The sequence below is a fragment of the Pseudopipra pipra genome, chromosome 3 (genome assembly GCF_036250125.1).
Source record: "Pseudopipra pipra isolate bDixPip1 chromosome 3, bDixPip1.hap1, whole genome shotgun sequence".
Lineage (NCBI taxonomy): Eukaryota > Metazoa > Chordata > Aves > Passeriformes > Pipridae > Pseudopipra > Pseudopipra pipra.
In genome coordinates this window covers 27,711,375-27,967,559 of record NC_087551.1, presented here as the reverse complement: position 1 = coordinate 27,967,559, position 256,185 = coordinate 27,711,375, and the positions used below count along the sequence as shown (strand labels likewise).

Below are 256,185 nucleotides of genomic sequence, written 5' to 3'. Positions count from 1 at the left end.
CTCTGAAATTTTTTTCAACTCTTCTTGACTGATTTCATCTACAATAGAGAGAGACACTGAAAAACAGTTGCAGATTCTGGTATGATATGCTGGCTTGCTAGAAAGATTTTCTCTTTTTGTTGAGATATTTACTAATACTAATTAAGTTTTAGAAAACGTATGAGTTGCATTATTTTTTTAAAAATTGCAATGATTTCAAGAAAGTATCTTTTTATAGCTTCTAGGCTCTTAAGGAGCATAAGTTTTCCATAAAATAATGTTTTATTTTTCAAAAAGAGTTGGTTTTACTCCAAATGCCAAAAGCTAAGACATTTGAGAATGTGAAAATTCTTTTCTATTTTCATTGGCAAATAATTTCCATTTCTGATGATATATGATCTTACAGCTTTGTAAGGTGATATGAGCCTCTATTATTGCTAACATTTATTTTGTTTTAGAGGGAAAACCAGCAGGGAAGACTATGGGGCTTTGCAAGAGAGTAGAGAGCATTATAACTACATTAATTATACTGGCACTTCTAATATTTCTTCAAATAAATTTGTCTTAGTGTTACAGCTCCATTACAGTTAGATGCCAGTCAGCTTTTCAGTGTTCTAACATGGGTTTTAGGATTTAGAATGGCGTCATATGAAATTGTTTCTAAGCCCACTGTGTTTTTCTTCAGTGAAGCTCATTGTTTAGATAATTGTTTATTTGTCTACTTGTCTGTTCTTAATCATTTGCCTTCAATTTAAAAAAACATCCAGCCCATTAACTGAACTAACGATGTTTGCTCAACTGACATGTAACTTCAATAGTTCTTTTTAGATGTACAGATCCTTGAGAGTGACATAGTGGCAACATTTAGGTGCAGTGTTGTTTCACACGGCTGAAGGTCACCCATGTGTAGTTCAATCCATTTGTGCAACATGTTGTTTCAGTGTGTGCTTCCTCCCTCCTCCCCTTGCCTATCCCCACAATAAATGGAGGGCTCTTGGTCATGCACTAACAGTGACTATGGAGGAGTTTTTGCAGGTGCATTTGCCCTCTTTGACCACCTGACCTTTACGGTCATAGAGAGCAAATTCCACCTTGGAAAGCTAAGGATCTAGAAGAGCAAAGCTATGAATAAATTAGCAAGGCCACACAAAAAAAAAAGGAGATGAGGCCTAGAGCTCAGCTCTTTGAAATTTATTCCATAGATTCCAGCAAAATCAGTCTTTCATACTGATTCAAAAAGGGACCAAGACAAAGCTCTGAGTTTGCAGAAGTCTGCATCCTTCTGAAGTAAACAATTCTGCCTGTCTCCAAATCTCTTCCCTATTGTCCTGCCCTATGACCAGTTGTCCCCTCGCTCCTCCTGCTCCCCCTCTATTCCTTCAGTAAGTCCTGTGATTTTGCACAGGTCCTTGTCTCTCCAGGCCTGTTCATGCCCTTCTCTGCAAGAGGGAAAGAGCTTTTTGAGAGAGAAAAAAATGTGTACATGTGCTATAATAGGCAAGCCTGGTCATAAGGAAGCCATTCCGTAACTTGTTATGTACAGAATTTAATTGCAGATTCAAACCCTAGGTTAGAGGAGAACCCCAGTAGTTTGACAAAGCATGCATGACTTGAGGCACAAGTAAACAAATCCCACACTTGCTGGTTTTATTATCCTTCCTCTGTACACTGCTTTGTGAATCAGTGAATAAAGATGTGAAAGTCAGCTAAGTGACTCAGAAAATAAGCTTCCAGAGATATGAAGGCTTCAGAATTAGCCTGGATATATCCATGGCTTCAAAGAGTGCTCTCAAATTCACTTTTCACAGTTTGTCCACAAGCAGTCCAGAAGCCACTATGCAGTCAGACTTGGGTCTGGCACAGCCCAACTGATTTGCTTTGCACTGAGAAGTGAGATTTTATCCAGAACTCGTGAAACTCCATACCAGGAGTGTGCATGCCACATATACCAATCTAGCTACACTCTTAGCCTTCCCTGACACTTCTGTTTCAGGTGTGTCCACCCAGTGTGACTAGGCTTAGATGATAATATATTTGGGCAAGCCCAGTGCCTCTTCTGGAAGGCAGTAAGCGAGAAATAGCCTGGTTCTTTTCTCTTTTCATCTGGGAGTCCACAGCCCATCACAATGCCCATCAGAGTGTTTCTAAATACTGCATAGCAGCATATCTGTTCCAAGGCTCAGTTCTGGGTAACAATTTTCAGCTTTTATATGTAATAAGCCAGGTTTTTATTATTTTTCTCAAGAGTTACATATTCTTCTAGGCTTGTCATAGTGTGTACCATAGTTTAAAGAATGCTTAGTTACCTTATGGGCATGCTGTCTTGCCTAATCCTTTGTGTTTTACTCCCCCAAGACCAGCTGAGGTGGAAGGTTCTCAGTCCACCCAGGCTGGAAGAAGGACACCAGGACAGATTGGGATCCCAGTGGGAAGGTGCTACCGCAAGTACAAGAGGTTACCAAATTTAGGGGTGCCCAAGACAGGATTTGTCAAGAGTGACAAAACCCACCAAGAACAGCAGATGTAACACAGGACACATAAGCCTTGATGGAAAGCACAGAAGAGGCTGCAAAAGAACTGAACAGACCTTTGGCTAATTGGTGCCTCCTGTGTCCATTCTTTATAGTCCATACGGTAGAGAACCAATATAGGCTTGCTAGCTGGCTAGTTAAAAAAACCCCAAAACCAACAAAACCACAACACAAAACAAACAAACAACAAACCCCCCAAAACACCAACAACACAAAAAGATGTAAATCCCAGACACCCATGCAGTCGACTGCTACATGCGCGGTAGCTTTGGCCAGTCAAGGCTACAGTTGTAAAATATGTAATAAAATTATGTGCTTATAGAGAAATGATTAAGATTTCAGGTTATTTTAATTTTATTTCATTTCACTTCTTTTATGAAATTGTTTGAGTCACATGGCATGAAGTATATTTAAATAATTTCTGGAAAGAAACCCATAAATACAGAAAACTGTGATGAAGCACTGCATACTTCTTATCACACAATAAACTTGGGTTCTCACAAGAGTCTACTCTTGCTTAAATAGTTACAGTCTTTAGTGCCACTGAAATCTCATAAATTCTTAATCAAACAATCTGAAAGCCTTTGATTGCATGAAAACAGTCAGGTGATATCAAAACCAGCACTTTCACTGTAGTTTACGTACAGATTAAAGACAAACTTACAGTTCTTCATTGCATGTGACAGCTCATGACCTTCTGGGTTTCCTTTCATGCACAGAAACATGGACAGCTTATAGTCCTCCTAACAATCCATTTAATTTAGGCCAAGGAAATCTTTTTATTCTGTGCAGAAAATACAATGCCATTTTAGATGACCTAGGTTATCCAAGATACCTGCACTGGTGTGGCAGGTATGATAAGGACTTACAGGAGATCTAAGCCCTTTTCCAGTAGCAGCCAGAGACTGCTCAGGATCAAAGAAAACACTAGATGCTCTTAATTAGGCAAGAGAACCTCAGTGGTTCAGCAGCGGGTGTTCAGGAAGGAGTCTCTCTTTCCTTGAATTGGCCAGAATCTGAACTATTAAATCTGGAACGTTACTCCTGAACTTTGAATACATCCTTCTCAATTCTAACTAAGTTTTTGCCAGCTACAATCTTATTGGGTGGACAACTTGAAATAGAGGGCACAGGAGGTAAGATGCAGCCACAATCAACACTTTGTTATACTTCTTTATTATTTTTTTTCACTCATGAACATTCATGTTGCCTGTACAGTCTACATACCTATTCTAAAGTGCTGAATTCCCTGAGTGCAAACACTTACCAAACAGTCTGGGTGTATGAGGAGTGGGGGTAATGCTACAGACATCTGTTGTTGTGATGGAAGGATTTAAGTACTTTGCTCTGACTTCAGTTTCCTGATGACAGGACTGGAAAACAATTACCATTTTTCCAACTGAATTCTAAGTTTATTGTCTTGGGAACATTCCTTGCAGATGACAGAAAGAGAAGAAATTATTCTACCAGATGTACTTCTAGCTATTCCGCTACTTATCTCTCCTGCCACTTGGAAGTCTGTTTATTTGGTTTATTTAATATTACAGCTTACTGTTTAAAATACCATACAGCAGGACTGGAAGAACTACTATGTTATTCTCTTTTGTTCAGCTCTTATCTAACAAGGTCATTATTTAATGAGTGTAGGCACATATAACCTTCAAGACACAACATGGCAATAAACTGTTCTCTTTTTACTATGAACTTTAAAATCTGCAGGATGACTGACAATTATGAACATCTTAGGAAGTGGTGTATGAGATCCTTTTTAATACTAAATTCTGATACCTGTATTCTGTGTTGGAGGTATGGTCTCTCTGCCAGGAGGTCAGTTAAGCAAATAAAGAGGAACATATGAAATATTTCAATTTTAAGGCTCAGTTGCATCTTCTTGCTAAAGGATACTCACCATTAACAACTTCCCCCCTCCCCTTCTGTTTCTGCATCAGACAGAAGAAGCTAATTATTGTCTTTGAGATATCTGGGCAGCTAGAGGACTTCTTAAGCACTTTACAATAAAGTACAAACTCTCACCCCTGTGATTCCTAGACAGCACACACAATTGAGTGAGGAATGTATCTTTCACAGGACCTTACATTCTGTATTGGTCTGTACTTTAATAATATATGTGCTAAAAATATTTAAATAGGTTCACTGCATTTAGTTTTTACTGTCGCTTTAATGAGACAAAACATTACATTGATTAAACCCCTTGCCATGATCTGTGTGTGACACAATTCAGAATACAAGTGCACACTTCTGAATTAGCTCAGATTACCTTTGTCCTGACGAGAATGAGTGCAGTGATCCAGGACAGAAGTGAGAAATGCATGGAAGGAGGCATCACAGTCATTGTCTAGGATAGGTACTCACAAGTTGGTAGTCAGGCACAAGGGAGTTCCTGCCTCCACTGCAATTTGCACATCCAGAGGCAGCCAAGGAATGCAAGCTCTAGGGCGGGGGGAGGGGAAGGTAGGCATATCATTAAATTGATAGGAAAGGTCATGCATATCTGTCATTCCATCTAAGCAAAGTAAATACAGGTTTTCCTGAATTTTGACATCATTAACAAGACTGGAAATATATAGCTGGAAGGGATTTCCTGGTATCATTTACTCCATTCCCCAGCAACAGCACAGAGTGACACCTGTCATGCTATTCCTGACAGATGCTTATTTTTTGACAGCTTCCAATTAAGGTGATTCCATGATGACCACAAGCAGCATCCCCTCATGCTACTTCATTGCCCTTCTAATTAGATTTTTTTTTCTAATTGCTAATCCAAATCACTCTTGTTACGAACTATGGTAATTAATTCTCAACCTTGTAGCTGCACTGGACACAGCCAACTGTTGAATCAGCTTCATAACAACTGAAAACATACTCAGCAGACTGCTATATTTCCTCTTCCCTCAGTTTCCTTTTTTTTTCCCAGCCTAAATTCCTTCTATCCTTTCTCACAGCTCAGGATTTCTGAAATGCCTGTCAACTTTTCTCTCAGCTGTCTCTAGTTTTTCATTCTTTTAAAAACACAGTCTCCAAAATGGGACTCTCTATTCCAGCTGTGGAAGAAAAATAGGGTGCCAAACAGACCCCAAAAAAATATCTTCTTTGGCTTATGTGTGGTCCTATTATTAAAACTTCCCAGAACATCGTTTGTCTGTTTTGCAATCCAATGTGACTCATGCTCAGCTTGTGACCTGTGTAACCCAGGGTGCTTCACTGCAGAGAGGACTGTGGCAAGCCCGGCTAAAGGGTCTTGAGCTGACTCTGGGGGACAGATGGGAGTAGATCACAGGGTAGATCATGTCATGTTGTGACAGCTGTGAGGAAAGAGGGCCTCAGGGCCTGTATCCACAACCAGACTAGGCACAGCTCAAGTATAATGATGTCAAATAGTTTGCACAGGGACCTGGGTGCAATCAACCCCAGAGGAACACTTGTTTCTGCCATTGGTTTTCTGAGTAGATCCTTGCATTGCACTGCATTTGTCAGATGATTTGATACGATAAAAGTGGACTGAAACAAATGTAAATGGAGTCCACAGGCAGAGGGCAGTGGGGAACAGAGATGTTAAGCACATGCAGGTCAGTTTATATAATTACTGGCCATGAGTCTCAAGACTGTCATGCCTATTACTTTTGCCCTCAGTGTGCTGAAAGAAGACCAGAGAAGGGAGTTCACTTCACTAATGGTGTGCTTTTCTTCAGGTGTCTTCTTCTCACTTTGCTTCTACCTCCAACTTAGTCGAGGATTTGTCCCATCTGACTGATCTAAAACTGGTGTCATGTCTAAGCCCCTTTCAATCTCCTCTGGAGTCTAGGAAAAGAAACCTACCTTCTGAGCCCTGGATTCACCCCATTCCAAAACAAATGTTTTAGAGACAAAGTATGAATCATCTTCTTAATGTGTTGCCTCTCTCCATTGACCAACAAGGGAGTAACTAGGTCAGCCTTAGGCCAGGTGTGAAATTAATTGATAGCCACAATTATTTCCTTAATGGTGGGCCAGACTCTCTAGTCCAGCTGATTACTTTTCCAGAAAAGCCCTCATAATCTGTTCCATGCATAACAAATTCACTGTATGTATGAGAATCCATAAAGTTTAGTTTAAATGCTGAATATCCTCTCTGTTCTCTGTCTTAGACACATCCTCTCCCTCTAGTTCTGGTTATCTATAGCAGATTGTCTTTTCCCAGCCATTCCTGGCAATACCTCAATAACCAGCAGCTGGGTCACATTCATGGAGTCACAAGAACAGGACAAAGCTATCAGTTAAAAATTGTATCTCCTCTCCCTGGCTTTCATTTGACTTGGCGTAAACTGACAAAGGGATGTCATTTTTTTTTGCCTGCTCACATTTCTCATAGCACGTAGAAGGAAGTGTATTTTGCTATCACAGCATTTTTTCACTTTCATACTTGGCTAGCCACACTATACATTTCACACAGATCTTTTCACTCAGCTGCTGCAAGTAATGGTCCCGAGGCACCAGAAATCAGAGACTCTGCTGTCTCAGCTTTGTTAGAAGCCTTAGAATTATATGCCAGAACAATACACACCTTACTGACCTTATTAAAACAAATATATTGGTAGCAAACTCATGAAATGCAAACTGTTGACAGAAAGGTTTTGCCGGTAGATTTTTGCCGAGTAGAACATGTAATAATACATACATATAAAAGTGGTTTTGGTTCTGTTTCTGCCAAACTTCATGCAGTAACTGGAAGAGCAACATCAATCCATAGAAAGAGGGATAATCAGCAGCTAAATGTGGAATGCAAAGGGCTGCTCTTATGGCTCGGTGAGAAGCTGCCACTAATCTAGAACAGGAGCAGAAAATAACTTTCTCCATCCAGACTGTGCTTGAAGATTTATCTAGCATCATACTTGTTTCCGTGAAAAGTACGGTGCATTTGCCACTAATGGACACACAGATGTCCATTTCTAACACTGAACTGATCTACTAGTTCCAGTGTAACATCATGGGAGAGACAAGGGATTGGAAATCATGAGCGTAGAAAGTCTTTTCTATATCCTGGTCTGCTACATTTGTATTTTGTAAGTGGAAAAACATAATTGTGTGAAATTAATTAGGTGATGGTTCAGTGCACCATTTGTTTATAATATGCCTGAAATATATTTGCAGTAATGTTCTGTACCCAGTGGTGTAGAGTTGGTCTATATTTTCAAACACTAGATGGTGCCAAGGGTCCACACATAGAGAAAAGCTGACAAAAAATATTCCATTTACTGGCAATACTGGCATAGTTTGGTCTCTCTGTAGTTCTGTGAATTAGTTCAAAATCTACTGTTAAAATGTCTCATTACCTAGGAAGTGACAGGAAAAAAAATTGTACAAGATGATACTAACCCAAGTAACCCAAGTCACACGTAAATTAGTGTTGGAGTCCCCAAAGACGACAGCAAGTCAGAAATGAAGTTTCAATACAGGGATGTTATCGGCATGGTCAGGTCCAGATTCATCTACTTCAAAACCTTTTCTCTTACAGTGACTGGTACAAAATGCTTCAAAGAAACTTGGCTCTGATAACTACACAGTGCTGTCTCTGTTTCTTTTGTGTCAGCATCACGTATATAAACAAATTAAGTTATTTCTAGATGACTGGCCTGCAAGACTACAGGTGCCTCATCCCAATAGGCTTACAGGTTCACAGAGTGAGGCCCAGTCCACAGGACTTAGAAACTAAGTGCTGTAGCACACCACAAAGCTGACTGAGCAAACAGAAGGCACCGTGTCTCTGTTATTTGTACATCTTGCATTTACCAGAACTATGCTGCCTCAACAAACTTGTGTACAGAAGCCGTGGTCGGAGGGTGCATAGGACAAACATACCCAACGTAAACAACAGCATATCTATGCCCAACATATGACGATGTTTAGAGATACAACAAAGCTTAAGGAGTTGTGAAGAGTGAAGACAGATCAATAATACAGAATAATCTGGGTGGCATGGTCAACTAGAAACAAACAGAAAATGTAATTAAATATAAGGTCGTACATCTAGGATGAAAGCATACCCCTCATATTTAAGACAACTGGTGAAGGCTGAACAGTCTGTCCTGTGAAGATGTGACATTGGAAAGGATTTGGCAATGAGTAATGTGGATTGTCTACTGAGCATTCAGCTTCTGCTCTGATTCTGTAGCCAACAGTGCTAATGCAATCCATAAATGTATTTATAAATCAAAAGCGAAGGGGCCTATTTGACATTAGTATGATTGATCTCCGCTAATTTCGATGTGGACACTGAGAAGTTTCAGAGAAGACTCACAATTGCCGTTAAAAATTGGAAAGCAGTTAGTAGTGAAATATTTCAGGATTTAGCTTTGCTTTGCTTTGCTTATGAAACAAATATAAGTTTGTAACTTCCTGTGCAGTTACTCAGAGAAGCCCTGAGTACACAGGCGAGTCCTACTGACACATGACTACAATTCGTGTGATCTGGGAATGAGCACAAGCTGGAGAGCACTACTGCATTTGTGGGCCAAACGCAGCCTTGTTGCCCAGATGCTGAGCAGTCCTGCCCTTAAGCACTTCTTCTCAGCCAGAGTCTTGTTTCCTAACATTGTCATAGTAGATCATCTGCCACAAACTGAAAAGCTTTAAAAGGCTAACTTCAATTTCTAAGTGTCCTTGCAAAACCACGTACACAGCATTAAACTCAAATCCAAAGCGAGAAGTCTTTAAACTAAATGATCCTTCTGCAGTGCCCAATAAGCAAAACTTTCCCACTAGCGAGCAAAACATCAAATAAGTGGTTTTAATTTAACCCTTTTTTTTAGGAGGCAAGAAAAAAGGAAAAATAAAAACAGATCCACTATATGGATATGCCTGAATAGTACCTAATGCTAGGTCAATCCCATCACTCCCAGTATGAGGTTAGAAATAGATCCACCATACTTCTTCTCCAAAAGCTATCAGGAATGGATGAGATAAACAGCTACTGCTCATAGATTGATGTTCAGGGTCAAAAGAATGCTCATTCTCTAGTCTTGGCAAGATGCTTACAGAAATAAAGACATTTTATGGTACAGACATTAGTATTTTCAACCTACAATACAGTACTGTTATAGATCTGTAAAATGGCCATGGGTGTCAGAACTGTGTTTCCTAACTCTCTAACTTAGATTTAAACTGGCTATGTGATACAGACCATGTCAGAATTTTCACCTCCGGAAGTGTGTTTTACATACATGTTCACCTAAGAAACTCTGTTTATGTACCAAGTAATTAGAAGTCAAGCTCAGGCTAAGGAATAAAGAGATATTTAACCAGATCACAGCTCATCTACCAGTTTATAACCATCAACAAATTTTATAAGCTATCCGTATCTGAATTTTCCATTTCAAAAGAAGTCTTAGTATTTACATGCTTCATAGTGAATTTACAGGGTCTAATCTATGAAACTGTAAAGTATAATGAGGTCCTCAGCTAGAAGATGTTAGGAAAATAAGATTTATTTGAAAGTACAGAAAGTGGTCTGAACAATTAATAGGAGGAAAATACACTGTGTTTCACTCTATTAGGATGAATGGCATTTTGCCTGGAATGTGAGTCATGGAGAACATTATATTCTGAGTGTAAAACATGGCTAGGCCAGAAGGAAAGTGGAATACTAATCTGGAGGATAAATTTCAGGAAGAAATAACTAGGAATACATTGAGGTGATAATATTACTGCATTAATAACTACTTTAAAAGCTAAATTTTATCTTATCACTTTGACAGCCATTCAAGTTAAAAGGCCCAAGGATTCTGCTGAGAGAATGAATCAGATCTCAAAGCTTGGCAATACAGTGAGTGAGAGCTTAAGATAAAACATTCTCAGTCTGGGAGACCTGGCTGTGAAAGAATTTTATGTAGAGGTTAGATGAATCACGTTCTGAGCTTTCATGAGTCATTGCAAAATCTTCATTAACACTTGCAGACCTGAATAAACATTTTCAATATTAACTGAAACTCCCAGCTTTCCCACAGAACAATGAAGCATTAGCAGAAACAGCCTGGTCCAAAACAAAGCTTTGAAGAAAGTGAAATGTGAGTGAGAAAAGCCAGACACTCAAAGTTGAAACATTATTCATTGCTTCTATAAAGAATCCCCAAAATTATTGGTTGCATACTCATCTTCTCTGGTCACATGTAGACATTTTATGGGTACTTAGACATTTTGGCAAAATGACTAGCAATGCTGGCACCTATCACCACGCACAGTAGTATCTCAGTTTGTGGTGGCAGCAGTTTCCATTTGCCCTTTTTTTTTTGTGGACTAGGGTCACTCAGACCACATCTACACTGGAACCATATGGTACTGTTGTTATCATCACCATTAGCTCTGTTCAAAAGGAAGGACACCAGAAACAAAAAACATGTCAGGACTGAGATGAGGAAAGCTGTGGGCATACCTGAATAACAGCAGGACAAAGCAGACAAACTGCCAGTGCACAATCCCTACATTTTATCTGTACTGTTTGCCAAATGCAGCCCTATGCAGTGTCATTAACAGAATTCAGTCTTAATAAATGTAATTTCTGTAGAGTTTTTGCAAGCCCTGATTTGACACATCTGTTACTGACATTACACAAGTCCTGCTTTGAGTCATTTTTGATTGAATGTGGTAATAGAGACTGCATCCAGAGCTGCTGATATTATTTCCATAGAACTTTCAGAAAAAATATTTCTTGCAGCAGCAACCTGGACAAAAGATGCTTCTATTATTTTTTACATATTATATGTCTTAAAGATACATTTGATAATTTAAATTTGATTTACTGCTATATTCAAATCTACTAATTTATGCTTTCAGCATCAAAGTAACTCTCCCAGGCACTTAGATGCACTTTGGTTAGATTTTTTTGTATTGCTGTGCACATGCCCTTTGAATTTTGGCTTGGCAATGTAGGAAGCTTACTACCTATGACCTCTTTCCAAGGCTATCAGTTTTATTTAGATTACATTCAGATTTTAAATTTATGGCGTTGATTTATCTGGCTTGATTCAATGCCCAGTGAAGTGAATGGAAGGTTCCTATTGACCTAAAAAAAAAGTTGATTGAGGCACTTTTGTGTGCCTGGTTAGATTTGACATTAAGGTTCTTTATTCCACTAGGTTGCCCATATTTAAAATGCATTAGGAATTGTCACGAAGTACTGAACTTTTTCAGAACACAGAGATGTGACTAAAGAACATTACTATGAGGGTCTGTCCTAGCTCTCATTGAAATCAGCAGAAGCTGTTTCATTTACTGCAGTGGAAGCTGAGCTAGAGCTGAAAATCAGAACTAGATTTATTCCAGGATTTATTCCAGAAGCTGAAAACCTAATATAAAAACCAGATGGTTTTGCCCTTTCTGGGTCTTTATTGAGTTGGAGAGAAGGTAGGATCCTGATGCTGGTCCCAATTGCATGAATTTCATTAAATGAAATCTCTTGATTTAAATTTCCAGAGATCTCCGAAACACTCCACTTCCATCTTAAATTAAAAAAAAAAAAAAAGGAAAAAAGTAGGTTAACTGCTTTTAAAACTACAGAAATAGGTAGAAAACCATAAATCCTAAGAGGTCAAAAATAAGAAGGCCAAGTCCCCCCTCCCAGAATGAGCTGTGGTAAAATGCTATGATTTTTAAATCAGCTTCATAGTTTGGAGATCTCATTCACTTTACAATGCTGAGTATTGTTAATGCCTCTGTCTCACTATGCTGGGTAATTATTCTCTGCACCATGACATTTCTCTCAACAGTCAGCACTCCCATCAGACCAGAGGGTGTCCAAAAAGTCGAAATTTAAAATGGGGAAAAGTCATATAAGAATGTCAGCAAAATTAATTTTACCATGAACTGATATGCAAATGGATTAAATATGCTGTTTAAACTACAACATTATAGTCTGCTTTGTTCCTTGTATAAAACCAAAGTGGAAGAGCTTTTAGAAGACCTTCTGCAAAAATATCTAAGAATGCACCAAGTAATGTTTTTTCTAGAGGGAAACCCATGTCATATACAGAATGTAATATATCTTTGGTAAACATTTATATGTGCAAATACATATGCATACATGGATAGCTGTTTGAAATTCCGAGACACTCTTAACTGGTACAAAAATGATTACTGACAGCCCCATCTAATTCTGTATGTGATCTGCTGCTCATCCACTGTACCCTGATTTCTTCAACACAGAAACTATTGCAAAAGCAACTACCTCATATACTGCCCATAAAATGTCTAAGAAATTTATTAGCTCTGCATACATCATTATCTTATGCTACTCTGCTATTCATAAGAAAACTGCTTGCTGTTTTCACAGGAATGAATTTGTGGTATCACCTGTGAATTTCCAGCACGTTCTAATCCATAAGGGCCATGCAGACTCTCCCACCAAATCAGGGAATTTCTTTTGTGTTATTTATATAATTCTTTATCTCTATGATTAACACCTTAATCTGCAAGTCCTCAGACAATATTTTAGGTTGATCTTTGCTGGAAAACCTTGATGCAACACTAGTAGAAAAAGGAACTTTTGTTTATGGCATGTAGCCTGTTTTGTGACTAGGAGGTTTTCATTAATATTTTCAGCTCTGGAGTCAAAACAGGCAATAGTCAATGTACTACAAGTGCGCTCCTACAGCCCACTGCCAGCTGATTTCACTGTCTGGCCACTGACACATGCATGAAGTACGGCAGCACTATCTAAATATTCATCCACAACTTACTTTCATTTTCTGTACATCTCTCCCTGCCATCTGCAGTCTGAAAAGCATCTGGTTTTATTTCTCAAGCCAGACAGGGTATGAGAAGGGAACATGAGCTAAATTCACGAAGGTGTAAAATTTCAGTTTGAATGTTCCCCAGAAACCACAAGATCCTCGTTTCAGTCTGCAGTCAGTGTCTGAGTTTCAGCCACTGGCCATGCACTGAGCCACCTCCTTGGACCAGTTACAAGGGCACACTCACACTCTGTGTTTCCAACCTGCAGAGTCATGCCAGGGGAAGATGTGTAAGATGCACATCTAAGATGGGATGAATCACAACCTGGAAATATGTATTTCTCTCCACTGATGGTAAGGAGGGTACAAGGTGATTAGCTCAGAGTGGACACGAAACTTCCAGGTGATGTGTGATGAATCACTGTGTTGGGTTTGAATGTGTGAGGGGGATGGGGTATGGGCTACAGGGGTGGCTTCTGCAAGAAGCTGCTGGAAGCTTTTCTTTGTGTCTGAAGAGCCAATGCTGGAGAGCTGCCACTGGCCAAGGCTGAGCCCATCAGCAATGCTTGGTGGCACCTCTGAGATAACATAGTTAAGAAGTGGGGGGAAAACCTGCACAACTGCAGCCAGAGAGAGAAGTGAGAATATGTGAAAGAAACAAGTCTGCGGGCACCCAGGTCAGTGGAGAAGGAGAAAGAGGAGGTGCTCCAGCCACTGGAGCAGAGATTTCCCTGCAGCCCGTGGTGAGGCAGGATGTGCCCCTGCACCCCATGGAAGTCTGCAGTGGGGCAGAGATCCACCTGCAGCCTGTGGAGGACCCCATGCCAGAGTAGGTAGCTGCTCTGAAGGAGGCTGTGACCCTGTGGGAAGTTCTGTGCTGAAGTAGGTTTTCTGGCAGGACTTGTGACCCCCTGGGGGACACATGCTGGAGCAGTCTGTTTCTGAAGGACTGCACCCCATGGAAGAGATCCATGCTGTAGCAGTTCATGAAGAATGGCAGCCCATGGGAAGGACCTATGCTGAAGAAGTTTGTGGAGGACTGTCTCCCATGGGAGGGACTCCACACTGAAGCAGGGGAAGAGTGTGAGGTAGAAGATGTGACAGGGACAACATGTGATGAACTGGCTACAGCCCCCATTCCCCATTCCCCTGCACTGCCAGGATGGGAGGAGGCAGAGCATTTCAGAGTAAAATTAAGACTGGGAACAAGGGAGGGATTGGGGAAAGGTGTTTTTTAAGATTTTGTTTTATTTCTCATTACCCTTCTCTGATTTGACTGTCAATAAATTAAACTAATTTCCCAAAGTTGAGTCTGTTTTGCCCACAACAGTAACTGTTGGGTGATCTCTCCCTGCCCTTGTCTCGACCCATGAGCCTTTTGTTTGTATTTGCTCTCCCCCTATCCAGCTGATGAGGGGAGCAACAAAGTGGCTTTGGTGGACACCTGGCATCCAGCCAGGGTCAACTCACCACTACCACCACAAAGGAAAAGGAAAAGAGACAGTAGTGCAGAGGTCTATTGAATGTACAGGAAGACTAGCTTAGATAATTCATGTGCATACCCCTTTTGACACTTAAGATGTTGACATCCATAGTTACTCAGATGCATCCCAACTCTCTAAACAGTCAAAACTTCTTCCAACTGACTGTCCAGTCTGCGACTCTGAGCAAAGGCTCTTGTCTTAGCTGGATTTCTGCCTGGAGGTGAATTTTTGCCTCTCAGAGCAGCTTCCCTCTCTTGAACAAGGCTTCTCCATGTTCAGTTTCCAGGCTTCACACGCCTGTCAGAGTGGCAAGGTTTGTGTCAACAGTTTTTTATGTAGGCTCAGGACTTTACACAGCCTCTGCAGGTGTGCAGTGAATCCAGCTCTTCATGTGACTTTTGCAACTCCTCTCATTTCTGAGTTTGGGAACACCCACACCTCTGCTAAATTCTGTGACCTATGCCTCTACTAGAGTTGGGATTTTAGTAGAAATAGTAATAGGTAAGCAAGAAATCTTTTCTAAAACAAACCAGTACTGGTAATCCACATTCATAAGGCCAAAATCCCCAGGTTAGAAAGCCTAGTACGTCATGCTTACTTTAACAGCTAGACACGAGTTCTTCATGGATTGCTCTTCTCCTTGTGGGCTGTCAGGTTCTCTCCATCTGTCTTTCCAACTGCTCTGCTGTAAGCACTTTCTTACATTTTTATTCAGAAGGTGAAGCCCAGCTGGAGGTGGCAACCGGGCCCTTTTAAAATACAATACAGGGAGCTTTAATGTGCTGGTCTGATGAAAGTAAAAGAGGCATTCCTACACAAGTACCCTTCACCTCATGTGAGTGCAGTAAGGAGGAAGCTGTTGGGCTGTTGGGAAGGGGTCCTACTGTAGCCTGATCTTCCTGTAGGGCTGAAGGTGTTTGCAGTTAGTTGGTTAGGGGTTTGGGTTTGCTGTGAAAGCTGGTGGAAGTTTTGTACTGTGGAATAACACTTTTGTTGTTCGTATGTTTTATGAGACAGGAAAATTCTCTGTACCCAGCTCTAATCATATAAGGTTGGATCAAAGGCTGTGGGGAAACTTTGGGAAAATTAGAACAATTTTGTTTTCCATAGCATGCCAACCAATTAAATTAGACCTTTGCAAAAACATTGTTAATAGTATTATGCTAGCTAAATGATGATAAAGCCAAGGGAAAAAAGAAGAGTTATACAGATTAAGACAATATAATATAAAGATCTGTATGTGTACACATCCATACCAGAAAATATAAGCAAAAAACCATAAATACATTTCTTACTTAGATAACCACCCTAGGTATATACACTTCACCTTTTACAGTGTACTACTTGCCATGACACTGGCTTTTGTGATCTGCAGCATTAATTCCTGACTACTCTCTAGATAATTCTGCAGACAGATGTACTATATAGACATAATTGTTACAGACAGTGCACAAACACAATGGTGACGTACTCTGCCTCAAAGAGTTTTCTGTCTAAAAGATGTTCTAGAACAGAATTAATGAAATGTATGACTGCAGAGCCAGAAAGGACTTCAGGAGATAGTATAGTCCAACTCCATGTATTAAAGCCAGCTAAAGTGGTTTTAGACCAACCACAACAGTATTTTTACATTTTCTTGAAAAGCTTTAATGAAAGCAATTATACAGCACTCTTACACATATATATCTTTTATATATGCTATATATATATATATATATATATACAATTGCAGATTATCTACTAGTTGATCCAGAACAGCCACTGCTATGCATAAATCAATATTTTTAAACATAAACATTTATGTAATCAAATTCTGAAAATAAAGCAGCAAGGAAGATATGTTTAACATATGAAATACATTATTGTTGTAAGGATGGAGAAGAGATGAGCACTCCATTTTTATAAGATCTATTCACGCATGGGAAAATTGTTAAAATCTCTACTTGTAACCTTTTCTTTTTTAAGTGAAAAAATTAATTCCTTAAGCTTTGCTTTAATTTGTGTTTTCTAACATCTGCCAATAGGACAAAATTTTCAAACTGAGTCTTTAAAGGGATCAAATAGAGCAGAATAATTACTTCCCTTTTTAAAAATATAACAGGCCTGCTCATTCATCCCAGAATGACACTATTTAGTTGACTCATCTGTAGTTTGTAAACTATTTATGCTCTCACACACTTTTCTGCTGCATTGCTACATAGGTGGTTATTTTCTATCTATACATCTACAATTTGTCCCTCCTTTGATACGCTAGTTATCCTCTTAAAGAAGAAAATGAGATTTGTTCATGTAATGACGGACTGGGGGCAGGGAGGGGGCAGGTTGTGGGTGGACACTTATCAGTGTTTTATCTCAGCCCTCACACATTCATTCTCTGGTGTTTTATGGCAAAATTCTCAAGGGCATGAAGTTAGACTGATGAGTCTGTCATCTCTGACTTCTCTTTGGAGCTGAATGCATACTACTTCTCTTTTCCAGTCCTTGTAAATATCTATGAGATGATTGCCAATGGTTTAGAGATTAATTTCAGCTAACTGCTTGAGTAGAAGGAAAATAAATAATGCCATAGTTCAGTGGAATGGCAAAATCAGACTGTGCTTCTGCTTTCTTTTGTTAATGTCTTCTGGCATTTACCTCTGTTTTTCCCCTGGCAAGCTGTTCAGTTCTTTGGCCAGTTTAAGACTATGATAATACTGTAACTTTGCTAATAATTGGTAAAGGCATTTTTTAGGGAGTACTGCAGCTATTACTTAAGGAAAGGACTTTAATGACAAAAATGGGAGACAAGATGAAGGGGAAAAATACATACAAAAGAAAGGTACATTATGGAAAATGTAAAAACTGCTTTACTCAAAAAATCTCCTCCAATAAATTACATCTTCTTCTGCTTACTTTCTCTAATACTGGAAAATTTCTGTCTTTTTTATCACTGCTTTCTGGGCTGCACCCTTTTATTTGTGAAACTGAAAATAATGATTTATCCAGTGCTTTCGCTGTGACTCCCATTTCATTTGGGGATCATGGCCTCTATGTGTCAACTTGATTTTGCTCTCATTGTAATTCAAATGCTTGGGAAGAGGTTTTTCCACTGCTGCCTTGTGCATGGGAAAGCTATTTTCCCATCCCCTCACCTCAGCACACTCACTACTTGTAAACTTGGGATATTTGATATTTGAGAGTTTATTTAATTTTTTTTTCTATATAATAAATCCATGTCATTTTTTTCTATATTTTGAGTGTATTCTAAGTACTCTAAGACTTCATATTTAAAAGGGCCTGTCACTGTGCCTTGATTTGCAACCAGTAGAACAAACGGTTAGACAAACCAAGCTTAGTCCTGGATATGTATCACATTGTGACTGGGACTGAAATTGGCCAGAACTCAAATTCATGAAATCTCAGCAACATTCAGATCAGGTGCAAGGATGAAGACTGGAAAGGTACTGGATGGGAAAAGGAAAGAGCAGGTCTGGGTGCAAACCCCCACTTTCTCTTAGAACAACTGTGTCTTCAGAGTAACTCCATAGGTTAACTGAAGGTTTCTTCATTAAAGCCATTTTCAAGGGCTGGAATCTACACCTGTATTTCCCATTTGGCAAATTTCTCTTTGGCTCTTTGGGCTTTATGACTCACTTGTTGCATTACAACTGTAAATCACTTTAGAGCAGAGTTTTCTGCTCTAAAGTCAGATATTTCCTTTCCAGTAAAAGCTCATCTCTGTCCTTCTATGTACATGTAGTGATGCTGCCTTGATGAAGATCATGATGAGATGATGACCATAGGTTGTCCCTTTATAAATATCACTTACTACCCTTCGTTAGTTATCCTCTAGCTGTTTATGGAAAAAAACCTGGTTTTCAGAGTCTTAGATGCTGTGTTGAATAAAAGGAAATAAAAATGGAGATAATACTAAAGATAATAAAGGAGGAAAATATTGCTGTGAGTTCTTACAGTCCAGCGAGGTAAACCAGAATAGAAAATACTAATCCTTAAAAGGATATTTGAAACAGTAGCTTCTTAAGAAGGTGGTTGGGGGAGATGAAACATGAAAGTAGTTGTATCTGTAACATAAAGCAGTCCAGAGCTGGTCACTCTAGATATCCACCAAGAGTGACAGAGCTACATTTATTTCTGTAGCTAGATAGCTGAAAGCTGATGGCCTTGTAAGGGGTAAAGCAGCTGCTCTCCTTTAGGCATTCATAATTCCCACTGAATTTAATTACCATAGTGCAAGTATTGCTCATGCAAACACTATGCAAGCTACATCAAGGAAGTATCTCTTCCTGAAGTCACAAAAATTTAATCCAAGTTTTACATTTACTGGTTTAATCTTGAGATCCTTCCACAACTGAAACTCCTGCTGCATTTATTTGCTAGAATGACATTTAAGCTAAAAATTATTTTTTTCTATCCAGTAGAACTTCCTTTTTTTTTTTCCTTCAGCCATACACTTTTTCTATAGACAGGCTGCTTAGCTAAAACCTTCTCTGTTCATGGCCCCAGTACTTAACTCCATGTGAATTCTTTACAGCTTGAATGATTTGGAATGTGCAAAAATATACCTTCCTGCCTTCCTCCTTACCAAAAATCCACACATAAACCATGTCTGAAAATAGACTGATTAATAATTTTTTAATTATGTTTTAATTATGAAATGTCTGATTTGAATAGTTTATCATTTTCCATTTCCATGTTTTTGTTACTTCACAAAAAAAGTTGGATTCTCATTAATTGGCAATGTAGTGTTCCTTTGCAGCAGCACATAGCCTCTACATTAACTTAGGTCTTCTTTTTGATTATCAGTAAGATACATTCTCTACATATGCAATCACTTATTTGGCATGTATTTATTCATATTTCTAGTGTTTATATTTTATGATGTGAGAAAAAAGTAGCTGATATTAAGAGTTGATTTATTTTTTATTCCTGATTAGTGTTAAGCCATGCTTACATGCAGATTGAAATTCAAATATATTAAAAACATTTGGAATACTAAGGTAGTGTTTTACTAGCTGAATAAAATCAGGTAAAATACCCAGCTATATGAATAAAAAGGCTTGTCAAAACAAAAATTCCATTTAAAATGTCACCTTGACTTCATGAACTGGATGATTGTTCCTGGGCATGCCATCCTTCATAATGTCGAAGGTAATTTTATTCTGATATTGGAGAAAATGAAGTTTCTCAGCTCCTTAGCATCAGTACCTCTACATGTACACTGTTTACCTGTACAACTACTATGCTTTGTTTCAGATGCAGTTCTGAATTTCCTACTGGTACTTCTAGGAAGACGTGCAAGTTCGTAGACCACAGTTTAGGAGCTCAGTGTTTACAGTGTCTGATTTGCCCCATGGGCAGCCCCATAGACTTGGCACAGAAATCCTCTTCAGTCATTACTTTGTTTAGATCTCAGCTTTCCTTCTAGGATCACTCCTACTAGTCATTCACCACTTGCACCCTCTCTTTTTGCAGGTATGCATCACAGGAAGAAAGTGGTTGCACCATGTAAGCCTGTGAGGTAACTGCATGTATATAGACAACCAAATTGTGGAATACTGCAGTTAAGGTGCAAGAGGCAAGTCTCTTTTTCAGAACTGAAACTGTGTGATGGCAAACCACTCAAAGGGACAAATTCACAGCTAGGACTGAAGTCTTGATACTGTGGTAGTGCTGTGCCACCTCTGAGTTGTGACAAAACTGGCAGATAGCTCTGCAGTGCCTCCCAGCCTGACAATGAAAAAAGACCTTCAGGGAGCAGCTCCAAGGTACACAGGTGAAATTCCATCTCCATCCCAAGTTCTGGGAATACCTTCCCCTTCTCACAGCAGGCAAGGGTCTTTCACAAACAACAGGAACAGTGCCAATGATAGATTGTGATTTGTTTATACCAGCAACAAAGATTATGACAGCAATATCAAAATAATTTTTTAAGACGAAATTAGGGTTTACGTAATATGATTTTTATTATAGTTTATATGGTTATTTGCAGCTTTTTCATGGCAGGACTGTTTCATGCTACAGAAATGCTATCTTTTGTGACAGCACTTCCGAATTGGACTTCTTGAAAGCTTGCACACAAAACACTTGCCGTCATCTACAAGCAGAAAGAGATTGGCAAGAGGGTGTTCTCTGTGAGAGGTACTTCATTGAGGAGTTGGCACTTCACCCTGAACTGAAATAGCTTCAAGGGCATGCTGCAAATATTTTCCTATTGCCCAGACTTCTCAGTGGGCAGGGACTTGGCAGGAAGATAAGGCCTGTATGAAGGGTAGATCTATCTACGATGTGTACATATTTTACTGGCAGCTGCTGATGGCCCTGCTGGTCATCTGCTGTATTTGCCAGGTTAGTTTTGTAAGCAAATCAAGGATACCTGCAACTTTCAGACTGGTGCCTCTTTCTGGGTAGAAAAAGAAGATTGCTCACAATAGAGTAACTCACCTTTCTGTTGAAGGGCCTGAGGCTATCAAATAATGAGCATACTCCCTACACTGAAAAAATGGTCCATATACCCCAAAGCCAAAAATAACATTTGCCAGTGACCTGACTATATTCCTACTCTAACCACAACAAATGCACTGTGATATTGGAGGTTGCTTTATGATTGTGATAACAAGGTTGATAATGCATTGGAAATAGATCACACTGGTAAAGTAAGATCTTTTTGTTTTGGCTGACAGATATGTCACAGAAAAAGCAGAGGTTTTCATATGCTGACTTTAGGAGATTGTAACAACATTTATAAACTACATGTATTAAAATCAGTCAGTGCTGGTATAACTCTGGCCTCATAAATACTGGTCTAGAGGGGAGGAGCAAATGGGTTCAACCATTTGCTGGGCTGCAGAATGTGAGGCATATATTTCACTAATTATGCTAATGGGACTGGGAGCCTTCTTTGAATGCGCTCCCAGAACTGAGAAACTTAACTACATATTCCCAAAGACACACAGGCATTACCTAAATTTCAGTGAGAGCTGGATGATCACACATCTTTGAGGACTCATACCCCTAAGCCTTGCTCTTGAGGATTCTGCCCCATTTCAAAGGATTCTAAGGGATACTTTCTAAAAGATGCCTTGATCAAAAAAAAAAAGTCTCCTCAGACAGCCTATGAACAGCCAGAAGATACAAGATTGATGTAATCTGCTTCTCCACTGTCCTCTATCCTTTCTGGCTGGCAGAATTAGGGTGCAAGCTAAAACTCCCAGTGGGTATGGCAAGACAAACATGCCACAGTGCTTCAGAAACAGCTGCCCTTTGGAATTTATGGCCCACTTGGAAAACAGTGAGACAATTATGTGCACATATCTAAAAGTCAGTAGCAGAAATTTGGTTAAATGGACCTCAATGAAATATGGATATGTGGTTGTGGAGAGCCATTCTCCTTCAGAACTACCCCTTTCCTCTACACAAATGCTTCTACATCCTGAAATCAGAACTCTCTAATACATAGAAATGTTACGGGACTTCTGCAGGATCCAAAGAAGAGGACAAACTTGTACTTATTTAGCCCTCAAAAATATTTTTAATCCTTTTCCTTAACCTAAAGCAATTTTCTAAGACAAACTGGAAAAGTGTTGAATGATATACTGTATCATGCAATGATACACCATGCAATGTATATCAGTACTGCACTATCAGCCTGTTTCAACATATTGAAAATGTTCAGTTGTCAGTTCACACACTGCCTCATTCCTCCAGTGAAGGCAATTTATTTATCACTAGCTAGAAATTCCAGCTCAGAAGTCTCATTTGCCTCTTTTTGAAGGGAACACACAACCAACAAAGTAACATGATGCTGTTTCTTAAGATCTCTGGGACCAATCTCTTTCCAGATCCTTATGCATAGGGAAAAAATTAGCTGCTATTGTATCAGTATATACCCACTAACAGCAAGCTGAATTTTTATTAAAGCTTTATTGGAAATAAACCTGCAGTAATGGTAAATCAGATAGTGATGTATATAAAAAATGCTACTTGTTCTGATATGTCACATTTTGTACCTTATTCATACTGTGCAGTACCTTATTACACAGCTTGTAGTGAGCACCCACTCTCAATGAAATAAATTCATTGGGAATTAGGCCCCTAACTACCTTTAGATATTTGCACCTCTAAACCAAATGAGGAGCAATACTGGGAGAAAAAGATACTATTCTACATCAAGAAGCGTGACAAAATCTGACTGTTGATCTGAATTTGAATGAAAATTTTATCTTCTCTAAATGTTTGATTTTTTCCGATCGGATTATTGATTTATTTGAATACCTGCTTTTTCTTCTGTATTCTTAGTTTGACCAGTTTTATAAATATAACATTTGTCACATGCAAATGTACTTTTAGATACAGTTGTTCTTCAATGCATTGTAATTCTGTTGACCCATCTTCTTGAGAAAATGCCCTACAACAACCTAGATATGCCTTAGTATTTGGCATAATTGAGATAAGATATCATAACCCATAGGTGTCCAAATAAGAACAAATCAAACTGATAGTTTTATGTATGAAATATTCAGTAAGTATCAAATTTCCTAAGTTTAATCAATGCTGAAAGCTGACCATTATACAGAGAAAGTGTTTACACAAATAAATCAGCTGTATAGCCCAAAGTATTAAGTACTGGTGATGAAACCTATAACATAAAATGTTATGGAAAACTGTTTGAATGGACCTCGAGGGGAAAAAATCCCATAAGAAAACTACGCTTAATTTGTTTTTCAAACTAACTTCACTAAAGCAAATTCTTGTGCCAAACTCCTGTCTTAATCTGCGCTGATCATCCAGGTATCAAAAGTGCTGCACGCACAAAAGACACAGAGACAAACCATCTCCTAGCAATCTACAGTTTTTCTTACTGAGTTCTAACCCCAATCTGACACCAACCTCCTCAGCAGCCTTAGACAAATCAGCTGAGCAGCTCCTATTTATCTGCCTTTTGCAGGATTGTAAGGGAAAGTTAATGTTTATCAAGTGTTCAATGACAGAAGTGTGCACTTGTGCTCCACACAGTTTTACTGTTCCTAGTCCTACCATTTCCTCCCTCAATCCAAGCACTGATTTTTTCATTACCAATATAAAGGCAGGAATAAAGCCAGAACATAGGGCACTTTATGGTAGAGCAGTGCTTATAAAATTGCATTTCACAGCTTGCATGTGACAAGCACACTTGTCAAAACCTGGCTAACCTATATATTCACCTCCAAACAGTCTTCATGACCTTGCCATGCATAGTCACATACTGGAAAGGACTTAAATTTTTAATTATTTGCTTAAGTAAACTTAAAAATTGTCCATGGCCCCTAGCTGTTTCTGAAAAAAAACTCAACCCAAACCAAACCAGCAAAATCTTCAGATATATTTTATAGAATAAAAAAGCATGGAGATTGTAAACTGGTTTATATCCTTAATATTTGCATGATCATTTGTTTTTAATTTAGCTAAGATAAATAATATCAAAAGTTTTCTCTTTTATTATGAATGTATGTGACAGTCTTTAAAAACTGGCATTTTTTTCCTTCATGCATCATAATACGCAATTGTCTGTTTTTTCCTCAGTGCAACTATCAATGTTGCACTTACCCAAAGTTCCCCAATAACATATGCTTGTATGTTAGGCAGGTGCAGAGAATTAATTATAACAGGAAATCTGGATAAAACAGAAAAAAAAAAGAAAGGGCGTGAATATTACTAGCAAAAACTTAAGAAATAAATTGCATTTGCTGTTCTCTACACAGTTTTCCTAGAAGCTTCAAAGATTCACTTACGCAGTTCACCATGTGTAATGTTTTAGAATCTGTCAGAGACATTAAATTTGAATACTTTGACTCCTGAATTCTGCTGCCTTCACTAGCAGATACTTTTTTTCTTACCTACCACCAGATGGGTACATGGAGCTTCTCTGCTCAGAGTCTCCACCATAGCACTGCAGGATGCTACACAGAGTGAGTGCATGATGCCCCCCTTCAGGCTCGCTTCAAATCCAGGCTGACAACACTGTATATACAAAATATGCCCGATATTTTAAAGATTTCTTTGAAAGCCTCATAACAAACAAATAAAAACAAATCTGAAAATTGGTAGAATAACTGTTGCCTTCTATCACTTTTGCTTACTTCCCATCCTTTAGGAAAACAATGCTTTTGGAAGCCATAAAATGAAAGCTATTCCTCACTGAAGTGTCATGTCATCACATTTTCAAAAGCCTCCCATAGAAAGACAGAGATTTAAGACAACAGAGTAAAGTCTTTGCTTAATCCAATTAGCATTTAAATATTTTAATCAATAAAAGATGACAATTGGACTGGGCTAGATGCCAACTCCCTGAGAGCCATGCCTTTTGTCACACATATTTGCACTGCTGTGTTACTGAACAGTAGTAAATATACCAGAACAGTGAATGTCCGTGACACAATCTGGGAGCTGTATCAACTTAAAATCTTTACCTTCTATGGCAGCAAAAGGAGTAGCAGAAAATTAACAGCAAGTAATGATTTCCTGGACTGCGCTGATTATGATATAGTTAAGATGCATGTGATGAGACCCATTAGCCAGTAGAAAATGGCAACTGTGAGTTCTGTCTGTTTGCATGGGACCTGAAACAGTTAACAGTACTGGTATTTAATCATCATAACCACGATGAGGCAGGAAAAAAACCTCCTCAACATTTGTTTTCCCAGTGGCACTTGGCAGATGAGCATATAGCAAGTGCATCTGCTGGAAGCGCTTACACTTAATGAGTCACTAACATTGGTAAGTTCAGTTCACATCTTTTAGTGCAAAAGAGAGAGACAGAAAGGAAGGAGTAGTTTTTAGAAGTTTTCTACTAGAAAGCCAGTCTGAAAATGTCTGCTTAATTAGGTAGTTCTTTGCTCACCAGTTGAGCAGTGCCTGAAAAATCTACTTGCTATTTTTCACAAATGAATGGCATCAAGGCAAAAAAAAAAAAAGTGTCAGTAGTGTCTTTGTGAACCATGTAACAAAGTAATCTTTACTAGCAATACCCACATGGAGAATACTTCACTCAGATCTTTCTTCGGTTTCTTGGCAAGATTTCAAATTCTTCCAGGTTCCTTCAACACAGCTGTTCCTGTTGCCCTGGAGTGGGCAAAGTAAGCACTCTTTGTCAACAGTGAACTCGCACTTTCTGCAGGCACTAGCCAGGCATGATGAATTCATGTATACCTCATGCAAGTTCTGCAAAGTGAACTATGTCCCCCATCCATAAAGGTTGATGAAAAATCAGTTTCTGATGAATTTCACATGACAGCTTCCTCCATAAAAGCACATTTGGAAGGAAGACAAAAGGTTCAAAACCAACTGGTCTTCACATGAGGCACATCTATAATCCTCACTAAAAGAAACATTTGGTTCTGTTATTTGTAAGAGCTGTCATCATGCCTGCTCAGATTGTCCAACCAGTCCTGCTTACTGGGAAAGCAAAAATATTTTTGCTTAATAGCAACCTCAGCTGTGATGCAGCAATGTGTTCATTCTCTCATGATATTCAGGGTGAAGTTTCCTGCCACCAGTATTCCATTTTGCACCTGGCCACCTTTTTTTTTCTAAACCAGTGATCTGGTAAGAAATCCCAAGCAAAAGAGATAAGTTCATGATTCCATGCTGAGCCAGTGTTCACTGAGTAGACAGTTCTAGGAAGCAACTGGTAGGTCAGTGCCTGGGCAGCAACATCCCAAAAACCACTCTTGGATTCTCCAGCATCCAAGGCAAAGGACAGAAAGGGGCCCATCTTTAGGCCATATATACTTACAGGAGATCAGGAAGCCCAGTTTCAATCCAAGGAAAGCAATGACTTGTCTGAGGGGGGTTTAAAAGACTTTATTAGCTCCAGAGTCTTATTCTCAGCATAGAGGCTCTATCATAAACCAAATTTTGTCATTCCAGATGTAAAGAGCTACAACTTGGGCTCTTGGCTTACTGTCTTTCAATGAATAATGAATCTCTCATGCTGGGGAATCTTTCTGTGTTTGGGAAACTTGCAGCTTTGTATTAGGAAAATAAGCAACGTGGTTCATTGTACTGCTTTGAGCAGCTCCTTAAGTGTTTTTTAGTTTTTGCACATACCTCTTATGTCCACTAATAATACAAAGGCCTCAATCACTCTTGCCCACAATTATGATGGTGAGACTGGCAGAGGGTCCTGGCTTAAGCACCTCTGGGTGGAGCAGTGCTCAGCTAGTACAGAACTGGAAGATTTGTGCAATCTCAGGCAGTGCAGAGAGATGTGCTGATGATAGGAGTGATAACAGAACAAGCATGTAGGTGTAACAGACTTACAATTTGAAGCTTGTATATCTCTTGTTTTGCTAAATGGTTGTGGTGCAAGACTGGGCCATATTCAAGAAAAACTGAATGCAAAGAGGTTCAGTGACATCCCTGACACATAAGACAAAGTCTTTCTTGTTATTCTTCTGATAATGAAGGAACAGAATAAACCTAACAAGAAAAAACCCCACCACATTTCCACAAGTAAACAATTAAAATACTCCTAATGCTTTGGAACCATATTGCCAAATGCCTGTCTTTGGATGGTCCTGACTCCAGCTTCTGCAGCAGGAAGAGCAGGATTAAAAAAACCAAAAAAACGTAGGGAAGAATGTGAGAACACCCTGACACAAGAAGGATCCTTCAGTAGTTCCCGTTCAATTTTCATCTGATTGGCTGCTACAGGCACAGCAACATTTTTGTAGCTAATCTGTTCTTTTCTGTCAATAATCTGCACCAAAATGTTGCTTATACTTAGCTCAGTAATAGCTCTGGCCAACGAATATGCAGGAACAGCAAGGACAGTATAGGAATTCAGCAGTACTGAGGAAAATTCTAATCCTACTAAATTTGGCAGCACAAATCTCTTATGTAACCTGTGATTTAGAGGACAGGCTGATCATCTGGGAATATTACTGTGTTCTTCTCAGTACATTAAACAAAACTGGCAATTTTCCATTACAAATTTTATTTTGTTTTTCACTGCACAATATCTCAGGAAAGGCGTCCCATGCTTACAAAACATTTTCAGTATCAACAATATGCTTTTAAATGACAATTCAATTATAAGGAGGGCGTATATAATTTTAAAAGCTACCTTTAAGTGCTTCTTTGCCAAGACTGCCTTGAACAGTGGTACATCTCAGACATTCAGGAGATGGCTTGTGATTTAAATTTAAAGCAATGAGACTCCAAAGCAATGCTTGGAAAATGAGTTTCTCTGAAAATTGACTGTTACATCAGCATATTTTATAGATCTCAGGAACTGAAACTCTCACAAGGCTAAGAAGCTTTGAGGGCTACAGATGGGAGATCCTGAGCATGTACAAATCCCTAGAAAAACAAAACACTCTTTGTATCCACCATTAAAAAAAAAGCCCACCAAAACAAACCCCATCCTGCTTTTACAACAAAAATACATTCTAACATGCAAAAGCAGCTGCCCAGTAATAGGGTACAGGCGCTTAAAAGCTCCATTCACAAAATAATTATAAACGAATAATTATAAATCATATTATTAAAATCCCTGTTGTTCTTAAATCAGTTACAAAATGAGGTAAGAGTTCATTCAGTGCCAATATTCACAGAGTGAATAAACATTCAATTCATACCATGTATTCAAGAATTACAATGTCATGCTTTTGAAGTAGAGACACTGACCAGTTTCAAGAAGACAAGAAAAGAAGTTTTATTCACAGAATAGCAAAAATCAGTCAATTCTACAGCACACACCCATAAAGGGTGAAGAATTCAGAGAATATCGGAGAATCTGCCACCTGCAATTGTCATACACTCCTTACAAGCACTTGCTGCAAAGCTTGAAGCCAATTATAGACATTTTCTTTTCCCCCATACAAAGGATGTGTCATAGAGATATACACTAATATTGGAATTCCTTGATGTGTTTGGAAACAAGTGGCCAGCACCAAGATATCACCAGCTAGCTAATCCACGTACCTCCATTCAATTGTTGCAATAAATGAAGCTTTTAAAGTGAAAAGCAGCAGCATTCCTCTCTTCTTTTGGAAAACTCAGCCAACTCCACTATCCTGACAAAGCTTCTTAGTAAATATAAAATGCTGAAAAGAATGACCCCTGTAGCAACTGCAGGAAGCTAACACATTTGGAAGAAATGTAGGTGACAAATGCTTAATAATGCATAATTAAGGGTGACAGGAAATGTCAAACACCCCCCTTTAGAGGGCTACTTACAGTGCAACTACAGGGTGGTTTAACTATATGCACAACATTCTTCTTTTGGTCCCATAGAAAGAACAGCAATTTTTCAGTATTCAGTAGTCATGCAGTTTTCTCAGTAAAAAAATGAGAACAAAAGGAAACCTAAAACATATTCACAGGGAAATTCCCATTGATAGTTTTTCTGTTAAGAGTTGAAAGGAAATTGCAAAAGCACGAGACTGCCAAGAGAAGGTTGCTGGGAGGAGTAAACACTTAAATAGGTCTAGTTAAAACGGCACCATGAATTAAGGAGTACCATTCTTTCCCCTTAAAATGCATGCAAAGTGAACACTTACTATGCTCCATAACAGAACTTGCTTTCTTGTGTAGAAACTAAGCAAAGGACAAGAGAACTGCAGAACTGTATGTAGCCTCTCATGCTCAGAGATGCTCACTTCAAGTCTTGTATCAAACCAGTGCTGAAGACAAGGCAGCCTGCTTTCAGCTTTCAAATTTGACACGTGTATAAGCAGTTATATCATCAAATTCAAGAGCAAGTTTCAAACTAGGTATCTAAAAGCCAGACCAAATTAGGAAATGATGAGACTGAGACACTTAGAAATTGATGCTCATTATTTTATTGCCTTGGGCCACCAGATGCCACACATAAAGCCTCCCTGGAGGCTAAGGAGGGAATAGGTGATCAGCCTGCGCTGGGTTTGGCTGGGGTAGATTTAGTTTTCTTTGCAGTGGCTGGTATGGGGCTGTGTTTTGGATCTGTGCTGATCACAGGGTTGAAAAGGTAAAGATGTTTCTGTTATTGCTGAGCAGGGCTTATACAGAGCCAAGGCCTTTCCTGCCTGCAAGGAGACTGGAGGTGCATGGGAGGTTGGGAGGAGACACAGCTGGGCCAGTTGACCCCAGCTGACCAAAGGGATATTCCAGACCCTATGACATCACGCTCAGTATGTAAAGTGTGGGATGTTTGGAGTGATGGTGTTTTGTCTTCCCAAGTAACTGTTACACGTGATGGGGCCCTGGTCTCCTGGAGGTGGCTGAACACCTGCCTACCCATGGGAAGTGGTGAATGAATTCCTTGTTTTGCTTCGCTTGTGTGCGTACCTTTTGCTTTCTCTATTAAACTGTCCTTATCCCATGAGTTTTCCAGCTTTTATCCTTCCAACTCTCTCCTCAGTCCTGCTGGTGGGGGAGAGAGTGGCTCCATGGGCGTGGTTGCTGGCTGGAGCTAAACCACAACAATGACAAAGAAAGAACTGGCAGGGCAACTCAGTTGACTTCAGCAGTTTAACAGTTTGTGATATAACCAACTGTACTGTAGGCAGAAACAAAATTCAACAGGACAATTGCATTAAGATCTGAAGAGCATGGACATAATAGTTTGGGCTGAGAGTAGTTAATAAAAACTTATAGGTATAGAACTGAATGAAGATATTTTAATGAGGTGATACAAGCTCATATTTTATACATCTATAAAATATAACTATGAAACAAGCAGAAGACTAGTGATAGGCCAAAAGAATAAAAGTGTTAATCTCAAAAATCTCTCTTATGATGGTAACATAGTTTCAACCTATCCACCAGGATCTTCTCATTCCCTTTGAACTGTATCAGTCGCTGCAAACCATTAGCTTTCAACATCAGCTAACATTAATGCTAAAACAAGAATCAAATATTATGTACATTCTTAGGCAAACCATCAGGCTGTCTTTACCTCTCATCTCATTCCAAGTAACTGCATTATATTCCAAAAAGTATTATTCACAAATTATTTTAGGGAAAAGTTACTGTACAAGGACACAGAAGTTAAAGTTCATAAAAAGACTACTCAATACAATTAGACTGAAGTTTGCTTGTAGTTCTTCGTATCCAAGACCTTCTTGCCACACATGGAGCAGATGCCTATAAGCATACAAAAGGTGTGTAAATTATTTTAAAATTATTAAAGTCTTCTTCAAAAACACATTTGCTATGTTTTGGTAAAGATTATTTTTTAAAAAATTGTTCAAATGAGCTCTTTTTGACATTCCATGCATTTTCTCAACAGATACTGCAAAATTAGAAGTCCTATTATGACTTCTAATACATATTAGTAGTTGCAGCATATGTGTAATACTGCCACTCAAGAAAGTAAGCTCTATTTTGAGAGCATTATGATTCACAACACTGCCCGAAGCCTCTGTAATTTGCTGGAATTCTGGAAGAGAGCCAGGAAAGGCTCACATCCAGCAAACAGGTAAAATTGGTGTATTGTTAATCCTTTTAAGTTCTGTAGCCAAACCAAGGCCTGAGATGGACAGAAAGTAGCAGGGCAAAGAAAATACAGAAATTTACTTTTTTCTCTTTCTCTTTTATTCCCTAGGTATTCTACTTTTTAAACTAGCCTACTGCTTTACCAAGATTAAAAGTTGGTTGTTCTGTGGGAGTTTTTTTGGGGAGGTGGATGAGTGTGGAGTGTTTCGTTTTTGGTTTAGGGGTAGTTTTTGTTTGGGTTTTCGGTTTGGGATTTGTTTGTTGTTTTGTTTTGGGGTTTTTTTTTGAGAACACTATTTAGAGTTTTAGATTCAGTTATTATAAAAAGGGGAGAGGGGAGAAGGGAACAGAAAAGGGACTGCAACAATCAAATGAGTTTTACAAAATCTAATTTTTTTTAACCTGAGAAAAATCAAACTTGCTAGATGACAGTTTCCTATGCAACTGCTAAGATTAAGCTTAGAGTTATTCTTCAAATCTACTGGTTCTGATACCAGAAACATTTTAGAAGAATCAGAATCACAGAATTACACAGGTTGAAAGGAATCTCCAGCAGTCTTTAGTCCTGCCCCACTCAAAACACAGCCAATTTGGATGAGGTTGGCTCAAGTCATCCTCTGAATACCTCCTTGTAGAGATTCCACAACCTCTGGTGGTGCCTGTTGGTACAGTATTTGATCACTCTCACACTGAAAAATTGCTTTCCTTGTGTGTAATTAGGAGTTTCCACATTCTAACCTGTGTGCATTGTTTTTCATTCTGTTACTGTGCACCTCAGAAGAGTCTTTGTGTTCTCTGTGCCTTCCTATTAGTAGTCAAAGACAGCAATTAAATCTGATCATCTCATTTTAGCCTTCTGTTTGTAAGGCAAAACAAATTCAAGTGTTCCCCTTCCTACCTAGTTTCTAACCAAACTGGGGTATTTTGGTACTCAGTGAAACTCACCCTTTTTATAGGCACATCCTTGACAATAGTGAGACCCTGGCTGATGGACAGAACTCTTACAGATCCGACATATTGCAAACTTGTTCTTTCCATAAGGATCAAATCTGGGAAAAAAAAGAAAAGTATTTGATTTATACACCTTGAAATTAAGTATTTCTTCTGCCTCATCCTAAAAAGTTTAAGCCAGAGGACATAGTCAGAAACTCCAGCAAAACCTTTAATTTAGAAAAGGGTTATACAAGAATTAATTTTAATAGGCTGCACAGAGTATGCAGAAAAGCTCCCACTTTCCCTACTAAGAGAAATTTCTTGCATTACAGACATAAACTTAACAAAAGCAGAATTAAAAATGTGTATTTTTATTAAAATACTACATGACTTTGAACTTAAACACCTTCCAGCAGCACCTTGCTCCCTTGCACAACAGGAAGTCCCTTGGAGCCTAAGGAAATGCTCAAGAGATTACACCAGCAATCTAGCACAGAAAATAAGCCTTCCCAGCTTCTCTCCTACAAAAGCATCAAACTCCAGCAATTCCAGTGAGAACCACAGTAAAATACTTGTCCACACTCTACGACTGAGCAGAAAGCCCTCATGAAATATGTACTGACATATTTTTACCAACTAATAAAATATCACAATCCCCACAACTGGGGTTTTTTAAGTGTATTTTGGACAAGTTTTGAGTAGTTGCCCAGATGTGCAGGAAACAGGCCTCAGTTAGTTTGTTAATGGATGTTCTTAGCCAAAATCAGTATTAAATACTAACCTTGCCTTCTTTGAGGTCAGTGCCTTGTTTTCATTTAATTTGCGGCCACCGCTTTCTACAGAAAGAATAAAACCATAAATGAATTAATTTCCCAGTTCCAAGTGTACTTTAAAAAAGCTTAGTTTACAGCTTTTACACTTGTGCAAAACAAGTCACAGAGATAAAACATACAGCATAGCACTAGGGGGCAGGACAATGGAACACTTTATACTCTGTTTAAATACTCTGTGTATCACCATTCCATACAGGAAAAAAACCCCAAACAGACAAATTCAATACTGAAGAGTTACAGGTAATAAATTCCCAATGCATTGAATCAGCATGGGAGGGAAACTACGTGAGTTAAGATTTAATCTGATTAGTAATGTAACATTTTAGCCTTAATATGATAAGACAGCTCAGGTGCCTGACTGGTTTTATAATACCTCAAAAACAAGTGTTAAACCTCCCCGGGGTTACCTGTAGTGTTTCTTGCACCATCTTTCCATGTGTCGGGAGTGATCACCGTACCAAGCTTCTTCTCGCCTATGTAAGGAGATATTACAAAGCAAAAAAAAAATTCAGAATCACAGAATCAATTGGGCTGGAAGAGACTTCTGAGATCATGGAGTCCAACCTATGACCTAATACCACCCTGTCAACCAGACCATGGCACTATGTGTCATGTCCTGTCTTCCCTAAAACACCTCCAGTGCCAGTGACTCCATCACATCCTAGGTGGCCCATTCCAATGCCTGATCACCTTTCCTGTGAAGATATTCTTCCTAACATCCAACCTAAACCTCCCCTGGCGCAGATTAATATTATGTCCTCTTGTTCTGTCGCTAGTCGCCTGGCAGAAAAGGCTGACCCCCACCTGGCTACACCCTCCTTTCAGGTACCTGTAGAGAGTGATGAGGTCTCCCTTGAGCCTCCTTTGCCCCAGGCTAAAAAATCCCAGCTCCCTCAGCCGCTCCTCGTAGGACTTGTGCTCCAGACCCTTCATCACCTTCGTGGCTCTTCTTTGGACCCACTCCAGCGCCTCAATATCCTTCCTGAACTGAGAGGCCCAGAACTGGACACAGTACTCGAGGTGCGGCCTCACCAGTGCCGAGTACAGACGGACGATCACTTCCCTGGTCCTGCTGGCCACACTATTCCTGATACAGACCAGAATCATCTAAACTGTGCTGCGCTAATACGTGCCACAGGCACCGCCCGTGGAATGACAGCTCACACAGGGCCCTTCCCGGAACCGCCGCCGCCCGGAATCCGCCCGGAACAACCCGGGACCCGCAGCTGCTGCTCCGCTCGGGGGCCGGCCGGGACCCCCGCAGGAAAGGCAAGGCAAGGCAAGGCAAGGCAAGGCAAGGCAAGGCAAGGCAAGGCAGGACCCCGCGCACCCCCCGTCCCCCGCACTCACACTTCTCGCACACCATCTCTGCCCCACCACAACAAGCCGCCGCTTCCGACACCGCCCCGGATCTGGCGTCGGGTCCCGCCGCCTTCCGCTGCCGGGCGGCCCCGGGCGCTCCCGGTCAGAGGCGGGAGCGGCGCCACCGCCCCTCACCCCGCAGGGCCTGGGGCTGCCGCTCCAGGGGCTGCCCTTGATTTTTTTTTTTTAAAGTGGTTGACGTCCTTCTGACCCAAAAGCCAGGCTCAGGGCTCTGCCTGGTGTATCGCTGCTAGGAAAGATGTTGCCCCGTGGCGCTGCCGCCGCGTTTCCGTAGCGGGTTGACTCGGTGTCCTGCGGGTGGTCCCTTCCCGGGGAACAGGATGAAAGAGGCAGAAATCAGGAGGCTCCTGGCTGCCAACCTCCTCTGTGCGCTGTCGATTGTCCTGACGGCGGTCGTTCCGTCTTTCTTCCTGGAGGGATTCACGGTGCTGGGAACGCACCTCACGTGGCTGTGTGTTTGTTCTGTCTGTGTCGGTACCCTTAATGTAATCTTGCACTTAGTCCTTAAACCAAGTCAGTCTCCTAAGAGAAGTTCGTTTGCTCAAAAGGTAAGATTTGTTTTTATTCTTAAGTTGCTACAAGACAATGCAGAGGGGAATCAAATTCTCTGAAATAATCCAGTGAGGAAAGAAAAGACACTTTTTGGTGGTGAATTCTCGTTTTCCACGAATGAGCTGGGTGTAGCACTTTTTGAAACGAGTTTTTCAATATTTTCCTTATGTTAAACTTTTTCTATCATCAGTTCATAACCTGTTTGGGTGAGTGAGTCTGTGCTTTCCTTATTCCTGTCAGTGCTTTGCTGTTTGTAGTCCCAACAATTTGCATGGTGGCAAAATCTGACAAAATTGAACGGGCACAGAACTCCTTTCATAGTCCAGGCCTCGCTACTCTTCTTGATTAGTGGGTGTACCAAAAAGACATGTCATCACACGCTTCTTGTGTGTAGTTGTAAGTTTGTAATGACTTTAAAGGAAGAAAAAATACTTTTTAGAATCTGAGACATAAAAGAGACAGTAGCTCATTACAATTTGAACAAAGTTGGCCAATTTAAAAAAGTCATGTGGAAAAATATTAAAATGGCTACATGTCCTTGAATGATGAAAATTTCATACAGAAAAATCTAAATTTGGGAGACATTTTTTGTAATTACAGTTTGCAACAGGTTGAACGTCAGGAATTTGGAGCAGCACACAACTTGCTCAGGAGTGGGGGAATACATCGATCAGAGTTTTGAAGTCAGGTGCATAGTCTCACACCTGACTTGCTGAGTCAGACAAGATGTAGTGCTCTGATGTGGTGTTTCTTAAACATTTAAGCAAGCATCTCAGAAAGCAGTATCTTTGTATGCAAAGCTTCTGTGTAGTTTTGCTGACTGAGGAGGATGTGAAATGCACAAAACCATTATGGAAAACACGTATTTTAACAATCTGTGATATAAAAATGAAGCGTGCTTCATGTTCTAGGGGAGGTTTCGTCTTAGACTAGCATAAGGAGTAAATATACAAAAAAGAAAGAGTTAAAGGGAAATTATGGAATTGCATTGGTGACCTGATCAGAACAAACCTAATCAGAACTATTTATCAAGTGTGTATGCTTCTATATGATATAGTGAGTACCCAGAAACTGTTGTTCGTAGAAAGTTATGTGTTTTGCAGATTTATAGAAAGTCTGGATATTTCCCAAATGTATTTGGAATTTAAGATGCCAAGTTCAAAGTGTAGTGTTTTTTATTTAATGTCATTTTGATTCTGAATGTTGCATATTTTTTTATATTGCATCTTTTCTTGCTTTTAAATATTTTTTCACTTTCTGTGAGAGTTGCCTTTTAATGAATGGACATGACAGTCAGATGTAAAACAGAAATGTAAAAATATCCAATAAAATTACTTCTGTTTATCCTGTCATTTCTGGTTATATTTTTTGTACTTTTGCCTTATTCTAAAGGGTTGCATGAAAAAAGTTTTAGATGGAGTGTGATCATTTTTAATTATTTAAACATATGGAAAACTGTTTTTAAATATGCCATGCTATTATACTGTGTTGTAGCTGAAATTAAAGAAGCAACTAGAGTACTGTGCTCTTGATAAGATGTAGACTGTGTATGTTACTTATGTTCTTCTTTGAAACGTTATTCTGATATTTTATTGCTCTTTTTTAGATATCCAGATTTCTAAAATGCTGTATATACTTTTTCATGTCTTGCATACTGTTTCATGCGATTATTGTTCTTTATGGAGCACCTCTCATAGAGTAAGTCAGAAGACCCTCTCTTTCTCTAAACATTCTAAGGGGCAGTTCTCCTTGCAGACATTGGTATAAGTACTTGTGTGTTTTCTAGTACACTGAAAGTTAAAGGATAAAGCTCCTGGCTGGGGGAAGAAGGGTGGCTGCTTGGGTTTTGGTTGGTTGATTTAATTTAGTTTTGTTGTTGTGGGTTTTTGTTTGCTTGTTTGTTTTCTTAGAAGCTAGCTCTTACAAGTTTTATTTCGAGAAGTCTTGTTTACAAACAACTTCTTTTACTTCAATATTTACCTTAAACATACAGGCATGCACATTTTTCAGAGTTTCATTTAGTCATTTTCCCCATAAGATTCTAAACCACACATCTTGCATGTCTTTTGTCCTTTTGACATTAGTATTTTAACTTTTAGAAAAGTTTTATAAAAAGAAAGAAGTAGAAGTATGAAGCAATCTGATTTTTGAGAGATACACTAATTACTGACTACTAATAGCATCATGTAGTTTCATTTCATGGCTACTTTCACAACACCAAACTAGAAAAACAAATGGAATAATTAAGTAAATGCGCAAGTATACTTCAAGTTAGAACTAATGCTATATATGAGATACACCTGTGGTGTTTTAAAAATGTTACAGATATTGGGCATTTAAAATAATTATTGCATTTCAGTCTTGAAATAACAGCAGAACTCTCTCCAATTTTCTTTACTATTCTACAAAGCAAGAAGAAAATATTTTATTCTTCTACATGAGGTTAAGAAAGCACTTGTACTTTCACAAGTTGACTTAGAGGTTTTGGGTTTTTTTCCTAAATCTTGGAACTCTTAGAAAATTAATAAACTACCTCACTTAATTTTGTAATATTCTTTCTTCGTAGGTCAGTTACTGAGACATTTTTGTTTGCAGTTCTCCTGTCTACCTTTACTACTTTACAGTGCTTGTGTATTCTGGGACCAAACATACAAGCATGGATACGGGTATTTAGTAAAAATGGGTAAGTGCTAATCTAAAGTTTCTGATTTAAACCCTCATAGAAACAGACTGAATTGATGTAAACAATATTTCACAGAAATTTCACAGAATATTCTGAGTTGGAAGGGACTCACAAGGATCAAGTCCACCTCCTAAGTGAATGGCCCCTACAGGGACTGAATCCACAATCTTGGTGTTATTAGCCCCATGCTCCAACCAACTGAGCTAATTTCAGGGTCAATATATAATGGAATATTTTGTAAAGAAAAGAAAACTTCCTGAATGATGGGCGTTTTTCATATTTGTAATTACAGGCTTATGAAAGCTTTTCTGACAAAGACAATTATTATTTATTTTGAAGACACTGATTTGGAAAGCCAGCTTTTTATTTTTGGCGTCCAGACACTAAATCTCACTTTATATGTGTTTGAAGGAAGTGAAGTGTCCAACACACATTTTACTGGACTGCACATTGTGCAGCCCTGTATGATGGTTGTCAAATAAAGAGGAGACCTGACACTGAGCTGTACAGGGAGAATATTGCACATGATCCAATAGTATCTTTGTAAAAATAACTTTTAAAGCAGGAATAGCAAGCCAAAACAAACACTTGTTTTAAACTTGAATGTAATGGAGAAATTATATAGAATATACAGTGGTCTGAAGTATGTAATCTTTACCCATGCTCTTCAAATTTCAAAAGGAGCTTTTTTAGTGTCAGAGTTTTCAAGCATTAATTTTTTCAAGAGTATGTTTAAAGTAAAATGAGCCTTTTAACCACATTTTCACCTCAGTGACAGCCGTGGCACTAGCATATATCGAGGATAAACTATTTTTCAGAAGTATTCTATCTCTTCTGCCTTTTTTCATTCAAAAAATAATAGGATTGTTGAAAGACTGGGACACTGAAACATAAAGAGGCTCCACACATGCTTGAGATTTAATAAGATATTAGTATTCATCCCCTTTTAATAGTTCATAAGAGTGAAGTCTGATCTCGAAAGAAAGTGAATGTATTATGGTGCTGACCTATGGAGTTACTTTTGGTTTGCACTCCCGTAGAGGAGGACAAAACTAGATCTTTCACAGTACTTTCAGGTATTGACTTTTGGTTTATCTCAGTTCTCAACTTACTGAAAAATATCTTGAATCCTTATTCAAGACATTTATGCTTGTTTATTTGCAGTGGACGGGCTGAATAGACTCTAATAAAAGCATGGAGTTGTTTAGCTAAAACAAATCACTGCTGATTCACTTAGTCATCTTTGGAGGTTTTGCAACTGGAAATAATAGTTGAATTGAAGGAACAGATGTTTGACAACATCAGTCTGTCTTTGTGCCAGGTTAGATTTTGAATGCCTATCAGTTTCTTTCTTTCCTACTTTAATATTAAGTATTATTCAGTACAAGTATTGCATTGGAAACAATTGTCTTATTTTGACATTTTTGCTGTGATGACTTGTACATACTTCTTACTAGTGACCCATGTGACATTAGCTGAGTAAGATGTCTATTATTTTTTATGTTTGTTTACTCTAGCCTTTGAATGAAAATAGACTACAAAGGAATATTGTAGCAATTTTTTATGGATTGTAGCAAGCTGCTCTTTTAAAAATAATCCCATGTTTTTTCATTTGACCTCATAAATGAGTTGGAACTTCTTGTGTCTAGGCACAAGATGAGTGTAGATGTGATATATTAAAAGATTGTATCTAACTTAACCACGTGGAATGAGGTGGGACTGGTTAAATGGAGGAAAAAGATGGTTAGGTAAGATCAACACAGCTGCTTGCCTTGAAAATAGAACTTAGGGAATTGAATTGCTCTGGAAGAGCAAGCTTGAAAGACTGATTAAGTGTATAGCTTAGTATAAAAAATTAATGTATTTTAAAAATACCTGAATGCAGTTTAGACTTAAGTAACCACTGGCATTTATTTTTGTTACTCTTATTTGCCTGTGCAATATTTTTAAGATCAAAATGTGCTTGTGCTATTGTCTTTGCAGAAAGACAGAAAAAGACGTAGAAAAAGAAGGTTTATCTTGATATACCAAGTGTAAATAAGTAACAGACACTAATTACCTAGTGCTGTTGCTCTGGATGGCTTTGGCATCCTTTGGCAGTTTAAGGTGGTTTAGTGTGAAAATATTGATGCTCCTAATGGCTTATCACAGGACTATTCATAAAGTTAAATTCAAGTAACTTGTATGCAACCTATTACATCATAATGGCTACAGTGTTACCAAGTCAGTCTGACTTAAATATTCTGTGAATAATCTTGCAAAGTGTTTTTTTTTTCTGTAGACATGCTTAGCTTTTTCTGTTTCTACTTGTAGAACTTGAATGTGAATCACTAGTAGTAAAATCACTTCCAATAAGGTTACTACAAGATTAGTCTTAAAAGTGCCCTTATCTCTAGGAGCTGGATTACATGTGCTGTCTCATGATAACATGCAATCTGTGATACTGCAGGTTTATTATTTGTATTATAATAGTTTGGGTGGTTGGTGGGTTGGACGGGAGGTGTTGCTTGGGTGGGGTTTTGTTTTGTGTACATGAAACACAGCTGTAGCTCAGCCAGAACACTGCACACACTCCACATTTTTCAAACTAAATACACTTTGGAATTGTCCAAAAATGAACAAAATAGATTTTTTTTAAAAAAATACTTTATTTTAAGAAATTCAAACAAATTGTCTTACCCTCACATTTATGTGCACATAAAATATAGTGAGAAAAGCAAATCTGTGTATTCTGTATCATAAAACCTTCCATTCTTATTAGGCTGTAAATAGGGCTCTTTTCACTAATTCTGCATTTGGGAAGGGGTGGGGGCATACCAGCATCTCTGGACTCCTTATTCTGACATCTAGTGTTGTGACTGATGTCAGTGTCATGGCATTGATCACATCCAATCATGTGCTGCTGTAAGCAGTTAGAGGGAAGTAAAAGCTTCAGAAAGGTTATTGCTGATTTTTGGGGGGCTTCTTTTGGGGACTGTTTATTTCAAATCACTGGTTTGAGAAATTTTGTTGAAATTCATGGTATAATAGCAATTATAAGATGTTACTTTGATAGGAAATAGATTTTAAATTGGAGATCACCAAAAATATTATAAACCTATGACTTTAGGACTCCTTACAGTTTTCATTACCCCTATTTTATCACTTTGTTTGTGAATGGCATACTCTTACAGACTTGAAGTGTCCTGTGTAAAGGCAGGCATCATCACACATCAGAGGCTGATTAAAATTTTAGTCCTGCTGCAGCCAAAAATTCCAAATCTTGTCTATGCAGAAGGTGTCTTAGGAAATTATTTTATGTTAGCTAACCTCTTAATTCAAACATTATTTAAAGCTGCACTTAATGTATTGTGTTATTTAAAGGGGTTAAATAATTACTCCATGCTTCAAAAGACCTTTCTGACACTACTGTTCATTTATTATCTTAAATATTGCTAGTTTTGCCTTCGGGTTATCTTAGTTGTAGTTTATTCATGGTTGAAAAATAAACCTGTAAAATACAAAGTTTATAAACATTGCTGCAGTTGTTAGCCTCATGCAAAGAAGTTTATATGAGAAGTTTATGTGGTAGGCTAAAGAATACCTGCAAAAATCCCAATAGGTGTCATTCCATGAAGAAAAGGCAGTAATTGAAACACCCTTCCTTCAGGATAATTCTGGAGGACAAGTCAGGTTGTCTTTAAGTAGCCAGTGTCCCTCCTTGCTGCAGAGTGGTTGAATTAGCAGCTGAAATAGTTGCCAAACTACCAATGGCTGTTTTCCACTTGGGCACTGTGCCTTGCTAATTGTGTTGTTTTGCTTTTGGACTCAGTCTGATATCTCCATATGGTCCAGCAGTATCTGGTTAATCTGCTACACACATAAGTTGTCTTGTGGGGGATAAATGTACCTCGGTCAGTCCTAGGTATGTTCTGCTGGCTCTTTTGCTCCTTTTAGGCTGTAGTGAATGTTCTCTTCCCCATTCTGCCTAACAGCTCTCTGCTCAATTATTCAGCTTCTGAAAATAATTCATAATAATTTTCTGTATGCAGATTCCTAAACAGCTTTACAGTTACATCAGGACCTTTCCCTTTAAGAAAAAAATGTCAGGCTGGTAGTATTGTGGAGCATTGTAAGTTAAATGGATGGGTTTGTAGAAGAAACAGTTTTGCTTAAAATGTCAACTTTGCACTCTCAGTATTATAGTCTATTAGACATTTATTTTGGAAACAATAAAGAATGTTTGCTTTACACTTGTGAGCTGTTTGGTCAATAGCAGATGCAGCAGTGACTTAGGTGTACTCAGAAGTAAAAAGAAATTTAAGAGTCTTCAAAACAAGGTGTTCCTGTTACACAACCTAAACAGCATATGCAAAGTTCAGAGTTTACTATGCATCCAGTCTTTGAGCCATAAAAATGCACATCTTTTTTCATCTGTTAGCTAAAGCTAGGCATATGTTTATAATCTGAGATGTAGCAAACTACGATTCAGATTGCTTACTGTACTGATTTGGAGAAGGGATTTCAGCTGGTTCTCCTGTCTCAGAACTGTGCCCTACTGTGTTCTGAACTGTTGCTCCTGTTTTTTAATTGGCACCAAGCACTCAAATGTGCTTGAGCAAAGCAAAGCAATCATTTGATAGATTGATGACAGTAAGTGCTCATCTGTTAAACAGAAATCCAACTTCTCCAAAACTTCTGAAGTCAGTAGGAGTAGAAGGCTATAAACTGAGAACTGAAGTCATTTAACATCTCTTATGATATATGTGCCATGACTGGGAATTCAAGGGTTCTTTAGTGTGCAATAAATTTATCCTGCAGCCAGTGTACTTGAACTTGGATGCGCTGTTGCTGAAGAGCTGCAATGTGCAGGTTACACTTACTTGCAGTGTTCCTTTTCAGTTGATGGATATTTGCTCTGGAATATTCTCATAGTGGACTTCTATTTTAAATTTCAAATTGTAGTCACTGAATAATATGTCTACACCATAGAATACTTTGTGACTGTGCTTGTGCTTTTCTGTACAATCCCATACTACCCTTTCATGTCTGCCTCTCCCTGCAGTGCACACACTGTCATTGAGATATATTTATTTGCTCAGCCAAGCAGTGTTTCAAGCTCAATATTTCCAGGTAAAATAAATTAGCTTTTGCAGTAAACATCTCAAGAAGAAAAAAATAATCTCCTGACTGTGTGGTATAGAAAGATTGTAATTACAGCTAAAATGTGCAACTTAAATTTTAAATATAATTTGTGTGTCTTAGGAGAAACCTGCATGCTACTTTATCAAATATATGAATTTTTTTATCTATTTTTAGTCTCAAAAATCTTGGGAGAAATCAGATCTAACATTCTGACATGGTAACTTCAGCTGCTGTTGAAAACTTTTAATATGCTGTTTTTACAGAGCTATGTCCATCTGGGAAAGCAGTCTACAGATTACTACTGTGTGCAGTATACTTGGAGCTTGGTTTGGAGCATTTCCTATTCCTCTTGATTGGGATCGGCCTTGGCAGGTTAGTGTGTGCACCCTTGTAATAAATATTAAAAAAATATTAATATTCTGGATTTGCACACTACACAAAATTGCTCTGAAGCTTTACAGGTATATTGGATTTACTCAGAAACTGTTCCTACAGAATTATGCCAGACATTTAAAAAGTCATTGGAAGCATTTGTGCTTACAGTGTAAGGAATTAAAATGCAATATTTTTACCTCTTGTTTGTTACAGAATTATGAGTGTCTGTTGCATGCAAATTTTATCATGAAATAGATCTCATCCAATAAGGATTTTGATAAAAAGAAGCTAGGCAAGCAGGAGGAGAAATGTGAAGTGATGAAGATGGCTCAAGTTTGCCTTCAGTCTGGTAGCTTTTATTGTTCATGGGCAGGGAAGGAAAGATACTTTCCTAGTGTTTTAGCTCCCCTCTGTCTTCCATAAAAGCACTTAACAGAATGCATTTTAAATGGATTTGGATTGACTCGTGCGAAGTGTGTGTCCCAAGCACTGTAATAAACACTTCTGATTTCAAAGGAAGACAAACATTAAACTTTGTAGTTGGACAAGAAAAAATGTGAAGCTGGCATTGCAGATTATGTCTTTATAAATTCAAATGTTTGCGCTATTTTCTTAATATGTTTTTTGGCATGGAGAAAGGATTAAATTATACATAATTGAAGTCTGCAACTGCCATAAAATAATAGCACTAGTAACAATTCTTCCTAAATGTTCTCAGTGGATACATTCTTTCCTCTGGTTACCAAACTGGTACTCTTAGCTAAGGAGTACCTACCAGGCCTCTTCTTAAGCAGATGGTTTCAGAAATCAGTGTAACAAGCAGAGGCACTTTCCTCTGTGATATTGCAGAAATGTTGTGGCTTACAGCTGCAGTGGAAATCTGTCTTCCATAAGTAGCTAACAGCCTGCTTTTATGCCACCAGCCTTTCATTGCAGTAGCATAATGAGACATTAAAATTTGTATTTCAGAAACAATAGAGGAGTGGTTTAATACTTTAAGTAAAAATATCAGGTTTTCTTCCCTAAAAACACCTGGTTTTACTCTTGCAAGATGTTTTGCTATCAATCTGACATAGGTGTGTGTTGGCACTGGTTAATTGTTGACGGACATGAATGTAACCAAAAAATCAAGGGATTCATTGAAATGCAATCTTGTTTCTTCTTGCGAAGTCTTATTCGCTTTCCTGTTCTGATGAGAGGCAAGCACTTTTTCCTTGCTCAGCTAGGACTTTAAAATAGCATGTCACATCTGGCAGGTTTTATTTTATTCCGAAAATGTCAGACTTCGCCGTATATAAAAATTTCACCTTTTATGCACCAATGATATAAGGAAAACTTGATTACTAAGTCAGGGGGCTCTGTTTAAAAAAACAAAGACACTAATAGTTGAAGACAGGTATCTTAGGTACAGTTAAATTTTTACTTTTTGTCCATTCCCCCATCTTTCCATAGTGGGAGAGACAAATTTGGTAATGGTCTGGCAACTTTTTCTGTTTAAAAACTCTTCAAAGTCAATAAAGGCCAAACATGACTGATGAAAGTTTAGCTCTTAATCTATACTTAAGACATCTAAAAAGATATGATCTGACTCCTCAGAACAGCAAAGCACCTGCAGAAACCAAACTTGTCACTAGCTGTTTCTGGGCGTGAATGCTCCCCAGAGACTTCAAGCAGCAGCAGAAACTCTGTGTCTGCATTTCCCTTTTCCTTCACCATCTCCCTCATTTCCACTCTCATTTCTGACATACTCCTGATACCAAAGTTAGCAGGGGAGAGTTTCTGACTCTTAAGTCCTGCATCAAAGCAATTTTCTTCTGCCTGGATCTAGAGCACTTGCTGCTGTGTTCTTTCCCTTAAGTTCTCCTCATTTTTCCCCATCCTCACTTCTCCATCTTTCACCGTGTAGAGTTTTAAACAGTGGGGTGGGGGAAGTAATCTTGTGTTCCATTTTGGGTCTGACCAGCTTGATCACTACGTTAATCATCATGTGAGCAGTTTGAGAGCAGCCACAGAGAAGTTTGCTTATCAGTCCTGCAGGCTGCTGCTCCAGCAGTCTTTGAAAACTGCAGTTTTAAGTGCTAATTTTTAAAGATCTGCTTTATTAGGGAAGATGAAAGAAGTTCTTGTTAAATTTAATGTAGTTTTTAAAAGTCCAGTTGTCTCAGAAAGCAACACAGTGAAGCATCAAAATGGTAACATCTTCAAGACAGAAACAAGCTGAGCTACATTATGAATCACTTTCTTTGGGAAAACGCCAAACTTCGCCCAACAGCTGATGTCTTTTGTCTTTCTACCCCCACTTAGTGGTATGGATTCAACAACCCAGGTATTACATGTAGTAGCTGCATTGCTGTCTCAGAAATCTTCAGAGCCAAGAGACATTTCTGTTGTTCTTCAGAAGTTCACCAGGCAGTAGCAAAAAGCCCCTTTTTGCAAGACTGTTCCTTTTTCTACCTGATGTCAGGTGATTACAGAAACTCTAATAGTAAATTCTTTCACTGTAACAATAAAAGAGGAGAGGTGCTTTCTGTGTTGTCTTCAGCCTAAGACAGGGGAAAGAAAAATGGTTCTCATAACGGATTCTGCTGTTGTTGCAGATCTGTTTAGTTTGGGAGAATATTTTTAATGCAGATTGCCCATCCCCTGAGTGATCTAACTTCTGACTTACTGAACATAAAAATACCTGTACATGTAATTATATATGTACAAATACCTATACATATAAAAATACCTGCAGGAAGTAGTTATTATTTAAATAATAATTTTTTAAATCCCCCCAAAATACAAGAATTGATAGAATTTAATCCAGCTGGATATGCTTAAGGGAATACCTACAGATTAGGTCGCAGGCAAGGTCTGAAAAAAAAATCATGTAGATCTTATGTAGGCTGAAAAGTAATCAAAACCCAGTCAAAACCAAATTACTTCTAGGCATCTGCATGAGTAAAGCATTAAGCTGTCATGCTTCTGACATCAGCTGTTTCTCTTATTAGCGTAAAAGCAGAGAGCTTGAGGATTACAATTTTGCATTTACCCTTTTCCTATCCAAAAAGGGACTCAAATGGAACAGCTTAGTCTTTGGACTCAAGACCAGCTTTTGAAATAAGAACAAGTTTCATAAGTGATTATTTTCCTTTTTGTGCTTTAGACTTTGTGTTGTAAACTTCCTTTTTTTTTTTTTTAATCTGTAGTGGAAATGGTTCTGCTCTAAAGCAGAAAATGTGGTTTAAATCTTATTACATGAGCAAGACTGAAGTGGTATTATCATCTTAGAGAGCAGTGTTAAGGCCATTAAGCCTGTTTATTGCAAAATCTGGTTCTGATGTTTGTATTGGTTATGGTTAGTATTTCTGGTGTAACATGATGGAAACAGCGTTTGTACTTTTAGCTTCAGACAATTCATTATTGGAGGAGTGTTGCAGACAAGGTGAAATTAGTACTACAAGAATTTGATGGATCAGCAATAATTGAGAAATATCACATGATAAAGCAAACCAAAGGGTTGCTGCTGCCACCCTTGTGCTTTGTACCCCTAAAATGCCAAAAGTTGTCAAAAACATGTAATATCCAGGAGGTACAGAAATGTGCTGTGATTTTGGGATGAAAAGTGCTATTGCTATTGATTTAGCTCTGTTAGAACAAAAAGTTAAGCACTGTGTCTTGAATTGGTATATTTTTTCACTTAATCAGGATTTAGCACTTGATCAAATCTAGTGTCTACACTTCACATTGTAAACTGTCTACACTTTAAACCATTACTTTAAAACTCAACTTTTAAATTAATGTAGTCCAGTTCAGAAAGTGGAGTATGTAAAGCCACTTCTGTTAAGTCTGTTTTGTTCATAGAAATGGCTTCAAATGAAAATGGCCTGTAGTCACTCACCCAAAGCAAACAAGAGGCTGAAGGGAGTACTGAGAACGTGGGAATTTCAATAGAGTATTGAATAAAGCTGATTGCACTGTTCTGTAAGGCAGTGTTGTCTGAATTGCCACACTGATATATGTTGCAGTTCTTCTGCTGTCACTTTGTGTCCTTCAAAGAAAAAGCAACATTTTTCACTACTCTCTTTCCCTGTCCTTGGCTGGCTGTATTGGGACTAGCATCTTTTCCTGTAATCTTAATAGAAAAACTGAAAAATTCTGTGGTAGTCATTCCTTTACATCACAGTTGAGACATATCAGTGGAAGCTGAGAAGACTGTTGTACTACTACCTATATCTTACCTGATCATAAAATCAGATGTCAATGCCTTCTGTATCTTTCACTAGAATTTCTTTTTACTTCCAAGTACTTCAGAGTTCTGTGGAGTAAACCTGATGATGAATTTCATACTAAGAGTTCCAATTCATGTGCTAATGGCTAAAACCCAAATAGTACTTCATGCTGAGTTATTCATAAACCAAAGAAAACATACCTGTTCTTTACGCATACCTCTTGTGACATGCAACAAAACCGAGATAAATACAGATGTCTCAGAAAATCTTCACTTTATTTTTCCATGTTATGTTTGAAAAATAACGCGTACAGGGGATATTCAGATTAGTGGGCCTGTCTACATTTAAAAATAATAATGTAAAATGCATTTTTTTAGCATATAACAACTTTTATGCTAAGTAAATATTGCTTATTAGGAACAGAGTATTGTTTTGGAAATAAAATAACACCAGTTATCCGAATAATGTTTCAGAATGGACATGAAAAATATCTTAAGCATTTCTGTTAGAAGTATAAAATATATTGCTGAAAGCCAGTTGATATCTTGATGACTCATTGGTTTTTATTATTCTGTTGTTGTTCTTAAAGCAACTTTTCAACATAATCTGGCCATGCATATTGCTCCTCTGCTAGTTTTAAGAAAAATTTATTTTGCAACTGCAAAACAGTTGGTCAGGGAGGCCTAGTCTATGGTTGTTCCTGGTTATAGGTCTGCAGAATTCAGCCTATCTCAGACAAAGGTAAAGATAATTGCTTTATAGGAATGCAGGTTAGTCCTCCAGTAGTTACATTTCTGTATTAAATAAAAAAAAACCAACTTTTTGAGACTTACTCTGCCAGACATGTTTCAGTTAGACTGGGAGAATAGTTTTGCCAGTGTTTTTTAAACAATTTTTAAAATAGTTTGCAACACCTAATTATGATCATTTAAATAAGGCTATTCTAGACAGTGTTCAACTTTTGAAGAGTTGTACATCTCTCTCTAATTGCCTCTATCCCCCTGATGCACAGCAGGTATGTAAGGGTTACAGTTAGTTTGGAGAGTTCTAGAAAAGAAATAGAAAATAACTTCCCTTGTTACAGTTGCTCAGTTTTTTCAGATTGCCTATTTCAAGTTGATGGTGTACTTTTAATAACCACGTGTGATTAGGATCCTGGCTTCCTGTGCCACCTGAGGATTGGAACCTTAAAGGACACCACCACTGAAACAGAAGGGGGCGATTTAGGTGTTACTAGACGCATCCTTTCTCTACTCAGCCTGAGGTAATTTAGTTGCAGAACAAGATGGTATAGTTAAAGACCAAAACTTTATCAGCACGCTCTGTATGTGGTGGAACCGATATTCCAGACATGGTATTCATCACTGACAACTGGATTTTGCATACTGTGGAGTTCCTGGGTTTATTGCACGTTTTGCTATCAAACCTTTAAAACATGTCTCTGTGTTTGCTGTACGCATGCCCACCCAGCTGTTTTTTACAGCGTAATTTTTATCTGCAGTACTTGTTACTAATGATAAAAAGTGACTTCAAAACAATGACTTCTGCCTACAGTGTTATCATTGGGTAGAAGTAAAATTGCTATATTCCCACTTTATACTGGATACTGCAAACATAACAGGTAGTGCTGATATAACTCACTAGAGCTGACTGACTGACCTGTAATTTAGCCAATATGACTCTAAATATTAGCCTTGGATACCTCTCAGACACTCGTACCCTGAAAAATAATCTGCAGAGTCTTGGGTACAGTTCTTGGTGCTTACTCAAGTAAGCTGAAGTAGGACTATAAGCTTTCACACTACTTTGGTTCTTCTTAACACCGCTCTGAGAGTTTCCTTCTTGTATTTCTTTTTGGATTTACTACCTACTGGGAAAGCTGTGTTGTAAAAGAAGTTGCTTAATGTGAGAAGAAGGGATAATATGCAGTTGGAGTTGTTTTAAACAGAGGTAGAAGCTTGTTCCACTTTAGTGTGGTTATCATTGTTTATTTAATAATGTGTTTTCTCAGTGTAAACCTTAATGGTGAGATCAAAGGCAGTTATGCTTGCTATAACTTTAGAACACAAATCCATGAAACCAACTTCTAGTTACAAATGCCAGCCTGAAAAAAACCTCACACTTTCTTCTCAGTGTGTTCTTGTCAACACACACATTCTGTACAATGTGATAAGACACTTTTAGTTAACATGTGCATGCAACCAAAATAGATTAAAGGCATGTACTGATTTAAGACAGTACAGACTAAACAATCAGGAATTTAAGGCATGTTAGAAACAGGGAGGGAAAGTAATTGTGCTCATTTATTCAGTTTTAAAATGAAACAAAAATTATTACATAGCTTTCTAAATGACAGTCAGAAATTAGTCTTTTGAAACAGTAAGCATACAAAAAATCAAGTTTAGGAATATGAGAAAAGCACTCTAAGTTTACTAAAAAGAAAAGTAAGTACAGTAGATTGCCCCACTGTATTTGCATATGTATAATGAAAGTTCCAGCAGTCAGCTGCTTACTGTATAGTATCTTTAAAAACTTTAATAGGGTGTTGTTCCTCTGGTCTACAAGAATCTGGCCTTTACGTCCTTATCAATGCCTGTGTAATTCCCCTTGGATGGGATGCAAGTTACAGACTTGTAATAGATGACAAAATTGTCATGCAGTCAGAATTCTGGTTTAACTCACTACATGCACAGTGCAGCAGAGCTAGATACCGTGCTGGGATCTGCAACATGCTCTGCTTTCCATGCAATATGCTAAGCATTCTCACATCATAGAATCTTAGGTGTTCTAAAGAGCGCTGAGGAAACTAGCTCATTTGTGTCCTGAAGGGGAGGTAATTCCTATTTTGAGTCCTTATTCTTAAAATGAGTTCTAATATATTCTGAAAACCTTGCAGTTCTGCAGTGTCTATTTAGCCAGCCTAAAGAAATCACTGTGAAGTTCTAACACTGCTGTCAGATGAAAAGGCAAAAAGAAAAACAAATAGCAGAAGTCAAAATCATTTTGCATTAACTCTCACGCTCTGTCCCTTAAAATGCATTTTTTGTTCTTGTTAAGATTTGGTTTTGCCAAGCTGTTGTTCAGATTCCTAGTAATCATTACAGGTTGTTAAAATTGCCCTTTTCATCATGCCTTTGATATGTAAACTGACTTTTCTTGTATTAGGCTTTGAGAATGGTAGATGATGCTTCCCAGCTGCTGGGACAGACAAAGCATTTCATGACAGTTTCATGAAAAATATTCTGTCCTGTCTCTTGCAACCCCCACACTTTTCTCTCCAGATCAGCCTTCTTCCCCCTCAAAAAAAGTGCAGCTAGGTCATGTTGCCTAACATCTTATTCCCCTGCTGCTGACCCAGCCTAGACATGGCATCAGTACTGGGGTAGGATATGCCAGCTTCCTCAAGGCAGAAGGGAGCATGAAATAGGAGAAATTGAGCTGAAAAGTTCTCAGGGGATGAGGGGGGTGTATTACAAGTTGCATACTTTAAACAAGTGGAGTGGAATCTCTTGGAACATGCACACAGATATTAGCTGCTTAGATTTCTATCACTTACAGGCAGTTCATACCAAGTCAGGGAAGTTAAATCAAGTTTGAGATAATATGAAAGATAGGGCAAAAGCAGACCGATCAAGTAAGTCAAAGTCATTTAAAAAGGTCCAGCAGAAAGTGATTGGGTCTCAAAAAATGAGGCCAGCAGCTAATACAAAATAAAGCAACCCACTTTCATAGAAAAAAGCAACCCACTTTCTTAGGCAGACAAAAAGCATATGCAAGGGCTGTTATTTTAGTGCAGCTGATGAGCTCAAGAGCCATATCTTCATCTGTCTTTGATAACTTGCTGCTTTAGATATACTCATGGGTGCCTCTGGCTATATGTAGCCTAAAGGCCAGCAGTCAAGAATAAAAGGTGCAAAACTAGTATTATTACCTGTTTGTTAGGAGGTTTTGCACTGTCTTTAGGATTAGAGAAAATAGCATGAGGACAGCAATGCTCTTAAGTCCAGGCTTTTAATTCAAAAGGACAATCAAACTGCCTTCAGAACTGCTTTGGGCCATCTGAACAGCAGACTGAGAACAAGTACCTGGCCCAGTACCCCACTGTTCTATGCCACTAGAAGGGATGAGGTGGTGTTATTTTTTCTGTCTTATTCTTAGACAGGGAGATGGAGTGTTTTATGGTTTCTTCTCTTTGTCCCCTGTCTTTGCCACCTGCCATTGGTGAGAGTTCAGAGGTCAGAGACTCACATGTTAAGTGAGACAGCCTGAAACTTCTGTAAGGTAACTATGACTTTTAAAAAGCAAAGAAAAAATTGAATGTCTTAGAAGAAAGACAGAGGCATAATTAATATTAAAAATCACATAACTATTGAAAAATCATGTCCCAAGTTGCAGTTCAGTCAGGTAAAAGAAGTTACAACAATCATGAGAGATTCTTTTAATCGTACCAATAATCACCCACTATACACAAAATACCAAAATATACAGGGTCAATGGGTCATCAGGGATACTGACTTTTTAGTTAAGGGAACATGGTCAATTCAAAGTCCATTACCTACCTATACTTGTGAAAAGCAAACAGGCAACTATAAATTCACCTAATGTAGGTAAAAATTTAATGAAGGATCGTTGATCACTCAGAGAATTTGATGTAAAAAGACCACCAAGTTAAGAAGCCTCTCTCCATAGTTCTGTGGATATTAGAGTGGTGTTTGACTTCATCAGTGGATAAGTAAGTATGAGTTGTGTTCCACCTGAATGTTACTGAGTGAGCAGCTGGGGTTGCAGGGACTTTATTGTTTTGTCCTGTAGATGTGTGTAATATGCAAAATGCTAGAAATAATTACATTTCATTTAGAAGTTGAAAAGATCCACCTGAAGTGTAAGTTTAGCCAAGGCCACAAACTTAGGTGAGTTTCAAATACACATAGTATCTTACCATGCCAAAGCATCTCAAGGCTTTTTATAGATGATCTACAATACACAATACCACTGTTAAATGAATGAAAACAAGCAGATCTTTGGTTTGAGAGGCAATAGCCGAAATACTCAGCAACAAAAACAAGTAGCAGAGACAGCATGTCTGAAAATGGAAGAATGAAACAAGGTCAATAAAGAGTACCTAAGGCACCTTGTTTAATAATCATCTTTGCTACACTCCTTAAGACCTCCAAATAACATATAAAACTGTAAATGCTAAGGAATGTGAAGATGAAACAGCTGAGGAGACTGAAGATGAAAGAGCAGAGGACAAAATACATTACTCTTATTCATAGTTAAAATTCCTATGATCAGAAGTTTTGAATAAATATATTCTTTTACATGATAATGAAGTAAAGAATCAGAGCTAGAAAAATGAAAGGAGGAACCAACAGCGTTAAGAGTAACTTCATTTGACATTCATGAATTGCAAGTTAAAGTGAAGTAGAAAAAAAGTCTGGACTCAGAGATTGGGATATTTTCTCTAATGTCTAATGCATTTCTTAGTCTCAAGTACTACAGAAGGGGGAAATAGCCCCCTTAATTTAAAAAAATAAAAGAATGGGAGAGTCCAGTCTGTTCTTAGTTCAGGAATATGCACTGTACAGCAGGAATTTCAAAACTGTCCTTACAAAATAAAAAGAAGTATGCAAAGGAGAATTTTGAAGAGGGATGGGAATTTGTTCATTCTACAATAAATATTTTAATCACTTACTTAGTTGAGACTTTCATCGGATGCAGTATGTAGTGGACTAGTAATATAAGCTAGATCTGAGGACAGAATGGTTAAGTCTTGGTTTGGCCACTCCTCCCTGCAAATCAATACCAATAGAAAAAAAAAAAAGGGCAGGGGGAGAATTCCATTACTACTCTGCCTCAGTACAAGATGGTTTGTGAAAGTGAGTCAGCTTTATTGAGTCAGCTCCCTGGTTCTTATACTAGAAAATAGAGCTTATAATTAAAGCTCTCTTTAACATAACCAGTTTATTACATGTTTGCTGAACGGGGTGCAGGATGCTCAGTTTCCAAATTTAGAGCCAGAGGGAAATTCATCAAGAAAAAAGAAGCCAACAAACCTCTATCCATTTCAGTCTCTGCCCTTGTTTGAATACTAGTTCATTTATACACACCTCTAAAAATTTCAAAACACTGTAAGAGGTGTAGGTTTCCAAATGTATGCAGCAGAACAGGAAGTTAGGTTAGTTGAACACTTCAGGGGATATAAATACTTCTAAGGATTTTTTTTCCACAGAATTTCAGGACTGTCAAACTAAGTCTGCAAGAGCCAGAAGCCTTTACATTTTAATGCATCTTAATTAAAAACTGTACAACAGCATGTAGTGTTCATGATGATTGTTAAGCTTTTGGCATTTTTAGGAAAGCACATCAAGCTTTAAAGTAGAATAAGACTACTGTCTTTCAGTACCTAGATTTTGTGCTCACAAAGTACAAAAAAACCACAGACATTTTCACCATTGTCTGCTTTTACCTTGTGTTCTCCCCTCAGGTATGGCCCATTTCCTGTTCCCTCGGAGCTACCTTTGGCTATATGGCTGGTCTGATTATTGCACCTCTGTGGATACACTGGAACCGGAAGCAGCTTACATACAAAAGCAGATAACTGGAGCAAAGAGAGACAAGGTATTTCTTTGTGCAGATTCCATACAGACTGTGCAAAAGTTGTTTTTTTTAAGATAGATATATATATATATATATATAGTCAAAGCAGAAGACTGTCCAAATTCAGTTAGAGTATTTCAGGCCAAGCATCTCCACTCATTAAAATCACATAGATGCCGTTTCAGCATGGTGCAGTTTTTGCTTCCTCTAGACTATGTAACCCTGAGAGATTGTACCTTCCAGTCTGAATAAAATATTTGTAACAGGTGTGGTGGCTTCTTATTACAAGTTTGTTGACTTTGATTTTATTCCTCTGGATTTCACTGGTTGTAGAAGGCAGAATCGTAGGTTCAGCTTTCAAACCTGTAACAAGTTCGCTATGGACTTAATGCATTGTATTTAAAATCAGTAGAATTTCACAGTAAGCCTGGCCATTGTCAAATGTTTCTCACGTGATCAAACAGCAGTTTATGCATCTTGAGCCTATTCTCTTCTTCACTGTGTGTTTCTTTGGAGTTAGAATGGCTATAATAGCTTCATCAAAAACGGTCTTCAGTCCTTTCTGTGTTAAAGCTGAACACTCCACATAGCAGTAGGCTCCTATCTGTCAAGAAAATAAGTTAATTCAATAGCAATATATCTCAGCTGTTCACTTCCATCTGTGCACTTCTGCTTTTTTCCCCCCTCTATGGTGACATTACAATGTTTGGCTGCAATCTAGAAAAGTTATCTGCATAACTGATGTGCATCCCCTGTAGGAGAAAATAAGATCTGTCTTTTGACCAGAGATCTGGAAGGTATTTAAATTGGTTGGTTTATAAAGGAAACATTAAATAAACTCTTTAGATTGGCAATGGGGTCCTAAGGTATGTTTGATAATTAAACAGCAAAAAAGAATTCCATGACCAATTTGTGTTTCAGAAATAAGACTCTATAAGTAAGTGTCCTGATAAGCATTATCCACATAGTAGTTAAAATGGTAGTATAATATTCTCAAATAATTTTTAAAAGATGCTTACAACATTTTGCTTGAGCAGAAGAGGTCCCTTCTGACCTCAAACCAGTCTGTGATTTTAATCATCTTATATAGCTTTTACAGGTGTCTATGCAGAAAATTAGAACTATTACTAACAGGAAAGTGCAATTACACAGGTCTGCTTGTTACCTCTATTCAGCAATGTAAGTAAATATTGTCAACTGGTAACCAGTCACAAGGTTTCGTACATGGACCGGTAAAAGAAATGGGCAAAGTGGCAAAAGGAGTCAAGTGGAAATAGGGGGCGTTTTTCTTTGTTATTTGGTTTCATTTAGGAATATCCAGTTTACCTCTTTTGCTAACTTCTGTCCTTGCTCCACAGATATGGGCTTCTCTTTCATATCATTCAGTCTTGCCAGAGTTTTTGGGTCATCACGAAGATCAATCTGGCAAGAAAGATCCCAGTCATGTTGGAATACTTTTTTTTAAACAATAGTCAGCAGACAATATGATACCCTCTTTTTAAAAGATAATTATTTAAAGGAGTATTACGCCTATTACAAGGGAGTCATATCGTGTTTAAGATCATGGACCATTCCTGATCTAAAAGCCCTAAATTTAAGCTGTGAACGACTACCTTTAATCCAGAAGGAACTAACATTTATTCTGTAATTCAGCTCTTCAGTTAAATGGGATCATCTCAGAATACCAAAATGTGTATCCAGCAGCAGCAGAAAGATTAACCCAAACAGGATACCAACATGTGGGTCACTTCGTAGACGAAGCTCACTCCACTGCCCACAAGAAGCAAGAGGAAATTGTTTCACTTCTCCCCTTGCTTCTTTACTTCAGCAAATATTTGCATATGATTAATAGTTGTGGACCCAAGTATTTCCAGTAACATGGGCACGGGCAGACAATTTTGTTCCGTAAGTCCCATGACTTTTTAGAAAGCAATTTAGAATGCAGCCAATCTTGCCACCCTGTTTACAATGGGTATAACAAGTTTTTTTTAAACAAAACAGAGGTAGCTCATTAGAGAACAACACAGATCTAGGTTTCTCTGCCACCTGTAAAGGTTGTTGCTCCAAAGGCAGAAGGAGGTGCTGCTCAAGTCCTGTTGGGCCTGAACTTTCAGCCCGAAAAATAGCACCATACAACGATCCTAATTCTTTAAATAAAGTAGAACAGAACCAGATATACCTGTGTTCCTACTAGTAAAAAGGGAACATTAGGTGCATATTCCTTCAACTCCGGTACCCACTCTTCCTTCACATTTTGAAATGAAGCAGGGTTTACCACTGAGAAGCAGATAAGGAAGACATCGGTCATAGGGTAAGATAAAGGTCTCAGACGATCATAGTCTTCCTAAGGAAGAAAAATTCTGTTATCTGCAATATTAAATTCTTGCCTGTATTTTGTTAATTTTAAAAGTTATATTCAGAAACTGTATTCGTATTTCACAAATGTTGTTGAGGGAAACTTTCTGAATGATTACAGCTTTTCCAGATTAGTTAGTGTGGCTGTTAGAGCAATATCTGCATATAAGGGTAACTGTATGTCAATTTAAGTATTCTGGAAAGTGTATTAATACTGATGGAAATTTACTTCTGTATGAGAATATACAGAAGACTACCCTTTAAAAAGTTTAATACTTGAAAAAAAAAAGCTTATGGTTCAAACACACTTGCAGATCAAAGGTTGGTTATCTGTAGAGAAATAAGCAGATGTGACCGCTGCAGAGCCATCCAGGCGAGGTTATACAAACGTAGGCTAAATTAAGGGTATTTAATGCACTTGAATGTTCTATTTTGGATCAGATGTAGAGGTGATATTTAAGGCCCTCCTTGAATTTTATTTCTTAGAAGCTTTACGGTCCTGTTGCTAGAGATCAGTGCAGTAGGATCTTTTGTCTAGACTGTGCTTTCTGTAAGCAAGCCCAGCAAAGGGTCAGAAGGAGCAGAAATCCAGGATCAAGGCTATCAGGGGAATATTAATGCCTTTTGTTTGGGGAGGGGTTAGTGTGAAAAGATTATTATTTGGGTCATTTAGGGCCACAGCATTTAGAGCCACCAGTCATACTGCCAGGGCATACAATACTGTGGCAAGACAGGCATCTAGGAGCATCATCCCTATTGTAATCATCCCCATTCTAGCAAGAGAGAAAGTGGATTTTTGCCATGTATTTTAGCTAACATCAGAAGGGAACATGCCCCAGCTTCTCTCTGCAAGGCTTCCTTTGGTTTTTGGCAATGAACCAATGCCTTACCATTTCTGCCTTAGGTTTTGGGGTTGCTTTTAACATAGATAACTAAGACTGAGCCCAGGCATTGCAGAGACAGTGTCAAATGCTGGATTTATGCCTTTTCTTCCACAGTAAACATCAGTTTGTTATGGCTGCCACAGCAGCCTCCCTCTTGCCCATGTAAGCTCCCCATCTTAATTAAATCTCACAAATATTGGAACGATTTGTTCATTAAATGTAGAGACAGAAATGTAATTCGACTCCATGTTTGAAATGAGCCAGAAAATTAGATTTTTGTTTCCTTGGCAACAGTCACATTACCAGATTATTAACCTATAGTCACACCCCTAAAAAAAGCCTTCATTGATTGTTATGTTTTAAACATGGTCACTAGAATTTCAGAAAACACGTAAGAACTTCTTCAGAATCATTTCTGCTAGGCCCATCTTTCCATTTGGAAGTCAACAGCTACGAGAAGAGGGCTGTTATTCTCATCATGAACTGGAGAAAAGACAAGCACAGGCAGAGATTCTGCACTAGCAAGGAGGTGACCATTGACCAGTATTCTTCAGTGCCTATTTTGCAGTGTTCTGAATTGTAATCAGTATTCTCATGTGCCATTTTGACTATAGGCTCTACTGTCAGTTTTGTATACAGGTTTGTCAATAAAATAGAGCATGCTTAGTTGTTAACATGGGTTCCCAATTTCACAACCACAGTAAATGGCACCACTGTGAAACTACAACATCTGACAGGCCTTTTCCCTGCTAGTGTCAGGCTCCTGCCCTGATTCAAAAGAAAAAAACAGTAACCCTGTCTTTTCCACATCTGTGGACGTTCATCATAGAAAGCAGAAATAACTTCAAGAACACCACAGCAAGTTGAAACTCTTTAACATTCAATTCTTTTTTAAGCATGTATTTTACGTTTTACTTTTACTACTGAATATAGTTAAATCCTGCTGATGGTTGTTCATGTTTTTCTGGGGTGGAGATCAAAATCCTAAAAGAAGCTTCCCAACTGCAAATTACACTGGTCCCTGGAGTACAAAATCTGCATGCAAGGACACACAGGAGGATCTGTCAGTTGCTCTCAAATTCAGCTTTACTAAATCATATGTGGAGTGTATTACTGAATATGTTTCTTTAAAAGAAAATATCTAGTTTAAAGCCATAATTTGTTCCTACCACCAAAGAGCTGCCATCACTACACTCAACATTTTCTAAAAATCTCACATCTGGATTACAATAATAGAATACTGTCTGCACTGAATGCTGGAATGCAGAAAGCATTTCGCTGTCACCAGAAATTATGTTAGTCCATTAACCTTAAAATACCTCTTTAGTTAATCCATTTCAAATTACAGATGGACCTTTTATTCATAGTAAATATTAATCATTTTCTTAAAGCTGATCTTGGATCTGAACTCCTTTCCTGCTCCTGCATCTGTTTATGTGCCTTTTCATTTATACCCTGTCCCATCTGCACTGGGCAAGCTGTGGGTCCCTCCAGTGTAATTAAGAAGTTAACCTGAAGGCAAGTACAATGTGATTGGATACATCATGTACCATGGCTAAAGATGTATGTGGTATTCGCAACAGTGACTTCACTACATTTATGCTTTCTTAAATAATCAGAGAATTTGGCTGTACCCACCAGTCCTGCTGCTTGAAACCCGTCAGTGCTGTCAGGCTCTCCTTTCAACCTTGCCTGTAGCTCTGATCATTAGATTCATATTGATATTAATAGTGGCAGGTAGTTCTAACAAAGCCTTCCACCACATGCTTAGACTGATCCTGGGTCCTCCTGAGGGAGACCCTGCTTAAATGTTACCAACATCTAGTAGGCCATTTGTGCCTAAAGACTCCTTCTGCCCCCCAACAACCCCTCAGAGATAGCAATCAAACCTGTAAACTTTCTGTGATGTATTGGGCCTACATAACTGCTGGACTGGGTAGAAGAATTTGAAATACCAAATTGATTTAGACTTAATGTTAGAGAAGCCTGGAAAAATCTTATTGCTTCAACTATAATTTATTTCCTGAATCTAGTGTAAGGGAAATAAATGTGGTTTATTCTAAAATTAAATGCAATGGCAAAATTAATTATACTAGCCAGTCAAGTTAAATTGCAATTTGAGTGCATGTACACACCACGCTGTATGGCAGTTAGACTAATTAGACAATCTAATTGGAGGAGACACTGCATATATATTTAGGCATTAAAAATAAATTTAAAGAATTTAACTGGAATATTTTAAGAATGTGAATAAGGTGGGCAAGAAAGCCACTAAGGATCAAAATAATCAGTTATATGTCTCAAAAACTCCAGGCTATAATAGTGAAAAGGCATGTTCTCCAACATACTCTGAACTTTAAACAAAAATTGTTTGCTGTTTGCCGAAGCAGGTGAATACAGATAGAAAAATAGCTAAAAAAACGGGGATGTAATAAGTTTAAACAAAATTGGACACAAGTATGTTGACTTAACTAACATGATATGATATGATCCCTATAAAACATGACACTGCCGCAGGACTGTTCATCATTTACCTAGTATGCCTGTATAAACCCAGAAGAGCTGCCAATACCCAGTACACATGAAAAAGGAGATGACATGGAGAAAGTAATGACTTGACTTGGCTTCTCAACTACAAACTGGGCTTTTTGTTTTGTTTTTAAGAGTGGAGAATGGAAATTCATACAATGAAAATTCATATTTTTAAATTATCACGTCACCCTACTTTTGATATGCTGCAGGTATGTCTAGCCCCAGTTTTGATATTCTGCAGGTACATCTAGCATTGCCTTTATCTTACCTCCTTAAAATCTGTCCTTTAAGTCTCTTTTTCCATGTTACAGTACCTGATAATCTGCCTGAGATTTTCTCTTCCTTGTCCTTGAATACTGAATCACTGATTTTCATTGTATTTTGAATGTTGAAGTGGATTTGCTCTCACATGTTCAAAAACAGGTCTTGAGAAACTTTTTGTATGCAGACTGAAGAATGATATTGCAATTCTGCAGCATTATATTCTTCCTCATTTCAAGAGTTTGTTCAGACTAAAAGCTGAATGCATTTCAAGTCATACATTTGGTTCTGAACTAACACTTGTGCACAATTCCATGCATATCAGCTGAGAGACACATTTAAAACCACACAAACTATATTCCTAACTCTGCCACTGACACAATATGTAGTCCTGAGCAAATCATTATCTCTCTATTTGCATCTTCCCACCTGTAGAGGTTTGCTAGCTTCGTAATGCATTAGTCTTTGCAAAACGTTCCTTTGAGCTACACACCTTATGTGCAGTGGAATATTTTTTAAAAAATAAACTAAGAGAAAGTGGAGTATTATTATTTCTGAATAACCTTCTTGACACACAAAAAGCATTATTTCCTTATATTTATTAGAAAACTGAAGTGAGAAGTGCAGACATACAGGAATTCTGTCATACTAGAGACTCTGTAGCTCCACTGTTTCATGGTTATCATGCTCTTCCTGGCCCAAGTTGAAGTGATGGGGACAGAGACAGAGGTCCTTACTCCTCTGTCAGTAATGTGAGACCATAGGCCTTCTCATCTGGAATGGTACCAAGGTCTCTCTATCCAATTTGGAAAGATGAACGGCTATTAGACCTTTGCAATCAATACCTTCCCACATCTTGATCAAGACATTTGAGGAAATTCATACCTCTCGGATCTGTTGTCACAGGTAGTAAAGACAATGTTAAGCTGGATCTGTCTGTTTGATTTTTATTTCCTTGCTAATATGGGGGCTAGTGTCTTTAAGCAAATAGGAAAAAACAAGTTCTGCTATGTCAGTAACACTGAGGCAGGGGCCCAAGGTGTTTTAATCCACACTAGGTGTTTTGTACTCTGATGAAACAAAAGTAGTGAATCATTTTATGTGTTTTGCAGCTTAGGAATGAAATTTTAACAATGCACCTCCAGTTCTACTGACATATGCTTATAAACAAAAGCATAATCCTATTTCTTTTCTATTCCAAGAGGCATAAAGTCGATGGGAGAGAACAAAATAAAGCTTGCACCACTGGAAGAAAATCTGGAGCTCAAAAACTCTGGGTTTGTGATCTCTGTGTTAGCAACCATCTGTTGCTTTCACAGCGTACAACAGCAATCGTAAGAGGAGGTTCTCACTCCCAACCATCTGTTTTTAGAGGGGAAGCCAAAAATAGGCATCAGGCAGAGTTGCTAGAGGAATCCAACCTCTAGCAGCAAAGGGTAATCACTACTGCTGCTCAGAGGGGCTCAGTGAGGCAGAGTTTTGCAGAGCAAAATCCCAGCTAAAAGCCCAGGTTTTAACTGATTTCATAGTAGGGCTTGGTAATAACAGGCAGAAGTCCTCTCTCAATATCAATTGCCATACTTTAATTTTTGAAGTGCATTTCAAAGCTTCCTTCATTTTTCAGTTTCCCCTCCTGAAAATAAATTTCTGTTTCAGCAGGTCCCTGTAATATTCTGGGAAACTTTAGAAATGAACCATAATGACCGTTGCACATAACATGTACCCCAGGGACTTAGTAACAACAGTTACCTCTGGACACATCTCACCATCTCTCCCAAATTGTTTGGATATAAAGGCTGATCTGCATCTTTGCCATAAGCACCAGGCAAAGCCTCTGAAAGCAACTGCCTACTCCAAAAGCACACCAGGAAACGGACTTCACCCCGCTGAATCACCCTGTGGTTTCTGATTCTAGGAGATGCTCGGTGGGGGAGGAGAGAGAGGGAAGTGGCCTCTACTGCCCCATGCCAAGCACAAATTGCTTCCTTGGCTAAAAAGCACTCTCCATTTTTTTTTCAGTCTGGGCTGTATAACTGTAACCCTTTGCAAGGAAGGAGGGTGGAGCGTCCCCCAGGATGCTGGTTTCCTGGCACTGCAGCTCACAAGAAGGCACCACTAATGCAGGACCATTTGGCAGAAAGTTGCAATTTGGACTGACACAGCATTGCCATAAAATGTCGGCTTGTCCTGTCCTGCAACCCAAGCTCTGTTACACTGATCACTGCATTTCATTTTGTATCTGTGGCCACTGGCTTTTGAGCACGCAAAACGAGATGCAGTGATTATTTCCTGGCTGCAGGGGAAAAGTGCACTACAGACCCTCTGTCTCTTCTCAGGCTTTTGAGGATACAGCTTGCATTGTTAAAGAAAGCAGAATTGTCCTGTTGTGGCTTGCTCACACAGGTTTCCCAGGGAGTGCAAAAAGCTGCTGATTTGGGCCCAGCATCTATTTTTAATTTATAGAAAAGGCTTCAAGAATGCAGGGTAAGTGCTCTTCCATTGTATTCTAAAAATGTTAAAGTAAGCTGATCTAAATCCATTTCTGAATTCCTGTGAGGAGGACTGTTCAAAGGACATATGAATTATACATTGAAAAAGCCCAGGGTTTGTGAATTAGGATTTTTATTTTTTTTTACAAAACTTTCCTTCTGGCGTATTTGAGAACTGTGCAACTGCTTACATGTCTGAAAAGCTTTTCTGTATAGAGAGAAATAGCTGGAAGATGGAGCCTAGTAAGATGGATTTTAGAGCATCAGAGACAGGAAGGACAGAATATTTCTTTAATTATACACAAAATTGCCTTTAAGTGTTCAGATTTGATCCTAGTATGTATGTATGTAAGTAATGTATGATTCAATACTGTCCAAATCCTACATCTTGCCATGTGGTAATGCTAAACTATTTCCTAGATGGTCTAAACAGCACTCTCCCTCCCTCCTCTCCATCACCACAAGAACTTCAACTTGCTGGCTTCTTCATGGTTTTCTAGAAGTGGAAGTTCCTGCATTTTCTCCATAAGGCTTATTATTTTAGCATCTGTAACAACAGAACGTGGATTCAACTGACTGCAAGCAGTATTGGCAAGCACAGTTTCAGTTAAACACCTTCAGTTAAACCAGTTGCTCGTGGCAGAGTAACTGCCATGGACAGACCCTTTCACTCCTTGCCCATGAGAAATATCAACACTGCGGTGTGTTCCTGTGCCAGTTCCCTTCTCACTGGCAGTGAGTTTATGGACAGCACTCTTTCCACACAGGATTTCCATTTTCCCCAGGAAAGGAATTCACTCCGGTTGTGGTGACTGCAGCCATAAACAATCAGGATTTCCCATTCTTTCAGATACAGGCAGTCAAAGGAAAAAAATTCACCCTGACACAGGAGATGTGGTCAGATCATCTGCTGAACCTGCTCTTTGGAAAGATGGGCTCTTTCACTTTATTTTCAAAGAATATGTCCTGTTCTCCCAGGCAAAACTGCCTATAGATTGCAGTTGGTTTAATACAATTATCCATATCATATCAGACATGTCTTTTAATTACTACCTATATAAATCCTGATCAGACAAGAAACACTGATCAGTGAGGTATCCCATTCCCTTTCACTTTTTACAAATAAACCCCAAAAGCACATTCTTCAGTCCAGAGATGAGCAACAGCTTTGTAAGACAGAAGACTACAGCTTCACACTGACTCCTCCAGATTAATTCCACATCACACAGTTTCTCAGGAGAGTACCAGTGTCAGAGTACCAGTGCCATCATGTGCACATCGAATAAACACATCATGGTGAAAGAGTTTCTGGAATTACAGAAGTTGCTAAGACTCTTCTGTACCTCATTTTGTGTCAAGTCCCAATTTGTCAGGGCTAACAGCTTCCATTGAAGAACGTGGTAAAACACTTGATGATTTCACTGCAGCAGATGTTGAAAAACTGCCTACGGTTTTTCTTTCTCAAGTGAGGAATTTGTAAGTCATCTCACTGCCTGTGGCTGGGCTATCTGTTGGTCCTAACTAAAGTTGCATCCCAGGTCACACCTGGCATCACTCCCTTACTGACTCTGACATTGAATCCAAGTGGAACTCAGACCAACAAGGAACCAGCATTAAGTCCTACTGATTGTCTTTAAGCATTCACGACTACATCTAATTTAGAGCGCAACCTGCCTGAGGCACTCTCACTCTGTGTTTTATTCATCTGAAGCAATATACACACCTAGGATGCTGACAGATGTTCCTTTGCCCTGGAGAATAATGCTGCCACCTGCATTTTTATGCGCACACCAGCGAGTGCCAGCCATAGCAAAGAATTATTGCACACGTGCCACAGCACGGATGCAGCACAGAGCAGGATTAAAACAGACTGGGGACAGTAGCTGCTAACGTGTCAAATGACACAACCTCTCCAGAACTGCTGAAAGTCTCATGTAGCATTCAGCCACATTTTTCTTAACCCAGCTTATCTAGTCGCCAACCCAAACCAATAGACTGCTTATAAAACTACAGAACAGAGCAGTAAAAAGATACAGTTCCTGTCTGCCCTCTTTTTGCATTTTTTTCTCATTAAAGGAGGGGCAGTTTTGTTACAAATTTAACTGCTAATTTGGAGGTTTAAAAAAAGTCCTGAAGTCCTGAAAAGCCAGATTAGGTAAGGCCTGGTCTAGTGGGAGGTGTCCCTGCGGAGCTTGGAACTATATGACCTTTAAGGTCCATTGCAATCCCTTAACATTCTGTGATTCTGTCCCAAAGCATCCATTTTAGTGATGTTGGAGTTTATACTTCACAATAAAACTGCAGTATTTGGAGTCAGTGTGCTTTATATTATTTCTTAAAGCCCAGTTTCCTGGAGTCTTGTGAAGAAAAATCACATCCTTTTCACCTTTTAAATGAAAGATAAATTTCTAGTACCCCACAGATACAGAGAAAACTTGAATACATGAAGCCCAAAGGTTTAAAGAAAACCCACATGCAGCAAAGGGCAAAAACCATTATGATTTCCTAGGTTTTTTTAGGTAGCAGTGTCTGCAGATAGGAATAGCTGACTCATCATTTTGAATGCCTGGGACTGACAAAACCTTGGTATTGCTGGAGTGAGTTTTATGTCTGCTTTGTCCATGTGTTCTCAATAAAGGAACTGGAACAAAGCTTATTGAAATCAGCAATCAGGGTGCCTGCTAGCACAGAGCTCTGGATCACACCCTAACAGACTATAAACCCTTTCACACTGCAGGTCAGTGCTGTGGAGGCAGTATTCTAGTCAAAATATAAATTTAGTTTAAGATGTAGTTTGGAAGCTGAATCAGGAGTTAGGCTATGGATGAAAACTATGCATTTTTATACTTACTTACGAAAATATGAAGAGCTCTTTGCAAAAGAAACAGATTTCAATCAAGAAGTCTGACTGTGAACCTGACGAAAATTCCCAGGGTCTTATACATTCTTTATCAGAAAATCTCCATCAGCTCATGCCACCTTACCCAGTTGTCCCATTCCATCACTTCTGCCTCCTGCAGTACAGCTGTGGATTATATGATACTGAACTGACTGCAGGTGCACACTCCAACTTAAAATGAAGTCAGGAAGTAAGAGTAACATTGTGCTGGAAGAGCAATAACAATTGCTTGTGTTCAGTGTTGCCTTTTTAGCTGGTGATGTTTGGACAGCATCAAAACATGCCACACCTCAGAGGAATTATAAATGAGTACAAATTCAGGCAGAACTCTGCCACAAACTAAAGGATATCCACTGACTCTTAACCCAGGAAAAAGGGCTTTTTACTTGGCCACATAAGCAATGTTTAGCAAGAGTCTTTCTAGGTCAGTACGCTTCATAGAAATGTGCTTTTAACATATCAAAAACTGAAGTTTCAGAGAACCTCTCAAATTTGGTTTGCTTTGGGTTCTTTATTTTGGCCTGCCATTAATTTGCTGTCAATGTGGAAGAGATATTCTGGATCTACATTTTCAAATGCATCCCTTACCTTTGATTTTAACACAATTAGGCGTCGCTATTCAGAAAAGCTGTGGGTCTTTTGGCACTCTGCAAATTAAACATAAATGTCTTGAGTTTCCAACATCTATCCAGTGGATGCTTCTGGGAACTCAGAGCAACATCTCCCATCCTGCGACTCCCAATCTGGCGATAGCAGAACTTACCTATCCTTCTAGGAAAGCTGTGATGCTTTCAAAGCGTGAGTCACAGCTCACAAGGAGGCGTTTCAATGCAAGCTTCACACTGGGATTATTATTGTTGCAAGGCCATTTTTAAAAGCAAATCTGAAAGTACAAGTTCCCTTCCTTTTAAAGGGAAAATCTGTCTTTGCTTAAACCCTTGTCTAGAGAACTCTTGACAGATATTGTAAGCTCAGGTACTTTACCTCCTCTTACACTGAAAAACCTTAATTCCAAAGGGAGCATCTAGGCATGTTTTTATTTTATCTGCATACATCCAGTTGTTAAATCTACGTGGCTGGCAACATCCTGAGGCACAGAGCAGCTTCAGCGGAGGCTGAGCTATTCATAGGCCAGCACGCCAGCCGGGAGTGAGCTCATGAGCTCACAGCTTCCCAGCACCAGCTGCCAGCTCGGCTGGGACATGTAAAGGGAGCGAGGGAAAATGCATGTGGGAGGAGGGAGGCGCAAGGGGGAACAGAAAGGGGACAGGATCTTAATTGCTAATATCTCATGTCAGGATCTGCCGAAATCACGTTAGAGGTCTCGGTGTTTACAACTCTGCAGTAAAGGATGGCAGGCTTTGCATTGTGTGAGACTGCTTTGCTCCAGGCTGGCATTTGGCACTATGACTGCCTGGTAGGGGCAACTTCGAAGGAGCAGTGTGCTCTGAGAAGGAGCATTTCTATTTCACAACAGACTAGCCAAAATGATCAGCAGCTGCCTCTCAGTAGGATACCAGAGTGGTACCTGCTAGCCCAGGGCTACCTACCAAAGCCAAGACAAACAGCCAGCAAGGAATCTAAAGATTACTGCTATTTATTTATAGCAACTGCTGCAAGTTTGGTGACCATCCATTTAATAACTACACCTCACACATGGGCACATTCACAGTTATAACCATTTGTTTTTACACATCACCTTAATGCAGATCTTCCTAATATCTGAGTTAGCTTTACACACTTCAGCAGCCTGACCAACTTTAAAAAAAATTGCTTTTAACATCAGGGCTTCCATTACAAACAAAAAATCAGTGTACCTGAATTAAGATGGCTGTGGCTGCAACCAGACTGATCATCGGTACCTGAACTGAGAAGTACCAAGAAGTAGATTGTTGTACTCCTGTGCTTAGCGTGTTTTGTGGTACTATTTTGGTGACAGTTGAGAAGGCACTGAGAGCTTTGTTGTATCATAGAATCATAGAATCAGCTGGGTTGGAAGGGACCTTTGAAATCATCAAGTCCAACCCTTGATCCACTACCGCTGTGGTTACTAGACCATGGCACTAAGTGCCACATCCAGTCTCCTTTTAAAAATCTCCAGGGATGGAGAATCCACTACTTCCCTGGGCAGCCCATTCCAATGTCTGATCACCCTCTCTGTAAAGAAATTCTTTCTAATATCTAACCTAAACCTCCCCTGGCACAACTTGAGACCATGCCCTCTTGCCTTGACCACATATTAAGGCTTTTAAGGCAGAGATATAAAAGTGAAAAGGCAAGGAACACAGTTTACCTCAGCTTTGTCCAACCAGGCCACACTAGTATCACAATGGTAAGTGATGCTGAAGGATATAAATGTTATTATGAGGCACTGCACCATAGTAAGATTCCCCATACCCCTCTCTGCACTGCCCAGATGCTGGCCTGGTGCCAAACAAGCACCAAACAGCCATGCTATGCCTCAGCATCTCTCCTCCCACAGAAACAGGAGCAACACAGGCTCTGCTACTGCAGCCTCCCTATCCTCCCTCTAGGTCCCAACCATCCTTCACAGCAGCAGAACAAGACTTCCACCTGTATGCGGTCAGCACCTACTGGAGGAAAGGGACACCATGAATGAAAATTGACAGCAAAAGGGGCTGGCAGGAGGATGGACCCCAACTGCCATTTTAAACAACAGCCTTCAATATAGAGTGAAATCCTCAACAGGCAACTGCTGTGTGTCCTCCCACTTATCCCAATCATTTGGGACATGGGAAGGGGACACACACCACACCTCTTTGTTAGTGCTTACAGACATTTCTCCAAAAGTGTTAATATCATGAGAGCTGGCAGTATTACTGGTATTATGGAAGATCAAAATGATAATCAGTTGTCACCAGTTCAGAAGCACTCCAACGTGGTGATCTTAACAGACCCCTATGAAGCCATGATTCTCTTCCCAAGCTGATTATGCCACATAGCCCTGCTCAGTGAAGAGCAGTACTGAGACGCAGTCTCCCAGAGTAAGACAGGCAACTACAAAGGCATCCAAGCATCAGTATCACAAGCACCTCACATTTAAACTTCAGTGCACTGATGCAGATCTTCAATGCAGGTTGGTTCCACAGATCTCATCTTCCTGCAGAAACCAAGACCCACTCTTAAGCCCACACAGTGCAAGAAGAAGGCTAAAAGGAGCTGCTGGCTCCACCTCTAGAAGGAATTGCTGGAGGAATGGCACCAAATTCCCACATGCCTTCCTGACATGGGAAGCTGCCTCCACAGCTGCAAATCCAAACGGGCTCTGAGAGCCTCCATTGCTCAGCAGCTGTACTGGCTATTTTCTGCTGAACCAGGGCCTCAGTACTTTCAGCCAGAGAAGAGCTGCCTTGAATTCACACACACCCAAGGGCCTGTATATAAACTGAACGTTGTGAACCACTAGTGGCATTTTTCTCTGCTATGTATAACTAGGAAAAATGGGATTTTAATGGATTTATTCTCAACCTACTTTAAACTCACAAAGATATGAGGCCTTATGTCATCATTATAGTTACTACATGTGATCCTGTGTGTGTTATGAAGAAGCAAGCTAGAAATGAGTACTGGATGAACTCAAAAGCTTGCAACTCCTCTGCCAAAGCAAAGTCTGTCACAAGTTGCTAAATACATAACCACGCAAGTTAAAGAGACCCACACACCAATAAGTCAGTATTTCAGGGCGATGAGACTACTGTGTACCAGCTATGAACCAAAAGGTCTTTGCTCTGCTATGGACTTCATGCATGGATTTGGAGTAGGTCACTGTTTAAACCTTCATTTACCCCCTCACTCCTCTTCCCCCTGAATTGAGATCTGTAGACTGTACCTATACTCTGTCCAGAGCTAGGAGTATAAACATGCTGAAGATTGTGAAGTGCTTAGATAACACAGTGATCATGCACTGCCAAGTTTTGATAAAATTATACTATTGGGCTAGTATTCTACAGTAAAACAATTTGGGGGTGACAGAATTAGAAATAAAAGAACTGATGTATGCTGGCACAGAAATCCCAACTCTGGGCAGCAGGCATGTATGAGATACAGCATGCTGTTTCTCCACCACAGAGAAGGCATCATCAACTCATGTCTCTTCTGCTCTTTACTATATATGTTTAAGCTTTAAAGGAAGCTTTCTGCTATTACGCAAAATAAGACAGGCTTTCAGCCCACTCTCTGACAAAGCGGCCTTTAGCTGAATGAAGTTGCTGGACTGGAAGCCTCAGATGTCCACCAGTTCCCCAAACATGCTGAAGTGGGATGGGCATAGTGGTAAAGATTTTATTAGCACCACAGGTCTGACTAAAAGGGGAGTTTTGCCAAGACTAGATATATCTGTTAAGTAGCCTCATTAAAAGACCCTACATGAGCTGAGGCTCCTCTGAATCAGGCCAGCAAGATCTGTTCCTAAGTACCTCAAAAACTGCTCTGTAATTCAAACTGAAGAATCCAGCTTTTCAGAAACTGGAAAAAAAGCTTACCTCAACTTTTTACACTTCTGGATATACAACTTCACACTGACAAAATTTTTTTAGTGTAACAGGAATACCTTCACTTGCTGTTTGTTGTAAACTAGCCAGTTTACCCTCCTAACTTTTGAGGAGGCCAAGGGTCACCTGGGTTTGTACTCAGCACATTCACACAGAGTGGGATACCACAAAACCACCTTAGTTAAGGTTACACAGAGCTAACAACACACACTCCCATTAATAGCAACAAGCCCAGCACAAGCAGTTTGAGACAGCATCCCCAAATACACTATGCATATGTACAGTAGTGCTAGGGTCACTTTCACACTTTCCAATGCTCATTATTAAAAAAAAAAAAGAAAATTAGTTGCATATTAACCAAATGCTTTCTTTGAGCGCTAAATACTCATTTTGTAACCTACTTAAGCAACATTTTACAAGCCGTGTTTTGAACCAATTACTATTGAAAAACAGGACTATGACAGTAATAAGAAATGCATTTAGTGGGCATAAATTTGACTAGTTTGTGTTTATGTCAGTGAAATAACAACCATGAAGTCAGTCTTTGTGGGAAGAGTCTCACCCTTCAGGGTATCAGCTTTCTGGAAATGGGGCTGTTTCCTACAATCCTCATGGAATTAATTATATTACTGATTTCAGGCCTAACAAAGATATAAAAGACCATTCAAATGCTGATTCCCTTACCTAAGGCTATATGCAGATCTAACAAGGTACACTAATTCAGGCAGCAGTTGTTCAATTAAGTGTAGGAATAACATGGTTAAAAATTACCACTTCAGTCTATGCAAGTTCGGTGAGATTATCTTACTAGTTGCTCTTTACAACAAGGAAGCATGTCTGAAGTCATGTGAGACCAAAGCACATGCTCATGCTGCAAGAAGAAGTTTTAATATAAGGAATACAGAACTTTACAGAAACCCACGCAGCATTTCCATATATGCTCCACACCTCCTGGGGTCAGGCCCTTTGCAAACTGCTTCTAATAAGGCATCCCCAGAAAGCTGGAAGTACTCTAACCCCGGAGGAGACCATGCTCGGCCCGCAGCTGGTGCCGTGCAAGTTAAGCTAACAAAGAGGTGACTTGAATCATGGAGCCCTTTAGAAACCACTACACCAGTGATCCCTCCAAACATCCAGCATTTTATCCATCATTAAAGTTACTTAAGAGCCGTGCTGACATCACAGCATCTTTCACAACCGGCTGTAATCTTAAACAAATGAATCACTTGAATTGTCTGGGACAGCAAAAGAAACCCAGGTTATCTCAAAGGCAGTGGCTGAGATATTTTTTTCCACGTTATTATTTTCCACCTTTAGTTTAAACAACTCTTAGGAGCTATTTGAGCGCTGTAAAGCACAAACAAGGCAAGCTCCGGCAGCCTTGCTCTCTATCCGACCCGAGGCGGCTGAGGCAGCGTGTTCCCTGTGTGCTGAACGGGGCATATTTTCCCACCTGAAAGCCGGCGGAGGGTCGGCACCCCAGGGGGGAGAGGGGCTGCCCGGCCCGGAGCAATGTCCTGCAGGCGCAGGGCATCCCTCCGCCCCCGCCGGGCGATGCCGCGGCGCCCTGGCCCCAGCACCGCTAAAAATAAAGCCCGTCTCCGCCGGCCTGCCCTCAGGAATCGGGGTTGGATCGATGATTTTCTTTTAAATCTGGTTTTTATCAATCCCCCCCTCCCCCGACAACCCGGCTCCGAACCGCCCAGCTCGGACCGCAGCCCTGCGAATAACTTCAGGGCTGGCCGGGACCGCCGCCGGGCGGGGGGACGGGACCGGGGGGCCCGCGGGCAGCGCTCGGCACTCACCTGGCCGGCGGTGTCGTACAGCCCCAGCAGGTACTGCTTGCCCCCGACGGTGACGCTGACTGCGAGAAGGGAGAGACACAGCGCGTGAGGGGGGGCACCCCCGGCCGACCCTCTCCCATCCCCCGGCAGGGCCAGGCCAGGGGACGGAGTGAGCAGGGAGGAGGGAGAGGGGGCGGCAGCCGCGGCCCCCCGCCCGCTCACCTGCGTAGTGGTCGAACACGGTGGGCACGTACTCCTCGGGGAAGGCGTCGTTGGCGTAGCTCATCAGCAGGCACGTCTTGCCCACGGCGCCGTCCCCCACCACCACGCACTTCAGCATGACCGCCGCGCTGCCATGGGCCATGGCCGGAGCCCGCCCTCATGGCCCCGCGGGCGCGCCCCGCCGCGCCGGGCCCCTCGGCATCGCCGCCGCCGCCGCTCAGCGGGCGCCCCCGCCGGCCCCCGCCGGGCGCGGCCCCCCCGCCATCCGCCGCCGCGCTGGGCCCGGCGGGAGCCGCCTTCCCCCGGCCGCGCAGGGGCAGCGCCCGCCCGGGCGCGGGGCCGGGAGGGGGCGGGCGGCGGGGCTGCGGGGCTGGGGCCGCCGTGCGGGAGCGGCCGCTCGCCCCGGCCCCGCTGCCCGCACACGCATGCACAGAACACCCCGCGCTTCCCCGCCCCGAGAGGTACTCGGGAGCCGCGGGCACCCCCTGCCCCGCGCGGGCGGCGGGGGCGCGTTCGTTCTGCGCCGACACCCCCCCCAAACCATCGCCCTGCCCGTACAAAGGAAACTCCGGCCGCATCCTGTGGCATTAACCCCTAACTGAGCCGATAGGTATGGAAATAATCAACGGGATGTGAAAGGATTTTGTTCTGCGCTGAGTCTTCGGGTCTGAAATTCAGTAGTGGGAATGGGTTTAAGAACACCAAAGTGCGTGGTTTAAATAGTCTTGAGTGCACATTTGCTAAAGGACCAGGGGACAAGATCTAGAAAGAATAGGTACTGCAAGAAAAATGAGTGAAATCATGCTCCCACTAGTGTCAGTGGCAAAAGTCTCACTGTTCAGTGGGACTAGGTTGTCACCCTAGCAAGCTGTTTCAAACTTCACATTTTCAAATGATATGAAATACGTTTGCAGTCAGGCAGAAAGTAATTGCCTTTTCTAGTCTGTATTTTTTGCAGATTTATGCCATAAGCCCTATCCTGTTACAACAAAACCCACACAGAACAGTGCAACCCACGAGGAGACCTCTGTGTTGTAGAGTTTGTGTTTCTATTTGATCTGACATGCTTCATGGAGAAAATAAATGCAAATCCCACATTGCACAAAGCTTATCTGAATATTCAGTAAAACATATTTTCAAATCAGGACAAAATAGACAAGTTATTACTTTGCAAGTTTTTCGGCTTAGTGAATCAAGTTTTTGTGCCTTGAGACCACAGTGGGGGCAGGCAGGACATCCAAGACTCTGCTGCAATCTCTTCACAATTCATCCAGAGAGCATCAAACTCACAAGCAGACTGAGGCTGCCCCAGGAGGTATTTTTTCAGCCTTCGGAAAACGCCAGCTATAAAAGAAAGCTGGGTTTACCAAGACGTCAACCAGCAGCCAGCACAGGACTCAGTGCCCAGGTCTCCCAAACAACGTTTCCTAATAAGCAGGTATGTCCTGCATGAGCAGCTATTTCAGGATGGGTTTTGGCACCAGGCCCAGGAAAACTGCTTTACAGTGATCTACCTAGAGGTTCCCAGGTACCCACGAGAGACTTGAAATCATGCAGATATTCAGTGGCCCAGGTAACATCCACTTCCTTTTTGCTGTACTTGCCAATGTATACATTTGGGAGCACCCAACACTTGCATTCCTGGACAAAAGCACCCCAGGCTGCCGTCTGCGCAATCGATGGGAAGTACACTTCCTCCACTCTGCCGCTTGCTTAATTGCTAGTGTTGCTTCTCAAATCCTGTAATCATCATTTTGAACTTGCACAATCTCAGCCAAATGATTCTCATCCAGTCCTCCGTCTCGCTCAGACAATGGACGCCCAATTAGTCTGCACTAAATATTTAGAGAAAATGAAGATACAGAACTGGCAAACTGAAATGCTCACCTCGGCTCTCTCCGCACCAGCCTGGCTGGTTGCACAGCCAGGAGTTGCACATAGCAGCAGGAGTGGGACCTCGTAAAACCTAACAGGAGTCCCACAGCAATATGACTCTGTGGAATCACCCATGGGGGCGTAGGACTGTTGGTTTCATCCACAGAACGTGTACTGTGTTTTTCACCCTTTGCAGATGTCATTTTCCAGCCAGCACCAACAGCAGCGCAATAAGGAGGGTGCAACTACGAGGAGAATATACACACCAAAAGTTCCTGGAAATTGATTTATTCTCTTAAACTTTTCTGTCTTTCAGCAGCTTAGAGCCTCTCTTCGGTGTCAATTGACGTGGCTCAACTATATCAGCACAATGGATACCTTACCAGGAATCACATCCTTCTTTCAAATAGATTAACAATCTGTTCTGTGTAATATGCGTACATTTTTCAGCAATACAAATATAAAAAGTGTTAAAATAATTACCTACCTGTAACAAATATTTTAAGTATCTTTATTAAAGACATTCAATCTACCCATTTTTTCCCTAAATTCTTTCATAAGCTAGTAAAAATAAATGAGTACAAGCTGTTAAAAGGAAACTCATCATCTGGCATATTTAAAATACATTTTTTTCCCTCATTCTTTGCTATAAAGTTGTTAGGAAATGAAAAACAGTACCATCTAGTTTTTCGCAAAAGGGACAGTTTCTGAGTAGTTCTAGGTTATGCACTGAACAGTTACTTTAGCATCATATACGAGTACTAAACAATCAATTTTTTCATTTTAGGTATTAAAATTTTGCTTTTTAGGATTTCTGTAAGATTTCTATATGTATATGAGGCTAAAAACTAATTGGGAGGAAGAAATGTAACTAGATTACCCTTAGAAATAAGGCCTGTTCCAAATAATTCAGGTCAGTAATGGAGGAAAGTGTGTAGCAGAGAGGGTCTAATAAATGATGGGAAGCCTATGATGACACAAGTGAAACTCCATAGATGACTGTGCAGCTAAACATTTTTTGGAAGCAATTCCTGGGGTATACAGGCTTCACAAGTAAAACATGGAGTGGGACCATGAAGTAGAATCACAAAGTCCTTCATCTGAGTTACCAAAAGCAGAGAAAATAGAAGAGAAAGGGATGGAGCCAGGCCTCAGTATAAGCAGCAAAAGACCTGTTTGGTCTATGGAACTAGGGAATAAATGGTATTAATTGTGTAATCAACACATTTTGAAAAGATAGATCTGATCATGTCCATTATTAACGTCTCCGAATTTAACCCTGACATTTACATAATCTAGTTATTTTTATCAACTTGCTGCCACTCTGTGTTGTGAGCACACTCCAGCAGTTCTCTGTCCACATCCTCCTGTTCACCCTGTCAGATAAGCCATGGTGCCTCACTTTGTCACTGGGTTGCTGTGCATCACTAGAGTGTGGTCATGCATCTCACCACAAAAGTGGACATCTTCCCATGCTGGGTGAAATGACTTCATGGAAGTAGCCAATATTGAGGAAACACCCTTAAAAAAGCCAAGTCACAGTCAAAGCTGAAAGTGATGTATGAAAAACACCCAAATTAGCCCCACAAAGTCCATCAGAGGATTAATTTTTTAGGCATCCCTGTCTCTGAAAGATTGGAGCCATGGTTTATGGTTCTCTAAAAGAACTTTTAGACTTACAAGGAATGTTAAGTCTTTAGGAAAGTCAATGAAAAGGGCGATGTCATCTGAATGCCCTGTTTGCATCATATCGTCTTTCAGACCAATCAATCTCTCATCCTCGAGCAGAGCTGTCCCTAAGCAGCAGAAGGTTACACCCGAGTGGACATAGCGCAAGTCTGGTTTTTAGTCTGAATGATTTACTGTTATCATAAATGATGAGAAAACCATTTTTACAGCTTATGAATCCAATCATTACAGTTTTGCTTCTCTACCCAAGATTATGGGTAACACAGAGAATGTGTCTCTATCCCAGCTAATATAGAGGAAACAAATCCCATATTTCTAATGTGCCAGAAATGGATAGGCAATTTGATAGCTGTAGATCCAATTCCTTCTGAATGTCAGTTTCTACTCTATCCCCCAAAATTTTGTAATCATTTACAAGAGCACTGGTACTAATTTCCTCTCAAGTCACGGCTGTGTGCTTGCTGACCTCATGTGTTTCAAGAACATAGTGATACCTTCGAGCAAAGGCATGCAATATATGACATCAGAATAACACAGGATGACACATTTTAGGTCATCTGCTGCAGTCATTTGAATGTTAGAGCACACTGTCTCTTTACTATCCCTGTAGCAGTTCTCTTCTCAGAATGGGGATGAATGTTGCAAACAGGGGAAATATCGCTTGTTCTCTTCAGGGACCAACCTGAAGAGTCCACTACATGGAAAGCTCCTACACAAGTCTCTTGAACTGTCTCGTTCTGTTATGCTGTTGCAGCTTGTGATCCTTTATTAACATTTCCTTCCTATTTGCATGGATGTAACTGAGATGGGAGTTTTTAGTTGACTAAAGCAAAATAGTGGCATCAGAACCAAAACAAGAGCCCATTGCTGAGAATAAGATACAATGTTTTAAAAATAAATTTGCACTAACTACTGGAAAGTGTCACAATCACTACTCCATGTGGTTTTTCTAAATAAGTGTAGTACAGGAGCTTTAAAATGGTCAAAAAAAATACATCAGTGGAAACCTTTTCTTTGAAAAGGCAGCTCCTTCGAGAAGAATACCCTTTGAAATCATGTCGATTCCATTAAAGTGTTTTAAGAATGGCATAAAAATGTTCTGGCAGCTTCAAAGTACACAATTTTTTTTTTCAGAGCAAAACATTTTAATTTCTAAATCACTATGGTTTCAATTTAAATTAGCATAGCATTAGAATACAGTGTAGTATAAATGAAAAGGTGCCATCATTAAACATTTTAATCAGCTTCATTTTTCTTCCAGAAGTTTGTGGGATTTTTAAGGAATTTTCAAGGGTTTCAAGATTTTCCAGATTGAATTCCTAATTAGAACAAAGACAAATCTCAAAAATATTCATAAAAGTGAAATTTTATCCTCTGCATAGCATATGTCCTCCCTCATACTCATGGCATGCTAAATTATGGTAAGATAGCATAGCACAGAATCATAGAATAATTTAGGTTGGAAAAGAACTCTAGGATCAAGACCAATTGTTAATCTAGAGCTGCCAAGTCCACCATAAATCATGTCCCTGAGTGCCCCATCTACATGCCTTTTAAATACCTCCAGGGATGGTGACTCCACCACTTACCTGGGCATCCTGTCCCAGTGCTTGGCAACCCTTTAGGTGAAGCAATTTTTCTTAATATCCAATCTAAACCTCCCCTAGTGCAACCTGAGGCCATTTCCTCTTGTCCTATCACTTGTTACTTGGGTGAGGAGATTCACACTCACCTCTCTACAACTTTGTTTTGGGTAGTTGTGCAGAGCACTAGGGTACCCTCTGAGTCTTCTTTTCTCTGGACTAAACAACCCCACATCCCTCAGCTGATTGTCGTACGACTTGTGCTTCAGACCCTTCACCAGCTCCATTGCCTTTCTCTGGACACGCTCCAGCACCTCCGTGTCTTTCTTGTAGTGAGGGACCCAAAACTGGACACAGTACTCAAGGTGTGGCCTCACCAGTGCACCAGTACAGAGGGATGATTCACTGCTGGCCACACTATTTCTGATACAAGCCAGGATTCGACATCATCGTCCAAGTACAACTGTTTAATAAGTGCCATCCACTTCAGAGTTGCGATTCTTTTAGACATACATTCCAAGAATATGTATGATTTTGCAATGCTGTATTGCTGCACTATTATTAATATTCTTTCTACTGTATCACAATAGTCTTGTGTCCTCAATTAAGATGAATATTTGATTTGAATAGGAACTGCTCAAATATAGAGGGGGAAGCAGATCGTCTTCTGCAAATTTTATGGTTCTGTCTCTGAAGAAATTCAAAGACTGTACAACACATAAAAAGGAGAGCAAGTGACTGAAGTCAGAGTTCAAATTGACAGGATCAAGCTGACACAAACCACAGGGTCATACCCTTCTTTCCAGGTTTCTCTGTCCTAAGAAATAATTGTGAATTTGATTGATTTCCCCCAAATACATTTCTTAAGATGTAACTTAATCTTTTTCTTTTTTCTCTAGGGTTATTTATCCCATGCTGACACCTGTAATATCTCCCAAATTAGTGTTTGCTGCCAAATTCATTAGCATGCTGTTTACCAGTTCCTCTTAGGACTACTCCACTACAGTTGGAAAAGAAGATTCCTTAGGAAGAAAGGAAGAAAAAAAGAAAGGGAAAGCTAGAGCAGGGTGGAGGATGCTGCAGGAAATGGAGGCAGAGGGAAGAATGAGGAAATTATGAATAGAAAAGTAGGGGTAGAAGAGATAATAAGAAAAAGAAAAAAAAGAAACAGCCAACCAGAAAAGAAACAGAAATGTCTGGCTCAGTTAACCTCTGAGAGGGTACTTAATTTCAATTATGAGAAGTCCACAGACCCAGGGCCATGCCTAAGATTAAGCTTGTGTTTTATTCAGGCCAACATAACATTCAATTTTCTACACAAGGATTTAAAGCACCAGAGGGAATCCGTTGGAAACTTGGTGAGATTAGGGCACCTGCCTCCCACAGGTTTCTTGACATATCTCGGATTTCAAGATATAGTATTAAAATATAAAAGAAATTACGTCAGAGCTCTTTTAGTATTATTTCATATTCAGTGAAGGAACCTGACAGAATCAAATTTCTACTCAGCTATTTAGCACTGGGCTAAGTGTCAAGAAGAAGCAATTCTTTTCCTAAGGCCAACTTGGTGACAATTCCTTGCAGCTCACCAGGCATTTTCTTGGAAATAAAATCTGTATCATGGTGAGGCTTTTTGTATAGCTAGAGTCACCACCATTCCCATGCACAGAAGAGAGGACTAAGCACTTAACATCCGCAGTTGATGTCACCTCTATGGCTCCATATGTCACCATAGCATCAGAACAGCCCCTTCTGGGTGCTAAGATATATACACCTCTGACTCGTGCCAGCGCTCAAGACTGTATAGTCTGCTGTGGCTGTTACATACCATGCTGTACCAAAAGGAGAATGAAATAAAATCTTAAACCTTGACTCACTGCCAGAAACCAGAAGAGGTATTGTTACATGAATGGGGCAGGATTTGCAGACGGAATACTGGCTCCTCCCTGTATTTTGAAATGAAACTAATCCCCAGAAATATCTCGTTCTGGAAAGTTAAAATTGAGCCTCTTTGTACCTTACAAGTCAACTTCCAGTTCTATTGGCCTTCTGAAGCTCAAGGGCATTGCATGATAAATCTGTAAGGTAACAGGTTTCCCATTTTGTACTTCACTATACACTGGACTTCCAGAGGGCACCAGGGTCACTGCCATGTTGTGTCTCATATTGCTGCTTGTGATTATCCCAGATGTAACTGTTGGAGAGCAAAATTAAAGCTTTAGCAGTCTTTCCTTTCAGATAAATTAAAGCAATCTTTAAGGACAAAAAAAAGGCCAAAAGCTATAACTAAACTGAATTGTGCCTGAGCCTATTTCATGATGCTGGGACCAGCAGGCACAACCTGGCCTTGAACTAGACACTGATGTCGCATATCCTTTTGGGAGTGGTGCCTTGTTAAAGCTGACTCTGGCCTGGCACTGGAAGTTTCCTTGGGAGAGTAGCAGTGTTGCTCCACCCAAAACTACCCCCAAAAATGGTCTAGGGGTGTCACAGTGCTGAGTCTTAGTATTCAACAACATACCCTGGCTTTGTTTAATTTACTAAGATAGACGTCATCATTGCAAGGTCTATCTGTTCCAAATTTCATTTTTATTGAGCTACACTAATTCCAATGGAACTTATTTTTCTTGATTTTTTTTTTTAGTATTTATTACTAATTAATTCTGGTAAATCTGGTAATATTTTCCTCTGTTCAAAAAGCAACTAAACAACCAACGAATCCTCCAGCTCTAGATTTATATGCATGAAAAAATACCTTTTTAAATTCCATTTATTACAAATGAATCTGTGCCTAAAACTGACCTCTGGATTTTCCCCAACCTTTCATGAAGTCTGGATTTAGTTTTGAATTTTCATGAAGTCTGGAATCCTTTCATCAATTTCTTTGAATCTGATTCTTGATCTGCTTGATATACAGAAGCAAGCCCCTAAACTAGTTAATCTTCTGTACACCAGTAAGATTCAATGGTAAAGCCAAATGCTGAAACAAGCATCTTTTTTGATTTAAGAATGTTTCACCAAGAAAAATGTAACTACATTTTAACCCATGACAGTTATCTGCTTCCTAGTGAAATAAAGTCTAGCATCATATGGAGGAATGGTAGTGGATGGGATACCAGGAAATGGGGGTGAAGAACGAGAGATAGGTAACTCCACAATACCCCCACTCAGTCCAGCTCTGGGACCTGAACCCACCTTGCATTGGGATGGAAAGGATAGGTCCTTCTTTGGTTGTTTTTTTCAGCAACTTGTCATGTCATCTGGCAGGTGGAGAATGCTGGCGGAGATTCAAAAACAGCCCTGAGGACAGAAATCCAGGCTTGGAGAATCCAGCATACGCAGGGCAGCATGGGCTGTAAGCAGCTCACTGTGAAGGATGAGAAACTCCTTAAATGCTAACAGCTTCTAAAAAGTTAATGGTTTAATAGGGCTGGAAGAGAAGAGTGTGCTGGAAATTTTCTCAGATGTGGTTATGTATATCCTGTTGGGAAATGGATGGGAGGGAGAAGAGACCCATCGCTTTCTTCTTAGGTGTTTATTGTAATCAACGTGGAACCAGATAACTTCACATGACAAAGATTTCAGTGGGTGGTGACAACCTCCTTCCATATAACAATAGAGAGAACAGGGCTTCAGAGTCACAGTGCTCTGTTTATTGCATTTCGGTAGTGCCGTTGTTGCAATAGTAACTACAAGCACCTGAAGAACCTCTAAGATCTACAAAAATATTTCCTTATTAAAAACATTACTTTGCTGGAAAGCTTTGCTAACATATGGTTAAGACTGCTCACTTGCTTCCATAAAGTCGATCTCAGCATAATTCAAACCTCTGAGAAAGCAGGAAATACAGAGGATAATAAAGCAATAGTCACTTCAACCTTTATAGCAATGCTCAATATACATTTAATGGAAATAATTCACCTTTTCAGTGAGTGACTTTCAGAGAACATAACATGTAACTATTGCACAAGCACACCTCTTTGGAAAAGTGGACTGTATTCAAAGTGACAGTTCCTTTTACATGCATGCTCTGACCCAATTTCCTAGAAACAACCATAATAATTAAATTTTATCTTTCCCCCTACTCACCAGATAACAATATTTAGTCATACATACATTATTAAGCCCACAGAATATTTCCCCTACTTAACGTTGCACAAGTGCCAGTGGCTAAAACAACTCTGTTTCCCAGTACTGATTCAAAGTACAGAACTCAGTCATGAAAAGAGGCATGCAGCTATCTCAGGGTATATATATATATGTATATATAGGTATGTTCTTTTGATGTCACTCACAGGAGTGATGAGCACTGTGGGCCTGAGGCCCCATCTGAAGGTATGGCCTCCCATCTTTCCTTCTATCATAGTTTACTAAGTCTTCCACCATTTGACACAGCAATAATCAGCTCAGCAAATACTGCCAGTTCCCTCTTTCCACTGCCAGCTCCCAGGAGGGAAAAATAAAGGTTGCCTGAACGTTGACCTAAACTCTCTATTTCCTGGCTTCAAAAAGTCAGAATTTTGCTGAAGCTGATATTTTATAAGAGCTCCCACTACTGCCAGAAAAACCAGCTCTGCATTAATTAAGGGGTTTTGTCAGTTAGTAAGAAGGAAAGATGCTTTAAAGACCTGAAATTCACTCTCTCCTTGATTATTAAAATATAATTGAGAGAGCATCTTTGCAATGTCTTGATCTGTGATTCACAAAAATTCTGAAGATACAGGAGTCCTGAAGTTTCTAGTAAAGACAAGATGCACTGGTAGATTGGGTTGGGTTTTTTCCTGTGTGTGAGGGGTTAGTTGGTTTTGAACATGTTCCTGCTGACTGGTTCTTTTATACCAGTGGTAGTGTTCAATTCACCACCATTTTGCTATTTTCTTTATTGCTCTCATGGGTTCTGTTTTTAATGACAGTCAGAAAATGCTGAGCTAAGGATAAGCTGGCTTCTTGAGCAGATATATACAAAGGAACCAACTTTTTAAAATGTATGTATAACTGCTTGAAGCTGCAAACACTGCACCAGTTTTCAACTGAGCTCAGCTCCTATCTCTTTGGGGAAAAAAGAGAAAAAGTTACCACAAAATACTCAGTGGATCTCACTGTCACATTTTATAGCTAAATTTTCAAAAGTACCTGAGTGGGCTCTTTGTGTGGTACATGAATACCTTTTAAAACTCGGATTCAAGCTGCATATGGATGAAAGATAGATTGAAGCTGAAGTTTTGACCTAGGACTACAGATAGTCTAATCCTTTAGTTCAAGTTCTGTGAAAACTCATCCATGAACTCATAGCTTAATTTTTCAGTTCTACAGCTCTATAATAGGATGTGGCATGACAGCAAGGTTGGCAGGATAATAGAGCTTGAAGGATCAGTGATGTCAGTGAAAACAGGAGATGCACACCTCTCACCCCCTCCATCTTCTGATGTAAACTACATACTACAGTTGTCTCTTAAAGGTGACTGCAACTTCTTGACCTTCTATTTCCATAACCTGAAAACTCTCCTTTCAGGATGGATAGGAAATTCTCTCGTGACAAAGGCAAAGAAAAAATGTTTTAAAGGTTAATTCAAGCATTTCAAAGGAATTTTTGAAAGAATAGCATGAAGAAATGTTTTCCATTGGAAAACTGGTATTGTCATACCAACTTAGGGACGATGAAACACCTGAGCAGTTCACATATTTGTGAATACATGAGTTCACTGCTACCAAACTCACTGCTCCTTCCACCCCTTAAACCATCATCAGAAAGTGGCAGTTGATGCTGGGCAACAACGAGAGCTCAAGAAGATAAAACTGATGTAGATTTTGGCTTATAGTCATAGATTTTGAAAAGAATTCAGCAGTGGCATGAGTCATGCCAGTTGCATCAGCTCTTTTGATGTCTGAATTTGGTCAGCAGATGAATTCAAACAAAGCAAATCTTGCTTTGGAAATAAATTTTACATAGCCTTTGCGCAGTTGAGCAGTGCAGGAGAGAAACAAAAGGTTTTCAAGCAAGGACAACTCCAATGCTCTTCCTGAGGAAGATTTCTGTGGCAACCAGTGATTAAGTGTGATTGAAGCCATGCAAAATATTTCTTCTCAGGTGAAAATGGGCTTGCTTTTGAATTCACAAATTCTTAAATGAAACTGGACTTCTCACTTCTCACATATTCCAGTTTGTGCCCCCTTCCTCTCCCAGAAATAAGTAATATGATCATCCATTCACTAGATTGACTGTCAAAATGCTGGGAGTAATGGTTTTAAATATTTTTAATTTCAAGCCTGGAGAGTCGTTCTAGATTTGTATGTTGGCTTCAGACAAACCCCAGTTCCCTTACTTGCCATCCTGCTTTGTGTTACCAAAACAAGACAGTAGAAAAGTCTGCTTAATATTTTGAGACTGGGAACTGCATTCTTTGTCCTCTAGCTGGAAACAATAAAGACCTTGCTGCTTCCTGTGTGTGGATGTCCAGTATCTTACTAATCACAAGAAACCCAGACAGACAGACACAGGGACATAAGCATTTGCAGAAACGACTGCACATAGTAAAGACATCAGATGAAAGTAATACAGTTTGCTTTACTCCAACACAGTAAAAATGCTGTATTTATGAATGACCTTAATTATGAATGACCTTATAGAGTACTCCAAAATCAGAGACAACATCAATCGAGTTAAACATCTGAAGTCCTTTCCTGGCAGTAGAACTGGATGCAGTATAGTTATGTGGAAATCAATTTTATGTGTTTTCATGCACTGGTGCTGCATTAACATACGGACTACAAAACACTGCTATCTCCATTAATTTACTTCTCTTGTAGCCACGGTGAATCAGTCCTGTTCGCTAGGTCATGCCTTTTTCAGATGGTAATCTGCAGTAACCAAAATACCTTCCATCTCATTTGCATCACCTACACAAACAGGGCTCACCTCTGACGGCTTCTAGGGTTCGGGCTTGACACCCCCATCCTTTCAAAAGGGAACGGAAACGACTTAAGTGCAATAATCAGAACCAGCAGAGGAGTGCTTATGCTAATGGCAGCTTTTACGCAAGTGCCCTGCCACCTGTGTGACTCACTGCAGGATGCCAGCCTTTGCTCTGCTAGGGTATGCCTAGGAACATTTTAATGGGAAGTGGCCTGGTTTTTAAAAAGCCATACTTGGAGGGGAAATTTTTGTTTAAAAAGATGCAACCATGTTACAGAATATCCATGTAAATGGAGAAAAACATTTCCAAATGTGATTCAGTCTGTATACGTGTGTTTTTCCTCTACATGCACAGCAAACTCTTTTTTCGCAAGAATGATATTTTTGTACCATATTGTTTTTATTAAGATCTGAGAGAGGTTTTGCCTCAAAATCTGTGCTCTGGAGTAATTTCCAAAGTCCTAACTTTGGTGTCATTGAAACTTTTGCCCTCCAGATTTTGAAGAAAATGTGGAAAGCTGAATTGTAAACTTTCAAACACTAGAGGAATTTTCATCAGGTCTGGTCATGGAAGTTTGAGGCTTGACACTCAGTTTCTGATTGTTGGATTTAGCAGTACTATTAGCCTCAAGACTAGAAGGCTTAAAAACATTGGCTTAATGCTCATATAAGGGTTTGAGCAGGATGTTTTCCTTTATTCTTCCTTCCCCACCCCTATGTTAGTACCAAATTACATACACTGCTTCAGATTTCCAACATTTCCCAATCTGGATTAATTTACATTTGGAGAGAGGGTGTGAATTAAACTGTTATAAAAGGCTTAGATGCAGTGCCAACTTGTTACTATGCTCTTTCAAGCATCAAATGCTTTTTCTATTAAGGAAGCTCTCAGAGAATTTCTTGCATCTGGAAATCTCTCTCATAGCACAGCTTATTTATCAAATGCAAAATATGACATATACAAACGAAGGCATTCATAGTAACACGTCTCATGGAGACCCTGCTGTAGTTGGAGGAGCTATTATACTATGGCCTACAATATGATGTTGCCTTCTTCAAGGAGATTTCAGTCTGAGAAAAACCTAGCTTCTGCAGGGATGGGGAATGCAAGGCAAGAGTTGGAAGCAACAAGGAGACAAGCAAAGGACAGAGTGCAAACTTACAGCTGACGCTCAGAACTCAGTCTTCAGCCTGAACTGCACTTAACAGTCCAAAGTGAGAGGTTGGGCTGATAGCACTTCTTAATTCATTAAATACTGTGGGGATGACTTCAGCTTCCATGCTACTTTTTACATGCTCCCTACTAGACAACTATACCTAGGAGTGAATATGAAGCCTGCACTTCTTTTCTTCTGGTCTTTTTTCTCAAATTTTCTCGTTACGTCAAGTATGTACAGACATACAATTCCATTTTCTCCCAAAGGATGTGATATAATTTCTGTCCCTGGTTGGTTGCAGACATCACATTCATAGCACATGTTTTAATTAAAACACTAAAGCACTGGATGAGGCCAATTCAAATTTGGGTATGTAAAGGATGGTCTCATTCTCACTGTTACTGATACAGAGCTGGGTTAGTCACTAAGGATTTTGCTAGCAAATTGAATTCAAGGTCCAGGTAACTTCTCCCTTGCCAGCATTCACAGAAATCTCTCCCATATATATTATCTTAATCAACTAGCCTCTGCCAATTTTTGTAGGCTCTGTAAAAATTATTTTTGGATCACAAATTTCCCAGTGATTGCAATTTCCATCCTGATGCATTACTGGCCAACACATCCTTAACATACTTTAGTATGTTCATCTTATGATCTTTAGTTTGCCTTAACATTCTGCTCACTGCCACCTGAGTAGGTGTCCTTCAAGCTAGCAAATATGGGAAGGAACTTACACCTGAGTATCTAGTTTCCCTCCAATGGGCCTGCAGAAGCAGAAGGGATTCAAAGCTCTAAGGAGAATAGTTGGTGAACTTTTTTCTCCTCTGTTCACCTTTACCAACAAACAGCTACAACAGTCTTAGATATTCTGCATTCCTCCTTTACCAGATTTTTTTAGAGGTATATGATGGGTATTGTAGGGTAGCTGCAGAGTACAGTTCATCTCCCACATCACCAGTACCAGTGTCAGACAGCCCAAATGCTGCCAGCAAAAGTCTTAGTTCTTCTTCCCACCAGTTCAATAGCTTGCTTCCTTTTCTCTCTAGTTCTCTGCTCAGTGGGGAGAGAGTACTGCATCAACTTATAACTCATCAAATGTGACTAATAGTTTTATGGTGCTTAACATATGAGATAAATGCAAACTGATGTGAACTGAAAAGTGAAGAAATTGCCAGGCACCGTGTTTTAAATTATCAGAAAACAATTGCTTTAACATGGTGCTTAATACTGTTGTGACTCATAGCCATCAGTTGTAGCAGCAAAAATGGATAAATATACTTTAAAAAGATTGGAAAGATTTGTGGAGGATGATTCCACCCTTGGCTATTAAATATGACGATCCAAATGCAACTTCTGACTCAGGAAACTGTTCAACTTTGCCAAGAAATGCCACAATGTTCTAGAAGAAAAAACACTCTTCCGAGAGAAACATCCCCTAAGCATCAACTGTGGTCTCTGTTGATGATGAGATGTTGTATGACATGAACGTTCTTATATTTTTCCTAAAAAGTCTGCATATCACTAATAGAGTGTATCCTGTATCCTACAGGAACTAATCTACAAGGACTTTTACAGTTACAATGAATTTTCTACTTGCAACCAATATTGCTGGATATTGCTGGATCCTATGCATTTAAATATACCTGTGGTTCTAATAGTTCAGGGTTTACCCAGTACACAGTCTGTATGCATTCTTCTCTGCCACAGCTCACCAGATAAAAATGGAAACTTGTAAACAATGGGAATGTGTCCACACTGTGCTGGCAATGCTTCTGAGTCTGCAATACAGAAGGCAAGCTGCAGAGAGAGAGAAAACACTGGTGTGCTGCTGCACCTCCTGATGTAACTCGCAACGGATCTGGCTCTCCTTGTAGCTATCATGAAACAGTCACTGAAAAAAAACCCCCAAACTACTTTATCCAGTGATTTCATAGCCTATGCAGCCACACTGCAGCTGAGGTGAGAATCATGCAGATAGTTTGGAAAAAAGTCTCAAACCCAAGCTCCTCCAGGCAGGAGAGAGCATTCACTTCTGCTCAGCCTAGCAGGCTCAGAGCTTTCCTGAAACACAGAGGTTAAATTTGCCACTCCAAACAATCCCACCCAAAAGACTGCCCTGAAGATTTTTACAGGGAAAGGATTTAATTAGAATGTGATTTTCATGGTACAATGCAATATTTGGTACAACAGGAACACCAAAATATACGCTTTGTAATTCATGGTGCAGGTTTACTTAGGGAACTTTTAAGATGATCCCTAAGTAGAGAAAGGGCAAAGGCACCAGAGAGGAGGAGAGGCTTTGCTGAGCAGGTTTGAATGTCATAAATGCACAGTTATGGCTTAGTAATTGTATCACAGTTGACAGATGCTGCAGCAGTCACCTGACTAGAACATGACCTCATATTTCGGCTCTCTCCCCTCCTCCCCCAGTGATGAGGGCAGCGCTGGCACTTAAATAAGCAGAAGGCATTTCCAGAAGGCTAGTTTGTAAGTTACTTAAAGGAGAAGCCTGAATTTTGGCACAGAGATATACTTTGTACAGACTATTAAGCATCTGCTCAACAGTGGCAGTGAAGCAGAACTCTTTATCTCCCCTTGGGAAGTGCACTACAGTTGCTATTAGGGTAAAAATATTGAATTCCAAATCACATGAGCTTAGATCATCCCTTCACAAGCAAAAACCTGCAGGAGGGACGGTAGAGGGAAGAAATGCCTCCATGATCAATCACAGGATTACCCTGAAGACAGTGTAGCTGCTGCAAGCTCGGATGTCCTCCAGGGATCTGTGAGAGATGATGTAGCCATAAGGAGGTTTTCTCTGCTCCACCACTGCCCCACCACTGTCCTAGAAACCACTCTGGATGGATGCTCTGGCAGGATGATTTTTCAGGAAAATGGAACAGCCAGGAAGAATATATAATTTTATAGAGATTTTCCGGGGGTACTAAGTGTCCTCCTAAGCCCATCCACTCCTTTTTGTGTTGATTTTGGATCATGCAATTCCCAGAAGGGTCCTGGGAAGAAGATATGGTATGATGCTCTCTAAACAGCTGAACACCACTTCAGCATGAAGGGGAATCCCATCTTGGAAATTTCCAAAGGTGTAGCTGGCCCCATGGGGATAATTTTCTATCATAACAGTGTTACCAAAGCTGAGGCTGGCTGAGAGGCAAAAGACCTAAATTAAAATCCCAGCTATGGCACTGACCCCCATCACAGGTTACACCAATGGCGCCAGTGTTCTAAAAGTGCAGAGATTTTTGTATATTTTAGAGTTTTCTCACTAATGCATCTGCAATTTGCAGCTACTCGTGGACTACAGAGCTGCAACTTTTCAGTACAGCTTCACTGCTGTTTAAAAGATAAAAAGTAAGAATTTTCTGTGCTACTACTTGTCTCTAAACCTTCTTGTCTTTAGTCTGATGTTTATCTTCTCTTTGGATTGAAACGTGGCACAGTTATTGTCATCTACTAGTTGCAGCGGTAATGCTTTGGAGGTGTAAGATCCAAGTTAGCCTTGTTAATGTTGACAGCACATCAGAACTGGCTGGGATATCTCTGCTTTTGATACATAGGGTTTCAATCACATTTGGGTTTCAGCTCCATGACAGCTTTTGTTTGAATAGTTTTGGCTACATGCAGCAGTGATTATTTTGATTATCCCAGCTGAAGCATGAGCACTCCCAGCAGCTCAGTGACCTGCTGCTTGTGCCCTGCTTTGTTGCTGACCTGTAACAGGACTTGGATAACACCTTCATAAGATTCTTTATTTTCTTTAACGAAAGAAAACTAAAACTGAAAATTGAGTGACAAGAGGAGCTCTGTGTGTGTATGTGTTCCACGTGTGTTAGCTATTATTGCTTGACCATAAGCAAGGGTCTTCTAGTCCTTCGGAGCGTGCTTGGGTTGCTGAGCCCGCGTCCCAGCAAGCGCAGTGACTCTCCCCCCATGGCACTTGAGACCAGCTCCAGGCGCTGGCCCAGCCCCGCCAAAGGCACAGGCTGTCACACCCGAGGCTCTGGATTGCATTCAACCAGCAGCTTTCCCGCAGGAAAAGGAGCTCGCCCCGCGGTGCCGCAGGAGTGTCAGCCCAGCTCCCGCTCCCGCAGCTCCCTCCCCGTGCGGTGGCCATGTTCCTTGCCCCCCACAGCGCCATCTTGTGGCTCCTGAGGGCTGGTGGCAGGAGCCGGACGGGACAGACGAGGCACCGCCAGCCCTGGAGCGGGGCCGGCTGAGGACGCCGGTGTCTTTCTTGTCAGGGAGAGAAATAAAAGCATTTCAAAGTGTTTGTAGGGCCGCCTGCTTCTCCGCACAGTGAGCGAGCAGCAGCAGCTTCCCTAGCCCCGCTGTGATACTTCCCGGTGCTGGGTGGAAATGGGGATTTTCGAGTGTCTCAATGAGCCTCAGCTCCTTCCCAAGAGTATCAGAAGGTTTCCACCTTCCCCGTGGAAACCACATCGGCAGCAAAGGACTGCTGCTCATACTAATAACGCACCAGTTGCCGAACATGTAAAAAAGCAGGGTGATAAATACACACTACTAGTGTTCAGGCTGGGCCTGCACCCAACTCCTTACACATGAAAAACAGAGCTCCCAGCGTTTCACCAAGATTTAAAATCCTCAGGCATCTTATTTGACCTAGGCTGGTCTGTGAGAATGTTTTCTGATAAAATGGTGAATTGTAAGCGATTATGTGGGAAAAATAATCTGGTGACTAGCTCCATCATTCCTCAAATGCTGGTGGCGGCCAGTGGTGTCACCCAGAGGCTGGTGGAGAAAGGTGATTTACCCCTGTTTTCAATGGGCTTTCCCCTGTGCCAGGCTACACCAACACACAGCAGGCACAGAGAGGCTTGGGAAACATGGGAGAGAAAGCTCCTGTGCCTTCTGAGGGCTTACATAGCCTTTGGAGCTGGATTTGAATTGAATGAGACTGCCCTAGAGTAGGGTAGATAGCAAAGTGGGATCAGTCACGGTTTCAGGTATTGACCCGTTTGTCACAGCATCATCCTTTGGGGAGTCTCACTTTATCCACCTTCTTGCTAAAGCTTTCCAAAAAGAGTTATTTAAGCCTTTTTGCAGTCTGCCGTCCTATGTCATTGAATGAAAAGTTTTCAGAGACAGTGTGTATTCACTCTGTTACAAACTGATCAAAACATATCGGTTGCTACAGGTTTATGCTGTACACTTAGGTGCCAGTAAACATTTGAAAATCTAGCTTTTATTGTTTAGCTCTTTTTTTTCCCTTAATTTTCTTAGCACTGGTAAATTAAATTGTTATCAAATTATTGTCGTCATTTAGTAAAATACTGATAGGGTGAAAGCAACAAACAATCTATCACATACTCTGTGGCATTCACTTGACATTTTTAACTACCACCAAAAGTAGTTAAAAATCACTTTTAGGAGGTAAAGCAGTACAAGGTCTCTGTGTGAACCCCACCTAAGCCATGAACATTCACGAGTGAAGAAAGCTTATTTTCATGAGTTTACAGTAAGCTTATGTGGCTTGAACGTAGACCATACATTGTTTATATCACTTACACAACAGGCCCTTCCTAGCCAGTGTATGTAAGAAACTTAATCTATTGGTGAATGGCCTCAGGATATGCCCCCTTATAAATGTTACATGTCACTGTAACCGAAATTTTATTCTGGGAGTAGATTAGATGATAGTATCATTGACAATTTGTCTAGGGCTTTGCAATTTTCTCTTTTGACTTGAACTAGGACTTAAATTAAGCCTCTAAACTCTGCTTTTCTGCTCACAATCTGCTTAATCAAAGAAGGAGATCCTTCTGAACGTTTCAATGCCCAAGTTGCTGGTAGGAGTCCCTGATAGATTTCTCTTTTAAATTTAGCATAGCCCAGAATAGTAACTCTTACGTAACATATACACAGCAAATATGGGACTTGCTATAATTTCAGTGAGAGACTGCAGATTTCCTGCAGAGTAACTGAGACAGACAGCATTAGAATCATGCCTCATATAAAAAGCTTGAGTAAATAAGCTTATTCTTACAAAGCAAGGGATAATATTTCTTGTAGGTATCAGAATATAGTTGACAACCAAATGGACTATGACAGATCCTAGTTCCTCTCATGTGTCTGTGCGTGGCATTGTGGCCTCTGATTACCTCAACATACAGATGCGTCACACTCTCTGTTCCTGAGGATAAAGAGAGACAGCAAGGCAAGAATTTGCACTCCATTGTTTACAGGCCATTTGAGCTACTCGGGAAGGGGAGTTCTTAGACAAATACAATCTCTGCTTATTCGCAGCTAGCTAGCTAGCTGTGGAGCATACACTCCTCCCCGCAGCCCATGTTGCAGATGGGAGATCTTGAAGGAGCAAAGAACATGAACTAGACCTTTCTGACATAGTATGTTTGCCAGGCGATCTAGCAGAAGACATTAAATAGACCTTCAATCAATTTTCACCTCCTCCTGCCTTTTGTTTTCCATAACCTAACACCTTCCCTGACAGTGAACTGCAGAGCAGTTGCAGAGCTGGCACGCTGTATGTGTGTCACAGCTGGAGCTTGATCCCTGCCATGTTCCAGGGGCGAATCTGTGAAATACTGCATCTTCTGAGTGCTCTCTCTCTCTTGCAGGCTGACAGCCTTTGCGGACTGTAGCTTACTGAGCTGGATAGGAATCAACTGCTCGAGTAGGAAGGACACCAGGGTACTGCAGTGTATGGAGTTACTCCAGTGCTGTTGTACTGGAGGATGTAGCAAGGACCTTCACTGTGCTTAGTAAGATATTTGTAGTCATGCGGACTCTTGGACAGGATTTCATTTCACTGAGATCCACTGATACAATGTCCTAGAACTTCTGGCACCATGCATACAGAGTACAGGCTGGACAGTATCTGTCCTTTGTCACTTGATGAGATTATTTACACAGAGGAATTTGCTTAGCTAAGAAACTTGGATGGAAGCAGACACATGTCAAATAACCAATTTCCCACCATACTCAGAGGCCTGTGGGGATCAATCATACTGACCTATAGTCCCTGCCATTTCCTGAATTGCTTTCAAAATGGGAAACCTAACAGGAAGGACATTAAGTCATTATTAGATTAGCCTTGATTTTGCAGTTGCCTTGAGAACTTTTGATCTGATGATAAGTATCCCCTCTGCTGATTTGGTAAGGTGATGATGTAGACAAGGCAGTGAGGTCTCAAAACCAGTTCATTACACAGAGAAATTGTATCAGTTTCATTAAAAAGATGATGTTGAGCCAGTTTAACTCTGTGCCTCTTTAAGCCTTGCTTATCCTGGTGAAGTTTCTGCCAAACTAGTACAGAGTATGCACATACACACACAGCTGCATTGGTTGAACTGAAGAATTGTGATGCCTGTTATGAGTATCTGAAAGGCTTACTACAGTTCAGACTGTAGCTGCATGTTTTTAACAGTGAAGGATAGTTGAGTACTGGATGTACTGAATTCCCAGTTGTTCATAGTCTCTGTGACAAGAAAGGATGTCTTCCTAGAAGACTGACTACTTTCCAGAGGAGAGTCATGGGCTTTAAATGGGAATTCTTGGGTTATTTTCTTTGGTCAGTCCTTTGGAAGAAGTCAGACTAGAGGATCATAATTGATAAAGCTGAATTTAAACTCTTTGAATCTGAGATTTTGTTTCCCTTATAACAACAGGGGAGTGGTGCTATTGACTTTACTGGGATTTTAATCTGCATGTGTCCATGGAAGACTGCTATTCATCTGCTGGTGGGCAGGCTCCAGCAGAAACTCCATCATGCCAGCCTTTGGCAGCCTGGGTCTTATTTTGGAAAACTGTAGAAAGCCAATGATTCAGGATATAAATCAGCAATAAACAGTATAATCCCAATGTAGAGGTTTAATTTAAAATAAAGAGAACTTGATCAAAAGGGTTAGATTAGAAGCAGAACTCATAAATAGTCATGTGGAAGACATTTAAATAATACAAATGCTTTTTATGAGGCACAGTACAGAATTCAATAAATATTTAAATAAAATACTCATGTTGAGAGTTTTGCCAGAAAACCCTTTAAGAATTCTTAGTTTAATCAGGTTCTTGCTGGTGCTATAAATCTGCCCTTAAATACAGTTTCAGGTCTCTCACGTCTTTACAGGGGCCAGATAAACATCTTGGGGTACTCTTGCTGCATTAAGGTCACCTTTACACAGAGAGACATCACAATGCTCTACTTAGCAGCATCAGAACAAATGATGCATAAATCTTGAGCTCTTCAGGAGTTATTTTCACCCTCTCTGTATGAGAAGAAAAGCAAGTAGTTCCTTTAATCCTGTGTGGCTTCTGTATTAAAATAAGCCCTGATACTAATCCCTGGCTATCTGGATTTAAACTGACATATATCCTACAGCTTCAAATATCAGAACATTTGAGTTACCAATGTGACCTTAAACCCAGAGCATTTATGCGCTTAATCACACCAAAGGACAGAAAAGTCATTATCCTTGCAGTGTTTCCCTAATACTGCAGTGGGTTCCTTCAAAAACCCAGGCAGTTTTCCTCACATTATTTCCTTTTGATGCAGTGTTTGCATTGTTCCCCACTGTGACTCGAAAAACATGACGAGCGAGGTAAATGTCACAGAGCGACACGTCAAGGCTGTGTTGCATCTTGCGTAAATTCAACTACATAACTTACAAACTGGAGTTTGCACTGAATTTTCAGAAAAGGCAGGTGGCAGATTTTCTCTCTGACAGAAACATTCCTAGGCCCTGATCCTAATACAGTCATCAAGCTTGACCGAAAAGAAATATTAGTAAATGATAAGGCATCCATTGTTCTGTTTCTTATTAATATATATGTGATGGTAATTTATCAGGACAATGCTCCTGTACTGATAACTTCAGCAATGTCACTTCCTTGATGTACTGTGCACATTATGTCACATAAATAAGCCACCAACTTCTATCTCCTTGTGACCCTGAAAGTGCAGAGGTACTGCTTAAGATGCTGCTGCTCTGTTTGAGTGTAAATGACCAAACTAAGCTTTGCCTTCTATGCTGTTCTGGGTACAGGGTGAATGCTGAACAGAACCAGAGCCACTACGCTGGGACTTGGAAGTTGTTTGTGACTGTCAAGGCTGAAAACTGGTGCTGGCAAAGGCATTCTTGACATGAAGTTCATGCTTTATAGGCCTCACGGGTGAACTTCACTGGAGTCAACCAGTGAGAAAGAGGACAGAGCTGAAGCTAATGAAGGGATGACACCACAGGTCAAGGACTGGGGTTCACAAAGAAATGACCTGATACCAAGATTATATGACTGCTCATTGTCAAGGATCAGGAGTTCCTCAGCCAGGCAGTACTCAAAGTATTTAGCTCCTTCTGGGTGTCTCAGTAGTCTTCAGCCCTACATTGTTTAGTCACTGGAAAAGAAATATTAACTGTGTGGGAGATTGTGTCCTACTTATTCCCTACTCCATGCTTTTTCACAAGAGGAAGGAGATGATCCTGGAATTTCAAAAGCTGTTGCAATTATTCGTAGATTGAGGTGTAGATACTTTCTTGAAAAGAAAGATGCACGATTTTTCCAAAGGCTCTTTTGGCAACTTTCATTTGTTCTGCTTGAAATTCAAGGATTTTTGCTTTTTGATTCAAAACAAAGCATGTTTAGAGAAAATTACAATCTTGTGAGAGAGGAGAGGGTTAGTGGCTGACAGTGATTGAGAGCCTCAAAGTAACCAAAATTCTTTCCTTGCTAAAACTGTAGCATTTGTAACATTTGAAAAGCTATATGCTAGAAAAAAAAATACATGAAAATCAAAGACAGTCTATTACTGTGTCAATTCCAAGAGTGGCTTTATTTCTTGGGATATAGTAGCTGATTATATATCCAGTGAATACCTATATCTACAGTGGAAAGTGACTGATCTCTAAGACTATACTTCTGGTCCTCAGGAATTTCTGGTTCAATACTCATGTGAGATTTACTTCTGCTTGTTATTAACCGATCATTTGATCCAGTTACCTGACAAAAAAAAAAATCAACACCAGATATTCCATGTTTAAATAGTCTCTGCAGCACAGAATTTTTATGATGGTCACAGAGAAGTGTGAAAGCAAATGGAGCACTCACTCTTTCAAGTTTCGTTATCTTAATTTTTCTCTCCAAGCATATATGTCTTGGCCGCAGTATTGACCATTTAGCTCTTTAGAACCTGCTGAAATTGTCCCAACCATCCAGTCTTCTGATCCAGCATTGTCACTGTTAAGACCCTTCTGATTGAACAGTTATTACTAAGAAAAAACCCAAGCCCATGTTTCTCAGTTTAACACAGAACTAGAGAGAAAACAGTGGCTTTAACCATGATGTGTGCCTTTGGTAGCAACAGTCTGTTTGGCAACATTTATGGGATTTCTCCAGTTCCATCTTTGTCAAAAAAGCCACAGTCCAGTGAGCAATTCTGTGATAGCTGAGATGTCCCTTACACTAAAGTTTGAAGAAGATTGAGGTAAAGAGTATAAGTTTTAGAAGTTATGTGCAGTTGGTGGATATACCTAGAGAAGGGAAACTGAATATTTTTGGTCAGCCATGACTCAAGATTTATGGAACCACCTTATTTGATATGGACGTGATCTCCTCTCTGTTTTGATCATGAGGCTCTGCAGGGCTGCAGAGGTAGTAAGACAAAAGAAGGGAGACAAACAAAAACTGAGCCATAAAGAAAATCTATTAAAATGAAAGAAAATAATAGACTTTGACAAACTCTCATTCAAAGACAGCATTTCAGACTTAGTGCCTCCCTGAGGCAGTTACAACTTTTACAGTGAGAAGTGTTATTGTTCTAACACATTCCACAAAATAGTTTAAAAATGGGCAGCTGCCGTTAAAACCACTGCACAATATTTGTTTCTTCTTCTTCTCTCTTATGCAGAGTGCTTCTAAAAGAACAGTGTATGCCCAAAACTGTATTCAGGACTGCACCCACAAAATTTTTAATGCTACAAAATCAGTGGTTTCCCTACCTTTGCTAAGCCTGAGAATTCAAAAATCATGACTGAGAATTCAAAATCATGATTGGCTTAAAACTCCTGAATTTTCTCTTTAAGCAAGTAAGTGCCTTAGAGCTTTTAAAATAGTAATCTGGTTTCTGGGCTTCTTGTTCTGAAGTTTTCATAACTATGAGAGCTGGAAACTTGAAAAGAAAGTGTTTATTGTGTAATGTGTGATTGCCTGACTGGTGGCTGTGATTTACAGTAAAATCTTTAAGAGCCAGCAGTACTGGTTTTGATTTGTATACCCAGTTTTCACAGTGAAAAAAAAGAAATTGAAGAAATTGGGCTTCTACAGCCTAATGCTGAAGAGAGACCTAAAGGATTTTACACTCGGTTTACGCATTTCAGGCAAGAGAGGAATGATTGCAGTCAGGGGAAGAAAATTATCTGGTTACCTTTGGAGTCATGCTCTGGAGTCCTGCAGGGGCCGCAACAACTCTTAGTGTGAGCCAGAGCCTCCCCAGAGCCGGCGTCATTTGTGTTGTGCCTCTTAGGTCCTGTGAAGCAGAGACCATCCAGGGCTTAGCGACTACCAGGTGGGATCCTGATCTTCCCTGTGTGCTGGAACTGGGAGAAGAGCTAATGTGTCGTTCCTAAACTAGTTTTTCATAGCCCAGAAGGGCCCTTGGAGCAGAGGGTACTCTCAGCAGATTACTTATCACTGTGTGATAATGCCAGAACAAATTTCAAGGAAGGAAATGCCTAAGTAAAATCTGCAGTGTTCTTAGATGAGCTGGCTGAAATATGCCAATTATTTTGCATTTGCTTTTTTTTATATATTTTCCAATACAGGTTTCTTTTTGAAATGGAAGTAGAAATAGTAAATTTCCTGAAAGCCAGAAAGTAATGATAAAAGTGAAAAAACATTTTATTAAAAAACACTTTGTTTTAAATTTTACATACAAGAGCTCAGATTTTTTAGCCCATATACACATTTCACACACACACACAAGGAGGCAAGAAGTCTATTGTTAAAGTGACTTTACCTTTTGTTCAAAAAATATAGTGAATCCAAAACATACTGTTACCTAACTGTATTTTGAGACAAATGAGCTTTGAATCAGGTCCTGTTTTAGAAATGAACAGATGTGGACACTGCATTTAAATGATTTGATGAGGGTTTATAGAAGGAGCCCACGTACTTTAAAGAGTAAAGCCTCAGAGCCCTGCCTGTTAGCTTTCTTACACTGAAGTCTTCACCATTGGCTGCTGCTGTGAGGCAACTGTAGAAAAATATACCACCTCTGGTCTCCACACAAGGTTTGGGTTTGCTGTTCTAAAGCAACAGGAGGTCCTGAGTCATTTTGGTCTGGTTCATGAGCAGTGATGTAGGGCAGCAGCATCTAAGGCACAGATTAGTCCCTAAACCTTTGAAGTTGCCTGGAAGAGTGTTTCTCCTGGGAAGGTTATGTCTTGCCATCCAGGTAGGGGTGCCATTAACAGTGGCAACTGATAAAAGAGCCTCAGAAAAATAATTACTTTAACGGTGATGGCTAATTTTAGCTTTTCTGATCTTTATCCCTATACATGTTCTCAGCCTTATACATACACTCTCTGATAGGAGAGCATGCCACTGAATAATGCCACTAAGCCTTCCTGAAGCACAAAAAATGAGCTCCCTGAAAGCATCAGAGGTCTGCTTAGGCAAAGCTGATTTGAGTTTGTGATTTTGGATCAAAGGCCCCGAAGGGGTGTCTGAGCACTAATAATGGTGCAATACCACTGTTAGGCTGATGATTTTGAAACTTTGGCTTAGATAACTTGTCTGGAGACAAGTAAAGGAGCTAGTGAGCAAAATCCAAGCTCAGGTATTGTAGTTGTTGAGGCCTGCCTACTACCCACCTTAACAAATCTGACATCCATCAGTTATGACAGAGGGCAAATGGAAAGGTTGCAATGATGTATGTCAGTTCTCTTTTTAAACCTCATTTTAAGGTCAGAAGAAGATGATAGTGTAATAACCAACCCCATTTTATGGAGGATTAAAAAGGCCATAGATTCTAGACTGTTCAAATCAATCTGTTATTCATTGTCCTGTTAATAACTTTTCAAACGCAGACTGAGAAGTATGTGTTAAGTCATAATTATGCTTGCTGGCATAACTTTGTAACTCTAATAAGTAAAAGCCATATTTGTTGATGTCTGTACATATGGGGGATATACATATACATATATATATATATATTCATACATACACACATATATATATATAAATTTATCCCCTTTTATCCAAAAAAATGACTTTGTAACTCTAATGAGTAAAAGTCATATTTGTAGATATCTACACATATGGGGTGTATACACATACATAATCGCTTTTTATCCGGAGATCAGGCTTTTTGTTTTCCTCTTAATATATACAACTTCAATGCCATGCTAATAAAAATCTGTTTTTCCACTTGGTAGGCACTGCCCTCAGCACTCACTCCAATGTTTACAACGAAAAACCCGCACGGATGATCCATGTTTGAGTAAGAGAGTCTCTGTCATTAATTTAAGTCACAATGATCCACACAGCACCTCTCAATTTTGTTTTGCAGTCAACAAGTCTCTCTATTTGCTCAGCAAACTGCATTCTGCTTAATTAAAACCACACTGGCTCAATGACTCAATTTGCATTCATTCTTATTATCTGATTGGATAGCTACAGTACTCAGCATCACCCATGGGAATTGCTTAAGAGTTGTCTAAATCAGTGGCTGTAAATGAAAGTAATGATGTAATATTACTTTTTAAACTATTTAAATATAAATCATTCAACTCAAACAAAACTACAAAAATTAAATTCTGTGCATCACTTAAGACCATAAAGCCATGTAGTCTAAATTTTCAGAAATACTCAGTGTAGGAAATTTTGCAAGACTATTTTGTATTAACAGTGTAGCAAATCTCAATGCTGAACCCTATAGGTGAGGAAGGTAATTTTGTTGTAAAATCAAAACCTGAAACAAAAGAGATGTCATTCATTCACATATGTGCTCTCTCAACCATGTAAAAGCACTAGGATGTGTGCATCCAAGCAACCTGCTGAGCAGTCAGGCACTGGGGGTGTGCATGCAAGTGTTCAAGCAGTCTGTCCAGCACACTAGCACCAAGCCATGAGTATTCAGGCAGTCTGGCTAGGACTCCTTGCAGTGATGCAGGGGACAGGGGCATCAGCTATTGAGTCCTCCTCACATCTATGTCCATTACCAGTTGGCAACCATGTGCTGGTTTTGCGTATGCCTTTTTATATTTTGGAGCTGATGGATATCCACCTGTCCATTCTGTCCCACCTCTCTGAGTAAACCAGGATTTACTGTCCTTTGTCTCTCAGCATGGATGTTCTGAGAAGTTGCACAGGTAGTGTGCCAGGGCCCTGATGACTTGCTAATTTAGGTGCCATCAAAACAGGGCATTCCTGCCTTCTATCCTTTCTGACCTTCTGTCCCTTCCAGAACTTCCACACTCAGACAGTTCACATTCATACCACTCTTAGCATTTCTGTTACAGTTCTCCACACAGTACTACAACTGTAAAGAAATCATTTTTCCAGGCCATTAAAATTTCAGAAGACTGAAGGTATTTCTCCATTTCATATGACAGGATCCCATGAACTTTCCAGAAAGCAAGTTTTAGGTCTAGAAACTGGGTCAGAGGGAAAACAGACCATTAAAGATGATGCAGGAGCAGATGAACCAAGTTCCCTGTTGCAGTCTTAATTGAACTGGACAAGGATGTTCCAGATGGATCTGGTAAGTCTAAGCATGGTAGCTAAAGTACTGACCTGGCTTACAAGAGAGCTTTGTTCAAGATTACCTCCTGAGTCCAGAAGGCCAGAGTCTCATGAGTCTTAGACATCCTAGAAGGCCACTCTTGTCAACTAGCTGTAAGGCCAGACTCTTGCTGCCTTTTTCAATGCCTTATTTTCTTTTTTTTCACAACAGAAGTTGCCCCAGAAGGAGAAGCTCCCATCCTAGAATCACCTATTGCCTATGGATTAGGACACTCACCTAAAAGGTAGAAGACACAACTTGTCCCTTCTCTAAATCAGGCTGTTTTCTTATCTCTCAGATGAGGTCCCTGTTATTACCAGACTACAGGCTTTCTGCTCATTTGTGAAGTGGCATTACTTGGCTTTGTAGGAAAAATCCTTCCTTTAAATTTAAAAACAGAAAAAATATACCTGTAGGACAAGGAAAGTGTGGCAAGAAGTTCTTTATTGCAGCATGCTGGGTGCACTGCAAGTCACGTGGACCTAAAGGCACACCAACCATTTGCAAATCGCGCCTTTTATATTCTCTCGTTACAGCATCATCATGGCTGGGCTTCGCGAACAAAGATTTGGGAAGGGCTCTACCCACAACTGTTACAAGCGCACTGGTGGCTGAAAAGGCCAATACGAGACAGGCACGTCTAGCTGCAAAAGGTTCAGCTGAAAGACTCCTTAGGTGGTACATTCTGCAGGGCACGATTCTTTCTGCGTTGTCTTTTCTCCTTGAGAGTGACCCTGTGTGCTTTCTCAAAGGCATCAGCAGCGTTATAGATGGTGTGTCTCCAGACCTCCTGATTGGAGGCCAGAGTAGACCAGTTATGATGATCAATATGGCCAAGGCTGAGGTGTTGTTTCAGGGAGTCCTTGTATCTTCTCTTCGGGGCTCCTCTCATGTGGCAGCCAGTGGCAAGTTCACCATAGTGTAGGATCTTAGGGAGGCGGTGGTCCTTCATTCTTGAGACGTGTCCTGCCCAGCGCATCTGTGTTCTCATCAGCATGGCCTCAATACTTGTGACTGCTGCTTTTCTAGAACAGATGTGTTGGTCACAAAATCTGACCAGTGGATGTTTAGGATTGTACGAAGGCAGCACTGATGGAAGCATTCTAGGAGGCGCAGGTGGTGGCGGTAGATGACCCATGATTCAGATCTGTATAAGAGAGTAGACAGCACTATGGCTCTGTAAACACTGATCTTTGTGCTTTTCTTCAAGTGTTTATTTTGCCAGACTCTTTTATGAAGCTTTCTGAAGGCACTATATGCCTTTGCTAACCTGTTGTCTATCTCTCCGTCAATCTTACCATCCGAGGAGATGAGGCTACCTAAGTAATTAAACTACTGGACTGATTTGAGCTCTGATTGGCCAATGGTGATGTGGGGATGAAGGAAGACTTCCTGAGGTGCTGGTTGATGGAGAACTTCTGTCTTCTTTAAGCTGACTTCCAGCCCAAAGAGCTCAGCAGCGTCTGTGAAGTAGGATGTTAAACGCTGCAGAGCTGATTCTGTGTGGGCGACAAGGGCGGCGTCATCAGCATAAAGCAGCTCCCGGACAAGATGGTTTAAGGTCTTGGTGTGGGCTTTCAGTCGCCTTAGGTTGAAAAGGCTTCCATCAGTACAGTATCGAATGTAGATACTGTCCTGATCATCGAGGTCTGCCGTGGCCCTTTGGAGCATCATGCTGAAAAAAACTGTGAATAGAGCTGTTAAATATTCAGTGACCATTGGTTTTTTACCTTAAAAGGTAATTTCTTGGACTCAGGAGGGGGTGTTACCTTCCCTCTTGATTGATTTGTGACGTACCCCTCTGTACGGTACAGAGGGGTCTCTCTGTACACAATGGATGGCCATGTGGCAGAGGATACTTTTTTATTTTTATACTTTTCCCTATTCCCGGCCGCAAAGGTTCCCTGGCGTCAGACCCAGACAGGACCCTCCACCATACCTTTCACGATACGCCTGAAAAAACCCTTGGAACTAAATGAAAAAGAAAACCCCACCCCCTTCTGTTTTTCCACTAAATTCATTTGCTTATAATAAAACCAGGTTATTTATTTCTCATAGCTTTTACTTCTGAGACCGCATGGCTGAATAACTTGTATAGAGAAACATGTTTTTGGTGTAGAGATAGGTATTTAATGGCTTTTGGGGAGCTCCTGTTTTCCTCTGCTTCCTGTCAGCTACTTTCAGCTAAGCCATGAGACTTTTAATGTATTTTCAAGCATGTTGCATGCAAACCACAATTTCTGCATTTATAAAAATGTTTACATTTCATAGCTGAAAATAGAAAGCACATAAGCTTCTCCCTGTAGACGGAGTCTGAATGAGTCAACAGTGCAAGGCTGAGTGAATGACTAAGGTCACCAAGAGATAGGGTCCTTAAAAACTACCTGTTGCCTATTTTAAATCATGGTTTAGCATGGTCCTCATGTCTGAAAACATTGTGTGATCATTTAAAACTTGTGGCTTCAATTCTTTTGTCCGTTGTTATTGACAAATATGCCTTATTTAATCAGACATCTAGGGATCTTATTGCTCTTATACAAGAAATGCCTAGTTATCAGTGCAACCTAAGCTATACTCTGAACAGTTAAAAAGCACAATTTGCACCTGTGATTAAATGTACTTTAATTTACATTTATGAGTATTTTTATTTGGTGGCTCAGTTCCCATGGCTTCTCTTTACATCTAATGCCCAGTCTGGAGATAATGAAAATCCAAGTGCAGCAGCACCACTTTTTTGTAATTTTTATTGGTTTTTTTTTCTTCCCTGCCCCCTCCCCCCAGCCATTTCTATAAGTCTCTGGCACCATCTTTCTCCTAAAGCTTTGAGCTGCTTTTTTCCCTCTGACTAACAAAGCTCTTCCAGTCCTTAAAAACTCAGTAGCTAACCACTCCAGCAGTGCCTCTCCTTCCTTCCTGTTGCCATTAGTTAAAGAACAGGGTGCTGAACTGCCTGCCAGTGCCCAGTGTGTCAGCACTGAAAACCTGAGATGGTGCTTGGTAAGTCTTCACTGGGGCTGAGAGTTGCACAGGGGGGCCAAAACAGGGCTGTCTGCACCCTCTGCTTGCTCTCTGCAAACACAGCTGCATTCCCCAGTCACAGGTCCTGGCTGCACCGGGGCTCAGTTTTCCTCACAAGGGGAAGATAAAACTGAGGTTTCCACTGCTAAAGGGTGTAATATGGTCATTCCAGCCCTGCAGTGACACTGAAGAAACAGCTTCCTAAACGGTGCTCTGTTTTGCTTCAGTGTACTCTCACAACACCAGGAAATCACCAGCTGAAAGGTTAATGTGAAGATGCTTCTTTCCCTATTACCATTTTACCTTGCTGTCTGGGTTCCTATCACAGCTCAGCACTTATTCTGCTTTCTGTAGGGTGATGCGGCCAGAGTAGGTGGTTATTAACAGACAAATTGTGATGACTGTAGCTTGTCCCTAGGGCTACCCTGCCTGGAGAGTACTTTGCAAGAGGGGTTGTTGGCCAAGACCAGGTAATTTAGAACAGTTGCCTTAATACAATAAGACAGAAGATACAGGAAACTGGAAGATGGAAGAAAGCAAGCTCTCGAAACAACAGATACACAACTTTTCAGATTTCTTGGGTAAAAAAAACATTTCTACCTATAAGGGAGACACATCTTTTAGTTTCTGTAGAAAGATTTCGCTGCAGACATTCAGAGTTCTTGCATCTCTCCATAAGAGCCATATTTTTCATGCCTCATCTTTTTCACATGTTCTTCCTTTGAATCTGCTTAGCTTCATGTTTTTCTCTCCTACCTCTTCCCTCCAAAGAGAGAGGCTGCCACAAACTCTCTATGTATATTCCATATCCCATGTCCTTCTCCCAGAACAAGGTACCTTTTCCTTTTCCTAGTACAATTGTCAAAAGACTTCCCTTGGTCAGTGTGCTCCTTTGAGTCCCTTGAACATCCGTATTTTCAAAAGCCACTTCCTGCTCTTTGTTCCTTCTTTTTTTTTCTGGGATTTTTCCATGACACATCCCCAGCTCCTACAGACCACTGGGTGCAAGAGCAGTCATACATTTCTTCTAAGACAGTCCCTTTTAAATGGAAGACTATTAATGGAAGTGACTCACTTAGATTTTTTTTCCCTTTTCAGGGAGTTATAAGACACCAGCTGTGGTAGCAAATTGCTGATTCCCTATAATCTTAACCTTTCCATGATACAGCAATTTTTTTAACCTTATCCAGCATTCATAAATTTATCAATTCCAAATAAATGGGTTTTCTGACCTGTCATTCTTAATTATTTAAGACAAGCTTTGGCCTCACATGAATTTATAGAATTGTTTGATGCAGGCATAAATACAAACATGACTACTGCCTAGAAATATGGGGAAATTGTACTGTATGTGCCAAAATGTGAAGCCTAGAGTGTGTGAGAAAGGATACAATATACCATGCTGCAGTGCTTTGCATTTGACATCATTTATAAAGATCCAGAAGGTTTACACAACCATTTCACTTGGTGGTGGTAGCAATGGTGTAAGTGATACGATGTCAACAATACAGAGTCCAGACCAGAGATTTTTTCTGCTGTATGTGCTGTATCAACATGATGAATGCCTCACGGAAAGGAAAGATGATATCTCCTGTAGGAAACAGGTTGCTTAACACCACTTTTTTTCAGTTCTTTAATTTCATTTCCCAGGCAAAGGATTGAGGTGTGGAGATTTGTTTGTAGAAACATAGTATCAAAAATTATGAGGTAAGGCTGTCCAATAACTAACCTGTAACAAAACTGCATGTAAACAGATGCCATTCCATGGGAAATGTCTTCTTTCCGGTTGCCTGACAGCCTTTCATGGCTCAGGAAGTACTCCAACACCATGAGACTAAAATGAACTACTATTTTTCCAGTGGAGAAAACTGACAAAAAGGAACTCCCTTGTACTAACCCCGTAGCAAATCAATGGAAGAATTGCAATAGACTCCCAGGGTTTACCCAGCACCATAGAAGAAGGTCAGATTCAGCTTATCACTAAATAGAGTGCTGCGGGTATCAGAAGTGCTAGAAAGTACTGAGGCTCTGCTGGGCTCTTGTAACACTTCAAGGAAGAAGTTGGGTATTCAAGGAACAGAAACATAACCTGCAGGGGGAAAGTGACAAGAACAGAGAACCCATAAAAGACTGATGTGTTATTTGTTCTACACATTTTTTTTTTTTAACCCAGAACTCAGACAAAATGCGAGATTGATGGTTTCTAGGTGAGAAGATTTGTAAGTGTCTTAGGTTTGCCTGAGACCATAGGGTTGGGGTGTGGAACATGAAGGATTGCATAACAGCAGGGACAGACTTCATCTGAGGTAGACCAACACATTTCCTTTGATGAATTCTTAAAAGTCTGTCACTGTGTTTTGCCAGGTTTTGGGGTTTTTTTTATGGGCCAAACTTAGCAAAGGAAAGTGTCTGCCTTTTCATTAGACTGCTTGTATTTACAGGCTTATGCTGACAGTATGGACAAATATCTGGAAAGCATGGCAAATGAATGAGGGCAAAGTAATAGACTTTTTAATTTTTTTTTTGCATGTAAATAAAGACTTTTTGGTTGAATGTAAATGAAGAACTTGCATTCACTGTGGTAAGAAGGGAATTTAGGGTTACTGTGGTTTTCTTTCGGTTCTGCCACTTATTCACATGGCCTGTTTTTCAGTTACACTCTTCTTTCACTCAGGGGGAAAACTCTTCCATTATTCTGATGTCCTCAAACAAAAGGCTGCTTTAATTGACATAGCAGCTTCTGATTATTTTGTATTATCTCCAGGATATAAAGAATACTGTATTACAGTACAACATAGGCCACCCCTGAGAAACTGACAGGGCCCTCATCCTGTCTTAGGCAGTGAACAGTTCTTAAAGCAGGCAGGTATAGGCCTCTTACTTGTTGCTCTAAGAAAGTTTTTTACATGGGTGTTTGCATTTCAGAGCTTCTACGTGTTACTAGTTAAGCCCAATGGAGCTTTGTGGTTACTGTAAAGAAAACCTTTGGAATAGACTCGTACCAGATACTCAGCCTCTCTATATGTCAGTCTTCCTAGCTCAACATAAAGCCAATAATACCTGCTTAGCTTTTTCCTGAGTGATAGATATGTGTCTGGCACTCATGTTTGCGCAGCTGTTGAAGATCCTTGCCTAACCACATTAGAAATGTCATTACTGTTTATGTATTTACTTTCTGGCATGATTTATCACTGCAGTATCTAGACACTACCAGCCCATCTATGAGAAGATTGGAAAGGACACCCTGCTCAAGTCCAGTTCCCCCGCTGCTACAAATATATATTTAATTTCTGTCATTAACTGATAGAGCTCTAGCTAGCCAAGTATTCAGTATTCTTCCTCCTACTTCCATAAAAAGGCTGTTGCAGGATATGACTCTTTTAAGGAAAAAAGTATCTACTGATTTCCAACTAAAACATTTGCAACACATTTACACCTTGATTGTTTTTGTGCAAACGCTTCACCTTTAGCTTACATAATTCTTGTCCCTTTTCTGGCTCAAGTCACCCAAGATATTTATGCAACAGTGATCGTGTGGTATCTGCTCTCAGTCTTTGTTTTGGAAAAGCTTCCCTTCTCTTTATCTGGCTTTTAAATCTTCTCAGCAGGCATACAAGTCACAGTTCACCTGTATTTGAATGTGAGTGACCAGAATTGCATGACTGAACCAGAGTTGCAGGTAGCTTCTCAGCTATGGCCTACTGAATATCTGTACTTCTGCTATGGCATTTCATACTGGGAATACCTAGGATCACATTTCACAGAATCACAGAATTGTTGGGGTTGGAAGTGACCTCTGGAGATCATCCAGTCCAACCCCCCTGCCAAGGAAGGGTCACCTAGAGCAGGTTACACAGAAACAAATTGAGGTGGGTTTTGAAAGTCTCCAGAGAGAGAGAATTCATGACCTCCCTGAGCAGCCTGTTCAGTGCTCTGCCACCCTCAATGGAAAGTTCTTCTGCATGCTGAAGTGAAACTTCTCGTGTTATAGTTTATGGCCATTGCTCCTCATCCTGTCACTGGGCACCACTGAAAAGAATCTGGCACCATCCTCTTGCCACCCACCTTTGAGATATTTATATTCATTGAGATCCCCTCTCAGTCTTCTCTGGACTAAACAGGCCCAGGTCCCGCAGTGTCTCCTCACAAGAGAGATGCTCCGGACCCCAGTTGTCTTTGTTGTCCTCCACTGGACCCTCTCCAGTAGCTCCTTGTCTTTTTTATACTGAGGAGCCCAGAATGGACACAGTATCCTTTTTTCACACCTGCAACCATGACAGCTCACAGCCTGGATCCTTCCTTCTCGGTCGCTTTTAAACTGATGATTCCCCACTTTCTAGCACAAACTGTAATTATTCATCCCTAAAACAGTACAGACTTGGCACTCATCCCAGTTCTATGATCTCAGCCTCGGCAGGCCCGCACTTCTTCCTGCGCCCTGCCCACCTCCTCGCTTACGGATTGCTCATCCCGGCACTGCCCCGTGCCCGGATTCCCTCGGTGGGGTCCGGCTGCGTGTGCCAGGGCCGCGGAGGAGGGGCCCCTGCGGCCGGCTCTGGGCTCCCCCGCCGCGGGCGCTGCCGGCGCTCACGTAGCCGGGGGGGCGGCCCCGGGAAGCGGCGGCCGCGGCCGCACGTAGCGGGACCGACACCGCGCCGCGCCGGTCACGTCGGCAGGGCCGGGCCGGGCCCCCCGCCCGCGGCGGCGCCTCGGCGGGCAGTAAATCGGGCCCTGTGTGTGTGTCTGTGTCTGTGTGTATGTGTCTGTATCTGTATCTGTGTCTGTGCGTGTCTGTGTGTGTGTGCGCGCCGCCGGCTGCCCCCTCTCTGGCTCTGGCCGCCGGCACCTCCTGCCCTCCCCGCCTGCTCCCGGTGCGGCGCCTGCACGTGTGAGATGCCCCAGCCCGGGGCTTGGATGCTCCGTCCAACGACCGTCCCCTCCCGACCCAGACTGTCCCTGGGAGCGGAAAAACGCGTCTTCGCGTTCCGCCGGGAAAGCGGAGTCGCGGCTCAAAAGACCGTGCTTACTATTACGAAATTCTTAGGAAACACACCGAATTTTCACATCGGCACAGCTGTTTTTTCACTCATGAGGTCCTGAATTCCTGAGCTCAGGGAGGCATTTTGAGCAGAATAAGGCCGTTTCTAGTGTGTATTAATATATAAAACAGGTTCCAAAATGGATTTTGTATCAAGACACATTTAGTAGCTAGCTGTTACATGGGCTTTATACATATACCTGTCTCTCCATATACCAAGTAAGCTCTCAAAATAAAGTGGCATCTGGAAAAAACAAAATCATTTGGCTTGAAATGGTGAAAAGTATTTTGAAATGCTGGCAACTTATTTTTCCTGCTTTATTACCCTTATATCCCAGAGGAAATGCTTCACCTCATGGGCATTCTGATGAAGGCTGTTTCAATCCTCATTTTATGGTTTTGTATAACTTATGTATGCTGAACAGCATGCCATTTCCTCTTTTCTTATAGCATCATCATGCCTGTCACTCTAAATCTGCTGCTTAATTCTTTCCTCTCCTCCTGGAGCTGCTGCTTCTTTTAATTTCTTCTTTAGTATAGCAGCTTTCATCCCCTTTTCCTGTTCCTATACACACTTCCACTACACATGCCAGCACCTGCCATTTAGCTCATCTCATCACCCAGGAAAGTGAATAAACAATGGAGGAGTAACTAGCTGGTTTCCTGTCCTGAAAGGAATCCTTAATAATGTGTGTAGGACCTGACTCTTGGGCCTACTTCAGCTGCCATCACTCTGCACAGATAATTGACAGGGTTCCCTAAGAGGAAAAAAACTAAACTGCTCTATTGCAAGAAGATAATCAACCTTATTCATCCACAAAGGTGACATCCGTTAGAGTAAGGAAGTAGGACAAGAGACAATTCCACAAAGGCCACTGGCTCAGTGAAGCAAGTTCTAATTGTAAGAAGATAGGAGGTTGCTCTGAATCATGCCAGAGACCAGACTGGATCCTTTCTGCCCCCAGATTTAAAGAAAATAGGAAGGCGTAGGATGACTTGTGCCTGACCCTGGTTCTGTTCCTGCTGCTTATTGAAGCATCTAAGTTTAGACTTTAATGGGAATGGATATTGTGCAAATAGTCATCTCAGAGCTCAGCCTGAACAGCTGGACAATGTTCTGTGTTTGGGAAATAATTAGGAAACTGTCACAGTTCACCAACGCTTTTAGAACTTGTTGACAATGGACTCCAGGAAGACCTGCCTGGAAAGACCATATTGCTTAGTTTCTGTTTTTCTGCAGTGGCAATCCTACCTCATGTTCTGACTTCAGCTTTCAAACAGTTAGCGTTCTTCCTCTGTACTGCAAAGGTGCTTACAGAAATCCCTTGGTTTAAGGCTGGTCAGGACCTCTCAGTCTTTTACCCTGCAAAGAAAGAGGAAGTAGTCTCCATGCATCTCACCAAACAAGGTCTTCTAATAGACAAGGTGTTTGATAACAGGCAGGTGTTTGCCCAGAAACAATTTTGGCCTTCTGTTATGGCAAGATGTTTAGGCTTTTGTCAGTGTCTTCACTGCGTCCCCAAAAGTTTGTGCTCTTTAATATAGCTGAGAATTCTTGCTGTTTCATTGTACTCAGGGCAAGATGCCTATCCTTTAGTCCCCCATAAGTTGTGTTTCAACTGTAACTTAGAAGTCATAGGACTGGTAGCTGTTTATAATTGTAGATATTAAGGTGGTTATTGTCTACACTGAAAAGCATATGCAGCCATAAAGCTTTCCGTGCGATAGCTCATGGTTTCCCTGTAAGAACATAATTTTTTTCAGTGAGATGATAAAAAAACCCCTCATCAATGGGATTGTTCTAAGAAAAGTCTGTATCACAATACCTTCATAAAAGGGACTAAGATGGAGATAAGACCACAGGCCATATCTAAAACTGGCAGCATATCTCTTCACTCTTTAACTAAAGGTAAAGCTCTCTCACTGCCATCCATGGTCCTGTAGATCAGCTAGAGTTGTTTCTTACATATGGTAAGAAGTTCTTCAGGATTTCAGATCCTGAATGGCCTAGATCCTCAACACAATTTTCTTTAAGGCCCTCTACTGAAATTGAGGTTATTCTCTCAATAAATCAAATAATCTGTTTGGGCTTGATTTGGTTTATTTTTTTCAATATGGAGATCAGAGTCTGACCAGGAAACCATGCCTAGCATTCCTCTTTCTTCTATTTTTTTTTTTTTAGAGATTGACTGATTATGAAATATTCATATTTATCCTCAGGAGAGAGGTTTTAGTAGACAGTGAACAATTGGATGGACCAGAAAGTTCTGGAGGGCTTGGAAAGAGAAAAAGATTGTAGAGATCTTATAAGCCACAAAGACTCCCACAAGGAGAATGAGAGAGACACTCAAAAATGCAAAGGGATGATATGGTTGAACACTGGGTAGATTTCCTCTTGCAGGAGCAAATTAGTGGACTGAAACTGCAATATGTCAGTAACTTTCCTGAAGGGAAGAGTGGCAACCTAGCTTCAAAGCAAAAGCATCCAGCCAGTAATACAGATGTAAAACCTGTTTGTTCTGCCTCAAACTCTAATTCAAGCATAACATTCCTAATTCACATTCTGGCTGCTGTAAGAGTCCTTCCTCTTTACTAGTGTGCGTGTGTTAGCTGATAACCCAGACGTGTGTGGGTGATAAAGTTAAAGAACCAGTCAAGAACATTTTCAGGATTTATGGATTGTTCTATTTGCCAAACTGAGTTTAGGAGTAGGGAATGAGGTTTTGATATATGCTTCTTCTTTTTCTTGCAAAAGTCTAAGCTTGCATAATCTAAATAGGTTTACAGTGATGCCAAGCTGAGGCTCATAGAGAACTTTTAGAAATGAGCAATATGATTTATGACTGGGGACAGGTATGAATATTCTCTTTCTAAATGGTTTCTAGACTCACTGTAGGGATTTTGTGTAACACAGGTTGAATTACAAAGGTGGGAGTAGAATTGATTTCTTCAGTTTTGTTCTCAGATATTGTATGCAGCCATGCCTTGTAATCCTTTTTATACCCTTCAGTTGGCTCTAATCAGTATAAAAATAATGAAGATTGTCTCAGTGAACTGGTGCAGCCTCCCAAATAACTATGCTATGCTCTGTTGATCCCAGCATGTCATATCACTTTTTATTTGGGAAACTGACTCCCACCTCACTACAACCTTCTTTCAGGTAGTTGTGGGGTTTACACAGTTTCTAGGAACTTGTGAAGTCACTTGAGGTCATTACTGCTACTCATTTTTCACTCCTTTGGAGACTGCTTTTTGGTTCCATAGCCCACCCTGCCAGATGAGACTTCTGAGGCAGACATTCAGCACACTGTTCTAGAACTGAAACACTGCTCCACATAATTCTTGTTATTGTGAGAACAGCATCATGCTGTATATTGGGTAGCTAGTAGTTAGTGATCTAACATGAGAGCACTGGTGTCCCTGAAGAATTGCTCTGTTTCGGATGACAATTTACTTAGATTAGCATTAAGTTTTTCCTTTGTCATTTTTGTCACTGCTATACTATAAACAATCACAGATATCACAGATATTATATACTACTACATTTTGAAACTATTTCACAACACTGCTTTATGGATTAATTTTCCTATTTTCACAGAGCCATCCATGGAGATATTACATGATCTCAAAAGACTTCCTGGAACCAATGTCAACTGTATAATCCAGTACAGAGTAAAGTTATTAGGTGTTGTGTTACTTAAGGTTCAAGTTATATTTCTACTTTCTAAAGTATCTCTAAATCTCTGTCATTGGAAGAAAGAGAGGCCATGGACATTCTCGTATGGCTCCTCATCAGACGTGCTGTAATAGACTTCTTAGTATCACCTGCTCCACTTTGCTTTCAATTGGGTAATTGTTAACAAACTGCCACTTGCTTGAGACAACCAGAGCTTGTTTTGCAGTCAGTGGCTTGGATCTGCAGTCAGCAGTCTGAATTACTGAAGACTCATTTCAGAGCTAGCGGAGTTTCCCCACAGCTGTACTGCCATCTGGCCTGTTTCTGTTACATCATGCTCCCTGTCTCATTATTCTTTTCCTATGAGCTGCCCTTGTGTCTATTAACCATCACAACTGCTTGTTTTCCCTTGCCTGGGATTTGTTCCTCTAATCTCCTCTTCAGTTTCTTCAGAATTTATTCAGTAACAGGGTATTTTTGAGCTGACTGAATGAGTATTCCCTTGCCTCGGATAAAAATGTGGCCTCTGTGACATAGGTTCCAACCTCTGCCATGCCTTGTTTATATACCTCTCTAACCAAAGAAATTTTGCCCTATACACTCCAGGCAGGCAGTCACAGCAAGGAATTCTGGAAAGATGAGTGAATGGGCTGTGGGCCTCTTTTCCTTGCAGAGGGTATGGCACTATATTCAAGGTATCGCAGCAAGTTAGCTGAAAAGGAAAATACAGAAGTTGCCTGTTGGAGGATGCTGATGAGTCAGCAGGCATCTGGGAAGGGTGATAGTTTTGAGAAAGGAAGGGAAAAGGACCTTTCTTTCTTTGAGCTGATCTAGACTGTGACAAATAACGGGAAGCTTCCTCCAGCTCTGTTGGGTTAGAGGGAAAAGGGAATCTCTGCTTGTCAGGAGGAAACCATGCTGAGGAGTGAGAGAGGAAATTCTGCTGGTTGCTCTGCCACTTTGTCTTTTATCCATTTTGTTACTGTTCAGGATAAGAAGACCCAGACACCTAACATCAGGGTGGAAAAGGCAGAGGCGTCACAGTGAAGGAAACTGATAATGAGATAGAAGTCAAATTTCTCATCGGTACAAATCTAGTGAATGATGTTATGCAGGGTGCAGATTTAACCCAAGGCCTTCCCTTTACAGTCCTGGTACAGCAGGAACCAGACATACAGAATCCAGTGTCATTAATATGTCTACCCTCTCAATATAAGAAAGTTTTAGTTTATTAATGCTACAGTATTTTTTAACTGGAATTATACTGTATTTTATATTCTTACATTGTAGGTTTTTGCATTTTTCTTGGTATTTTATCCTCTCTAAAGTGCATAGAGTAGAGTTTTTCAATGTTAACTAGTTTATTGACTGTCATTTTCACAAATTTAATTACCTGTTTTAGAGGCTCTTATCCCTTCCATTGCTCGGAATGTCTTTCCCTGTCATCTGTGCCAAACATCAAATGTGGGACTGAGCTCTAGGTGATGGTAGAAACATCTGGCAGGGTAACTATGGAATGCTTACCTTCCTTTTCTCAAATCAAAGGTCAATTGTGCTTATAAGCAGAAAAAAAAAATAGAGAAAACTATACTGTTTTCTATCCCACCTAGCTTTTTGAAGTTTATCTCACTTCTGAGTCCTGCTATATCAGATGGAGTCTTCTGCTTTGGATCCTCTTCTGTCTTCCAGGTCCTGTATCATCATGACTAAACCTTAAAAGTCTTTCTCATTGTTTTCAGAATGTAGGTATTTAGTTAGAACAGTATATAAAGTTTTAAAGAAAGTATTAGGTATTATCATCATGTGCAAGGTTGCATAATTCTGTGCTCTTTCAAAGTGATGTCAGTTGAAGTAAGATGATGGATGTTGTCTGAAGATCTGTTTATTTAGCAAGTGCAGGAAACCTGGACAAGAACTTTCACTAAAAAAGATCAAGCAGAAGAAGTGAACTCTGCCTGTCACAGGTGTTAAATTCTGTTGTAGTTCAAAATTGGCATAAAAAAAGTGTGAGTAAACATGAAACTAGACAGTATTACTCTTACCACTGAGCAGTTAGATACAAGATCAGAGAAATAGTAGCCTCTGTCTCTCAGGCCTTTCATTCTCCCCGTGGAGGACTCCGTGAAGCCTGTCTAAGGTCAGCCAGCACCCTGCATCCAAGCCCAGCGCCAGGTGTGGGAAGTGGCCATGCTGACCTCACTGGCCATTGTGCTGCTTGCCCACTCCACCATGGTTGTCCCCGTGGGGTTGCAGAACCCTTTGTCCTTCATATCCCCAGCTTGGAAAACTGGATGACACTGAGTTTCCTCGATATATGCAACCTGAAGTACAGCCAGGTCAGGATGCTGTGATTACTAAGCCATCTTTACTATTTTCTCTCCCGCCTGTCTCCTGTTTCTTGTCTTCTGCAGTGGAGGAGGTGCAGTTTCGTCCATGTACTTCTGTGTGCCACAGAGTGGTCTTAATTCACCCTCCAAAATACTCATGATTAACCAGAAGACCTGGACAAGAACAGACTTAAGAAGGAAACTGCACTAGTGAAGTTTTCCTGAGTTCTGGAAGGGATTTTTATATCATGTCCCATATCAATCAGTATAGATCAGGAAAGTTATTCACAGAGGTGTTTGTCAGCAGAATATGAACCAGCTGTTGTCATTTCTGTATCAAAGGAGATTTATGCTGTTACCTTGTAGCAGTCTTTAAAGCCTTAAGAAAGAAGCTTATGTTTGAAGTAGCCAGATGGTAAATTGAAAGCAAGGTGGAACTGGTGACATAAGCAAAAGGCAAAGTAGAAAATAGTATAGACATTTTGGCATAGACAAAGTGGCAAATGGACCAGAGGCAGCAGAGGTGGAAAAGTGGAGGTGACCGTAGTCAAGCAACAAGCCCATTGACTAACACTTTGGCAGACTCTCAGACAAGACACGATGGTCTTTGCAAAGCTGGAGAGGAAGGAGTAATAATTTAAACAGAGCTGAGATATAAGGGAATCTGGGAGGGGGGATGATGAAAGATGGTGCCCTCCTTATGCTTGATGAGTAGGAACGTGATGCTGTCATCCCTGATGAGAGAAGGAGACAGAAAGGAAAACGGGAAGAATCTTAGTCAGACCGTAATAACAGACCAGCAGCAAACTCTGAAGTGTTCTGATCATTAGATAGACAATCACTGTCTATCTATGTTTTTAAGTGGGTTTCACAATGTGTTTGTAAGGTATTGATTCCTTCATGTCATTTCTCTCCTCCCTGTGAACTGAACAGCGAAGCACAAATGTCCTTTTGAAATATCTGATTATTCTGTGCCATCCTAGATCCTCCATTTCTTATGAACAGTTTTAATCAAGAGAACAGAGAACATCAAAAGAAGAAAAGAAAAGCAGTGTTCTCTTTTGCAGAATATAAAGTGAAACAGACTTTAAGAACTGAACAAAGAGAAAGTAATTATGAGAGCTGTTCTTCAAAGGAACTGAGACAAGAAAATGTCTGACGGGCAGGCAATTTTCTTTTGTAATAGACATTGCACGAAAAGAAATCCCAGAAGATCATGTACAGAAACAGATAGAACTGATGAGGATGTTCGTACTACTCAAAGCCTGTTGTTTTCCACACGGAAAACTGTAAAAGCTTGGTCTTTTACAGATGTACTTGTTGGATAATTTCATGGATGTCCAAAAGAAATACAGAAAAAATCCCAAGATTAAATGAGGAACAAAATCAGTGTCAAAGCTGTTTCAGAAGAGCAGATGAAAGTACTCAGTAGCACCATCACAATGTACATATAATAGAAATGTGAATATAACGAGCAATCAGACTTACCACGAAGAAAGGGATAAGGAAACTAGTGGTAGGTGCCAACCATACCCATCATTATAAAATAAAAATCATGTAAAGGCATAGAGACAGAAGGTTTACAATAGTTGCCTCATGTACAGCAAACAGGAATGTCATACACGTAAGAAAATATGTAAAATATGTATGGAGTGCAAAATGGTTTTCAGTTTCACAAATACACATCATGCAGAAAAATATAGAGTGTATCCAACTAGAGAACCGTTCAAGAGATACAATCAACAATGATGATACTGTCATATTTTTATCAAGCAATGATGAAGTATGTGGATTTTTTTAAGGGATGCGGAAAAGCACCATATTAAGTGAGTACCATATTAAGTTCCATTTATATGGAAATAAAGTGAGATAGCATCTAAAGAAGCATGGCCCATTCTAAAACACTGGCATTACCAATATCAGCAAGACTCACAGGATGCAGAATATATCTATTCCATAGAGCTGAAGTGTGCAACCAAAACTTAGGTTCCTGTGTAATGAATATATACTAGCAAAAAGAATGGTACTGAAAGGCCTTGAGATTATAAAGCTGGTTAGATCCCAATGACAGCAGAATTCTTTGGAGGATTGCATGGTGGAAGACAGTTTTGGAACATTCCCTTCATGTTTCTGGAAGTGTATCTCCTGTGACATTGCATCACTGAAATCTCTAAATGCAGAGTCTGCCATGTTGTTACGACCCACCCCAGGAAAAGGGGAGGGGGGGTAACTCAGGTTTTTATCAATAATTCCCTTGGGGTGGATTAAAGTGAAATGACACTAAATAATCAGTGTCTGAAAACAAAGTTAATTTTAACAATTTTGTATCAACAAGTATGCTAGCGTTTTGGGTGTTGTCATAAAACAATGCAACATAGAGATAACTTTTTGGGGGGGAGAAACTGTTTAGGGGAGAGGAGAAACAGGATGAGAGTAAGGGAAAAGAGAAGCTGAGAGTGCAAAAGAAATGGATATAGTCACCGCCCACTGGATCCAGCGATGCTTGAGAGCGATGGTCTTGATTCGCAGGCGGTGGGGGAGAAGGAAAACCCAAATTCCCAAAGTCACCAGTCAGTTTATATACCCTCAGCATGCTTTTGTGCCTCCCTGGCATGAGGAGTTGTTTGCCTTTTTAGGGCTTAGCACTGGAGGGAGGTATGGGCTCGATTTCCCACCTGAGGTATCTTCTTGCTTTCTTAGGGCTTAGCCAATCTGAGGTATCTTCTTGCCTTTTTAGGGCAAAAGTCAAAGCCTGCAAACTCCTGGAATGCATAAATCATTAACCATTTCAGTCTCTGACACATGTGTGCACTGAAGTAATCACTGTTGAGAAAGCAACCTAAGGAAGTACAATTTACAGCATCTGGTGTATTTGAGAATGAAAGAAAAAGTGGAGGATTCATTACAGGGCAAAATAAGCCAGCCCTTTTATCCATAGTTGAAGGCTGTAGGACAGACTTAATGGAATCAAATGAAATTAAAAGGAAGTATTGTTTATACTCTCAGTTTATTATAAGAAGCAAGTACTAGAAAACCTGTGTGTGGGTGGTCCAAAACAGCAGACAGAAACACCATGTGGGGTTGCTGCTACCCACTCAGTTTGGTTGACTTTGGTTTGCACACTGTACAGAGCAGGTCTAGATGCTCAGTGAGGATGACTTCTGTCCCAAGCTACACAAAGAGTCTATTTCCAGGACTCAGATGGAAACCAGTGTTTCCAGGGAAAGTCTTATTGATCTATGACCTACATTAGAGCTATGATGGAATGAAAATTTGAGATCTTAGCACAACTGATGACATCCTTGTAGACATCTCCTGAACTAGTAGGACAGAGCTCATAGAATATGGGTAACATTAGGACAGTTACTGAAGTGAATCTTTGCCAAAATACACTGCTTTTTGTGGAAACCTTTCTCTTTATTTCAGTGGACACTGGATCAGACTTTGACCTGCTGATTTCTTCTCTTCAAAGTAGTGTGTATCAGTCTTTGTGGAAAAATACCTCAGTATTCAAAAACATTGGCAATGTTTTTTAGAATGTTGAAAAGCTTCAGGAGTAGATTCAGTCCTACAAGGAAAATATCAACTGGAAAGAGATAGTTTCGACTGAATTTGTGTGACAAACACAAAGGAAAACAAGGGATTGGAGATTTCTCCCATTTTTAACAAAGGTGCTAAGAACTATTTGTATGAAATTGTGATGAGTAATAATAAAAGAAAGCCTAGATAAAATTTCCAAACTATATAAAGTCATGCAATACTGTGTTGGCGGAGCAAGAAAATGCACACTAACCTTAACTACATGAAGAGAATCTGATAAATTTCATGAAAGCATGTCAAAAAAGTTTCTATGGAATTTGCTATGGAGGAAGAATAATGTACCCTTTTGGGGGGGAAATGACCTACTGTAACTGAATCATTCTCAAAAGATTTAAAAATAAATCTTATTTGCCTCTCCCCCATGTGTTACATTTTTGACTGACAGTAAATTACACAGAGCTGCTAAATGCAGCAGTGGCATTGTCTGGGTTTTTGGTTTTTGCTTTTTTTAAAAATTTTTTAAAAACTGAAGCAAGTGTCAGCTCATTTGTGGATCTCATTAGATGATCATATGGATTAAATACTGCAATAGACTCAGATGTTTTCGTTTCATTGTCCGGACCTCCACAGACTTTCTCTTCAGCTTGGATGACCTAAGGTTAACACCAAGAACCGACAAATATCATTGAATTCTGAGAGCTTTGTGTCAATTCTCCATCTTTTATACACTGAGTTATAGTATTTCTTCTTAGTCTTGTCCATTAGCTCTACAGTATGCATGTTTTTTGTCATCTTTAACTGTACACATACAAATATCCTGTTAATGATTTGACATCTCTGTTTTTTTAGCTAATGAGAATCAAACACCTACACTGCTTATTTGCTCTTGAAAAATAATATTGACTAAACCTTCACATGATCATGAAAATGTCATTAGGTGTCCTGATACTTTTAGAAACCTGCCTCCTAGTTTTTGAGACAGATATAAGAAGGCCAAAACCCAGAAAGGGACTTAGGAACTGTAGCATTCAACAGTAACTCAACGGAATTTAAAAGTTGCTGATCGGTATCCTGACACTTGAAGATAACCATCCGGAAATGCTAAGGGGAGGAATAGACTTTGTTTTGTTTCTTCAGAAACAGAATATCACTCTCTCGTTAGGATTCACATTTGCTGGAGCTGCAGGTTTCAAACTGTGACATTTTTCAGAAAATTGAAATATAGAATTTGGGTTTATTTGAATCCTTCATCTGATTTGAAGTGCAGATATGAATTTAGATCTCTACACCTGTCCAAGTGAGCAGTCTAATCACTGGATTAGTAGATATTAGCATTGTCAAAGAAGGAGGCAGCTTTCATGGTTCTATTTTGTGCAAAATAGACAAAATACACGATAGGCCCATGTCAACAGGAGTTAGAGTTCTGATGCTTTGTCAAGCAAGGGGGAATGAGGACCTGAGGACCTGATGGTATAAGGCCTTGAACAGTCCATGTCAGGTGATCACTTTCCTTAGGAGATAAGTAAAAAACTGAAGTCATCCATCAAGTGAATTATCTCAGCAGTCTGAATATAATTTTTCTGTTTTAATTTCTTTTCTTCTGAACTTTTAATCTTCCTTCTTCAGGGCAGAACTCATACTTTAATAATCTACCTCATCTACTTGAACTTGTCAAGGAGTGTTTTAGCTTTGTCTATGAATATGTTTGCACTATTGGCCTATTTCCTGATCTAATTTAAAACAGCCTAAGAGGAATTCTGAAAAGTATTTATTGAAGGAAGGAGATGTTAGCAAAATGCAGAACTATTCAACAACTGAGCTGGGTGTGTGTTCCTTCTGTGTCCTGCCCAACCTTCCTTTTCCCATCCTTGCTTACTGATTTGTGGGCTGACTATTGACATGTCTTCTCCATTTCCTCCTCAAACACTTTTACAATTAGGGACTTTTTTTGCTTGTTTGTTTGTTTCTGATTCCCACCACATCCTTGCCAGATCTATATCATATTCTGTGCTCTTCATGCTTCAAAGATGTTCTAAGTCTTTCAGATTTTTTGGCAGCAAAAGCACTTTAATCAGCTTTGCCAAACGTTCATTTAGACATATTTTTCCGTATATTATCCTGACAGGATACCTACAGGTAAATCAAATGACCTATTCACCTTGCTTTTCCCCTTTTTAGAAAATATCAGACTATACATGTAAAGACTGAAAGGCCTCTGACACTGTTCATAGCAACAGGCTTATCTGAGCTAATAGAGTCCATCACCCATTTTTAAGAGCTGGCACAGGTTCCTTTCTCTTTTGTAGGTATTTCCTTCTGAGAATAATTTCTTTTCTCTTTCAACTTCCATCAGATTTTGAGTGTGAAACAGCTGTAACTCTGCTTCAAAATCTCTTCCCTTCTATTTTAATTTTTTATCTCCTCTTACAGCTGCCAGCATAGAACCTGCAACCTCACCTCTACTTTCTAAAAGCCCAGTGCTAGCACATCATATGTCTATGATCTGAACAGGCATTTATCACCAAAATGGCACTAAAATCAAGAGCTGTTATGGGTGCAAAAGATATATTCTCATTCCTAGTCAATTGGTCTCTGGGGAATACCGTGGTTTACACAAAAGGTGTATATCAGATGATGGCCACAATACTATTGATAAAGACATTTTTCTAATATTTACAAAATAGCCTTCATGTTCTTTGATTTTCATAATAACATAAATGTATTTTCTTCTTCCCCTTTCTTCAGAGTAGGTGATTGAAAAAACATAAGACTTTCAAATCTGACTTATGAAACTCTTCTGGGTATTTTTTACTCCTTCCGTGAGAGAAAATGCATATACATAGAAAAAGAAAGCCCTCTTTTATAGTCTGCTGTATTTCTTTACTCCTACAAATTGGCATCTCAGCTCAGGATGTGGACCTGCACCACCCCCATATCTCACACCTCTTTCCCTCTCATTCACACACCAGCAACCCACATCCTCCCACATCCTGAACCAGAAGTGCAGCTCCCAGCACAGGCTGAGCTCCTCCACAAGCACTGCAAGTGAAGCAGCCAGTCAGTGTGGAGCCACTGGCACACACAGAAACAAGCTGTTATTAATTGGTGGGCTGGATGTAGCTCCCTTCGTACAGTGATGGTTAAAGCTCAGATCAGCTCAATGCTTCCTCACAAATGGAGCTGGAAATTGCTTTTCCCACCTAAAATTGACTCTGAGCCCATGATCACAAGGACCATTTGGCCTTTCTGGGCACAGCTTCAGTCCTGGACCATTCTCACTGAGAAGAAGTTTTGCTGGTATTGACCAGAATTTCCCTGGCTGTGATCTGTGCTCCTTGCCTCTCAGCCTTTCCAAGTGTGCTTCTGAGAAGGATCTGGCTTGGTCTTTTTTACCATTCCCCATTATGTAGTTAATACAACAGGTAGATACCCCCATGGCCTTTTCTTCTGTAGGCTGAATAAACCCATGTCTCTCATTCAGAGTGTTGCATTCAGTGTTGCAGTTCTCTAGTCATCCTAGGATATGATACCTCTGTTGGACTTCCTCCAGTTTTACCATGTCTTTTGTGTACTGAGAAGCTCAGACTGAGTACAGTACTCGAGATGTCATCTCAGAAGTGCTGAAGAGAGAGAATAAGCACTTTCCTTGACCTGCTGTCTGCACTTTCACTAATACAGCCTAGTATGCCATTGACCCTCCCCCATTAAGGCATATTGCTGACTCATTTTCAGCTTGTCTGCAAACACCAAATATCCTGTCTACTTCATGAACTGCAGCAGATGTTCTCTGCTTTCTCAGCAAGACTGGTTTTTCTGAGTTTCCTTTCCATGATCTAGATGAAATACTGTTCTTTTACCTTCCCCACTTGGGAGGGAGCAGGGAGAGGAGGGTAAATTGTGTCTGAGAGTAAGTTCATGAACTTCCCACATATAGTGATGCTGTTTCTTGGTTTGGATACTGATAATTATTATGTGACTACCTAGACAATATAGGCTAAATTTAGGCATATGATTCACATGCACACATACAGAGCACCAGACTCTACTGGTGAATGTAGAGTACTTTTGCAGAAAGCCCAGTAATGGAGAAAACTCTCCTATAGGCTGTTACTGTCCAGTTAATGTCCACATCCACTCTGGAGCGGTCTAATTGCTATTTATCTGGAGACATAGAGCATGACGCTATTCAGCATTGTGTGTGCTCCATCTTCCAATACTACAAATATTTGTAACTGCACTGGTGATGGACACTTCCCTGAAGTTTGTTCTGTCTTTGTCTATGCAGCCTAGTCACTTCATGGTGCTACATCTGGCTGTCCAAGCCCATCTGTCATTCCTGGACTCACTCCAGAATGGTTTGCCAAGTCTTACAGACTGATATGTTTTCTTCACTGTTATTATGTTGCCACAGTAGTTTATCTGGCAGCAAGACTGGCAACTGGAGCAGGTCACTTTAGGGTCATATATTATTATTCTTCTTCATTATGTAAGACTGTCCTTGCTTCGAGGTATTGTCTTTAAAACTGGGGGGTAAAGGAGGCTTTACTGTGTTGTGATGGTCAGCACTGTTCCTGACATATGCTGCACAAGGCTTTGGTATGAGCTTTCACTCTTTGCTATCCCACAGTTGCATGATGTTGCCATTTGAAGAGATGGCTGCTTGGAGCAGCAGCAGAGAAGATGGGGAATGGGGCCAAGTGCTTACCGGCTTAGAGACCTCCCAATCAACATCAGAGGGTAGATGCCTCAGAGAAGAATTGAAGGAGAAACTCTGGGGTTTGCTTCTTTAAAAAACTTGTGCGCTTAGGAAGTTTCTCTAGAGATTTTAGGTGACAGAGAATCTGTAATAATTTGCCTTCAGGAAACAGGAGGTTGATAGCCTGAATGATGAAGATGAGTTGTGATGGTAGAAAACCTCAGAATTATATTAAAGACTAAGCATGAAGACTTAGAGCAAGCTGGAAAGGCTGGATGGATATTCTTGTGTTGTTTGTTAAGTTTTTCAGTAAATGCAAATCCCCAAAAGGCAAATGTTCTCTAGGACTTGTTTAAATTGCTGGGAGAATGTGAAGGGACTGAGACACACAATGTTTGCAGGGTTACACTCTGCCAAGGGGATGTGTGCCCTGGGATGGTGCAATGCTGGCTTCCTCCCCATGCAATACACACAAATGCAGATTGAAGACAGAGACTGCCTTTCACATCAAGAGTGTCTATGTTCAGTTAATATTTCACTGCTCTTTTGCTCCTCTCTGAGTCATCTATTGTCCTTTGTTTCTAGAGCCTCTCCATGAGGGAGTCCAGTCTTGGTGATATTAGTTTGCTTTGTTTTTTTTGGGAGCAATAGCTGTTTAAAGCTATTTGTTAGCTTCCTTTCTTTATTCAGTACAAGTAATTGACTTGTTTCTTCTGTTATGTCTTTGTCCTGCATAGATTTTCATGCCTTTCTTTTTTGGCTTACTTCTCTAAAATGCCAAGCATCATCTCCCAAATTGCTCTTTATATATGTGTTCTGAATTATCAACTTCCACCCACTGGACTAAGTACTGTTGTTCTTCCTTTGCTCTTACTGTAATTCTGTACTTTTTTTTGAGAAAAAAAAGGTCAAGTAGGATAAATAAGTAATGTGCTCCTTTTAGAGAAGCAGAGCTGTGCCAGGAACAATTTGGATTTGAACTGAATCATCTGACCTTGGTTTATATGATAATGTCCTGGGAGAAGGGACTCATCTACATATGCATACAAGACAGACATATTATTAATGTTCAGTAAAGTTAGTCATAAAGAGGAAAGCATCATCCAAAAAAAACTTACAGAAATGTCAGATGTGTATGTAAATATATATCAAAAAAAGAAGAAATGTAGAATATTCACAGTGTGTCATATCCAAATATAAAGGGATGCTGTAGTCTTGATAGCTTGAGAACCGATTTTTTTCTCTATAAAGTAATAACTATCTTTTTTTGGAGAAGGATTGCTGATAAGTGAGAAACACATTTCAGATGTTAATGTCATACTGAGGCAGTTCTGACTATCCAGTATGAGATGGAGCAGGCTGAGTAACTAGGATGACATTTAATGTGAGTCGTATTAGTGTGGGGGTGCCTCGAAGTACAGCTATCATGATGAGCCAACTCCCAGGGTAGGAGGAGGATAAGAGCAGGTATCCAAATAAATCATGGTGTCAGCTGTTTGGTGGTGTCTCAGGCTTGAGCAGAGGTCCGGTTGCTAACAGCATGTGTGGTACCTCTCTGTTCTCAGAACACTGGAGATGGCTTCTCAAGCAGCTATGTTTCCTTCTCCCTCCTTTCTCAGTGTATATGCTAAGTTTTCTAAACAGAGATATGGTACACTCTAATTTTAGTGAATTGTCTCATTTGAACACAGATATCCTGATTATTCAAAAAAAATGAGATTTGCCAGCTGGTGAAAGTGCTCCTATCCCTATAATGAATGCAGTAAGCTGTGGCTCTAAAGAGAAAAGTAGAACTACCTCAAACGTGAGACACCACCCAACCAACATCTGCATAGGAAGAAATGACATTTTGTCAGTTGTCACACTCTGAAGGGATCCGATATTCCAACAGAGCTGCAGGATTCAGCAATTGATATGCTGGCTGCAGTGAAACCAGCAGCAAAACTAGCTCAGATTTTGTAAATAATTTTATGTTTATTCAGAGCTCATTTCTAATATTACCTGGGATAGCTGCCGAAATTAGTCCAGAATTTCAAGAAAACCAAACTAGTGCTGCTTTTGTGCTGGCTGTTGACACTTGTTGGCTTTCTCTGCTTATTCAGAGGAGTCAGACACAACACACACAGCCTTCTGCTCTCATCTTTCCACTCTCTTTCAAGCTTAGACAGCTTGACAGCATTGTTCTAATGCCTGCACTGGTAGAAGCTAAGCTGCACCTTTTCACCAGAGCGAGTGGAGTTGGATTCAGGCTTCAAGAAATTATGTTTTCTGGAGCGTAGTTAGAGTTTTAATGAGTACAAAGTAAAGTCTGAAATTAAGGAAGTACCAAAATGTAGGCCTAATGAAACAGATCTGTCATTCCATAAAAGACTGGTATAAGAAGCTACCTGGATTTGTGTATGCTAATATTATTTGTCAGGTTAAAGAAGACTACTTTACCTATAGTGCCTCAGAACAGTTGTGAAATATTCTAGGTGAAATTCCCAGGTGATGAAAAATAGCAGAATGTTATGGAAGGAAATGAGGTTTGGTAAACTAGTCTAAATCATAATCTGATTCCTGGAGGGTTTTCATATATTTATAAATTACTGAAACACCAGTATCATTCAACCAAATCATCACTCAGAAAATTATTTAGCCCTAGTGGGTCACATGAATATTCTTATTTCCTCTTCTATGCTCCATGATATACGAACATCTTAAAATAATCATGTATGTATATATGCATGTGTGTTTGTATGTGGTAATTGGATATTACAGGTGAATAGTTTTGCACTGTTTTAACAAAATGGAAGAGCTCTTTTCTTGGTGCACAAAGAACAAAAACTATGATAAATCAGCTCATGAAAATGAAGTATCCCAGTGCTGACAAAGGAACAGATCCTGAGTTCATTAGGCAAGCTGTAGAAAAATCAAAAGAATGGGGTTTATTGTAAAATTAGATTACTAGCTATCAGTAGACCTTAAATAGTATTGTCCTTTTTATCCAGCATGTACATCCAGAGTGTTTTGTGATTAACTTAAGGAAATTAAAATGTATATCAAAATTCACTAAAAGAAACAGTGAAGCAGAGTTGGCTTGGATGATTTGAAATGTTTAATGGGAATTGATCAAAAACTACATAGAGGAGGCAGCTTAGCCTTTAAAGAGTTTGGGAATGTTGGTGACCATGATTTTTTTGCCTTTATATTTGATTAGATTAAGTGTATTTTAATTTCACTGAAATGTGTACTCTTTTCTTGGATGTAAGTTTTGTCCGAGCAAAAAAAAAAAAAGAACTTGGCCATTTGTCCGGATTTTCTAAATGTTTGGCATCCTGGAAGTCCTAGTGATGTTGCCTATATACACAGATTGACTGTCCAGTGCATGCACAAGACCTGCGGCGTGATTCCAACATGAGAATGATTGTGCATGTGTTAGTTATTGCATCCACTCAGCATTTGCATATGCATGCTGTTCCCTCTGGTTTTAATGCCTCTGTGCATCAGTTACTTTTTGTCTGCTTTCAAAAGGCAATGCATGTAGGAGAATTGTGATACTTGTTTCCTTTCTAAGAATTTTATTTTGACTACTACTGCACTATTGGAAAGGAGAAAATATGAACAAAGAAGGATGGTTGCACAGATAGGGCATAAAACTAAGGATCAGGCTTGGGTATGTCATTTGTTTTAGCCAGTGACACAATTCCCCATTCGTAAAGAGGAGATAACTCCTCTTGCCATACCATTAATTAATGGTTATTGATTAATTCGTTAACCACAAATTAACCCAAGCGCACAAAAATCTATAGCAATAGCGTGTGTCCTGCAAAGCAGGTACTCATTTATTTCCTAAGAGGCCTCTAAGGAAGATTACCTGACTACTTTAACAGCCTAAAAGCTGCAGTCTAAGGAAATATTTTGCCAGCCCTATTCCATTTTTCCAAACAACAGCACTTTGATCCAGTGTACTGGAAAGTTGCCTAACCTGAGTGGTTTGAAACAGCTGGTGTCTACACACAACTCTATTTGCTGACTTTCCCATCTACTTAATATTATATAGGAACTTGCAGTGCCTGACTACAGAAATTCAACCTCTGAAATACCTTTGGAATTCTTTTTACCTGCTCACAGTCTCTTATCACTAACATCCTGCTCTAAATCTGGCCTCCAGCATAGCTGCTTATATGAAATGCACTAGGCTTTATAGAGAAATTATCTTCAGATATTGAAATGCATTATGAAGTGAGACTTCATACTCAAGCATATCTCTCTCTCTAAACATAAGCAGTTATCTCAGCTGTTATATACCTTACTATGTTGTGTACATGGAGAATGAATGATTTTACAAGTACTTATTTACTGTAGGAAGTTTACTGTTTATTTAATGTCTACCAAACAGTATCCTATGCCTCCTACTTGCCAGTTAAGTCATTCAGCAAAAACAAATTGATTTCCTGACTTCACTACCAGGTTTGGTTCCTGGACAGAGATGAAAATCCTTTTTGCAGTTCTTTAAGATTTGTGGGGAAAGAAATTAATGCGAATGTCTTGAGACTGTCTGAAGAAATACATAATTAGAAAGCGTTTAAAGCATTACAATATTTGCATTCTCCATAAGGAATTCAGGAAAATTAACTGCAATAAAAGCAAAAAAACTGCCACAGCTTCATTTCAGTGTCTCCTTAGAAAATACACATTACCTTTGGAAATCATAAGGTAAATGTGCAAATACAGATGTACCCTACATCCCTTCTCACTCATTTTCTGATTATTCAATAACAAGAACCTATGTTTAACTCAGTGATTGGATCATTGGCACCAAAAGCAATTAAAAACTCCCTAATATATTCAGTCAAAACTAATGATGGAATTCTAGAGCACTTTGTCTCATTCTGTCTTCAGTGTACCTTGGGATTTGAAAATCTGTAAACTGACAAAACACTTGATAAATGATGCAATAGGAAGTGGTCTCAGTAACTTCATTAGTCTTTCTTATCTTCACTGGCTGTCATCCACCTCTCCACATATCACCTACTGAGCAAATATACTGACTTTGCATTGGTGTATATGAGACATAGGACAGGGCAAAAAGCAGTTGAGGTCCTGTGTTTATTTATATGATATAATCTGTAATTGATAAATCCTTTTCTGAAAGGTGCTTTATATAGACTAATAACAGTAGAAAAACTTTGTCTCCCTATGCCTGAATATCAGAGACAGTTCTCTGTAAGATTCTTAAAGGGCTCATGTTACCTCTTACCATATCACAAAGTCATTGTAAACTTGTGACCAGGCCCTTCAAGGAATTCCAGTTTATAGCTGGGAATTAAAATTATGGCACATCTACAGTAAGGAATAGAGAACAGTGCAGAGATTGTTGAGCTAGTTACATCCACGAGATTCAGTGCAACACCTTGAAGAGAAACTATTCAGGAACACCAAAAGGGGACAGCCATATTCATGGTGCTTTATCTGATCCAATAAACCTGGCTCCCAGAAAAAGCTAATTTGCTTGCACACAAGGACATTCTGGGAGTACACAAATTTGGCAGAAAGTTTTGCTGCAAAACATAGATGTATTTACAAAGGAGAAAACAGTGACCGAGTAGAGTGTGACAGAGGAGGTGGTAAGCTCAATCCCCCTTGAAGAGCCTGGATACTGCCCCAGGGGTCAAAAAGAAATGTGACAGAACGTGACCTCACCAACAATGAGCATCAGTTTGTTGTGGCAACATAACAGTTATGAAGTCAGCCAAGGTCAGAATCTCTGTGGTGGTTGTGTCCTGGCCCTTGAACTGGGACAGCTGGTTTGACATCTTCTGTATGGAAAAGCTGTGAAGAGGAGACTGTTGCCTTGTGTTTATCCTGCTTCCTACCCTGCCTTTGGACATCAGTTACACATGATAATAAGTTTTCTTTATTTTCTTCCTCTTCTGCTCCTCTTCCTCAAACTGAACAAACAATTTAATTGTCTCTCTTGTCTAAATATTTTCTCAGATGTGAAATCTATGCCTTATGTCTAGTTTTATAAAATGCAGCAAGTACTATAAACCTGGAAACAAGATGTTAAACTTTTAGATTACTTGCTGAAATGTCAACATAGTTCTAGTCAGTTAAAAGGATAGTGTTGACTTCTAGCTAATCTCTAGACATACCATGTTAAGTTGTGATCTTACTGTACTGGAGGTGGTAAGAAATGCCCCAGTCTAAGGTAGATTTCCATGAAAGAAAAGCCATCCCTATTTGAGCTGCAGAAGGATATTGATTATATTGCGTTTCAAAGTGTGATATACCGTTCTCAGTTCCTGAGGGCCTCTAGCCAAATCTGCAGGTTACTGTAAAAGGAATTGTTGACAAATTATCTCTTAAAAAGCCTACAGGTGAGATTTCTGGAACATCTACCTACAGGCCAATATCCAGTGATTTGTTTTTTTTATTCATATCTAGGCAAGGGACGTGATGGAATACAAAGGAGGGTTAAGCTCCTGTCCACTTTCCTATAGGCACCAGTTTGCCCTGTGTGTATATGCTTACCTTATTCTCAGCCACTCCTTTTCTTGTACCTACTTTTTTGTCAATTGATAGATATCCCCATTCATTCCAGAAGATCCCTAGTACTAGAGCATCCAGGAGATGCTCTAGTATCATTGAAAAGCTCCCATGTAGAGAGAGAAACTCTGTTCACTAAAGATGAGAAAATACGAAGAGATTTGGAAGAACTCAGCAATCTAAAGGGATCAGAATACTCATTCCAAACAACTATGGATGAACTTGAGGGAAATCAGAAAGTTATTCAACTTGCTTTATAGGAAGCCCAGAATAACGATAACAAGAAGCAGTAGCACGAAAAGATGGTAAGTGGAAAATACCATTCTCCCAAATGCCAAACTATAGTGCATCATGGAAGCTGTAGATCAGCCAGGAAACTGTCTGCGAAGGAAAACAAGGTTCATGAGACATTTGAGTTAATTCTTAGAGGTAAAGGACCTCAGTGGGTTAACATCAAATTCACAAGATGTGAAATCCTTCCATGTGGTCAAAAGAGCCATTGTGTTTATTTTAGATCAACCAGGCCCTAATTAAATATTTTAAAATATTTCTTTACATTTTCAAATCAGAAAAATTTTATATGGTGGATGTTTCATATTTTGTAAGACAAACGTTCAATGGAAGATTTGTTTAGGAGATCTAGGAGCAAACTTTTTAGAGGCAAATAATGTATAGTAAAGAACTAGTAAGTTGTTATACAAATGTGTGAATAATCACTTAAACAAATATTCAGGTTGACTTAGATGAACATATTCCATCTCTGTCTATCAGCTTACATACAAAAATTTATTGTCCCTCTCTCCAATTTATAGCAGGGAGTTGTCAGAGACATGTCAACATCACCTGTCATCTCAGCCAGTAAAATAGAGAGCGTGGATGCCAAGTGTCACATGGCACATTTGTACATGAAGAGAGGCACCAGCACTTTGCAGTCAGAAGTGTCCACCAGTGCAGAGGAGCTGGAACAACTCTGTGGCAAGTGGGTCACAGAAGCAGATACTGATATGTGAGCTTGAGAGGATGAGGTGGGATTTTGTGCTGGCTAAACTGAAATATGAACCTGAAGATGACAAAAAGCAAAGGCTTCATGAAGAGAGACTGGCACAGATTCATCAGCAGGCAGTAAAAAGATTGGTAAGTAGAGAAAAGACAAAGGGTTGGATGCAAGAGAGACTGAAACATTCACATTCTATGTTAAGCAATTTGTAAGGTTCTATTCTTTTGTGTCAATTAGTACTGTGACTTCTTTTAAAGTTAGTCTCGGCTAGATGATCTCTACAGCCTGTATATACACTTAATGAGAATGGAGTTGTTCCACTCCCTAGAATATGAACTATGGTAACCTTCATTGCTATAAAATATATTAAAGAACAGTTATCTCACAAACTAAGTTTATGATGTAAGGATTCGAGAACTTTTTTTTCCTTATTTTTCTCCCTGAACATCAGAGGAATTGCTCTGAATGCAATGCAAACTTTGATCAGTTTTCTGCTTCTATAGTGGGATCAATTTCTTGGGTTGCAGTTAGATAATAAATGCATGAATAAATGAGAGGATGAAAGAATCTACCAAAGTCATACAGATTTTCTAGATAATTAGTCAGATTTTTCAAGCCTGCAAAAGTAAATGTAGATGAAGTAGGTGAAGTCATTGTATGTTCAGACATATGAATCTGTTGTTAACAGTAGTCCAGCCCAGAGGAGACTATTCTATTTGACTGTTGTGTTAGACTTACTCGTATGTTGGTCTTCTCCTGCACATTCTGTGCTCTAAATCAGGACAGGATAGAAGGATGTGTTTTACACATTATTTCTAGCATTTGTGCTGGGGTTGTACACAGGAGCTCAGATCAGTCACAAGAATGGCACTCAGCTAAATACTATAGAATACCTAAAGTTTTTCATATGTGAGGGTTTTTTTCCATATAACTAATCCATAGGCCTAGATAGGATCTCACAGTTAGGTGAACTAAATGCAGTTCCAATAAAATCAATGAAGTTATATTACAGAAAAACTCATGAGGGTCAGGTCCAATATACATTTGGCTAAATTACTGACATGCATCTGGACTAAACAAATTAACTACTGACATTTTTTATTAAATTAAGAGCTGAAAGTTTGCTGAAGAACATGTATAAAGGTGTGAATTTACTCAGCAGTTTGTGCAACAGATGTAGAGATGGATACACAAAAAAGCCTTACCATTGGTATGCACTGACTTCACATGAACTGCTTTGTGTACCTGCATGCTCTTCCTTGCAGTAAACATGAGGTCAATTCCTTTATTTCTGAGAGAGAAAAACTAGCTCATGTTGTGGATATGGGTGGGAATGTGATACCTATCATTTAACACAGCATAGCCAATTTGCACTCAGTTCACATGCTGACTTCTCTCACAGCAATTTTTGATGAACTAAGTGTGCCACAGGGCCAGGTGCACTCAGAGAAGCACATGGATGGGACAGGAGTGGAACTGTTGTGTGACATAATGTGTATTTTTTCTTTTTCCCGCAGTTTAGTCAAGGATTCTAAGACCAGAGTCTACTCCAGCCCCCAAAAAAACAGTATGCCTTGTTCCTACAACTGCTTCATCTGTATTCGTGTTATTTACACAGTAAAGGAGCTGGCCTTCTACATTTTACAAACCCATTACCTGTTTTGCTATTGTGCTCTTTTACATTCTCAAAAAGCTTTCCAGAATTACAAAAAAAAAAAAAAAAAAGAAAAAGTTCTTTAAAAAGGTAGCATATTGTACTCTCTTGGCCCCTTTTTTTTTCTGCTTTTTAATTATTTTTTTTTCTCACTACACCAATCATACATATAGGATTTCAGCTATTATATGTACAGTAGCCTAATTATGGAAAATTAACTGATTGTCTCAAGAAAACTGCAACTGAATGATGTAATTTGACTTCATGCTGTCTCAACAACCTTTGACATCATACAAGGGCATTCATCTATCCAAATAAAGTTACACACAATAAGAAATCATTTTGGAATGTGTTCTATTTTATCTCCTTAGATTAACATGGTGACTTGGGCATACCTTTAACAAAATTATCACTGAGGGGTTTCAGAGCTGGGTTTATTATCCTGGATGGAGGTGCTGAGGAGAATTTAATATTCTGCTATGTGCTTACTACCATAAGCTGGGCAGAACAGAAACATTCTCCTCTGTGCTGCAATTACACACAGTCTCTATCAGCAATAGACCAGCAAGCACTGGTGAGTGCATATATACATTCTTTATAATTGAGGTATTGTGATTCCTGAAGTTTCCACATTGATAACGAAAGATATCAAATATAGCCCCAGTAAAAGGCATTTTGTCTAGTGGGAATATGACTAGACCTTTTTCATACAACTTTAGTCATGCAGTAGAGGATATTTCCAGCTGAGAAAAGGTAAAGAGTCATCTACCATATGGTATGTCAGGTTAGAGTAAGTACAATCTCATCAACCTTCCTGTGTGGTTAGGATCAGAGCATAATTCATCCATATATCCTCATGCACATGCCTTACTGTGTTTTATTTAAATAAGTCTTGTCTCAGTCTGCATTCTTTTAGCATTGTGTTCTTAACAGGAAAATCACTTTAGGCCCCCTCACCATTTCAGTATTTCTGTGGGAGGTAGTGATTTGACTTTATTTTTTAAAATTACTTAGGAGTAAGACCTGTGAATAAGCTGATTTCGAATCTGTGTTTTTCTCTCAATGAAATAATAAGAATGTCACCCAGAAACTGGGTGACAAAGTCTGTGCTTTGTTTTCTGCTGAATCTGACAACACTTCCTGTAGATAACCTGTATAGAAATATGATTTGCAATACCACAAGTGACTTCAAATACTTCTCTTCACAGTTTGTAACTCTTGGGTTTCCATCAGCAGGAGAGTAATTCAAATGACAGCTAGAATTGGTCACAGATGTGAGACCACTGGGAGTTCCACAATAGAGTTTGCACTGAAGCATTATTTTTATTACTCATTCAATGCTAATTTTTGGGGATGGGAAGAAGGAGCCTCTTGCATTTTAGTTTCTGCGCACAGGAAGTAATACTAAATAGTCTTAAACATATTCCAAAATCATAAAACCAAGGAGCAAAATAGGTTAGCCTTTTCCTGATAGATGCTCTCTGAGCTGTTGTGGGTACCCATGTTATACTTAATGTTATTCCCATATTGATGAGAGCCAGATTCTTTTTTTTTTTTTTTTTTGAGTTTTGTAGCTGTCTAGCTTCTGGGAGCTGCAGCTCAAAAATCGTTGATAAAGTCACGAGAAGTAGCGATACAGCATAGAACAGAAAAATCCAAGCTCCTCTCTAACTGCTTCAGGTCCTTCTGGGCTTTCACCAGCTCCTGCACTTCACTGGGCTGACAAACACCCCTTTTGAGTTGCCTGGCCATGCCCTATACCCTTATTTTACAACAGTAGGCACGCTCATCACGAAGTGTATGGTTTCATGTGAAACCACAGGAAATGGTGCTTTCAGCTATTTTAAACCTAAAAGTAGGCAGTATTTTACAGCTGGTTTGATTTCAAGAGAACCACAACAGGTAAAAAAAAAAACCCTTTTAACCCTCAGAGCTGTAATAACATACAGCTAAAATTTCAGAAGCCACTATGAAGAGCCTCAAATTAATGATTAAAAATAATATTAATTCCCACGGGTTTTGGCAGCTAGTTTGTGATTTATTAGTACCTGAATTGGGAATTGATGATCTTGGCAAAACAAAAAGTTTTCTAATTCACCTGTTAATCGAAGCTACATTTCATAGCTTTCATTTGTCATTCTCCCATAGTCTGTGCCAAATCAAAGGGCAAACTCACTTGGAAGTGAAAGGAAGGCACTGACTCATTAGTTAACTGAAACTTATTTTGTACTAAGCAACTTCATTCTGAAGCCAGAAATTTCTCTAAACTCAAAGCTGGGGGTGGCTTTAGAAGGCTGTAAGGTCAGCTTTGTTGCAAAAAGTTTGCTCAGACTCTTACCAGTGAATTGGTGGCTTCAGATCTCGGATGGACGTTTGGAGCCCAAGGTGAGTTCCTACCTCTATACAGGCTTAACCAAACTGATTAAAACTCCTCCCCCCCCCTCCAAATTCTGCATGGAAGGCTAAGGAGAGGGGGTGAGGAAAAGGGCAGTGCAGCAGAAAGGAAGCTCTTGCCAGAAGGTCGCCCACAGTTTTCGGTCCCAACGCGGCAGGGCTCAGCCGGCCAGGCGAGCCCCGGCTGAAGGCTCCCGGAGCATCAGCCGGAGCCTTGGCTCCCGCCGTGCCCGCCCAGCAAAGCTCATCTAGAGGCAGCCAGGCGCCTGTTGGCTTTGCGGGAACGCGGGACAACACTCCGATTCGGTCGATCCAACAGCTCCCTTGCCTTGCCTTGCCGGAGAGCCCGGGATGCCCCGGGACTGCCCCAGGACAGGGGCGGAGGGAGCCCCGCCCCAGCCCCGCAGGCAGAGCAGAGCAGAGAGGGCAGGGCAGGGCAAGCCAAGCTGCTCTTAGGGGCAGGCTGAGAGCAGCGGGAATGACAGCCGGAGGGAAAGCGCTGGCTGGCCCTGGGAGCAAGACACGAAGAAACTTTGGAGACCTTCAGTACGAGCAAGGGTGAGTGATTCGAGCCCTGCTGTAAGAGGAAGGAGGATGCTATGGGTGGTTTTTCATGCTCTGAAGAGTGTAATGCTAACTTTACTTATTTTCACTAGTGCAACCCCAGAAGTGTTGCTCAGAAAAAAAACCCCAAACCCACAACAGTAATAATTTGTGAATAATGACTTGCAAGTTGCAGTTATGTGGGGTGAGGTGGGATAGGAGGGGCAAAAAAATTGGGTTTTTTTTAGTGAACTGCAGCAGTGTCACAGCTGCTTGGCAGTGCCTGGGTGCTCAGGTGTGCTGCTTGCCACCCTGAGCATGGCAGGCACAGGTGAGGAAAGAGGGTGTTGGTAAAGGCAGATGGTGGCACTCCTGTCTCACCAGTTTTATGGAAAAATTTGCCTGTAGCAAAGTGTCAGGTGCAGTTCTGCTAGTTAAATAAGGGGTTGCTGTTGCTCTGGATTGAATACTTTTGCTCCAAGACCTTTCGGGACTGGCTTAAAGGCCAGTACTACACTTGTTACCAGTCGTGAGTAGCCAGCTTCTAGGTGTAAAATACATCTTCTGGTTTTGACATGTGTTGCATGTTTAAAAGCAAGACACTTCACCTCTTTGCAGAGATGCACTATATCTGCATAAACACTTGTTTTCTTGGCTTTTCTCTAAAAAATAAGGTGTTTGTAGCACTGTGGTTAGGTTAATTAACTCTGCACTTCTGGGACTCCTTTTTTGTTTGAAGCCTGGGAGCTCTAATTGCTTAGCATTTCACATACTCAACTCCTTTCAAACTACTTAACACCCATCCAAAGTTGGGTATTTTATTGAAATAGTGATTTGGCTTCTTAAAAGCCATGATCTCTTGAGATATGTTGTTACTTTACTGTTGCATAGAGAATTTTAAAATCCTGCCTCGGTGCTTTTGTCCAAGGACCTTCCCATGTAGACGGATTAGGCTGTAGCATTGAGGCTAACTTTCCCTGAAACCAGTGAAAATGATTCTGTTAACCTCAGTGGTAGCTGGGTTAGCTGTTCTGGCTTGCAAAAGTACTTGAGAGAATTACCGCTGTAGGTGGTGATGGCATCCTGTAGGTGTAAAAGTCTCATTACAGCCACAAAACTTTGCAGGTATATACAATGAGCAGCAACTTACATCAAAGTTGTTTGGTGTTTCCCATAGTGGTGTTCTGTCGCGGCAGGATCTGGTGGAGTGTTTGTTTGTTTGGGAGATTTTTGAGTACCTCAGTGAGGGAAGCAAGAAAATAGGTCCTTGATTGCTTTCTTATGCAGCCTTGAAATCACAGTAAAGAAGTTCAATTTACAGTAAGAAATCTCTCCCCTGTATTCTTTTTTTTTTTTTTGCGTTCTACCTCTGCAGGTTTCACTGCTGTTTGCAGCTCCTGATATCAAAGTGGGTTAAACTTACTGGACAAAAAAAAAATGAGCATATGACTTTTTTCACCATCTTAGTAAAATTAATGAAACTGAACTTCAATGAAGTTGGTCACCAGCATGAACAAAGATGGCTTCATGTGAATGCTTGCGGGAAAGGGATGGGAAAAAAGTATGAGGTGCATTTCTGAGATGATGAGGGTAATTCTGGTTGAAGGAACAACATTCACTGGACTCCAGTTTCTCTGACTGGAGTGAACCTTTCTATGGGCTTTGACATCTGTAAGGCAAGGGCAGATGAATCTCACAGGTATTAAGTGTGATGGTGTGCAACTGTACTAAGGGCCTTAGCAGGAGGTTCAGGTACACAAATTAGGATCTTGTCACCTAAATAATTTGAAGTAGTACCATGATTCCAGTTTGGTAACTCCATTCCTAGTTTGGTAAGCGTTTCTCCAGTGCTCCTACAGGACAGCCTGTGTCTGTCCCCAGTGCACTGCTGCACCACCTGGCTCCAATACCACTGCCCCTGGTCCCCAGAGCTCTGGGTGCTGCTTCCTGCATGTCAGCTGGTGCCTCTGCCTTCAGCATTGGTGTAAGTAGACATAAATGGCTTATAGGGCTTGGGTTATTTCCAACCAGGTTGTCCCCTGAAATGTGGTGTCTCTCTGGGGCCTGGCGACCACCATCAGCCAGCTGGTGCTTAGGCTGGAAGTATCAGTATTATTAAAGGGATGGATCTAAAGCTTGGAAGAGTTGAAAGCAGTGAGAATTAGCGGAAAGGTTTGCATCTTTCTGGAAGCCAGTCTGCTCAGTGGCAAGAAAGAAGATACTTCTCTAGCCCCTTTTTCCTTCATTAAGGCTTTGAAGAAAAGTAGAGAAGGCCACAGTCTGGTGTAATTTTTTTCTCCCTAATTGCTTAGGTAGTCAAGCCTGTGCTCAGAAGGAAAAGCAGACAGTAGGGCTGGACTGGCTCATAGTGACTTAAAAAAAAAAAAATCCTGGAAGAACCTTTGTCTTTGAGGGGAAATGCTACATAAATTGCAACTTTTTAAATAAATGTTTTTGCTATGCTGGTATTTGATCTTGCAGACTCTATGTGATTGCATCTCACCATGACCTTGTTGCTGGTGAACTTGGAAGCAAAGTGAGTTGACCTCTGTAAAATTGATGGTGTGTTTAAAGATGAGCATGCACTTAACTGTATACTTTTTTTGTTGGTCTAAATCCATGTGTGGAACACTGTTCCTTATGTTATAGCATCCATAAAAAGGAAATAATATTTCCCTCCCTTTTGAAATTTGCAGGAGGCCGACTTGTCAGTTTTGACTTATATTCAAAATTTTTTGATGGACTGTGCTATGTAAACATGAAGCTTTTTAAATACATAGATTAAAATACATAAATACATACGTAAAATGTGGAAGAAAATAGGTGTAACAGTAACATCCTCTTTGAATCATCCCTAGTCTGAGACTGCCCTCTCTTGGAGGCCATCAGTTTCTTTTCCTTTTTATGTTGGTTCTTCTGGAGAAATCACTAGAAAGTTTCAAAATAATTTGAGATATCTGCTGCTGTGTTCACCCCAGTTCACAACTGTCTTCTAGGTGATTTTTTTATTATTTTATTTTTTCTTTTCCTTTAGAAACAAGGGAAATTGATGGAAGATTAGAGAGAAACCAAATTTTCAAAGCATTTGTTTTGAATCTAGCGGAGGTAGAGTTCCAAGAAGCCAAAGGGATGTAGATGACCAAGCATTGCTGAATTTTTTGAGGGATTTCAACATCAAAGTACACCAACACCATAGGAAATCTTCTTATGATACTATGAGTGTCCTAAATCTAGCTGATCATACATGCTTTTGAATTGCATTCTACTTAAACATCTCTTTAGTAATATGATCAGGGTAACAAGTAGTTATATGGACTAAAAGTTTTCTTTGGCTAAAATAATGCTGAAATATTTGTTTAACTAGACTGGCAAGGTAGGTTGGTAGACCTGTTTATCCAGCTTCATTCTGGTGGCTAGAAAATGTTTACTTTATTCACCTCTCCAGGTTTAAAAAAAATAATTCTCCCAGGTGATTTAATGTGATATAAACCTGGTGTGGTTGGTACAGAGAACCCTCTCCTACCTTGCTATTAAAGCCTGTCTTGATATATTTTGGTGAGTAGCTTATTATTTGTTTTAAGGAGAAAACAAATTTTAATGTTTCTCCTGGCCTAGGAGCTTATCCATTTTACTTTACTACAGCACTCCCCTGGAGCCTGGTTTTTGTCCCATTTCATGGGATGTCCTGAGGCCAGAGGAGAGATTCTTGCCCTGATCTGTGTTCCTGGCCAAACCAAATATGCCCTTGACATTGAGAGTAAACCAACAGGCAGAAGACAGAGTTGCAGAAGGGAGGCAATCCAGAGCAGTGCTGAAGGCAGCTCCGTGAGACCACAACAGCTTCAACTGGCTTTGTTTCACATGTTTTCAGGGGCGTTTCTCAAAGTGAGCCTACCTGCCTTTGAGTTGGGAAAGGGCTAAATTACTTTTTGATTTGTCTGTGGACACATTGTTTGGCACCTCTTAATAGAATACTGGAAACATGGGATCACCTCAGAGCTTGTGTCCGTGCTGAACAAGCCTTTAGCTGTCACATATTCCCAACAGTGTTCCTCAGCTCACTGAATTGGTATCTGTTGTTGCTTTGCTACAGCAATTCCAATAGAGAAAATGCTTTATCTTTTCCCAGGAGAACAAGGAAATTAATTGATTAACTCTTGTTGGCTCACCAAAATTGTAGCAGCCTTCAAAGTTGTCCAACTTAAAAAAGTATTCTAAATCTCTGTCTCTGACAAGATTAGCTTTTCAAGGGTGAAATAAGTTGTCTTCTGTGTTCTTCCTGTGCATTGAAAAATCCCTCTGTCTATTAAGACAAGAAAATGCCTGACTTCTGGAGCTATTTTGCACAAGCTGATGTCTGAGAACTTTCTCTCGTGGTGGTGGAAGCACATTCCTTCCAGAGCCTCTAGGGGGTGAAAAATTATTTTGGCCTCAAACCTTAATTCAGAGGTGCTGAATACGTAGCCATTCTAATAGTGGTTTTAAGAACATCCTTCCCTAAGATACTTTAGACTTTTAGATATGGTGGAAAAAATATCTTAAGTTCTATTATTCTCCTGACCCCTGGCTACCATTAAAATTGTAACAAGTGCCGTTCTGATTGGATATAATCTAGAATATCTGCTACAAAATTTGGCTGGGGCTTTGCATTTATATGGGCTTCAGTTGCTTGTAGCCACCATAGTATTTTAGCATAGAAAATGGAAATAACTAGCTAGTCAGTGTTCTGTAGTGTTTAACACATCTCGCTGCATTTTAAAGGCTAGGACAGCTTGTAGTGATTTATATAGAGGTATGTGGTGTTCTTCTGATGTTTCCAGATCTGAGCGTTGTGGCTTCTAACTAGTGAGCTCTCAGCATGTTGCAAGTGAGACAGGAGGCTAAATTTATTCTTTTGTCTCCCCTTTCTTGCTGTAGAGGAAAATCATCAGCACAGGAAGACCAGGGTACCTTTTAGCTTCTGTTCCACTGAGCTGTTGGATCTGGCACAGCTGCATCTAAATACTTTTTTTCCTCCAATGCCCACTGCAGCCTGGGGACAAGAAGCAAGATGGGAGAGAACAAGGAGGTAGCAGCCTAACAGGAACAGCAGCTGGGACAGATTGCTCTGGGAGACATATCGGATGACTCTTGTGCCTTATTCCCTTTCGTAGTGTAAGGGCAGCATGTAGGTGCTTTTGACCTTCTGAAAGTCCTTGCAGTCTCCTTTATGGTGACAGAAGAGAGAATCTTACAGGGTTGGAAGGTAGTTTACTTGAATGGTCAGGCTCCTGTGAAACGTGTCCCTCGCCATCACTGCCCCCAGGAGCTGTACAGATTTCTGCTGTGATTTGAAACTGCACGGTTCTCTGTTTGAGAGAGGAAGTGAGGGAGAGAGCAAGTGAGGGAGATCCAGTGTCAGTGCAGAGACTGTTTTTTATGCAAACAGAAAGAGGCAGATTAGGAGAGGGATTTCAGTGGGGTGCAGCTACAGATTGTGCTGTGAGATAAAAGGTGATGCCTGGTTTCCTGCACAGCCCCTTGTGTCTAATGGTTTGGCTTAGTTCTGGCTGCAGCCTGTCCTTCCATGAGATATTGAGGCTCTTTCTTTTCCTACCTATTGCCAGGACTCTTACAAGGATCTAATATCCCTGAAGTCTTTTTCAAAATTGCGGTTGAAATTAGGCAGCTATATTTAAAAAGGGAAAATAAAATCCAAACCATTCTGTCAAGAGAGGCAAGTACAGCAGAAATTACTGAATTTCTGCTTCTACTTCAACAGATGTGGTAAGATATTTTTTTTTCTTAATGACTGCTCCTTTTTCTGCATTTTGGGTTTTTTTTAAGCCAAACAACATATTTTGATGTCAGAGTGTAGGTAAAATATATCCGAAAATCCTAAGCCAGTATCTTAACAATGGTGTTTCACACACGATATAAAATCATCCATAAGAAAACACATATGAAGAGTGGAAAGTATTTAGTTTTCTCCATGTGGGCATTATCCCTGTTTATAAGAAGACAAGCCACCAAAAGAGTAGTAGAGTCAATGATGTTTTAATCCAATTGACCTGTCATCTATTTTGCTACCTGCTCACCTACTGTAATGACCCCCATGCTTGAGTGTCTGGGGTAAGAAAGAGTATTTGTGGTGGCTAGTTGAGAGCCACATCCATACTGCCAGCTGCCAGCCAAGAAGAGTCGTAGTTAAGTTTCTCCTTTGCTCTCCCCAGGTGAGGCATGAATTTGAATGTACTTCATTTGCTCAGCTGCTAATTCTCAGGAAACGAGCTGGGATTTTGGTATTTGAGGTATTTCTGTGAAATTTGACTGAGATTTGCTAACTCAAATGATATGAATCATTAGTATTAATCATCAGTATAGAATCATTAGTGAGATTTTTGAGATTCAAAAATGCTAGCAGCAGCAGAGATTAACAGACTGTACAAAATATACTTTCTTTAGAAACAAAGGAAAAACCTAGCAGAGCTCAGGGATCCTCCTGTAATTGTTCTTTTTTTAGTTCTCCTGGAAGTTAGTTGAGAAATTAAAGCCATTTGACTCTGACATACATATGAATACAGAATCAAGCTTGGAAATTTATGGGAAAGGTGGAGCAACCTCTTCACTCGGCCTCTGAAGCTGTTCCCCGAAAGGTGGCAGTCTCTGCTAGCAGGAATGTGCCTCTTGCTGGCAGATGGATGCTATTCCTTAGGGTTCATTCAGTTCAATGTTCTGTATGGGTTGCGTTTTTTCCCCTCCTCCCCGCATAACCTTTATCTTTCAAACGAGACCAGCAGCCTGTATATTTGACAAATATTTGTCTAGCACTGAAAATGCACACAGACTTAAAAATGACCTTTGAGTTAAACCAGAGCAGATTCCCACACAAAAAGGAATTAGTTTTAGTTGGGTTTTTTTCCTAAGCTGTGTAAACAGAAATTATTAGAATGCACACTATGAATTCTTCATCTCTGCATCTGTGGCTGGGCTTCCACAGCTTTTTAAAATGTCATCACAGCTACAACCATTCCCTGAAAATCATGCCAAAGGCCTGGACCTGTATTGTCCAGTTATAAGGAATGTTTCCTGACTTATTCAGTGTTTGCTTGGTTTGGGGTGAGATCTGAAGGACCTGAAACTGTCCTTATGTTGTAATTCACAACCCATGGAGCTGGGACTCTGCTTACTGATGTTTTTCTGGTGGAGTTGTATTTGTGCCAGCCTGGACTCCACATATCCACGAGCACAGTTTTTCCCAAACCACTGCTGGGTCTGAAGGCAGTAACAAGCCTGTCTATCCTCCTGCAAGATCCAGCCAGTGGTTATTATGGGATAAGGCGGAATGCAGATCATATCCTGATGTTTCCATTCCCCACCCCCTTTACATCCTCATACACATGATTTCCTCATCGAGTTCTGTAGTCTTCTCAATGAAGAGCTCAATGAAGCTAAGAAAAGGAGTGGAAAATGTCTGCAGAAGCAGATAATTCTGTCCTTTCATTTGGGGACAGAAGCTGGAGTTTACCTCTTGGGATATTCAAAAGCATGTGTTGGTTATTCCTTAAAAACAAATGCAAAACCAGACTTTTCAGAATGGATATTTTGCAGTTAGGAGCCTGACATTATATTTCAGGTCTTTTTTGAGGCAAAGTTAAACTAATAAGGGTATACTAGAGACAAGTTCACTGGGACTGAGCTGTTTCTACTGTGCAGGCACTCTAAAGTAGCTTTGTTTTTACACTATAACAATTTCCATGTCAGTCTTGTTGGAATAAAAGGATCTTCATATTAACAATAATTCAAACTAACATGGTACTGTTAGAAATTTCATTTAACTAATCTGTTTATATGATTGAGTCTCTTCTAAGATCATCTTCTGTTCTTTAAAAGAAAAAAAGTCATTGGTTAACAAATCTGACTCACCCTAACTCAAAAATTATATGACTTGGAATGAAAATCTGGTTTTGTTTTGGGGTTTTTTTTGGTGGAGGATAGAGGTTGAGGGTACAGTGTTTGTTTTGAAGAATGCATTTGTTTTCCAGACCCTGAGGAAGTGTTGAGTGTAAAATCCAGATGCTTGCCTCACTACTGATTTTTGGAAGGTTCCACCGTTGCCTGCATTGAGTCTTTACACAATGGGATAAGTAGTCAAAAGCCAAGAGCACAGAAAAGGTCTTGGGGCATTGCCACATCAGAGAAAGTAGATCAGAGCTGGAGAAGATTCAGATCACAGAAGTGGTAATTGTCAAAGGCACCAAACAGCTTCTCTCCAGTGGCACATAGGCTTGGGACTTTCTTTCTTGGGAAAGAAGCTACTGACAAAAGATAGACAAAACTCTTTTGATGCCACAGGGAAGGAGAGGATGAAAAGAAATTAGTTTTTTGCTGCTTATAATAGGAGGTCCAGAGAGACGTGAAAAATATTAGTGGGTTTGGGATTTAAAGCAAGGGGAGGTGGTTTGTAATGTCATCTAAGCTGTTGAGCAGAGGCTGGTGGTGCTAGAACTTCACATGGGTTCAGGAGTCTGTGTTTAAGGAGTCTCAGAGGAGACCTGTGAATTGTGCTGATCTTGGCGGAGTAATCTGGTGAGGTGTTAACACATGCTTGCACTAGTCTTGCTTTTGTTTTTCCCCCTGATCATCTGGTATTGCCAGTGTTGGAAACAGACTAACCTAGGCTGCAGAGACTGATGTGTCCAAAAGATGATCCCATGTACTATAGGTGTTAGTGATTTTTAAATGCCTTACTAACTAATTTTCATCTAGATACAACTAGTTTGAAAGTCAAATTAGTACAGTCTTTAAAGGTTGCCTTTTTCTTTAAGCAATCACAACTTCTAGGTAATTTCTCTCCTTTTAAAGAAGTATTTCATATTTCTAATAGGAAATTAGATGATTATTTCATAATCGATGCAGAATTTGCTCCCATTTTTTTTTTACCCTTCCCCCTTTTCTTGGCTTGGCACACTGCAGTTTCTCACTAGGAGTCAGATTCTGGGAGATGAATATCCTAACTCCCACAGAAAGTTTCCTGGAGGCATTTGACAGAGAAAAAACCCCTGTTTTTTTCTATTAGAGAAGGATTTTCCTATGTTTTCATTTTCTCTTCCCCCCCTCTTTTTTTTTCCCCCAACTGATCACATTCTGGAGCATTTATTTTGCTCATGTTGATTAAACAAAAAAAAAGAAAAATAAACACCCAAACAACAACAATAACAAAAAAATCTAGTAGGTTGTTCCTTCCCTGTTGACACAAGTACGATGTCCACTCATTGGCCCTGCACACACTGAAGGGGTACTTAGATGCAGACAAGCTGCTGCTGTCATTATTCATAAGAGTATTTCCATTAAAGTTTTTCAAAACTCTCATTTTCCTTCTTTCCAAATTAAATTTTGTTTGCTTTTGTCAGCTGACATTCGAGACCCATTGAAACACTGCAAACATGCTTGGTTAGGTGCTGCCTAAAACTTCCTAGGGTAGTGGAATGGTCAATAAACTTTGTCCTGAAGATTTTTTGGTCTAAGTTAGATAAGAATAACCCTTCTTAAAAGAAAAAAAAAAAAAACAGTTCATCAACAAACTAGCCCAGCCATAAATTATATGGCATTAATAAAGTTACGTAACTATAATTTTTTTTCTTACATTTGTATAATCTACCAGGGAATAATTTCCTAATCAGATAAGGAGAAGAATGAATGTTAAACACACATTGCTTTAAAATAGACCTGGAGTTTTAGTTTCTTTGGATCTCTGTTGCAAAGATGTTTGGATCAAAGCTTATTTCTTTAATGACAAATAAATTGCATTAAACACAATTATATGCCTTTCATAAAGATTCAAAGACAGAGCTTGTCAGCCATGCAAATATTTTGGTACATGCATTACAGGTTTCTTCTGGGCTGGGCAACCTCTAATTTAATTTAAGAAATGAGTGGGGGAGAATCATATTTATAATAATAAAATCACTGTTTCAGAAGAAAAGAGTAGGAGCCTGTTTACTGCCTTCAGTGGGCTTTAGATCAGAAGCAAAATTATCACAGTTATCTCTAATGCCCTTAGAATTATTGTAATAAACTTCCTTTTCTTCTCTTCGGTATCCACGTGGAAAATCTCGTAATCTCTGCTAATTCTGAGGCAACAGTTTCCCTGACTTTATTAGACGCTTTCCAGAACCGTGTTAATGAAACAATGATACATGACAGGTTGAGTGTTATGGTCTAATAATGATCTGCCTTGGAGGTTAATGGCATTTGGCTGGAGCCTTTTAGTAATAGGCAGCGTGTGCACTCATTGCCCAGGTGTAGCGTTTTTAATTCACTTTGGTTTACTCCAGGCTGTGTGTGTATCATCGAAACACTTGCCCCTTCGTTCTTCAGCCCCAGAGTAGCCTGATATTTGAGGAGAATGGCAAGATTTTGCCAAATACAAGTAATGCATCTCAAAACAGAGACGGGTGAGAGGAGCCTTCCCCCTCCTCGTCTCCTGGCCGGAGCCTGCCCGGCACGCCTGGTGCCGTGCTCCCTTGCCCGGTGCCAGGCTGCAGCTGGGCACAGAGCCGTGCTTTGCTGGCCTCTCCCCCTGCCCCGCTCTCCTCAGGAGGAGACAGCCTGGGCTGTGCCACTTGTGCTCCATGCCTTGCAGAGGGGTCAGCTTTGACAATTGAACCTCGAGCATGAAGGGGCTGAAAGGCCGTGGGAAGCAGGCAAGAGCAGTCTGCTCCTAGGCTTTTCAGGTGGATTAACTTCAGCCAGCGGGTTGGAATGAGCAGGGTGGAGGCAGGGGCAGAAGCAGAGTAGCACGGGCTGGCATGAGGCAGGACATGCTACCAGTATCACTGATGTGGTGGTGGTGTGTGTGTCTGTGCACTGAGGCAGTGTGCATTTACAAATGTTATGCTTTTTGGTACTTGAATGACTGTTGTTACTGTAAAGAGAGGTAGCAACATGTGAGTACTGAATAACATATGTGTAATTAGCTCAAACCCTGGAGAGAAGGAGGAGGCATTTTACTTAGCTGAGGTGTGCTCACTCTGGAAGAGAAAGCAGCCCAGAGGCTTAAGAACAAACTTTATATATAATTTCCTTAGATTACATTTCAAACCCTCCCTCAAATCCTTCTGCTACAGTAAGAATAAGAAAACTGAAACCAAACCACCTACTTCCTTATTGAGTTAACACAGCCAAACAGTCCTGGGGGTATGAAGTAGAGCACTGAGTACAGACGCTGCTGGGTGGGAGGGACGCAGATGCTGCTCTTGAATGAGACACCACTGCCTGCAACTCTGCTTTTCTGAGTTACTTAATGAACCCAAGCGCTGCCCTGCATCTGGTAGAAAAGGACCAAGAAGAACAAATCCGGGTCTGATTCTCACTGGATGAATTTTGCTTGTGGGTAAACAGGCTTCGGGTCCCAGCATTCACTTCACTGAGAATGACTTCCAGGGTGAAATACCCCACTGTTCAGAGGAAAGGGCATACAAAAGTGCTGTATATTTGGGTTGATGTTTGTCTAGTAGGGTGATTTCTTTTTTGCTCTGATTTTTGGTTTATTAGTGCTTAAAATGCGAGCTTTTTTTAGCAGACATATTACTAGACTCTGCAGTGATGTTGTCCAGTGATTAAAAATAGCCTCTTACGTAGTAGGAGAAACTATGAGTTTATGGTGCAAAACATATCCCTTAAATACTATCCAGGAAAGGATAGACAACTGATTTGGAGCAAAGAATATTAAAATATCATCCTTGTTGTCTAGTATGTCCTGGTCCAGTTCTTTCTGCTAAAACCTCAGTTCCTGAAAAGAGTAAAGGTGCTGCTCCTGTGAGGTTGTTGCTGCTCTGTTCTGCAGAGCCACTGATGTCTGAAAGGGTGTCTCTAGATGAGACCAATGTCTGCAGGGTAACCATGTGGGAGACTCCGTGTAGGAGACCAGGTGTGCTGTCGGATAGAGGGGGCTCAGGAAGTCAGAGTGCTATTTCTGGCTTTGTCAGGGTCCTGGTGCATGACCTGGGGAAGGGCACTTAGCCTCTCCCTGCCTGTGTTTCCTTTCCTGTTTATATAGCCTGCACACGCTTCAGGCAGAGTCTTCTCTGTGTTCAGTATTGAAAGTCTACTTTTCATCTTCTCTGAAGGGCTACGGTCCTTAACGTGTGATGGTGGATAAATTAAGAGGTTCATCGTGATCCTGATCAGGCAGTTGCCTATGAACACCAAACTCGTCTGTGTGTTTTCCTGTGGAAAATAGATGTGTTTTTTTTTTTTTCTGTTACGACTCTTAAGTTGCGCTTTTTTTTCCAGTTAAGTTACGTTGATCTAAATTCCAGAGAAGTAATAATATAGTAGTCATTGCATATTTTTTTTAGAAGTCAGAATGAACTTTAGAAGACAAGGTGCTGAAGCAATACTTTGTTCCATATGAGTCCCTCTTTACAGTTAGAGTACATCATGAAACATACTTGTGGTATGGAGTAGGAACAACAATTTTTGAGCAAGTAATAATAATTCAGAAAAGAGTACTTTATTGGGGGTAAATACATCACCAGCAGCCTGAGATGGGGGAGGCAGCTTCATTCCCAGGTCCAGCCAACAGAAGGCTAGTAATGTATTCCCAGGAATTAGTAAAGACTGCACGCTGTTCCCTTATCCAGCTGAGGAGGACAGAGGTTCTCTAGTGAGGGATGGCAGGAAAAGTATATATATTTTTGGCCTTGGTCTCGAGTAGCCAATCCCCTTGTATTCTTGCCCCTATAGACATCCCTGGCTCTCAGACTGGTTCACCTCTGCACTGGCTGGTTTAGTTCAGGCTTTGCTTGTGCTCACATGCTCCCTCCCACACCTGTACTCACTCCATGGACACATGGATACTCACACTCTGATCTCACTCCAGTAGCTGCGCTCAAACCCCTATACAAACAAACACACACACATAAAAAACAGAATCCCTAAACCAGTACAAAAGCTAGAAATTAATGAGACTGTGAGTGCAGCCAGACAAGTGTACCAAGGAGCCAGCTGCTTACATGACCAATCTTTTATATTCTTTATCTCTCTGTTTTCCTCACATCCGTCCACCTCCTGTCCAAATCACCTAAATCCATTTCTTTCTCTACCTCTGGTGCCTTTCCTAAACATCCTGTAGTAAGTCTTGTGCAATCCCAAAGCGCTCTTCCCCAGTGTCCCATAATGTGTCCCATTCCTCTGGGCAGCAACCCCTCTCCATCTAAAAGGCATTCTAGTGTTGACCTGTCTTGATGGGTTTCATGCTTGGGCACTGGAGCTGAAGCCCTGCTGGCACAGCCCCAGGAGGGGTCCGGAGAGAGCATCTCTTCTTAATTTGGGTTTCTGCCTGACCTTGAGCCCCTGTACTCTTCTAGGATTGTGAAGATCAGGCTGTGGTGAGCTGATAGCTCCTGTGGCTAGCCAGGGCACAGTATTAATTGGGTTTTCCCTCCTGCCACTACCTCTCTGTGCTCATTTGGGGGCATGCAAATGAATTTTTATAATATAACCTAACACTCTTGAGATTTTCTTTTCAACTTCATAAATAGCTAAGGGAAAAAATGTGAGCAAGCAGGAACCCCCAAATCTGTAGCTGGCTAATTCATAGCCAACCAATATGCCTGAGAAACATATGTATCACCCTTGTCAAAACCATATAGGGAAACCTAAGGAAAACTACTTTTTCATATTAGCAATTCAGCTCTTGCTTGCTATTTCTTTGAACATCATTCTTCAAACTGGAAGTACAAAACCATAATTAGTATGCAGAGCAGATACAGCAACTTCAAAAACAGAAATCAAGGAATAAACCCCGAGGCAATATAACCACATCTTGGTTGTCACTAGCATGTTACAGAGGCAGTAATGATATACGGAAGTGTATGGCTTCATGGGGAGATGAGATAGGAGGCATTTATGAAGGTTAACACAATTTCTGCACAAAAATTGAAGGGTTTTATCTGATGATGATGGCAAGTTTTGTTCTTGTGGTGGGTTAAGTTGCTTATCTGCTGGTTGTTTGTCAGGCTGTTGTTTGGAGCAAGGTGAAAGCTAGCAGGTTCCCTCTCCCACTCCTGTATCATCTAGTTACCAAATTCTTCTACAAGCTACCAACCTCCTTGTTGACCTGATAACCAGTCTGCTTTTCACCCTCAGTTTTTGCAGAAATGGCTTCTTTTCCAAATAAAAAAAGCAAGCTGGAAGAAAGAAACGAATCGTAAGTCTTTGTCTTCTATGTGATGCTGGGCAGTGGTTGCGTGTCTAGCACAGAGCAGCCTTTTATGAAAAGGCACTTACTTCAATTTGAGCAGGCTGAGCTGAGCTGAGGGCTGTGCCCGGTCAGAGCTTGTGCAAAAGCTCGGTGTGGATGTACCAAGTGACTAGTTGACTGCAAGCCAGAATCTGATAATCGCAGTATTTTTGGTCTTGCCTGTGCTAAAAAAAAAAAAAAAAAAAAAAAAAAAAGAAAAAAAGAAAAAAAAAGGCACAGCCTTAACTGTTCCAGAGAACAGTGTTTTACAGAACCCACAAATACAGTTGAACTGGTAGGGCCAGTGTCATAGTATTTTATATTAGACTATCTTTCCCATTCATTCCTGTATGCAAAACCATGAATGATGCTGGTAGAAGATACTTAAATAAAGCTGTTTCCATGTCACTGTACCAAGTGACATGGTCTCAAGCAAATGCACTTTCTCACTCCACAGTGACTGCCTGATACCCAGGGAGGATGGCACTTTGCATGTGTGTGTGCATCAGTACATACAAAGACCCCAGATGCAGTCATCCCCCTACACCTTTGGTGGGAAAGGAGCTGGGTGTGCTGCTTGGACAGGGAGCGGAAATCCAGCTCTGCTTCAACAAGGAGCTCTGAAAAAGGAATGAGTGGAGATGCAGATGAGACCAAAATGGGTTACCTGGGGAGTAATGTAAACTATGACCACAAAATTTGACCCTAAAACATAACCTGGAAGAAGAAAACTGTATCAGTAACAACGCTTTGAGGCACAAGGGAAAAGAGGAATAGGGTAAACCACTCAGCTCTTTCTTAAAAAACAAACGAAAAAACAAAAAACCCAAAAAAACAAACCAAACCTTGTATTTTTTCACTGATATTATTTTCCAGGTGCAAACACATAAGAGAGTTGTTAGAGCAACTCTTTGAGGTGCCCTGTGCCAGAAGACTTCTGTTCTCTCCCCAGATGGGAATTAGTTATATTGTTCTAAGCAGTTGTTGAGGAATACTACAATGTTTACCCTCAGAGAACTTGTTATCTGTGATAATCTGGGTAAAACAACAGCAGTTCAAAGAAAAGATAAAACATAGATAAAGATATTTTTCCACCTGTGACTCTATTATCCCACTCTATTATTCTGTGTTTTGACTGAGTAGTTTCTAATTTCTTTTCTGTTTTTTCTGATAAAATAATTGGTAGGTTTAGTTGAGGTTTTCTGAACTAAAAAGTGATGTCTAGCACTTTTTTCTTTTCTTTTTTTTTCCCATGAGAACCTCTTACTTTGTGGTTGCTTGAGGAAGTTGACTTAAGCAATTTAAGATGTAGTCGTGGCTTATTTAGAAAGAGACACTGGCTGTTAACACAAAAATATATGCCTAAATATGCCAACAGGTGCAAGGGCTGCCTAATCACATGATGATCACAGGAAACCTATTAACCATATTGTTTGGGTTAAGGACAGGTCATGCTGCTGATTAAATACAGAAAGTAAACTTTTTTCTGTATTTTTTTCCTCCCCCCATGTTCTATGTTTTTATGTTCTAGATTTAACATGAAAGGTTGTGACACTGATTAAAATCAGTGATAGTCATACCTGTAGTAGGAACAGAAATAGAGGTGTGAGGTTAAGCAAATGTCAGCATTCATTATGAACTTCTGTGCTCTTTCAGGTCACAGCTTTCAAATAATTTCTACGTATTTCTAAAATAAAGCTCTTGAAAATATATTGTGAAAAATACAAAACTATTGTCTAAACTATTGCTTAGATTGCTTTTGGCTCTACAGGTCTTATGTAAGGCACCATTTGGATTTTGTTGCTAGGGCTAGAACTTCTCTTCCTCATTGTAAGGAGAGAGCACACAAACACAAAATAATCTTTGGAGTAGATTTCAACTTTAGTAAGGAGGGGCTCTCTTCTATGCTACCTGTTCTATCAGGTCTATAGTCTGTGCATGTAAGTATATAAACGGCTCATCTCAAAGCCCTCTAGCAGCTGAGTAAAAATCTGTTAGCTTTCTGCATCACAGATTTCTTTAGGCAGGGTAACCCTGTCGATTCATCCTTAGCTGTGATCCAAAGCATTTCACGCTCTCGATATTGTTGTGCTTGCTGGTTTGATGTGCAGGTTACAATTTGACTCTTACTTTTTCCCCTCTGATCATGGTTTCTAGATGATATAAATTGCCTTCGAGTTAGTTGGTGCCATCTTGCTGCTATACCTAATTTTGAATCATCAAAACCCGTCTGTGGAGCATGTAGCTACATCTGGTACTTAGCATAGCGACATTTCTGTTTGAAATCTACTTCCTAAGAGCACTTAGAGAAAAATCCCAAGCAATGTTCTCCAGCACCTATCCTTTCCAGGGCAGAAAGCACATCTGCCTGTCTACAGCAAAGGCAGTGCTTCTTAGAGGTTAGGTCCACCATGCCTGCATGTCAGGGGAAGTCTTTCAGCAGCAAACAAGGTATAGGGGATTCTGTCCTACAAATGGAAAAAAATAAGTGATTCATCTGGTTAGAAGGCTTCTTATTGTGCTCATCTGCCCTCATCCCCAGCAGAGCAAGGTGACATGAAAAGCAAGATTTTTATTTTCCAGGATGCCTTCTGACATAGTAAGGCAAATTCATTCCTGTCTGGCCTCTGCCTGCTGTTGACTACACTGGCCTGCAGTGTATCCTCTATCTCCCTACCGAAATCTGCATTTGCAGTTCAAAGGTCTTGCTTTGTTAGTCAGCTGGTGCTACTGTCCACACCTTTGAAACTCTACAGCAAATAGAAGTTGCTGGTGAGTGTTTCCCTCAGGACCTTAACCGTCCTACTTCTTTCAGTTTTATGGTGGAAAGTTAATGGTGAGGTGAAATTAGTTAGAAAACATGAAAGCTAGACTTAAGTGACAAATCTGTAGATTTTCATACTTCTACTTGATGCTTCTTATTTGCAAGGTGGGAGCATGTGAACCCCAGTTCTGTAACATTCTGTAATACAACAAAGCTCTTGCAATCTTTATAAATCATTTCCCTTGGTGTAAAATCCCCCACACGGTAATGCTGCAGGGTACAACTAACCTCTGTTCATCCACTAAATGGTCTTCCTCTTTAAACCGTCATAAAAGGATCTTTAAATTGCAAGTGTTGGTAAGCAGTGATGATCCAATGATTAAGGGATTGAGTTCAGCTTGTTTTGTTACAAATTTCTTCTTAGCCTTCAACATGTTGCCTAGACTGTTTGACTTCAGAGCATATCCTCCTTGTCTGGCAAGATATCTTAAAAGATAAGGATGATATGAGAAACTCCTTCCTGGTAGTCAAGCAGTCTGTTGTTCTTCCTACCTGGTTTGTCACCCACTGACATTTCAGGAACTCACCTATGTGTTGGATAACCCAACCCTTTATTATACAACTGCTTTCGCAAGAATAAAATTTTGTATTACTGTTTCCGTAAGCAGTCACTTTTATTCTCTTAACTATTCCTTCCCTATGTTGCTTAAACATTCTGATTTGTATAAACCTGATTTGCTTACCTGATTATTTTTAAGATTTTAGTATATTTAAGCACTTTTTCGATCTGATACTTGTGTTACTTACCTAAGATGGAAAACATGTCTAAGGTAGAGTATCTTCTGAATGTTCCTTGGAGATTAGAGTAACGTGTTTACCTCTCTGGATTCTCCATCCTTTTTGCGTCTTTGCTTGAAGCTGCAAAGCACCCACCCAGATCTGCCTACTCGTGATTATATATAGATTTTAATTGTGTATTTAGCTGTAGGAGAAATTGTAGAGAAGGGGGCAAAGTGGTGACTTAATATCATTTCTTCTTATTCTGTTGGGGGTCTCTCTTGTCACAAATCCATTGCCATGCATGATTGGATAAAGTGTTATGAAAGGCTCTGCATTTTAGAAAAGGGAAACATAAACAGTATTTTGAGTTACGTTTACATCAATAATAGTAGATTTTTTTTTGTTGTTGTTAGCAGAAAATAAGAGTAGAAACAAAGTTATTGGAACATTATATCATGAGCTGAAAATAGGGCTGATCCAGGCAAATGAGAGGGGGAAAAAAGGTATTTGCATTACAAAAGGTGCACAGTTCTCTGCTGCTCAGCTTAGTATTGAATAAAGCCACAACAGCTGCAGCAACATCAAATCTGTTCCCCAGAAAGGAGGAAGCCACCTTTTTTCAGTTAATGGCAAATCTTGGATGGAACAAAAAGACTTCATTTTGTCTGCATTTCAACATTGTCTTTTGTTTCTATGTCAGCTTTAAAACATATTCCTCCTGTGGCTCATCTTACATAGCTTCATCTGTTCTGTGCATAAGCAAGGAAACCTTACATCCCAGAGACACAAATTTCTTGTCAATAGCTTGAGGGAGGCTTTGAGGTTGACCATACCAAAAAACACTTATCTGTGGCAATCATGCTGCACCTATCTCAAGGCAGCTTTACCAGAAGACCTGTTGATGTGAAATACAGAAATTAAAGAGCATGTGTATATCAGTCACAGAGGGCTGAGCTAGAGCCTTTAGTTTCTAAATACATGTTCATCTTATGAGGATTCACAGGAAGCCTGTGCAGAGCTGTTATTGCTGAGTCAGTATCTGGGCTGTGTTTTCCTGGAAGTACTTGCATAGCCTGTCGATGCCTTTGCCTGTGTATTCCCATCCCTCCATTACAGACTTCCATCAAATGCAGTACTCAGTATAAACTTCTGAAGTTTGAGTGCAGGTTACTGGCAAGCATAATAGAAATCCAGGACTCAACTGTGATGGAAAAGAGATTGCACTTTTCATGTGGGATTGGAGCCCACCCCAGTGATGTAGCAGACCTCAGTGACCCTTTCCACCTGCTGTGTTCTCTTTTTTCACTCTCTCCTCCTCTAGTATCACTCAGCCTGTCACTCCTGCTCTTCCCACCAAGAAACTAAGCGTTGAACAGCATTTTCTGAAGATACAGCTTCCACACTTCTCCTTTTATTCCCAGCTTGGATAGTCCCAACAGTGGCATTAGTCTTTGTTCTTGAGAAAAGGAAGCCCTTGGAGAGTTGGAGAAGGGATAGATGCAGCTGTGGTTCTGTCCCTGCAATGCAAACAAAGAGCGTTTGGATATTTGTACAGCTCTCTGCCTGCAGTGACCATAGCACCCTGGAGATAGATCAGAGGTTAAAAACCAACACCCTGTTGTGCTCTTGCCTGCCTGAACACAGTGCAGGAAGTCTGAATTGCCTGGAGCTGAGATCCATGTTATTCCTTGCTAACAGAGAAACTGTGCTAATATAGAGAAGTCAATATAAATTATGAAGGGTAGATAATGTATTTGGCCTCCTGGAAAAGGGAAGATATTTTGTTACATGGTGGACAATACAGCTTGCTTAAGCAACCTTTGTGAGCCAAGAGGCCTAGTACAGGTGATCTTTTAGGTGTGTGAGATTTGCCAATGAGCCTGAATGTGGCTGTCTGAATAGACATGAATCAAGTTCACCCGGTTCACTGAAGGTGAATCAGGACTGAGACATGACTACTAAAAGCAACAGATATATCATAAGATACTAAAGCCAGAGTACGAAAGTACTGGAACATTGCTATGATCCTGTTGACACAAGAAAATACCTTTGTGCTCTACTGAATCCATGCTATTCCATAAGTAGAGGCAGAATTGAAAGCCATAGGTTTACAAGATCAGTATCTGATGTTCTTGGTCCTGTTGAGCTGCTCTTTTGTTGGCATTGGCCCAGTCAAATATTTATCTTCTGGGGAAAAAAAATTCATTTCTTGTCTAAAATACTGAACTTCCATGAGATGGGCTCTATATTTGGAAATAATTAGAAAAACAGTAGAGAAAAACAGAGAAAACAATAGAGAAAAACAGAGACAAAACACTGAAATACCTGACTTAGAAAGAGGTTACATAAGTTGACTGTAAACTGAAATCTGGGTGTAGTTCTCACAACCACACTTATTTTGGGTTTCAATCAATAGCAGGTCACATAGGTGTTCACCTGTGTCCTGAAGATATGCACAATAAAACCAGCTTGAGAAGTATTTCTCTTATTCCACGCTGACAGCTGCATTTGGGAGAAGAGTTTAACGATGTGCTCTTCGAGTTCATAGCCTTTAAATGCGTGTTGTCAATATTGAAGGTGGAAGAATATTACATAGAGCACTTTTGTCTCTAAACACTTTATCTTATTCAATAACAACAAATGCTTATTTTCACTTTACTTCCTGAAAAACTAAAGCAAAAAGAGTTTGTGTAATTTCTTCTCTGAGCTACATGCTGGCGTAAGGGATAAATTTTATTCTCGCAAGTAGAAGTCTGCATTACTACAGTTTATATTTCAGCTTATATTTTAGCTGTGTATTAAATAAAATAAAAAGTGCTATTTTGATCAGAACTTAATAACTCTTTGTTCAATTTGTCCATTTATGCCAAGCAGACAGGATCACTAACAAAGTCTCCACAATGGTTTGGCAACACTTATACTTTCAAAAGACATTGCACATGAAGACATTGTAGGATCAGTAAACAAAAGAATAGCTAGACTAATTTAAGTAGTTTATAGTGTTGAATCACCTTGTAAGATATGAGAATCCCCAGTGGGTATAGGAATGAAGGAGGTTGCTTTTGGGCATGCTAACTTCCCATTCCTAGCAAGCAAGTCTGCGAACTCAAGCTTGAAAAACCTTGAACATAATGAAAAACACAGGAGGTGAATACTTCAACTTTGCAAAACCCACTAAATTTAAGAAAGGAAGTTAATGGTTGTACTTGATAAGAAAGAATACAGTTTTCAAATTGGGCTAGTAGCACTCAACTCTGCATTAGAGCTTACTTTACACAGGATACATAGAAGAGAGTTGATCTGGGGAGGTGGGAAAGAGGTAGAAGAATAGCTCTGGCAATGGTTTTACATCCTTTTGTCCCCAGTAACAAGGTTATGTAGGTGACCTAATGAATAAAAACAAAGACAGTTTATGGAGACAAGGTACCAGTGAATTTAAGACAGGCATGCCTTTGGCCAGGAACTGTGATTGATGTTTGAGTCTGGGTAATAGGATCACTTTTAGCAAAGAAGAGTTCATGTTCAGAAAAGATGTCGATATCCTGGACAGAAACCTGCCTAATGGACAGGAAACCACGTGAAAGGGGAATAATTTCTAGCTTGCTTATTTGCCAAATAAATGTTAAACTGTGTAACACAAAGTTATTGCCTGACCAGCAGTTTCTTAGCAATATTAGAAGTTCATTTGCTCCTTTCCCTTCTCATCTTCTTTCTCCGTCATAAATTTGCTTTCAGCTGAGGAATTATCTAAACTATATCAAATGTTACACTGGCAGCAATTCACACTCTCGTATTCCAGACAGAAGAAACCCCGATTCTGATTTCGGGAGTAATATTGGTCCTAGTATGCCCTCAAAACCCATGGGACTGTTAAAGTCAATCCTGTGTGGAGCATGAAAAATTTGAGACACCAGAGAGATTTTATCTGGTATGCAAAGGATGAGTGTGAAAACAAATAGGCAAAATTAACAACAAAATAGCTAGTCCAAGGATCTTTCATCTTTTTTAATTATGACTGGGTGTTTTATCAGGCCTTTGTATATACCATCAAGATTAAAGGCAGGCCCTTTCTCAGGGCAGTTCAGAGGTGACTCTCAGTAGCCCAGTGTAATAATCTGCCTCTTGTCATTGCCAATAAAATGAACTAGGAGAAAGATTGGTATTCAGCAAGTAATGTTTGGTGGTTTGTTTTTTTGTTTTTGTTTTTTTTTTTTTAATACTGTGCCCAAAATATGTGCTAAGTCATATCTCGAGGTGACAATTTCTGCCACTTAGGTCTAGAAGGGAAGGATTTCTCTAGTCTCTAGTTTGTCTTGGGTAGTTGCTGTCCAATATATGGGTAAAAAAGGAACATACCAGAAATCGTGATTCTTGCCAACATCTCGGGCAGTTAAACATTTTAAGTGATAATTATGCTCCTGGCAACAGGTTAAGCCAGATGTTCAGGAGCAGCTGCTGTCGACCTGTTGGCAAAGTTAGTTGCTTCATGGTATGTTGGAGTGATTCTTGGCATCCTTCTATGGGGCCAGGGCATAAAACTGAGAGGAAGTTAGACTGAGTATAAGTTGCAACAGTATGCCATGGTGATAGAAATGTACATCAGTAGTCGGTAATGGAGAATCTTGAGAATGATGCTAATAACTCTGCAGAGGATGGAAAAATACCTCCTGGGCATCATTAGTCAGTGATTTTTGCTCATCAAAATCACTATTAGGAGTGGCATCTGGATCAGATTCAAATAGTCTAGCTCTGGATTGTGGGAATATGACCTAAGGCTTTTCTTCCATCACAGGTACTCAAAATTCAGAGACTTGAGATTTCTTTGCTAGCAAGTTTTGTGAGGAAAGGAAACGCAAGGTTACAGTGGAAGGTCACAGCACAGTGAAGAGGAAACGTACAATAATCTTGGGTCTAGCATAATTTCTTCAACCCTTATGTACTTGTGTAATTCCTCTGATTCTCCTTCATGAACAGCCCAGAAGGCATCTTGGTGATTGTGGGAGCTGTTGCCATGATGATCACTTGTTATCACAATAAGGACTTTATGAGTTTCCCGTAGATAAGCAGGCCATGCCAAGAAAGGTTTTGAAGGAGCTTTAGTCCTCTGCTCACTCTAATGGATTCAGAAGCCAGTTTTAAAAACTTGCCTTTATGGACAGCGAAATTAATGAGGTTTTGTTTTCTTTGCATTTCATACCACGACTGGAAATGTTCTGAATAGGATGGTTTGCATCTGTAAGTATGCTCAAAAGGCCATATTGTCTTAATCGTACATTTGCATAGATAATTCAGTCTCCAGACCAGAGTCCGTTTGTGTTTTGTCACCCCTGAGAAGGGTAAACAATTCACTCTGTCAGTGAAATGCATCTTTTCTATGTGGTCTAGGAAAACCGAGTAGCACAAAGAAGAGGGGAAAAACTGTTAAAGTGTTTTTGCAAATATTAAACCGAAAGTGGGCAAGCTTTACTTATCGTGCGGCGGATCTATAACTAAATTCAATATAATTTAGCTGTGTGTATGTCTGAGATTTACTTAACTAAATTTTCAGCGTTTATATATGCAAAACACTTGATGCCTTCAGAAACCAAATATTGACTCTGGCTGCATGTCATCCTGACCAAGTCCGATTTCTCACCGTGGAAGTTCCCGTACCCAGAACCTCAGGTGTTAAGATCTTGTTGCACGAAGCCGAGACATTTGCACTCAAAGTACCTTAGAATGAGATCCCAAGTCTCAGCCTTGGGTATTTATGCGCATGTTTGCACACGAATGGGCTTACATAAACAGGCATTTGTGTGCTTCATTGCTTCACTTTTCTTAGGTAACGCTTATGAAAAAATATGCGTGCTTCTGGGAAGAGCCCATTAAGAACTTTTCATCAGGGTTAAAATGTTTCAGGGATCCTTGGGGGATGATTGAGTTCGTTTGCCCGTGTTTTTCTGTCCTTCAAACGAATATTGCTAAATGGCAAGCTGTGTAGAAAAAATAAGGTCATTTTCCCCACTGCTTACTGGAGAGGCATGAAGTTTGTGTTTTGAACTCAGTGCTGCACAGTTGTTTTAACGAAGAAAGATATGGCATAGTTGCACAGGTCTAGATTTTCATTTCTGCTTACTCATCCCAGAGGGCTTAGTCTGTTAGGAGGTTTTTTTATTGTGAGTATAAACAGTGTCTAACCATTTGTCGTGATCAGATCTGCTGCTGCTAACGTTTCCTTGAGGAATGAATAAGAATACTTCAAGAAAAATGTTTCTATAGTGAGGAAAGATTGCAGAGTAAGATATACACATATTATTGCTGTTCCTGGAATAAGTATGAAGGGTGGATGGGTGAGAACATGTAACACAAAGTTCCAAGAATAAATGAGATAATGTTGTGATGTTCCTTTATTGTTATTGTTGTTAAACTATATTGGTCTGTTTCATAACATATTTGTGTTGTTCTGTTCCCTGAAAAGTAACTAATTTTGGACTGTGTAAATGCTTCTTCAGGTCTTGCCTGAATATATGGGGGGGGGGGGGGGTGGATAAGGAACCTGTCTCTTCCCTCCCACACACAGTTAATCATTAAAGCGTATTACTCTATATATTTCCTGCTGCATATGTATTCTACCTTTAAAGCTGTCCTTTTACATCTAAACCAATTGAGGGGAGAGATGGTAATTTGGGAGTTTCAGTGTTTATTTTTCCTTTGTTTCCAAGTGCCTGCCCTTCATGATACTCTGTAACATTTCTTGACAATTTCTCTGCAGAAAATATTGAAAAAAAATTTGGAATAAACTTTAAAATTTATTGAAGAGCTGTAACTGAAAATCTTTTAGTAGTACAATATCTCTTGTTTCTTGCTTTCCTAAGGTGGTTGACAGTTCAGGACAGTTTTTAGGTCGATTTCCTATGTTTAAATCAGTGAAATAGGCTCCCATTCTTTCACACGTTTCTGCTGAATTTTAGAAGTCTCCCCGCTGAGATCAGACTGCACTATCTGAGCATGTGGAAGGAAAAAGCAAATGAGATGGTAAGGGTTAAGCACGAAAAATAACCATAACAATGTGGCCTTTTCTGCTGGTGGACTGTAGACTATCATTTGTTCTGCAAATGGTTTTGCTTGTCGAAGCAATACATGGTTGTTAGTTTTGACATGGAATCGAGGCACTGTTTGTTACTTAGCTTTGTTTGTCTTTGCTCACTTTGTGCAGCTGAACTTCCTTCAGAAAGATATGGTGGGTCCTCCAGAGTATTAAAAAACTGCAAGAACAGCAGCTGGGCTGGGATATTGTGTAGGAACATCTGCAAGACTGGAACTCTAGATGAAATTCAGCATTTTAACTTCACAGGGGCAGGTCTGATAGGGTGCGTGAGGCAGCGGGTGGGGTGTCTTCTAACTGCCCCAGGCCTCATTGTGTCCAGGGTGGTCAGTGCCTCAGGCTGTAATTTGTGTGGTTTAAATTAATATGTATTAACTGAGGCTCACAGCATCACCCCTGCCACTATCTATGATTAGGATTTGGGAGCTTAGCTGTTAGCTATAATTGCTTAGCTATAATGACATACGTGCTGAAGACAGAAGGTTGTCCATCAAACAGGGAGCGTGCTACGCCCTTGGGAATGCAAGGGAAAAGGGTGAACCTGTGACGCTTTCTCTCTAGCTAGGAAGTGCTCCAGTCAGCAGGCCTGTGGATTATTTGTGTTAAATTCTAGTTTTGTTGATGTAAGAAAAGATGGGCTGGGCATGAAGAGGTAAGGAAAAATTGCCCAGGAGATTTGTATGTAATGCTGTTAACATTGTTAAGCCAAAAAGAAGTGCACACCAATAAGGTGAAAGCATTACTGGTAAATGGTAAGTGCTTAGAGGCAGAGGCTGATTTAAATACCTCCTCTATGTTGTCATCCCATGACTAAAATTTCTCTGTCATGTTTAGTATTATTTATATCTAAGGAAATTTCTGTAGAATCACAAATGCCTTCAAGGTTCCATTCTTGGAGGTTCTTTGAAAATGAGCACAGAAAGAAAAATCCCTGCAACCAGAGAGCTTCAAATCTGAATGGACTAGTGAGGTAATGAAAAAAGGGGTTGCTATCCCTATCTTCCTTCCACACCTTTGGTTCCTTCCTGTGTGGCTGCAGAGTCTTCTTTCCTCCCCCAGTCAGCATTCTGGAACCTGTTGTCCCCCATGCAGCATACCCTCTCAGTTTTCAAATGTAGCCTCAAGACTAACCTTCAGGACCTTCCTCAGCACCCTCACAAGGTCTGCAGACCTGGTGCTAAAATGAAGCAAATGCTGCTGTAGAGGATTGGCTGGCCTGGTCTCCATTTCTCAGTCCTCCTGCTAAAACTGATGCTCCTGCCACTTGCTCCGGTGCCTTTTGGTGCACCCAGCAGGCTCTTGTGGCCGTGGAGGGGGAAGGTGAGACCCTGTGGCTTTCTGGGGCACAGGCTTTCTAAGAAGAGGTGCCATGTTGTGGTGGGAGTGCTGTTGTTCACTTCTCCACTATCTCCATGCTGCTTTTTGGCCCTCTCAGTTGTGCCCGCCCTCCTTCCCGTGCCAGTGCGTGCCAGTCCCCCCTGGCCAGAGCAGTGTCCAGCTGGGCCGTGCAGCTGCTGTGGTGGGGGCAGGATGGGAGGGCAGCCCCCGTGCCAGCTGAGCCCTCACACAGGAAGGTCTCCACAGGCTGTTTCCACATCTGCCGGAGTGGCGACGTGTCTGCCGGTTTACCCGTGGCGTGTGGCTTGCTGCCCTTACAGCTGCGTGGGAGCCACGGGACTCTGTCCTGTCCTACCCCCCGGGCCCCCCCGGATGAGGATGAGCGTGCCTGGGCAATGCTCACAAGGTGGTGACTATCCCCTCCTCTGCTGAGCGTGGGAGCTTCATCCAGCAGCACAGAGGGGACATTCTTCAGGTCGGCAAAACATGGATTGTGCCAAAAACCAGAGAGAAGTTGGGAGGTGTAGTAGAGTGGTAAAGGCTCCACTTCCATCGTCCTTTTCCATTGCTCTTCCTGTATCCCTGATGGCTCTAAACAGTATTCCATCTTCCGTCTTCAAAGCTGCTTGAGAATAGGTTGCCATGTCTCCTTTTCAGTGAGCTTTCCCTTGCAGTACTCCCAGTGACATAACTCACCTCTTTTCGACAGAAGGTAGTTTGTCTTAGGGGAGTATTTATTAAATGTGATACTGTCTTGAATTAACATCTGACCTAAGCACTGCTGAAAGAAAATGGATCCCACCTATTGTGCAGCAGGTATAATGGGGCTTCTTGAACAGCACAGTTTGGGAATAACCCAACTCCTTAATTAACCCTCTTTTTCTATGCCAAATCCAAGCTGCTCAGGCAGTTTTATTCTTTTCTCATGTCTAGGAGGCACTACAATGTTTAAAGATTTCAAATGTAAAGTTACATGTTGATTTTTAATAACACCTATGTCTTGAGGCTGGTTGTGAGGGATCACGGTCTGTCATTAGTCAGTCATCTTGTTTCAGCTTACTAACCAGTTCGTTGACCAAAAAAAAAAAATTTGGAAGAAATCTGACACCTTTTTGCTCTATTTCTTTAACAGATTAGTTTGTTTTTCTTCGACTCCTGTGCAAAGGGATTCTGCCACCCTGGAACTGAGCTGCTGTTTGAAATAACTAGCATATACTTATGAAGTATTCATGAAAGGATTCAGGCTTTTTTTTTTACTCTTTAATCATTCCTAATTAAACATCAGAGGATCATTTGAGATACTTGAAAGCTAAAATGCTTTTTCTACACAGAATTCTTCAGATCCATCATCTCTCTTATTTACCTGCCAAGGTACTGCTGATGAGTGGCTCAAGTTGGTCTCCTATGAAGGAGGAAAACAAAAGCACTTTCAAATGTCTCATTTTTCTGGGTGGATGTAGGCTCTGGGTAATAGTCACACACATATGTTGTGGTAGTAGCAGCCATCAGACTGGTACCATAACCCACCATGAGCTCTGCCTCAGTCCTTCTACATCTCTTTCCACAACCAGGCTCCACCTGATACAGAGGGTGCTGATACATGATGGGTATCACGTATCAACAAAGACTCCTGTCTCTGTTCCAGGAGTGGGAAAGGACAGGATATGAAAAGCCTTCTTCTGTCTTCTGACCAGTGGTACTCCTTTCCCTGAGGGAAGTGCTGAAGGTTAACCAGGCAGAGCCTATATGGAGGTAGTGTTGGCCCCTGCTGTGCAATGATAAATCTATCATCTGCCATCTTCATTCCTTCCCTATGGACTGGCTGGGAACAGGAGGGTCAGTAACTGGTACCACTAATTCCCTAAAGCCCCACTGACTTTCAGTTCAGAATGTTCTAGATGATGTGTGAAGGACTTAAAACTTCTGTCATAGCCTAGAAGGTATTGTAGCAGTAGTGTGTTTTTGTGTTTGGCTTTTAGCTTTAGGAGGAAATGGGTTGTCTGGATTTTGCCTGTAGATACACTGTGCTTTGAATGGGAGCCATCCTCAGGTGTAAACCATGCCACTATGCTGCTTGTGCAGTCACTGTGCTACATGCTAAAGAGATAAACTTGCCCCCTCCCTGTCTCCATGCTCTTTTACAGATATATCCAGAATCATTCGGAGAACTCTGAACCATGGTTGAACCTTATATGTTCATACTGAGCAAGTCTAGTGACAGTCACAGTAACCTTGATGGTAAACATGGAATGCTCTGTGACCTCCTAACTCTGCAGTGTACTTGTCACTTGTTCCACAGGTGGTCTGGGCAGTTCCTTAGGCATTTAGAGGATCAGAAACAAAGTATTCTGTGGTTACTATTACATGCTTTGCTTTCCAAAGCAAGGATTGGGATGGAGATTTGTGCGTGATGTTAAACCAAAAAAAACTCCAACCTTGGAATGAGCAAATTCAAGCCAAGACAGTTTTGAGATTACGATTTCAAATCCATCAGAGTGGGGGGGGGGGGTTGACAGTGTCACCTTTTGTGGCACTGTTCCATAATTGAATGTATACCCTGGTGAATCTCTTGGTGAGTTTCTCAGTATTCTATTGACGTGTGACAGAAAGCTCTGAGGAGCACTGGCGGGTTTGTATTGCAGCCTGGGATGGCTCTGTAACAAATCCCCAAGCAAGAATTTCCATCTTTGCCTCTATCTTCTGTCTTGTCCCACGGACTGCCTTTATACATGTGGTTCATGGTTTAAACAGGTTAAGGAACCAGGAAGATCCCAGTCTCTGTGGAGGTCCTAGACACGTTGTACACAGTCACACAGGGAACTGACAGCTCCATGTGGGAGTGTGGTCAGGCCAGCACAAATTCTCTGATGCCTGCAGAAAGACATTTGCTCACTGGACCGTCTTAAGCCACCGCTTTGGAACATATAGAGCATATTTTTGACCCTACCAAAGCAGTTAATAAGATTTTACTTTCATTTAAGCATGTTCACAAAGCGGAAAGCACTGTGACTCCCTTACATGAATATACATCCTGAGCTCCTGTAAATTACAGGGGACACTGTACTAAGATGGCTTTTTGCCTTTAGGGCTTAGCAGAAAAATTCTGTAATGCCTTTTTTTTTTTTTTTTTTTTTTTGCTCTTACTTGCAAACAGGAAATGAATAAGCAAAGAAAGGCCATTATAACTGTGGTTTCAGAGGCTGTTCAGCTTGAAACAAAGGGATTTCTTCACATTCACACTCATTAGTCTGATTAGTGGGCTTGTAAAATGAAGCATGAAAATGAAACATGACATAGACATGAATTGATTGTACTAAAATCTACACAAACTGCTGCTTGGAAATGAGAGGATGACAGCCGTCTTCTCTGAGCTGTTTAAAAAGTTAAGTTTTCAAAGTAGCTCTTTTTTTAGAGCCTGTAAATTACATTTCAGTAGCTGCTAATGGGAAACACCGAGAAGCTGAAATGAGTCTGTCAGGTGATTTATTTACTTATTTATTTATTTTTAAATAGGGCAGAAAAAATGAAGATGTAATAAATTAAAATGTTGGGCAGGAACATGTTATGATTGGGTAGAAATGGATGACAGGCTACTTGTTTCCATTTTAAAATTTGAGAGAATACTTGGCATTATTTTCAGAAAGGCCTCTTTGTATCCTACTGACTTCTGCCTTCAAATGCACTCTGTCCTGTTTCTTTGACTGTTGCAAAAATACCTGTTTGGTTGGATCTTGATGGGAGATGCTGAAGGGAGGATGAATTTACTCTTTCAGCATTACTTTGGTTACTGGCACCGTGTGGTGTAGGTGCAGCAGTCTCCTGTTTCTAGTATAAACTGTACAGCTACAACACATTATCTTTAAAATTTGATTTTGAACGCCTAGTTTTTTGACAGAGTTTAGTCCCACAAGCACATATCTCTTTGCTTATAAAAGGATGTAGTTATACGTATGTCTCATACTATCAAAACTAGGCCTGTCCAACTGCAGTGTGTGTGCTAATGCATGTGACTGCACATCCTTTTTCTTCTGTAGCTCACTTAAAAAAAAAAACAAAGCCCAATTTGAAGGCATGTTTCATTGTATTTCAAAGAAGTATTTTGAAATACTACTTTCAAAGATTAGTCATGTTGGTACAGATAAGATCCCCAGAACTCCTTTTGTAATTGTGTGGTCTGCATTTCCAATAAGAGCATCTGGAAAAGGATTTCTGAATACTGTTGGACATTGCGAAAATACAACTCAAGAGAAGAATTTGGCATCTTGTTAGTGAGAAAAGGGAGGTATGGCTGGGGGATTCTAGAAAATTGGAGAGGTATGTGATAGTGCTGAGCATGAGTGTGCTTGAGGGACCCTGCAATACTGTTTTTGGCCCTAGCAACTTGCTGCCATTACCATTTGGCTCCCTGGGAAGAGTGGACTTGGACACTGGTGTAGTGGGTATGCTAAGCTATCACTCTTCGGGCAGTCAAGCTTGGGGGTCTGGTGTGAAAGTGGAATGTATGGGGTTTGAAAAGCTTCCTCGGGCAATTTCCTGTTAAGCAACTTTTGCCATGCGTGACGTGGCTCTGTGATGCACAGCCACAAAGTGTTTCCATGAACCATGGAAATGCATTGCCAGGCTTATTTACCCTCTTGCTCCCTGTATAAGTGAATTGTGTGTCACCTGTGCTAAATCTAAGGACATGGACTTTGTAGAGGTGACCTGTGTTGGGGACAGCACATGAAATGTGCAGCTTGTTCAGCCACTGCTCTTGTGACCCATGACTCGAGGAGCTGCAGTGTCTACTGGGTATGGCCACAGTCTGTCATATAACACACTGGGTGCTCCTATGCTAGGGTTGGAAGTGCCTGTGGAGAGCACGAGCTCTCCAGAAGACTAATTTTTCAGGGTCTTTTGAATGCTCACCCCTTAGCAACTCCTTTGTAGTGTGCGTTTTATAGACACATGGGATTTATTTCCTAGGTATGAGTCAGGACATGATTTTGTCCATAAGAATCAAAATATTCTTTGAGACATTTCCATGGAAAGGAGGTAGTATGTGGGGAAAAGGGAAGGGGAGGAAGAAAGATCACTTTTTTGAGCAGGTTTCAGAAGTGTTTTGGGTATGGCCATTGTGGCAGTCTGCCATCCAGAGGCACCTGTTGTGGCTCTTGAGCACTGGGCCTGGGCACTTTTAACCCTGTTTATTATTTTCAACATAGGTTTGCAGAATTTTTGTAATTTAGCTAAGTGTGTGTGTTTCTAATACAAAATCTCAGTGCAAAGAAACTCTGCCCAGCAGGGACTGTGTTGCAGAAGGAAGAATGAGAGTACTGTTGACTTGAATGTTCCCTATCTTACCAGTGAGTTCCAGATATTTCATTAATTCCTGGTTCCTCTGTTAGTTACTCAGACAAGTATTTTAGTGACTTTCTTTTTTTTTTTTAAAGATGCTTTCTTCTTTGTTTTGCATGAGGTGAGAAAGAACATGCAAAGGAGGGTGGTGGCCGGGGTTGGAGAAGCCCCTCTAAAAATCAAAGCATGAGTTAAAGTGCTTATTTGGTATATTAAGATACAGATGATGGTTACAAAAGCCAGGTTTAGGTCCACTTCTCAGTGCTTGGGTGGCTGTTTGCTGTGGATCTGGGGAAGGCAAAAAGGGGTGCTAGGGAAGAGCAAACACAGGACATAATTGTTCAAGATGTTGTCTATTATTAAACAGAATCTCTTCTACAGAAGAGAGGTTTTGAGAGGAGAGAAGGAAGTTGACCAAAAATTATTCAGTGCTGGCATCTCCTTTTAGATTTCTGTGGTGATCAGAATGGCCCTGAAAGAGACCACAGTATGCACTCCAAAAACTGACAAAAGATTAAAACTAAACTTGTGAACAAGCTGTGTTAGAAGGTGTAAATATGTTTAAAAATAGCATCTCTGTAGTTGTGCAAGGCATGGGAAAACCCATTGTGATGTTTGCAACCGAAGTTAAAATAATGAAGATCAACCTGTTTTCCCAGTAAACTTCCATTGGTTTGATTTCTGTGAACTCCAGTGTGTTTTGGGGGCTGCAGTTAAGGACAGCCCTATCTATGTTAGCAGTAAAGCGATGGACACAATTAGTACTGCCTGCTTTTCCAGGAAAAAAGCCAATAGATGTCATGCGACGTATCTAAAAATGGGTGGTGACGACACCCATTTTATGCTTCGTTTGATCCAGTGTAATACTGTTGTGGTGCTGCTGTGTGGAGGAGGGGCTGAACTAAATTAATATATATTTGTATTGATCATGAGGCTCATTATATGAGTCAATTTTTGCAGTTTGCCACTTAGAAGTTTGTGCAACTTCTGCTACAAAATAATGCCAGAGAACTGCGTGCTTTGGTCTGGGTTTTTGACAGCTGTGGGGTTTTTGTGTTTGTACTTTCCCTTTCTATCTCAAATTTGGTGTTTATCAACATCTTGAGAAAGAGAAAGCAAGACTTTCAAGCTGCTGGGTTTGTTTGGGGTCTCTCTCCCTTACCCCCCCCTCCCCCCCGAGAATATAAAATAAAATTCAGTTGCATAAACAGTTGTAACTGGGAAAATGCATTCCTGCCAACGTCTTTAGAAAGAGCTTTATTCTGGAAAATTCTGCTGAATTGCCATAGTAATCACTTTACTGTCACTCTCTCCAGTGGACATATGAGTGGGTTTTAGTTTGCCTGTAGGAATGTTAACCTTTGATTTTTCTGACTGGACAGAGAGAGATCCCCATGGATCACTGTTCTCTGTGGCAACCCAGGGTTCCCCAAGTTCTGGACATCCAAACTCTGGAGTGATTGCCCAGGGTTGAAAATACTGAGGGATAAGCTGGAAATCATACCCTAAGTGAGCTTGTTGATGTCAGTCAAGCACATAGCAGCATCTGGAAGCACTGTAACAGGTGTACGTGCCTCTCTCTGTCTCAGGCTTAATTCTTGTCCTGAACAAACAACTTATTTGTATGGGAAGACGGTTTGGGGAACCAAAAATATGGATTCTCTTGCCACTACTGTTAGCTCTGTGGTGACAGGACTAAAAGAGCAAACCCATCCTGCTCCTCTTATGGCTGAGAAATTGTTCTGGCTTTACAGACCAGAGTTCAGCCATCTGGGGAATTGCTCAACTCTGCTCTCATTTCCAGAACTGCAGGATAAATTATATGCACATCTGAAATTTGTTGGGATTTTTCTCGAAGCACAGTGTCAAGGGGCTGATGAAAGAGACTATGTTGTCTGTGAGCCAGCAGAATCTTTTTCATTCATACCCCACCATCGCTTGCTTGAATGGAAACAGGCATCTAAGAGCTGAGGAAAACATCTGACATGGCTTGGGGGTGATGTTGCAGCTCTTGGGGGGGGGGTTGCACTAGCTTCTTATGAGTTGGAGCATTAAATCTGCTTTCATGTCAGGGCAAAGACTGTGGTTTGTTATGCCCAGCAGCTAGAGTGGGAATGGGGTTTGGACATTTTCAACATGAGCTCAATTCAATAATCAGAGAAGTTGAGCATTTGGCCAAAAAGGGCTGAGGGTCTGCCTGATAGTTGTATCAAAGAGACAGCCAAGGCAAACACATGACAAGAAAAAACCTACAGTGGAAGTCTCCAAATTCATGCTAAAAACTGCTGCCTGCATGGAGGTGCATGTAGAGTTGGGGCAGATTGGAGCAGGCTTGTCAGGAGGGAAAGGTGAGCTGGAGAAGAGGAAGGCAGCATGAGGTAGAAATCGGAATGATGAAACCATAGACCTAGGTTAAGACTAAGGGCTGGTGGGACAAATGGCATTGGGATTAGAGGAAAGGACAGGAATCAAGACTAAACAATAAAGGTTGCTTGCTGCAGCCAAGAAACATGTTCGGGTGTTGAGAGACTAGAGGACATTCAACATTTGATGGATAAACAAGCTGTCAAGATGCTGCTCCTGTGTTGGTGTGGTTTATCGTGGAACTTTGGTCCTTCTAGAGCTACATGCTGGAGGATGACATCAATATACCTGGAGGAAACAGTGCTTGGGGTAGTTCTCTTCTGCCATAAAAGACTTCTCTGTTGTTTTGCCTTTGCCAGTGCTGTGGGGAGACAGAGCTTCAGTCACCAGAGCCAGTGGCAGTCCTTCAAAGATCAACAGCTAGACTCTAAATCATTAGCTTAAAAAAATATATAATATTAAAAGTATGCCTGGTGGGGGGAAGTCTTTCTGATGCAGGTGCCTTTGAGTTTCTAGCTTGCCAGCTTTGCCTGTAGTTCCAAGAGCTAAACACAGACTTTTCAAGTGAGGAGTTTGGGGGATAGTATATTTTTTTCTTTTTTAATGAAGCTAAAGTGATTTGGGTTTTTTGAGATGCAACCCAAGTGCGTTTAAGGTGCAGCAATTTCCACAGCAGATGGTGGACAAGGGGTGACGCAGCAGCTGCTGCCTCCAGCTGCCTTTTACTGTCCAGTGCCAAAGGCCAGTGTTGGTTGTCTCGCAGGTAGTCTTTGCAAGCCAAGCTCATGTATGTGCTGCTGATCCCTAATGAGACATCTTAGCCACATTACTAACTGGGAGGTGTGACTGAAGAGAATTAACTCCTTGGTTACGGGAAGTTAGGCCTTCTTCAAGGAAAATGTTCCATGCGAGACCTGAGGCACATCACAAGCTGCCAAAACTGCAGGCTGATCAGACCAAAAAAAAAAATGTCTGAGTAGCTAAGGTTTTTTTCTCACTTTTTTTTTATTTTTATTTGAAGGCATTTTTAATGTGAACACCCAAAACTGGGGTACATCCAGAATACTGGAGCCTTCCCATGGTGCTTTTGTTGCATCAGTTAACTAAAGAAAGCATCAGTGATCTGAGCCTGGAATCCACTCCTGAATCCTCTGCAGGCAGGGGTGGGCTCAGACATAGCTGTTGGCTTGTACTAAGGGAGCAGGACAGGGATGTGTGATAGACCTTGTTGTCCTAAGAAAATATTGTTAAGGACCTGCTTTTTTCTTGGAAGTTATTTCTTCCTCTCTTGGAAAGCCTATAATTAGGAGTTGGAGGGAAAAAAAAAAAGAATGATTTTTTTTAGATGTAGATGAATATTTCCAGTTCTCCACTGTAGCTCTTAAAAAGAAATAATATAAATATGTGTGTGTGTGTGTGTGTGTGTATGGCATGTCTGTGAATAGCTTAGGGAGAAGTAACAGATGAAACCTTCACCATCTAGTATCAGAGCAGTTGTTAGTTTACCTGGGCTTTGCCTACTGCTGCGAGTGTGATGTATCACCTGATGTCCACAGATCTCAATATGGTTTAGGACTTTGTGTCTTGACTGAAAAGATAGTTATCCAAGTTCTCTGGGATTTTTTGTATTTTTATTAGTAATCACCTATTGAGGATTTCCTATTGTATTTTGTTATAAGCATTTGTTCAATAAACATCATGGATCTGAGTGAAATCTCTGTTCTAAAAAAATGTTTGCTTGATAATTTTAAGATGACGATAGAATTGATAATCAGCCAGAGATGGAGACCAGCCCAAGTCACGAGAGCTTGGTGAAATAGGCTGATTTTTCAGTAGAATGTAATGACTGCTGAACAACATCATTGGGTGCAGTGCTATGCTGTTAGAGATACAAGATCTGATGCCAAGAAGTGGAGCTTTTAGGATATGAAAGATGATGTACAGCTGAATTTTAAGCACTTCTGCTGGCCTACTGGGAAGGAAAAAAAAAAATCTAAAAGCTGTAATAAATCCTTGTTCAGCAGAACAAAACTGAAATATTAATACATAGTTTGCATTGTGTTTCTGGCCAGGGTTTGGTTCTTTGGGGTATGTAAATTGTAATGTCAGTGTTCAGCTGTCTGGGATGTTCATATATGTAAGGGAAAAATCACTAAAACTCACCAACATGAGAAATGTTTAACTACTATGTTCCTACAGCATCTTTGAACATGGAAATGGTAAATTCTGGAACTTCTCCAGATTGAGAGCACTAAAAATCAGCTATGTTTGGACACCCGAATAATAATGCCTGACAACACTATTTTATATCAGTTAGTGACTGCAAAGAAATTGATCTGATAGATTCATCTCTGTTTAAGAGATTGTTTGTTGTGCTTTTGGGTTTTTTTGGTGGTTTTTTTTTAATCCTCAGTTGGATTATGATCTGATATGCTGAGTTAGTCTTTGTCCAAGTGCCCCAAGATCCAAGGGATACTTAAAACGGGAAGGCTGCAGTCACACCATCAGTCCCTCTTCACTGCTGGATGTTGTATGGTTACTGTTAATTACAACAGATTTAGAAGCAACGATTTACTTTCTGCTCTTGCTGAGTGTCCAATCTAGAAAAGGAGTTGATGATAGCCCACTTCCGCAGGTTCTTAGAAGATTTGCTGCTATTTGGGAAGATCACAGGTGCCTGTGTGGGCACTGCATCTTTCAAAGGCAGTTATCAGAAGGGTCAAGCAATATCAGCTTCCACACAGCTCACCCAGTCTGAAGTTTAAGTGCATGTTTGGAAATTAATTTCCCAATGTGTCTGTCCTCCTTCAATGGGATCAGTGTAATTACACAGGCAAAACTGGCATTTCCTATATGGAAAAGGAGTGATCTGTTTAACTGCAGCACTGGGATAAAAGGACTGTGTGGGTAAAGCAGAGGCTTGGAAGGCTTGGCTGAGGAAAGCAAATTCATGGGCTCATCAGGACTGCTAGAATATGATGGCTTCTGTTACTCCACCAAAACTGAAGTGGGGAACTGGGGCAGTTCTGCCTCTAAACTGTCATTTGGTTGGCTTAATTGTTTTTTAAGGGTAGCATTACAACAGGCTCCCTCAGCTCCTCAAACAGAAACACACAGTTTTTAAATGGAAGCAGCAGTCTGAACCATAGGTCATGTTTCAGAAGGGCAGTGGGCTGCAGGGCATTAATTCTTCATTTGAGGAAAGATGGGTAAACTCTACAAAGCAGCTGACAGTATGGACCTTTGGCATGCTACTTCCCAGCTCTCAAATATGAGTAACATTTGATTGTTCTTTCATTCTTCAAAGATCAATGCAAACCTTTATTTTCTATAAATAATTTAATAAATACTTTTGTTTTACAATGATACAACAAATAACAAATTCATAGCAAATGAGTCACAAAGAATTTAGGATCAGTATACTTTAATAAGGTATCAGTGTCAAAATACATTTCCTTATCAAGTTAAAGTTCCCATACAGTTATAATATTGTCAATAAGAATTCAGCAATATAGATTATGAAATAATTATGATAAAAAGTATGATTAATATTAAGACATGGAATATTTTTTTCAGAGTGTTTTAGTAAACTGTTAGGGTATAACATTTTTAATGCTGAAACTACACAAATAAGAAACAGAAGAGCAGTATTCAAGTGTCTTTAATCCTTGAAGCCTTAAGTCGGTGCACTGCAAATTTGTCAAATCTGGCTTGCCAATTTTCATCAGATGTTGAAGTTTACAATATATTTTTTCCACACAGTAATAACTTCACTTTAAGAGTAGACTGTTTTTGGTAATAAACTCTTGAAAGATTGCCTATAATAGGGACTATATTTTTTTTATATCATGTACCAATAACAAAAGGTCTTCAGCTTTTCTAAGTGTGTGTGGTTAAGACTCGCTTAACACAGCGAACCCTGAAGTGCTCTATGAACCCAAGGCTCTCTCTCTCTGCAAGTGTCAGTGCATGATATAAAGCAATTTTATACACCAAGCTTCAGCAGAATCAGAAATCTCAAAAAATATATTTTTGTTCTAAGTTTCTGGGCCAGATTTTTAGCTATAGTACATTGCCACTGTTCCATTTTCTTCGATGAAGCTACAGTGATTCATACCAGTGGAGGAAAGAAGATGATATATATCAACACAGATCTAGGTCTATGTATTTTAAAGTCAGAACTGCTCACCTGCCTTTTACTGTAATTTGCTGTTTAGATATGTTGTAATTTCAACTTTCAAACCCCTTTGCCTTTAAAAGCATTCAAAGCCTTATTTTTCAAATATGTGCATGACAATTAATGATAGTTGGAAAGGAGCTCTGAAAATGTCTGGCTGTCTTTTAATGACTTTTAATCTAAGGCAAGTAAAAATAAGAGACCTCACTGCTGGCCACTCATCTCACTACAAAATCCTTAATTCTTCTTGTCTACTTATAACTGAGTTAGCCTAATACACTGGGAAATGCTACTTTTAGTTTTAATGATTTGATCTTGCAATTATATTGCTAGCTAGCTTATAAAATGAAAAAGGGCAACATTAATCAGAGGTGTTAGTACTGGCCGCTGCTCCGATTCCTGAAATATCAGCAACATCATAACAAATACTACTAGTTTCTAGCAGAAACAGCTCTTAAAGTTGTTGTGTCATAGATATAGCAAAAGTACCAAGAGATGATTAACAACTGACCCAGAGAGAAATAATAATTAAAAAAAGATCTGTTTTGTGTAAAAAATAAAGGCAAAAACAGAGAACAAAACCAGAAATTTCAACACAAATGAAAACACAGGTCTAAATCCTCCACTGGGGCAAAGCTGTAGGACTCCCTTGGTTATAGAGTTAAGCCAGGTTAAGGCAGCTGAGAATGTGGCTTGCTTCTGAGGAAAAAAAGCTTACAACGTGCAACTTTCACAGATACCCACAAACATTGCATTTCACCATTCACATTTCTTCCAACAAAGTGTATAAAAATGAAGGGAAGGGGTGGGAAGCAGAAGGCTGGGATTTTTCCTTAGTATACTTTTCCAAAAGATATTAAAGTTACAATAAAATAAATGCTGGAAAACAAAAAGACTCAAAGGATTTAATTTGGCAGATCAACAAAAAACTGTGGTCGGAGATCAAATTTGTTTCATTCATCTTTGGCAATAAAAGTAAATCTTTGCAGTACTGCAGCCAAAGTATTACATGATGAGGCATTTATACCACAGCTTTTTATTAGCATGAAATTTGAAAAAAATTTTCAGAATATAAATTACAGGTAACGAGATAAGGGGAGGGTAATCAAATTCTCTAAACACAACCTTAATTGCAATAGAGAAAATACAGTAGATGTATTTCTTTAATATGAATAATAAAGTGAGTAACTTCAAAAGGCCACTATTTGGTAATGTGGACAGGTTCAATATCTAAGTAAAATCCTGTAAAAGTGTATTGGTATTAGAAATTGTCTACTTGCAAAAATATATTTAAAAACTGAAGCTGTTTTGAACAGTATAGGCCACAGAATATTGCAGGCCCGCTCAGGTTGCCTGGTCCAGTGCTCTGAGCAGTTCACTGCCCTGCAGAAGTGTAGAGCTACCCAAAACAGGGACATTCACCTCACAGTCATATCTTGTCAACTCAGGCAGCAAGTAGGGTTCAAAGGAGGGCCCCAGCAGACGACTGGTCATACCTAGAACAGATTAGTGAAGTAAGTCATGGTGCTGAGACCAGAAAGAGCACTTGTTTCTTCCCCCCCTTCTGTTTATATCAGTAATGATTTTATTTTGGTCAATTTTATGTCAATATGCCAGAGTTAACCTATGCACCATTCTGACTTAAACTCCTGTAAGTGTGTCACACCTCCAAATTTAGATTGTTTCAAGAAAAATTATATTAGTGTACATGAGGAAAACTGTAGAAAACAACAGTTTCTAAATTGACATCCACTCACTTTATGTATTAAAAGGAATGTATACATGTCCCCTTTAATTACTTATTTAACTTCTAGAAGGCACATGTTAAGATTCTAACCTACAAACCTTCCATGTTAATGCTGTAGTGAAGTTGTTTAGTACGATGTAAACAATTCCATCACAAGACAAGAGTATGGATGGAGGATGACAGGACCTCCAAGGTAAGAAGGTATTAATTGAAAGGAAGGGTGAAAATACTTTTCCTTATATATTACAAATGTTAACATTTAAGTATCACACTAAACCACAGAACTAATTTTTCATGTTATGAAGCAGTACGTATTTGGATCTTAGCTCATCATCCTCCTCCATATTTTTTTATATGTTTTCTTTTCATGGAATCAGTATTGGAACTAAATACCAACACTTTCCAATTTCTGTATTTGACAGCTCTTACCTGATGCTTTATGAGCTGGCTGAACACTGTAGTCCGGACAATGGGAACTGTAAAACGGAGGGGGAAATGCTCCTGCTTTCAAATTCTCACCCGGACTGCCACAGGTGGGTTGATGCCGCTGCTGCAGTTGCAGTTGATTCATTGGTTGGCTCAGACCTCTTGAGTTACAGACAAATTCATCTGGTATTTAAATAATAGAAAAAAAATTAAATGAAGCCATTGTAATAATTATAGTAGACAATACTAATCCAAAGCAAAATGATCTTCGGAGTGATGGTGTCACAGCGTAAGCAAATCTGCATCTTGTCAAAAAGGAAGCCCAGAAAGAGCACTAGCTCTAGCAGTAGTATTGCACACAAGATATGCATGTGTAAGGAAACACAGTGTTGTAGAGAAACCGTATCTATCAGCAGGAGGTAAACCCAGCTCCATTAAGCTGATTTCCATTATCTCCAAAGCAAGTGTGAACGTACCTGAAACCAACTACACGGTATTTATCAAACGCACCTTAAATTGTTCAGCTCTTAGCGATACAACTTGATCTTTAATTTTAGTGTAGTGTAATATTTACAGAGCTTATTTACATTTCCTTTTGAAAGAGCTTTTGTATCTATTCAACCTGTCTTAAAATTGTGCTTCAACGTATAATGTTGCGAAACCACTTTGTCTTACCAGTAAGAACACTTGTGCTGAGAGATTTCTTTTCTGTAACCAAGGAACAGTTTTCCCCTTTGAGAAATTTCATTCTCTTCCACATTAGGTGAGATGGGTTAATGACAGATGGATCTCCCTAGAATGTGAAGGAAAGCAAACCAAACAATTACAGTGATAATCATGGGGAGTCCAAAGTTGTGAAGGGGGTGCATTTCTTATGATTACCCCACTCAGCTGTTGCAATGCTTGTTCTTCATAATCCAGTTGTCGTTTCAGTTTCAAACTGTTAGACAGAGCAATTCTTGCTGGGTTTATATCTATACCTCGTTGTACAAAAGCATCCAGGGGCCTGTGGAGAGGAGGTATCCATGAGTGCACAGGGAAGCAAATCTCAATCATCTGGTTAATTTATACAGATTCTTCTTTCATTTAAAGACATTTAAGGTGTCTTTGAGACTTGCCAGTGGACAGATCTCAAAATGTTTTTTATTTCCTTTTATTAGTCATCCAACAATCTTTGGAGACTTTTGACGTTTTGGATCAAAGACTAATGAAAGATTAGCATAAACAGCCTCTAGGGATCTCCAAGCAGACATAGAAATGCTGTGGAAAAGAAAGAAAGGATTTGAGAGCCATGTCTGTCCCCTTGCTTTGCATACTAAGTATGAACACACAGGTTGCTAACTGGGGACAGACCCTCTCTTTCCAGATGCATATTCAGACACTGGTATTTCTGCCCACAAGAAATCCCAAAAAGCAAACTGCACAGCTTCAGGTTTTAAAATGACCATTACTATTTTATGTACTTTCTGAACATTTCAGTGTGACCAACACTAAAGACCCAAGAGCTACTTAGAAATGTCTAGCTATGAAAGGCAACTTTCATAGCCTCTGATCTACATCTCAGCACATATTGTTTACATGTGTAATAAAGCAAACAAGGTGAGGAAGCGTTGTAGAAAAAGAGCCTGTAATTCTAAATCTTAGCTGTAGTATTTACATATGCCAACAATAATGTGCTCTCATCCCTCCTTCTTCCCCATTTTTTGTTGTGAAGGAAACATATGCCAGGTGAGAAAATACGCACAGGTCCCTGCTTATTGCTGCACCAGTAAGTCTTTTCAGTATGTCAAGCATGCTTTGCAAAATTAATGGTGTAATTTTAAACTGATCAGCAGGAAATCCATTCACATATCCTTACAGGCAACGAAAAATTTGCCCACTTCAGCTTCTACCAGACTCACTGCCACTGGGAGAGAACCACATTTATTTCCCCAGAGGTACAGTCCGATGCCTATCACAACAAAATTGTTCCAGCTGAATTGAGAAAAAGAATTTTTAAAGATTACGACCCTTTTCATCCCCCGAAATATTTTCTGAGTAAAATACATAGTTATACTACAAAAGCACTTACCTTTTTTTATATATGGGCACCCTTGGAGAATGTAGTGGTGGCCCTGAGGGGGAATTTGATAGGGGTCCTGAGTATTTATCCATGAGTCTCCATTTAGCAGGAACATATTCTAATGGGGGATCAGGTGGCCACTGGGTGTTCGGTCTTCCTCCCATCGAAGACAGAGGAGTGCTGGCTTGGTCATGGTATGGTGGCAGTGATGACCTACTCATATTGTTGAAGAACACCGATGACAGGGACCCATGACCACCAGGGTTAATTTTTTCATTTGATATCTGTGGGCAATATTTCTCTGGGAGGAACTGATTCTGTGAAGTAGGAGCAACGGGTTGGAAGATGGTACTCATGCTACTTAGACTCTGCTGGGTATTTTGTGCACTTTCAGAGAGAGGACGTTCCTCTTGGCAGATTGGACTGAGCTGGAAATCTTCTCCATCCATAGGAATGTAAGGAGCCAAGGTTTCAAGGTCCAGTTCATTGAAGTCAGTCTGTGTGAAGATAAAGTAAGTTCATAAAGAAACTCAAAGTTAATAATAGTTGTGGCACTTAGTGTGATATGGAATACTAATAGATGTTAAACTGAAAAATCACCATATGCAAAATTTACCTACATGAAACTGGCCAACTCCCGTTTAAAGATGTCTTATTTCTATGCTAGCGTACATGTTCGTCATATCTTCAGCAAAATTAAGACAACAAACTGAAGGAAAAAACCTTCCCAGATGAGCAGTATTTAGTAAAGCATCTTGCATACAGCCTGCAACATCAGTGTGATCTGAAGTAGATCACGCTAAGCTTTGAATAACTTGTCTGCCAAGACTCTACAACGTGCGGCATGTAGTTCAACCTCAGGCTTTTTCATGCTAAAATAGAAAACACAGCTTTCTTATAATCTAGCTACATGAAAAAAGGTGTCTAAAAATGCAAAAGTGGAAAAAATTTAGCTGGAAGGACATTATCACACTTAAATCGGTATTCTTTTTTCTTTTGGAGGACTTGTCATACCCAGATCCATTTCTCTTGGCATTTGACCAAAGTTGAACAGAGAGGATAATCAATGCTGGCCCACCAGTCAGCTCATAACACCCCTGTGGCACTTTTCTAACACTCATTTTCCCCACCAAAGCTGCTGATGTGGTCGGACACACCTGAGCAAACAGATGCTAAATCTGACAATACTGAAGTTTACACATGTCAAGTCTTGCACTGAGTTTGATCCTGATCCACACTTGCCTCCTATCTGTCCACTCTTTCTCTTTCTTTAATTTCTATTTCTATGTCCAGGCTTAGATGAAATTTCTTCAGAACATGGACTACAGCCTATTTAAGTCTGCAAATTGTGTTGGCAAATTGAAGCAACCACCTCATTTGGGCTCCAGTCACCCCGAACCTTCTGTAGGATTAATAGATGCAGACGAGTGTAAGGTCTGTGCAACCAGTTAGCAGTGCCTGTTCCTTTCTCTTGACTATAAAGAGGCATAAGCTCTTAACAAAGGCATTTCAATTAAGTATCAAAAGTTACATAAGCTGAATCAGGCCCACACCTTTTATTCACTAGCTCACTTGATGTAATGTTACAATAGTGGATTTATTTATTTATAGAGAGAATTTCTACACTTACACCCTGATTAGGATGCAGGAGATAGAAACCATATGTTATTTTATGTGCAAGTAATTGTCAAATCTCTCTGAAAACCTCCAAGAGGTAAAACAGGAATATATCCAAAATTAGATTCTGTTTTATAGTTAAAGGAGATGTGTGCTATAAGGGGCATTCCTCTCTCATTTAGTTGTTCTGCAAGAATTAGTTTATTTATTTTTTGTTCTAGAAAGGATGTTTGCTCATTAGTCATTAGTCAGGATTAAAAAAAAATTGCTGCTTATGTTACATATCCAATCCACAGAAGCCTCCAAATTCTGAAAGCTCTCTGGTGCTCCTTTCTTCTTAGCAGTGCCACCAGTGACACTCCAAACCTAGTGCTTCAGAGAGTCAGGGACAGAAATTGACACTCCAGTTTTTGAAAGTGCATTGTTTTGTTAGTGTTGTGCATGAAAGATTTGGTGTGTATGTACAAATGCAGTTTGTGTATTGTATCACAATATCTGCACATACAATATGCACCTGTACTGTCTGCTAGGAGGGGACTGATTTTTGTGGCTTTTGGAAGAGATAGCTCCTTACCTGGGAGGTGCACTGACTTTTTGATTCTGTGTCCATGGCAAACAGTTTTTCAATCACCTCAATCTTAAGATCTTCATCCACGGAACTGTAATAATCTTCTGGGCTGCTGGGCTGCACGAAAATAACAATTTGTTTTAAGCAGCAAGGCAACCACGGTATTGGCTTAGCATCACGTCATTTATACCAAGCTATTCAGTAACAGATCTTTCCTATGAAAAGCAAATGGCTGAATGTGCGTTTAGCATCCTCAAAACCCAAAACTGTCCACTTCTATCATATGCTTTTCTCCAACACAAGATTGTCAGTACAAAACAGAGGCACCAAATACAGGAACCTAGTTTTCATCTTAGTTTAAATGTTTTTTGGCATCTTGGACCAGGAATGTTCAATATTAAATATTTTTGTCAAGGACAGAGATGCTCAGCAGTATCTCCATGCTTTTCTTAAGATTGGACACCCTCTCGTAAAGGCCATCTAAGAGTGGCTCCAGCTCTTGGGGGCAGTGCCATGAAATAATTCATTCTTTCAGTGGGGAACTCCATGGAGCTGCTTTCAAAAGCCAGAGTTGGGTAAGCTTCCTAAAGATCACACTTTCTAGTTAACAAACAGAAGGAGGATGGTGTGGAGCAATGTTCCTCATGACCACACAGTTTTACCTTGGCTTTTTATTTAAGGCTAACTTCCTGAAAGGTGGTAGCATGTTCTTCTATTAGTTGTTTTATAGATAGCAGTAATTACTGAGGGACAGCTGGGAGACAATGAGGACTGCAATGCAAAGGCAGGATATAGTTCCTGTTTGATTGTTTTGTCATTGATCCTTAAGGTATATGCAGTACAGGAAGGATATAGATACACTGGGCCTTGTTAATAAGCAATGTGACAGGACTGCTAACATGAAAATGTTGTCTATGTATACTGATGGGACTTGCATACAAAACATAACATGCTTTCTTTTTTTTTTAAAGCTCTTCTTACCGTAGAACAGCTACTGTTGCTGCTTGCACTAGGAGTACTGCTGCCAGGTGCAATCTGAGGCATTGTAAAGGACGGTATTGTCAGTGTTTCACCTTGAGCAGGGTGGCTTTTCACTTCCACTGGCCATGCTTTGTTTGGTGTCAAAACAGCATTGGTGAAGACAGGGGCTTCCTCAAACTTCTGTGTCCCTGGATGGAGTTTTAACAATATTAATGAATGCTTTTAGCTTGTGCAGTGTTATGATATAACTGCAGCTATTCATTAAAAGTAAACACTGCTCCTAGTTGCCATGACAATAAGTTGGCATAGACTTAATGCACGTTGTTTAGTCAGCAAGAAAGCCTGATTCTGCTCTCATTCACAGAAATTTTCCACTGGTGTGAGCATGTGGGCTCTTTTAGCCATTACTCCCAATTTGTACAAACAGCAAACAGACCTTGTCTATTAAGTTTCTAAATGTAGGTTCACACGTGGTTCTTTGTTGTACGAAAATAATTTATACAAATACTAACCGAAATCCAGGGAAATAATGGCATCGCCAGGTGTTGGTGCCAGCTGAGCAAGTTCCTCTGGTTCTTCTTTTAACTTAGTAAACAAGAAGTCACTCTTCTCTGTCCCAGGAATGCCGCTGTCATAGGCAGTGCTCATCGTCAGCAGGTGAGGCTTGAAGAGCGATTCTGTTTGGTCCATGGAGAACACAACATCGTTCTTCTCAATTTCACTAACAAGAAAATATGTTTTAGGCACTTTGTACTCTACAAATAAAAGATACGGGTAACGTAGGCAGTACAGACTCTCTAAAGCTGGGGCTCTACAAGCCATTTTGGCCTCTCAGTTGTATGCCAGGCTCTCGACAGGCGAGGCATGGTTCCAGCGTTGCCGAGCACCGCCATCTCAGATGACGCAGAGACTGTGGTCAGGACTTCTGTGGGAATACTCAGGGCTTTGTTGCTCTGCTTTTTAAAGGGATGTAGTCGAGGCTATAATGACCCAGACTATCACTCAAATAAGTATTTCCTATTTTGGCCCCAACTGGGACCAAAAAAACTTGAGTTTTGCCAAATGAAGGCAAAATTCTTGATTGGTCCTGATTTTTGAGGTGGTAAACAGCATCTCTTAGCAACATATGATACCACTGCTACTTAATTTTATCTCTTGGTCACAGCATTAGAAAAACAAAACAATCTAGCTGTTGTGTTACACAATAAAATCTTCAGTGCAGACTTTATACTCCTTTGTATGAGCACAGCAGCCACTCTGCAGAAGAGAAAGGCTGTGGTGTATTTCAACAGTGTGTATGGGAACAGGCATGCCACATTTTTCATCGATGTCTAACATCAGTAAACAAGACTGAACAAACATGACTAAACTGATTTCAGAATAACAACACTGAATAAATAGACCCTTCAAAAGTTCCTCCAAATATTGCATTTCTTCCAGCACATGAATCCACATGTGTCTTTTTCTGTCCTGTACAACTTACCTCAGCACATAGTTGACGCAGACGATGCACTGTGGCTGCAGGTTCCGCGTGTTGTAAATCACGGTTCCTTGGGTCTCCAGCCATACGTATCCACCGTGCTTGGCAAGCATACGGTACTGGCCTGTCACTACTTGACCTTTTGTACATACTGAGAAAAGGGGGCAGAGATATAAATAATGCAGCAGGGACAGGAACACACAACATGTAAGGTTTGTTTTAAATAAACCCACTTCTGTGTTTTTGTTATGCAGAACTGCACCGAGACATTTGTAACCAAGGCTGCTTAACTTTGGGAAAACTCAGCCATTTCAAATATAAAAGAGGACATTCATTTGAGGTTTCCACTCAAGATTGAAAATTTGAGTTTTGGCATTTGGCTTCTTGAGATGGTCTGAGTCTTCAGATCCAAACATGGGATTTTAAAAATTTAATATAATATCCCAACTTCCCCCAAAATAATGCCTGCTAACAATGTTTCTTGAGAGTCCCTGTTCTAGAAGTGCCTTGGTTTGGGCTCCCAAGTTGGTCTGTAGAAAAGTGAATTTATTTAGGAAAAACTATTTATAGTTTCCTTATTTAGGTGTTTGAGAAATACAAGAGTCAGATGATCTAAAAGCTATATTCACTAAAAAAAAAAAAAAAAAGCAAAGGTAAAACCCCTCCAAAAATCAAAAATCTCATGGTTTCTCTTTATATTCCTTACATTTAGAAGCTGGAGACATCAAAACCACAAATAAAATTAGGGTGTCATTAGCACAGCATTGGTCTTAAGGGGCTCAAGTAGCAATATCAGTCATAAAAAAGCATCAGAACTAAGAATGGTAAATGGGACTGTTTTATCTAGAAAAAAAACCATCAAACTACTGTATTTCTCCTTCTAGTTGAACTGTGCCGTTCCTCTGCAATAGCCTGGAATTAGTAGCCTGGAAGGAACCAAGACCCATATGACCGAATCTAATAATGTTCATATAACTCAACATGTTTTTTGAGCTGTCCCATGTTTCTCAAGAAATAAACTGATGATAGTACAACTCAGGTTTAAAGCTTTGTTTAAAGGTTTGAAGGGCAAAATCTGCAGTCCTGCTGCCCTCGCCCTCCAATATTTTGCAATATGGTGTCCTGCCTGTTGTAATTCAAAGTAGTCAGTTCAGGAAAAATACTGACGATCAATGGCAATAAAATTAGGGCTGGAATACACAAGCAATACTCATACTAATAAAAGCTTGTACTTGTAAGCAGACATAGTTGTGCTGAGTAGCAGCAGAAGTGGGAACTGGCTGAACCAAACCTTTGACCGCACATTGGCAACCTTTCCTTCTAAACAGCTTTTATGCCCCAAATCAGTATGCCATCAAACTAATGCCCAAAAAATAATGCAATTTGACTCAGTAGGACTGGAAAATTGATTCCGCAGTCTTTGTACAAAAAAATTCCTTGTGAATATGGCCATTAACAGAAGCTATTTATTGTCACTCCCTCCTACATCACCACCATACAAATGTACAAATTCAGGCCTATGAAATGCAACAACTGTTTTGCAGATAATTGTTGCTGTGTTTATCCTTCTATTTCTGAGGTTTGTTTGTTTTCTTCCTAGGAGTATTTAATCATCCTTCATTTAATTTATTTAGACAAAGTAGAACATTACTTTTATTGATTAAATACTTCTGGTGGAACAAAATCAAAAGGCTTTCATTTCAAAGTGTTTTAGTGACTGGACTGTTCTGCTCTGCTTGTGAAACATAATTACACTGCTTCCTAATCATCAGCTCATCAATAAGAGTCACAGTGTAGGCGCCTGTTACATTACAAAGAAGCTTTTTACTGCTTTAATCTTTTTTATTATTATTATTCAAAGCATGTCATGTTCTGATATAATAAAGTACAGCAGAATCCCTCCATGGGGTAATCTCATAAATTACTAATACACTTGTAACTGCTGACTTTGTTATCAACGCTACATTTAAGGATCTGCCTTCAGAGTGAACTTCTCACTTCTTTATTTTTTTATAAAGTATACATTACCTGTATCTTTTCAGAACCAGTAACATTTGAATCAACATCTCCAATTATATTGCTTATCTTTGTGTGGAGAGAGGGGGAAGGTAGGGATGAATTTAATAGAACACAAAAACATGATTCACTTGGAAGGCTTGTTGAACTTCTGCTATGTACTACCAAGTCGCAGATCCCAGGTGGTGACACTTGGCTCCACACTGAAGTCAGCAGCAAAATTCCCATTGGCTTTAATGGCAACAAGACCAGCTCTTAGTGGAAACAATTATAGATTATTAATTGCTGAATTGGAAAATACAGTTCTACAGTCAATCTGTTGTGTAGATTTATGTAACAAGACAGAAATTTTCATCTTGCTTGTGTAACATGAAAAACTGGGTATGCTAAATGCTGCCAAATGCACTCTAGTCTTCCATTCCAGAGTGACTAATTAAGACTTTCGTACTCTATATGAAACTATACTTCCAGCCATGAACACAAACACTATTGTGGCTTGCTTAAACATGAGGTTGTTATTTCACCTCAAGAAAAAGAACTAACCTAAAGCTGCAACAAGCATGATTTATCACTAAATTAGATGGAAGGAAAGGGAAGGAGTTCTGCTTCTATGCAAGACTCACTTGAGGTTTTTCTTTTCAAACTTCAGTCTCCTTCCTCTATTTCCTATACGTCTTTACAACACCAGCTGGCTGGCACTGTCAGAATTGATGACTGCTTTATTGCATGAATACATATATCCTACAATAGCATACTTCTAATAAAAATTACTTTTTAATAGAAGCAAGTGTGCTGAACATGAATTTTGAGGTGGATATTTCCATGTATAAAAGGATACAGCCAGGGAAAATTAATAAGTTCTGCATAGCTACAGGCTTGGAGGAATGAGTAAGGTCTGTATAAGCTGTATACCTGCTTGGTAACCCTGTGCATTAGACAACATCTCAATGGCACACATAATGAAACCTAGGCATTTCCTATTTGGAGGGCTTATGTGTGTTTTCTGAAGTCACAGCCAGCTGTCACTTAGTCTTCTTGATTGTTCTCCAAGTTGGTAAGAAGCCTGATGGTCCCAGCAGACATGGGAAGTATTTATGTTAGAAAAACTAAAAGGGCCAAATTTGCTGGTGATGTAAACTGATAGTTATGTTGCGGGCAACAGCATTTATGACAGCACAGACTTTGGTCCTGTGCTTCTCACAGTAAAAAGATAATCCATGCTGATCCTATGCTATCATAAACACTATGAAACAGTTTGATCTTAAAACATTTCTAACTTGTGCAATACACAGTGCCTTGAGCACTTCTGCTGATGTAACACCCTTCTAAGACTTACTCTTGCCTTCATTCTGCTTCTTGATCAGTCCTCATGCCCTACAGCAAAAGTTTGTAGGACATGGCCCTTTTCAGTAGGCACAAATGTTATCTAGACATACACTCTGCACTTACGTGACTTTATTGAATTGCCAGAGTGGGGAGCAAACTCAATCAATGCCTGGTTACAGGGGGTACTAGAAACTCTCCAGAGATCCTTACATGGACAAGTCCCAACTCAGTGCTCCCATTTCATTAACTAGCTAGAGATAACCAACAAGGGCTCACTCTCCTCCTCTTTCCTGTTGCCAATGGGTTTGCCAGCTCCCATTTTATTCCCTGTGTGGAGTTGTCCATTCTTAGAAGTGCAACTCAACAATTCAAAAGCACCAGTGCAGCACACCCTCTGATTTCACAGGATGACTGTCGATAGCTCAGCATAGGATAAGAACATTCTATCTATAATTATCACTAATTCCTTTTCACTGTTAAAACCAGTAAAATATTACATAAGAATCAATTAAAAAAATATATTCCCAAATAACTTTCGCTAAGTATGGGTTGATCTATTTTTTCTTTTAAGCAGCTCTGGAAACAGGATGATTTGTATCAACACTGTTTTACAGCACACAACTCTTATCACTGCCAAACATTCTTTCAAGAAATATTTCAACTTAAAACTGTCCTGAATCTTTGCCATTGGAGTTAACAGATATTCCCTTTTCCCCTTATGGTCAGACAGCTATTCTTTGCTGATCCTTTTCTCTGGGAAGTACAGAAATAATTTCTGTAGATCTATTTGGTGGGCAATTCCCTACAGACATGACCTATGTCATGGGCTTTTTCCTGAGGACGGAGACCTTTATCATAGCAACTACAAGGTGGGGGGGGGCTGGGTTTGAGCTTGTAGATTGCAGTCTAGCAGCTTTGCTTTGTGTCTATAAAAAGAGCAGTAGCAGAGGTTTTAGTGATGTGTTGCTGAGAACTCTCCAGTACACTGGGTCAGCGCCATAACAGCCAAGGAAATGTCATTTGTACATTAGTGCACCGCACTGTCTCAAGCCAAAGCACCAGCTGGATAGAGACTGAAGGTTTAAATCCATTATTAAGACACCTTATGCGATAGAGAGGGGAAGTGTAACTATATGCCTTCTGAAGAGAGGAAGCAGATCTTGGATCTGATCTCTGCTCCCAGAGTAAATCAGGTACTTTACATTAAGAACAGCTAAAACTGGCAGTTCATTTAGGCATAAGAGTAACAAGAAGATGTTGTTCCCAGCTGTAGATATTATTTGTAGAATGAATATCACTTTTAGAAAGGTTCCTTGCACATCTGGTTTGGATGGGGAAGATAGTTGTTGTTTGGTAGCAAAAGACAGACATTCAAAAATACACTGCAGTAAGCTCTTCGTATTTCCCTTTATAGCTGCTCTTCCTGCTGAGCCCAATGGCACACCAAAAGGATAATCATAGAAAAGCTTGGGTTGGAAAGGGCCTTAAAGATCAACTAGTTCCAGTCCCCTGACATGGGGGTTTTCCATTAGACCAGGTTGCTCAGAGCTCCATCCAACCTGGCCTTGAAGACTTCTAGGGATGGGGCAGCCACAACTTCTCTGGAAAACCTGTTCCAGCACCTCATCACTCTCACAGTAAAGAATTTCTTCTTAAGATCTAATCTAAACCTACTCTCTTTCAGTTTGAAGCCATTGCCCCTTGTCCTGTCTCACTACATGCTCTTGTAAAAATTCCCTCTCCATCTTTCTTGTAGGTTCCCTTTAGGTACTGGAAGGCCACAATTAGGTCACCCCAAAGCCTTCTCTTTTCCAGGATGAACAATCCCCACTCTCCTAGCCATCGGTAAATGCACTTCTCACCAGGTTAGTACTGCCTAACTCAGCTTTTCAAATTTTCAGCTGAACCTTGCATTATACTTTGAAGAGACAGTGGTTCTCCTCTCTAACATCCAAGTTTAGTTTTAATTATGGCAAAAAACAGAGCCTGTGGAAAGATCAGCAGAAGATTTCAGGTACGCAAGCACAGTAACCTGTAAGCCTTCTGGCAAAGTGTAAATACTGTTCGGGGACAATATCTGCACACAAAGAGCATTTTTATTTTCAACTACTTATTGAGGTACCGACAAATTATGCTTTACATGCAAACTATGAAGAAAAAAACGAATGTGACTTACAATTCTGATGACTCTTGGTCATACTCTCTGAGTCCAAGGCATGGTAGAACTCGTAAGCTGAACGACCCAGCAGCTCCTCTGGATGGTATCCAATCAACTCTGTTATTCTTGGTTAAGAAAAAAGCAAATATTTAAAATTCAGGTCACTGTAGCCTTATGCTTACATGTGGAAGGCAGCTATCAGCTCTAGTCCTTAGATTAAGAGAATTAAAAAAAGCAATATGAGAAATTCTGAACTTCTAAACACATCAGGAGCTGCAGAGGACTTCTGATTGCATTCTGAAATATCTCCATGTTCAGAATAAACTGCTTTGTACTACTATTAGAATAAAAATTCCTAGCGATGTCATTATGTGTGTTGCAAATTTTCCCAGGCCTATTGCACACTAATAGAAGGTATAAACTTTTATTAATAACAAAGTTCTCAAGCTGTCCACTACATGCACCACTACTCCCAACAACCACCACTCAAAATCAGATACATGTGAGGGGCGTAGTAGTTGGCACCAACAGGTTTAAAATTATGTGGGCATTTAAAAAACACATGCAAAAGGGTTAAATCACTACTTTGGCTACTGCATTTAATAAAAATGCAAGGTGAGAAATTAAGGGCAGCTAAAAAATATCAGCTTGTCTACTTAGTATTTCCTCAATTATATGAGAACTTTAGCATATGGATTAGGTTACTTGGATGACTAATCCACAAATTAAGTAGGACTTTACACAAAGAAAGCTATGATCTCAAAAACTAGACTTTTTTTTTTAGAGTCTTTCTGAGTACTCAGGCAAGACAGAATTTCTCACAAGTTCCTGAATAAAAGAAAATAGGTCATCAAACTATGCAGATGATTTTCTCTAATGAGGGGGTGGAGGAAAAACGTTCTGTTTCCCTAAATTCAATTTGAAATGCCATCACATGCAACTTACAGGAAACACAGTAACTAAAAGAATAATTCAAAAGCAAAGATTATACTATATTTTGTTTTACAAAACAGTGACACTCTTGGTTGCCTTTTCTTAGCTTCTAATCTCCAGTAACATAGCAGAGAGCAGTAGCAGAAAGGACTACAAAATGACTCTGAAGCTGTCATAAACTTTTAAAAGCTGGGAGGCTTGCAAGGAATAGTCACATCTTGCAGCACATCACTGCTCTCAATGGCAGTGTCCAGGTTTTATGCCTTGTCACTAAACTCTCTTGGAAAAGCTTTATCTGCCATCACCACATTTGATTTGTGGTGCTGCTACTTTTAAGGGAGACATCTTCAGGTTTGTGTACTCCCTGAAGGATAGCCTTGGCCCAGCCCTCCAGACAAAAGCACGTCTTTACAAGACAGACATGTAAATACTGTGAAACAAACTGAGCAAGAGCATGGCATTCCTCTTCTGGATCTCCCTCCAGCAAGGGAAGACAAATAAGATGGGACTATTTTGTTTGTGTATGGTTTGAACACCAAGGCACTGAGTCAGCTTTTCTCTGGACTCCACAGAACTGTATAGCTCATAGCCCCAGGATACCTTGGTTTTGTCACTCTGAAAACTACTCTGCCTGATTTCCATAGAACAAACCTGGGTTTATAATGCTTTAGTTGAGCAAAAGCTATAGCTTGTATTGGGTTCCCCTCAAAAACTTACTCTCCTGTTTATGTTTACAGTTTTATTTACATTTACAGTTAGACCAAGAAAGGGCAAATTCTCGAGACCAGTTTTCAGAGTTGGTTTTTTTACTCTCTTCACTGACAAGCTTCTGAGCTTTTAAACTGTAACCCAGTCAAATCTGTAACTTTTCTCTGAAACCACAATTGCTTTTTCTTTCTTATTGAAAAGTAGTTCTCATAATGAGTTGGTCATCAGAGCTGAACCATCAAGAGAAAACAACAAATACTGAAGAAGCCCTAAGAAAAGTAAGGCTTACAAAATAAAGTTGCTGCTTGCCTTTACACAGCCAGCTGGGACACACTGATGTAAGTGAGCAGAGGCTTTTGCCAGGGCCAGTGTAAATACATGGTCTTTAAAAACAGAAACCATGGCCTTTGGTTATATAATGGCCCAGTATCATAAAACATCCCAGTTAGTTTGGAGCTTATCACAGAAGGATTTTAAAATTCAGGAAGTTGAGGATTTACTCTTAATCCGGTCATTGGGAGCTGAGAGCCAAGTGGGGGTTGAGCAGCGAGAAGGAAAAGGAAATAAAGATAATGGGGGGGAAAAAAAGCATCATGTACTCAGCAGCATCAGTGCAAATCCAAAACCACATTACAGCCTTCATGAGTGTCAACAATGGAACTCAGATAGCAAGCAAAAAATACACATTACAGCAGGCTAAGGGACTCTTAACTCTTATCATATAGAAATTGCAATCTCTATGCAAAATTGTGTGTTCCAATCCTGTAATTCCCCCTTTCAAACTGCTCCTCACTGTTCATAATGAGCACCCTCTCTATAAAATTACTCTTCTTGTCATTTCATGGCACAGAATGACTTGTGGTGTGATCCTGCTGTGACAATGTCTAATTAGATCTAATATGATCTTGGATGAAAGTTAGCAAGTGGTTAACTTTAGCAAGGTGGTATCTTTTTATTACAACCAACTACATATTACACAAAAAGATAAGATATCAAAGAATTACCCCACAACATTGGCTAAATTCTAAACCCATGCCTGGTAACAGTGAAATACTAATAAAGAATAATTGTTTTAAAATAGTTACTTTAAAAATCATAATAAATGGCTAAACAGCCTCTATGCCCTTCTTGACCGATCTGTTGATCTGTTAACACTATTCAGACTCATTCCACTTCTCTTTAAAGACTCCTGGGATAGATCAGATTAGACAATTTCATGCCACATTATGCACTAGGATCTAGGTGGACAGCTATCTCCATCTCCATCACACCCATCCTGTGACTCTCCCAAGATGTTCATGGAAGAAGACTGGCCGTAGCCAAGAGCCCAACAGCACCTGGGTCAGGAGGCAACGAGTACTTTGGCACAGGACCTTGCACTGATCTCACCTGAGCATCACTTTGAGGTTTGCCAGGGAGGTGCACCCTCCAAGCTCTGCATGCTTTCTACAGGAGCCTCTTAGCAACACGAAATGGCAAGTGAACACACAGAAGACAAAGTGCAAAGGAAAAGGCACTCCATGGAGCTATGAGAAGGAGGAGTACATAACTAAGAAATTCAGGGAAATGTCTATACCCCATGGGACCAAAGGGTCATTTACAAAACTGAGTCCAGGACACAAGACTTCTACTTTTGCTTAGACACCAGACAGAAAATTGCTCTTTGTGCAAGCTGTGGAATGACAAAATTAGAAAACAAACTGTATGGTGGTTTTGGGTGGCATTCCTGCCATGGTAGGCTTTGTGTTTCCTTTGCATCTGTAGAATGCTAATTAGGAAGATGATAATAATTTTTTGTTGAAAACGACAGGTGGATTACGAGACTGTTTATTTTCCTGTTAACCACTCATTTCTGAGAACACAAATACCTTTGGGGGAATCTTAATTTTTCCAGACTGGCACTTACAGTTTTCTCAGCTAAACTTGTCATCATGATGTACTGAGGTCAAAATCTCAGAAAACACAGTAAAGAGGTGTGCAGTAGCCATCTGCAGTAGGGGATCTGTCCCAGTTACCACCACTTAAATGCTTTTTGAGTTCTACTTCAGTTTCCTTTAATATACAATATACTTAAGTACCTTAATATATAATTTTTGGAACATGGAGCAAAGGCACAGTTTTGTGCTTAGGATGCACAGTTAGGAAAGAAGTGATCTGAACTTTGTTTCTAGAACTGTACAACCTTGCCCTACTTTATCTCTTTGAGACACAGCAAAGCAACAAACTTCACCGCTTCAAAGGCTGCTTCTCCTACAAGATGAGCTAGTTCAAGTATTTTGTTTTTTCTTAAAATTGTGCTTTTCTGTCCCTTTAAAGGAGCACAAAGGTTTTTATCGTATATAATTTCTGGAGTCAAAACAGTATTGTAAGAACCATCAGGACTGAGAAGTCAGGCTCTTTTGTGAAAGACTGCTCTAATGTTTACTGCCCCAAAAAATAGCTGGGTGTATATTTTTGGGGCTGTGTGTGGACTGTGTGTGTGAGGGTGTGGATCTCTTAACAAAGTCTTTTTGTATTCAAACTGTTACCAGGTTATTGAAGTTAAATTGGTCTTAAGGGGAACAAACAAAACAAAGTTATACTTAAAGCGAAATGAGTGAAAAAAAAAAAAAAAGAGAAAAAATAATAAAGCCCAACACAGACACTATGCCTGGAGTAAAGCACTCTGTCAGCCCGCTACAGCAGGCGGCAGGGCAGTCTTGCCAACTAACCACATTTCCTCTCAAAAATATTCATGGTTCCTTTTACTCTAACCCAGGCCAATAACAAAAATAAAATGCAAAATTCTGGGACTCTTGGCCACTCCTGAGAGGGATGGCTGGCCTGGTCAGGTGTATCTGTCCTACTAGGCAGAAAAACTAGATGGATACCTGAAAACCTTCACCAGGACTCTGTCACTCCTACTCATTGGGTCCATCTAAATCTAAGTCTCATTATTAGCAAAAGAAGTTAGTCACATTTCATTCTTAAATATGACACATAACAAAAGTCAGTTTTGTCAGTTGTGGATCTTTGGTTTCAGATATCATCACTTCACTGTTATCTCCATACTGCATTTTCCCCTGAGAAGGGATGGAGGGACAGGAGGTCCATTCAAATGCTTATTTGCATTCTCACCTAATTTAAAAATATTCCCCAAATATAAGTCAAATGGCAAATGACTTAAATCCTCATCCAAGGTCCTGTGCCTGCATATTGCTGTTTTACTGGGACATAATTGGAAGCACAATACAACTCAGTTTCTTCAGTCAGGCACAGCCTGAATTCCACATGTATACGCACACGAGAAATCTAGCTAGGACCAACATTATGGCATTACTTCTTCCTGCACCATCCTGTTCTGAATCACTATACATTCTCCATCACTCATTTTTTCTTCTTCAACTCTTCCATTAGAGTATGACTGCCATTAGAGTATTACTAATTGTATTTCTTATAATCAGGAACATACAACATCCAGTGGCAAGCCACAGCTTTAAAGTAACAAAGCACATAAGCTTTTCAGTGTGCCAGTGCCAGGGAACCTGTTGGTGACGCAGCCTCCAGAGTTTCCATCTGTACACCTCATCCCGTGCAAAACAGATTTGTTTCCTTATCTATCCTTCTCTCTCCTCACAGATGCTACCCATGGCAATTACAGGCAAAGAGTGCTTTCCTCTCCCCTCCCCAGCAACTGAGAAGTCACAAGAATGAAGGTGAGAAGCAAATGCTTTCAGAAACCCATTCTCCTCCAATGGTGTTCCTTTGTTGTGCTTAAAGCATAAAGGCTCAGACTGCATGTGCTGGGGCACTTGAAGCAGTTTTGGGGCTTTCTATCAAATTCAGATACAGTTTTCACTTTCGTTTTGTGGATTTCTCCACCACAGAAACATACTGCCGCTATTTCTACCTACTGATTGGCCCCGTGGCCCCCACAGGAAGATACGCTGAGCATTAGCTTTGACACCAAAGGAACAAAATTGTCTTTGTACAAAGACATGCTGTTTTTTCTGACTAAAACACCCTCACTGGTGATCTTCCCTGACACAAAAGTGTTGTGCAGCTGAAAGAAATCCTCACTTGGATTATTAAATTGTACCACTGGTCAGCATTTCTGTATTACAGCTAAAATAATCCTTCCTGTAAACCACTTAGCAAGGATAAGTGGAGCAAGGGAACATTTTTAAATCACTCTCCAGGAATGGCTGAAGCAGGCATTTAACAGAACAACCATATTTATTATTCATATCTCACAAACCTTTCTTTGCAGGCTCATCACCTTGCAAAAACTGTTTTAAGACTACAAACATTTTCCACCTAATTACTGGCAAGTCATAGGCCCACATGCATAATTATTTTTGGAGGGCAAATTATATGGGCTACTGTCTCACACATTTTAAATGAGGGATGGCCAGTCTTGCCTGCTTCATATTGCACCTACCCTGTACCCTCCCAAGGAAAAGCCAAAAGAATCAAGGCACTTCATATCAGCCAACTTGTCTTTGTTACTAGGTGTTGTAAGGTAGCCAGCCTATATTTTGCATGTTGCCTTGTGACAGACGAAGGCTATAAGCTTTCCTCATAAGAGATTATCCTCAGAAATCCTAGCATTTCTTTAACTGAAAGCTTTGAAAATAAAAACTTATTGCTCCCAGGAAGCAGACCTGTCCACACCAGATGAACTGCAGAACATACTAGGATCGCTGCAGAAGCCTGGTAGAGGAGGCACACTGCCCTCAATATCATCAGCCCTGAACTGGAAAGACACAGACTCTTATGGAGAAATGAGCTGGATCGCTGCAGAAAGGACAGAGTACGTGTAAAAGGGTTTAGGCATCTGACTGGCACATGTTGCCTTCCCTCCTCCACTCCCCAGCCGGGATTTACATACTTGGCATAAGCTGCTCCTTCAATGCAGTTTGTCTAGCAGCACCGAATTTGATAAGAACAGCTGAGTGTTTTGCATTTTTATGTGTCTAGTGATGTGTTGCCTGTTGGAGAGAAATCAACATCTCTTCTGGGAGGGAAGCAAGAGCCAGGCAGATCTGCTATGAAGAACCTGAAAGGTTTGTGAGGTCTCTTCCTTCTCTGGCCTGACTGGCTTTTTACAGCTTTATCAAAGTCTCAGTAAAACATGAATGAAACATCCAACCAAAACTACCTAGTATAAGATGTGCTGCTTTGTTGTTGTCTGGTTCTGAAGAAAAAGAATCTCTAAAATCCCTACAAGTCAAATCCTCCAGAGGAAGCTGTTGTATTTCACTGCCATGTGAAATATTTTCTCTGTAAATCAAATACGCACTATTTAAGATGGGGTATAATATGTTATTATTTTTAAAATAAGCATGTGTATCTTTAATGAGACAGCATCAGTCCCTCTAATTCTCATTTATAATGGCTTATGCATTAAGTCTTGTAGAGACACAGGAATGCTGCAGTAAAGCAAAATCCTCTGCTACTCTCCTCCAGCTTGCCACTGAATGGCACCAGTAATTTAAAGGTACACTGTTTTTAATAACAAATCATTATCATATTGTTGCTTTCCCCTGCAGCAGCAAAATCTTATTGATATCTCAATATTTTCATTGTGAAAGTATTAACAAAGAAAAAAAAATGTCTGATTGTGATGACATGAGAGGCCATTTCTAGTTATACTTGCTGCTCAATTCTCAGAAAGGTCAGAAGGTCGGTCACAAGTTTCACACTTGCAATATTGCTTTCATCCACAGCTGCTAACACTGCTAGTTTATACTGTTGCTTTGTTACATTGTTTAAAACAACAATCTTACTTAGCAAAGTTTTAAAAAAACCTTCAAAGGTTGAAAAAAATAAATAAGTTGTCAATCCTGTGAGTTTTTGTGTAAAATGTGAGCATATATCCCACTGATAACCCTGCAGGCCTCAGAGGTTGCTAGCACATCTGAATTTCAGGAGACCGGTTTCTTTAGGCAGAAAAGTTCATCTTAAATTCAGGAATGACTTCATAAACTTCAAAAACCCCAAAACAAACACCAAACTCACAGCAGGAAAGACAGAACTTTCTGGGTAAAGGGGGAACAGGAAGACACTTCATCGGAAAGGATCTCTGGCTCACTCACACACATTGAAAACAGTTATCACAATACGTAGAAAGGGAGAAGAGGTAGATGGCACGAAATGCCTTTGAGATCCCAGGAGAAATCAGGCAAGTGAAGTGTAGGGGGATCTCCATTTTTTCCATTTAAGAGGGAAGTGTGGGGAGCAGAGGACACAGCCCCTTGCCTGACCCAAGATTATCCCCTCCCCTTCATTTCATCACTAAAAGGAGCAGATAGATAACCAGCAAAGGTTGTTTGCTTTTCATTGAGCAAGAGGCTGCAACCCCATTTCAGAGCTGCAGGTACTCTGGGTGCCTTAGCAATTCTTAGTTAATTTAGATCATAAAGTACTTGCTAGCTAACCGATAATTGCATCCTGGGCCAAAACAACTGTAAAGCAGTCCTTGACTAAGGTCCATACGGCACCATTTGAGACATTCTCAAAAACACGAGAACAGAGATGCTGCATACTCTTCAGTTTTATCAGTTAATCCCCAAGAAGCTAATGCTTGTGACTCCAAGTTGCCTCATCATCTGCCAGTAAAACTGAATTCCTCGCTCGGCAGGAGGAGGAAATACAGCAGGAGTACCATTTTGCCTAAATTGAGATTTGAGGTGGATTAAGTGAGCCACTAAATAGCTGTTTTGGTAATGGACTGTACTTTCTTCTAGTTCTTGCTTACCAGGTCCACATGGTAGGGCATTTGGAAGAACTTCTTGCTTTGTTCAAGAAGGTAGAAACACCTATAGAAAGGAAAAATCAGTGGAGCTTACCTGTCATCGCAGTAGGTGAATTTCATGTCCATGCTATGACGACTCAGGAAGGTCTTGCTGTCCAGGGGGATATCAATGTTTGAAGGGTGCTGAATAGGCTCACACATTATTATAAGGCAGGTGAGCAGAGGCTCCTTATATCCACACAGACTGTGAGGAGGGCAAGTGTTATACACTTTAACTTGTCCAGTGCAGTGCAAAACCTGAAATAAAGAGAAACAAACTTAGAATGCACTTTCTCTACGTGCCAAAATGTTTTTTAAAATCAAACCCACTTATTATGGATCAAATATGGTACCTTCCATGTTGCAGACTTGAGGTTAACAGTTCTGCCTCTGTTGGTAACGGTGCATTTCATTCTCATAAAGAAGTCACGCTCAGTTGACATCTCTTTGCTTTTCTTTCCAAAGCCTGGACCTGTATAAGGAAAATGGGAAATGAGTTTTCCCATTTTCCTTCTTCACTTCTTCTACTTTTAAGCATGCAGAATTCAACAGAAATAAAAGACTAATTCTCAGATAATTCACCTGCAGAGACCATCAAAGATGCATGGACTATTGCAGAGCAGCTTGTAGAGCTCAGACCTAAAACTTTAAGTGGAACTTAAATAGGACTCTGTGCATTTAAACCTGTGTTTTAGCTTGCAGCACGCAAATCTTTCCAAAGCATTATAACTGAAAACATTATGCCTGTATTAACTCGATGAGAAGAAAACACTAAATAAACAGCCCTTAGTGCTATCATATTTAAGCAGTATTTGGCAAAACAAAACAAATCTGCAAAGCATTGAATAACAGTTAACCATTATTCTAGGAATGAGAATTCTCTTTACCATGACTAACAAATCTTTACTGCTAGCCAATTACTTCATTTGGTTATTTAAAAAGCAAACAGTGACTTATTTATTTTGACTTTTACCATTTTTCAGACTCAGATTCTCTCGAATTTCTTCGTGGTCACATGGATGAGTGAAGTCAAAAATGCTGTGTCCAGTTAGTTCCACCTGTGCAGAAGGAAGAGCTACACTTAGCCAAATAAAAGCAACTGACAGTATTTATCTGTTTTCAAATACCATTTATTCTAATGAAACTGGTCACTAGAACTAAGTGCATCAACAGGATGCTCACAAACATGAATCCTGTGACCCTCCCTTTTTTTATCCTATCCATAACTTCTTATTTTCTCCTCAGAACAATTCTCTTATCTTTGGATTTGCACAGTGCAGTTAACAGTCAACACTACTGGATATTTTCAACATAGAAGGAAAAAAAACCAATCCACAAAGCAGAAAAGGGGGGACCCAAAAGAGCAGCTCTATCACTCCTGTGCCATAGTCTAAGGCACAAGTTAAATAAATGCCTTCTCTCCATGGAAATATCTATGAAGGCAAGTTTGCAGTCACCAAAGACACTACAACTTTGATAGGAAGGGAAAGGGAACTCCCCACCCCTACTGTCTGTTGTGCAGGGTACCTGCCTGAGAAATAAGACATTTTATTTCCAATTTGTTTTGCAGTGACACACAGCTGGGTTTTTTGCATTTAGGCATAGGACTTGTTTCTAGGAACTGTGTTACAAAGAGAGGAAAGTGTGAGAGAACAAGTTACCTGGGTAAGACCCATGTATTTGTTGACATTCTCTGACAAAAAGATCATGTCTCCATCCTGTGTCACCACGGCAATAAATCCCTCCAAAGCTTTCAGGTACAAGTTGTCCATCTGCTGGTCTGCCTCTACTTCATTCTCATTGTCAGCACATACTGAGAAAAAAAAAAAGAAAAAAAATAGCACTTAAAGCCTTCAGCACCCTAGCCAGCCTTTTTCAATGCAAGCACATCCAGCTACAAGGTGACAAAATATTTTCCTGCTATTAAAATTTCATTTCCACAGATTCCTTCTGGTGGGGCCTCCTAAACAGCATGTGAAAGGCATGATGCCCTTATTAGCAGAAGGGCAGGAGATACTTTTCTAAACGTTCTAGCAAATACAATAGACCCTCTGTTCACCTTTAGTATGTTTCTGCAAGATGTGTTTTCAGTCAATAACACCTACATACTCAGGCACTGAAGTGCATCTTCTTTGTGCACATTCTCTTGGCCACACACAACATTTGTACCTCCTAACAGGCACAAAGTATACGGCAAGTCTTACAGAAGGTAAGTAATTTGTGTATTCTGAACAAACATCTAACAGAGGACTTTTTCCATCAGGTCAGGTTTTCCAAGAAGTTAAATATGGTTCCTATAGAGTATGTCTAAATAGACCTCTCCACTCAATAAGGAGACATCTGTTAACACTACTTCTAGAAGAAAAATTAGAAAACCTCTCCTTTGAAGTCGTTCTGGGTAAATCCATCTTTCATTCCATAAATCTCAGTATTCCTCGGAAAACCACAGATCCATCCCACTTTTTCATGTGCAGACATCAGAACTCCCTGTGCTCCACTCCACCAAACTCCGACAAGCTTCGTCACCCCTCTACACTTCTCCTGTCCCACAAGGAGGAGAGCCTCAGATTCTGGTTATGTCTCAGATGTTTGCCTAGGCAGACTCATCTTACACTTTTTTGGGGAAGGACATGCCACCATTGAGCTGAAATCTAAGGTCATGCTAGAATATTTATTACAGTGCCTTTTTGTTTTTGTTGTTGTTTTGTTTGTTCGTTATAAGCTTTCCTGGTACTTTTTGGCTGCACTGTCACAACAATTGATGGCACTGCGATGCCCTCAGCTATGTGCTTCATTCACATGGCCCATCTCCTGTGATGGGAGGCAGTATGTAGGCAAAACTGCAAGCAGGGAGGAAAAGGGAAGGCACTGCTTCTCCTAATACCAGTCACTCAAGAGTCCGTTTCCCTTCTATGCTTTTAAACATGTTTCAGCTCCATGAATAAGAAGCTTTCAAGGGGTGATTTGCAGATGACTAGTATAGAAAAATTCCAGTGTAGGAGCTGGCCCATTAATTTCTTTATATGTTTTATGTGAAACTTCTGGAACTATTTTTTTACAAAACTATTTACAGATATTGCATCTGGTCTCTGTACCTCAGACATGCTGTGGTGAGCTTATCTTTATAGTTTTGTCAGTTAGCCTGCACATTTGTTATCAGTCATTGCAAATATATATCATTGTAAGGCTCTGAATTTGGGAGGGGAAAGTCAGCAAATGAAGCAAAAAAAAAAAACAAACAACCATGGCCTTGTGAGACAACAAGGGTTTAAGTACTGTCTAGATCAAAGGTGCTCCATAGCCCTTGGCAATAAGGATGACATAAGAAGAGCTGCATCAATTCTGTTCTGTGTTCCTTCCTGGTGGCACAAGAGTGCTCCAGGCTGGCCCCGCCACCAATTTTGCTGCCCAGAGGTTCCAGTTGTAATTGCATCAGCTTTACTCGCAAGAACAGTGGCACTCTTAAACAAGTTTCTTGGAGAAGCTGCTTTTCTTTGTTCGTTTAATGTTGCTATTTCAGCATAAAGTTTTTTGTTCTATAGCAAACATACTGTTAGCACTTGAGAAAAGTCTTTAATTCTTGTTATTTTCTTTCATGAAATGGCACATTGATAATTTCCCTTCTCTTTCTTATTGAAATACTCATTTTGGGGAGAAGTCTAGAAGCAGGAATGGAGTATTGCTTTGTAAAACATTATTAGAAGTGGTTTGGGTTTGGTATTTTTTTGGATAAGGAAGAGGATGAGCCAAACTAGTGCAGTTTTTACTTTGAAGTATTAATGAGTTATAATTAAAGGCTAAGTTTGATCTATATAGCTCCTGCAAGTGCGTCTGCTAGTGCCTAAGGATGGACTGCAAGCAAATGCAGAGGGATGAACACTTGCAATGCAGAGCCCACCAAGACCTGTTGGAACAGATGAGTGGTGACAAAAACCATGCTGGCTGCTGCTGCTGCTGCATCCTCCTGTTCCTCAACATCCCTCCCTGGCAGCAGCCCATTACCCATCATGCAAACAAGGGAAGAAATGGACTCAGCCCTGGAGCCATGGGGAGCACTTTATCACCCTTTGCTTCTCAACACGACTGTTGGGTAGCAGGGAAAAGAGGACGCTCTCTGGGGATGGCCAGCACAGGCTGGGGATTTATCATTTCATGTCCCTGCTCTGCAATTCTAGCTACACACACAGGGGCCAGTTCCTCCTCAGTACAAAGCAAATGACTTCAGGAAATTACATCAGAACTAGCATTTAAAATACAGAAAATACACAATAATATTATTTGAATAGTATGCACTTTGACCATAATGACATTTAGGAAAGGAAAAAAAAAAAAAGTGGGGAAAAAAAAAGAGGTAAGTGACCATCTGCTCCCAAGCTTGTTTCTGCTGCGTAAAGAATGTCAAGGGTCTTATTTTACTTTTCCGGAAGCAAACAAATGGTTTATTCAGCAGGGATCATGGCTATAGCCCAAGACAATCAGCCAAGTGTGGGTTCAGAGAAAAAATGACTTTTCAGCTCTAACCCCAGACCCTCCTTTCCATTTTTTTTTCCCAGCTCATTAAGTTTGCATTAACAAAACATGACCATTCAAAGGCAGGAAGGCTATTCAAAGCATTTGTATTCTTAAATGCCTCCAACAGTGAAAGACAAACACTTTACTTGTATTATCAGATGATTAAGTTTGCTTTTCCATGTATATAAATTATATTACTTATACAAACACACACAGAGGACATAGGATCACTCACATTAGGGCTGCAGGTTCAAACCCTTAATGTCAGAGCTGAGCACAGCACTTAAAAGATACAGTCAGCCTTAAAGTACGTGGTTAAACGGGTTTGTGGGATCAGAGTTCAACTGTTTTTATTAAAATTATCTTTGTCCAGCTGGAGTCATCTGTAATGTGGACTGAGAGGAGGTAGGGATGATTGTGCTGCTGTGCACCCCATCTAACATAACCACAAAACACGACCAAGTGTTCTGCGGACACCTTCCAGCTTCCCTGGTAACTCAATAAACCCCACTGCACCCCATCCTTTTTTCTTAGCAGCCCTGGCCACGGCAGGAAAAGGGGAGCTGGCAGATACAGGTTTCTTGCAGTACTTAATAGGGGATGCTCACATTTCAAAGACAGAGCAGCTGTAGCAAGGAAAAGTGTAGGCACTATCGGGCTGGTACCTCCAGGAGCCACTGTGCTACTGCTGCCCATCTATTCCTTGCCTGTCCTCCATGAGCAGCCCCCAGTAGCCTACCCTGCGCAGCTCCAGCACTGGGGGACACACCAAAGGTGCTCATGCCTTCTGCTGTTTCCAGGTTCTTTATGGTGATTGCAAACAAGAGTCCCAGAAGGTGTCATCTGTACTAACCCTCTGAAGCATATCAGCTACCTGAGGATCCTTAGTCTGCAGCAAAGAAATATGCTGGGCATCACTGTGGTGGCCCTAGCATGCCCTGTATCAGGTAACTTGGTATAATTATAGTAATATAAATAATAAATAGTAGTCCCTCCTATGTCTGCAGTCTCAGCATTATGGCATGTTCCCTTTCTCCTGTGAAAACTACTAGCTAGTAATACACAGAGGGTATACACACTTTAGGAACTGACACATCAGAAGCAATTCAGTCACTGCCACTAGCAAAAACCTGGTTGGCTTTAGAAAGACTCTGTTTTGAAGATGAAAAACAAATAAAGGCATGGCTACTGCAAGCTCCTCCTCAGGAAGGATCCCTATTGTCTTTCACTTTGCTTTAAATTTTCTTCATTAATTTATCTTGGGGCTGGACTGGGGCATTAGCATAAGAAAATTCAGCTTCAGATGGAAAATATTTGAGAAAGCTGGGACCAAAGGGAAGTGGGAAGTAAGCACGAGAAGCTGAGGGCAGAACTTCAGCCTTTGGTTTCCAGTAGGTCTGAGGTCACTTTATCGAGATAGCAGCACCCCACGTAGACTTGCCAGATTTTCCAGGTCTTCAAGAAAGGTAACAGTGGGACTCAGTTTATACTGACTTTTTTTTTTCTATTTTTTTTTTTTAGCATTGCTTTTCAAAATAGTTGGTAACTGAATTTTGAAATAAGGATGCCTTTTTTTTTTTTTCCCCTAAAACTTTTTTCATCTCCCCTCTACAAAGGGGAGTACCTCAGGTAGGGCACCATGACAGTATAGCAGGGAGACTGGACTGCTAATAGGTCATTTTATGTATAAGTTAATAGCACATTTAGCAGAATGAAGTGCTGTAATATATTGTTCATATCACAGCTACATTGATGGAGACTGGCCAAGACTGTGTTCATGTTATGCTGTGAAGCCTACACAGGAGGAGAATCCCTGTCTAGGTGAAATCGGAAGATGTTGAAACATGTCAGAAAGCCTCAGAAGAGTGCAGTGGCCTCCCTGGGATGACTGTTAGAGCTACAGGAGAACCCAAAAGAGATCAACCAGGTCTCATGTCCCAGCATTTGAAGGGTCATCCACTGTTCATATTGCCCTAAGGCAGCATTTATTACTGCAGCAAATTTTGATACAGTATTTTTCAGTCCATGTCTCAGTCTGTATTAAATTTTGATAAGTATTTATTTTGATAAATTTTCTAACAACCAAAGTAGTAACTATTTATTGAAAAGAAACTTTGAACTGTGATAGCAAATGCTTATTGCTGTGTTTATAATAACCTTTTATGCTAAAAATAGCTCTTGTAAACAAGCTTTGATTAATTCCCACTGTCAGGATGTGCACTGTTCCCAAGTTTAAGAACACTTTTTCCGTAGATGCTTGCTCATTTCCTTCAGTCCAACCTCTTGGAACGAGTCTGAAGGCTCAAAAATCAGGCTCTCCTTACAAGAAAAAAATGCCCAGGTATAAACAACCTCCTAGCAAACAGCCTATATTCCTCTTAACACCTTTGATCTGACTCAAATGGGCCTTTTTGGTTAGTTCAGAGGTAGATGGTGATAACGTGTGTTTCTACTGTAGGTCACACAGTCACCTGCACAGAATTTTCCCGGATTTGTCTCTCATCCTGGTTCCTGTAAGTACCAAAAAGCCACTTAGATACTGTGCATAACAGATACCAGGCTATAGCTGCCACTCCAGAGGGCTGTAAAAACTGCCTGACGCCAGCAGCCAAAAGTTAGGGAAGAACTAACAGCAGCTTCATCCTGCATCAGAGAGAGCAGCTTCAAGACAGTCTTGTCTCTTCCTGGTTTCTTGTTTTCCGTCAAAGGAAAGCAACTGATTTTTTCCCCTTTTTTCTGTCTTGACAGGGCAGTACATCCTGTTCAAGGGGATATTCTCAACGTGTTCAATAAAAGCTTCCAATTTAGGTACATCAAGAAAAAGCTACTCTTTAACTTGAAGCTTCCTGAAGGGCTCTTATCTCCAAGTGCACAAGCAACTTGGATAAAGAGAACACTCATGCTAGTGTCATTTTGACTGCAGAGTCTATATCTAGCCAAATCATTCAGATGCTGCTCCCAGGAAGTTGCTTCAAGTCCTACAGCCATCGGTGTTGAATGGCAGGATACAGCACCCCATCAGACCAGGTTTTAAGACCCATGGGACCTTCTGGTGCACTTTCCCTGAATAAGGACACCCCTTCGAGCAGCTGAAGCACTCAGCACCTGGCTCCACTCTCATTCTTAGCATCACTATAAAACTATTTTTCTAATTTAATAAAAGCAACGAAGTAGACATGCTATTTTTAAAGCACTGTTTCATGCCACAATGTTCTGACATTAGATGCAGCTTGTCCAGACATTCAAAAACAATGCCCACACCAATTCTCCCCACAGTTTGTCCTCTTGCTTAAAAGCCTAGAGAAAAGCTATTTTTTCCCTTCTGCTCCCTGCTGGCTTTCCGGCTCTGTTGTCTCCCTCCCTTGAAACAACTTCACACTGGCTTCCTTGTGGCCTCCCTTCTCCCAAACAACTTCCTGTCTGCTTCCCTGTTCCCTCCCCATTTCTGCTGCTGTCTGCCTGCACAGGAGCAATTCCCAGCCAGTTTCCTTTGCTGGATTTCTGCACAGAAGATACACTTGGGTGACCACACAGTTGGGATGGGATTAAAGCAAGCTGATAAAACTGTGTTTGCCTGATTAGCCTGATTAAAAAGTCCATAGTCCTGCCACACAGAAACTCACTGGTACCAAAGAGTTCTGGTTCCTGTAATGCCTTTAGCATCAGCATGGTTCAAATAAACACTTAAAATTATTGACACTGCATATACAGGCTTCCTGAAATGGATTCTCTTCTTCATATTCAGACAAAAAGAGAATATCTGAGTCAGCCTTAGCAACTGTCATGATGTTAGCTGTTAACCAAGACAGCCATTCTTTAGCAAAAGCCAGTTATTCCTCTTTTGCCATCTATTAACCCCCCTAAAAAGCATTAGCCTAACTTACTAACTACACTAAAAATAATAAGGGAAAAGTACTGCTAACAGTTTTTCTGACTGAACTGAAGAACTTAAGATCTGAAGTCCAAAAGCTCCACTACTGATAAGCATCAGAATGCCTATTTTCAGCAGCAACTTTATGGGATCAAAACCTTTACTTGAAATGAACAAAGATCAGTTCTAAATTTATCCCAACCGTTTGAATGTGACGATGGCAAAAATGTATTATGCCAAGAGAATTAGGAGACATCTTGAAAAATATTTAAGATTATCATAATTAAATATTTCTACTTAGCATTCCAATTATACCGTGTACTGTTCTGTGCACAACATGGAAACAGTATTATAAAGCCATTGTTTCAGTTTGCTTCCTGTGATACTAATCTCAATCAGGCCGTCAGACGAACAGCCTGCATTTCTAAATGTTAAAGGCTTCCTCTCCAACATTCCCACACAGAATTGCCTACTGTGAAAATCAAAGGGAAACGTGTTACTAAGTAAAGCAGCAACTTTTATAAAGCAAAACCTGGTATTTTTTACCCTTTTGAACTCTGAGATATACAACCAGCTATTTCCTATTATGATAGGATACAAGGGCCAAGCTTGGGCCCTGCAACGCCTGCAGGAGATGTGCACCCTGCAATCCAAAAGTCAGGATTTTTGGAGGCACGTAGCAGGAGAGCTCTCAATGAGGGCTCAGATTCAGGGGCTCTGCCATTCACCTGCTGGAAGAATGTGGGCATAGATTTCCCTAGGTCTTGGCTTCCCGACAGATAAATAATCATTATGCAGACACAGCTAGTAAAACAGCCCAAGTTACACAAGTGAAAAGCCCTATTCCGAGTCAGGGAATAATAGGAAGGGGCATGAGACACTCAATGCCAGTAGACTGAGGCTGGCAAGTTGCCTGCGGCCATCTCTGAAATCCCATCTGGAGCATCAGCTTGCAGAAAAATGAGGGTGCAGTCCTGGGAAGGGCCTTCCTTTTTCTGCTTCAGGCAAAAGTGCCTTGAAACGGAGAGATGTGTTTGAGAATCAAGCCCACAAACAGTAATAAAAAATAAAATCTGGTGTTCTGGAAGGTTTTTATAGAATAAATAAGAGAAATGCTAATCAAGCAGTAGCTTTTTTCTCTATTATAGTTTGAAGCATTTTTCAAGCTGCACTGCAAGCTTCTTTTAGTGACACTGTATGTATATAAAAATGCAGTAAATGTTATTTCAATGTCCTAATTAATGACAGAACAAGTACTCTCACTTTACTCCAGTATATAATCCAGCCCAAATAATCAAAACAGTTTCGATAAAGACAAAAGGGGGTTTTCAGGCTGGGATGGGCATTTGCTTCTCATGTACCTTCATGTCCCCACCTCCCAGTTCACCTGTCATAGACGACACAGTATCCTCCATGCTCCCCATCAGTCAAATCAGACTTCTCAAATGCAACAACGAATTTATGGCTAAGTTCCAGGGTGCTAAATATGCACATGAAACCTTTGCAGCAGCTTTGCTTGGGGCTCAGAAAGTGTCTAGAGCAAAAGCAAGAATTAATGAGCACAAATATCACACAAGCCCAGTTTCCATCTTGTTTCATGCTTGTCAAAGCATGATAAGCAGCAAACCTCTTCATCTGTGAGCCTACAGTTGCATCAAAAACCTACCACTCTAAATTAAATTGGATGGTCTTCTAGTGAAAGCCAATGTCCTTATAAAGACTGACATTTTTTAGAGTTCCACAATCAAAAATATAAAATGTAACTTAAGTATTAGCTATACTCAGAGTAGTAGATGAGCAGCAGACATGGTTTTCTGGCTTGAGTTCTTTCATTTAGATGTATTTTTATTATCAGAAAATAATACCCAAAATTTCCTGAAAATCAGTCCCCTTAAAGTACCCTAATTTCAATTCCTCAGAATAGAAGCGTCAAAGACTTTGAAACTGATATCTACAATATCTCTGCTATTTAAAGATGCAGCCATGGGCGAATCTGCACTTGACTAACAACACAAATTTTAATGAGAGGACTTCAAGTTAATATTTAGGGGGAGTTAATATTGGGGAAGTGAGTGCATCAGGCTTAAGGCTAAGGAAATAACTAGCATAGAGAAAGCATGAAATATTTAAGCACAGCCTGTTGCTACTGTAACATTTTATTTCCAGATTCTTTTCTAACTGCTGGGTACTGGTGGTCCTTCAAGAAAAGCTGCATGAATCACATTGTTTTTCAAATACTGCCACAGAAATATCCTATTTTATATGTATGTATGAATATTATATATACATACTGAGTTGTCATCACTATCAAATAATATGAGTCTAAGCCTTTAGACTACAGAAGCATCAAAATAAATGTTTCATCTGTAGATTTTTTCCTCACTGAGAAATGTAAATATATTTGAAAAGTTCACTTTAATCTTTGCAGTTGAGCAAATGTATTTTTCTGATGATGACAACATCCAACTATTTCACGTCAATTTTCACAAGCATACAAATTATTTATTTTATATGTTACAGTCTTTCAAAAGTTTGCTTTTCCTATGCTGGGTCAGTCTCTAGTTCATGCCACATAAATATCTGAAGAACTGCAGCTTTTTTTTATGAGAAAGTTGCTAACAAATTGGCTTGCTGTATGGTAAGTTAAGAACATTTACCTACCTACGCAGCTTCTTCAAGTATTAGTTACATGACGAAATCAGAGATGATTTCCAAACACTGTTCAGCAAGTAAACTTTACTTTTCACAGAAGTACATGTTAAAACCACATTCTATAAGCAAAGATGAAAATACCTACATTTTATACAATAGTCTTTAGCAGAAGCCAAAAGTGCCACAGAAAATTACAGAGCACACAGAATAGAACTGAATTTGCCATATATTTCAGACTAACCAACAACAAACCAACAGCATACTCATCCACAAAATGGGATACTTCCTAATAACATTTATCAAAATAATTGCTATGGCATGACTCAACTTTTCTGAAAAGAGGAAGTGCAATCATGACCTTATTGGGAGTTTAGCCATTAATGAAGTAAAAGATGAAATTTTGGGTTTACCTTTCCCAAACAATGCAGGCGTTGTTTCACATTCTTAACACTTATAGGTCACTGTGTGAAAGTTCTTCTGGAACATCAGTTGTTTTCATTGATGTTACAGGCTACTCAAGCCACAGATTTTCATCAAATGATGATTCAATTATAGGGGCAAAATAAGAATGTTGCTGATTTGATCAGTTTTCACAGGCTATAAAAATCATGCTCATTTACATTTCCTACTAGTCCAACATGAGCAAGACTCTGATTACATAGAATCCATTCACATCAAGTATTTAAAAGTTGTTTTAGCTATCTCAGTCTACCTTGTCATAAACAATCTACATACTATTTATTGCCAGTGGATAGCACAATTAGTCCTTTCAGACAAAGTATTGGACCCCCAGAACTTCCCAGCTGCTCTTTGAATGTGGTGGCACAAAGATGCTTGCCATGCCAAATCAAAATTTATTTCTTTCAGCATGGAAGCTTAAGGTGCATGTTTGAATTCTGATTAAACTCTTAAAAGCTTAAACTCTTGTAACTGAGCTTAATAAATCACATTCAGGAGTTCTGAGAGGTTTTTTAGAGAGGCAAAAACCCTGCACTAGTTGTTATTTTGGTAACCCTGTGCTCAAAGAAGAGCATGCACAATCTTACCAAGGTGCCATCAACTAGCAATAAAAATTAACTTCTTTTACCCAGGTGTTACCTGAAGACAGAAGCTTATGAGTCCGTAGGAAACTGATTGCCAGGCGCATTATGGATGCCTTGTCCAGGTGGGAGCTGATGTTGTGGGGCAGAGGCAGCTCATGTGCCAGTTCATAGAAAACTTCAGTCTCTTTGCTTCTTCTGCATCTTGCTGCATCTCTTGACTTCTCCTTCCTCCGTTCGGAACTGCTCCTGATAGGTAAAGAAGAGAAAGGAAAAAGCACTTCTTGAAATGCAATTCACAACTTGAGAGGCATTTATGAGAGTTTATCTTCTCAGCAATAAATCCATTCTGTCAAGTGGTTTAAATCAATTGGTCAGAATTTAGTATCTATTTGCTCCTTTTAAAATGGGAATTAGGAGAGGACTGTCACAGCTGGAAAGGGCTCTGGTTCTACACAAATCAGCCTTTGAATGCCCTGAATTCCCACTGAGTGTGAGGACTGAGATCTGCCTTAAGTAAGAGATTCAAAATGAAATGGCAAACTATTACTCCTGGGATTCAGGAAACATTAAAAATAATTTTTTTTATTTGTTCAATCTAAATTTACTTACTCTGGGATGGGTGACAATCCATTTTAAAGCTAGAACAATAACAGTGTATAGGACTGTGTCATAGATATTACAATGTTGTAGAGTTTCAATGGCTATACACCACATTAAAATAAAAGTAGTAATAGAATATCAAACTGTGTTGGTCTGTAGAACTGTCTCAGCTCTTAATCCAACACTGTTCTGGAAGAATACCTTTCCTTGACCATAAAGGATACAAAATGGGAAAGAAAATACTGTTGCTTGCAAGATAGTCCTCCTTTCTAGAAGCTATTCTAATTAAATCACCATGACTTCATTTTCTATGAAAACAGATTCTTTCTTGAGTAAAATAACATGACCAATAGAGCTAACTGCCTTAAAACTCCACAGAGAACAGAAGAGCAGGAAATAACAAAGGGGAAGACATTTTATGAAGCAAGTATGCAAAATTAAGCCACCAAGGGACAAAGTTAAATTTAACATGTGAGAAACACAGGAATACATTTATCAGGATTCTGGAACAGGGCAGTTTAAGAAGGAACTCCACTGACACCAAGGTTCTTTTATAAAGTACAATTCTTATTTTAGAACATGAAGCACCTGAATCCATTCAAAACCATCAGCTATTTCAGCCCCATGTAGTTCTGCTGATACTACAAGTTCCTACACTTGCACAAGTTGAGGAATAAATTTCTTTACAATAGACTCTTGCAGTAGTCCACCAGTGCAAATAGCACTGAACAGCAAATAGCACTGAATAGCACAAAACAGACAGAACAAGGTGTGGAGTAGATCAGTTGCTCTGTTTTTGCTGTTGTGGCTGCACATTCATTTCTAGAATTACCAGCAGCATCTCTCCATTTGCAAGACTCCCAAAAACGAAGCAGCCTACAACCTGCTTTTTCCAACATCAATACAAAATAATGAACCTATAAACTAAAAATGGATCAACCAAAAAACCCCACCCTATCAAAACAAGGAGTTTCAATAAGTATATTCTGTTGAATTAAGATTATGAGGAAAACAAATATTAATCGCATTACTTAACCCTAGAAACTGTTCCAATCATGACCAGAGTCATGCAAAACTGCATAGAGTAGAAAAATGGTATTAATCCCTAGTAATGTATTCTAAAGAAGATGACTGTTTCTTGAAGACCTAGAGATCCTGCAGCAGCTTCTAGCACTGAAACCACTGGAGGTTTCATAAATTAGAAAGAAGGAAAAATAGCCAGGATGTGCACTAAATGCCAAGAGTAAAGTTACAATAGCATGCTTGCTGGGGCCAAACAAGGCTGGGCACTCGATATCATCATCCAAAGCAGGACTGGGCTCAAAACAGAGCAGTAGAGCCCTTATGCTGCAAAACAGACGCTGGGCACGTGTGCAATCAGGTAGGTGCTCATCAGTGGGTGTGCTAATAGGGCAAGGGGCCTCATAAATTCTTAAACTATCTTCTCAAGATCCACGATCAGCCCTCGGCAAACCTTTCACAATTGTTTTGCCCAAGATGACTGTTTTATAACTTGGTCTCTGTTACAGGAGGCATGTGCTGGAGAAGGTCTGTACACATTTCAGTACAGAATGGCAGGATCCAACTTTGATAATTACTTCACAGGCATCCCTGAAGTGAACGCTGACCCACACGAGTCTGAATCTAAAGGATCAGATATTCACAAAGTGACACTAATTCACTACTTTTCTCCTTGCCAAGTAAGAGTCATACTACATTCATGTAATTAAAAAAGTCCCTTCATACAACTGTCCAAGAAGACACAATAGAAAATGCCCCATGTTCTCCAGGGGCAGGTGTTGGGTACAGGGGAGTCATGTAAAACACTTATACCAATGCAACTTTCAGAAGTATACTCTCTAAAGAAAAATGTGCCTAAACTATGCCTATAAAGATGCTAGACTGGGAACAAATCTCAGTTTCTAATTATACTAACAAAATAAATGAGTAGAAACAAACCAAAACCAAACAGAACAAAAATTTTGTGGTAATATTTGTGAATATTCTGCCGCTTGAAAAATTTAACTTGAATCGTCTAAATCTAGATTTAGAACCAACTTGGTCAAAACAAAATCCAGTCCCTCCTCATTTAAATACAAAACTTTGGGAACCAAGGACAAAGCCAGGTCACAATTTATGCAGTAAAAACAGATTATATAAGAGACGGTCTCTCATGACATCATTCTGGCCACAAAGAAAAATATTTGATTTTGCTAACCTCTGTAAATATAATTTTGAAGTGTGGCTAATGAAACAAGCTGGTTTCGTTAACCAGGGGTTGCTTGAGGTTTCTAATAACTTATGCTATGAGCAGAGGAAGATTTTCTTTCTGCTGCAGATGCTTTCCCTCAACACTGCTTCTGACTGTCTTGCTCAGGTTCTCTACAGAGAGACATCATAGTTCATTACACACCTCACAGGAGCTTTCTCACATCAGAAAACAAGCGGAGGAATCAGCCTGCCTGTGCTTTCAAAAGACTTTTTGCTCACCCATTGTCATTTTAAATAAACAAACAACTTGCTTGTTAAGCATTTCCCTCTGTGGCTTCCTACACCTCAATTTCCCCCACATCTTCCCTCACTCAGCACACCCGGGAGTCTCCTTGTTATTGTAGACAACCCAGGATAAAGCACACCGAGATCCAAAACATCCCCAATCCCACTTCCCCCCAAGACATCCATTTTGCTTGCTGGCCCTCCCAGGGATGCCCATCTCAGAGACAGTCCTGTGCTTACTCATCCTGGTTGCAAGTGCCTCCCAAAAATGCAGTTAAGTGACAGAATTCTGCAAAAAGTAGTATTTTCATGGTTTTCACTTGCAGACCACAGGCCGTTATTCCCATGTTATGCATTTCACCCCAGGTGAGGCCGGACTACCTATAGCTGGAGAGTGACAATGTGACTGCCTAACAACCTGCCCGACTGAATGGCAGGAGGAAAGGCCAACCCCAAACCCTCTTCACACATCATTCAGACAATAGAGAAAAGGCCCAAGCTCTAGCTAATTTATGAATCATTCCCTCCTAGTACATAAACCACCCACTTACGTGGCAGAAAAAGAGCACATGCCTGCGTCATTGCTTGGAGAAAGCAACGCAAGCAGAAACCTCACTCACCCAAACCTTTGACAAATTTTAGAAGTGCAGAGGGGAGAGAGAAGAAAGCCACCATGAATCAAGCCACCCGTACACTGGTCCAGGGCCCAGGGGTACTGTAGGGGAAGACTCCTTGGAGTACCCCGACCCTCACTCCTTCAGCATTACTGTTTCCAATAAAAAAACAAGAAAGAAATGGAAAAGCTCACATTTCTATTGGAAATAGGGAGACTGAGCTGAGGAATGGGCCTGGGGACTCCATCCAGGATTCGGCTATGTAGAGGGTGGTCGGGAGACTCAGTGAGAAGAAATGGGGAGGTGCTGCTTTCCAGCAAGGACTCAGGGCTGCTGGATGATGCTCTGGTGCCACAGTGCTTACAGGTGTGCAAGTCATAGAGAATGGAAGAGTTAAGGCAGCACAGGCAGTTCCCTGCCGCAGAACACAAGTACGGCACTGTACCCTCAGGACAGTTGTTTACATGATTTCCCACTCCCTTCTGGCATTCTTAGTCTGCACTCTGAAAATAGAATTTACAGGCCAACACATATGAGAAGAGATGACAAACAACTGGCAAGTATTTGCCCTCCCAGCTGAAGCTTTCAAATTTTCAGAAGCAGTTCTCCATGCTTCTCCCAAGAACCCAAACACTGAACCAGTCCCAAGGCTACACCCATGCACAGGAACCGAGCATGAAATCCAATGGTTGAAGGCATCCAAAGCGAAGTAGGAATGCCCTGCATGGATCCCAGGAGCCAGATTCCTATCCTCTTGCTCATCTCCAGCAGGCCCTTGCAACACAGCTTCACTGAAATAGGTGGAAATGCTTGCACACAAAGGTCTTGCACATCTGAGGTGAAGATCATAATCTGCCCACTGCTGTGGCAGCTCCAGCAGCCAGGAAAAATGTTGAGGCAGCCAATCCGGGCTGGGGGCTGCGCTGCTGCCACTGCCCTCCTGTAGCATCTCTAAAAGGTACCAGCAACCCAGAGACAGGAGGGATCAGTCCAACAAGTGTTTGGGCAAACAGACCACCCCCTGCATTGGGAGCTTAGGCACAGGCATACAGCGTCACTCAAGGATCTGCAGTCAGGTTAGGCACTCACACAACCCTCCTTGGCTCAGCAGACAGGGACTGACCTGAGGTTTCAGTCCTCTTTCCACTGACTGTGACTGTGACTCTAGTTGCTCTCTGCCGTTGCAATCCTACAGTACTTTGCCTCCACCAGTAACCCCTGCCCGCCACCTCCACCCGTACATCTCCCTGGTCCTTCCTGCAGGCAGTTACCCTGCTCAAAGCCCTTGGTACCCACTCAGCTGATGGCGGTGCCGGGTCGTCAGCTTCAGTGATCTTCCCTTCTGTCAAGGACATTGGTGGCCTCCTCTAAGCTGACGGAGGGGACTTGCCAAGACAGCAATCTTCTCCTCAGGGTTTCACCGCTCTTCACAAGTCCGTATGAGTCGATACTCAGGTTGTGTACACACACACTTGCTTAAGATTCAGCAGTGCACCAACTGCACTGAATTACACTCCCACCTTGTAGGTTCCAGATCACAGAAGCTTTCAGAGAAATTGTAATCCACACCTCGCAGAAAAATACCTTATACGTAACCCGGCAGCCTTCACTCGTACATACACACTGCGTGACACGTTCGGACAGCTCTTTGAATTACGCAGTGCACATTGACTCCCTTGAGCTTACTTCATGATTTTGGTGACCCTTGGACTTTGCTTCAAACTGCCATGTATGCAAGCTAGTAAAACAACACACATATTACTTTATATCCAATGGCTGGTTATTAAATGTTTCCAGCTTCAGTACTTTAAAGGTCAAGAATCCACAGAATTAAGTTGTCACATGAAATTTCTGTAGTAAATGCTCATTTCAAATGGTTTAAAGGTAAAGTTTCAAATGCTAACTTGCAGAGCAAGAAAAATACATTTTATGGATGCAAAGATAAGAAAATACAGTACAAATAAATGAAAAAAGATCAGATGTTTAGCATAAAAAATATTTTCACAGGCAGTACTACCTTAGATAACACTGAAGATTTATTTCAAACCAGCAAATGCATTTTTTGCTGTGTTTATATTTTGCATTATCTTCTGCTTGGCAAATCCCTACATTATTTGAACCAGGATAATTTTTAAAACTGAGTTTTGCTGACTGTGAGGCAGTCCATAGCTATCTCAGAACCACACCACTTGACTGCCCCAGAGATGTGCTTGCAGACACCAAGCAACCAGCAGTCATGCTTACTTAGCCTTAAAATTCCTTTTAAAAGTATTTGTAACCATTCTACCTGACAAGCAGTTTATTCTGGATGACATGCTGTGCTTTTGAAAGCTCCCTCCGTTAAAGTAATAAAAGTAACCATTGGTAAATAAAAAGTGCTAGAAACAGCAATTTACTCACTCACCAGGAACTTGGGCCAAACTATGAAAGCTGTGAAAGAAACCCATACACAGTGCCATGTGTATGTGTATACCTCTCTCCAGTGAAAATAATTACTTCTAAAGTCTGAGAAGACACCAGATGCCCAGGTTCAGCACAACAGCAAAAGCAAAAGGAAGGGGAAGGACATAGAGTTATTTTTGGACAGAGAAAAAAAAACACCCCACCAATTTGAAATATGTGGAGGGCTCATGGAGGGCAAGTGCTAAAGCAGTGTTGCTGCCCACTGGGATACGGTACCCAGTACACAGACAGAACAAATACAAACAATGCCAAAATGGAGAATTCATTAATAAAGGAAATGAGAGTTCGAAGGTAACAAGAAAGGCTACTAACAGAAAGGGCTATTACAAAAATAAGGAAATGAAGTATCTTCCACCCTTCCTTTAAAGCTGCCCTAACTTACAGTAACTCACCACCAACTCCTTGGCTTGATTGAGGGATTTCTTGTGTTTCTGTACATACTCATTAAATAACAAATCACTGCTAGTTCAGCAAAGCTTGAAATCTACTGCCATATGTGATGGAATTCCTTCATCTAAGTTTAAAACCAAAGGCTAGATGAGGCCTAAATGAATACCAAACTTTTGGTGACTTCAAACGTATTTATTATTCACTAATTCCATATCACCCTAGGACCACCAGAGCTGACGGTAACACATCCAGGAATAGGCTTCCTGAACAGGGAACATATCAGCTGTTTAGACATGATAAACTCTATATGTACTTTCAAGCCACACATAAGACTATAACTTCTCCAGTGTCTGAAGTTCTGATGGTACCTTTAGTAGTAATAATTAAGCTGTACTGGATTTGTATTTTATTTATTTTCATTAACATTTCTGGCACTTTTTTCTGGAAAAAAAAAACCAAACAGAAAACAAAACCGTGGTTCTGAGACAAAAAGCATTATACCTATACAGTTTTAAAATGTTTACAGCACTAGCATCTTTTTTATACCACTAGCTACATTTAATGCAGCTACTAAAAGAAAAACACTTTGCAACTGAAGTTGTCACAGCAACTAAGTAGTACTTGGGGAGTTCAATGTTGCAAACCACACTGAGGCTGCAGGAGCACTTACATTTCTTCAAAGCATTTAGGTTCACAATATGTCAACAAAGTCTGATAAATTTAATCATAGTAAGCAAAACAACATCTACAGGATTTATGTTCTTCCGTTTTTTCTCTAGTTTATGAGTACCTTGAACTTGAGAGATAAGTATTAGGATTTCGGCAGCCATTAATCTGTTCCTGGATTATTTTACAATGCTTCGACTGCAGCCTGTCCCGCAGTTGCCACGCCAGCACAATCCTGGTACCTCAAAGGATGTGCCAAGCACACTGCAGCTGGGGTAAGGCACAGCCTCACGGTACTACAAAAGGCCCAAGGCATGCAGAGATGCCTCCAGGCTGCTGTTTGATCAGCTGTTAGAGCAGGTAGAGGCACAGCCTTTTTGCCTTTTCAATTTATTCCCTGCATTAGGGCCAGATGACTTTTCTTCTGGCTTAGTTTTCAGGAAGAGCAGTATCATGCTCCAAGTCACTGCATGCTCAGCAAGCCCCAGTGCTGGTCACAAAGGGTCAAAACAACTCTGGATCACCCTTGTAAAGCTGCTGCAGCCCACTTAGAACAGGTCAGTGAAACATGTCCTCCATTTTCTCAAATATTAAGGAAATTTGGGGAGAAACAAGCAGCCCAGTGCACGGTCAAATCTCAGAGGAGCAGCGAATCATCTCAACTCAGTCTTCCCTCCCCAGAGCGGTTTTGCAGTACTCTGCTCCATCAAGATACTGGATCATGGATTCTTTCCCTGTGGCTATTAGCTCTGATACCAGCCAAGATAAGGCAGCCTTCAGAAATAACCTGCAGACTAAAAAAAAGCCCACCACCAAACTCACTAAATAATACAACAGACATGACTGTTTCAACATTGGCCAAAACTGAACTTGCTTTCAAACCAGCCACATTTTTTGTTTGGGTGACAAATGTACCACTCTGCTTTTCTCCGAAGTTTCCACTTACACATTCTCGAGTCCCTGCAACACAGCTATCGCTGGAATTGCACTGGGCCAGGATAAGGTTATGACAATGCACAACCTGAGATGTCTATCAATGATTTGTGTTTGAGAGATCACAGATCCTTATCTTGTCTCGAATTACTTGTAGTAATCAGTCAGTTTTGACAGCTAATCTAGAGGTCCATACATATTGTTGCTCAAAGGCTCAGGAGGTATTGCTAAGATCTGTTTTCAGATAACTCAACTATTTACCTACTCTAAAAAACACATACCAAAGGATGTGCTTTATCTCTTCACCAGCGGGTTAAAGCTAAAGGTGAGTGAAGTGCAATCTGCAGGCTGGGGGGCATGGGGGTGTCCAGAAGTTAAATTCAAAACCAGCCTCATTTTTCAGATGGAGCACCGACCACATCCCAGCCCATACCACACCGCAACCCAGCATTATTTTTCAAGATGGTGCAACTGCAGGTAAACAAGGACAATTTTTCAATTAAGCTTTATTTCAAGCCTAAGGGACAAACACTGCCATTGTACGACTTTACTATCAGTGGTATGTGTACCTATGCTTCAGCCTCAAACCCACTCAACTGTAACCAGTCAAGAGGGTCATGCTGAACACTGTAGACAAATCCCAAGTTCTAATGCTGTGTTATGCCTTGGGCAACACCCACTAACATTTGTGGGTGAAAACCCTGGTGCTTCTGCAGGTTTGGACCAATATGCCGCGACATTTTAGCTCTCCATGCTGGCACATTTGCTGACACACGAGGGGCCTTTGTGGGTAGGAACAATGAGAGAGGCGTGCACAGCTCAGGAAAATGGGTGGTGACCACCAAGGGCTGGAAAAAACCTCTTTCAAAGGACGGTCTTTGAAAACATTCATTACACCCCACCCAGCTATTTTCACTACAATATTTCAGTACATAAAAACAACACAGGGAAAATAAACAGCCCACCTTTCAATATCTTGTAGGTTCTCCAACCCTTGAAAAGAAATCAGTAAGCCATAAACACAGACATCTTCATCAAACAGCCATTTAAGGGGTCTGCAAGCATCCACCAAAACCTCCCTGCACCACTTTTCTTCTCTCATGCATCTCCAGGCTCTCTATATAAGCTGACTCATCTAGACATCTTAATTTTCAGAGTAATCAAAATTTAAAAGTGTATTGACTAGTAAATAAGTGATAGCAAGCATTTATAGGGATCATAAAGTAAATGTATTGGTTCAATTTAAAAAATTGCTATAAAAGAGAACAGTCCACCACAATGCATTTTGGCTGTGATGTTTTTTTCTGCCAATTTCAGCTAGAACTAATAAAATACTTCAGATAAAACAACGGCAAGACAGAAAAGAGGCAATAAAGTCAATCCATAATGAAATGGGTCTCTGAAATCAGCAGAGAGTTGAAAACTGGAGGCCAGCCTTTGAAGGTATGGAGGCCATGCTCTCACAGAGGCTTGTCTCCATCACAGTCAGCAAGGTTACCAACAGAGCAAAGACTGAGCAGGTGAAATCCCCAGCCTCAGGAACACAAAAAGAGCTCCTTCTTCTAAGGCTTCGGGCTCTCTCTGACGATGCCCTTGATAGCACCCTCAGAAGTTCAGTATATAAAAACAGTGGAGCATTGACAAAGGATATTCGGCCACTTCGTACGACTTTGTTTCAAGCACAAGGTCTCTGTACTGGATGCTCTAAAGACTGCAGTGGTGGCACACACCAACTCTAATTTAAAATGTCTCCTTTAGAGAACATTCAAAATGACTGTTAAAATTACTTTCCAGCGTTGCCTATTCATAAGTCATATCTTGTCCTTCCAAAGCGTCAAATCTTCTAATAATAAAGTTAAGAAAATAAGTCTTGCAATAAAATCTTTATTTACCGAGCCTCCTTTACTTTTTGGATCTTAATTATTTTAAAGTGCCCTTGGTTTTGGTGGAAGTTAACAGTTTCTCCTTCACTATCTCTTGGCGACTTGTAGCCACCCACAGTAAGATGATGGGTATCCAGAAGGAAAAATTGAACAGCCATTTCTCTGGCAAGCAGGGAATAATAATTCTTGAAAATAACAATACAAATGCTCTAAATTTTGACTATTCCATGTAACACAGTTTCCTCCACTTCCTGCATCAATGATCAAGTGCAGATTCTGAGAGCCAGGCTCCATTTTCTGCTCTCTGGGGTGTGAGTTTTGCCTGTACAAACATCCTGGGACACAGCTCATTCTTAACCCTTGCTTTTTTTTCAGAGGGTTGTTATTTTATACATTTGATTTTTAATTGTCTGTTTCCTCTTAACTAAGTCATTGAGTAAACTGGAACAGTGATAACTCTGCATGCTGTGATTTCAAGTTCTCATTAGTATTCAAGTCTGCCACTAGTTTAAGTTCGATAAAACTTCAACTTCAGTAGCTTGAGCTGGGGTAAATTGTATTCTTCACTTACTACAAGGGAAAAGGATTGTACCAAAGAGTCAGGCTACTTCAGCTACCTGGCCAGAAAACCAGCAGTCATTTCAGCAAAGTTAGGCAATTCCTCTAACTTTACAGCTAAAATCAGAGCCTGGAGTGATGTTATCTAGGGGCAATCAGTACCCCCAAAACACATACCTTCAGTTCATGGCAAAGACCTGAGGAGCCTTCTCACTATTGACCTGCCTCTTGGCACCCACTGCTGCGGCAGAAGCCGGAGGGACACTGAAACTCTGGTACTTGAGGAAGAAACAGTTGTGGCCTCTCCACACTCAACTGCAGTATTTCAAATATTTTAAAAATTTTAAGGCTTGGTTCTGTCGGGAAACAGCACTAGTTCTTCTGACACATCACCCTGAATAATTACTTGCTAAACACAAACTTTCAAAGGGAACTGCTATAAAGGCAGTCTGTGTTGTAACACAAAGTAAATAACTACAATCAAAGGATGGTTACTCTAGGAAAGAAAAAAAAAAAAAGAAAATGGTAAGCAGCAAAGTTAGGAAGTAAGTCTGTATGTATACAAAGGTAAATTCACGTGGTCACATTTCTTCATATCTTCTGGTTTTTACTTCAGAACTATGAATTAACATGTAAGTATCTTGTCATTGTTCCTGCTGGAGCTTTTATTCTTAATGGTAAGCAAACAAGGCACATATGCATATATTGGGCCTGATTCTCATCTCCATCTTGGTCCCATCACCCCATGAGGTCAGGAGGTAGGAGTCAACTTTAATAAATTCAGTTTATGAAAAATGTAGGTAGGTAAAAATCAATTATTCCAGAAAAGAAACTAGACTTTGTTTCATTTGATACAATCCACAGATGTCAGCTTACTCGACAAGAAACACGTTACAACCAGGCAGGTCTTGGAGATCTCTCAGAACTATGCATCTGTCAAGGGTGTGGTACCTCAATATTCACTGCTTTGATTCTAACTATATAGCAACCAAATTTCTGACAAGAAAGCCAAAGATGCTCATGCTGAAATGCATGCAACTGTACCAGTACACATGTAAGTGGTCACAAATTATACAAAACAGACAGTACTTCCCAAGGCAGGGGTGAGGGTGCTCTCATCTCAACAACTACCAACGCTGTTTTGTAAACATACCTTGTGCCTCCTTACAGCAGCTCTTGGAAAACAATTTTTATTCTTCTTGTCTTTTCACTAGATTATATAACTTAACCAACTCAACTGCACTTTATTCCAAAAACGAACTGCTTTCTCAGAAAAGGCCGAAAAAAAAAAAAAAGAAAAGGAAAAGAAATGAAGGGAAAATAGAAAAGAAGCTGCACTCACTGCCAAAACTGACAATCTTGTTATTAGAAAACACAACTGGGATGGTACAGAGGCCAAAGCTGAGGTACACTGAGAAACAATCATACCACAACCCTACCCCAAACAGTAGTGCAGAGGAGGGATGAGGCAGGCGCAGAGAGAGCACCACGTACACATGTTGATACAAGCTGAATCCAAAAGGTAACATCGCTTCTTGCACTAATGTATTCTTTTGAACTGTATTTGTATGGCAGTATAGCTAGGTATGTCTGTACAGAACATGCTGCTGTGGCCAAGAGTAGTTATAAAAACATTCTTACCCCTTCATAGACAAGAAAAAAAACCCCTAACTCCTTTCCTACAGAACAGGAATAAATATTTAACTTCTACTGGAATAGACTTATGGTACTTGAAATACATTTAAGAATAAGAAACCTGTATAATACAAGGCATAAGGAAAACAAGTCATAATTAAAGAGCAAGGCATAATACATCAAATGGAGTCAATCTAAATTGTGCAAATATGACTTAACTTGATTTAAATTTGTTTTTAGTCAATGGTACACTTAAAAAATAACAAGCCTTAGAGGAATACACTTCACTTACATACTATTGATTTTATTCCTGATTTTAAAAAATTAATTATTCAATATTATACATAACAATCACCTATATAAATTTTCTTCCCTGTTCTTATTATCATTTCCTCATACAGATAATAAACTTCCACCAATTTCTATTGATTTTGAAGAAAACTTAAAAACATTGTGAAAAATCTCCAAGGACTTGGACAACAACAGTTATTACCAGAGCAAACACATATTGGTGAACATTTCAACCACAGTTTCTCCACTTAAGAGGAATCCAATATCTCAGCTCACTGACTAAGAATCAAATTGGTGATACTGATACTAAATAAAGATTTATTATCTACCAATAAATGTTTACCACAGCTGAGAAGAGGTTGTTTAGCTTTAACCAACAAAAGCCTGATAAAACTCTTCTGAAGACACAGTAAAATCATTCCACAATGTAATAAGAAAGAGAAGAGTCTCTATCTGCTATATTTTCAATTAAGCTGCAAATCAGAGTGAGGTAGGGTGTAGGCCTGTGCCTCTGCAGACACAGGGATTTGGTTCACTGTGATTAAAGTATGTTTTATTAAAAACCTGGATGAAGATTTGTTTCCCTGAAGCTCTGGCTTGCTAACAGCTCTGGGAGAATGATGAATGACAGCATTAAGCCTCATCAGCCCAGAAATGAAGAATGCCAACAACTTGTCTAACCTGTAGATCAGAGGTTGCAGGATTCACTTGAATTAATACGATTTGAATCTGTGTATTTCTTTAAAACAACAACCTGACCAACTTAAGCAACTTTCAAGGATGGAGAATCAAAGCGAAGCCACTGCAACATTTAGAAGGTTGCTCTACTGGTCAATCATCTTCACTGTCAAAATATTTGTACAGATTTTCTTTTTCCTCCATAAGAATTTCTTACTGTCTATTTTTAAAAGTCTGAAGTTATTTTGGGCCAACCCAATACCACTTGCCTTTCAGCCTCTGTTTCATACTCTGAAAAAATCTCCTAACCAACAGGTCTTGCATCACAGATATGTTCTGTGCAGAAACTAGGTGCAAATTCAAAAACAACATTTAACATGAGAAAACGTCAGGCCAAGCAGGAAAGAATGCAGAACTGCAAACTGGAGTTTGGCCAGAGGCGAGAGGAGAGACAGAGAAACAAGCAAGATAAGCTATGGGGTTTAGGGAGATAAAACCCCCCACACAAACACCCCTCACCCCAGTTCCCAGAAATACAGTGTTTGCGTCTACTCTAGTGAATGCTATTTCTTCTTCTGCCTTACACATGTACCAGCCACAGCAAGTCATTACTTAGGTGCTTTCACAATTACACCATTCACTAGTACTCACTGTCACACACCGTCAGTACTCACTTTGCCAGGCACAAACATTTCTACAGATGGGTTGCTCTGGACAGTAAAAACCAAAGGGTGGCTGCAGGCAGCAGCTGCAAAGCCCGTCTCAAAAGTATTTCTCCCATGGTTTTGGAAGCTGCAGCTATTTAAATTATCATCTTGAAATGTTGAATTCCTCACTTCCTCATTTTAGCATTAAAACCAAAACAGCAACAAAATGATGGGGAAAAACATCCTTGATGTGGGATGTCCCATGCCTGACCCATCAGACTCCAACTCAGAGCAGGGATCCAGTACTAACACTCATCACCACACACAAACAGGGAATCCAAGCACTTGAAGGAGGAAAAAAAAATCTGAAATTCCATCCAAACAATGGCAATTGTGGTGCAAAGAAAGAGGACATAGGGGGACACAGCAGAGTCCAGGACTAAGGACTAGCCTGCAATACTACAAAGTCTCCCCTCCCCAAGCACTCCTTTGAGGGATTACATCACACCTGTTCCTAGGATCAATTCTCACCTAAGCACATCAACTTAAATGGAGTTATCCCAACTTGTATGGATAGGAGATCAGAACACAGTTCTTCAAAATAAGTTTTATTTTATATTCTCTTGTCTTGTGTCAATGCCAATAAACAGGAAATACTTTGCTCTCAGATTCCCCTGGGACATGTCACACTTCTTCCACCAGATGAGCTACTAGGATGCAGTAACTGTTCAGCATGGGAAGGAACATCCAGATTTCCACATCTGCTCTGTTAATTGGCTACCAAGAGAGAAGGATAAAGATTAAAAAGAGAAAGTAGGTAGAAACAACAGTTTTGGAAAAAGTTTAAATAAAGCAAGGGTTATGCATGGAAAAAAAGTAACCCTTTCTACAAGTCTATCACAAAAAAACAATGGAAGTTTCAAATAATTCCATGGGCCCAGAAACAATGAATCTCTAGCTAGTCTGCGATATAGAATTTCCAAGGTCTCAATACAATTCTATTTCACTATAGAAAGCCTGATAAAAGTATTGAGGACCATTTGAAATTAATATCACACTAAGGAAAGTAAGAATGACCATGAACAGAGGTCCATTAAATGATGTTCTCTTCTACACAGAGGCCCAAAGCATGGAGAGAACTGGAAACCAGATTTTTATCAAACCCTCTCTGGAGGAAGTAGATAACATAATTCAGAAAATGGGAGAAAGATCTGGGAGTGCCGTCAGGAGATTCAGGGAGAGGAAAGGGAAAGCACACAACCGGAAAAAATCCCACGAATGTAGAAAGGCTTCAAGACCATGGAAAATATTTCCAAGTGCAGAGCCTAGAATCAGATAGAGAGAAGTGGAGAACTTTCCACCCTAAGTGTCTTGCTTCACAGATGGGAAAAGGTACAAGTGTGCCTGAAATACAGGAATATCTGGACTCTGTTAAGTCCTAGTTAAGCAAGCACAGATCATCTTAATCAAGCTTTGGGAACTGTCAGGAGGACAAAAATTAATTCTGTTTAACTTCACGAATAACACTTTTTAAGAACAAAAGGACCCAGCCCGTGCATTAGCTTCATCAGCCTGATGTATCCAGATTTAGTAGACGAGAAATGGTCTATAGAATGAGCCACTTCTCATTTCCACAAGGATACTGTAGAGAAGAGGAAAAGATACTGCATAAAATCTTTAAAGAAAATACATCTTCTATTAAATGGTACCCTCATACAAACATATATGACTACAACTGTACAAAAACAACTCAATCCTCCAAAAAAAAAAAAAAAAGAAAATCTAGAATAAACCTTGCGTCAGGATCTATTTTCTGTTTGCTCAAATATTTTTTCCCGTGCTGCTGCCCACTAATTTGCTCCATCCTCACCTCTGGGAAGGTCCTGTGGATGTTTGCTCAGTGAGCCCCATGCTATCCCTTGCCCATTCAAGACCATTCTCAGCTGTTCTGAGAAAGGTATGTGCTCCTCTAACAAGGATAGCTGTCCCATGAAGCAGAGACAATTTCATTTACTGAAAAGCTTGTTCCAATTTGGTCCAAATAAACTTCTTTTCATGGCTGTCTGTCCAAATATCTCAAGTCTTACATGCTTTATCTCTGGTCCAACTGCTCATCTAAATTACCTAAAAAGGCTAATTTTCTAGTGTGCTTCTGGCACTCACATCACAGACCAGGAGGTGTTGAGCCCTTGCAACCTCCTCCCTGAAGGTGGATGGAAAGTTCAAACTAGAGTTTAGGCTAAGACTAGCCATCCTGAGGATTTAATTCTGCACTAGGGTGCATCTCCTTATGTACTTTACACTGAGTTTTCAGCAGAGACACTATGTACCTAAAGCTCTCAATCATTCATGCTGCCAATTCAGCAGTTTTATGATCTACCTCTCTATTTCACTCTGTCATCAGGGAGCTGGGGACCATTTTCTGCAGTGAAATTGCTTTGTCCAACATCCATTCATACCTCCAAGATCACAAGTAAGGAAATATGACAAACACCAGAGCTACCCCTGTATCTACTTGCACGTTGGCATTCACACGCTGGCCTTTGTTTCTAAACAAGCAGCAGTTTTGCTACTCCATTTTGTTCTCTGATGTTTCTGTTAACCAGTGTGTAAACACGGTGCCAATGCATTACTCTGTTTTGCTTTCCAGCTATGGTGATGCAGCTTTGATGTTACTTACCAAAGTTTTAATTCACTGAAGTTGCATTTAACATGCCATGAACAGAATCACCTTGTGCATCACATCCTGCCTGTCTGTTAAAGCCAGAGTACACCTGCTACTCTACACTGGCAAGCAGACCTCTGCCACCATGCTTTCAGGTTATTGCCCTAAATTTGCATTTATATCAGTAAAGTAGAATTTAGGATTTCTTCCGATATGACATTGCTGTTATTCCATTGTATTGACATCTAGTTATTATGCAACTAAATGCATCTTTGAAGACAACTTTCACCTATTTGGCCAGTATTGCCAAAGAACTTAATTACCAGTTCTGCCATAAACACATTTTTAATAGAACACTATTTTTCCTCTAAACACTTTGAAGCTGCAGAGGGAATAAAGCATTACCCACAGAATGGACATAATACAGAAGCAAAAGTAGAAGTATTGCAACATTATATATTTATAACAACAGCGTTCAGTCACAATAAATAGTAAAGCATTACAGTACAGTTTTTGTCAGATAAACATACTTTGGAAAGTTCATGTGTAAGATATTTTCTCCTACATTACATATGAAAAAAATCAAGATATTCATGCAAAATAAAATATGAAAACAATAGTAGCTTTGCACACTGTATTAGCCTGTGCCTATAAGGAACTATCTGACCAGCAGCAGCAAGACTATGTGCTCCAGCTAATACTTTACACAGCTACCCATATGAAAAGACTTTCCCCAGCTTTTCAGGTCCCCTTGTCTTAGTTTTTGGGGCAACAAAAGCAAGTTCATGTTCTTCACAGATTGCCTGGAGCAAAAAGATCCAGGCTTCCCAAGGATTACAGTCCTTGCAGCCACACAGTGAAACAGCAGTTGGCAGCAATAGCTGGAGGAGCTGGAGAAAGGGTAGGTATTTTGAAGGATGGTCAGAAGCAAGACATTTAGGAATGTGAGAGGGTAACTGTCCTTGACATTTGCAAACTGGCAAGTGCTGTACAGCAGTGCCCAGGCTGCAAATATAAAATACTTTAGGTACTGCAAGTTTAGCAGTTTAGCAGTTGTTCCCTATTTGGTCCCTCAGAACTCAATGTTCTTTAAATAAATACTTTTACAAACTACAAATGCACCAATGAGCAGGTCCCTCTCTTGCAAGATACCAAGCATCCTTATGGCTAATGTTTTACCCTGGACACTGGCTACCCATTGTAAAAGTAATCCAAAGTCCAAGCATTTAAAAAATGATGACAATTTCAAGAAAGATAAGTCTGGTTTACAAGGAAATTATAAAATTTAAATGTTTGTGCATGTGTGTGCACATTTACATACACACTAGAATCACCATGAACACACAAACACACAGGGCTCAGGTTTCTGAATTTTTGTGAGCAACTGGGACATGACTTCAAACTTCTCTAAAGGAAAGTATGTGTCTCACACCTGCACACCTTACTCAAAGAACTAAGGCTTTCACAGTAAATATCATGTAACTCATGATAGGAGCTACCAGCGCTCCAATGAGAGAAACCATTTTCTCAGCTTTTGTCATTAGCAGACACATTCCTCAAGGTGAGATGGATAAAATTATACTGATAACCCCACTTCAAACTGTGTGCAAGCTTTAACTTCGCAATACTGCAGTACAGAAAAAGAAGGGAAAAAAAAATAGGAGTTATCATTCAGAAAGTTACCCATGCTGGGATTTAGTACAAGCATAATTTTATTTCCTGAAGCCTCCATTGAAAAGGCCCTTCCTAGCATGGGAAGAGGGAGAAGACAATAAAAACCAGAGGACAGAGGTAGGTTGAAAGTAAACATTATCCATTTAAACTGCTAATGACAAGCTCTGCTGTTATATTTTTATCAATGCTTTTCTGCAAATGACTTTTATCAGTGATAATCTAGCTTTTATTTCATTATCTGGCACAGCAGACAAAAGGAAAACAGATTTGTTTTACAGCAGCTCCAGCACTTGCTCTGTCCATTAACATTGACAGACAAAGGTAAATTAAAGCTTTTAGACCACATTTTCAGCATATGTGGCACTGAAATCTCTGTTTCTAACCAATACATGTTTCTAAAGGAGAACAGATTTCATGTTAATGCTTTTATTCTCTCCACATAGTTAATGCAATTTTTTGTATTTTCATACTTTTTTCCAATTCAGTTCTATCTGCTTCCAAAAACATCTCAGGCCAATAGGGGAGAATCAATATTTTAAACAAGGAAAATACTATATTTCAGTCAGCTGAAAAGTGAAATAGCACTTCCAGTTTTCTTAAGACCACAAAACCACAGAGGAGTTGTGCTTGATCAAAATATCAAATATGCATAAAAAACCCTTGGAGGATTTTATGTTTTTCTAGTGCTCCACTTCATCCTGTTTTTAGTAATGTTTTCAGCTATTCTACTTACCTCAGTAGAGGTAAACAGATTGCTTTATAACTTTCATCTAAAATAATAAATTTATTTATAGAAGTTAATGTAACTACCCAGCTGTTCCGGGCAGACAGTGGCCTCTCCATTTAAAGGATAGTATAATGGCTTTGATTACAAACAGTTTTGAAAGAAAAACAACAACATATTATCAACTGCTCTAAAAGTGCAAGTAATAGTCATTAGTAATAATCATTCTACTAAGGAATACTGTCACTTCTGTTCTTGCATGAAATAACCTTTCAATTTGACTTAGTAAAAAAGCTGTACTAATCAACTAGAATTTTAAAGTCTGAACTGACAGCCAGATATTCTGGCTTGCTTCAAAGACCACTTGCATTATCAATTAAAATAATATTCTTTAATTCTAGATAGTTGGATAATTTTAATTTGTGATATACAAACCACATAAAAGGGCTCTTTCTCAAAGGCAATAAATAATGTCATTACCAGTTGTTTAGTCTGAATTGCCACCACAACCCAAGCATAAGCATTTATTACTATATGATGCAAAATTAAAAGCTAGTGACAAAGTATTTCAAAGAAAGAATATTCTACCTTTCAAAAGCAAAATTAAAGAGTTCTGCTACCATAATTTCTTTATTGACTATTCACTTTTGTGACAGATTACCCAAATACTACCAAATGTCATTTTCTAATAAACCCCTTATTCTTCTTAGAATAAGTTTTTTAAAAGCCTCAGATAAATTCAGTTTAGTTTTTATGTCCCTTCAGCAATCATTACATGACCAACTACAAACAAATTTTACTGCTGGGCAGGTCAAATTGATGAAAATAGATTAATATTAAAGCACATGGAAATTTGGAAGAGCAGCAAAATACTTCTTGGACTACCACCAAGGCAATTTTAAAGCACAAACATGAATATAATTTAATCATTTCCTTACAAGCAGGCTTAGCTACAGGGCTCCCAAAGTAATGACAAAAATGAAGTGTCAGAGCATGGATTTTAAGAGAACCTTTACTGAGATGGAGGAGGAGGAAGAACATGGTAGTCGAATATTTTTAACCAGCTTTTCAGAGATGAGTCTAAATCAAGCTCTTACGAATCTTCCCTGTCATAACCCACTACAGAGGTCAGAGGTTGAAGCTTTCCCAGAGGTTCACTGTGCATAACAAACACTAGAAGTTCCTCAAATTTAGTTTATATATAACAGCAAAAGTGCTGTGGTCATTTTCATCCCATACAGTCCCATTAGTATATTGGACAGGGCATAAGCAGGGCAGGCAAAAGCACAAAATGGTCACATATTCAACAAGTACTAGTATGCATGCCTGCAGAAGTTACTGCTTCTTACACTCTTTAAAATGTGCTGTGAAAGGATGACAAAACAAATCCTTTACTACAAACATATAGACATTTTGTGTAGTTTTTTTTCTAATGTATTAAAATGATTTGTGATTTATTATTAAGCCTTACAAAGGGATTTGGGGGTGCGCACACTTTTTTATTGTTTTAAGCAGATGTCCAGTGAATAATTGGAGTAATTTGAGACTGTGAGCTCTGCTGGACTGGAGGAGCAAGTTCAATACCCTGTGGTTAACCTGGGGGAATCCTGGGGACATACAGTTGGTCGGAGCTTGGCCACTCTGCCAAAGCTGAAGCCTTTGGCTCTTGTGCTAGGCATCTGACCTGTATGGTATTTCAGATCTATAATTTATCTTAAAACAACATCAGGGACATCGGTAGGAGAGGGTAGGCTGCTGAATGTGTGTGCTGAACTGTCTAGGAACTTGCAGTTAGAACTTACTCTTCTAAAACTGTCTCCAATCAACAAATAAAATAAAGCTAAGTTAAAAAAAAACCCACAAAACAAAGCAAAAACCCAACAAAACACTTTTCCTTGAACTGTTTGAAACATTTTAGAAAATAAAAGAGACAACATAACAGAGATTCTTCCAGAAGAAGCTACCAGCACAATCAAAAAGGCAAAGAGAAACTATTGAGTTTCAAAGACATTGTCATCATCAGCAAGCTTAACATAAGGAGACTTTTCTGCCCCAAGCCGTTCATAGTTCATACAGCAGTGGGGAAGAACAAAGGGACATTAATGATGCTGTTGCACGTACTGCACAGCCTGACCAGGACCAGGGAAGCGTCAAAGAGCCTGAGGCCGCCAGTCTGTTGCTCCACCAGGTGCCCCATCTCCAGCCACCCACTGCCTGCAACATCTGCTGTGTGCACGCAGGTTCTGCAAAGCCAATGTCAAATAGCCAAAGAAGACTGAAGTCTTCTTAACATGATGCAAATGAGAATTTAGCTTCAGCTGGTTTTGTGAATACAGTTGGTACCCATAAACCTATCCTTTTCACACTCAGGTGTTCTTTGGCATTACCATGCCCTACAAATACCTAAAACTTCTTTGGCACAAGAGGATGTTTCAAAAACAAGAACAGCTTTGTAATTATGGTTTTGCTTTGTATGTAAGTAGTGGTAACCACAAAAATATATTTAAGGTGATTTGCTGTATATACAATTCTATTTAGCACATAAACATCCCTCTCCTAAAGAGAGCCTATTTGCATTTATTAACCATACTGGTGCCCCTCAAGCTTTTTGGAGGACACATAACCAACTCCTCTCTTCATCACTCTCTGCCTACACCAGCACCCTGCTATCTGTCAGTGCCTCACTCCTTCTCCTATGACATCTCACAAGTCTCCACCACAGACTTTATACTTTTCAAATAATGATATATATAGAAGAGTCTCAGCATCTGCATATGCTAAGTGCCTTCAGTTCCTCAGCAGTCACCCTACAGGAAGCAAATGCAAATTACTGCCTTCCAGACATAAGGCACGGTCCTGAGGACCTTGTTATTAAATCATTAACCTTCACCTTTAATTTTACCTATGTTTTCAGTATTCAAATGTTCCTTGAAATAGACAACCTTAGCATTTCCCCATGCTGCAATTTGTTACCAAGTATTTAACTCCATTGATTGAACAGTGACAAACAAACGAGAGCACCAATTTTCAAGCAACAAGAAAGCAGTTCAATAATTACTGCAAAAGTTAACAACAGTATCCACATAAATCCTTGTAAAAATCTGTTTGTTCATGATTTCTATTCAATCCATAAAACAAGACTTTCAAAGAGCCCTAAATACCATTTTCTCTGCCTTCAAAGCTGTAATTCTGCACCCTGCTGATGTTCCAGTTTATCAAGAGATGATGCTAGCCATGGCTGGTATCTTATCTCTGTAATCCCCCAGAGTTAGGCCAAGGCCAGAGTTGTCCTAAGGATATGTAAAAATGTGCTTTGCTGTGGAAAAAAACACAAGTCATTTGGAGAAAAGGCAGAATAATTGGTATGGAATTATTATGGTTGCTAGTAGCAAATGTTTGTTTCCCTGGGCCAGGGCGAGATGGGGGGGGTGGAAGCAAGGCAGAAGCAACAAAATAATTATTGTGTAATTTATTAACCATCAGACTAAAAGTTGATTCATACACATTAAGGGTTTTTGCTGTCAATTTGGATAGAGTGAAAGTGAAGCTGGTTTTCCCCTTTATCAACCTTTTCTACCTTCTTGGTGTAGCCTTGCTTACAGTGGAATACACAGGAGTAACCCTAGTGTGCAAGGTGAGAGGTTGATGTAGCCCAGCATCACCCCATCAGCCCATTTCAATCTGCAGACACTTAGAGAAGGACAGAAAAAGCAGAGAAATGCTTCCCCAAAATGTTCTCCCAGCCTCCACACCTCTCAGCCTTCCCCTGAGCACCAACCCCAAGAAAGTCTGTTCAGTCAAACCTCTAGTGGCTACACATGCTTTTGATGACTGAAGTCTAGCATATACCCAAGCCCCAGCAAAACCTTTTGAAACTGCATGCTGTGGTAAGCCAGCATAAGACTCAAGAGCTGAAACTCATCTGCCTTCTTCACAGCTCACTGTCCTGTCCTGCCAGCCCTCCCACCAGGCCAGTAACCTACAGCAGTCTCCTCATGAGAAAGTCATGCTGGTGAACAGGGCTCTGCAGAAAGGGCAGAGCCCCTTTGTCCCTTCCCAGCCCCCAGGCAGCATCAGTGCTGCATACTCCACCTCCACCCAAAAGACAACCTCACCAAGCCTGCAGGGGCACTAGTACCAGCAAAAGAAAATTGTACCTCTTGTGCTCTGTTAAAGATCCCCTTGCATGAAGCTTTTTTTGCCTTTTTTTCAAAAATGTTCCCGTACTTATTTATTTAAGGAAGCAAAACTTTTTTTTTTGCTATTTAGAGAAACGCAGTTTTCACACTTCAGATGTCACTGTTCTTTCCGAGACTTTTTGGTTGACATTTCAAAAAGGTGTATTTTCATAATTTTTATTCCACATCTCTCCATCCCCATCATACCCTAACGCTTTGAAAACTCAAACAAAAAGCAGTGCACCATAAGCAAAAGTTAACATTTACTGTTCACTTCTGCTTGTTCTGACAGATCTGTCAACCAGGGAGCTTTTCAGGTCTCTATTTTTTATGGTACGGCTAAGATCATACTTCCTCACCATAGTATATGCTGAGTTTTAATGTTAATTTTACTGTTCTTTCATTTCACTTTTTCAAACCACATCCATTTAAGCTTTTTAAGCATACTCACACATACAAATGTACTAATTGTTGCTATTAGACCTAGCCTCTAAGAGGCTAAGTATACTGAATTACTACTTCAGACAGTGGGAGAAGCTGTTTCAAAACTCCTGAGGTCCTCGGTATGTAGAGAGATCAGATTTTATAGTATACAATAAAATTGTTGTTACACACCTACAGCATTCCCTCATGTGCACAGGTCCCTATTGACAGTATACAAGTCACAGTATTGCATGTTCTGCTGTAATGTCACAAGACATTACATTGGCTTTGCCTGCTGACAGACTACAGCCTCTGGGCAACTTTCATTAAAAAAATTAAAATTTTAAGAATAAAATAAAAATCAGCAACTCTTTCTCAACAATAATACCTATATGAGAAGTCTCTCATTCTGCTCTGCACACCACCTATGAAAGAGGTTTATAGACGACGCCCGCTTTGACAGCTGCAGAATACATGAGTTTATGAAAAACACTCTAATGCTATTTGGCACTGTATGCATAACCCCATTTCTGCTTTTTCCAGTTAGTCTTTACACAGCCTCTTCCTCAGATACAAAGTTAATTCTTGCCTCTGTAAAAGTTTAGCCTGAAAAACACTGAGCAAGCTCTTCAGCTTCAAGACAGAGCAGTCATATAGGCGACCCTTTCTACCTTTATCTGCGAGCACAGGCATTTCAAAAGTGTGTATCTGCCCTAACACATCCTTCAAAGGAGAGCAGTATCTCACCACACCAAAAGCCAAGTGACGGAGACTGCTATACTCCTCAGAGATACCTTTCAAGCCCCTCCTGCGGCAAGACACATGGGGATGGCTGATCAGTGTCCTTAACACAAGCTCACATGAAGCTCCAGACGTGGCCATGTACTCAGCCACACAAGGGACACAGGGTGTTCCCCAGCTTTGAAAGTAGATTACCATGTACAGCTACATGCTTGTTTACTTGACTGAGATCCATATTTAGACACGTATACAAGTGCATAATCCCGAGTTGTTTATTGGGACAAAAATCCCACTGGTTGCAGTGGTTTTGTGTTTGCCTGTGCAGCTGAGGACTAAATCCTTAAATCTTCTATAGTGCCTATTTGCACATTTCTAAATCATCAAATAAAAAAGAAAAGCGAACATGCCCATGTGACCATGGATCTCTCTGAGACTTGGCTACATTCGGATACAGAGAGCACAGTGTGCCTTTCTAACACTGCTGATACAAGTACTAAGGCTCGACCCATCTATTTTGAACAAGAGTTCCTAAACCTTGTTATTCTATAAGCTGAGTAAATTTCTAAGTGACTTTATAAGCCAAAACAACTTTTCTGAAATAATTTAAAATTATTTACACAGGAGGGACAAATACTTTCTAAAAGAAACAGACTGTCCAGTCCTAACATTTCTCTCTAACTGCTTCCATTTAGAGGGAAAATCCTTCTTTATTGACAGTGAACTGTGTTCTCTAGCTGGCTAAGCAATTCTCAGCCCATCACCTTTTGCAATTCTTATGCTTCTTCCCTAATCTTAGGATCAATACAGCATCAGTCTAATTCTATCATACAATTCATATTTGTATGGCTTATCCAGGACTCTGAACCCACCAGTGAGCAGCAAGCTTGGTACTGGCACATAAAGTGGCTTTTCTTCATCATTGGTCAAAACGTGTTGAGGTCAACCCGGTTTACTTGGTAACCATGCTGCTAGAGCTGTATGCTCAAGCCCTACTAGAACCTCTGGCTTTGAATTCATCTGCCAAAAATGCAGTGTGTATCTATCTATTTTTATATACATGTAAAGCACACCCCCCAAAAATGCTGGCATTCCCAATACTAAAACATGGTCTGCTAGATGTCAGTAGTATCATTATTATATTACTTTAACAATTCCCCAAGCATTATATTAGTTGGACTGTAGTAATTAAAATGTTGATCGTAAGAATACAAGGTAATAAACCACTTCTAAGTGACCACGAAAGCTGCCTCATAACACACATTAATCAGTAAAAGTTTATTTTCCATTAAATTAATCAGATTAAAAGACAGTGTTGCAAGAAGTCATGTGTAGCCAGCATGAATTTTTCTATGTCAGTCACTACGACAACTGGATAACCCGGATTCATGGAAAAGATGATATTATGAGACAATTTAAACAGAATATCACATAACTGTGATAACTAAATCAATTCTAATATGTTCTCTTAGAATGATTCTTGTTTCTTCACAGCAGATAGCATTTAATTGAAAGACCATACATGATCTGAGAACTATAACACACAAATCAGTACAGTCTATTGAGTAAGTTTACAAACATACTGAAGTGACTATTTTATAATCTCTACTCTTCAGCTTTTCAAAGCCATGCCAGGAACAGGGCTGCCAAAGTACATGAGTAACAGTTTGAAAACTACATTCAAAAGGGGGTTCTAGAAAGTGTCGTGTTAGACAAGCTTCTTTCTGAAAATGAGTTACTGACAAAGCTCTGTAATAACACTCAGTGTTCTATGCATAAATACATGTGCAAACACAAATATTTGGAAAATAATCAGCATAAATACAGAGACAGGCACAAATCGCTATGAAATTCACTTTCAAAGCACATATACAAATAATGCAGGCTAGTAAATGGTAAACATTAATAAATACACTTGATTCAACAGGAATGCAAAACTAATGCATATTTTAACCACAGACAAATGCAGAAATTACTTGTGTGGAAGCATTAAAATTCAGCAGAATGAAAATATTATTTTCTGAAATTCCTATCATTAAATACTCTGGATACCTGGAACATGTTTTCAAGGCAAATGTGGGGACTGTCATTGCTAGTCACTACTAGAAATAATAAGAATTTCACAGTGCTCTGAAAATGTGCTTCCATTCATACACCACGTGCGGTGCTGCCTCTCCCATCCTTAATTAAAGCCTATATTTGTTACAGAAATCAGAGCAACCACGGCACATGTTTCAGAGGTGCAGTCAGTCTGAAGTCATGCCTCACGCTTATCTCGTCACAAGGCTGCAGCAATCAACTTTATTGCCTTCAGACATGTCGGCATTGACATACACCCCCGCTGCCGGCGGTTTCCCCGAGGAAGGGCGCTTCCATTGGCGTCACCACCGGGACACCTCCTGCCACTGACATGGCTCAGCTGCACGTTTGCAGGACTGGCCTTTTAAAAAGTCGACCGTACAAACTGGGCAGTGACCAGAATGAGCTGCAGTTATACAAGAAGCAAGGAAATATTATGCAAGACCACAGGAAGTCAGAGGAGACAGCATTCTGGGCAGGCCTGGCAAGGAGTCTGTGTGAACTTCAGCTAACAAGCAAAGCTCGGTCATTGGCGCCAAATTCAGCAGAGAACATTCCCAGTGCTGCAAAGGATAACACTCCCCATGCTTTTGCCAATGGGCTAAATTCCAGGACGCCATGTACCTGATGAAATGCAGATAAACCCGGGTCTTACTTTTCACCAAGTTTTCACTTATTTTTAAAATTTGAGGCATATTTTGGGCCAACACTTGTTAGAAGTGGCAAATGGTTTGTTTTCATGGCTTTGCTAACAGATCACTTGTTCTTACACTGTCTGTAATTTCAACTACAATAAGTGACCTACAAAGAAAACATTTGGCTGAAGCCTCATTTTTTCCATGCATCTTGCCCATCTCTACCTCAAGGCTCTCTGCTAATAGGATATGAGGCTTATGGATTCCTTTTCCCTTGGCATTTTGGAATGACCTCAGAAAATGCACTTGGCACAAAAAGATGACACCCACCTTGCACATAACTACACTATTTTAGTCTGCTTCCATGTCAAAAGTAATTGTTTGGGGGTTGGCCTTTTCTTTCATTTCTGAGAATTACCTCACCCAGGTCCCACTTGGAGAAGAAATTCATTAAAATGCAGCAAAATTGGTTTTCAAAATGACTGAAAAAATTTGCCTTAATCTGATAAACATTCATCATCTTGCAATGAGTTCAGAGAAGTTTTATGCTTTGTTCCAAGATTCACCTTTAAAACATCAATGATAAGATGTTGGAGGTGGAAATCCATTTTGAGGTTCACACACACATGCTGCCAAATAAGAAGCACAGCATGCAAAGTCTTACACAACACAAAACAATTACCAATTGTGATGAGAGTAGACAAAGCGTTCTCAAGAGAATCTATTTTATGTTTGTAATCACCCTCAAAAAACACACAATAGCGCTCTCCTTCCAGCAAATACATAATACAAACAAAACCCAAACAGTAGTACTGCCTTGGCTGAGGGAAGTGATTCTGAGAAGTCTAAGAGATCTCAAGTAGATACTGATTGCCAACGCCAATGAACCAATTTTAAAAGTTTTCGTCATTTTCACTGCTTACGGGAACAGAAAACATATGCAACTCCTAACAAGAGATTCCTGCCTTCAACCCAGTCTGCACACGAAAAGGTTCCCACAACATACTGCTTTTGCAAAAATAATTAAACAAGCACTGCAACAACACAGGAAAGTGAAAATGTTAGTGGTGACAATGCCTTCATTGTTACTGCCAGTATAACAATGCCCAAAATTAATCATGACCCTGACAATCAACACCAAGGCACACACAGTTGGACCTCTCCAACCAAAACAGATCTTTCTACAGCCGGATTCAGAGTTATGGCTGTTGAGAAGTGCAGTTGTTTCTCCAGTTGAAGTCAGCAATTCCTGTCCAGCAGAAAGAAGTCCAGCTGCACTTCTCAGGGCCTGAGTCAAGCATACACTGGTGGTTTTCATGTGGCCAGTCTAAAACACCTCACAGTATCGAGTGTTAGTATTAATCACAGTTGCACAGCAGTTTCTTCATCCAAAACGAGTAAGGCCTAAGCACACAGAAACACTCAGAAATTCCCAGGGTAAGGAACAGCATTCTATCTCTATCTATTTCTACTAAACAGCAAGGCAAATATCTCACAGTAAGTTTTTAAACACCACAAGGGTTAACTAGTGAACCACGCTACGAAAACAACAAGCTGTTTTTCCAACAAGGGCACCAGGAAAAACACATTTCTCCAGATTCTGCAGGCTCCCGGTGGATCCTGGTACCTGTGGCACAGCAAGCTGAAAGCCTGTAGCTGGCTGGCACCTGGACTTCTTCAGCCACAGAAGGCTCTCGTCTCTACAGGGGAACGCGCTTGTGCTGCAATTTTCCCTCAAAGCCATCACAACACCTATTCTCAGGTATTTAATATTCTTGAGATCTTTACAGCTCTGTCAGAAATGGAGACAGAGACACACTGAAAACATGTAAACCTTAAGAAAACAAGCTAGCAGAGGATAATTCATCTAATCACTGTCTCATCATTTGTTAAAATTTCTTTTGATTACTGCATTTCCAAGTAGTTCACCGAGCCAAAATCCTTCTCCAAACTTCCTATATGCAATTCATATTCAGCTACAACAAACTATAATATACCTACCATCACAAGCAGTAAAGCATTTACTTTCCTCAGGGTGGAGGGGGAGATGTTTTGACTCTCAACAGCAAGTACATCTCTAGGTTGAGGCCTTCCCTTTATTTTCCTTCAATACAGTGATTTCATATTCCACAGCTTCACTGTATGTCCTAAAACATCTCCTGGTATGAGAGCAAACTAAATACTTTCAAAATAGAGTGCACTGAAATAGATTTGCCCACCAAATATTTCCTTCTTAGAAATGTGAATCAGAGCTGACTTCCTATACAAGTAACAGTATAAGAACAGATGCTTACTCTGCTTTCCTCATATCTTACTGTTTGACCATTTAATTTGCTTAATCCACCAGCTAAGAGAAGTAGAACCCAAGTGAAACCATCATGAAACTCCCTTTTAAGAGGATAAAGGTTCATACCACACACAGCTGACATCATATTTTCCTCAAAGGTATTTTCACAAAGCCGTAACCAGAGGTCTCAGGCAGAAACTGAACCCCATTTTGATCAAAGTTCTAGACATTATGAAGCTGGAGGGTTTTTTGGTACAAAAGCCAGAGTACTTCATCTGCTAAATAAGGAACAAACAGAAACTAAGAAACCCTCCCAACAGGAGCATACAGCTCAACACACAAATGACTCGGTAAGCTCATTCCACGGCTGTAACCTACCCGAAATGTAATACAACATGAAATCATTTTATGTTTGCAATGTATTCATCACATGACTCCTTCCAAAGGAATGCTCTATAATGACTTCACGTTGGCACGATTTCTTCTTAAAGGTTTTAACAGGTCAGGCAACCGGCATTCTTCCTCTTTCACCTCTGCTCCACTTTAGCCATCACTGCACCTGAAAACCTTACTGTGACCTGCAATGCAGACTTTGCTCCCTGCTCACTTCATTCTCCAGGCTGAAAGAGCACTGAAAAGTCACTACTTTTTGAGTAAGCACCATTGGCTGTCATCCACCTCCTTTAAAATGAATTTTTTAAAAAAGTATCAGAAAGCAATAGTGGTGGTCACTGTGGTTCATTGCTTCATAATTGCCCTTAGAGAAGCTAAAATTTAGTTATACCATGCTTACAGTGACATTTAGTTTTAGGGGGCAGGAGATGTTGTCCTAAGATTTAGCAGGCAAAGGGAAAGAAGCGGTGCTATACAGGTAACAAAGATTCTTTCATTATCTTCTTCAGGGCCTGGGCATACAGTATGCAAAGCCGCCAATAAAGGTTGGTATAAAATGTTAGGGTTTTCTCAGTGTTTCTTCTTTACACTGAAGAATGTGCCTGCTCCATCTTCAGGCCAACCCTGCCACTCATATGCAGGAGAAGCCTTAACTGAATGAAGATTCACAGGCTGTGTGAAGGAGGTTGTGAATGCTGACCTCTAAACCGATGTCACATGAACCCCGCATATCAGCACCGCTTTACTTTCTTACAGCTCTCAGTTCAAAGAAACTGAGAGCAAATGATTGCCGGCTGAAACCCTACTGAACTCCGCATCTGCAGAAAAGACTGGTTTTGGTATGACGGTCAAACCCTCCTTTTCATTCTTATTGCCCTGTGGGTTGCTCACCTGCCTGCTCTGTGATGAAATCTGAAAGAATAAGGGGTTTTATCATCTCCCACATGCTTTCAGGGTGTTGCAATCCTTCGCCGCCACCGCCGCCAACACCACCCCATCTCCTCAATTGCTTGGGGCGGCTGAATTGCACACGGATCTTATATGACAGGAGGGACAAATTCAAAGGTGAAGCAAGCGAAGGCGTAGGTCACCCATCAGGACATGGGTGTAACCTACATATTGAGGAATAATACGGAGCAGTGCAGTAAAGAAAGCAATTAACCAGGCAATATAAGAGTGAGAGATAACCAAACTCCTTCCATTTGAGAACCCCCTGCTACAGTATTTTCAAGTTAGGTTTATCACACAAGCTTTTTGCCGACACATCTACAGCATTGTCTTAGGCATAGAAAGTCCCTACCTTAAAAAGTTTACAGTCTATTTTAAATAAATAAGACAGACAAAGGGTGGAAGGAAGGATATACTGCCATCCCAGTTTTCCAGACTGGGGATCAAGGATAACTACAGCGATCAGTCACACTGTCCAGGCTACATTACCAACCCAATGTCCCAAGCACCCAGCAAGACAAAGAGCCAGGCCAAGCAAAAAGGGCTTTCAGGGAGTGTGTGGAGGGGAAAGGAGACAGGAGAATCAGCTGCACAGGCAAGACCCACTTGCTGAAGCTGCTGTTCAGCAGCTAGGTCAGTTACCAGACACAGCTTTCACAGCCAGCTCTACTGAGAGTGGCGAACAAGTTCAAGAGATAGAATCCAAAACATGATTTTATTCAGCTTCACTACATTTTGGCCCAGGTCCTCATGCCAGAGAGGCTTTGTTCAGGCCAGTCGTGCAGTTGACAAACAAAAGTAGGGTTGGGGGGCTGGTTTTTCTTAAATGAGAAATAATGGCTGTTTCGAAACACCTGCATTATGTTTCCCTCAAGATATCTGCACTTGCTTCTATTTCATTTTCAAGCCAGCACATGCCTAAGCGAACAGGATAGTCCCCTTTTGTGAATCACTGGGAACATAAACTCGGCTTTGCTGTTATGTAAAAGCCAGTAGAAGCGTTAAGACAACTTAACGCTAAGACAACTGAGCACAGAAAGGATGTGGCCATAAAAATGTTCCTCTGATTAGTAATGGCAATAAACACATCCTTCAAATCATTTAGAGGGGAAAAACCAAGAACTAGATATATTAACACTAACTGATAATCTTACAGCTGCAGCACAAAAACAGCCCACCCGCAGCTGAACCAAGCTGTGTTCCCTCGGTCAAACAACAAATCTTCCTCCCAACCACTCACAGAGAAGCGCTGCATGAAGCAATAAAGGGGGTCAACACCCCCCAAACATCTACCTTTCCTTAAAAGTGTAAGTAATACTATTTTGTTAAGACCAAGCATCATGATCTGCCTTGGCTAGATGGGGTATTGGTTTCCTCCTCTGCAAGCAAAGGTTATCCATCTCAAGTGCAAGAACTGGCGAATTCCAACTCTCTGCATTCTCTGAAATACACGAGTCAGCTTAAAGGACAACGGGAAATGGGTCTTCCAGGTCAATATGGGGATAACTGGAAGAAGTAAACCAAGAGCCACATTTGTCATGGATTTCCTTTGCAACAGAGAAGGAATGGGAAAATCCAGGGACAGATAAAAGCCAGCAGTAAGCAAAGCCCTGCTGCTCCTTCAAAGACAGCTCTTTCCTTCATATGAAGGCAACAGGGTATTCCAAAATGCTAACTCCTTCCCAAAGGCTCTCCCCCTTCAGTGAATTAGACAAATGCAGCTTTCCTAGAAGAAATCATCTAGCAGAAGCTGTACAGAAAAAATACCATAAGCATTTTCACCAATGTCCAACCTTCTCTCACAAGTTATGAAACACGCCAGCAGCAACTGAGACCTTAAAAAATAAAAAATCCTGGAGTGGAGTATAGCTATGATTGGTCATCAGGTTTGTATTCCAGAGAAATACTGCCTAAGGAGCCATGGCATGATAAAGCCATTTAATGCTGAACTTCTCACACATCCGTGTATGATGCTGACACTCCATAGATCATTCCAAAACCATTTTGGTTCTAAACTTCCCATCAGCTTTAACTCAATACCCTCCATAAATACCTAATAGTCTGCAGATACAGTTATTGTCATCAGCTGATGACTATGTTATTTTATTATAATGGCATATGAAAATCTAACCAGCCACAACAGGACATATAATCTCAGAAGATACTCTGGTATTTGCAACAAGTTTTGGACATAAATTGTACAGACAGCTAAAAGCTTGGTACATTCCTGGAAACATTCCCCATTTACAAATGTAGATATACAGAGTGGGGTGGTTTTTAAATGTCACAAAGATCTTTGAAGTAGTGAGACAACAAGTACCCAATAACACCAAGAATTTACTGGTAGAGAGGGTGATATGATTGTGAAAGAAGGCACAGGCCTTATAGACCAACACAAGAACATCCCAAACACAATGGCTGAATAGAGTTGCTTTGTAGTTTATCATACAAATGCAAGTGCAAATGACTACAACTGTGATACTAAGAGTTTAAGCACCTTTTTATGGCAGTAAATACCTTAGATATGCTAATGGTGAAACAAAACACAAGGAATGTTCTTTAAAGCTTCCACCACCTTTATAAAAACTTCCACCACCTTTATAAAAACTTCCACCACCTTTATAAAAACTGCCTAATAACCATCCCACTTCATACTTCCTTCAAGCTTGTTACCAAAGTAAATATTTATCTTACGAGCACATGAATATATCTTAAAGGAAAAATACTATAGAGTAACTTTTGAACAACATTAGAAAACTTGCACCAAAATTATCAGCTCTTAATGGATTTTTCCCATGTAGATTAAAAAAGTTCATAAGGCATCTGACACTAAATTAGCACCAGCTTTCCCTTTTAAGAAGGGAAGAACAATAGGGCACATTTTTAAGATTTCATACAACCTATTCAGCCCATTGTATTTGCTTCTTAAACTGAAGTCATTCAGCAAACCACCCTCTGTGTCCTAAGTTATAAATATATATAAAATAAGGATTCAGCAGCTGACTACCTAAAAAACCCACAGGTACTGGACCAAAGGCGAATATCACCTGGGATAACTATATTTCAAGATATTATTATACCTGTTAGTTAAAGCAATAGCTTTTGTGGGAAAGGCAAACATTTCTCTCTCTCACCATACATAGGCAGGTTTTCAAGAACATGTCTTTTGAGAACAACTTAGAAATTCTGCAACATGCTGTTTTCATCTCTCCCATATTTTGTCTTTCTTGTTTGTCATATCAGGAGCCAGTGAGGTGGGCCAGGGGTTATGGAGGGCCTTTATTGCTATGTTTTCAATTATACTACTGTCTTTAAAGAGCTGTTCACATAACCAAAGCTAGAGAAGACCTTTGCCATCATCAAGTCACACTTCCTGCCTAACCCAATCCAAAGACAACTAAGTATCTTCATCAGATCTGGTAACTTGTTTAAGCGATTGCAGTTTTTGAAAGATTGTGACTCTTTTGATTTCAAGGCCTCAAGTGATGAAGCCCTCATGACTAGTGTAAAAGGAGTACCTAATATCTTGGTTTAGCAGATAAAGACTTCTCCTAAAAGGAAGACAGGAACTTGACTGAGGTCAAGGCACCATGTATGTGTCTTGTGGATTTCAGTAAAACAAAGAAGATCTGGAAAAAAGCCCAGCTGAGTCAAACACCAGAAAAGAAAGGAGGGAAGGAGGGAAAAAAGAGAAAAAAATCTTTACATTAAAAAGAGACTAATAATTACTTAAGTTTCATTCAAATGAAATTTAAAACATCTGATTTTCAATTAACAATGTAGGGCAACACAGGAAAGCGTATAAAAATGAATCCAAATCTAAAATGTTTCACCAATCTCCAAATGTTTTGACAATTTCTCAATCCAATCCCTTCATTTTAGCAGTATAGCTAAAACTAGAACACTAGCTCTTGTTTCCTTGTGCTCTGGAAAATTATTTTCCAAGAAAATATTTATTTTTGCAGAAAATATTCAGTCTACCAACTGCATCTGCAGCTCAGTAACCCATTGTTCAAAACTTGCACCTTATATCTTACCTTCATTTGCCTAACTCTAACCAAATGTATTTTTATATATTAGATAATGTGTAATAAATATTTACAATAGATTAAGTTCACGTTTCAGTAGTTCCAAATAGTTTCTAAATGATCCTGGTAATCTTATTGCACATATACCTTCAGACAGACTGTTTGCTATCAAGTGCCATAAGTCACACCCACATGATTCATCCATTAGGAGAGCTCCTCAATTACAAAAACCCAAAAAACAACCAAAACCCAAACCAACGACAAAAAAAAAAAAAAACAAACAACAAAACCAAACAAACCCCACCACACACAACCCTACCCATATCACTTCTAATTTTAGCTTTTCCTTAGATAACACAATTTCCTGAAAGAGAAGGAGACTGCTCACATTGATCTAGCTCCAAAATGTTACTGTAAAAGTATTGTTAATTGTAGAAGTAGTTGAACACACAGTATTTCATATTCAAACATAAAGGGATGTTGCAGTGCTTCAGCCTTCTGTTCTGCTTGGGATGCAGGGAAGGAGATGAAAGCAACAGGGCATGACTAATTTTGGAGGGGGGGGTGGAATGAGGCAGGCAAGAGAGTGCACTCTGCACTCATGAGTTTTCTATAGGGATAAAAAAAAAAAAGAGTAAGGCAACCCACTAGTCCTAAGGCCGGGCATTCACCTGTATCTCCCACAGCTGTGGCTACGGCTCCAGCTTCCAGGGATAGCCTCCAGGCCAAAAGCAACAAGATATCCAAAACTTAAACTGGTTGTGGGCACTGCAGAAAGCAGATTATTTTTTTTTAATTCAAAGAAACTTCAGGTAGGTCTGACAGCAGCCCAGATAAATAAAAAATAGCATCATCTGCCCACCACCTATTGCATAAATACATCCGTCATTTTACAGATCTGAAGGTCTGAAGCAGATACTTGTGGAAGAATCATCATTCTGTTAAGCTTACTTTTATTTTGGTACACTGCAAAATAAGCACTCATTTATAGAGAAAATGGTGACCTAATCACCACTACACCTAGCTGGGCAAAAATAGCTGAGGAGATGTATTTGTTGCTTCGAGTTATCTTAAGATCATGGCAGGACAATGACTGTTAAACTTATATAGTAAAAAACCAAGCAAACAAATCCCAGCCAAATCCCTTAAATGGCCATAGTCAGTTGTTCTCTCCCTCACAATCCTGCTTTACAATCTGTCCAAATTCTAGCCTGGAGGTTTCATTCATGCAGGTCACCGCTGGGATTTAGGGACATGCCTCAAGAAGTAAGAACCAGAGGAGCAGTCAGGCTAAACCAAGATGCAGTTTGAGACACATTTCTTGTTGGAAACACCAATAAGTTGTTGAAATCTCTTTGGAAAACAGTTTGGCCTCATGGATACTCCACAAATACTTGAGATTAAAACATATGCTACTTAATGTTTGCTTGAAAGCAAATCACTGTTTAAATACATACACAGCAGAATGAAGAAGCTTGGGGGATGGTTCAACATATTTGTATTAGGAATGAAAACCACTAAGGAGCTGTATTATCCTGGTTTTGTCCCACTTGAGAGCAGGACCAAAATAACAAAGTGTTTTTTCCTCCTGCCCAGATGCACAGAACTTGTTCATAAAGCTGTAATAAGCCAGTATTAATCGTGCACCCACAGGCTAACATAAAGCATGTGTAAAGTTTCTGAATTTTTCAGACAATCTTCTTGGAGGCAACACCCTAAACATTCCCCTAAATCAAAGAAACCTGCTGATTCCACATATTAGCACACAGAGGAAGGGTCAAGACCAGGGCACATCTTCAACTGAAGATCAGACGTAAAAATTCAACTAAAGCAACTTTGCTTCTGGTCTGGCAACACATTTGATGAGTTTCCATAGAATAGAATATTTAATATTTGCTATATCATGTAATGCAATGGACAGAGAAGCCTAATGGAGATGATATCCAACCCCAAACTCTTTGTAATAACAGTCAAGTAAATTAAATTAAAAGTCTAACTGTTTTCAGGCCTAAATATGCCCATTTAATCAGAATTTATTATGGCAGATTTTGTTTCAGCTAAATTTTCTAAGCCTAAATAAAGTCACAGAGGAAAGAACCAAAATCATAATTAGATTTGAGCTCAAGAAGTAAAGAGCATAATTAAATGAGTTACTTGGGAACATTATTTATCAGCCAATTGGCTTACTGTACTTCATTAAGCTACTTTCCAAATGCACAGTAAAATAGTTTTCCATTTTACATACTTCAGGAGTCTTCATGAAAAGTAGCCCTGTAAATTTAAGAAAGAAGTTAATCTTTCTTAAATAAACAGTCAAGATCTTTATCCTCAGCCTTTATTATATTGCCTTTAAAGCAAATGGAGCACAAGAATGATAAATGAGAAAAAAACCTGCCAGCTGCATAATATCCATACTTGCACTTTCTCTTAAGAGAAGTGTTCTCTCAACCTTGTGCGAGCTACTAGGAATAAACTTATAACTAATAAGATATATATGCCACTGAATATGAATATTGGAGTAATTAACACAATAGCATTTCACAAATAGTTTTAGAGGAATAAATCCATTTCATGCATCTAAATTATTTTTAAATACAACGTGCCTTTGTATTGTTCATTCTCTTACTCTAATGTTCATCCTATTTCTCAGTTTTCAAAAATACCCATTTGAAAATACTAGCAAAAAGTTCAATGCTTGAAGTTTTCTTCCCCCACCACACCTAGCAGCAGCTCCCTGCTTGGAACCTGAAAACTAAAATCCTTAACGTTTATGAATCCGTCATAGTAAGAAATATTATAGAAAGACAGAAGGATGCATTATTGATACTCATGATGGGTCTCCTGAATTTTGCAGTATAAACAAAAAACTTGTATTAGTGGAGTACCTCCAGTATGCAAGGCAAGAGAAATAAAGTGTTCACAAGTAGGCCAGGTTGCCAAGTCAGAGCACAGCCCAACCTCTGCTGCATGCCATTGCAGGCAAAGGGAGACATGGGGGCAGGAACGCAGCCTGACGTTCCTCATTCCTGTATCCTTGGGCCACCCTCTGGTAGAAAAGCCCTCTCCACATCTGTAGAAATGCAGAAAGGGCAGTGAATGCAGAAAGCAGAAGGGGTGAAACCAAAGTATGATAAGTATGACCGGCCAGGATCATTCAAGATGACCTGCAAGCAATGAAGTTTCTGTATTTGTGGTGCTGAAACGTTAAGATCAAATTGCTTATTGTTAACATGCCCTAAGCACATGTTAAACAGCCAATTTCAACTTATTGATCACCAGGAATTCAGGAAATTACAGCTCCTTTTGATAACTCCAAATAGGAAAAACTGCAGGGGCAGATGTTGACATAGAAGCAAACAAAGTAAACTAAATATGTGGGCTATGCACAGGAAGATGTTGAGCAATAACAAATCTTGAACAATTTTTTTACGAAGTTGAGTAATCTATGAAAAAAATCTGCAAAGGAAAAGTGTTCAAAGCTCAATAATTATAAGCTGAAATGCATAAAGTGAGGTTTACAAGAGTATAAGGAACAACCTATATTGGCAAGAGAATGGACGAGATCGTCTATTCCACCACAGTCACAGAATAACAGGCAATAGGTAATATACCTGGCAACAGGGACATAGGTTAAAACAGAAAATACACTAGGTAGAACAAAACTGAGACAGTACACTTCCTGAAAATTGCAGTTTAACACCTTGGCACATCCAAATGCTCCCATTTCCTGGCATCCAAATTACATCCATTAAGAGCAAACTACTACCTGAGCTCTGGAGAGCTGTGCCATCAGGACGGTTTCCTCATCCTGAGGAGGAACGGCCAAGAGTGACCTCAGCTTGGCAGAGCTATTCTCCTGACAGAAAGGTCAGTGAAAATTGAGGCACAAAGTGTCTCATTAGAGGGGCTCAACATCAAATAAAGCCCAAAGTGAAAGGTAATTGAAAACAGTCAATTACCTAGACAATAACTGGGAGCAATTCTGTTTCTTTACTATCTGGACCAGAAGACCTTAAACACATTAATATAACACTACATAGTTAGGATCACAAAACAGTACTGCATGGGGACCACTAGCACAGAAACACCCTGAGCTGCAAAACTGGTTTATTTTTCATACAACTGGAAAACAAGCACCGAAATCCCCAAGTAACAAAACAACTGAAAAGGTGAAGCCAAATGACGTGTCCTTCTCAGCCACACTTAACTTGTCCCGAGCCTGGTTTCAAACCTCAAAAAAATACACTGCTGTCCATCCAGAACAGTTAGTTTAATATACCATCCTTTCCTAACAAAATAACTATATCCTGCAAACAATTAAAAAATATGATGACTAAATAATTAAAAAACACACCAAGATATTCTACCATACTGCTCTAATTACATTGAGACCTATGTACTATTTGTCATTGTACTCCACAGTGATCATAGATATTTCCTCCTTAGCTTTTACTATTTTGCTAAAATGCGTTATACCCTTTTATTCCTCCTGTTCCCAGTTTCTAATTACTGGCATTCTAAGAAAGTATTTATTACCGTGTAGATAATGATTTTTTAAAAAATTAAGTTAAAAGAATAATCATATTAATCTCAGCTCTGTATCTTGGACTAACTCTAAATGTGGGAAATCAGTTTCTTGAAAGTGCTATAACATTGGTTCCAAATAAAGCAACTGCTCTTTTCTATTGACAAACAGAGCTTCGAATGAGAACCTGAGGATGCTCTTCAAATTAAATGGATTATTAAGAGAATCAAATATTATCTTCCATAGAGCATTTATTTAATAGTAAAGAGAACTGTTCCTCTAAACATATGTTCCAGAGCTGCCTAGAAATCTGGTAAACTAGATTACCCATAACACCCCTACCACCTTTTCTCTGTGAAACTGATTTATAAATGCCATTAGCAAGTCAAGTTAAGAGTTCCTAGCTACATATCTGGATAGAGATCAACCAAATAATACAACAACTGTTGAACTCAAGGCAATAAACCTATTCTATAATAGTACTGGAAAATTAAGAAAGAAAAACATCTTGCTTCAATAGGCTACATAGGGTATGTTCCCATTAGGGACATCCACATGCACACTGACAGGGAGGCACAAGCGAGCTGTCTGAAATCCCTCGTATGACACTCTCCCAGTTCTTTCACAAACACTAATTTACGCAACAATCCCATGAGCCAGATAATAACTAGCCTACTTCTGAGAGAAACAGAAAAACTGTCACTGAATGCCACAATACTTAAAATCAGTGACAGGATCGGGATTAGGGTTCAGACTTCAGTCCCACGAAGTTTGTGTCATATTTCCACAAAGCACCTCAGTGTACTGTCCTACAAGATTAGACAGCATTAGATCCCTCACTGTGCTTGAAAATGAGAGGCTAAAACTGAAGAGATTAAGAATGCTCCATTAAAATGAGGTGATACAATGAATGCAATGTATTTCCAATATGTACACTACTTCATTCTTATCATTCGTTATAAACTATAACACATTTTTATAACTACACACTGTGTAGTTATATAGTAGTATGTGTAGTTTTATATCACACTGTGGTAGAATTTTTTACTCTCTTTTTCAACATAGGAAGACACAAAATGTGTGTATATTTTATACCCTGCACAGAAGATTGATACCTAGAACAAAATACACTTGAGGCAATTGTTTAACCTTAATACATTAATGTTTGATAAACTGAGAACTACATGGAAAATGTATGATTTATACTACACTACCTCCTCTATTACATTGTCATAGAGTGACTCAGTAAAAAAGAAGCTATTACAAAAATAAAAACACCAGTGTTTAAAGTTTACTGCATCATCGACTGGATAGAATGCATAACAACACAAAATTCTTAGTCTGTAAATCACATAGTTTATGAACAGAATGTAGAGCCAGAACAGCAACCTGTGCTGATAGTGAAGTCATTCTTGTGACTGCCTGCTATATAAAACAGACTGAATAAATATGCTGGTATGAGACTTCATGGACCTTTATTCACTTGCTTAGCTTTCCCCATCTCAGCGCCCTCGCTCATCCACAGGGAACGTTTATAGCTTTGGAGCAACAAGTAGATACTTCACTTAATCTCCACCTATAATTTCTGCGTTACGGATTGTTGAGTTTTATTTTTACGGTCATTCTGAAGAACCAGGAGGAAAACGCACTCTTTAATGCAAGTACGAAACCACTAGTGCGTTATTTTGATTCCCTCTGAAAGAGTCGTTATGGCAGTGTGGGAATGCCTAGATTTACATCCTTCTCGAAGGGCAGCGACAGACGAAGCGCTGGGCACTCCTGGAGCTCTCGGCCTTGCGGGAAAACCCGCTGACAGCTGAGGCGCTCCACGAACCACGGGAGATGCGAGTTCTCCGCGCACCGCGTCCAGCGTCTCGGGCTGGAGCGAGGAGGTGTCAAAACCTAGTAGCTTTATACAACTTGTAAGTGTTTACAAAGCCTGTCAATTACATCCACACGACGTCAATTATGAAACATGTTTTGCTAAGGGTGCTGCTACCTTCAAACCCCCCGTCCTCAGCTAGAAAACCAATTTCCTAATAACTCAGTCCTCGCTGGTATCAAGCCCTGCCACAGCGTACACTAACTACGGTCATCCCGCACGGGCAGGCTGGCCCTGCCTGCCAGGTGCACCTGCCCGCAGCCTCCGCCGGGCCCAGCCGGGCTGGGACGCTCGGGACGTGCCGCCCGCGGTGCCGCCCGGCGGGGGCAGCTCCCCGGGGCAGGCGCTCCCCGGCTCGGCGGGGCCCGGACGGAGCGCGGGCTGCCCCGCTGCTCCGCTGCCCCTCTGCCCGCGCGGGCTGGGCGAACCAACACCAGCTCCCTCCGCAGCTGGTCCTCGCGAAGGCTCCGGGTCGAGCCCTCGCACAGGAGCCGCGGCGGGGGGAGGCGAGGCCGCGCCGCCCCGCCGGCAGTGCCGCCCTCGGTGCCCGCCCGCGGGGAGTCCCGCGGCCGCAGGGGGCAGCCAGAGGAGGAAGAGGAGGACGCAGCGGCCCGAGCAGCCCGGCGCCTCGCCCGCGGCCCCTCACCTTTTCTTCTCCTTGTCAGCTGTCATCGCGGCGGCTGTGCCGGCTCCTGCGCCGCCTCTCGGGCCGGGGCGCGCTCAGCACCTGCCCGCGGGACGCAGGGGCTCCGCGGGCGGCGGCGGGCGGGGGTCGGGGTCCGGTTCGGCCGGGTCGCCCCCGAGGCGGGCGTACAGTCTCAGGACACTGCCGAGGATTGTACGGCCCGCCCGGGGGAGGCGACGGCGGCTGCTGCTGCGGGGCAGGAGCGGCGCGGCGACGGGGCTGTACAGCTCGGCGCCGCCCGCAGAAAGTTCTCACTTTAAACCTTGGGCCGCCGCCGGCCGCGGGGGCAGGGCCGGCCCCCTCCGCCCCGGCCCCGGCTCGGCCCGGCCCGGCCCCGCCGCCGCCGCCGCGCCCGCCAATGGGGGCCGGCGGGGCGCCCCGGGCTCCCCGCCCCCAGCACCGGCCCGGCCGGGGGTCAGCGGGGCCGCCCCCGCCCCGCCGGCACCGCGGGGAGCGCGCCCGCGGGCACCGGGTGCCGTCCCATCCGCCGCTGTTTTGCTAGTTATCTTCTAGTTATTTAACTTTTTAGTTATTTAGTATGTTTTCTAGTTATTTAACTTTTTTTTTTTTTTTTCTGAGAGGTCTTTTCCCCGGTGTCTCCGCGCCAGTGCGGTCCGGGGGGCGCCGCGGCACCTGCCCGGCCGGCGCGGAGCCGCTGCGGGGCTGCCCCGGCGCCGGGCGCTACTCCCGCAAGCGGGGAGCGGCCCCGTCTTCGCCCCCTGGAGCATCCCCCGTTCAGTGCGAGGCAGGGGGGTGTTGAAAAAAATAAATTTAACTTAAAATTAAGAAAATAAAACCCATAGGGACCGCGCGGGCTGGGGGAGAGGCCCGGAAGCCATCCCCGGCGTGCGGGACCGCCCTGCCCCGGCCCCGCTCGGCCCCGGTCATGCACGGAGAGGAGAGAGCGTGACAGCGGCGGCGGGCACAGGGATGTGCAGAGGAGGAGGAGGGGGGGCTGCACTTTTGCCTCCCTGATGGGACTTCCTTCCTATCCCTGTTTTTTCGATTTTATTTTCTATGTCATATTGTACATTTCGGCTCAGGCACTTTTAAAACTCCTGGTGTTGACACACGGTGAAGCGAGTCTCTGGCAAGTGCCAAAGCCCATCTCATGCTAGCACCTGCTATGGCTTGCTGCAGTTAAGTTAAATGTAAATAATAATAAAAAAGAACCCTCACTTTGATTTCTGTTTATTTTACACCAAAGCAACTAGCGTTTCTAGACAAGGGATTACTAGAATTTTTCTGATCTTGTCTTTCATCATGGTAGAAACTGCAGTCTTATCCTCATGTTTTCTTACATCTCAAACCAAAATACATGCACCTTTGTATTAAGCTGCACTGGGTTTCCTTTACTTCTGGGAAATGGAACTACTGTAGGCAACATGAACCAAACCAGAATTATTTCTTGGTAATTCAAATTTGAACAATTTCCCTACGCCATTTCACAGGCTAGTTTGTGTACAATGGATCAGAGGGAGTTTTCCTCCCCCCCCCTCTTTTATACAGTATGAATTTCAAAGAAATGCATTTGTGTTTGAATTTGCATTTTCTGTTCTCAAGTCTGAAAAGAGTTACACATGCTTACACAGCAACAGCCTAATTATGTGGTAACAGTTAGGTTTTTTTCTTGTTATACAAGAGAACCTAAACAAAAGAAACCCACAAATATTTAAAACCTAAGTAAACTTAGTCAAACAAAATTTGTGTATGCAGGACTAAATTTAACCTTCTGGGAATAAGAGAATGCAACAGGATCAAAGAGCCAAGTCACTCATTTCCTAGATTAAATAGACCTCTTCATCCTCCATTGATCTCTGCTGATGTCAATGGTCCTTGCTGTATCTTAAAGCACTTCACTTCGATAAACAACTTGCCTTCAAAAATCAGACAAGAAAAGCATTCAAATTGACTAAATCTAAACCACTCAGTAAATTTCCATTATTTCAGGTCTAGCTCATTGACCTGTTGGCTCTGCCCACATCGATATGGTGTACTTGATTAACAGTCTACATCTCTTACTCTCTTGGTCAGTAAGGCCTAAAGGTTCTTTGACAACAGGAGAATTCACATCTAAGTGCCACTCAAGAGCCAACACCTGTCCTGTCCTCCTCTGCACAGACAGGCTAGTGGGCTTCAGCACAGGTCAGTGCCCAGCGAAACCTGAGTCCTTCTGCTGGATCAGGAAGGTGAAGCAAGCCTGAGTGATTCTTATGGCTCCCTCACAGCTTCAGTTCCTGGAGTTGTCCATACTGTTATTTCTGACAAGTGAACTCTCCAACTTGACCGTGAAGAAAATAAATGGCCTGTCCTCTAGAGCTCACTTTAGTTGTTAGTTCCCTCTCTTTCCCATGACTATTCAGGGAGGGGAAGATTAAATATATCTTTAAGAGCACTGTCATTTTATTAGAAGCAGTCTGTGACAATAAGGGATCCCCTGGCAACTGCAGAGAGGCAGAAACTTTTGTCCTTGCTGGAGAGCAATAGAGAAAAATCATACAATTTTATTTTCAAATGCACCTCATTACTGCTTTGATTTCTTTTATGATCAGTCAATATTTACTGACAGAAGTACCCACCCTAAGGTGGACTTTCTCTAATCTTATAGTACTCAGAAGCTTCAATAGGAGCCACACCACTAGCGAGCACATTTACTCTACAAAACCCACATGAGATGAGAGCTGCCAGAAAACCCAAGCAAAACCTTGAACTGATAGTAAGCACACTTTGTCCTCTCAATTACTATAGCCATTGTAAAGGCTTTTTTCATTTCGTATTTCCATGTTACTCCTTACATTTTATCTCGCATTTGCTATGTTTTACCATTTTACACTTAGCCTAGTAGGTATAACTCAGATAAAAGCTGATGGAAGGGGTAAAAATGCTCAGAAAATGTCATGAGCTGACCTTAGCAGGGGTTAACTCCAGTTTTTCCTCCCTCCACCAAAGTTTTCAACAGAGCCAATATAGGGGCTTCATTGCTCTTGGTGGTCAGAGAAAATACAAGCGGCTATGTCTTATCCATTCTGTTCTGGAAAATTTTGGAAATGACCCACATTGCTCCTATGTGAATTATTCTAGAGATGCTATAGGAATAGAGAGCTTTTGATTTCCTAAAAGCAATCTTCAGGTGATCTGCACAGGGTAGTAACTGGGCAGCTCATCCTTCTAGTGCTCCTGGGCAGGAACACGGCATCACCCAAACAAGATGCAAGCAAGCTCCTGATTACTGCCACTTATTCTGAAACACACCACTGATTTAGGACCAGTTATGCTGCATTGTTTTTTCTCAGGATATGCATATGTATGTAATCAACCATACAAATCAGCACTTGCACCACTTTGAATGTGCATAGCCATCATCAGTGAAGTGAAAGCACTTCTAGTACTCTGTTTTATGTATGCATGCTACTGGCACCTGTACTGACTGAAGAGCATTAGTAAAACATACAGAAGTTTGACACTGCTCAGCAATTCATGCTCCAGAGTAGTCAGAAGTATTCAGAAGAGAAATACTCGATCTTTTGCTGAGGAGGCTTTTTTTAAAATTAAAAGCAGCTCTTAAAAGCAGATTATTGAGGGGACATAGTGTTTGAGATTCATTAATAATCCCTGCCCGTTTTCTTTCTTTTTCTGTCTCCTCAATACTGCAAAAGCAAAAAGTTGATGCTTGTAATAACAAATAATGACATTATGGGAAAGGGAAGGGGAGAAAGGAGAGCCTTGTTATTGCAACACAGCTGAACCTTTGAAGGAAGGAGACAGAATTCTTCACTTACTCATACCAGAATAAGATACAGTCAGGGTACATTTTTTACACAGAATAGCAAACGAAACAGAAAAATATTAAACTTCAGGTTAATTTGTTAGCAGGGGAAAAGTGATATTTATAAGCTAGATAGAACACAAAAGGTCCACAAATGAAAGTGGGTACTACTCAGATGGAAATATAAAAAAATGCCTGAACCACGGTTTAAAAATAAAAAAATAAAAAAAGAGTACTTTTCCTCGTGCAACCAGTCTCTTACACTCACTCATGCCTTTTTTCATAATCACAGGTGTGTGCCTGTGTCTCAGTATAGATATACCCTCTGCAAAGTCAATAGCTGTGCCCTTTCTCTGTGGTGGCACCAGTTGCTTGCCAAGTAGGAAACAACACCTCACTAGCACACATATCCTAAAGGCTCCTTTGTCTCTTGTTACAGTTTCATTCTAGAGAGAGAATTCTTATACAAGAACATAAAACAAGACACATATATTGCTCTTACACAAGAACAGATGTTAAGAACAACTTATAACAACACTGCCCCTGTTACCCTAGGCGGAAAGCAAAACACACTCCATACGCAATACTGGACCAGCCAGTTTAAAACGTAATTTTGAGGGAATGCATTAAGATGTCTTTGAGAGCTTCCAAATACGGAGTGCACACCTTCAAGCAAGGCTCACAGATAAGCCACATCGTTTGGAGGCATTGATTACTTACAGACACATTCCAGACGTTTTGGCTGTCACACTTCCATGAAAAAAAGACATGATGGCCAAAACGTTGGGAATGTACCTGTAAATATTAAAAGGCTTAAAACTACTCTGCTTATCTTTCAACATTTTTCAAAATTACATACTGAGGATGCTGTAGGCCTATCCCAAGGAAAGGTGGTCAAAGACAGTCTAATTAATACAACAGTGTGTTACAATCCAATCAGTTTACAAGAAAAAGCCATGATAAATAACACAGAAATACTCCCATCATGATTCTGAAGAATATAATTTTAAATATTGGGAAAGCTCAATGGAGAAACAGAGGAAATACAGCTTGTTAAATGAAGAGTGTTTTTGGTTTGGGTTTTCCCTTGACCTTCAATAGTTTAGTATTTAGAAATACTATGGTTTTAAGGGACTTTTTTTTATTGGCCTGTAGAGAGTAAAGGCTGAATGCATTGCTAAGCAGGACCCTGATTCATCATGTAGAATGCAAACAAGACTCCAGCATATTAAAAAAAATCCCCAAAGAGGTAAGAGCTTAATCCAGGAATATGATCTGTTAATGGATGCTTTTTTGGTGTATAATACAATAATAGTCCAATTTAATGAAAATGAAGTATGAAGCAGTACTGAAGCCAATACCAATGCCTAGTAGTTAACATTCAGTCACTCAACAAATATTTATTTAGAGACAGCATAACATGCCCATTGCAGAACTTTGAGTTTTAAAAAGAGCCAAGAGGTTGTGTTTTGGTTTGGGTTTTTTTAAATTATTATTTTATTTTACAAAGTTTAATACTACAGGCAGTACAGCTCTTAAATCTTTTAATCTCTGGCAGTTACTTCTAGAGGGTTTGCATGGCACAGGGGTGATGCTCAAACCTAAGTTGACTTTCTGTATAGCACTGAATTTCCCTCATAATCCTCATGAAGACTCAGAGTGAAACTGAAGCAGTGAGCTCTCTTCTTAATCCCAGCACTAAATGCTAATTTAACCCTAATTCAGGCAAATAGATTTGGGCCTTGTTTTTATTCTGGCGAAGTGTAATTTACTCTAACAAAGGTCTTGAAAAGTATTTGTTTTAAAAGAGTCATTCTTAAATTACTGACTTAACAAGGCCACTGAACTCATTAACTCTGTGGACACTTGTTACCTAAAGAAGGTGACAAATTATTGTAAAACTGCAAAGAAATCCTAAATTCTTCAGGCACTGCAATAATAGATGCTACATCCCTGCCAAAAATAAGAGTTTTCTAGGAGCAGAAAACCCTCATAAAAAGGTAAATTCCTTATCACTACATCCTTTGACAGAATCACAAAGTACTGCTGAAGCTGCCTTATTTCTAGGTTTGTTTTTTTTTGTCCTAAAGAAAAGCTAGTTTTAATGGGTGAGGTTCTTGGTAATTGAAATCCCAGCCCAAAGGTACTACTGTACTACTCCCAAATATATCCTGGGTGCTCGAAAACCTTAATTGACTGGAGGCAGTCATAGATACGCACAGTGGATAACTGTAACCAAGTCTTCTTTAGCTCCCTCCAAGTCAATGATGAACACAAAATTTCCCTGAGGGTGTGACCTGGAGCAAGAGCCTGACTCAGTTCTCTGACATCTGGGACAGCCTCCACCTACCCAGGACACCCCTGCTGCTCACAAGTCACCTCCTTAAAGGCCGAGATCATACAGAAACCCAACTACTTAAAGTGACATTAAAGTTCACCTTTTTCCCCCTTTGCCCCGAAACTTGTTCTGTTTTGGGAACCAGTCCAAAATTCATTTAGCATGGGGTATAACACTTGTTTCTCAAGTAGATGTGCTTCTGGAAGTATTTATAGGCTCTTAAGTAGAGATAAAATACTAGTAATAGTACAAATGATTCACATACAGACAGGGAGTTGGATAATTTTCCCCCAAAGCCGTTGCTGTGCTTTGCGTTTTGCTTCAATTTCTATGTGCTCCATATTTTGCGTGAGGCAAAATATCTTACCCATAATGGCCCTGGCTGTGCATACTTAGGGACATTTCTTTTCATTACATTGTAATATATAATTTATGACAATGTGTCATTTCACCAAGAAAAAAGTAAGAGTAGGAGGAAACCACAACTATTATATCCCAAACAATTTATGTGGAGAAATAAATTTAAATTCACTGCAAGTTGCTTTTACATTCTCCAAACCCCTGCTGGGTTCTGTAGTTGTAAGATTTACAACAACAAGGACCATTACAGCTTGCTACAAATTAACCTTAGTGATGAGCCCAAGACAATCTAGTGAGTTTGCTTACAATACATATATTCAAATAAGAATTCATTATTCCATTTTTGCATATTCAAACCTAATATTAAGCAGCAACACCACTAACTAGGGTAGGAGCTTAAGTTTCCACAAAGTCAAAGTTGGGGACTACATAAATACCCTTACGTAGTCACTGATTCCAAGTTACTTTTTGCATTGTTACAGACAGCTACAGTCAGATTTCAAATATCTGAAAATCCCATGCAGCAACATGGAATCTGAGACAGAGTTATACATAGTTGGTTTTTTCTTCTTTCATTACCAGTGACAAAGGAGCTGGTCCAGCATTTCACACTGTCTTTCAAAAGTCATTAAATTAATTTCAAAAAGTGCCAAAACCTCTGAATCTCTGTCTCTAGCAAGTTTATTAGAGCCTCACATCTACACTCTACTTCAGAATGGTTGTAATAATAGTATTTGCTCAACTGTGGGAGTTGTTGACTTACTGATTTTATATGATTTGTCCTATAGACAAGGTAAGTGGAGCAGCCAAAGGAGAGAACAATGTTTAGAACTCTTTTTCTCTTCAAAC

At 40.2% G+C, this 256,185-nt stretch overlaps 4 protein-coding genes and 4 long non-coding RNA genes across 17 annotated transcripts; 4 read left to right on the top strand and 4 right to left on the bottom strand.

The window, feature by feature from the left end:
• Positions 1-30,333: 30,333 nt before the first annotated feature.
• Positions 30,334-34,394, bottom strand: CRIPT (CXXC repeat containing interactor of PDZ3 domain). Its single transcript, XM_064648430.1, has 5 exons — positions 34,287-34,394; positions 33,344-33,409; positions 32,885-32,939; positions 32,116-32,219; positions 30,334-30,819 (listed from the first exon to the last, which is right to left on the bottom strand). The coding sequence occupies exons 1-5, from the start codon at positions 34,300-34,302 to the stop codon at positions 30,755-30,757; spliced, it is 306 nt and encodes a 101-aa protein (XP_064504500.1). The 5' UTR covers positions 34,303-34,394; the 3' UTR covers positions 30,334-30,754.
• Positions 34,395-34,639: 245 nt separating this feature from the next.
• On the top strand, positions 34,640-54,134 carry PIGF (phosphatidylinositol glycan anchor biosynthesis class F). Its single transcript, XM_064648426.1, has 5 exons — positions 34,640-34,867; positions 36,478-36,569; positions 37,438-37,554; positions 42,942-43,050; positions 53,755-54,134. The coding sequence occupies exons 1-5, from the start codon at positions 34,640-34,642 to the stop codon at positions 53,866-53,868; spliced, it is 660 nt and encodes a 219-aa protein (XP_064504496.1). The 3' UTR covers positions 53,869-54,134.
• On the bottom strand, positions 45,170-72,523 carry RHOQ (ras homolog family member Q). 7 transcript variants are annotated; one of them, XR_010429016.1, is made up of 6 exons: positions 71,805-72,523; positions 71,604-71,662; positions 56,047-56,144; positions 55,194-55,289; positions 53,737-54,471; positions 45,170-45,596 (listed from the first exon to the last, which is right to left on the bottom strand). XR_010429016.1 is itself a non-coding variant. In XM_064648419.1 (5 exons), the coding sequence occupies exons 1-5, from the start codon at positions 72,380-72,382 to the stop codon at positions 54,316-54,318; spliced, it is 987 nt and encodes a 328-aa protein (XP_064504489.1). In that variant the 5' UTR covers positions 72,383-72,523; the 3' UTR covers positions 47,524-54,315. The 7 variants fall into 7 exon arrangements, 6 of the variants coding, with proteins under 6 accessions (XP_064504489.1, XP_064504490.1, XP_064504493.1 ...); XM_064648419.1 differs by lacking the exon at positions 45,170-45,596 and having other exon boundaries at positions 47,524-54,471; XM_064648420.1 differs by lacking the exon at positions 45,170-45,596 and having other exon boundaries at positions 47,524-54,467.
• LOC135411176 (uncharacterized) lies at positions 67,328-74,211 on the top strand. 2 transcript variants are annotated; one of them, XR_010429033.1, is made up of 2 exons: positions 67,328-69,065; positions 73,996-74,211. It is a non-coding gene; the product is annotated as an uncharacterized LOC135411176 (long non-coding RNA). The 2 variants fall into 2 exon arrangements; XR_010429032.1 differs by lacking the exon at positions 67,328-69,065 and adding an exon at positions 72,610-73,242.
• A 4,006-nt stretch (positions 74,212-78,217) lies between these two features.
• LOC135411172 (uncharacterized) lies at positions 78,218-100,757 on the bottom strand. The gene is made up of 4 exons (XR_010429027.1): positions 99,806-100,757; positions 82,392-82,480; positions 80,147-80,251; positions 78,218-79,145 (listed from the first exon to the last, which is right to left on the bottom strand). It is a non-coding gene; the product is annotated as an uncharacterized LOC135411172 (long non-coding RNA).
• Positions 100,758-128,544: 27,787 nt separating this feature from the next.
• Positions 128,545-131,587, top strand: LOC135412496 (uncharacterized). Its single transcript, XR_010429691.1, has 3 exons — positions 128,545-128,925; positions 129,433-129,754; positions 131,135-131,587. It is a non-coding gene; the product is annotated as an uncharacterized LOC135412496 (long non-coding RNA).
• A 2,270-nt stretch (positions 131,588-133,857) lies between these two features.
• LOC135411158 (uncharacterized) lies at positions 133,858-195,320 on the top strand. The gene is made up of 2 exons (XR_010429014.1): positions 133,858-134,223; positions 191,920-195,320. It is a non-coding gene; the product is annotated as an uncharacterized LOC135411158 (long non-coding RNA).
• Positions 171,423-249,129, bottom strand: EPAS1 (endothelial PAS domain protein 1). Of its 3 annotated transcripts, none has more exons than XM_064648406.1 (16): positions 248,834-249,129; positions 207,210-207,400; positions 196,738-196,889; positions 196,050-196,134; positions 195,430-195,548; positions 195,132-195,334; positions 186,679-186,785; positions 181,164-181,311; positions 180,193-180,401; positions 179,681-179,868; positions 178,706-178,816; positions 176,524-177,011; positions 175,335-175,458; positions 175,128-175,245; positions 174,456-174,635; positions 171,423-173,775 (listed from the first exon to the last, which is right to left on the bottom strand). In XM_064648406.1, the coding sequence occupies exons 1-16, from the start codon at positions 248,857-248,859 to the stop codon at positions 173,624-173,626; spliced, it is 2,601 nt and encodes an 866-aa protein (XP_064504476.1). In that variant the 5' UTR covers positions 248,860-249,129; the 3' UTR covers positions 171,423-173,623. The 3 variants fall into 3 exon arrangements, with proteins under 3 accessions (XP_064504476.1, XP_064504475.1, XP_064504474.1); XM_064648405.1 differs by lacking the exon at positions 248,834-249,129 and adding an exon at positions 212,161-212,323; XM_064648404.1 differs by lacking the exon at positions 248,834-249,129 and adding an exon at positions 211,059-211,126.
• Positions 249,130-256,185: the final 7,056 nt, after the last annotated feature.

What these genes read in the sequence shown, in the direction of transcription:
- CRIPT (XM_064648430.1), bottom strand. An exon ending in CTGACCTCAAAGAAGGCAAG is followed by an intron (nt 32,220 to 32,884) that starts GTTAGTATTTAA and finishes TTTTTTTCCCAG; the next exon opens with ATTTGATCCTTATGGAAAGA. An exon ending in AGGATGTGCCTATAAAAAGG is followed by an intron (nt 30,820 to 32,115) that starts GTGAGTTTCACT and finishes GTATGCTTATAG; the next exon opens with GCATCTGCTCCATGTGTGGC.
- PIGF (XM_064648426.1), top strand. Translation starts at nt 34,640, where the DNA reads ATGAAAGAGGCAGAAATCAGGAGGCTCCTGGCTGCCAACCTCCTCTGT. An exon ending in GAAGTTCGTTTGCTCAAAAG is followed by an intron (nt 34,868 to 36,477) that starts GTAAGATTTGTT and finishes GCTCTTTTTTAG; the next exon opens with ATATCCAGATTTCTAAAATG. An exon ending in CGGGTATTTAGTAAAAATGG is followed by an intron (nt 37,555 to 42,941) that starts GTAAGTGCTAAT and finishes CTGTTTTTACAG; the next exon opens with AGCTATGTCCATCTGGGAAA.
- RHOQ (XM_064648419.1), bottom strand. Translation starts at nt 72,382, where the DNA reads ATGCGGCCGGAGTTTCCTTTGTACGGGCAGGGCGATGGTTTGGGGGGG. An exon ending in CGTGTTCGACCACTACGCAG is followed by an intron (nt 71,663 to 71,804) that starts GTGAGCGGGCGG and finishes CCCTTCTCGCAG; the next exon opens with TCAGCGTCACCGTCGGGGGC. An exon ending in TGTACGACACCGCCGGCCAG is followed by an intron (nt 56,145 to 71,603) that starts GTGAGTGCCGAG and finishes TCTGCTTCTCAG; the next exon opens with TGGTAAACCCTGCTTCATTT.
- EPAS1 (XM_064648405.1), bottom strand. Translation starts at nt 212,219, where the DNA reads ATGTCCTTGACAGAAGGGAAGATCACTGAAGCTGACGACCCGGCACCG. An exon ending in CCGGCACCGCCATCAGCTGA is followed by an intron (nt 207,401 to 212,160) that starts GTGGGTACCAAG and finishes TTTACCTATCAG; the next exon opens with GAGCAGTTCCGAACGGAGGA. An exon ending in CATTGCAACAGCTGAGTGGG is followed by an intron (nt 175,246 to 175,334) that starts GTAATCATAAGA and finishes TTCACATTCTAG; the next exon opens with GGAGATCCATCTGTCATTAA.